This window comes from Anas platyrhynchos, chromosome 4, assembly GCF_047663525.1.
Source record: "Anas platyrhynchos isolate ZD024472 breed Pekin duck chromosome 4, IASCAAS_PekinDuck_T2T, whole genome shotgun sequence".
Lineage (NCBI taxonomy): Eukaryota > Metazoa > Chordata > Aves > Anseriformes > Anatidae > Anas > Anas platyrhynchos.
In genome coordinates this window covers 77,922,695-78,129,064 of record NC_092590.1, presented here as the reverse complement: position 1 = coordinate 78,129,064, position 206,370 = coordinate 77,922,695, and the positions used below count along the sequence as shown (strand labels likewise).

At 54.3% G+C, this 206,370-nt stretch overlaps 9 protein-coding genes and 3 long non-coding RNA genes across 20 annotated transcripts; 6 read left to right on the top strand and 6 right to left on the bottom strand.

Annotated features, from left to right (window-relative positions):
- The first annotated feature begins 5,021 nt into the window (after positions 1–5,021).
- LOC101792170 (homeobox protein EMX1) lies at positions 5,022–13,925 on the top strand. The gene is made up of 3 exons (XM_027455862.3): positions 5,022–5,696; positions 8,030–8,214; positions 13,140–13,925. Exons 1-3 carry the CDS (start codon positions 5,342–5,344, stop codon positions 13,305–13,307), a joined length of 708 nt encoding a protein of 235 aa, XP_027311663.3. The 5' UTR covers positions 5,022–5,341; the 3' UTR covers positions 13,308–13,925.
- A 4,658-nt stretch (positions 13,926–18,583) lies between these two features.
- Positions 18,584–97,735, bottom strand: SFXN5 (sideroflexin 5). 3 transcript variants are annotated; one of them, XR_011809301.1, is made up of 15 exons: positions 97,475–97,635; positions 90,849–90,917; positions 81,909–81,986; positions 67,301–67,327; positions 66,460–66,514; positions 64,703–64,728; positions 60,111–60,164; positions 58,794–58,850; positions 57,846–57,911; positions 48,670–48,760; positions 44,435–44,550; positions 42,443–42,528; positions 34,782–34,899; positions 26,007–27,473; positions 21,927–25,923 (listed from the first exon to the last, which is right to left on the bottom strand). XR_011809301.1 is itself a non-coding variant. In XM_027455857.3 (14 exons), exons 1-14 carry the CDS (start codon positions 97,718–97,720, stop codon positions 19,011–19,013), a joined length of 1,167 nt encoding a protein of 388 aa, XP_027311658.2. In that variant the 5' UTR covers positions 97,721–97,735; the 3' UTR covers positions 18,584–19,010. The 3 variants fall into 3 exon arrangements, 2 of the variants coding, with proteins under 2 accessions (XP_027311658.2, XP_027311659.1); XM_027455857.3 differs by lacking the exons at positions 21,927–25,923; positions 26,007–27,473 and adding an exon at positions 18,584–19,088 and having other exon boundaries at positions 97,475–97,735; XM_027455858.3 differs by having other exon boundaries at positions 21,927–27,473.
- Positions 97,736–97,838: 103 nt separating this feature from the next.
- On the top strand, positions 97,839–103,224 carry LOC140002524 (uncharacterized). Its single transcript, XR_011809300.1, has 2 exons — positions 97,839–98,788; positions 101,266–103,224. It is a non-coding gene; the product is annotated as an uncharacterized lncRNA (long non-coding RNA).
- Positions 101,669–127,863, bottom strand: RAB11FIP5 (RAB11 family interacting protein 5). Of its 3 annotated transcripts, none has more exons than XM_072037921.1 (6): positions 127,279–127,863; positions 118,973–119,403; positions 117,126–117,837; positions 110,133–111,848; positions 105,343–105,526; positions 101,669–104,871 (listed from the first exon to the last, which is right to left on the bottom strand). In XM_072037921.1, the coding sequence occupies exons 1-6, from the start codon at positions 127,704–127,706 to the stop codon at positions 104,659–104,661; spliced, it is 3,684 nt and encodes a 1,227-aa protein (XP_071894022.1). In that variant the 5' UTR covers positions 127,707–127,863; the 3' UTR covers positions 101,669–104,658. The 3 variants fall into 3 exon arrangements, with proteins under 3 accessions (XP_071894022.1, XP_027311656.3, XP_038033755.2); XM_027455855.3 differs by having other exon boundaries at positions 109,539–111,848; positions 127,279–127,860; XM_038177827.2 differs by lacking the exon at positions 127,279–127,863 and adding an exon at positions 122,218–122,585 and having other exon boundaries at positions 109,539–111,848.
- Positions 111,538–115,848, top strand: LOC106018433 (uncharacterized). 2 transcript variants are annotated; one of them, XR_011809299.1, is made up of 4 exons: positions 111,538–111,679; positions 112,215–112,394; positions 115,304–115,432; positions 115,603–115,848. It is a non-coding gene; the product is annotated as an uncharacterized lncRNA (long non-coding RNA). The 2 variants fall into 2 exon arrangements; XR_002404085.4 differs by having other exon boundaries at positions 115,512–115,848.
- A 7,598-nt stretch (positions 127,864–135,461) lies between the features above and the next one.
- LOC110353512 (uncharacterized) lies at positions 135,462–138,857 on the top strand. The gene is made up of 3 exons (XM_038177880.2): positions 135,462–135,699; positions 136,175–136,350; positions 138,029–138,857. Exons 1-3 carry the CDS (start codon positions 135,462–135,464, stop codon positions 138,245–138,247), a joined length of 633 nt encoding a protein of 210 aa, XP_038033808.2. The 3' UTR covers positions 138,248–138,857.
- Positions 138,858–143,326: 4,469 nt separating this feature from the next.
- Positions 143,327–147,803, bottom strand: LOC140002523 (uncharacterized). The gene is made up of 3 exons (XR_011809298.1): positions 147,266–147,803; positions 146,615–146,724; positions 143,327–143,420 (listed from the first exon to the last, which is right to left on the bottom strand). It is a non-coding gene; the product is annotated as an uncharacterized lncRNA (long non-coding RNA).
- Positions 147,804–150,861: 3,058 nt separating this feature from the next.
- On the top strand, positions 150,862–157,073 carry SMYD5 (SMYD family member 5). Its single transcript, XM_005023977.5, has 13 exons — positions 150,862–151,020; positions 151,293–151,401; positions 152,030–152,169; positions 152,402–152,523; positions 153,156–153,225; positions 153,656–153,760; positions 154,129–154,191; positions 154,395–154,465; positions 154,769–154,875; positions 155,224–155,280; positions 155,542–155,636; positions 155,843–155,913; positions 156,045–157,073. Exons 1-13 carry the CDS (start codon positions 150,931–150,933, stop codon positions 156,181–156,183), a joined length of 1,239 nt encoding a protein of 412 aa, XP_005024034.3. The 5' UTR covers positions 150,862–150,930; the 3' UTR covers positions 156,184–157,073.
- A 205-nt stretch (positions 157,074–157,278) lies between these two features.
- On the bottom strand, positions 157,279–160,021 carry PRADC1 (protease associated domain containing 1). Its single transcript, XM_027455854.3, has 5 exons — positions 159,870–160,021; positions 158,990–159,090; positions 158,566–158,675; positions 157,987–158,154; positions 157,279–157,767 (listed from the first exon to the last, which is right to left on the bottom strand). The coding sequence occupies exons 1-5, from the start codon at positions 159,997–159,999 to the stop codon at positions 157,647–157,649; spliced, it is 630 nt and encodes a 209-aa protein (XP_027311655.3). The 5' UTR covers positions 160,000–160,021; the 3' UTR covers positions 157,279–157,646.
- Positions 160,022–160,156: 135 nt separating this feature from the next.
- On the top strand, positions 160,157–172,178 carry CCT7 (chaperonin containing TCP1 subunit 7). The gene is made up of 12 exons (XM_027455853.3): positions 160,157–160,307; positions 161,796–161,949; positions 163,205–163,311; positions 163,717–163,842; positions 164,714–164,766; positions 165,624–165,795; positions 166,858–167,022; positions 168,054–168,242; positions 168,834–168,931; positions 169,535–169,667; positions 170,635–170,841; positions 171,581–172,178. Exons 1-12 carry the CDS (start codon positions 160,302–160,304, stop codon positions 171,803–171,805), a joined length of 1,635 nt encoding a protein of 544 aa, XP_027311654.1. The 5' UTR covers positions 160,157–160,301; the 3' UTR covers positions 171,806–172,178.
- A 2,719-nt stretch (positions 172,179–174,897) lies between these two features.
- FBXO41 (F-box protein 41) lies at positions 174,898–188,871 on the bottom strand. 4 transcript variants are annotated; one of them, XM_072037919.1, is made up of 13 exons: positions 188,317–188,868; positions 185,134–186,062; positions 182,967–183,195; positions 182,577–182,656; positions 182,168–182,478; positions 181,757–181,998; positions 181,426–181,541; positions 181,047–181,199; positions 179,960–180,055; positions 179,166–179,284; positions 178,799–178,957; positions 178,401–178,516; positions 174,898–177,458 (listed from the first exon to the last, which is right to left on the bottom strand). In XM_072037919.1, the coding sequence occupies exons 2-13, from the start codon at positions 185,853–185,855 to the stop codon at positions 177,396–177,398; spliced, it is 2,406 nt and encodes an 801-aa protein (XP_071894020.1). In that variant the 5' UTR covers positions 185,856–186,062; positions 188,317–188,868; the 3' UTR covers positions 174,898–177,395. The 4 variants fall into 4 exon arrangements, with proteins under 4 accessions (XP_071894020.1, XP_071894021.1, XP_038034281.2 ...); XM_072037920.1 differs by having other exon boundaries at positions 182,985–183,195; XM_038178353.2 differs by lacking the exon at positions 174,898–177,458 and adding an exon at positions 177,664–177,840 and having other exon boundaries at positions 182,985–183,195; positions 188,317–188,871.
- A 1,854-nt stretch (positions 188,872–190,725) lies between these two features.
- Positions 190,726–193,806, bottom strand: EGR4 (early growth response 4). Its single transcript, XM_038178935.2, has 2 exons — positions 192,852–193,806; positions 190,726–192,553 (listed from the first exon to the last, which is right to left on the bottom strand). The coding sequence occupies exons 1-2, from the start codon at positions 192,988–192,990 to the stop codon at positions 191,220–191,222; spliced, it is 1,473 nt and encodes a 490-aa protein (XP_038034863.2). The 5' UTR covers positions 192,991–193,806; the 3' UTR covers positions 190,726–191,219.
- Positions 193,807–206,370: the final 12,564 nt, after the last annotated feature.

Genomic DNA, 206,370 nt, shown 5'->3' with positions numbered 1-206,370 from the left:
GAGGCGGCTAGGTGCTCCCGATGCCGACGCTCTCCGCGAGCAAAAGAAGCAGGAAGGCTTCTGAGCAGCAGTTTTATTGTGTTAATAAGTTTGGCGTCTATAAGCAACATATGTAAGTGGCTGATAAACCGTCTTGAAGCCATTTAACATTATGTTGGGGAGGTGAGCGGGAGCCAAGTCTGCAGATCTCCACTGCGACAACACAGCACGGTCCCCGCGGGGTTTTGGGGTCTGTCCCACCATCCGAGCAGTGCACTGATGCCATCGCATCTTCTCCCTGCAGTTTCCCTGCCCTGCCGTGGAGCAATCCCTCGTGGGATGGTGCCTTCCCCATCACTGGGGGCTTTTGGGGTGTCATTGGGACACGGTGCGGGGCTCACGGTGCGGTGCAACCCCAAGGAGGTGCATGGCTCAGAGAGAAATATTTTGCTGCAGTGCTGAACCTGCAATAGGTGACAAAGTTTTTCCTTTAAGGACAACATCCTACAGCCCCGGGGTGAGCCGTGCTGTGGGGTGTAAGCTGGGAGACCAGGCTTCCACCCCAAAACCAGTGGGGTGGTGCAGGCAGCCTGGCTGAGCCCTTCTGCTCGCTGCCGGTGGCACGAGTGCTGAGAAGTCACCAGGAATCCCCGTGCTATGCCCAGAGCTTCCCACCGCAGGTTTTGGGGAGATTTTTAGGGTCCAGGGCAGGGATTAGGGCAGTTTGCACCCCCTGCTGCTGCGCCCCTGGGTGCCGGGGTGCTGAGCCAGGGGGCGGCTCCTACCTGCAGAATCCCACCTCGAGCTGGGTCTCACCTCAAATTTCAATCCTCCAGCTCCTCGATGTGACAAAGTCCCAGCGGAGCAGCAGGAAGCAGCCTGTCCCCTGCCCGCCTTCACCCCCCCAGGCTGGCAGGAGAAGGGAGCCCCATCACCCAGGACAGCCCATCGGGTGCCTGACCACCTCTCCGTGAAGAAATTCTCCCTAATGCTCGGTCACAGCCCCTCCAAAAACCTGTGCGCACTGATGTGGCATCTACACACGGAGACCCCATCCCCAAAACCTTATCTGTTTCATGGACTATGCTTGTAGGGAGCCCTGGGAGCCCAAAAAAATCACATTCTGGGTCAGTTTTTCCTCCAAAGAGCTGCTTTTCTGCCTGGTGTCCGGGCTGCGACAAGCTCCACGCGCAATTTCAAGGAGCTCTGATGAGAAAAAGCTGATTATTTCTTCCTCAGGAAGCTGATTATTCTCCGATTTGGGGCTATTTCTAAGGAATTATAAAATCAAAAAGCCCCAGAAAGCCCCAGCTCTGCTGGGTGGAAGCCGACCCTGCAGCCCCAGGGCTGGGGCGGTTGTGCCGGGACCATGCCTGGCAGGGGCATTGCCACCTGCAGTGGGGGGGCTGCAGGTTTTGGGAAGGTCTGGGCAGGATTATGGGCACCTGAACCATCCTCTGTAGATGCTGTGAGATGTGCCCTGATCCTTTCAGGAGCTGGGGGTGTCAATGCAAAGAGCTGGGTGCAAAATTCTGGTTGCTTTGCAAGCGCAAAATTTGCTTTAATGGCACGTGGCTGCATTTCCATCGGGATACCCCACCTCAGAGAGCCTCCAGCTCAGGAACCTGGGCACTACGAGGGCTCGAGGGATCCGGTCTCACCGTTTGGTGCATGCTTTTGGCTTTAGTGCTTTCCCCACCTCTCCTCCCGGCTGGATTAGGTTGGGATTGGATTAGATTGTGCCCGTCGCAGCAGAGCCGGTGTCGGCACAGGGCTCCTGTTTTTTTTTTTTGGATGAAACCTCTGCAAACAGCCGTGCCCATCGTGTTGCTGGGTGAGGAGCCAGCAGCGTCTGTCCCTGCAGGACGGATCCCTTCCAGCCCCTAACGTGCAGCTGTGTGACCTGGGGGGGCTTCCCCTTCCCGGGCTACGTGGTGGGATCCTCTCTCCATATCAGCCCGAGACTATGAACCAAATCTCCTTCCCACCTATCCGTGCCAGCGCATGGATCTACCACTATCTCCACCATTCCTGTGTGATGTGCATCCCTCCATCCTCCTATCTCTCCATCTCTCCCTCCCTCCCTCTCTCCATCCACCAGCGGACCAGCCGACAAAGCCACCTTACCAAGGGAAGGCTCAGGGAGGTGAGATAAATTGCCCCCCCGAAACCCAAGGGGTTGCTCGGGGGAGGCGTACTCCCCTCCAGCACACCCCTGAACCAAATTAAATAAATTAAAATAATAATAATAATTAAAAAAAAAAAAAAAAAAAAAAAAGGCTGAGGAACAGGGGCTGCAGCTCTGCCCTGGCAGGTGGGGCGGTGAGGAGGAGGAAGAGGAGGAGGAGGAGGAAATGAAGCAGCACTTTGAAGTCTGGTCAACTTTTAACATCCCGGCCAGCTGTGCCCGTGGCCACGCTCCGGGGCTCGGGCCCTGATTTTCCACCTCCTGCCCTCGCTGCTGTTACAGATTAACGGGGGGGGGGACACACACACGGCTCGCACCTGCCGGCACCGTGCCGGATCGGGCCCTGCTGCCCCCACACCCCCCACCCCAAGGCTGGATTTTGGTGCCCATCCCGTCCTCCTCTTCCTCTTCTTCCTCCCTCTTTCGTTTGCTCCCCGGGAAGCCGCCGCGATGCCATTTGGCCAAGGAGCAGCCCCCGCTCTGCCCCGGTGGCACCCCCCGGTCCGGGGGGCAGGGACCCCCTGCGCGCCCCCCACCCAGTCCCCGTGCCGCAGTGGCCCCCCCCGGAGCCCCTTTCGTTGAAGGCAAAGCCCCCTCCCCACCACCAGCCGCTCCCCCCGGCCGGGCACCCCGTGGGGATCTCCAGGCACCCACCCTGCGGGGGGATGCAGGGAGAAACCCCCCCCCAGCCAGGGGGATGCAAGAGATCCGGGAGAAAAAAATAAAATAAAAAAAAAATAAAATCATTTTAATGATTTAATGACACTCGGGGGGGTCCCCAAAGCAAAGAAGCTCCCCTCAAAATGTGCCCCCGGAGAGAGGTGCGCAGGGGAGGTGCTGCCGGCGGGGGTCGCCTCCGGCCGCGGGGGGGGGGCTTCGTCCTACAGGGGATGCTCGGGGGGCTTTGGGGCGGCCCCAAACGAAATCCCGGCCCCGCCGCCCCACCCCGCACCCGTGGCCGCTGTCCCGCAGCCCCAAACGGGCAGGGAACGGGGGGGGGGCCGGGAGGGAACAGGGGGAGGGAATGGGAATGGGGCGGCACGGAGCGGAGCGGAGCTGGATGGAATTAAACGCTGCGAATCCGGCGCACAGCATCCAAACCGAGCGCTGTCCCCGTGTCCCTTCCCTTCCCTTCCCTTCCCTTCCCTTCCCTTCCCTTCCCTTCCCTTCCCTTCCCTTCCCTTCCCTTCCCTTCCCTTCCCTTCCCTTCCCTTCCCTTCCCTTCCCTTCCCTTCCCTTCCCTTCCCTTCCCTTCCCTTCCCCTTCTCTTCTTTCCCCTTTCCTTCCCCTTTTCCCCTCCCCTTCCCCTTTTCCCCTTCCCCTTTTCCCCTTCCCGTTTTTCCCTTTCCCTTTTCCCCTTTTCCCCTTTCCTTTCCCCTTTTCCCTTTTCCCCTTCCCCTTCCCTTCTCCTTTTTCCCTTCCCGTTTTCCCTTTCCCTTTTCCCCCTTTCCCCTTTCCCCTTTCCTTCTCCTTTTTCCCTTCTCTTTTTTCCCTTTCCCTTTTCCCCTTTTCCCCTTTCCCCTTCCCCTTCTCCCTTCCCTCCAGGTGCGCCCCGCTCCGCACCCGCTGCGCTCCCGGCGGGCAGCCCCAGCCGCGCGCTCCTTCCCGTTCCCCGTTTCTCCACAAATATCTATTTAAAAACGCCGAGACATTTTTTTTTTTTCCTTCTCCCTCTCTTTTCGCCTCCTCGGAGGCGAAAAAAAAATGAAAAATAATAAAAATAAAACAAACTCAACAAGCGGGGCCGAGCGCTGCGGCGTCTCCAAGGCTGCGCACCGCCGGCTGCGCCCCGCTCCCATCCTGCCCGGTCCCGCGGGTGGGCGCAGGACCTGGGGAGGATGGGGGGGGGGGGACATGGTCGGGGGGGAGGTGGGGGGCAGCGGGGGACCCGCGGGGGCCGGCGAGGAGCATTTCGGCCCAGCCAAGTGGAAAATAGACTTTCAGCCCCCTTTGTGCGGGAGGGAGGCAGCCCCCTCCTCCGCGCCGAAGCAGAGCCAAACTGCGGAGTGAACTCGGGACGGGCCCGCCGAGGGGGCTGCGCATCGCCCCCCCCACACACACCCCCCCCATCCAGCCGCCTTGGGGAGGGGGGGGCCACTTGCACGAAGCGGTCGGGTTTTAGAATTATTTTTTTTTTTAATTTTTTTTAAATGTTTTTCATGATGTTTTTATTCCCCGCGCAGGATCGGACCCGTGGGAAGAGCTTTTGTCCGCCGCTGCCGGCGGCTGGGAGCCGGGGGGGCTCGGGGGGGGGGTGCTGCGCGCATCCTGCGCCTTTTGGTGGTGGTGGGGGGGGGCGCGGATGGGCAGGGGGGCGGCGCTGGGGTCTGGGGTGGGGGGGGCTTCACCTTCCCACCCACCCCCTCCTTTAACCCCCCCACCCCACCGGGACCCGCGGGGCTGCCGCCGGGCACCGAGGGGCTGCGGAGAGCCGGGGAGGGGGGGGCTCAGGGGAAAGGAGGAGGGGGGGGGGCGGGCGGGGACCCCCCGGCCATCCCCAGCCCCGCTCCCCCAACTTGTGGGCTCGCCGGCGGCGGCTCCAGGCCGGTTTTTCAGGCGCTCTCTGCCTCCCCCCCCCCTTTCCTTCCAACCTTCCCCCCCCCTCACCTCCTCCCCGCCGCCGGCCCCGGCCCCAGCCCCAGCCGCAGCCCCCCCAAGCCCCGCAGGTGAGGCCGCCCAGGCGGGCGGGCCGCCCCAGGTACCGGCTGTATTTGTAGGGCGAGCCGGGCTGGGGGCTGCGGGGCTGCGGGGGTGAGGGGGTGAGGGGGTGCTGGGGGGTGCTTGGGGGGGTGTTGGGTACGGGGCGAGGGGTGTAGGGTGAAGGGTGCGGGGTGGAGGGTGCGGGATTTAGGGTGGAGGGTGCTGGATTTAGGGTGGAGGGTGCTGGATTTAGGGTGGAGGGTGTAGGGTGCGGGGTGTAGGGTGCGGGATTTAGGGTTTAGGGTGCGGGGGCTGCCGGCAGCCCGCGGGTGGGCGGCGAGGGGGGGTTGTGCGCGCGTGTGTGCATGTGCGTGTGTGCATGTGCGCGCGTGTGTGCGCGCGTGTACCCGGGGGGGAGGTTTCTTGCACGCACCCCACACACCCCACACACACACACACACGCGCGCACACGCACACGCAGCCGGGCGCGCACCCGCAGGACCGGCCCCGCTCCGGCCCCCCCAGGCGCAAACCATGTTCCAGCCGTCCGCCAAGCGCTGCTTCACCATCGAGTCCCTGGTGGCCAAGGACACCCCCCTGAACCCCGACGAACCCCCCCTGCGCCCCTCCGCCGCCCTCCCCTACCCCGGCCCCGGCCCCGCCGCCGATTCCTTCCCGGGGGGCTTCCAGGGGGCTGCAGCCGCCGCCGGGCGGGCCCTGTACGGCAGCGCCGAGCTCGTTTTCCCCGAGGCCGTCGGGCACCCGGCTCTGCCCGTGGGACCCCCGCCGCTGCCCCCCCCGCACCCCTTTTTCGGAGCGCAGCACCGCGACCCCCTCAACTTCTACCCCTGGGTGCTGCGCAACCGCTTCTTCGGGCACCGCTTCCAAGGTGAGCACGGAGCCGGGGGGGATTGGGGGTTTTGGGGAGGGGATGGAGGGGACCGGGGGGGGGTTCAGGGGGTCCCGGGGAGCCCCGCCAAGCGCCGCCGGCCCCCACCTGTTGCTGCGCCGCGGGGCACGGCCGGGCCCGGAGCCCCCCGGGGCTGGGGGCGCAGCGCGGGCGCTCGGGGCTGGGAGCGCGGAGCTGCTGCCCTCGGGACCAGCGCTTGTCCTGCTTTGCCGGCCTTCTTCTGCCTTCTTTCTTTCCGTCTTGCTTTCCTTCTTTCCCTCTTTCTCTCCTCCCTGTATTTCTTTTTTTTTTTTCTTACTCACTTTCTCTATTTGTTTCTCTTTCCTCCTTTCCTTCTTTCCATTTCCTTCTTTCTTTCTTTCTTTCTTTCTTTCTTTCTTTCTTTCTTTCTTTCTTTCTTTCTTTCTTTCTTTCTTTCTTTCTTTCTTTCTTTCTCTCTTTCTCTCTTTCTCTCTTTCTCTCTTTCTCTCTTTCTCTCTTTCTCTCTTTCTCTCTTTCTCTCTTTCTCTCTTTCTCTTTCTTTCTCTCTTTCTTTCTCTCTTTCTTTCTCTCTTTCTGTCCTTCCCTTTCTCTCTCTTTCTTTCCCTTTCTTTCATTCTCTCTTTCTTCTTTCTCTCCTCTCTGTTTCTGTTTCTCTCTTTTCCTGTTGTTTTCTTTCCGTGTTTCTTTTTCTTTCTCTTCCATTATTTTTGTTCTTAATTTCTTTCTCATTTTTTTAAAAAAATCCTTCTTTCCTAATCACTCACTTTTCTCTGCCTGCCTTCCTCTTTATTCTCCTTCTGTCTTTTCCTAACTCCCTCTTCCTTTCTTCTTCCCGTTCACTGTCCTATCTCGTTTTCCTTTCCTTTCCTTTCCTTTCCTTTCCTTTCCTTTCCTTTCCTTTCCTTTCCTTTCCTTTCCTTTCCTTTCCTTTCCTTTCCTTTCCTTTCCTTTCCTTTCCTTTCCTTTCCTTTCCTTTCCTTTCCTTTCCTTTCCTTTCCTTTCCTTTCCTTTCCTTTTTCTCCTTTCCTTTCCATTTTTTTCCTTTCCTCTCCCCTCCTTTCCCTCTCCTCCCATCCCCATCCCCATTTTCCAGCCCGAGCCCCGCCGGCGGCTGCAGCTCCCGGTGCGGCCCCGCAGTGCCCGCAGCGGCTCCCCCGGTGCTGGCGGCCCCGCGGGGCTCTGTCCAGCCAGCCGTCTCGCTGCCTCCTCCTCTAATCCTTTTTCTTTCTCATGTTTCCTTTGCTTTATTCATTTTTTCCTTTTTTTTCCCTTTTTTTTCCATTTTTTTCCCTTTTTAAATTTTTTTCCTTTTTTTCCCTTTTTTTCCCTTTTTTCCTTCTTTCATTTTTTTAAATTTTCTTTCTTTCTTTTTCTTTCTTTCTTTCTTTCTTTCTTTCTTTCTTTCTTTCTTTCTTTCTTTCTTTCTTTCTTTCTTTCTTTCTTTCTTTCTTTCTTTCTTTCTTTCTTTCTTCTTTCTCTCTTTCTTTCTCCCTCTTTCCTTCCTCTTTCATTTCCTTCCCCTTTTTCTCTCTGATTTTTCCCTTTCTCTCTTTCTTTCTGACTTTCCCTCAGCCTCCGTCTCGTTCCCTCTCTCACTTCTCTCCCGTAGCATTTTTCCTTCTGTCTGTCACTGAATGCTTTGGCTTGGAAGGGACCTTACAGCTCACCTAGTTCCACCCCCCTCACTTTTTTCTTTCTTTCTTTCCCTTTCTCTTTATTTTTTCTTTCTGTCTGTCTTTCTGCCTGCCTTTCAGTCTTCCCACCTTTCTGTATTTTCTTTTTTTTTTCTTTGCCTTTTCAAATTTATTTTACTTTATCTTTTTTCTTTTTCTTTCTGTCTCTTTTTCTTTCCCCCATTCTCTCCTTTTCCTTCCTTCTTTCTTTTTCTCTCTTTTTACCCCGTTCATTTCCCTTTCTCTTTTTTCTCTCAGTTTTTTCCTTGTCATTTCTCACTTTCTCCCCTTTCTTTCCCCTCTTGTCTTTTTCCATCCTGACTTTCCCATTTGCTCAACCTCCTCTCTCACCTCTTAGTCCTTCTTTCTCCTTCCGCTCTTCTTTCCCCCCTCGCCTCATTTCTCTCCCTGCTGTTTTTCTTCCCCAGCTCTCTCCGTGCCTTTTCTCTCTCCCCTTTTCCTCTCTGTCCCCCTTCCCCTCTCGCTCTGCCCCGTGCCCAGCCGGGAAGGAGACGACGAGCCGGGTGGGATCACCGCAGTGCTGGGGGGGCTCCCATCCTTCCCTACCTTCCCCCAGACCCCAAATCCCCCAAAACCCCATCAGACATGGTGCCGGGGATGCCTCCGCGGGGCCTGACGCTGCCGCTCTGCCCGCAGGGAGCGAGGTGTCCCAGGAGAGCCTGCTCCTGCACGGGCCCTTCGCCCGCAAACCCAAGCGCATCCGCACCGCCTTCTCGCCGTCCCAGCTCCTGCGGCTGGAGAGGGCCTTCGAGAAGAACCACTACGTGGTGGGCGCCGAGCGCAAGCAGCTGGCCAGCAGCCTCAGCCTCTCCGAGACCCAGGTACGGCACAGCATGGCACGGCACGGCACGGCACGGCACGGCACGGCACAGCCGGCAGCAGCTCCGCGCCGAAACCGCTCGGGGCCGGGCGAAATCCCGGCTCCTGTCTCCAGGAATCGTGCACGGAAATTGTGCCGGAGCTGCGCAGGTTTTTGGGGTCAGGTCGGGCTTTTTTTTGGTGATGGGGAGCTGCTGCTGTTGGCTGAGCAGTGTTTTCGGATCAAGATCCCCTGCAGCGGGGCTGGGGCTCGGGTAGGGACGCAGGTTCCCCCCCGCGCTCTCCAGTCAGAGTCGTTTTCCAGTGTTATTCCTTGTTTGCTTGGGTGTTTTGCTGCGTGCAAAATATGTTTTTAAAAATCTGGTGACCAAAGCAGAAGCAGTGTCACCCCTCTGGCAAAAATCTGTCTTAACCTGGCCCAGTTTTGGGGTCTGCGGGCAGACTCAGGACAGTGCAAAGAAACGTGCCCGCGAAGGGTGCGCGCTCCCAGGGCTTGTTTCAGCTGCAGCTTTCGGATTTTAGGAAAGACATCACACAAGCATTTGGCCCTCAGTGTAGGAGATGAGGAAGGGGGGTGAGGGTGAAAGGAAAAGTGTATGGTGCCAGGGGAAAAGAGGGGGATTGGGGCCGAGCAGCCCCGCACGCTGGGTGCGCTGCTCCCAAAACCCCGGGCGAAAGCACCCCACTTCTCCTAATATCCAGCGATGGAGTCAACGAGGAGAGTGTCTGCCAAATTCTGGCTGTTAATTTGGCTTGTTTTCCATCTTCAATTTAATGGAAAATAAAATAATATCCATTCCACTGAAAACTAAAGGCAGAGCTGTGGGAGTTCCTCGCAGCCGCTGCCTTGTCCTCGCCCAGGCTCTGCCGGCTTCGGCGCGAGCAAAACCTGCAAATGCAGCCCCGTGAGAGGGAAGTTAGCAGGGAAAATTCCCTGTAACGGGGACAGCGGGCGGCCACAGAGCAAGGAGATTTAACCAAAAGCAGGCAGCCGGGAGGACGGACCGAGCTCTGTAAGGGCACCGTGTTTGGGGGATGCAGCCCCGAAGCAGGGCACGGCAGGAGCTGGCACCCCGGCTCCATCCCCTCTCGCTTTTCTTTGCTGCTTCGGCCACTTCTCGGGGCTGAAAACGGTGCTAAGAAAAAGAAAAAGAAAAAAAAAAAAGCTGAAAGGTCAAAGAACAACCAGCAGCTTGCCTGGGCGGGAAGGGCAGCTGCGGGGTGCCCGGGGGCGCTCAGAGCCCCTCGCATTTTGCACCATTGCCCCGAGCCGAAAGGCAATTTCTTGGGAGAAAGCAGAGGTATCTGCCTCTAAATCCGCCTGCATAAACAGAATCGCAGCGAGAGGCAATATAGAAATGTATTTTTTTACACAGTGCAGCCTGCTTTGTAGTTCTGTATCTCCTCGCTCCGGGGAAGCTGCGGCACCGCCGGGTCGTTGCGCACGGGGGGAGCCTCGGCCCCGGGACCAGGGCGCTGCAGGGAAACCTCCTCCCCACCAGCTTTGTGCCTTAAAATATATCCCCATATTAGATATTGCTTAGATATATTTATGTGGATAAATATGTGTTATATAGAGGCGTTTTAAATATTCTATTAATTACCCAGAGGGAAATAACCCAGCCGTGTGGCGTGGGACCGGGCACTGAACTGAGCAGGGCTGGATTCGGGAGAGGCAGCCAGGGGCTGCTGGTGGTTACCCAGAATATTTCATGTCCTGTGACCCTGCTGCTGTCACCTCCTTGCTTCAGGGCACGTGCAGGGGATGCTGAGCCCCACAAACCCCTCTAAAATCCCCCGATGTGCTCCATGCCATGCGGTGGCATCGCCCCAGGTGTGCCTCCACCCGTGGCCGGTGCCCTGTCCCGTGTCCCAAGTGGTGTGTGGATGAGTGGATGATTTTTTTTTTATTTCGGAGCAGTGCACAGGGGCTGAGCAGCTCTGCTGGGGGGCTGCTGGGCCTGGACTCCTCTTTTTCAGCCTCTTTTCCCCTGCAAAGGGCAGCTCGGTGGTGCTGAGCCGGGTCCAGCCAGGGAGCAACACCTGGAGCAGCCCCAGGGGGAGGTGAAAAGGGTACCAGCGCCCTCCCCAAAGCAGGAACCGCCTTGGGCCATGGGGGGAGCGGTGGGGACAGGTGATTAACCCCTTCCCAGCCCTCCTCCCACCAAGGTGCTGGGACGACAGGCAGAGGAAAAAATAAAAAACACACAAAAAAAGGGGTTTTTGGAGAAAAGGAAGCGTCAGCGGCAAATATAGGGGTGTAGTGGGATGACGCCGGGGGGGCACGGCGCAAGAGGAGCCGGCCGCGTGCCGGGATGACGCAGAGGCGTGGGGACAGCGTGTGCCACGTACCCGGGCCCATGGGACGCGTGGGACGTGCGTGTGTGGGGCTGGTGCGACACGGGGAGACGGCGTTTGCATGTGCCGGGCGGCGTGGGACAGGACGGGACACGGGGACTGGGGTGTGCCAGGCGGGGCGGCGCAGGCGGTGACGGCGCCGTGCCCATCGTTGGTGGCACCAGGCCGCCCCGGTTACCCGGTTTCGCTGGCCCATGGGTTGGGAAATCGCTTTGCAGAGTGGATTTTGCGCAGCGAGGCCTCGTGCAAAATTCTGCACGCCGCAGGCTGAGCCGCTCCATCCCCGGCAGCACGTGGAGAGCACCCCGGGGGACACCCCCTGCGGGGTCCCCTGCCCAAAGCGCCGGGCTCCTGCCCAGCTGTGAGGTGTGGGGTGATTGTGGCCATGCCATGGGTGACCCCACAAGCCCTTCTGGTGTTCTGCTTGCAGGGCTGGCTGCCCCCAGCCCCCGTGGGCCGCAGTGGTGCCGGTAATCATTGACAGAGCGGCCCCGTGACCGTGCGGATGCCTGGAAGTTACGGGAGGAGAAAGATGGGACGCAGATAAACCCGGAGAGCGGCCGTGCTGCGGTGCAGGGCGGGTGGGTGGGCTGGGTTCTGTGCGCCCAGCTGGGGCTGCAGCTCCTGGGGGAAATTTGGAGCCCCCCGACAGCTCCGTACCGTGGGCCGTCCGCTCTCCCCAGCTCGGATTCACACCACAGCAGTGATGTCCCCACAGCAGGACACCTGGAGGCTTGAAAAATTGGGGTAGGGGAGGCAGTGGGAGCCTGGGGGCCTCCAAATGAGACAAGGTGGCAGCTGGGGACTGTCCCCATCAGATGGGTCCGGGCTCGTAGGGGTGCACAGTGCAGCTCCCCCGTCCTGTCTGGGACACGAGCCAGGGGCACGCTTCTTGGGCACGGAGCAGCAAGGTGCCGAGAAAGGGCAATCGCTTTTGGGGTGCTCCCTTCCCAACCTTTGTGTCTCACTAAAGCAAACTCCCGAGTTTTGGGGTGTTTTTTTTTTAAAAAAAAGCCCTGGCTGGGGCTTTGTGGCATCGCACCGGGGGCTTCGTGCGCTGCGCTCCAGTGGGAGCAGCACTGCCTGCGCCACCGGGGTCCCAGCTGGGGACCTTGGAGGTGACAGCACGGCACGAGGAGGTGACAGCAGGGCTGGTCCCTGGGTCACGGCTGCTGCAGAGCTCCTCCAGCTGAAAGGCTGCTGCTGGAGCCTCGTGCTTACACCCACAGCATCGCTCCCGTCCTGGAAATGCTGGGGATGTGTGGCTGGCCTGAAGGGTTGGGGACAGCCTCACCTTGCCTCGGGAGGATTTGGGAGATGCCTCGCCCCCAGCTCTGATTGCCACAGAGCCTCAGCCAAGCAGCTCGATCTCTTTATACCTCGGTTTCCCCTGCTCTACCTCAGGGATAAGGCAACTTCCTCGCTCCCAGAGGGCTGGGAGCTTTAATTAAAGTTTGCAAAGTGCTCCGCGGTGGGTGAATGAAAGGCGCCAGCTCGGTATTGTTTGAGAAATGCCCCAAAGCGAGGAAAGCGAATGGTTTGAGTCCCCGGCCGGGGTTCCAACAGGCGGTGGTGCCATAAAGCAGCTGGTTTGGTGCAACGAGCACGCCTCGGAGCCACCGAGCGGCCCCCTGCGCGCCGGGAGGGCTTTGCTCCCCTGGGAATGAGGGGCCGAGGGACGACCTTGGACTGCTGAGAAACCCCCCGGAGCAGGAGGCGAGCACGGGCTGGGAGCAGAGCCCGAGGAATGGGGCTGAAAGGGGGCACGATCCGGGACGTGGCCGCTGCAGGTGATGGCTCCCACCCCGCTGCGTCGCGGGGCTGGCATCAGCGGCCGAGCAGCGGCACCTAGTGTCCTGCCAGGGCCCACGAGGCTGGGCAGCATCCTACAGCACTGCTCAGCATCCTACAGCACTGCTCAGCATCCTACAGCACCCCACAGCACCCCACAGCACCGCCAGCAGCTCCCTGCATCGCCAAATTCCCGGCTGCTCTCAGTGCCCGTGGTGCCGCGTCCGTCGCAGGAGCTGCCCCCGAGCGCGGAGACACCGCAGCCTCTGCGGGCTGCTGGGGCAGCCTGGTGGTGGAAAACCTTTCCTCGCACCTAAATGCTGTGAATTTATCCTCTAGGTTAGCCCCCTGGTTGTTTGCAGTCTTTTGAGAGCCTCAGACCCTGCCCTCGGGCTTTTGCGCACGAGGGGCGCAAAGAGACGGAGCGGCACGATGGGCTCGGCCCCAAAATGCCGGTTATTGCCCCATTTTAGTGGCCTGGGGAGGTGATGGGCTTGGTCGGGCTGTGCCTGGAGATGAAGCAGGGCCGGGAGCTGGTGGTGCCACCCCAACCCCAGGGCATGATGTGTGGGGCCATCGGGGACACCCATGGCACCACGGTGCTGGGCACCCGCTCCCATCCTGCGAAGCGCAGCAGGGAAAGGGAAACTGAGGCAGGGCTGGGACCTCTTTGTGGCCACTCTGGGGGGGAAAATGGAGAAATGGGAACCGCTGGGGTGAGTGGGAACTCGCTGGGAGCTCACAGGAGATTGCCTGTCCTCTCCTCGCTCTCCCCCAGGTGAAAGTGTGGTTCCAGAACCGGCGGACGAAATACAAACGGCAGAAGCTGGAGGAGGAAGGGCTGGACTCGGACCAGAAGAAGAAAGGCTCCCACCACATCAACCGATGGCGCCTCGCCACCAAGCAGTCGAGCGGAGAAGACATCGACGTCACCTCCAACGACTAAGGCAGGGACAGGCTCCTGGTGCAGCCACCATGGAGAGGAACCCGGGGGACGAAGGGGGGACACGCGCGGCGGCACCGCCACGCGAACTCTAGGGACGCCAGCGCCCAAAGCCGCCGCCGCCGGTCCTCCGGGGGCCCCGCACCCCGTTCCCCCCCGCCGCCCGCGGTGCCCGGGGCATCCCTCGGGGGCGCTTTTTGGGAAGCCCCCGCCCGAGCCGAGGAGGAGGAAGAGGAGGCTGCCAGGGCCCCGCGCCCCGGGACGCGACCGCGCATCCTCCTCCGCGCTGGAAGCCGCCCGTCAGCCGTGAGCTCGACTCAAAACGTCCTACCTAGAAGCTCAATGTGCCCAGCCCTGTTTTTTTTTGTTCGTTTGTTCTTTTTTTTTTTTTTTTTTTGGCCTCCCTCTCCCCCCTCCTCCTTCCTCTGTCGTCGTTTTGTTGTGTTTTTTTGTTTTTGTTTTTTTTCCTCGTTCCGTTCCGTTTTTACACGGTTTCGTTTTAATTTATTCTCTTCATTTTTTTTTTGTGCCCGTGTGCGTGCGTTCAACCCGTCGTAGGTAGTCAGCAGCTGTAGCGTGTGTGTTAACTGCGTGGAAATAAAAAGCAAAAATGCGCTCCAACCCCGGCTCCTTGCCTCCGCCGCCCCCCCTCGCCCACCCCAGGAGCATCCCACGAGGACGTGGCCACCGGGACACCGGCGTCACCGGCCACGGGTGGCGTCCCCACGGCGGTGGCATTGCCGTGGGGTGAGGACGGTGGTGGGAAAGCAGCAGGAGAAGGGGGCAGCTCCCGGTGGGGGCCGCGCCGTCGCCGGGGGGGCCGCAGGTATGCCAGGTATGCGGCGGCTTCGGGGCTGGCAGCCCCCTCACACCTGCGCCGGGGATTGAATGTCGAGGGAGAGGCAGCCCCAGAGCGAGCAGGAATGCCCCGGTCTGATGGGAAACGGGGCGCTGGGGGCTGCCCGGGGACCCCCCCTGGCTCCAGGCACTCGTGGACCCCCAGAGAAGAGGGGGGGAAAGAAGAGGGGATTTGGGGTGAGGGATAAGTGTTGGGCACCCTCCTGGGGTCTGGGGGCTGAAGGTTGGGCACCCTCCTGCATCCCACCTGGGTCTGGGGTTGGATGTTTATAATAATTTTCTCTATATAATAGGCAAATATAATCATTATAGATTCTATATATACAAATCTGTGTATATATGATATATACAAGGCCATATAAATATTATTTGCTGTATACAAATATCATATACACACACTTCTATATATATAGGATAAAAATTGCTGCTCTTCGGGACGGGGCAGCCCTCTCCCCACCTGCCTGGAAACACCCCGTCCCTGGAGCAGCCCCCCCAGCCAAGCAAAATGATGAGAATTTGGGTTTTTTGCTCGTCTTTTCAAGGAATTTGAAGGCCTGCACCTGGTGGCACAGCCCCCCGGGTCCCGCAGCCCCCTCCGTTCCTCCCCGCCTGGCCCCCGCGCAGCAAGGACGCCCGCGAGAGGCGGCGAAGTCTTTAAAGATTTTTTAATTCCAGACACGGAGAAGTGTTACATAAAGTGTGGCGGTCGAGAAATCCATCGAGAAGGTTAAAAAGAGGCCCCCCCGGGGGCTGTGGGGGGCCGGGTGCGCGCAGCAGCGGCTGGAAGACGTGGCCGGGCGGCGATGCCCGCGGGCTGCGGGGCGGAGGAGCCGACACGAGGCAGCCCCAGCGACAAAAAAAAATCCCATGGCCAAAGGGGACGGCTCCCAAAATGCGGGGAGGTGCCAGGCTGCGGGTACCCGACGGTGCCAGGAGCTGATTTCGAGGCTGGATTTGTGGGCTCCTCATCCCAGGGCATCATCCGCCCCGGCACCGCGGCCACCTGCCCTCGCCTCGCCGCACGTGGGGATGGAGAGCAAAAAATAACCAGCAAGGCATTAAAAAAGCAAAGGAGCTGCGAGTGAGGGGAAGCGGAGAAACTGAGAAAAGGGGAGAAGCAGCCAGGAGCACCAAAAAATTAAAATGGGTTTGGGCAGCGGGCGTGCATGGGACGCGGGCGATCAGTGGGGTGGCTGCGGTGCCGGGTGCCGCCGCTCATCCCCCACGTCCCCAGGTAGGGAAATCCCAAGCGCTGAGGCTGGCAGAGCTCAGAGCTGGTGTTTGATGACCACAGCTCTAGGAGGAGAGCAGGGCCGAGCCATTTCCCATTTCCCATTTTTCCATTTCCCATTTCCCACTGCAGGCTCCAGGGCACCAGCACCAGAGCCCCGTGGCCGTCCCCTGGCTGTCCCCAGCAGCCCCAGGTCGCCCCTTCCAGGAGGGAACCTTAACTCCTCGCTGGCACCTTTTGCTGCAACCTGGTCCTCATTATTTCTTAATTAACATATCCAAGAAATCAATTAACTGCGACATTTCTAATTAAATACTACAGGAGATGATCAGCTCATTATTATTATCTGCTGAGGTGAACAACTTGATGTGTGTGGGGGGTGTGTGGTGGTTTTTTTTTTCCTTCCCATTTCTTCCACTTCCCCAATTATAGGAAATAATAAATGCAAATGGTTGGGTTGTTCTCACAAACCGAAGGCTCCTTTTGTACATTAGGAAAGTCGGAGAGATTAATTAGCTATTAAGTGAGTGTGCATAATGTTATCATTAGCTGTTGTGTGTATTCCTTTTTGGCACGATCTGCTGTCCTAATAAACAGTCCTAATGTGCTGCCACTTCCCCAGTGCCGTGCTTTTCCCCTCCTCAGACGGCACCGGGAGCGGAGCACGACGCCGAGCCCACTTCCCAAACACAGCCCCAAGCACCAACCCTGCCAGGAGGAGCCGTGTGGGGTGCACCAAGGACGAGCGCAGCAGTTCCCAAAAGTGGCACCAGGCACCCCGTGTGGCCCCAGAGGGTCCTGCTGTGGAGCATCCCAGCCTTGAATTTGGGGGATTTGGGGATTTGGGGTCCGGTGCGTGGCCAGGGGCCGGGCAGTGCCGAACGGCCCCGCTGTTTTCGTGTCCCGGTGCCCTTGTGCTGGGGGGACGCTGCCTCTCTGCTGCTCCCCAAACGTGCTCCTCATCCACACACCGTGTCCTGCTCCCCAGGTGAGGGGACAGCCCTGAGGGGGGACACTCAGGGAGGGGCAGCAGAGGTGAGACCCGAGCCCCGCGTTGGGTTCCAGCTCCGCTGCTCTCCCGGGTGCGCACACAGCCGGACGCACGGCGCCCTCAAGTCCCACATCATTTTGGGGGCCCTCACCCCACAAACACCTCTGGCACAGAATCCGGCCCTCCTGACTCACAGAGCAGGGGGGGAGCAGGAAACCCAAAGCAGCGCAGCCCTCGTTGTGCGCCGCGGGATCAGCCCTCCGCTAATGAGCTCCGCGGCGAGCCGAAACGCTCCGCAGGTGAAACGTGCCCAGGGAAAAACCCTCCGTGCGCCCCTTCCCCTCTCACAAACCAGGAACCGGCTCCTTTCCTAAGCAAAACCTGCTCGGTTTTTCGTGCTTTTTTTCCCCTGGTGTCTCTCCGAAAGGAGTGCAGCGAGCGGGGCCGCGGCTATTTCCCCGCGCGGCTCCGTAATTAGCCGCGCGCGCTGCAAATTACTCACTCCATCTGCGGGCCCGGCAGGTAGCGGAGTTCACAGCCACGAAATCTTTGATCAGTAATTACGGTGTAAAAAGCAAATCAGCGGCTCCCTCCTCGCTCCACCCCTCCGAAACCACCCCACTACAAAGTGAAGGCTCCGTCGCACCCCCCCCCCCTCAAAAAACAAACAAACAAACAACCCAAAGCCCGAGATAAAAAAGCTTCGCAGCATCTCAGTGGAATGGCTCGGGCACAAAACCCACCCTGGGGGCTTGTGGGGAGCTCAGCTCTGGGCTCAGCTACACCACCAGCCCCCGGGGTGTGTTTTAGACCAGCTCCATCCCCGCTTCGGGCACATCCCGCAGCACCCCAGGGCGCTCTGCGCCTCCCCACACCCAGCATGGCCCCGTTTTTGGGGTGACCCCTCCACAGGGTGATGGGGGAAGGCAGGAGACGCTTCCCCAAATATTTGGTTTGGGGAAAGTGCTCCCCAGGGTGCTGCTCAGCAGCTGGCTTCACACGGGGAGCGGCAGCGCTGCCGGTGCTGCTGTGCCATCGTGCCAACCCCCCCAAAAAAACCCTGTAGGGACCCCAGGGGTGTCCCCGCTTGGTGCTGAGCATACATTCATCTCATCTAGTGCACTGGAAGAACTCTGCTGGGTCAGCTCCAGCTGTCCTTTACTCCGGTGGAAATGCAGGGAGCTCCACGAGCTCTGCGCCCCCACCAGTGCCAGGGACAAAATGGGAGCTGGGCTGGCAGCTGGGCTCTGGCTCAGCCTGGTGCAGCTCCAGTGAGAGCAGCAAATAGGGTCTGAGCCCCCCCAGCCCCAAACATTGCACCACATCCTTGTGCGTACATTCGGTGTCAGTGGCAATTTGGTTTTCCCTGTTCCCCCCCACCCTCCCCAGGTCCCCCCCAGCCCCAACAAGGTGGCATCGGCACGAGGGCAACCTGCGTGTTCGGCTGTGCCATCACCAAAACGCCTCCATCCCTGCAACGGGCCAGGAGACCGTGTCCAAAATCCACCCCTCTGACCCCTCAGGGAGTTGCTTTGGGGTTTGCCCTCGGGCAAAAGAAACTGGAAAGCCAAATTACAGCCCCAAAAAAAAACAACCAAGAGTGGCCAGGGGAGTTTTGCTGGGCTGTGGGGCCAGGCACCCATGTGGGATGTGGCTCCCGTAACCCAGGAAGAGCCCCAAAACCACATCCATGCACAGGGGAGAGGGATTTGATGCCCTGCTGGGGGTTTGTCCCACCTGACTTGAAGCAGCTCAACGTGGAGCAGCCGGAGAGTGAGATGGACAGACGGACGGACACCCGCAGGGTGCAGTTAGCCCCTCTGCCCGGGGCTGTGGCATCAGGAACCCCTCTCAGAGCTGCACCCAGGTGGCTTGGATTGACTGCCTCACCTGCAGGGCGCCTGCACTAGGTGGGACAAACCCCATCCGTTACATCTGTGCCAAGAAAAGCAGGAATTAAGCTCATTTTTGCTGTGAAATCCCTTCCCACGTTGGCTTTCCAGCCCCTCGACCCCTCACGGCACACCAAATCCCGTGGGTGCAGCAGGTGCCGGCGCTCACCAAGCTCCCCAGGGCTCAGCACCGGGGCTGCTTTCGTGCACGATCACCGGGGCAGGACGGCCACGAAATCGGTACAGGACACTTCTCAAACACCCTATCAAGCACTCGAAATTCACGCACCCTCTGGGCTCTGCGGAGTTACTTCTGTGCAGCATCAGTGCCGGGGTTTAATTCGCTTTGGGAACAGGATTTGCTCGGTGAAGCCTACTCTCGTGTGGTTAGGTACAGCCAGGTAAACGTCCCGGAAACTTCCCTCCATGCAGTGCTAAAAGGTCAGGGATTATTCCTTAGCTAGTTCTCTAAAAGTGTTTGAAGGCGATTTGCTCGCTGCTGCTCCTGTGGCTAGGTTAAAACGATTTCAGTGTTAATCTTCCCGCGTGGGGTGAGGTGTCAGTTCTCCCCAGGTGTTAGTTCGCTCCCCGGTCTCCGGGAGGGGCAGCGCCTTCGTAGCGCTGAGCTCTAGGCTCATCTCGTCTCCTTGCTGTGTTTTTATCCCAGGCGTGATTTCGAGCTTCCCCCGGCCCTCCCCAGCTCTCCTGGGCCGGGAGGCCGGAGCAGCTCCCACTTACAGCCCCTTGTTGTAGACCACGGTCTTGCTGGCGGTGGCCATCGCGATCTCCGGCTCCAGCCGGGCCGTCTCGATCTGCGGAAACAAAGAGGAGAGGTCAGAGCTGCTGTGCTGGGCAGGGCCACGTCCCCATTAGGAGGGGGTTTGTGACCGCAGTCCGGCCCTCTGGAGTCACTCCGAGTTGTAAACGTGGGTGAAGGATGGAGAAAGAGAGAGCGCGCCACTACTTGGTGCGTCGTTTCTGCCTTTCCGCGCCCTTCAGGACACGAAGTCCTGTACTTTGAGCCTCCAAACACCCCTGGGTTGATGGAGACGCATCACAAGAAGCGATGCCCACTCTCTGCCTCAGTCCCAAAAAATTACAGAGCTCCTCGGGGGATCCCCGTGCACCATTCCCCTTCTCCCAAGCGGATCCTTTGCGCCGTGCAGGAGCGGATCCAGCCCCGGCGCTGCGGTGGCCGGAGGGGACAGGGGACAGCAGATCCCAACCAGATATGTCCCAGGGGGGGACACAGCAGCCAAACCCCGGCGTGGTGCCCCCGCACCCTTCCTCCTGACACCCACCACCGCTGCTCCCCCAGCAGGCACTCGCCTCGAGCATCCCAGACACCGCGCTCGGCGTCTCCGGGAAGCGCTCCGACAATTTAGAAACTGTTTTGTCCCTGCTCCTTTTTCTGTCTCCACCAAAGCACCAGCCCTCGCCTATTTTTTTTTTATGTTTTTTTTTTTTTTAAATTATTTTTTTTTTCCTCCAGCCAGATCTGCACGAAGCTTTCCAGCACGCTGAGCTCTCGCCCAGCCACCGCGTCCCCGCCGGGGATTCGGGTGCTCCCCGCGCCCGAGCGGACCGGGGCCGGGCGCGGGACCAGACTTTTGGAAATCCTCACCGTCGCCTGGGTGCCGCCGCTGCCACAATGCTGAGGAGCCCACGTTAAAAATCGAGATGCTTTTGAAAATGTTTAACCTAGTTAGACAAATTAGCAAAAATTTGTGCAAAACAATTTAGGTATTTAAAATATTCAATGTTTTTAAAAACTGGAAAAACTGTTCTTAGCTTTCAGCTGCAAAAACCCAACAAAATATAACATCAAAGCAATCTTAACATGAGGTGCAACATAACCCTTCAGCAAAGCTGTTAAACAGCTACTGGAGCATCACGGGAAATAGCACTTCATTTATTCAAATGCACATATGTCAGGTTTTTGCACCATATGTCATTCCAAGCTATTTACAGTAATAATTAAATCTTAATCAACGTTTAACCTCTGTAAAATGTTTGAAGGGATCTAATCACCCTTCAGACTGCACTAATGAAGGAGAAATATATAAACATAAAAAGAAAATGATGCATAGATAGCACACCAGAAAGAACAGTAATTGCAAAATTGTATTTCTTTTAAATATAATCAGCAAATTATGTAAAGTAAGCCAACGAGTATTTTAAGTGAAGACATCTTGGGTGTCAGAGGTGTGATCAGCTAATTTTGTACTGCTATCCATAACAGATGTAGCATATTTTCTTTTAGTGCCATTATTAGCAACTTCACCATTTCTTTCTGTGCCGCACCACCAAGTGAAGCATTGTGCAAAGGTAGAGGGGAGGCGACTCCGCGCGCGCACCGGCGCCCGGGGATCCATTTGGAGGGAGGATTAACTCCGGTCTGCCCGGCTCTGACGCAGCTTTTCTGCCCGTTGTTTTTCCTTTTCTTCCTCCAGATACGGAGGGAAAAGCTTCTAGACGTGGAGGCGGGGAGAGGAGCTGGAGAAACGACCTGGCGCCGCTCAACGCGCTTGGGTTGGGTTGACCCAACCCAACCCAACCCAACCCAAGTTGGGTCGGCAGGGCTTGGGGACGCGGTGCAGCTCGTAGAGAGATTTGGGGATGTCGAGGGGAGGAGAGAGGAGTTCAGGAGAGGCACCTCCGTGCTTGCAAGAGGCTGCGGCGAGGAGAGGAGGAGGGATGTGGCGTTCGGGCTCTCCCGGGACACAACTCAAAAAAGCGGCGAGCACGGCTCCAGCTGAACAGCGGGAAGAGCATCGGAGAGGGAGGGAGCAAAGAACTGCAACCAAATGTTTGGGGAAGGCACGGTGGGAAGCTTCGAGCACAACTCAGACAAAACCCATCAAGGGTTTTTTTTTAAGAAGGAGCCAGGAGTCTCCTTCCTGTCTCGGTGGGAGGAGAGAGATGAGAGAAATGCTCGTAGGGCTTCTCGGCTTTTTTCCTGGGGGTCTAGGAGGGGAACAGCCTCCTTCTAGAGCGTGGCTGAGCCTCTCCATCACGCTCTGAGGGCCAGGTGGGATGGCCCTACAAGGACAGGATGGAGGTGGGAGCTCAGGGACAGGTTGTGGGGTCAGGACAAGGGAACGGATGCCTGGTGGGAGAAGTCCACGGGGTCGGGGAGCCTTTTAAAGATGTCCTAAGGAGATAAAACCGGTCGTGGGCTTTGGGGTGAGTGGTACGGGGTGCACTCAAGCCCCTTGCTGAAGCCTGGGAAGATGAGAAATAAATTCATGGGAGGGTGACTGGTTGGACTGGAGCAAACCACAGATCCATTTTTGGTTGATTTTATTAAGGCAGATGCAAAGATAGGAAAACCCCAAAGCATCCCCACCAAGGAGGCAAGCAGGGGAGGGACAGACCCAGAGCAGCACTGACAAAGATGTTCAGAAGGGCGCTGGGAATTACCGAGTCCTCTCTTTGTGAAATCGAACACAGAAGAATGAGGAGATGTGTTCAGGTGACAGATATTGAGGTTGACCTTGCATGTCCCAATAAATTCTTCAGGATTTTCGAATGGGAACTGTAAATTCACCTGTTCTGGTGCAGCCTGCTGGTCCAGCTGCCCAACATCCTAGACCTGGACACGGCATCGTGCTGGAGCGTGCTGAGAAGGGGCTGTTTTTGGGGAAAAAACGGGCTTTCGGGCTGATGGCTGCATGAACACCAGTGTTGACCGCTCCTATCCTGAGACACCAGCGTGGGAGATGCTATGATGAGAGAGCAGGAGAAGGGGAATTGCTGCATCCTCCTGGGGCTACTGAAAGCTTTGTATAGGAGCAAGGAGATCCTCGCTGGGGACGTGGCCAAGGTGCAACCAGAAGAGTGGCACGGGAAGGGGCCGCTGCCAGCCGCGGAGCATCGCAGCGCCCGGGAGCTCCTCTAGCAGATAACCAGGAACAAAAACGGTGTCCCCTGACCCCCAGGCCCCTCCAAAAGACTGTTTATAAACCAGCATCACCCAGGTGGTGCAATGGTGTTTTGGTGGCCCCCCTGACCTGGTGCAACCAGGGAACAAAGCCACCGGGAAGGGAATCGCCTCTCGCGGCGCCCGCCGCGCGCGGTTCCTCTTCCCCCCGCCTTCCTCCCCGTCTCTGCCTTGCAGTGGGAGCCTCTCTCCTCTCATCAGCACAGACAAGGCTAATTGGGGTGATAAAGAACTGGCTCCGAGTGCTGGCGTGGGCTGGAGGAACAAATGGTGCGGTGGTCACAGCTGGTGCTGCGGAGACGGCGAGGGAGCGAGCGCGAGGCAGGGCTCCCGGCGCCCGAAGTTCCCTCGAGCCCATGCTGGATGCGAGGTGGGGGGCTGTGTGTGTTTTGCATTCGCTGCTGACACGGGTGTAACGTACATGCGCGGCCGGTGAGGCAGAAGCAGGCAGAAAGCAGATGCTTTTTGTTTGGGGTTGATACTCATTTCTATCCCAGCTCGGGAAAAGGTGTAGAAAGGAATGTGCTCCGACGAGCGCAGGGAGAGAGATAGGTCTAGGCGCTCTGCCAGGGATCCTGCGACGATATGGAAGGCAGCTAGGGGAGACAGGAGCAGATGGATTTGGCATACAGCTCATCACTCAGCCAAAAAGAGGAGGGGAGGGGGGAGAGAAGGAGGAAGAAAGCAGCCAATTTGGGGAGGGGGAGGGTCATGCGGCCCGACGACGGATGCCGCACCGCGAGGAGGGGGAAGGGATGAGCAGCCTGGTCACCGCGTCTCCTGCTGCCTCCGTGGGGCTGCCGAGGAGCCCTGGAGGTGGGTTGGGGTCTCAGGGGGGCTCTGCAGACCCTGCTGGCCACCCTCTGTCCTCCAGCAAGCAGCAGGGCAGGGGCCGAGGTGATGCCAAGCAGGGGATGTTGTAAATGAAGGCACCGAGCGGCTGCTGCTTGGTGGTGCCGGGGCACCCGAGAGAGCCTGGGGCACAGCATCAGCTGTCTGAGGACATGGGGAAAATGTTGTGGGTTTCCTGGGGAAGGGGAGATGCTCCATGGCCACCAGACACCTCTGCTTGTGGCTCGGTGCAGCCACGGTGTGAAATCACCGAGCTCCTTTGTGGCAACTCACGGCAAGGCACCGCCGCCGCACGGCCACCTAGCCGAGAGGCAGAACCTCATCAAGCTGCTTTAAAATGCTTCTGCGGGGTCAAAACCAGCCTGTTTGGGATTTGGAGGTTTTGTTCCCGCAGTAAAATTGTCTAAATATTCTTCTTTCAGGTATTTTGGAGCTTCTTTTCTTCTTTTAATTGACAGCAGCTGAAGGAACGCTGCTAGGACCAAAATCACAAATCTCTCCTGCAACCTGCGCTCAGTTTTACAAGGCTTCCCAAAATTAAAAAAAAATGTCTAAAGAATAAGTTAAAGACCGTAAGGTTTTCCTTAAAAAGAAACTCTTCCCAAAACTTCTCCCAGCTGTCAAACAATGAAGCACTCCACATGGACCCCCTTTCTAAGGATAAAGTTGAGGAAATCGGCGTTTGCCAAGGAGCACCACTTGGAAACGCCACAGACCTACGGTCAACCCAAGGTGAGAGATTTGGGAAATGACCCATCTCACCCCAAAAAAAACACGGAAGATGTTTTTCAGAAGTTTTCTAGGCCAGCTTGAAGGCCTCGGCACCCTGTTACAGCAAGCACCAGGCAGCCACCTGCTTTGCATTTGTCCAAACTCTCCCTTCCACCTTGGCATTTATTGATCTGCTGCTCCAAGGAGCCCTGCCAGAAGTTTCGACCCCATTAAAGCCTTCAAAGATTATGAAATAACCTCTTTGTTAAGTCCTTCTCCTTTAGTTAAATTTATTGTTTGCAGCACTGATGCTAAAGCTCTTCCTGAGCACTTTAAAGTCGTCCTAGCTGGACACGGCGGCTGACTCGTGACTGATATGCAGAGCAATAAATAACTGTGTCGGTAACCCAGACTCAGTTTGCTGGCCAACTCACAATCCAGGGGAAAAAGGATTTTGAAGCAAACATTTTTGTTACCTTTTCCCTGAAATTAATAACACAAATCAAACGGAGTTGATTAGAAAATTCATTTTTTGTTTCCCTCGAGTCTTTTAGGCTCCCCTCTTTTACGGAAACATTCACAGCTTTGGGAAGAAAAAAAAAATCACCTCCAGTCCAAATGTTTTCCTCAAAAGCACGGAAACGAGCTATTTGGCTCCCTTTGCACCCCTGATGCTGGCTGGGATACCAAGGAAATTGCAGCAGAGCTGGGACAGATGCAGCTGGGGTCAGCAGTTGGGTGCCCATGGGGCTGTCCCCGGCCAAAATGTGTCTGGATCCGGCCCCACCTCGGTGCAGGAGCCTGGCCGTGGGTTTGGCACCGTCCCTGTCCCCATCCCAGCCGAAAACTGATCCAGGGGTGGGTTCCCAAAAGGCAGGGATCAAAGGGAGCGTGGAGGCACCGAGCAGGGGAGACCCCACCAGAAGATGCTTTGGGTGGAGAAGCCAACAAGGGCTGGGAGCCGAAATAGAGCAAGCCTCTGGTGCTCTGAACCCATCTATTTAGGAAAAAAGGTGAATTTTTGTGATGTATTCCTGTAACCATCCGTGTTAGCGTGAGCCTGCTGCTTCTGAAGAAGTCGGGCACAGCCTCCACCCAGGAATCGGAGTAGCCTGGGGCTGTAAAAACAAGTAAATGACTGCAAATAGGGCTCAGGGGCTGTAGCTACAACTAAAGCATTGTAAATACGGCTCAACAACTGCAAATAAAACTCAATAACTGCAAATAAAACTCAATAACTGCAAATACAGCTCAACAACTGCAAATAAAACTCAAAAACTGTAAATACAGCTCAAGGACTGTAAATACAGCTCAAGGACTGTAAGTACAACTCAGTTGTGCTCAGGGTTGGGCAGGTTTGGTCTCTGCCCACCGAAGTTTTCCTCCGTTGCTCGCCGGCTTTGTCAAAGCAAGGCAGCAGCAGCCAAAGCTGAACAAAGCAGACAAGCAGCTCCTCGGGAGCGCATTCGCTTTGCACCACCCTTGTCAGCGCCACGTAGGTGGATTCACACATGGGGCTGTGTAAAGTTAGGAACAATGAGGCGAGCCGTGCGACTCGCAAGGCTTATTTATATTTTTTTGGGTACAAATTCGGAGCCCCTCGAGCTGTGCCTGGCGGGTGGGCACCGTCAGCTCCCCGCCAGGTACAGAGGCTGCACCCAGAGCCCTGTTTGGAGAGAGGAAAACTGGAATATTTGGCCGTGCTGGCTCTCGAGGGCTATCCATTTCGGAAAGCTTCTCTGTCAGGGATGCTGTGACCACCAGCAGCCAAATCCTGCAGCCTGGAGATGCTTTTTTCAGCCCCGACTGGAAAGGGTCGCACCGCGGCCACCCGCGTCCCCCTGCCACGACATCTGTTAGGTATAAAGTCTGTCAGCGCCGGTGCCGGTGCCACAAGCTCTTCACACTCTCTCACATCTGCTGACACCTCCGCACCGTCCCCTGAACACGTCACTGCTTTTAGCAGAGCACGAAACAGAGCCAAAGTGTCAGCGGCACCTCGGGTGCCATCAGGTTTCCGCGCAGCGCCGAGCGGGAATATTCCTCGTGCTCAACAGCTGCTTGGATGGAGAGGTGCAATTGCTTCTGAGACAGCTACAAGGCTCGGGATGTTACCTTCAATGGGAAGAATTGACCCTGCCCTGAAGCAGAACGGGATGGTTTGTAGGATTTATGAGTCGGTTATGGGATAGCGCCTTTATCCCGGGGAGGAGGGAGTTTTTACCTTCAGCTCCGCGGATCTGCGAGCACGGAGTTGCAAATGAGTGTATCACAGCTCCTCGGAAGAAAACTAATCTGCATCGCTTCTGCATTAAAAAAAACAACGCAGTAATCGGAAGGGAAGGAAGGAAAACGTGGCATTTGGGGCATTTCAGTCCCCTGAATGATCCCACATCCAAGTCCCTGCCAAACTGGGGTTTTTGGTCTTCTGGGGAAGGAGAGTGCTGCTTACAGCACCAGAAACCCCAAAGTATTAAAACAAACAAGCAAAGGTTTTGAAACCATCAAGTTTTAAGTAGCAAGACCCCCAAAAAAAGTTCTTGCTGAGCCGGAGAGAGAAGCCAAGACAAAGGCACGACGCATCTTGCATACAGTGAAGAACCACACAAAAGGGCTTTGCAGAAGATAAAACACCTCTTGTCCTTTCTGATGGAAATGAAGGTCTCCTCGTGTGTAGGGTAAATGCTCACCAGGTGAACTTTCTACACCCAAAACTGCAGAATTTAGGGCTAGCTCAAATCACAGTGCCTTGCCAGAACAGAAGGTCCTTCTAAAGAGATTTTGGGTTGTCTCCCCTCTTCTGGAAGAAACAAAATCCTGCTTTTGGGAGTGATAAATGCAGCGAGTTTCCTTTTGATGACACGGAGCAATTCGGTCCCTTCTCGTCACTGTCCCTAAGCACTTCTGCCACCACTTGCTGCTGCTCGGTGAGAGCATCGAGCCCTGCGATCCCCTAGGAATTAAGAAGGACCCCGATGGGTGCTGCAGGGTTTTGGGAGAGCCTTGCTGCTTTAGGGAAGCCGAGCAAGTTCCTCGGGACCCCAAGCCTCCGACGCATTTCCTCCCCTTGAAGGACCAAGAGCCTCGATGAGAAACAGGCTGTGGGACCCGAATGATTTAAAAAGCAATTACAGATAATTATATAGACGGGGGAAATGTGATTAATAGCTCGTTCTCTGCAGAAACCGAGCACGCTTACGGCAGGCAAGTCCGGACAACTGGCTGCCTTCCTTCGCTCGCATCCTTGATGTCTCACTCGGAGTGATCTGAGCTTTAGAGGAGCTAAAACAAGTGTCTGAGGGCACGTAGATAACGTTGAGAATGGGGATAACGAAGGCAACAAGAAGGGAAGATCCAGGGATGAACCCACTCGGACCAAATACAGAAGCTGCAGATGAACAAGAAAGGGAACAAATTTTTGGGGTGGGCTGGCAGAAAGAAAGGGAAGGTCTCAGCTTTCAGGCCGGGAGAAAACGAGCAAAACCAGAGCCCCGTGGGAGCTCAGAGGGTTTCACAAGGCAGGAGGGGAGCAGGGGGAGATCGGACTGGATGATCTTGTAGGATTTTCAGCCTCGTGCTTCTCGGGCTGCCACCAAGGGCAGGAATCCCGGGGAAGAGCTTCGCAGGAGCCGCTGTGTTTACAGTAGGTGCTGCTGAAAGGTGTCCCGAAGAAAGACAGCAATTAACAGGCCTGGAAGAAAAAAAAATGGCTTTTTTCCACAAAGAGCCTTTTAAGTGTGTTTTTCGAGCCACTTGAAGGGTTAATGTTTAGCTGTTTATCCGGAGTTGTCGGATGTCAGCTCTTTCCTTTGACTCCTAATGGCTTATAGCCATCAGGAGGTGAAGACTCCTCAAAAGAGCTGGTGTCAGGAATGTTTTTTTTATGCCCACCAGCACCCACACACCTGCAGGAGCCTGTGCTTGCAGGACGGATAGTTTACATACTTGAACCTGTATCCCAGGGACAGAGATATAAACATGAAACCAGATCCCATCCCACCGTGCCGTTGAAGCCCCTGGGCAGTACAAAGGGGTCCTTTCTCCCACACCCACCTCCAGTGACCACAAAAAACAGCCCTGCTGGTCCAGGTCGTGGTTTTTAGGGCTGGCCCCTGACAGGTTTTGCAGCACCTTTAGCTCCAAAGCTTGGCTGGGAAACAAAAGGGCAGCTCCAGGAATCGCCCCCCCGTCACAAATCAAAGCCCCTCGGACAAGGGGGAACAAAGCCAGCGGCTCGGGATCAATCAGAGCCCCGCTCATTCGTGACCTTCCCCAGGTGAGGGATGTCACCGAGCCTCATAATTACCCCGCGAGGTGCAAACCGAGGGGTTGTAAATGTTGTAAATCTCAGCACTGAGACCTCTCCTACGGGCGTTCAAAGGGCTGCTGGAGCTGATGCGCCTGGAGACCGGATCCTTCCTCTTCCTGGGCTCTTCCCAAAAAAATAATAAAGAAAGCAGCATCAAACAGAAGAGATGGGGAGTTATAATGATGAGGATTTATCCTCAGCACCCCTTTTTCAGAGTCCCTGCCCGAGCAGGGTGCTGGACCAGGTGGATCCTGAGGTTTCTCCCGACCTCAGCCACCATCCTGTGAATTTGGGGCTTTTTGCTGGGAGTTGGGAGCAAGGGGGCAGGAAAAGGATGTTGTGGTCGTGGAGTCTGGGCTCCTCTGGGTTTGTTTGTTTGTAAAAGCACGGATGGTGGCTCAGCAGCTCCGGCTAAAGCAGAAGCCCTGCTGCTGCTCTGAGTTGGGAATTTACAGCGTGAAGGCTGGGTCTGACTCTGAAAGCAAAAGGAAACACAGCAAAAGCTCCGGGCTTCTTCCTTTGTAGGTCACACCGAAATATTTCCAGCCATGCACAGACTCCTCCTTGCTCATGGTCTCATGGGTGGCAACAGCTAGAAGCAAACCTGGAGTTGTTGAGGGATCCTGCAGCACATCAGAGGAGCTTCAGGGATGGTTTTGTTCCCCGTTGCTTTTACAGGAGAGGCGTCCTGCAGGTGCCAGGCTGGAGGTGGAAAGGGAAAGCCGAAGGGTATGGCCATAGGAGAAGCAGTGTGTGAAGTCTGGCTCCTCGGGAAGGACACGCTGGGTCTGTAAACCCTGCCCGACAGCTGGGATGGATAAAGAAAACCTAAACACGAGGAGGGCTAAGCTGGGAGCACTTCACCTTCTCTTGTGCTCGATGCTTTCAATGAGAGGGCTTGGGGGGAGCAGAGAAGGGATGCAGACATCAGACAAGCAAATGGTAAAAGTGCTCCTGTTCCAAGCCAAGGGATATCGAAACTTTCCCAAAAACTGGCTGTTTAGCCTCAAGTTCACTTCTAGTGCTCACCCCATAAGGTGCAGCCTCAGGCCAGTGGCTGCTTTTTGGGCTCAGCAAATGGTCTCTGACCACGGGACACGCGGGGCTACAGCTGCACACACCAACAGGGAGCAGAGCCCAGCTTCCAGCCGTATGGCTGACCTCTTCCCCCCAAAAAAGAGGGAGGATTTATTGCAGTCTGTAGGAACGATACCCCCAGCATCAGCTGGGAAGCCAAAACAGACCCAAGACAAGCCAGGCTGGCCACCACGGGCCACTGTGTACCTTGTATACCTGTAAATCCTGCTGGGTTTATGAGCACAAACCTGCTTTGTGGCTCCTGTAGGCTCTTATTTCTTTGAAAAGACAAGCTAGCAACTTGCAACGGGCACCAACGGGCTCCAACAACCACCTCCACGTGTACAGCTCACCGGGAAAATGAAGCTGCTCACGCCTGTGCCACTGGGTCCTTCACTGGAATAGCCAGAGCACGGAGAGAAAGCTCCGAGGAACTTCTGAACGTTTCGGAAGGCGACCATGGAGCATCATCCGCGTGGCAAATGGAACCGAAGCCGCAGGGTACGGCTTGAATCCTCTGCAGTCGTTGGCAGACACACACAGAGCCGAGCTCCTCGCCTCCTGCCAGTCCTTAAGGACCTCACAGCTTCTTCTCCAAGATCGACCTCCTTCTTTCCAAGAGCATCCTCCACCCGAGGTAGGTTTTGGCCAGCAGCACACCCAGCCTGCAGGACCCTCAGGGAACGGTTCCTCAGACCCCAAAAGCAAAGAAACCCCCCAGAACTTCTCACTTCTCAAAGATTTTATTATTTTATTTTTTTTTTCCCCCGTGGCAGCTGGCAAATCCTTTCCTTTGCTTCTCGTCCAAGTTGGACAAAATTACTGCAGAGAATCCCTCCGGCTCCCCTCCCCCTGCGCGATGCAATCCCAAGGGAGAAATGGTTTCATGGGGACCCCCTGCTGTCTTGCATCTGATTTCCCTCCTAAGTATGGTATAGGGAAGCGTCTCGAGGGCTATGGCTGTGACCTCCATACAGCTCTTTTGTCAAGTGCCATTTCATTAAAAAATCAGCCTTTTAACTGTGGACACATTTCAACCTCACCAAATCTGCTAATTATTGACAGTTGGTGAAGAGGAGATTTCACTTGTTCCTCCTGTTAAACTGCATCTAATTAGTAATTACTGGTTCACTGTCATCTTTACTGCAATAATCCCACTGCACATTGGCTCATTAACCTTTTGCTTTTCTAAAGCAGCCTGCCAACAAGATGAAGGCTAAAACAGATTGGAAAACAATAGCTCAGCCTTGGATTTTAGGCTGTTTATTCCCCTTGTCCTGGAGATCCAAAAGGAAGATTATTTTGAAGAAAAGGCTTTCAGCTGCAATCAGCCTAATTCCAGAAGATGGCTTGTTGAGCCCCAACCAGCCATCAAAGCCCTTTAAACTTAACCTCTGGTGAGGGCACGTGCATCATACACGCGGACAACCCTTCCTAGTGGAAGGGTTTCTCAGCTCTTTCCTCGTCTCCATTTCTCACCTGGCTTTATCCTTCTTTCAGCAGCGTGACCCAACACGTGGACCACGGTTTAAGGCAAGCTCCTGGGGGTCTGCAGCCCTCTGGAAGCTCAAGAGCATCCTCTCGGGGGCTGAGAAAGGAAATGATCCGGGTGAGCAGAGCCCAAAGGGAAGCAAATCGGTGGAGCAACCCCATGGTTATTTCTTTTGCTGCTACACTGAATTTCATTTGCACAAGTCCCATTTTCAGTTTGGAACTGTCACAGCTGTTTCTATTGGCAGTGCATAGCTGAGTAGGAGTTGTCAGTGGGGATGCTGGAGGATAGGCGGCTAGAAAAGAGATTCCCCGGGGGGCATGGGAGGCAGTTTGAGGTTGTGGGCTAAATGCATTAACTACACGTTTCTCCCAAACTTAACAGAAGTGAATTATTTAATGCATATTGATGTATTTGGCTACTGGAGTTAACACTATGCTGGGATGAAAAGTGTAGCTCTCGGTGTCTGAAGTGTGCTCTAGCTCAAGGACCTGTCTTTATGGTTCACACTCAGGTTTTATTTTTACAAGGTGATCTCAAAAAAAACCATAACACCTAGAAAAAAAAAGCTCTAATTCTGGAGCACCATGGCAGGCAGCACAGGGGATTCCATCTGTACAAAGTGAAGGAAGATTTGAGGTCTTGGTTAGACCTGAAAGTAAGTCTGGATGCATTATTTTTCCCAGGGCGTGACGGCTGCTCAGCTCCACAATTTTCATTTAGCTGATGCTGATGTTTCTGTATGCAAGCAGAGCTGAATTTTGATTCCTCTTCTGCTACTTTAAAGCAGGACGAAGCGAAGCAGCTACATCTGGGGTACTTGGAAGCAGAACCTGACCTGGTTGAGACCAGACATTTAACTGGGGCATCAGTGCCAAGGCATCACATAACCAGAACAGGACCAGGTTGGTCCAAGGTTGCTCCCCAGATGCCAGTGGCAGCAAACCCACAGGGGCTGCTGCTCCAGAAGAAGGTATTTGGCAAGAGAGGGAAGGGGCATTTAGCTGACACATGATAAAATGGCTTCACTGATATGGGACACTTATTAAATATATCCCACGGCTTCAATTCTGCTCGAAAACTAACTCTTAAGTTTGAAACATGCCCAAAAGCCCCTTTTGCAGAGAGGATCAAAAGCTCCCATGCTAAAACAAGAGCTCAATAACACATCAGCTTCTGTGTTTGCTCTCTGACTAAAGAAAAAGGACTGTGAATGTGTGATTAAGGGCAGAATTTGGCTCATTTACAATTCCTGTAAGGGTTGCTGCTCAGACCGTAATCATATTTTTGGAACAGAACACGCCTATTACATCTTGTCGTTAATAATTTACTCCCTGGGTAGAGCTCATTACAACAGCATCATCTCTGCTGTGTTATGCTCCTGGCTGCTTCACCTGCTGCAGTTATAGGGGAAAGCAAACACACACACACACATACACACGTCTACACCCACAGAGAGTGAGAGGTCAGTGTTCAAAGACTTAACCTCGTTACCTGGTGAACTGATGGACCATTAATGAGTAGAAGCCATACACTCTGAAAAATACTCTGCAAGGAAACTCGGATTTCATTTCCAGGATTGTGGATAAATGACCCTTGAAAGATTGTTTCAGGTAAATCTCTTCCTCACCTGAGATCCCAAAAGCTGCTGACCACTGAGGGCATCTCAATGAGACTGATGAATGGGAGGAACGCCCTCAAACACTCAATTTATAATGAATGAAGAGCCAACTGGGAGGCTGATTTGGATAAACTGGGCTGCTTTGGATAAACCTGACTCCTTGGTGTCAAGAGGTCTGAGGTCCAGCTGTGCGAGTGGAGCTCACGCCAGTTGAGCAAAGACGAGGCCCCAGTGGGTGATGAGCCTCACCACCAGCTGTAGTGGTGTCTCTTCGCTGACACGATGCGTGGGCAGGGAGCACGTCATTCTGTTTGATCTACTAATCAGCGCTGATTCATGTTTACACTGCGGATAACATTTCATCTGCTTTTAGAAGGTCATTCTCAAGCGATGCTGTATGGTTTGCAGTATTGACTGATGCCTGCAATTTGTATATCCTCTGAAGGAAGAGAGACCTTAATTTTTCTTGTGGGCTAGAATTCATTCAGCTGTTAGCATCAACACAATTTTTCAAGCAGCAATATCAGATACGACACGTTATAGAGGATCTGTCACCCATAAAGTTCAGTCTATAATAGAAAAGGTGGAAAGACCTTGAGAGCTTCACTATTAGATAAGGAAACTATGACAATGAATATTTTTAGAGCTCAACGACCTCTGAATGCCTCGGATACAGGTCCCAAAACTTTCGTTCCCACTGACCTTAGCTGGCACTTACTATTTGAAAGAATCGGGTGTTAAATGGTGCTTACAAAAATACTGAAAATGTATTAAGAATACATTTCGAAAGAGAATTGGAGGGTCAGATTCCTGTCCGTGTTGAAAGAAAGGTTTGGTTTGGCCAATACTATGAAACATGCGTCATCAGTGTATGCTTTCTCCCTTCTCAATGACTGCTGATAAAGGTTAGAGATGACACAAAGACTGAGGAAGTGGTAAATAAGCAAGAGCCCAAGATCCAGAGGCCTTTAGCTCACATGGCCATCTGTGCAGAGGAAGTCAACGTGCGTTGTACTACGGTCAGTAACGGAGCTGCCTCTGGAAGCAACGAATGGATGGGACATCATTTTGGGGGAACGGTGTCAATGCTGCCTTTGGGGTAAAAGACACGTTGCTCAAACAGGTGCTAGGCCTGGAAATACGTCTCAATATTTCATAACCAAAACCTCTGAGCAGAACTTGGGATCCTGGCAAATAACTGATGGACGAGGAGCCGTGGTTGAGGTCATGCCAAAACGACTAACGTGCTTTGTGGATGTGTGAACCCAAGCAGAAGCAGGCAAATCACACTGCTCCTGTAACTGGAACTTAATGCAATTCCTTACTGGAATACCACGTCTGGTTCTCGTGGAAATGCTCCAAATAGGATGTTGACTAATTAGAAAAAGTTTAAGAAAGAGCCACACGAATCATTAAAGCAGCAGAAAACATGTCTTTTAGCAAGAGACTCCAAGATTCAGACACACTCTGTTTCTAACACGGAAAATTAAAGGACAGTTTTATCTCAGTCTGTAAACAGCTAGAAGAACAACAGAAAATTGGTAACGTTTTTCAGTCTTGCAGACAAGTGTACAACAAGATTCCCTGGCTAGAAGTTGTGGATAAACCCATCCAGACAAAAAAAAAGGGAAATAACTAGTAGAGACTGTGATAGAGACTGTGATCCCTGATTAAGCATTCTACATGAAACAAAAAGAACTTTAGGAAAGTCCTTTGCTTGGTTTGACAGAGGTTTTACCCCTTTGTAAGTGACCCTATCAGTAAATCTACAATTTTATAATCTGCAAATCTACAAGCTCAAAACACTGAAGAGTCAAAATTAATGACTCACCAAAAAATACACCTTCACAGTTTGCTCAACCGATTTAGGTACAAGTGATTTCATTTCATTAGCCCTTCTGCCCGTTTCCTTGGCGTAGTTTTCCTCTGATGGCTTCCCTTTCAAAACTCCCATCCTACCTTCTCCTCTTGCATTTTCCTGCCCACGAGATGCAGTACCCATCCAGGGAAGTGCTTTGGATTTTTTCCCCTGAAAACCACCCAGGCTCAGAGTAAACGTTACTCTAAAATGCCAAGAATGTAGTGGAGGCTGCAATGTGGAGAGAAGCTTTGCCCCTGAGGTTGTGTCTTCCTGGAGCCAGTCTAGAAGACAAGCAGCCAGGAATCCCTGAAGAAGCTTTGGGAAAGTGCATCCACATCAAATCTGTGTCCCAGCGATGGCTCTGCGTAATGGGATATACTTGGAACCATTGGAAGAGGAACCAAACACCCACAGTGATGCCCGAGGTGCACCTCAGACACCAAGCATGCAGAAAATTAGCCTCGTACGCTCCCCAAAATGCTCCAGCCTGCTTGCCCCACTGCTCCCTGGTGCTTGGATCGCTTTGCAGTCCAAACATCTCCCTACAGGAGAAGCAGATCACCGTGGAGGGGTACAACAGATGGAAAGGAGGAGCACACATTGTACCCCTTTGTCTGCAGGGACCAGACAGGTACTGACCTCGGACATCTGCGGGAAGAGGCTGATGGCCAAGGGGAGGGCCAGGCCGAAGGCCGCGAGGCACACAAGGCTTTGCACGGGGAGAATCATCCGGGGACGGGACCTCAGGAGGGACGTCCTGCAAAGGAAAAGCTCTGTTAGACCATTTCATGGACCAGACCCACCAGCTGCCCCCACAACTGGTGCAGGTTCCTCCTCATGGGTCATCCCAGCTGAGGAGAAGACCTTCACCCATAAAGATCCCGAGTCCTGCACCGAGCTTCTGCCCCTGCTGGGCTTACACAGCCACTTAAATTCTTACTTTCCCATATTAAATAGGACCACTTCCCTGTTTCAAACCACATCACACGTGAGTCAACTGCACACGGGGTGATCCGGCCGCACGCAGGTGCTGCTTGCTTCAAGGAAAGCAGAAGGAAATCAGAAGGAAATCAGGCTCCTGAGAGACATCGGGAACTTTGTCAGCTTCAGACAAAAAGGCTTCGTTAATAGGGTAATGGAGTAGCAAACTTGATAACGCCTTAATCTGTTCAACATGAAACTTTTGAGGGGGTGATAAGGATGCTTTAACACCGGCTGTCCCCAGGGGATGTGTCTGAGCTCAAACCTTGTTAACAGCAAACTCGTGAAGCTACCCGCAAGGTCAGGTTCTGATAATGACCCATTAAGTGACCCTTCCGAGGCAATTAACACCGAATGACAGCATCTTGCTAATAGAAGATGGCATTTTAAGTATATTCCAGGACACAGGACCGCAGACAGCTTACAAACGTTAGGGGGTAAAACGTAATTATTGAGGGGTTTGGTTGGAAGCTCTCTGCACCAAAACGACACCCGTCATTAACTTTTTTTCTACCAATCCATGGAAATGGGAATAAGACAAGTAAATGGTGAGTTCTGCTTGAGTATTCAGTGGATATTAAGAATGGAGAGGGGCAGCCAGATTTGCCAATAGGTCATCAGCTATCGCCTTAGTCCCTTGGTCCCAGTGTCCCTACAGCCTCTGACCATCTCTGAGGATGCTGATGCCTCAGGGCCACCAAACGTGGGCAGAAATCTGCTAGTTAACACCCTTCCACTGGGATGAGAAGACAAAATCAAAGCAAACAGCCCTTCCCACATCAGGACATGCTGCTAGGCTGGGATCCGGGCTGTCTGGCACACACACACGCACAAACATTACCTTGCAGGTGCATCTCGCTGTGCAGCCTGTGCCTGCAGCCCATGCAGGATACCAGATTCCTGCAGGCACGCACCTGACGAATTCTAACGGAGCAGCTGATGTGTGGGAACTTGTTACCCTGCCGTAGGTTGTCTGTGTGTGTCTGAACACTCAGACTCCGTGCCCTTTGCTAGCAACACTTGCTGAAAGCTGTCTTCGTCGTAAAAGGGCTTGGGGAAAAATGGGGAAGGAAACCAAGATCTGATGGAACTCCTCCAATGTCTCAACTGCTCCCTAATAAGCTAATGAGACAATCAATCCTATTGATTTGTGAAAGCCAGGCTTCTCTTCTCCAGTAGTTGGCTACTTTGCTTTGAATAGAGCATGATCTAAACCAAAAGCCTCCTGCTGAAGTCCACAAGTGTTCGTGTGAGCCGGGGAGGTACCCGCTCCCCACCTTGCTCCATGCTCTACCTGCATTCACCAGTTCTGTAAATGAGACGTTTGGGAACTGGCAGCAATAAGTTGTGATAACGAGTCCCTGGGACGCAGACGGACAACTGCTGGACACGATTTGTTCTTCTGCTAAAGCTGCCGTGATCCAAGAGAGAAAATCCTAAAACCAGCCTCCTCCAAGCCTCCCCGGAGAGCAGTTTCGAAGCAAGACATCACCGCTTGTGCCACCCTGACACCTCGGTTTGGAAGCTGCACCCTCTTTAATTACTGCCCTGTTGGGGACCTTATAATCACCCAAGTAAAAACTCAACCAATTTAAAGTGATCCCCGGCACAGCCCCCAGGTGTGATTTCCAAAAGTGCTTCAGACCCAGGCCAGTTCAAATTACAATGGCCGACCTCCTAATTAAGACGAGTTATGGCTTGATGTAAAAAGGAGAGGGGACTAATTAACACATGTAGTGTAATGTCTTAATTGGGATTCGGATTCTAAAATTTGCGTAGTTCGGAATAAATGACTCATAATTAGTTGGGAGGTCACTTTTCTTCCGTCCCTAGGATCGTTGCTCTCGACACAGATCTCAGGAGGATACTCAGCTAAATTATTGCTTGCTGCGTTTTGGTAGCTGCCAAACGCAATCAGAGCCCCCTCTTTTCAACCATCCCCCCAAGAAGTGATTGATGTTTCTCGATGGTTTCATTGCAGAGTATTATAGCAGATTAAAGATCAATAAAATTAATACTCATTTGTTCAGGGAATTATTTTACAGCATTGTCCTGTGTGCTCTGCCTAGACCATGAAACTCTGGACCTTTAGATCCTCCTGACAGCCCACTTTTGCCCCAGGCATCTCCTTTATCACACTGCTATAATCACAAGAGTGAATATTACATATATTTACAAGAATTAATATTGTTTTCATGGTGCAAAAGCACACGAAGCTGTTCTTGGACAAGACCAGCAGCTTTACGTGCTGCCCTGTACGCGGGACGGGGTTGCCAAGGCTCTGCTGAACCAAACCTTGGCACTCGGATGAAACACCAAGAGCCTGAAAGTCTGCACCAAGAGAAGGTGTCAGGTTGGAAATCTGCAGAGACACAGTAATAGGATCTATTGTTCCTGCTTTAGAAGCCGATTTGTTTATGCACTTGCCTTTGGATGAAAACAGGAGGTCTATTTTTGTGATAACTTCCCTCCACGCCTCTCTCTTCTCCTTTTTTTAAAAAGATTTGCTTCTTTAACCCCCTTCCGAGCCCCCAAACGCTTCTTCTTTCTGCAATTTCCTTCTCGAAAATTTGCCTGGTGGACTGAAAAAAGGCAGCAACGTACCGGGGAGCTTCTGGCTCACTGATCCCAGGTAGCACTCAGTGTGCACGGAGGTACCCAAACCAGCGAGCCCTCACGGGTGGCTTCAATATGCATGAGCATGCGTGTACGTAGGTACAGCCCCAGACACACGCATGCTTGTACAGACAGTACATCTGCTCCGCAGAGACAGCGTGTTGTAGCTCTTGTAAATACACCTTCATTCAACTTTCATCACATTGTTCATTAGTGGTTTAAATTTTGCATAATTTGGCAGCTGCCTCTGGCGTTTTTCAAGAGGTACTGTAATTTATTCCATATGGAAGTCAGTCGCTGTACTAAAAAGGAGTTATCGGGTTCAGTGAACCAGAGCTGTATTTGTCTAGAAGGAGGTGTCAGATGCTAAACTAAATATGACAGGAGTTAACCAAAGTCTCCCAGCTGACAGATTCTGTGGGGTTGCTGTAGTGTTTGGTATAAACAGGTTCAGAGCTAATGCATACACTGCAAGACGCCCAGGATGCCGGCGGGGTAAGAAAAGCACAGGAGGCTGAGGCTCTGGGTATCCCGAAGCATCCGAGGCTCAGTGACCCATCTGACACCCCACAAAATTTGGGGGGACTGTCCCAGCCCAGGCGGTGCACCCCAAATCCCCGCTGTGCTCAGAACCTGCCGGAGCCAGCACCGTGCCACGTCGTGCTTCGGAGAGACCTTTGCTGCTCTCTGCAGAGGGTGTTTGAGCTTTTCTCACTCGTTTGGGGTCATTTCAGGAAAATAGGGCTCCTCTAACAACCCAGGGCTCTGCCTGCCACTCCGGGCCACCAGGGCTTTGACCACGCTCAAGAGCATCTCCTGCTCCAGCTGGGGACTCGGAGCCTGCTCCAGGGGACACAGCAGATGCAAAGGGAGAGATGTTGGGGGATTTTTTATTTTTTTTTTTTCTTGATTGACATAATTAAAGGAGCAGTTTCAATGTTTACTTTGGAAACAGCCACGGCGGTTTAAGGTGTCACTGCTGGCAGCTGTTTGGTTCAAACAAACTTCACCGAGGGTTTAGCTGGATGGAGACACTTTGCACTCGAAAGAGGAAGAAGAGCACCTGTAGGAAACCTTCTGCACGCAGATCTAAAGGGTGAGATCTCCAGCAAAAGGCCATGAGCACAAGGTCCAGGAGGACCTCCTAACTCACTCATTTCTGCAGTGAAAAACGTGATTTAAGGCTAAGAAAGCCAGCACCATTGAGCCATGGTCCAAGCACCAAGTATCCCTGAAGACAATCCATTCTTCCCACTTTAGTCTGGCTTAGCTATGCCTGAGCAGCTCTGCAAGTTGATCCAGCCTGGGAACGGCCCTAATTTGATGAGATTTAGAGGAAAAGAGCCCTGACAGCTGCCGTGTGAGGATGCTGTGGTGCTAGCAGCTCTGCAAGCCTCAAGATCAGGGTGATGTGGTGGTGAAGGAGGTGTAGAAGAGTTCCTCTTTCAGGGACACATCTCTTCTGCCCATTCCCAACAGCTCCAGCTTTACCTCACCCTATAAGCTCTGTGCAGCAGCTCGGGGGAGTTCTCTTGCCTAGCCTGACATAGGTGAGCTCCTGGAGGCCATCCTCAGGCCATCTTCTGTGCTTCAGACCCTTTGAGGCTGCCTGTACTGAGAGGTAGAGGAGAGGCTTTAGGATAAAGAGACAAGGAAGAGAAGCACTCACGTTCTTCTATCTCCCCTTCAAAGTGTCCGTGGCAGATGTTGCTGGTGGGCTGAGCTGTGGTCTGTTTGTCCATCCCTTGTCCTGAGCACGTGAACCAAATTGCACCAAATTTCAGTTTTCCTACCATGGAGCTCAGGGGAACCCGAGGCTGGATGTGCACGGATCTGGATGCTCTACACACTGATAGTCTGCATGGTGGGCTCCAGTCCTTCAAGGAGTCAGAAGCCTGACAAAGACTACAGGAGAAGCCTTGGATGATGGCCCCGTTACCGGTCCTTTCTGGGAGAAACCCGTGCAGGTTCTCAAATCCCATCACATAAAAGGATCCACAGAAGCGTACGAATAAAGGAAAACGTTTGAAGTGCAAGGAATCCACCTTAACGCAGGAGATGCAGTTGTCCCCACATCTCTGTGACACGGGGGCACTAACAAACTTTTCCTTTCTGATCTGAAGTCAGCCGACCTGAGATCCCACAGATGACTCCTCTCCATCTCACTGCCAACGTGAAACCACTACTTCTCCCTATTAAAGTTGCCAGCACAGCTATTATTTATAAAACTTCGACGAGAATACATCTGCACGAAATAACTGACACCGTGTTCCCCGCGTGGCATATGCAGTCTCAAAATAAACATCGATTCTATATGTTAGCTGCCTCAACAGAGCGTCCAAGCAGCAGGAAATGCATGAAACATGGGGAAAGAATGGAGCGCTGCGGCGCTCGGCAGTGGGAGGTAACATTGAATTACTTGGAGAGCAGAGAAGGCGGCCCCGGGAGTTAAAATACACAGCAGGCAAAGAGATGAGAGAAGCCAAGAGAGCTGAAAAAAATGGCACAAGAGACGAGAGAGGCAGCTGGGGGAGTTAAAACATGCAGATGGAGAGATGGCTGAGAGAGAGGAAAGACCTGGATCCAAGTGGAAAGACGACGACCAGGAACTGGCCACTTAAAATAAACTTTCTGAACGCCGAGACAAAAAGGAGGGAGCAGCTTTGGATTCAAAACCTGCTGCTGGGAGAAGGTGGCTTGCTCCTGGGGTGCTGCGAGACCCCCAGGCAGCTGCAGCACGGTCACTGCTGTCGTTCCCATCCATGGGCACCGCAAGGACTTCTGTAAATAAACTGATGATAAGCCTGGACGTGACCCCCAATAAAAAGTCTAACTGAAGTTTTACTACATTAAAAAAGTTAAACTTTTCACCAAATGCTCCATTTTTTTTTTCCAACATGAGGTTTCACCTCTGACTTCATTTAAAAGATCTTAGAGTCAACACCTGGGCTGCAAACCCCTTGGAAAGGGATGCCTTCCGTGCCAGGTGGATGCTTTCACACCCCACAACCTCTGCGTGGCCAATCTACACCCCAAAACCTCTCCCTGTTGTTTCTCACTCACACTTCCAGGAATCCAAATTCAAAGACAAATCCAAATTCCAAAGACATATAAAGGGAAATAAAACCGTAGCCACAAAGCTCTGCGTAGAATTTAGGCAAAAATCAGTGCCTACACATCTTATATCATTCAGGGACGGTGAGGAGGAAGCCATCCTCTTGCACACCTGGATGAAATCCATCAGATAAAACGATGACTTTTGGTAGAGAACCTCGTCTAGATCCACATTTTAGCTTGAGAGATAATCTCAGTTTCAGTAAGTCTTGCCCAAAGCACAGGTGCCTTTGGTAACCCACGCGGTGTCAGTGCAGGAGGTGATGATGCCTAAGAGCAAAGCAAGTCCTGCTCTTAGTTTTATTTAAGGTTGTGGTCCGTGATGGTCCTTGATGTCTCCTGTTGGAGATGATCATTCTTTGACCGGGTTTCTATGAATTTTTGAGGCTTTGCGCATAAAGATTTTTGTCTGCAGGAAAGGCTGCAGCACGGATGCAGCTTGTGTTAAGGAGGAGGATGAAGAGGAAATCAAATGCTCTGCACAAAATCAGCAGGGCTGGAATCTGCACCCAGTCCCTGAGGGTCTCCAGCTACAAGACTGTGCCCTGCTGCAGGGAGCCACCACGGTCCCTTGGGAAAAAGAGGAAAAAAGAGGAAAAAAAAACAGAATGTGTTGGCCAGGAAGGGCTGAAAACTCACTTCAGAGTTTCCAAAACAGAGTTTGTTGCTGTCTTTCTCCCCACACCCAGGTCATGGGAAGGAGTGATCCTGGTGTGAGCCTCTGAGTGCTGCAGGGGTGCAGACAATAAAAATCTTTTAAAAATCTGGGTGCTAAAAATCAAACTCAGGATTTACAGAAGCGGCCCCAGCCTTCCGTTAAGGAGAGAAAATTGCCCAGGGGTGTTTCTACAAGGGCACGCAGGGCTAACCAAAGCGATGGGTCAATCCCTAATCGTGCTAATTGCTATTTACTTTGTCAGTGGAGTGCTTTCGAGCAGCCATTATCAACAAATTTGTTTAAAGAGTGCTTCCAGCTTGGCTGTCGGGGACAAAGGCAGCAAGCCCTTTAGCACCCCCATCTTTCAATGAACTAATCAGTCTCCGAACCAAGGCAAGGTGATCCCCACCCCAGCACGGGCCATGAGCCTCCATGGGATGGGATGGGATGGGATGGGCAGATCCTAAAGAGGAGCCCCAAAGGCCAAAACAGCTGGGCTCCGAATATCTCTGAGAAGCTTTAAAAGTGGAGTTTTTTGGGGCTTTTTGTTAGTAAGAAACGTGAGAGGAGATGGTTAGGTTTGAAGCACCTTTCCTCTGGCCCCACGTGGCAGCCCCAGTGTTTGCTGCACGCAGGACCGAGAGCTTCTGAACCCTTTCCCACTGAATTCAGAGAGTTTGGGCTCGTGCTGACCCACACAACACAGTTATGCAAACTGCTGGAGGCTCAGAAAGATGATTTAAAATAACCACATCAATGTAACACTTTACCAGCCTACAATGGCCAAAAATGCTGGAACATGAACGGTTGAATAAGCCCAAAAATGTCTGTGATGAACAAATTCTAAGAAATATCATATTATAATCCTTGCTGAGGATCTTTTCTCCCTTCCCCTTGAAAAATCCCCCCCTTTGGAGTACCCACCACTTACTTTTCCAGTATGGACATAATAATTGGAGGTAGAACCAGTATAGGCATGGGCAGGACCACTCTTGTCAGGGCCGTTTCTAGCAGTGCCTGGGAAGGAAAAACAAACAAACAGACCCAAGACATTTAAAACCAATCCCATTTTCTTGTTCTGTGTACGTGAACAAATGTATCAACACCCATCTTCAACTCTGCTGGCAGCTCTGTACAGAGCTGATTTTTGCTCTGTTGCTACGAATGATGGGTGGTTGTAAATCCAGTGGAAGAAACAGAGAGATGAATGCAGGGAGTAGGGCCGTGCACCTAATAGCTTCTCTGATGTCACTTTATGGGACCAAAAATACTCAGCCACCTCGTGGTATTCCCACACCTTGGTGCTGCCTGGCAGATGCTGCAAGGAGAAATAGCTCAGGTTAAGCAGCAGCCTCAATCTTTTCTCCTTCAAATGAGTTTCAATTTCAATGTAGTACCTAATTGTTCGATCCGAGACTAGTTTCTCTACCTTAACCTGCAGCGGTTTACTGAAAAGCACTGTAACAAGCTGGGCTCCCTTTTGCAGGAGGATGCCCAACCGCAGAGCTATCGTCGTCCCTCTCTGGGTGCTTTCTGCCTGGCAAGATCCACCAGGAAGCACCAAACTGAACAGCTTGGCAGCGTGACACTTATAAACCACCTAAACATCATCATCAGGGCTCTAGAATGAGTAGAAACATCACTGTGCCTCCTTCTCTTACCTCTTCCAACCACTTTTGGCATCCCCTTGGGATGCCCCAAGCATTGCGCCCATGCGTGGGGCTTTGCCAGGCTTGGGCAGAGGTTATCACAGGTTTGGGATGGGAATGCTGAAATGTACACATCCAACCAGGCTTGGGAGCATCCAATCCTTCCAAAACGGGAGGAGGTTTTGGAGAGGCACAGACATAACGCCAAGGATCTGCCAAATTTTACACTACAGAACCCAGCGCTGTGCGACTCAGGAAGATGCGTCAGGACAAGATGACATCTGAGCAAAAGTCCTCCCAAGTCTGATGCCTGAACTCCACTTAACTCAGTCCCTTCAGTTTTAATCCTTCTGTTCCGTGTTGTCTGTCTTCCCCTGGACCATTAGGATGGAGAGGGGAAGCGGGGTCTCGAAGCCAGCGATGTTAAGTGAGGAAAACTGGCTCCAACAAGCATCTCTGAGCCCTTCAACAGATTGTTTTAAGCTCCCTGTTAAACATCAATATGGAGAAATATTAGAGATCTCCCATTTCTCGCTGAAGACTGTAAATCTGTACATTAATTGCTGTCTATGAAGTGCCTTAAGAGCCTTGGACAGAAGGAGGGAGAGAAATGCCAAGCATTATATTATTAACTCCTCTGCCTGGGCGTGTGCTTCTGTACATGCTTTACATTTCAGATGAAAGCCCACTTGGAAACAACACGCCTCAGACAATCAGATGATGCTCAGAAGACAAAACTATGCAAGGAGGGAAGAAAAGGGAATAATTGCAAGCAGATGGCGGAGCCTAGAAGGTTACGGGGGAAAACAAACCAGGTGTGAGCACGAGGATGCAAACATCTGGCTACCCTCACAGAGCTCGGGTTGGCAGTCGGTAAGGCAGCTTTACCATGGCAAGGGTTAAACAGCTCCTCGGCTCACAAATGAAGTCTTCCTCATTTAGAAAAAGGTGTAAGTTATTCAACATGAACGGCTTACAAGTTTCCACAACGAAATCCGAAGGCTGTGAATGCAGCGGGGTGGCAGAGGATCCTCCTGATGTCAGCCTGCTCCCTCTCGACGCACGGCATCAGCCATGGGCTGTGCCATGCTCGTGCCCACCAGCTCCGTGGCCACCCTGCTGCACGTGTGGCTACAAAGAGGCACTAAATTCTGCTGCTTAATTCTTTGTGCATGATAAACACAGCTCACCTACTTCCAGCTCTTTCAAGCCATCAGTTCCTACAGCTGTGGGAGCTCGTGTAAGTGCTCCCCAGGTGCACCCCAGGTACCTACGTGTTTTGCAGCGATTCTGGAAGACCCAACGATGTTCCCGTTGCTGTCCAGGACATCAATTCCTTCCTCCAGCTCCGTGTGCCTCATCAGGACGACGTTGCAGATATTGGCACTAGCTGAGGATGAGAAAAAGCATGCTGATTAGCAGTGCAGCCCCGGTCAATACCAAATGGCAAGCTTCTGTTCTCCACCACATCCCTTCAAGCTTTGATTTCAGCCGTCTGCCAAGAAGTTTCTTAAAGTCAAGGACTCACTCTGGTACTGAGAGTGAAATGTGGTTCTGAAGCGTGAATAATCATCATCTCCTTTGATTTGCCACGATCGGAAACACGTTGACACAAAGAAATAGCAGCATTACTCCACCTGATTTCTCCACCTGATGGCCAAACCAGGTCCGTGGGCAAACAAAGTGGGCAAACTCTTCGGAAATAATGAATTTCAGCAGGTGTGATGGAAATAAATGGCACTGAGCTACGAAGGACAGCTTAGGTCTGAGCTCTGAGGAGGGCAGAAGTTTTCTTTGAATCAAAAGAGACAAGGTTGGGTTGCTTTTAGGGATACGTACCCTGTTAAGAGCAGTTCTGCTGCCTATCTGCCCTCATTTTCTATTTTTTGGGGGAAAGTGGCTCTGTGGACTTACTGCAGAGCTGGAGCTGTGGTTGTTTGCTTAACAAAACCTTTCCTAACAGGGACAAAAGCCCCGTGTGGGCTGCCCGAGCTCACTTCAGCCGCTGTAACTCCACGGGGCGAGGGCAGCCCAAACCCAAACCTCGTGATGCTCCCAGGGGGGCTCTGGCTGAGTCCCCCTGCAGCATCCCCGATTCCCCCAGCCCCGCTGCCTGCCGTGGACGGGCTCTGAGAACCCCCCATGGGCACTTCAGGGCTGATGCAGTGCAGTCACCTGGCAAAAAAAGGGGATAATTCCCCTTTGGGAGGGGAGGAAGGGCATCGCCGCCTCTTTTGGAGCCATCGAGCTGGCTGCTGAGAAATCACAACCCCACACCTGAGGCTCAGGTGGGGACAGATCTGGTTCCCTTCCCCTAAAATCTCCCTTTTCCCAGCTTTTTGCACCGCTGCCTTCTCAGAATCACCCCAAATCCTGCTCCTAGAGCTCCGTGTGGGGCTTGTGCTTCACAAACATCCTCCCCAGGAGCTGCTCTCCTCCAGGAGGTCTCCAAGTCCCTGCAGAAAATTCTTAAAATTTTCCAAAGAGGAGCTGCTCCTTCCTGCAAAACTTTTGTTTCTGATAAAAACTGGCATTTTCCAGCAACCCCCCCCCCTTCCCCAACACGTTTTGTTTTTTCCACCCAGAACTACTGCAAGCCCACTGTTGCTGCGGTACCGCTGCTTCCAAAAATGTGCTTCTGTGCTGCTTGACGGGTTAATATTCGCTAATTAATCTCAATTCATGTCATATAACAAATGTCTAATTTTTTTTGCGGGTGGTGGGTGGGTGAGCCCTATATGAACGCAGCTCCCTGCAATCAAGGATGATTTGTGGTGACAAATGCTCCTTACACTCCAGAATAAGAGGAACATACACACACGCACACTCTGTCTCTCTCTTTAATATTCTAACTACTGGACCACTCTTCCCATCTATCAAACTCCCTGTGATAAAAAAACAAAACAAGCATTTCATTAAAGTTTAGTCCCATTTTTTTCTTTTTTTTTTTAAACACTGCCATGCCCTGGACTTGTAGCTGGCAGCCAAACCGTGCCAGCAGCGATGCTCTGTGCCACGCAGGCTGTGAGGTTCGGGGTGATGTTTCAGACCCAAACCTCATCAGACACCAAAATGTGTCTCTGAATCTTTATATCTAGGGCTTCGTTGTCCGCATCCCAAACTCCAGACCCGATTCCAGCATGTTTGTTTGAGACAAGCCCTGGTTTGTTTCAGTAACACACACACGGAAAGCAGAAATCCTGCTGCAGGTCAACTTCTGAAGGTGTCAGACACAAAGGGAAATGCACCAATACATGCGTAGACAATTTGATTTTCAGAATTTGGAAAAACAAATGGTAAAAGCATAGAAACTACTCTTGGGAAAGCACTTACTTGAAACTGGATTTGGGTACAAAGCAATCCACTGCTGAACTCTCTCTGTACGGATGTCTAAACCAGGGGGCTCAGACATGCCCATGTGCACAGCCTCAGCAACACATTTCATGAATTTAACCCCATTTTCAACAGAACAAAAATAAAAAATAACCGAACCATGGAAATGTTTCCCAGGAGAAGAAAAGCCTCCTCCTCCTCACCTGCCTTCCCTCCGAGGGGCATCGTTCCACCAGTTGTAACCTCCTCTGGAGCAGATCTGGGAAGCAACTTTGGGGGTTTTGGGTACCTTTGGGTGGTTTTGGAGCCTGAAAAAATGTTCCAGTTCCTGCTTGCTCAGCCCTGGGAGCAGCCAGGCTCCAGAACACACCACCACAATGCTCCTTCCTGGTGAAATTCCTCCAGATTTGCCCTCCCTGCCCCAAAAAAAACCCTCCTGGTGAAGAGATGATGTGCTGGGGTGGCCGACAGCGAGCGCGAAACCTTTTGTACCAACCCTTTTGTGCCAACCCAGCTGCACACACGGAGCTTTGGCCACCTCCACGGGCTGCCCCATGTGCAGGTTTGTTAAATATATCCTGGAAGCAGCATTTCTGTTCTGTTTTCTGGGTGAAAACAACAGTTTCAGGGCCCCGAGGAGATGGACACGCTACCAAGAGCATCTCAGCCTGGGTCGGTGGGATGGGGAGAGAGGGGAAGGAAGATGCACGGGGAATCTGCTCGATGCTGTGCACGGTGGTGGAGCAAGAGGCTAGCACCAGCTCCTGGCTTTTCGCGTAGAAAATGTTAAATCCTGCCCTTCTGCTGAGGGCTGGCAGCTCAGAAGCAAGGGGAAGGCACGTCTTAATTAACCAGTTTGTCCAGGTCTGCAAAGCAGCGCCTTGCAGCTTTCAGAGCCGCAAAACAGCAATTAGGAGGAGGATTCCTGATGTCCTGGCACATAATGAAGCATGACAGTACACAAATAAAAGAAGAATTAATTACGGGCTAAACAAATTAATTACAGGCCCTCAATCAACGCTGACACAGGCGTAACCTCCCGCTCCCGACACCTTGGGACACAAACAGAAGAGCTCGGAGGTGAAGGCTTCCCGCGTGCATCTCTGCCTCCAACCCAGCCCCTGAGCAGCCTCTCGGGGCTGGTGCTCACCTCCAGTGCCCTCCTGGCTCCAAAAAGCAAAAGGAAGCTGAAAAGCTCTGAAAATAGGCTCCGGGGAAGCAACAGCAACATCCCCAGATGCCCTGTGTTAAAGCTGAGTGCTCAGAAATGCCACTGAGACCCTAATCCCCGTTGTCCTTGCTCTGCTCGAAGGGCAAGCAGCTGGTTTTCTGGCAGGAAAAGAGGAAAAAAAGCACAAAAACCCGGGAACTGCAGGCAGGAGGGGCAAAGAAAAGGAGCAGAAGGACCAGAGGAGGCGACTCGGTCACGCTTGGAAGAAGCTCTGAGAACTTGGACTGCAAAGGGAAAAGCTCGAAGGGAAGTTTGGGATCAAGGAGTCTGAGAAGGGACCTGCACCCAGGAGCAAAACCCTTGGGCAATTGGTTTCCTCCATGCTTGGACAAAAATGTGTTTGCACTGTCTTTTTATATATAAAAAAAGATATAAAATATATATTAAAATATATCTATATAAAAATATAGAGAGATATGTAGATATAGATGTAAAATAACCCCGACACCACTGAAGATTTCTTCCCAACGAAACCAACTCACAATTTGCTGAATTTAGCAAATTTAGCACTGGATTTAGCAAAGCCCGAGTCCCCCACGTGTCCCCAGACACTGGCAGTCCCCTGACAAACCACAGACCATAATTTTGTGCCCTAACAAGCCCGCAGCAGCCCGAATTCTCCATGCACATCAGTCTTTTTTGTTTAAATCAGCAGCTCTTAGAAATCCGTGCATTCAGAGCAGGAGCATTTCACTCTATTTCTATGGAAAAATTAATAAAAAAAAACTCGTGGTGGTTATTTCAGCTGCCTGGAAGAGGAAAGTGCAGCCAGATGGGGCTTTCCAAGCTGCCACACCACCTCTGGGCTGAGTTTTCCTGTGGCTCAGCAGCATCCCGGCCATCCCAAAAAGGGCACAGCGGAGAGGCAGGAGCCCAGGACACGTTTTGGTGCTTTGTGCTGGCGTAAGGGCGAGGTGAATACAGAAAAAAGGCAGCGTTTCTTACCGACAGCAGGGAATGGCACAAACCTCTGGATCAAGAGACGCGTGGCGGGGGTAAACTTGTTCGCTCTCTGCACCAGGACATTAAGGCCAACCTTTGAAGAGAAAAAAAACAGAGAAAGGGCAACATTTAGCCAAAAGGAACGGGACAGAAGCCACAGCCTGCAAACAACACTGGGGTCTCTCTCCATGCTCCTTTTGAGGACTAAATCCCTTTTGCTGCATTGGGCTCAACCCTTGATGAAATTTAAGCCATTTCCAGCCCAAAATCAGGCTACAAACCCCTGCGACGCCCTTAGGGGAATGCCCCTCGCTGCGTTTTTACCCCTTCCTGCAGCGTTTTCCCAGCTGCTCCTTGCTGGTTTTCCCCCCTAGCACAAAATCGCTGGGGCTGGGGGGTCCTAACCCCAAAAAAATGAACATCCCTGGTGGTGGTTGCCCCAACACAACTCATCCCTCTTTGTGGGGCCACGAAAAACCCCCGCACCTCCCTCCAACGCGAGCATTTGGGCCAGAACGGAGCTCTGAAGAGGCAAGAGATGGGAGGCAGCTCATTGTAACCGCAGATCTTTTTTTTGTTGCCTCCTCCAGCGCTTGAATAATGCAGATTTCTACGGTTTTGCGGGGATCCAAGGCACGGCAGACGTGCTGCAGGCAGCGCGGAGGAGACTCCCTGCCTTCGCAGCCCTGCCGCCGGGCATCGGCGATAATTGGAGAACCTCCACCAGCGTTTGTTTCCAGCAGAAACGGGGTGATTAATTAACCCAGCCCCAGAAACGGGGTCATTAACTAAACCGACCTATTCGCAAGGAACCTATTCTGCCTTCCGATCACTCAATATTTCTTCTTTCCCAGCCGAAAAAACAAAAACGAAACCCAACGGCCCCCGAGTGGGGGAATTTTCGGCCGAAAATGGAAGTCGCTCGCAGTGCCTGGCCAAAACGTTTTCAGCCAAAAAATGCAGCAAAACTCAAAAAAAAAAAAAAATCAGCCAAAGCCAAAAACCTGCCAGCAAATAGTGATTTGGGGGCTTTTTTTAAAAAAAAAAAAAGCCAAGCATGGGAGAACATATTTTGCAAGCTGCTACATTATACATGCATCCGCAGCGCATCTCGTCTCTTTGTAGGCTGCGAGGAAGATGTGGAGAAGCACAACTGCTGGGCAAGCCCTGCATAAGCACATTTCTGGTTTTCAACACCCATGGAGCATTTCCAGAACCTCCACCAAGACCCCAAAGGGATCCTTTCCTCCTGTCCTCGGCCACGTTGGCTGATCCCAAGAGAGGAGCATCCCCGCGGTGTTTCTGCTTATTCCCGGCACGAATAAGGGTTTTGTCTCCTTCTTCTTCCCACTCAAAACTGACCAAATGCTATTTTCTTACATTTTCCCAAGTACTGGGATTTGCAGAATCTGAACGCTTCCAGACAGCAGCCCAAAAAACGTGCCTGGAAAAGCAAAGCTACAACAGTTCTCAGCTGGCGTCGCCGGTGCTGCCCCGTGGATTTGGGTATTTATAGCCCGGAGACAGCTAATCTGTGTGGATCCCAAATTTCCTTGGGTTTCCAGCCTCTGGAAACTACATTTAGGAGCGATAAGGTTTTGTTTTTAACAGTTTTATAATGATTTTGGCCAACTGTGGTCTCCTTCCTGCAGGCCACCAAGGGGATGGCAGCACCTCCAGGACAGCGCCCGGCCACGGTTGGGTACCCCCCGATCCCAGCCCTCCACCAGCAACAGGGGGCTTTAATTCCTAGGGGTTGGCCCAAGAACACCAACTACGGAGTCAAATTCATCCCGGGAGCTGAGAAAAACAGCCGCGGGAGGATTATTATCACCAGGCTGCCTACAGCCTGAGTCACAGCTCCGGGAGCCACCGCGCTGGCGCTGCACAGACACGTCGCGGCGTCAGGTGGGATTCAGCAGAGCAGCCGTGGTGCCTCCAGATGGGCTCCCTTTGCAGCCCAGCCCATGGAAATGTGCCTTTTTCGGGGTGTTTATTCCCCTCCCAAGATAGATATCGACGTGAGCTCAAATTAACCCCCCCCCAGCAGTGCCCATTCAGCTCTGCTGCCTGTGGCAGGAGCCCAGGGGCTGAGCTCGGATGAAGATCTCCATGCTGGCAATGTCTAATTTCTGGCAAGATGATGCGTTTTTAAATAACAATTTCAGTGCAGAACTGGTTCAGGATATTCCCAGGCTGCAGCCCAGCCTAGGGGACAGATCCAGCTCTTTTAAATTGCCTTTTTTTTCTTTGGGGGTTCTTTCAACAAAGCCTTTGCTCATTTTGGTTGATGGAGCATCCTGACAAGCAGGAGAAAGCTCGGTTTTGGGGCTGTTCTGACTTCATACCCCCTAAGACATGAATTTAAAAAGCATGAAAACCACGTGACAGAAAAAAATATCCCTTTTTATTTTGAAAATTAACTAAAAATTAACTTTTTTCTCTCTATAAGTATTTTTGAAGCCTGAGAAATGGGATTTGCGTGCCTAAAGCTGGCAACTACTGAGCCACCTGACGGAGATCCGACCCCACTGCTCTCAAACCAGTTCCATGGTGGTGAATACATCAGTGGTTCGCTTGCAAAGAAATTATTTCACTTAATTTTGACAATATTTATAAAACAGGAGGCCACACGCAAGGTGGATGCTGCTGGGCAGCTCTCCACGCTCCACTCACCACCTTGGTTAGGTCTCTGCTGATTTCAGGGATTCGACTTTCCCGGGTTTCAGCAGCTTTTGGGCAAAAGGGAGCACCAGAGCACGAACTGGTCCCAGTGACTTCGAGTCAATGGGGAAGGAGGGAACGGCTCATAGGGAGCTTATCCTTCAGCCCCCAAATCACCAGATTGCTGAATTAAAACACCACGGCACTAATTGGATCTGATGAGCCCCATCCAGCCGAACTAAAGAAAAGAGCATTAGGAGAAGGAAGGAAAAAAAAATCCTTCATTAGGGCTGAGAGGTGAAGATGGAGGCAGAGAGATGGGAAACTGGGCCGCTTACCAACTGGAGCTTTACCAAGGCAAGGAGAACAGAACGGAGGAGCACAGGGAAGGGAAAGCAAAAAGGAAGCGGGTGGAGGGAGAACGTGGAGAGGAGCAAAAGAGCAGGGAAGGAGGAAAGGTTGGTCAGACCCAAAATGAAGGCAGAAAGGGAACGAGCTGGGCGCTTTGCTGGGTGAAAATGGCACGGTTTGGAGAAAGAAGTGAGAACACAGAGGTAGGAGCAGGAGAAGAGAGGATAAACAGGGATAAGGAGAGAAACTGGACGTGGCAGATGATGGGGAACAAAGAGGAGGACAGGGGCACCCTTGGGGATCAATCTTTATGGGGGAATCGGGAACGAGGGGGAGATATCAGTTGGGGGAGCGGGTGATAAAGTTTGGTGTAAAAGCTGCCTGAGCTTCATTAAATAAAACTGTGTGGTCGATACCCGTGCTCACAAGCTCCCCATAAAGACTGATCCCCAAGGGTGCCCCAACCCTGCTCCCTTCCCTCCAGGTCCCTCTCCTACCCCAAAGCAGCCCCTGGCAGTGGGAGGCTCCCGAGCTGATTACGGGCATCACAGCAGATCCGCGGGCTGTCGATGCAGTCGCGCCGCGCGGCTCACAAACAATTATCGGGAAGAGGGAGCTGGGATTAGAAAAATCCACAGGGGTACCTTCACCTGGAGAGGAGAGCGAAAAATGTTGTGTGTGTGTGTGAGCTCGGTGCCACGGGGAGGAGGGAGAGCGGGCAGCCAGCTACAGCACCAGCACGGGAGGGCTCTAGACCACTACACCGGGTCCCAGGCAGCGACGCACAGAGCAGCCCGAGCACCTCTAGGTCCAACAAGTGTTCCTGGACAAGGACACGAGGTTAAAATGCTGTTTTTTTTCTGCTCTTGAATTTTCCGAGTGCAACGAGCCAGCCCCGTTCTGATTTATCTCCTTAATGCCTTAGGTTCTCCTCTAGCTTTGGATAAACGCCCTGTCCTCTAGCTTTATTTCTTTTTAAGGACAGAGCTGCAGTATTTAAATGTAATTTTTTGTTATTCTCACTTCCCGGTGGCAGATTTTTAAGCCTGCACATCGAAGCACACCTATCCCCTGTGAACAGCAGCCACACAGCTCGCTGAGCCGCGGGGCCAGGTAGTGCCAAAAATCTGGCTGCGACGCAAGCAGCACAACGCTGATATTATTTTACAGCTACAAGCTTAGGCCTGAGCAGTCCTCACCTCTCAGCTTCCTCAGGAGAAGGTAAATAAATCTCCCTGCTGAAATCCCACACGGCTGCGAGGATGTCTCGGGTTGTAGGGGTGTTTCTAAGACAAAGCACGTTTTGGTTTTACAAGATGCTTTCGCTGGGGTGGAAAAAAAGACAGCCTGGATTGAAACCATCATTTTTGCAACGTCCATTTGTCTTAAAGCAAACTCTGCTTTAATCTCTCAGACACACACTGGGCTTTGCTGGTTGGACTCCTGCACCGTTGTGGGTTTTTTTGGATGCTGGTGGTTTTTTTTACAGCTAAATGTAAAGTTAACAGACCTACATTTTGCACAACCTCTGTGCTTAACCCGTTCCGACTGCAGCTGAGATTCCTGCACGAATCAGAACCCACGAACCCCGTGGGACTACAATAAAAAAATCTCCAGGACAAACGACCACGTCTCAAGAAACCAGAAGCCAAGCAGAAACCCTACAGGAACTCCGAGAGGCCCCAGAAGTCTCATTTCCAGGGGTGACAGAAGCTGTGCAGAGCTCAGGGTGCAAGCAGCTCCACACATCCACCAGCTCTGGTTTGTTTTTTGGTGCAGATTTAGACGTGCAGCCCGGGCAGACAGCAGGGCATCCTCGTGCACACACCTCTGCAGGAAGCTGCTGCTTCTTTTCCAACAAACCACTCGTATTTTCTCAGAAATAACCTCACTGAGGCTTCTGTACAGGAGAAGGTTGCCCCAGGATGACCTATAAGACATCCACAAGGACAGGAGGGATTTCTTGCTGCAAGAGGAGCCTTCAGCAGGCAGGAGAGGCTGGAAGGACAACCTGCACCTTGGCTCAGCTCCTTGCAGGGTGGTCTCGGCAGAAGCTGAGGCTGCAGCCACTGAAGTTAAAAACCCGATGCACAAATTTCTGCTCCAGAACAGGGAAACCAGTGGGAAAGGGAGAAACCCAGCGACTCACCACCGTGGTCTCACGGTCCCCAACCTGCAGCTCTCTCCACCAGTGACATTGCAGCAAGCAGAGCACCTGCTCATGGCTCTTGGCCTGATGGGGTTTGATTTGCATGCATTTATCTGCAGCTGCAGGAACCACCTCGAGCTGAAGTCAGACTTGAAGACCCCAGTGCCAAACAGCTGAGGCAGAAGCAAAAAAGGATGAGCAACAGAAGGGCAAATCAAGCTTGGATCAGAAACTAAGAAACATAAAGTATGCAAAAAAGTTATCACCAGCATTAATAATCAAGTTGGGTTTGGTTATGGAGCTTTTTTAACCTCTTAAAAGCTTGACAGAATTAGCAGAGAGTGTGTGTGTCTCTCCCTGCTGGAAGGATTTTCTGTGTAATTACAAACCCTCTGATTAGTGCGGTTCTTGGCGCTGGAATATTTGGGGAAAAAAATTTAAAATGCTCTTGGTCTTTCTCAGCTCTTATTACTGCTCTCTGCCTTTGCTTGCCTTCCTCGGGAAAAGCAGCTGGTGGTAATTGTGCATCAGGAACAGCAGCCAGCTATCAGAAACCAAGGCCTAATCCCAGGAATCCACTCAATTGTTTAAAAAAAAACAAAAAACAACAATTACCACTCCATGTTCAGAAGAGCTGCAAATCTGGAACGATCAAAACAAAAGGCAGGAGGGAGGCTGGCGCATGGAGAACACGATAAAAATAAACCGAAATCGCGGGAGGAGGAGCACAGATCTGGGTTACCTAAGGGTAACCAGAAATCACAAACTATAGGGTGTCCCAAAAACACGGCGCTGAGACGCCAGGAGTGGTGAGAGCTGTCTGCAGCCGTGGTGCCTTCAGAAAATGGGGTGCAAGTGCCCTGTGTGAAGAGCAAGGGGGGCAGAGGGGGGGGAAATTTGCTGCATCGGCTCTTCCACCTCTCTACCTGCAGCCACTCTGAAGGTTTCTCCTCCTGATGTCCTCTCCAACCTCCTTACAAGGGATCACTTCAGCTGGTGCCACGATGGAGGAGAAACGCAATCCTGGCAGAGATTTCTTTACCCAAAGCTGAACCGGGAACTGGGTTGGGAGCAGGTGGGGAAAAAAGGAGAAAAAATATTAAAAAAATAAATACTGACAAATATTGAAAAGGAATATTAATAATAATAATAATAATAATAATAATAATAATAATAATAATAATAATAATAATAATAATAATAATTCCTCTAAAATCTCATCCTGAAGGTCTGCAAAGCAGGGGACCCAGACCCAGAGCTGGGTCCGTGCTGCTTCTCCGTGACAGCAAATTCCCCCTCTCGGAACTGGGAAAATTATCAGGTTATTTGCAAAGATTCGCCGAGGCTCCTAGTTTAATTACGAGAAGAGAAAAGTCAAAATCTCCTCTTCCCTCCGCGTGGGGAAGCCGTTTGTTTGTCCCTCGCTCGGGATGAAGCCACAGAGGGTTAAGCTGACGGGAGGCACGATCACAACTCGCCTGCTCTGTCACTCCACCAGCCTTTTCCCTGCGTCGCTTGCCAACTGCAAACATGGAAGGGGCTCGCTTTAATTAATACCGGGGCTCAGCAGACCACTGGAGGCAGTGGCACTTGTTTTCAGGTCATCTGGTCCTAATAGGCTCACACTGGGAGGTGATCTGCTGCTAACTGACAGCAGAGATCAGTTAATGAGGGCTGAAGCCTTCAGGATCCAGCGTGAGGAAACTTGAGGCGAGCGCTAAATTATTTGTCATCATCATTAAAGGAAAAAAAAAATAAAAAAAGAAAACTGCTCGAGGAGACGCCGGTTATTAATCTATTAATCCAGATATTTACAACATAAAAAAATCGCTCCCTGCCTGCAGGATTTGCTCTGTGTGGGGATTTGAGGATGCAACAGGGATCGGCGGGGCTCCTCCGCAGCAGCTCGTGCTCCTCTGCACGGGGACAGCGGGGTGGGCTGGCTTCACCTTGGCTTTACAAGGGTCCCCAGCGAGCACACCTGAAGCGCCAGAGCTTAATCCAACAGCTACAAAACTCCTCCAAACATCAGCAAGGAGAAAGCATCCATTAAACCCGCTGAACCCTGCTGTCCCCCTGGCCACATCAGTGGGTTTCGGAGGGCTGCAGCCCCCTACAACAAAACTTTTGCCCCTCAGAGCTCCAAACAGCTGTTGTGCCAGTGTGTACAAAATTTTGGCACCCCCGTGGCAGTGCAGCTCGGTGTGCCCATCGTGGCGTGGTATCAGCAGCCTGACGAGCCACCCTCGTGCTTGTCACCGGTGGTGACAGCCACCCTGCAGCTCCAGCAGGTCGCTGCTGGCTTGCAACGACTTCTCTGATCCCCAGGTCTTGGTTTTCACACTGCTTCAGGGAATGAGTTTCTCCCACCACCACCGGTGGTCCCACAAAGCCCCCTTTGCACTGTAGAGCTATCTTTTTTGCTTCAGCTCCTCTGCAGGCAGCACAGGAGGGAGCAGGGATATCAGCTGTCCCACCACAGGACAGTGGCTTCCTTACCAAAGCCTGTCAGCTCCTCGGGGTGACAAAACTGCCAACATCACTTCTCCATGTCTCCTGCCCTCTATCTGCTCCTGTTGCCAAAACGGAGAGGAATTAATGCCAACGAGGGGAAATGATCTGTTAGCATCCCTCTGCTGCAGCTGTGCTTGCCGGTGGCTGGAAAGGAGGTGGTGGGCAGCAGCAGCACATCAAGCTGGAGCATTTTGCTTTGGTGAATTCACAAGGTGGAAACAGTTCTGAAGTTCCCTGCTACAGCAGGGAACAGCTCACGGAGAGCTGCTGATGTGCAGGCATCTACACGAGGTTAGGAAGTGTGGGAGCTCACATCAATGCCAGGCTGGTCAATACACGGGGTGGGTTAATTCTGGTAGGAGAGCAGCAGCCAGCAAGCAAGCCAAGCCAGAAATATGGAAAACTACCAGGAAGAAGAGTATCTGGTAAAGCTCCTGCCTCCGTAATTCTGTTATCGATCCCCAGCTTGCTCTAGAGAAGAAAAAGGGGTGACAGTTTTGAAATGAAAGAGAAGAGTTTTATAATGGATGTAAGGAAGAAATTATTTACTCCCCATCCCTGGCAGTGCCCAAGGCCAGGCTGGATGGGGCTGGGGGCAGCCTGGGATGGGGGCAGGGGGCCCTGCCCATGGCACGGTGCTGGGGGGGCTCTGAGGTCCCCTCCAACCCAAGCCACTCCATTGCTCTGTGACTTTACGAACTGCACCTTGTAAAGAAATCTGAGCAAGCCCATGCAGCCTCTTGCCCAGGGTACATTAGGAAACGTGGCTACAACCATACATTTCAGAGGCTTATTTGAAAAGCCACTGAAGGAAAGAACTTGTTGAAGTTGCTCCTGAAAAATGCATCTGCCTCTTTGGGAATTAGCTGCCAAAGATGTGACCTCGTGGTCCCGGCGCATCACACCGCGATTCTGACGATGACGCCCCCAGAGTAGGATTTTAGCAATGTTATCATTTAAAAGCTCCTCTAATGCAGATTACTTTAGCTGTGACTCCAACACCAGGCTCCAGCTTGTACGCTGCCCGCAGGTAAAAGCCATCACTTGGAGCACTGCTGCTCCTTTAGCTCAAGGTGCAGATCCCATAGGGGAACACCTCCAAAAAGCTCAGCACAGCAGCTCTCACGCTGCCACCCTGCAGCCTCAGGGTCACTCAGGCTGGCATTTTGACTTAGACTAGGCTCATTCACCAGAACTTACTGCACACGTGGATAATTTGAGTCACCCAGCAGCAAAGGCACAATCCGGGACGCAAGCAGAGCACAGAGCAGGACATGCTGGAAGCAATCACTGGTAGAAGTCTCCTTCTGCTGAAAAGTTTGGGCATGCACGGACAGGGACATCTCACGGTTAAAATATTTCCTCGTTATTTGGACTGAATTATGTCAGTTAAAATATAAACATGCTTGGCAATTCAAAGAAACATCTCACAAGCACTGCAGTACTACTGTAAGGGAGCAGTTACGAGTAGGGGAAGATACAGATACAAAGCGTTACCCACTGCTATTGAGACAGCACTTATGACAGCTCCCAAGTAGCCCTGGATGAACTTGGACGTCGGAGAAGGCTTTGGAAAGAAAAACAAAACATATTTTCAATAAACAAACTTCTGGTTATTAAAATACAACCAAGCTCTTGATTTTTATTTTTTTTTGTATTTGTTTTAAACCAGAGACAGGTTTCGTTTTGTCATATTGTTCGGTGACACACGGTCTGTCGTCTCGCAGCGGCAAAAGCAAGGAACATTCTGACCTCATGAGCAAGGGTAAAGGGAATGGAAAATTAATTGGCATCAGAAAATTATAATAGTAGCAGCTCAAAGAAAGTATGTGAATGGAATTCAACAAATGGTAAAAAAAAAGGAAAAAAAAAGAAAAAAGAAGACTAAATTGGCATTCTAATCACTAGTGGTGAACCCCAAACTCTCTGCATAAAATATTTGTCCTCGAAATGTTATCTCAATGAGTTGGATTCCTTCCATTTTAGCTTCTTGTCTCGATGTCCCACATCCCAACAAGAGATGATCGACATTGCAGTAACAGGAAGAGAGCAGGACCATTCATGGGAGCGCTACTAGGGACATGTAGGAAGTCCTTCCGACACAAAAATGTGATCATGGCCCCTTCTTTTGCCATCCAAACACCCCAACAGACATCATCTCCCTTCGTGTTCATTTACGTATCAAATTAAACCATTTCATACCAGTTAGACTATAAATTAAGCACGAAGGCATTGAGCATCGCTCGTGAGCCTCGAGTGCCTTTGAGATCCTCCTGCCATTTAGAGCTGGAGTTTAAAATGGAAGTGGATTCGGGAGAATGGGCAATCTATAAATTCGTCACAGTGCCTACTCCGCAGTTTCTATTAACAGCAAAGAGACAAGACTTATGTTTCCGTGTCAAAACAGAGCTAACGTGCAGCACGCGCTGCATATGTTGGGTCTCCTCACCTTTGTCGCGTTGCGGTTTGCATAGTTGACGCATGCATTGTGGCTCTGATTCAACCACTGAAGGGGAAACAAAAAGAGAAAGAGATAAATATAACTTCACAAAAATAAGATCTACGAGCACGGGAGCGACGTCTTCGTTTGGGCCTGCCTGGGACTTGCCACATCTTTTCGAAGGCTCGTGCACGCACCAGTTCTGGTCTGATGCCCTTCAAAGCGAGACAGAAAAAACAACGCACGCAGTTTTCACCAGCTCTGCTTCCATACAGAAGCACGTGCACGAGCTCTGGTTCCCAAAACTAAACAGCTAGATTTAAAAACAAATTTCAAGATCGTGGTATGGAGCAATTTAGAAGCTAAATTCGGATGCTCTCTGGCTCAGGAGTTTGATGCTGGTGATATTACTGGAGCAAGAAAAGAGGAAATTCAAGGAAGGACCTCCAAAATATCAATACAATTTGGGGCTATCTTGTTGGATATCAGTCCAGCAGGCTACGAGCTGGAAGAGTTGAGACCCATCCATAAAACCCCGGTGTCTCAGGCACACTACACTCACCGGCTGGCCTGCTGTCACCTCCCTCTCGAGTGGGCTTGTTTCGATTTTGTGTTGGAAATATTCTATCTAGTTTTAAGAGGATCCCCCCTCCTTTTAAAGCTGAAGGCTTCCCCTGACTGCTTTTGGACCAGCTGCAGAGAGATGCGGGAGCAGGAGCTCCCAACCTGAGCAAATTTCAAGACACCTGGCAGTAGCTGTCTCCAGATCGCCAACCTACCCAAAGCCAACTCTTTCCGTCTTCCAAGCCTAAAGCCAAGAAGGCAAATTGCCTTCCAGAGACATGAACTCAGAGCTAAACGCACCAAATCATGAGTTGCTGGGATGCACCTACATATTCTCAGTTGTGCAGTCTTTCTGACATCCGAGGCGGATCCTGTTCTGCTTTGACATTTCCTAGCTGTGTCATTCTCTCCTGGCAGTTACACTGGATAATAAAAAGACATTTGCAACTAAAAATGAAAATAAGATAATTTTTTTTCCAGTTAGTGCTGAAATATTACTTAATTGGGGCGTTTAGTGTGGTTATAACTCATTCATGCTCACACTTCCTCCCCTTACACTTACTTACATCCTCCTTATGATGGCATAAATTGCTGGGCATGACAAAGCAAACCCAACCCTTTGCTCACAGCCCACTCCAGACCTGCCAAACCCTTCCGTGATCACACCCAGCCTCATCACCTTCCTCTTAACAAAGCCAGAGGCTGCTTTCCCTTTCTTTACACTCTCCACCCATCCCGTGCACGGAAGCAGACGAGCGTTACCTGCCAAAAAACAGTGGATGCCAGCGTCTGGTTGGGTAGGAGAAGACCAACAACCTGCAAGAGAAGAGATTTTCATGTTAGGAAACGTATGGTTGGTTTGGGGTTGTTGGTGCTCTGGTAGGCACGAAAGCAGCACGTGTATTTTTATCGATTTTAAGAAGTTGCCTTCATTTATGAATTCATTTCATGGTGAGTGGCCGGAGTACAAACCAAGAGCAATTAGGTGAGGGAACAGAGCCATGCCTCCAGTTCTTCTAAAAGTGCCCATTCCATAAAAAAAAAAGTGATAAAGGCTAAAAGGGAATGGATTTAGGACGCTGCCCTGTCTTTTCCCCTTCTGCCCATCGTCTCTCAATTTTCCAATGGGGAAACTGGGTAACACAGCTGCTGCTGAAAGCTCCACGACTTCAATTAATTGCTTGCAACACACCTCTAAGAGCCTGGCAGCACGAAATGTCCAAAGATGAGTTCACTAAAAGTAAACGATCGATTTTATCCAAGCATTTCTGGAGAATAACCCAAAAGTTGCAGGAATACAAGAGTTCAAAATTGCTACTACTGGCAGTCAAGTTTTTTTTTTCTTTCTTTTTTTTTTTTTTTTCTATTTTCCTTTGGCACATTCTCTGTTTCAAGCACAGGGAAGGGATGAGAGCTGAACATCTGAAGACAGGAGTGCCACCTGGAAGCACATGTGCTCCTGTTTGGGAGCCCTGAATTTTGTTTGAAGAGAAGGGAATTGTTGATGTGGCATGCTGGGGAGCTGCGAAAACTCCTGCCTGGGCTCCGAGCTGCGGCTGACGACGGCTCGAGGCAGCCTGGCCCCGCACATCTGGCGAGGCCTCTTCCAACCCAGATGATTTTGTGATTGCGACGCGAGGTGCCGCAGGTTTTGGGAAGTCACCCGGAGCAGCATCTGAGCGCAGCCACGTGTGCGCTGCCCATATGGTCCTGGGAGCAGCCCGGAGATGTCTCCAAATACCATACGGGCACATCCCACCTCGAACAGACAGCGCGGGGCTGCCAGGCTCCTTCCTACCTCGTTTGACGCCAACCTTTCCTCTTCGAGTCTACGAAGCTGTAGGAGAGGAAAGAAGGAGAGGAGGAAGAGGAAAACGAAAGCTGAAGGGCTCCCAGCAAGGAACCCAATCAAGAGGGACAAGAAGGTGAGTCCTTGGGTAACAAAGAGCCAAGAAATTATTCTTCCTAACACCATCATTTTCTCCCTTCTTGAGCCTTGCCCAACAGCTTCTGATGATGGTCTTCACGGTACAAACCCACACTTGCAGCTTTGTGAAGGGTCTGAAGACCGAAGGGCTCCTTTCAACTCCAAGCGCGTTGACTTTCAGGACGCTCAGACATCTCCGAGGCATCCACAAACCTGGGCAAGACGGCTCCGAGGTCACTCACTCTCCGTCTTCGGCACCGTTTCCTTTAGGTTTGCTCCTGCAGGAGCCCAGAAGACAAAAAACTTCCCTGTCGTGGCACGGGGAGCAGTGGGATGAGCTCAAGCTGCCTCTGCACATCTACAGCAGCAGCAATTGAAGAGGAGGCAACTTCTACACTCATGGAAAGAAAAACAACAACAAACCAAAGGCTACCAGGGTTGGGTGGCCCAATTTCATTTACATCTTCTTGCCTCTCTCCTCCTCCTCCAGCTTTTCCTCCTCCAGCCTTTCTGGAAGTTGCCGCTCCTCAGTGGGCTGGCTGAAGGCCAAGCCGTGCGAGTTGCCACTAATTTGCTGCTCCCGTTCGAGCCGGGGATCTCGTCCTTAATTACGGAGCCACCGGTCGGAGCCGAGCGAATCCAACGGGGGCTGAACCTACCTCGGCCCCGGGACCGATGCTCGCCCCAAAAGTCGTCGGGTTAATGAGGCTTCGGAGGAGAGGGAAGGCGGCCAGCGGCTCCCGCATTGTCAGCCGGAGGCTGGGAGCGAGAGGAAGAGAAGGGAAAGGGAAAATAAATAAATAAAGAGCGCACCCAAAATCTGTATGACTGAAAGAGGCACGTTTAAATGCAAACTCTCCATATGTGCAAGAGTCTGTCAAGAAATGTACAGTTTCACTTTTAATTACTGTCAGGGGAAAAAATAACTAAGAAGGAAAACAAAATATACAGGGGGAAAAAAAATTAAAAAAAAAAAAAGGGTTCTAAACACCAGAAAAGTACTGACTACAAAATTTAATTGCCTATCAGGTGTGAAGAGCCCTCCGTGGCTGCCAAGCCAGGGCTGCAGGCGCTTTGCACATTCGGTTCCGGGCTCCCAAAATCGAGCCCCGTGCCCTGCCTCCTCGTCAGGCGCCTGCGATGGACACGTGGGACTTCTCCAAGCGTTTCCAAGTGGCAGCGAGGCCTCCCGAGCCTCCCGTCTGCCTCTCAGAGGACAAAGGAGAGGGGTTGCAGATTCCTTCGGGCCCTTTGTGGCCAGGGTTGGTTGGAACCGAAGGCGCTGGAGCCGGGTGCTGGGCTGGGAGCTGTCGGAGAGCAGCCAAAAAACGCGAACCTGGCCAAGGGGCCGGCTGTGCTGGCACCTCAAAAAGGCAAAAAGAGAGAAAAAACGAAGGGTTCTGCTCTGGTTTTAAATGGCTGGGGGAAACGATGTGCCCCAAGGGTCCCGGGCTGGGTTTCCTAAGCGCAGAAGAGCTTCGTCCTTGGGTGAATGCTTCCTCCTGGGCTGCGAACCCAAACCAAGGTTGGGGGGAACAAAGGGAGAGTAAAAGGGTGCCCAGCAGCTGCCCCTGCTGTGAAGGCAAATAATGTGAGCTGCTTGGTTTTGTGCCTCGTGGGCTGAAATCCAGGTGGGCAGAGACAAAGTAGTCCTTACAAATACCCCGTCCTGCTCGCTCCAGTCCCGCCGTGCCCTCGCAGCCCTTCAGGGGCTGAGCCACGAAAGGACAGAGGCCATAAAAAAAAAAACAACGGTGGCAGCTCTCTGAGCCGGGTCCCTCTGCCCAGGGGACCGATGAGGGCAGAGAACACAGAGCCACGGGATTTGGGGGCGTCAGGGCTGCTCAAGCCAGAAGAGAAGCGATGATTCTTGGCCAGACCTTAATCTCTCCCACAATGAGCTGAACCGTACGGAATTATTTTGCATTAGCTATAGGATGGGGGGGGACAAAACCCCCACGGAAAGAGGTTGCGCTGCGTATCGAGCCTGGTAATGCAGAACCCGATCCCGTTGTGGTTTTGGGGTGGTTTAAGTGACCCCAACACAGCGGGGCAGGCAGCCCCGGAGCAGCAGCACGCCGCCACGGCTTCACCGGCGCAGATCCCACGCGAGAGCTCGCCGCAGGCACACCGAGCCTCTCTTGAGGAAATCCCATCCCCCTATGCTAAATGCAAGACTCAAACTGTTTTTATGCTAGAGCAGGCTGCCAATTTTGTCACTAAATTTCACAGATCGATTGGCATAAATGTTACATTTTAATTTTAACATTTGAAACGTTTGGTTTTCTTTTTTTCCTTTTTTTTTTTTTTTTTAAATGACAAGAGGTTCCAGTTTATCCTTTACAGCTAGCGAAATTGGGCTCATCTGACAGCTCTCGGCTCCTCTGACAGCTCTGGATTTGGGCCGATTTCATTGTCAATTTGATCGTTAACTCATTTTTGTTTAACCTTTTCTTTCAAAATGCCCCCTACAAAGTTACCGCCGCGACGTTCCGCACGACAACAAATAGTACCAGCAGGGCTGGGCTCTGCCTCCAGCTTCCAGCCACCCTGCTACCACCGGTCGGGAAGGGATCGCTGCCTTTCAGCGAGCTTCGTGCCACCGTCCCCTGGGTTTAGGAAGAGGAAATTTAGCAGATTTCGCTCCTTCGACTGTTTTAATGCACTTGACCTCGTAGGCTGGGAGAAGAGCTGGAGGCTGCCCAGAGCAGGCTTCATTCGTTCAGCCTTCTGGCATCAATTTGGGTGGTTTGGGGCAAAACTCTGCGCCCCAGCTGGCCCGTTCACAAGAGGAGGTTAATTAATAGCTACGGCTCTGAAGATGAGCTGGGGTTTCAGCAGGAGGAGCAGAGGATTATCTCCGTTCTGGCTGTCAAGAGCACCCAAACGCTTGAAGATTTCTCAATAACAAGTACCAACCATAAAACGCCCTCAGCAGTAACCCCATGTAAAGCACTGGCAGCTTTAATTAATCGAGACGAGGAGACACGGCGCCGGCCTCGCCGCGCTGCAGCTCCCCGCGTTTCTCAGGGCCGGGAAGCGACTTGCAAAAACATGCAAATAATAATGGGGGAAAGAAAAAAAAAAGAAAAAAAAAAAAAAAGAACCCACAACGCCTCCAAAGATGAATCCACGGAGTTGCAGAAGTTGCAGGCAATGAGCTCATCCTGGTCTTCCCTTTCCAAAAGGGAAGCACGGAGCTGGAGACCAGAGGGAGCGGTGGGAGGTAGGGAAGGAGCCCGAGCTGTGGCCACGGGGCACGTTTTGCACCACCGAGCCCTCGTGAGCGTGCGAGGGGAAAGGTGTGAACCCCGCGTGAAGCTGCGGCGAGGCAGCACGGCAGAGTTCAGAGAATTGTGTGCGGGTGCTAAAAAATGCATTTCCTGTTACTCGCAAGCAAAGCGGGGAGGGCTGCTGAAGTACTTACGATGGGCGTTCCGAAGGGAATGTAACCTATTAAAAAAAAAAGAAAAAAGAAAAAAAAGAGAGAGGCATGCATTTTAATAGGTGGTTTGGGGCTGGAAAAACATCACACCTCCGAAATCTAGCAGCTCTACCATTTTAGGGTACAAGTCACACCTGGCACGGCAGCCTGCTCTCGCGTCTACCAGCCCGCGCCACCGCGGGCACGGAGATGTCAGCAGCGAGCATCAACACGAGCAGACCCCAGGTGCTTTCTAATTCTTCCCATCCTCTTTTTTTTCTTGGGTCGGGGTCTAAGAGTTTCCCTGAGACTTATAAAGCCTCATCTAGACCCTAAAATTGTGCCAGCACGGAGTGTGAGCACTTCAGGGCGGACAATGTACATTCAGAAGCAGGACCATGGTGGGTCCTCCCTCTCCTACCTCTCCAATAACAACTTCCCAGCAGGGGAGCTCCTTTATTTCTGGGTCACTTGAAAAAGGAACAGGGTATAAAGACCCTGAAGAAAGCACATTTCGCTCAGGAGTGGAGGAGATCTGGGCAATTTTAATCATAGGTAGAAGTTAAAGCTCTCTGTTACCGAGAAGGCTTCACCCCAAATCTCGTTGAGCACCACAAAAATCAAACGCTTCACGATTTATCCCTGCTAGGACTGCCAATTTTTGTGCTAAATATAATTTATCTCTATGAATTCCACCAGAAGGTCTCAGCATCTCCCCAGCATTACTGAATTAAGCCTCACAGGTCCAACCTAAGTCAGGAAGGGCAACGACCCGAGAGGATGAAAGATTTTTCCAAAAGTACAGAGCGAGGCAGCAAAGGAGTGGGTCCTGGCTTTTCTTCCCTGCACGTCTCCTCAAAACCCATCAGCCCCAATATTTTTCCCCGTGGAAATACGGAGCAGGTGCTATTAAGGAGGATGCTCTCCGTCCCTTTGGGAAAGGACCAAAAAGGTCCAAGGTGCCCTCGCACCCTCCTGCGAGCAGTGACCCCAGCACACAGCAGAAGTAGCTGCAGATCCGAGTGCTGCAAAGGGACACCCCAAAAGGGGAAGGAGGAGGTGAGGATTTAATGATTAAGCAGCCGCCTAAGCCAGGAACAAACACAGCTGATCCTTCCCAGGCTTCCCGCTGGTGCAGCTATTGCGTACGTTTAGTTTTCAGCGTTTATTTTTAAAAATAGAAGCCGCACCAGGGGAGGACCAGACTGGGTATTAGGAAAAATTTCTTAACCGTGAGGGTGGTCAAGCACTGGCACAGGCTTCCTAGAGGGGTGGCTGTGCCCAGTCAGTGTTTGAGGCATTTGGATGCTGCCCCCGTAAATACGCTTTAACTTTCAGGCAGCACTGCAGCAGTCGGGAAGTTGGTCTCGGAGATATTTGTGGGTCCCTTCCATCTGAAATGCTCTGTTTTGTTGTGCACATGGAGAAACAGGGCTCACCCTGCTCGATCCTGGAGGGTAAAACACCACGCTGTTGGCTGGGCAGCAAGCTCCAGCATTGCAAAGCTAAAATGATGCTACAGGATGGATGCCAGAAAGGACATGAACCCGGTAAGGAGAGGAAAACTCTGAGCATTAGATCTTATGTGGGTATCTAGGATCCTAACTCACCTTGATTTCTACAGGATTTAGGCATTTGGGTTATTTTCTGGTCCTAGCTAAACACATACAAGATGCACTGCAAAACCAGAGGGGAAACCGACAGCATTTCGTACCAAGTCCCAGTGAAATTAATGAGTGCCTGGTTGGGCTATACTCTACCTGACATTCTGAAAGGCATGAAGATGGTCTCGTTTGTGTCGGGGTGGATGATGGCCTGCAAAACAGTCAGCAAACAGCCACGGTGAAGGAACAGAAACCACAGGTGAGCTCCCGAGGATGCCGCCGGCCTCGCTGTGCTTGCAGCTCCGCCGGAGGCACCCGCTGTCCCAAGGCCTCCTCCTGCTGCTGCCTTCCCATCTCCTTAAGCAATTTAGCATAAACTACGAATTGATAAGGAAATAATTTCGTTTCAAATACAGAAATGTTGCTTCAGAATGCGTCCAGGCTTGGAGCAAAGCCTGCTGGCATGGTTGGCACCGCGAGGGTCACCCAAACAAAATCCTCGTGTGCCATGGGCAGCCCAGCCTCCAAGGAAACCCGAATTTTGGTCTCCTGATGACCAATAACAAAACTCACCTGGCCCACTTGCCTTTTTTTTTATTAAAAATAAATAAATAAATTACATGGAGGCTGCATTAAGAGGCAGGGGACGACAGCCCCCGTCCCTCCGTGATCCGGGAGCGCGGCGGAGGGAGGCGCCGCGCAGCCACGAGCCTCCCCGAAGAGCTGCCAAACTATTTCTGAAAGGCTGGAGACAAGAAATCTCTTGACAAGGCAGGGAGGAGAAAATGAAGACATCAAAATATATAAATACAAAGCAAAAAAAAATTTTAAAAAAAATCAGACTCTTGGGTGGCAAACAGTGCTCGCTGCATTTACATGTCTGTGGCAAGGCAGAACAGCAACTGGCAGAGTCACCGACGGAGAGGGGACAGCATCACTCAGCAAAAAGGGAAAAAGCAGCAACGGGAGGGAAATATAAAAAAAAAAAGAGCATTACCTGCTTTATTTTTTGAGCGGCCCACAGCTAGAAAAACAAAAGAGAAAGTGACATTGAGAAAAGCAGCAGCGAGAGCTTTCCCTGTCCCGAGGCTCACGCCAACCCCCAAATATTCATCGTGCAGCTGCTGCGTTCATTTTCTGCATCCTCCCGGACCTCACACTCGTATTTAAAGCTTTTACACAGACCCAGCTCCTTCCAGTCCATGTGGCCGGCAGGATACCAGGCAGAGAAGTTATTCTTTTATATACTGAATGATGAGAAAGAACCGTGGGCTTTACAGATCAGGAATTATCTTTGAAACTCTGCTGTGCGTGGATCCCAAGGTAAATTTAGCCCAGCCCTCCCCTGAAGGAGCTTCCTGCGGAAACCAGAGCTCGCCGGGGAACAAAGGTGGAGGAAGCAATGCGGGGAAATAAAACCAAGCATCTCTTCACATAAGCTCTGGATTCAGAGCAAGCTACCACGAGTTTTATATATATATATTTTTTTTTACAAGGGAAACGCTTTTGCAGAAAAATACTCGTAAAGGGGAAAAAATCTCATTTAAAGCTCTCGCGGGTACCTCCTGTTATTTACTGATTGCAAGTCAGCAGCCACAAAACACCCCAAAATCTGGCTCGGACAGCAGAGATCCATGAGAAATAACAGAAGAAATGCAGGAGAAATAACAGAAGCTGTACAGGAGATGCGGATCCAGCTGATGAGAAGGGGACCAAGAGACACCTGGCACGCTCTGCAGGGCTTAAATGCAAATGATAAATCTGGAAAAAAAATAAAAATCCCCATTTCGATGTATACATTTCTAGAGGCAGACAAATAAAACGCGACTCCCAAGAGTTAAATTGCCTTTGCTATTAAAAAACTGTTCTACCTTTGCAGCTAGGGTCTGGCTTTGTCTCCCAGCCACCAGCCTGTGCTGCACCTCTGTCTGACAGCCTTCAGAGCCGTCTATTTTTGTTCTTCGCACAGGTACTCAGAGCTGCTAAATCCCCCCTGTAACCTTCGCTTCAAGAAAAAAAGGAAAAAAAAAAAAAAAAAGAAAACGGCAGAGCCAGGAGACTGGCTGTTTCCTTGGCAAGGCACATTTGCCAATCTCTTAGCCACCCTCGTGGCTCTTTTACATCTTTCCAATTTGTCAACATCCTCTTGAATCGAGGCCGCCAGAAAGCAGACAAATTATTCCAACAACAGTTGTACGGGTGCCAAACCCAGGGTAGGCTAACCTGATGATTTCTGCTCTTGCTGTTGATAAATCCGAAGATACTGATAGCTCTTTTCGCTCGGAGAGCTCGTGTTTGTCTGACTACCCACCAACTTACCTACCCGAGCACCGCGGGCTCATTCTGCAGTCCAGGCACTCACGCTTGGATTTCGTTACCATTACGGCATAAATTAAGCACAGCTCTGCCATTCCCCTTCACCTAAACACTGTCTCTCTCCTTCCCCAGATAAGAAGCCACGGAAATGCTGCTGGAGTCAGGTAATTATTTGGCTTTACACGGCACGAGCTGACCCACTGATACCAGCAGGATTTTGCTCCAAATCCAGCTCTCGCTCCGGAGCTGGAACTCCGCACCCAACGCCACCGCGTGCGATGAGTTACTGGAGCAGCTAAATGTCACGGGCTGATGCATGCATCCCCGGGGCTCTTTCCTGGGGAAAACATCCCTTTTTGAGGAAAAAATCGCTATTCTTCATTTTACAGATGAAAACGCAACGAGGCAATCGTTGCGCTTGGCAGGCACACAGCTGGATCCGCCCTCATTAACCCCAAAATCCAAAGGGTGGGAGGCCACGTGCCAAGGCATCACCAGGGCTTTCCCCCCACATGTCACCCACCAGCTTGAGAGTTTTTGAGGCTTTTTAGGGGATGAGCACGCTGCAGGTGCCTGCTCAGGGGGGTCCCAGCCATCCTGGGGCTGCTCAGGTCTCGTGCATCCGAGCTGTGAAACCAAGCCACGAGATTTTCCTCTCCGACTGCAAGCACCAAGACCAGCAAAAAGGAAGAGGGATGGTTTCTGAGCCAGCGCTATGGCTTTTTTGGTCAAGTTATCTAATTTCATTAATTGATCCCAATATTTATGCATTTTCCTGCTGCAGTGCAAATATTGTTAGAACATGTGATTTCATTACTTCTCAGAAAGAGACTTTACAAGATGCACCTGATGAGTCACCTAAAGATTCTGCCAGCTCATTTTCACTTCTTTATCCTCTAATTCATTTTCTGCCTGCAGCATCTTTCAATAGCTCCAGTACTCCCAGGAGTCTTGCCAGCTGGGGAGCTCGTTTCTGAGAGCAAGGCTCTGGTTTTGCTGGGGATTTCATTCACGCTCTCTCCGGCCATCTTCGAGAAGCAGCCAGGTTTTGAGCTCATTTACACCAGCATGAATCCACAGCATCTTCACGGGAGCAGGTGGAACAGCTCCAGATTTCTGCTCAGTTTATGTCAGAATTGGGTCCATCATCTCTAAATATAGCCTGCACAGGGTGGGTCTCCTCTAGCAGATGTTCCTCCTTTACATCTTAGTCTGTATTACTGACTCAAAGCTACACAGGGATTTTGCCACCTTTCTAATTCAGAGGCAAGAAACAAACCTGTTCACACACGGATTTACACCAAAAACCCCAAGGATGAGGGTGTAGGAGAGTTGGAGCAGGCAGCAAAGGACAAATTGCTCCAGCCTGTGGCCAGTGGAAGCTGCCAGCAGAATGAATTAGCTTCTGCTTCATGGAGACATCCTTTACGGCTATGAAGAACTCCAGGACCATTCACAAAAATGCTCCCAGCACCAGAATTTTAGGATGCTGAACTCACAGACGAGGTTTCCATCCATCCTTCCCAGGGTTCTGCTTTTTCTGTCATTTTTCAAGGAAGGGATTCGCACCTCTTTGTTCACCACCTACAGCTCTAAAAGGCATGAACTCAGGAACTGAGCTCAGTTACACAGAAATGTTTTGTGCTTGTGGGCTTGAAGGAAGGGCATCAAAGACTGCCATGATCCGAAGAGATCCAAAGCTGCAGTAAGGAAATAAAGAGGGGAACAACTCTTGGGGAAGAGATGTGGTCTTTGGTTGACAGGACGTTCATTAGCATTCCTTACTTAGCTGCAAAATCGCAGCTTAGACACAGCTTTCAAAAAAGTATTTATTTAAAGACTTTAGCCAGCCCAAATCTATTAGCTAACACCTGCCACTACAAAAACAGTACGCAGGGTACCAGATATTAAGAAATTAACTATCTTCTTATCAAAAGCAGGGAAATTTCACGGTCCTGGACTCAAAGACGGGACTTTTGTCCCCTCTCTACAATACAAGTTTCACTTAGGTCAGAAAGCTGAGCTTGCAAACTGTTCACCCTCGACTGCAGCAGGCTCCAGCACTGCTAAAATGAGCGGCCACCTCTGCCCGAGGCTGGACCTTGTCCAACTGCTCCTCCACAAGCTTGGGCCCCTCAGGCTGAGGTCAGGAGGGCTCCAAAAGGTCCACACCACCACCGTGGTGCCAGAAAGGCCTCCCTGCAGTCCGTGAGATTGTGAGATTTGAGCCAGGAACCCGCAGAAGCTGCTCCGACGCTCCCCTCCTTCAGCTGCACGGCGTGGCAGTAGGCAGCCGGCGGTCTGAAATCCTAGAGCAATGCCATGTCAGCAGTAACCCTATGCAGAAAAAAATATCCCTTCCCGATTAATCACACTTTCATGACAAGGCACAGCTATTTTCGAAGAGCTAACGAGGAGTTCGATCGGCCTATGTGCCAGGGAAACCACAGAGGCCTAAGGGCCGCGAAACAAAGCGGCCTACCTGCATTAAACTGCACCTTCACTCACAGCACCTTGCAGGATTTTCCCAGAGAAGGCAAAGTAGAAGAATTCCTCCAAAAAGGGTTGTTTTGTCCCTCGGGTAGAGGCAGAGCTCCCTCTCAAATCCGCTGGTCCTGCTTTGCTCCAGCAGGGAGGCTCGCACCCCTCTGCCAGGCCCTGCCTGTACCCACAGGGTCCCATTTTAACGAGGTTAATGGGCTGGAGCTGGCACCCCCGTCACAAAGTGCCAGGAGTTTCACACTCCTGGAGCTGCAGATTTTATTAAGGCGAAGCTCAGATTATCCATCCCACGCTGAATTCCAAATATTGGGCGTCGGGACCAGAACATGTGATGCAGCAAAGCTGAATTAGAGCGAGCTGCCTTGACGTGAGGGACAGCCTCCAAAACCAGAGGTGATTTTCACCGATCCCAATTGTTTAAATGACATGAAACCAGGGAAAAAAAAATAATAAAGAAATTATTGTTCAAAAGGCCTAACTTACTGTACATGCAGAGCTCACTGAGGAATAGTTCAGTCCAAAGACCTGGGTTGGGCATCATGTTACTGGTAGTAGTGACTGAGTAAATTTTACTTCATCCTACATCCCTTAATTGGTAGTCATATGGTCAGAATAAGACGCCAGGGGTGAGACTCACCCCCTCTAACAGACATCTACAACATCCTAAACGTTTTCTGCAGCATATCCTCTGGATGCTCTTTGTGTCAGCAGGCAGAAATTGGGCAGCTCCTCTCACCCCCAGCAGATGAGCAGTCCTGGCTGCACTCCAGCAGGGCTTGCTTCCCTCCACTGACTTCAGGATGGACCCTACACCATGAGTTCTGGCTCAGATTGGCCCAAAATGTAAAACACCCCGAAGCACCAAGCAGTGTTTTTGGGAAGAAAGTCACGTCTGTAGCACGTAGAGCTGGAGAGGTACAGCCACGCATGGCCCCACCACTGAAGCCCCACTCTCTGAAATATGAGGTCCGTTCCAAACAAGAGGTGTTCTCACCGACATTATTTTCCTTGTATTTCACTAAGATACTGACAGATTTTATTGTTTTCTTAAGTTTTTGTTACAGATGGAGACCTCCCAAGTGCCCGCTGCACTGCACTCTCCAACACATCATCCTTGTTTCCAGCACCACATTTTTTCCTATTGCCTTCCTAATTATTAAAAGCATTTATGGTGGTCAGTCCGCTCCAGAAAGCATCCCTGGAAACTCTCTGGTGGTAAGAGGAAAGGAAACACCTATTTTCAGTGTTTCATTAACCCAAACACCAGTGCCAAAGCCGAGGCAGTTGGGTGCAGCACCTCTTGCTGAAACCCGTGCTGCTCCGTTCTGCTCCCCACCCCTACTCCCTTCCCCATGAGAGCAATCACTCACGCTTTGCATGGCTTTCTCCCACTTCTCTCCAGCTCCAGTCCTAAAACCCACATTCCCACTTCTTGCAAAGTGATATTTTACACAGAGACAAACGCACAGCACCATCTCCAGCCCGAGCACTCAGTTAGGGCTGTAAACGTACGCGTTTACGGTGCTGGAATCCCAGACCTTTTGGCTCTGCTTTTGACGTGGCTGAAATGTCTGCAAGCCTGGTGCTGTGCTTAACCCTACCCGCTAAGATTTATGGCAATCTGATGTCTGGCTTTATTAATAAACACGAAAAACAGAATAACAACCCACTGCCTGTGCTTGCTCTTCAAGAGGAGCTCTCACCAAGGGACCCTTCAAGGCCCCGCTCCTGACGGTATTTTCCTTAGGAAGGTTTTAGGTGTAAGGGGACAAAGCTCAAATAACACATGCATGGGATAAATCACGAAGTGTATCTACACACGGATAAATCACAACGTGTATCAACACATTTCCTGCACCTGGCACTGAAATAAATCAGCAAAAAGAGGCACCAGAAGCTACCACCCTTGGATGCCACTAGAAATCTCCTTCCCCATCCTAAGCACCGAGAAATCCCAACGCCGGGAGCTGATGCCCGTCTGCAGAGCCACAAAACCTTGGAGAAAATGCAGGAGTTGAGGCTGAGACACCTGCCTGCACCGCAGGCATTGGGAACCGGATCGGAAACCGTGAGCAATTCCCACGAAATACACAGATTTACACAGATACAAACCCAGTGTAGGTGGAAAGAGAATCGAGTCCTAACCGATAAAAAAAGATAGCACTTAAATAACACTTTGCAGCTTTGCAGCACTCGATAAACATTAACTAATTAATCCTTACAGCATTCTACTGGAAAGATTTAAACAGAAGAAGCAGCACTCACAGAAAAGCATCGCTTACACCAGGGGTGGGGAAGGACTTGGATGCCATTACATGGTTTAAAGCACAGCTTTGGGAAGCAGGCTTGCTAATGCAGCTAGGTTGCTCGATATCAGATTCGTTTCAGCTTAGTTTGGCCATATGGAGCTTGCAAATCTAATCTGATTTGTAATCTAGATGTGAATTGAGATAAACTCTCCTAATCCTCAAAGGATGAGCTGAAGCAAAGCCAGTTTGCAACTGCGTAAGAGCATCAGGGGTAGAATTTACAACAGTTTATTTAGTGGGCATTAACCTCCAGCACGAGCTCCCCAGGTGCCTGCTGCCCTCGGATAGTCTGAAAATGATGCCCTAAATGTTTGAGACAGCTTAAACCAGACCAGAGAACATTTAGACCGCAGAAAAGAGAAGGTCCAAGCCCTGTCCTTGGAGCACGGAGCAGGCTGCTCGCTCGCAGAGACAAGGAGCAGCAGGACAGCCGATCTATCTGCGCTTTATTGTATCCTGCAAGAGACCAGAGGGGAAAAAAAAGTACAGTTTACTGCAAATGGACCTCTTCGCTCTTCATCAACACTGTTAAGAAAAGCTATTATTCTGCAAAAGGGATGCTGTTTAGCCTCTGATAGATTCATTGTTCTCTGCTGGGTCTGGGACAGCGTGAGCAGCTCTTCCCGCTGCTAACATGATTGAGGGAAGAACACAGTAATAAATATATGCCCATTAAGCTGGTGAGCCTCTTTTCACTTCACTGATACTAATGGGGAAGAAATGAAACAGTTTCAAAACAGCAAGTTGCCAAAGCTGCATTTGGAAAGGCTGAGGAGTGAGAAGTCACAACTGACACACCACAGTTCATGCTCCGCCAACGCTCGCAGGAAGGGGCTGGCTGGAGAATAGCGAGTGTCTGTCTCCAAGGGACCATTTCAGAAAGCTGCATCTTTCCTCTCACTACAGATCATTCACTTTGGGGTGGTTTGTTGTTTTTTTTTTCCCCCCTTCTGAACATCCCCTTTATGCTGAAGCTTTCAGACCACAGTTGCAAAGGGTAAAAATCACGTAATATTGCTGTCTCGCTGTTATCTTCGTTTCTAACAAATATATTTTTATGCATCTTAACGTATCTGCATAAATAAACACATGCATAAATGAACAAGGAGGTTTCCTGCAGCAAATCTAGGGACCTATGTCCTGAGGTCCCCCCAAATCAGCCCGTGATCTGATGGCAGACAAAGAGGAAGGTGTGGATGGATCAAAATCTAAATATCTGCTGTCTCAGAGCTACGAGGATTTGTAGCAAACGATCCAGAGCTCAGGATGTTTTAATTCTGGTCTTAAGAAACTCAGATCCGTGTCCTACCTCCATCACAGACTTGCCTGACCCCCAGCAGCTGGAGCTGATGCGTGGTCGTGGCACCCACAGCCCCTCCGTGCCTCCCTCTTCTAAGCACACAGCATTCATGCAGAGCAGACAGAAAATATTGGGAGCTGCTCAACTCGCCAAATGAAGCATTTTGGGAGGGTGCAGGGGGGGGAAGGGAGCTTTAGTTTTTATTAAGATCAGCTCTCTGAACCAGCTGTGCCAGTGCAAGCAAGCAAGGAGGTGGGAACACATGGCCAGGAGGAGAGGAGGCAGAGACATGGCAGTGCTGCCTCAGAGCAGCTCACGCTGCCATGGCATCGCACTTCCCCTTGCAATATTCTGGGCACAGAACAAACCCGTAGCAGTTTGCGGATAAAGTTCAGGGAAGAAGAAATTCAATAGGTGCTGCCTCTGCTGGGGGGGGGGGTAAAGATAAAGTCATCTCCACGAGACGAGCAGCAGCACAAGGGCTGCGTTAGTTAATTGCACAAGTTTTTCAACCTCTTATTGATGCTGTGCTGATGGGAAACAAATTAAGATCTTGCAGGAAAGAAGCACTGCTTACACTTGTGAGCCCTGGTTCCTTGCACACGCAGCACCCTCCGAGGCTCCTGCTGGCACGGCGCTCTTCTGTGGCTCTTTGCCTCTCTCTGCTGGCAGGACCAAGGGGAAAAGCTGGGGCGCAGCCGCAGACCAGGACCAAAGGGACACGGGGGAGGTGGAGGAGGACGGCAAATCTTCGTGGCTGTATCTCAGACTGGATTCCACCTTCTGGTTAACACAGGTTTTTAGGACAGAGTGCTATGAGACTACAAATGGGGCAAAGCAGGGCTCTGATCCTAGCTGGACCCAGCCTGGTATCACACCAAATACTGACCTGCAGGAGCACAGACTTTGAAGCAGCTCAGCAGCTATTTCTGCACCAATTTAAAGGCAGAAGAGACCTCAGGGCTCAGTGCACAACAGAAAGGACCCGTTTTGCTGGGCTTGCTAGCAGAGTATCTCAAGCATAGACACTACTGCAGGGAATTTTAGCAATGAAAATGAAAGTATAGGGCATTCTGGGGAGAAAGCGAGAAGAAACGAGCAGAAGCAGCTCGTAAGAAAATCTCCCCAGCGCTGATGCAGACCTTCAGCTGCTGCTCTGCTGTGCCAGAACACCTTTGCCCACAGCCCGTGTTTGCCAACCCTTCCCAGGGCTTCACCATGCACCAAGCGCGATCAGCACGCAGAGAAAAGCAGCTGTGTCATAAACCAGGCATGATTTAAATCCCTCTTTCTCTGATAGCCGCCGAGTGCTGCTTCTCTTAACTTTTACCACTGCTGACATGCCAGCATCAATCTGTTCTTCCAATCTGTGCTGGTCTGTTGGACAGGTTGGGAAAGGGACTCACACACACAGAGGACACAGATGCAATCCTACAAATTAGCGAAAGAAGCCTGAGGATAAAGGACAAAAGCCACATCATTATGCCTGCAGTTGGTACAGCCTTTTGGTTTTGAGGATAAACCTCAGCACCGACGCTCCTGGGCTGGAGAAAACGTCCCCCTTTTAAGCTCGGTGGCTCTTCACCCGTGTTTATCGGGCTGATATTTGACAGCCACTGTTTTTAGAGGAGAGAGCACTCCCTGAAATGAAACCTTTTTACTCCAGCGGAGATTCCCTCCAGGAGGCAGTTGGGGGAATTGCCTGCCCTGTTTAGAATTGGATATGTTACAGTCTATACCTTCTGCTGCAAATTGGCTCCCGGTGCACTTGTGTGTGTCATTTTCACCTACCCACTCGCAGATCGCACCAGCCACCGGAGCTCCGTGCGAGGGGCCGGATCCTGCCAGCCCCGTCAGCTGCTGGTGGAAAGCAGCACTGAAACCAGCTTGCAGCAGCGGCCTCTTAACACATCCTGCTCCCTTTGGGGTGTAAGGAAAAGCAGGCTCAAAAGGTCACTCAAGTGTAATGAGAGCTCACCTAACGAGGAGCACCAAGTGCTGGAGAACGTCGCGAGGAGATGAATAAACCCCAAGAGGAGAGCACTGACACAGCGGTACCTACAGGCTGGGAAAGGCAGGACAAGTGAAGTGGTTTCTCCCCTTAACACAAAGCCCACAAACCTCCCTTCTTGCCCTCTTTGTGTGGATCCTACTGCTTTCTCAGCTGGTCCCATCTGAAGGAGGAGAAGGGGGATAGCAGGGGACGGCAGCGGGGACGTGTCAGCCCTCCCAGCACTCCTGACTCCTGCAGAAGGAGCTGAACAAAAGGCATCGATACACGTGGTTGCCAAACAGAACCAAAAAAATAAAACAGAATTTTACTAAACCCGTGAGTACTCCTGAAGTTTTCCGAGCAGGATTTTTGATTTCTAGACAGAAGAATCTTCGTATTGGAAGGTTCTCATTCCGGTACGAGGAACAGCTGCCTCTTCCATCAAACACTTGTGAAGCCATGGGATCCAAACATCCAACACAGAGACACGCAGCACTCCCAAACCCCCCAGCAGAAGACCAAACCTCCCCAAAGCCTCCAGGGAATTTGTTCTCCCTGCATGTTTTACAGTTCTCACCATCTGGATGAAATATCTAACCCAAACGACCAAAAGAACAGAAATACACTCCAAATGGTGGCATTACCAAAAATATATATGTTTTTAAGAGAAAAAGCATGAAGTCATAAGAGCCTGTCAGGGAGGAGGCTTAATTACAGCGTGGGGTATTGCCACTACTCAGAATGGTTTTGGTTGATGGGATTTTAATAAGCAGAAGTTAGAACCCAGCCACCTAGCTAAGGAAAACCAAGCCCGGCTGTCAAACGCTCGGAGAAAAAGTTGGGTAAATAAGCTGAGCTGAGGAGGAGGAGGAGTTTGCAGCGTGTCTTCTTGCCCAAGTACCCAGCACTGAATAAATAATCATCAGGCAGCTTCTCGTCCTCCGTTCTGCTGAGTGCATAGCAGAGAGCAGCCACGGCAAAAGTCATCTTTTAAGGAACGTTTTTCTAATATGGAAGAAAAGCTCTGTTTTCCCTCAATAAAAAGCCATCAGCGGTCTGGCGGCTATCGACAGTTAAGACATTGATTCTTCATTTTTGCTAATGATGCCCAAGAAATAGGTTTGTACCACCCTGAGTTAATGGTCATGCTCCTGAGCAGTGAAATCACTCCAGTTCAAGAGGGAGCGCAAGAGCTGTGGGATTTTAGGCTGCCCAGAGAGCTCGGGGGGCTCCTCCTTGGAGAGCTCAGCAGCCACCGGGATGTGAGGCTGAGCACCCTGCTCGGGTGGCTCTGAGACCCTGGGATTTGGGACTCTGGGATCTGGGACCCTGGGATCTGACCTGGAAGCAGCTGAGCTGGGAGTGGTGGTGCCTTCACGGAGAACTGGAGCGAAGCCGCGTTTCGTCTGGAATCTGGCTTAGAGCTGGCCACGGGGAAGTGGAGCAAAGTCAAATTATGGCTCTTCAGGGATTTTTTTTTTCCTTTAGATGGTCCATAAATGTTCCATTTCAGCTCATTTTGAAAAACCTGCTCTGGAAGCGCCGAAGAGAAAGCCTAGTCCTACAAGAGCCCTGTCAAGAAGATAAGCGTTGAGGAGACGCTTGGCGTTACATAGCTTTAGGCTCCTACATTTTCCACTCCTCGTGCAGTAAAACCATTTCAGCGAGCAATAGAGATTGTGCTGAGCTGTTGTTATGCTTTCAGCTACTGCCTGCCATCCTCCCCGAGAACCATGAGTTTCTGAATGAGGGGAAAAAAAAAGGAGTTTGAACACTGTCAAACGCGCCGCACCACCGAAGCGGATCAGTCGGGAGATTAGCGAAGCGGCTCTGTCAAAACAACTCGTCTTCTCCATCTCAAAGCTGATATTCGAGGGGGGCTGGTGGGTTGTTCAGGAAGCTAATACAGGAAAACTCTGCCCAAAGCCTTATCTTAAAGGCTCCCAAGGTGATTATGATTTTAATGGTGATTGTGAAGCCCAGCAGCCCATTTGGACATCTCACCTACCCAGTCCGTGCATGCAGAGCGCATTATAAGGGTAGAGATTCCACCTCTACGGGGCTCCAGCAACCAAAATCCAGAGATGAGCTCTTAAACAAAGAAGATGAAGCTGGTAAAGAAGATAAAGATCCTCTCTTGAGCTTCTCGTGAATTTCTGCCCAGCCTTTTTGACCGTACAACTAAAATTGGGAATCAGCCTCCATCAGACGCAACCACATCATGGTTAGGTGAGCCAAGCAGGTACCCAAGTACGTTCTCCCTGCCTCCAACAAACACCAGGTGACGAGCTCTGTTCAGTCCAAAAGGGTTTGAATAACTAAATAGATAACCTTTCAGTCAAAAGAATCGAGTTACCTCTCATCTGCCGGCACGTGGCCACTCCACCAGTGCCCCAGAGGTGTGCGAGACCGACCCGGTCATGTAAAACCAGGTGGCTCCCTCTTTTATTCCAACCTTAACTCGTGCACATGAGCCACCCATTGCAAAATGGGCTAATTTCCCAAATCAGCCTGGAACAGCTCTTAATGCCCTGATTTCTGAGCCCATCCTGCAGCTTGTGCTACACGGAGAAGCCACAGAACTGAGCTTGAAAGAAAAATAGGACTTCTTGAGCACCTTTGGTTCCCAAGAGGGAAATCTGGGGTGAAATCCATGCAAGCGAGGTGTTTCCCCTCCCCCAGAGCGATCAGCCTGCACATGGTGTGTTCTGCAAAGGCACCAGTAATTAATGAGACTCGTCCAGCTGTGTAGATCTGGCACTCTCCTACTCAGCTCAGCACCGGCACGCTTCCAGCTCCCCCCTCCAGCCTCTGAGATAGAAACCAGCGGGTGCCTCCAGGAGGGGTTTATTTCCAAACTGGTGGCTCTGCTCGAGAGGAGGGAGATATTCCACCCCTTTATCTACAGTTATTGTCTCACAAGAGATGACCTACAGCCAGATTTTGAGGATTTTTGCTTGCTTTCGCATGCAAGTAGCTTGTTCAAGCCACCCGAAAGCGTGCTGAGGAGGAGAAGAGCGCTCAGGCACACAGGGCTGAGGTTTTTCAGGTGTGCCCGGAGAAGCAGCACAGCCTGAAAGCCACACCAAGCCCTCATCCCCTTCAGGTCCTTCCAGCAGACCCCTGTCGGAGCGGTTTCGACACCAGAAGTGCACAGTCCAGTTTCTCAGCCTCGCTGGGACCTACCCACGCCTTGCTCACCTTTCCCTGTGGTTTTCTTTAATTAATGCTGCAAAAAACAGTAAAACACAGCAACAAGCACATGCTGCAATCCTGTGCCAGGCTCCTCTTGGGACAGCTACTTTATCCCACAGTCAGCAGAAGCTCCTTAAAACCCTCCAATATAACCAACACTGCGATCAAAGCAAACCGTGTCGAGATTTTACTACAAAAAATAATAATATTTTTTAAACTGCTGTGCTAACATTTGTCTAGGAAAGACATTTCTGGCATCATTTTCTCTTTCCTCCTCTGCCCCACACCTTTATTTTCCACTTGAAACCCTCCGGCTTGCATAACAAGCTTCGCCTCCTGCTTACGCTGCCCTGACTGAAGGAAACAAGAAACGTGAGGCTTCTGCTTGCTCTCCCTCAGTGTGATTCTGAATGAACTCTGAGCTTGTCACTACGCAGACCCAAAATGTAGGTCAAAAGTCTGCGCGGTTTGCCTCAGCAAATGACTTCACTTCATCTGCCTGGAGGCAGATGGGAACTGAGTCATCCTGCTGCTGCATCATCCTTTGCTTTGCTGCTTCCCTCAGCCCTGGTTGCTTTTTTCTTACCACCAGATTACGGGTGAATGCAGGCAGAGCTATCCAAAGACCAGCAGAGCGATGCCTTGTACCACACACTGCACAGGGAGGGGATATCTCCTGTTTATTTTTCGTTAAAGCCATGCCTTTTCCCCAAAACAGCACCTACCGCACACGTAGATATGATTCAGAATGAATTCAGATGTCTTTTTTCTCTTTTCATTTATCTGCTACAGTCGTCTTTCATGAGAATAAGTTATTACACATGAGCACGAGAAGAAATAAAGGGGTTATTTGAGCTGTGGGACAGGAGCACGGTACCCTTTCCATCACTGTCTGCACGGGTCCTTTGCTGTGGCCGCTTCGTACAGCTCCTGTCTGCCTGTCCGTGCAGCTCTGTGTTACATTACACAACGTAGGGCTCAAGGTTTTTGTGCTAGATGCACAGGCACACGCTGCAGTAAAGCCCCTGGCTTGGTGCTGTGCTCAGGTGTACACACGTGGATGAATAAGGAAAAGATTACGAGATATAAAATACCTGCGTTTGCAAGAAAAAAGGCTCAGAAAGGGGTCTGGCTCCTCTGCAATACTTACCTGTGCTTTCACAAGTTCTACGTGTTCATAAAGATTTGATAAATGTTCAGAAAATAGGGACTGATGGGGTCATGGAGCGACCACCCAACCCATCCCTCTGTCCCAAAGCAGAACCAGGTTTTACCAAAACCGACCCTTTTCTCAGCAGCCATCTAAACCAGGCTAAGATCTTTGCATCAGCGTGGTTTTTGCAGCTTGAGCAAGTCTAATCCACGCCTCTGTCCCAACTGAACGTATAATCCACGGCGTGAGGATATCCACAGGGTTATGCATAGCCCAAACAAGTTATTCCAGTGAAGAAATATTAATTATTACAACCAACAGGAGTACAGTAGGAGAAAGTGCTGATGCATCACCGCTGCGGGTGCAAGAACCTACAAACCTGACCACGAGGTTTCCCTCATTTAAAATGAAAACTACATTTATTTATTATTTTTTTCTTTAATTCTGCAAACCCATTTTGCAAGGGGAAGGGAAGCAGTAGCGTTGGCCAACAATCGTGCAAGTCAGAAAGCCCAAGGTTTCCACTTGCTCTAACTACAAATTTTGTATGCTCATTTTGCAGACCCCCTTGCTGTCCTTTCTGTTCAGCAACATTTGCACCCAAACGACCCAAATTCACTCCAACATGCTGGCAGTTGAGCTGCAAAGGACCCAAAGAACCACCGGAGCAGGCAGCAATCAGCTCAAGAGAGCCAAAATGGGATTTTTCCAGTGGTAACACCAAAATCATTCTGCAGCAGTGCATCCACTGCAGATGCAGCTTGAAGCACCACCTCGTTCCCTCATTTTCAGGCTACACGAAGCAGTAGAAACATAAGAAAGGCTTTTTCCTCTCACCTCTTTGTTGGTGACTCCCGGGGGCAAAGTCCCATGCTTGTAATCCTCCAGCAGCTGCACAGCTTCCTTCAGGCGACTCTGCAAGCACAAGAAGCACGGGTTGCAACAGACTCGAGTTATAAAATCCCGTCTCCTTTCATAAAAAACACTTTATGATGGGGCCTTTCATAGATTTACACACGATATAAAAGAGAAGAGTTGCATGGACATTTGCTTCATTGGTTGGCACAGCCTTGCTGTTTGATATCTCACCATACGTGTAGCATAGAGGAAGAGGGGAAAAAAAAAAAGGGAAAAAAGAGGAAATACAAGAAGTCCCCTTTGCAATGCCTCTGCAGAGGGCATCATACAAACCTGACGGCCTTCACTGAGACCTGATAAGTCTCGGAGCAGAATGAGGTCTCGCTTGAAGGCAGAAAATGGATGGGTTGTTTTACATTATGCCCTAACGTGTCCACTTTAGCCCAGATACTAAATGGCTATTACTCCACATAAACTCTCAGATGAATATTTCCTGGTGATACCGAGAGGGAAAGCCCTCAGCACTGAGCTGTGCTGTTTTTCCACGGGGCTGCTACGTATTCGTGCAGATGGGGTTTGTGCAACCAGCCTTCTCCTCCCTAAAAACACCACAAGAAGCCCTCGGTGCAGTTAAAGCAAAAATCTGGCCATCGGTGAGCATGCCTGCGAAATACCCTAGCAAATAAATGCATGTGCAAGTCAGGATCTTCTTCACGTTGTGATAAAATAGAAGGATAAACGCATTTCATATGCTCAAGTGGTCACAGGAGCACTCAGCCTTGCTACCAGCCTGGCAGACGTACTCCCAGGACAGTTACTCATACCTATATAAAAAGTTTTCTCCTGTTGAAGCAAAGTTTACATACTTATTATGTATGTATACACTAAATAAGTTTGTACAAATTCATATCAAACCATGTCTAAGCATCTATTTTGTTTTTTTTTCAATCCTTTACATACATAGAGCTCTCGAAGTGAAAAGCCATGGGGCAGACAAGTAGAGCTTCTTTACTCCAAGCTACGGAGGAGCAAGGCAGGGCACAAAGAGCTGCTTCGGTGGGGTTAAATCTGCTCATCCAAGCCTGCAGAAGGCACCAGATCGCCGAGCAGTGCCTCCCAGATATCTGAAGCCAAACAAATCACTCAGCCGAGCGTTTTCAAAGGACTCCTGCAGGTTATCTGTCACCCAGATGAATAACACCGCCTCCGGTTTGATGTTTCTGCGCTGCCTGTTGTTTTGGCACCTTCTCCAATCCTCGTTTTGTATTTAGGAAGTGTCCCCTGGCATATTTAGCAGCGTGCAGCCGGACTGCAGCTCCCCCGAAGCCCCCTTGGTTTCGGCACAGCGGTGCCACGGCGCAAGGCGAGCATCCTCCGGCTCCGTACGTGCCACCGTGCTGCAGGAGACTCCTGCTCTGCCTTTCATCCGAACTTCAAAGACTCCTTTGTGGTTCCTTTGGAAGCACCAGCAGTGATGCCAGCCTGAAAACGGCGACTCATGAGCGACTGCTGTCTTTAAAACTCCCGGCACATGATGGAAAAGCAGCGATTCCTTCACGTCCCAAGGTGAGAGCGTTGCCCCTGGACCTGTGGTTGTTCTCACACAGGCTGAGCTCGCATCCTCAGCATCACACGTGTCCAGCCCTTGCACTTCATGCTCCTACAGAGTTCATTCCTACCTGTTCTTGGCCTTGGAGATGAGGCTCGTAGGTTTGAGTGCTGACACCGAAATCAGTGCTACCACCCGAGGCTCTCCGGTGTCACTACACACACAACAAGTGCCAGTTTTCCCGTTTTCTGCCCAATTTCTGTGTTTTCAGGCTCCCTCTGACTGAGCCTGTCCCACGCTTTGTGCCTGAGATGCCCCACCAGGCTGCTGGTTGTCCTCACACTCCACCACGCCATGTGCCCAGGGCATCAGGAGCAGCCTGGGCTGCTCTCAGCAAGCAGGACATGGATCCACTCCGGTCCTGGCATCATCCTCGATATGTAGCACCCTCATCGACCATCCCGAGGGGCTCCAGGTCAAGTGCTTGACTCTGGGCAGAAAGGAAGGGTTATGAATTAGGATGGCTTTTCCCCAGGATGCGTTATTCTTGTAGAAGGATGGGGATCTTGTACAAGAAGAAGAGCTGGCCTTGAGAAATGGACACCTGGGATGAGATCCAATGGCACAACCACGTGGTTGAGCACTTCTGGGCTGGCCCCAATTCCTGCCAGGTCCTTGGGAGCTGGAAATGACCCTCTAGAGGTAAAAGCATGGGATGGTCACCACGAAACTGCAAAGCAAAGGAGTACCATGAAAAATAAATAGGATTTTTAGGCTGTTTGTAGTATGAGCAACAGCTATCCAAGGCCACAACAGGACGTTAGCCTCTTCTGGTCCTTGGTAGCTCCTTGTCTTATCAGCCCCATGGTTGTTATCCCATATTAGCTCATGCAGAAAAAGCCAGCACCACACCCGAACACCAATAAAACATAATTGCCTGTAGGATTTCAGGTATTCCCGATAATCCAGAGGTGAAAAGCCAGAGCCATCTGACTGCCTACCGCCTGCAGAGCTGGGGAAGACAACCCTCCTCGCCTCCGAAGCTGGGAAATCAACCAGCGATGCCAGCACAACATTCTGGAGAGCCATTTGGGCTCATTATCCGGGCGGTTTTCTGCCGCTGAAATTACCTCCACTGTGTGCCTTGCAAATTATCCACACAGAACAGCGTGTAACTCTGAATGAAAAACTGGAAGCAAGAGATGAATGGGTCTGTGTTCTATTTTTTTTAATTATTTTTTTTTTCCTCCTTCTCTTGAGGAAATCTTAGTAGTTACTATAACAACCCTGGCCAGATCCCATCTTGTTTGGTGTGGTAACAAACAGCAAACAAAAAAGCCCGATTTCGCTTTTTTTAAAAAATCGCACTCTTCGTGAATTTCCCCTTTCAGCTCCGTGGGGGGAAGAGGGGAACTTTCTCAGAGAGAAGTCCCAGGCCAACACTGCTGACGGCTCCCGAGGCTTACAAAAAATTGGGGCAGAAAGCGAGGAAAAACGTTAAACGCAAGGACCCCGTTAAGGAGCTGCCTTTCACGCAGCTCGGAGGTCTTCAGATGCTTTCAGCAGACAACTCAGCCTCCAAGTTTTGTTAGGGAAAAGGCACGGTTGCCTCGTTCCCCCTCTAGAAAAGCCAACCATGCTCTTTTAACTAAAACCTCCAAAAAAAACAGCAGCGACAAAACCCAACGGCAACAAAAACCCGGGAACTTTTCTGCGTGCAGCAGCTCAAGATGCCAGGCAGCTCCGCTCCCTGGCTTTTAGCACGAGAAATCATTATTAAGAGAGCTGGTAGTGTCTAGGATGACACTGCTTCTCCCTTTTAACGAGGGGAAAACGAGGTCTGCCTACAAGGTCACGCCACCATTTCAATATTTATTGTTGCTCGCTTCTTCTACTGATATCTGTAGGAAGAAGTGTTACTGGGATTTTTACAGCATCGCTTCAAAAAAAAAAAAAAAAGTGCAACCACAGTTGTTTTTTTTTTAATCGGGTGTATCATTTCCTTCATACCCCTCTCCTGGTAAAAACCTAGAGCACTTCTAGTGGTGGATTACGGGGTCTCAGCTCGCACAATAGGGTGCGAGACGGACCATCTGCACCCGGGGAGCGTTCTCACAAACCCCAGCCCAGAAGTGGTGCCAGGGATCCACCGAGCTCAGCACAGCACCTCGTGGCAGAAGGGCTCAGTCTAATAGGAACACAGCCCCCAAAAAACTATGAGCTAAAGCTCAGGTCCCTAATAAGTGTGCACTGGGCTCCCACTGATTGAAGTTGGCTGCCAAAAACCAGTCCTTGGCTCAGGCTGGCTAAACTAGCTCAGCTGTAACCCCGAGGTTTCAGAGCAAAGAACAAACATAACCTGCCTGGACTCGGGGCAGCTCACTGCCCAAAACACGCTTGCAGAACTCCATCAGGAGAAGAATCGGTCTTTGTAGAAAGAGTTGCTGAAGGATCACGTTATTAGGGGCTCGGTTTGGTGCTCCAAAGAAAGGAGGAGAAAGAACAAACCCAAAGATGCCAGCGGGACCTTAGCCTCCACCACGCTGAGCTGATCCGTCGGTGGCATCCCCAAATCCCTCATGGCTTCAGCGCTCTGGTGAGGTAGAGGACAACCACATTGAGTCCTACAGAAGACTGCACACGTGTATAAATTTATATATTCGTATCAGACACCTCCTTCCAGCACGAGAGCTCTCCTCCTGTTTTTTTCCACCTTGCCCCCTGTGCGCGAGGGCACGCCGATTCCGTCTCCCAGCTCGGCGCCTCCTCTCCTCTTGGAGCTCAGCTGATGCCTACACATGGCTCAGAGCTGCCTCCAGAACCCCATATGTGCACAGAGAGACCAGAATAACAGTCATTATGCCAGAAGCACTACAACATTGCTGTTACAGAATCAACAGAGGGAGAGAAAGTGTCGGGCTTCGCACTCCAGCCTTTTAAGACGCAGCCCAGTGATGGGACAGGGCTCGCTGGGACACCTTGAGCCTCGCTCTGCTGGACCAGTGCTGGTGCTGGTGCCAGCCCCACGCTGCCCACTGCCTACCTGCGAGCTCAGGATCCCACCAGCCACGACTTTCCTGGCACTCGATGCAAAGGAAGAGGCTCCTGGCCACCGGCACCACAAACTCAAGGCGGGATTTGGGAATCCAGCTGTGCTCTGCCATCGGCTCCCGGCTCCGTCTCACTGCTCTGGGGATGATACATGCGGCAGACTTGACTCCAGCTGGCCCTATTGTATTGGATCTACAGTGACAGACAACAGGAGCCAGAAACTTTTTTGTTCAAGTAGAGCCAGCAGATGTGACACTGAATAAACACAGACAGTCAATCTGCTGAGTAAGAAGGTATCGTTCGTATAAATAACATACATCTAATCCTGCTTCCATTTTAAACCCAAATATGGGAATGCAAGATGCTCGGCGCTCTGTAGATGTATGCTCTGAACAATGAGATCAAGGAAAAGCAGATAAGACGCAGCTCGGATTCATCCTCCTTTCCCTTTTGCCCTGAATCGTTATCAGATCCCCAGCTTTCCCCACCAGGAGCTTCCCGCAGAGCGTTAACAGTCTGTCCGGGCTGATGTCAGATGGGAGAAGTTAGCCTTGTAAAAAATACCTGCCGGGGCCCTACTGCTTCTTGATGGACCCTAATTACGGAGCAATTAAAAGCATTTCTCCAATCGGTTGAGCCTCACACGTTCGGGAAGCAGGCATCGCACCCACCCAGGGGCTTCTCCTGGTCTGGTGGGGCGTGACCTCTGCAGGGACACGTTTTCTGCTGGTAGGAAATGCCTGCAAATTTGCAGCTGCAAAATAAATGATGTAGAAATGGTTAGAAAGCCAGCCACGAGACGGATTAGCGCGCAAAAACTCCTCTTTGGGGAGCACAGGCCGTGCTGACACAAGCTCGGTGCCTCGTTGCAACATCCTATGCGGTCAGAAAGCCAAGTGGAATTGGTAGGTGAGTTGCAGATATTGTTCTACCAGAAAGCCCTAAATATAAACCCAAAGAAACCGGTGTTCAGCTGCCCCTGCCCCGCACAAGCAGGTGGTTTTTGAGAGTTCAAACCTCAATACTCCAATATCTGGCACGCATCCCTTGAGGATGAATGCTCAAGAACCTCTAAAAGGCGAGGAAGTTCTTAACCGAGTTCAGAATTTGCTTTATTAAAAAGGAATAAATGAGTAAGAGAGGACTGTCATTGAGACTAATTAGACTTGATATCGCCGTGCTGGGTTGCTCCCACTCCGCGGAATCGCTGTCTCCTTCCCCAGAGCACAGCCACCAGTAGGATGCGATGATGCAATTAAAAAAAGGACACAGGAAAAAAATATATATATATTATTCCATTTCCCAGCCTTTTCCACGGGATTAACCTCCCTTCTCATTAGAGACTCATTTAGCTACTTTTTTTTTTTTCCCCCATTTGCCAGCGAGCTCCTCCAAGACAAACAGCAATTGATTTGTTCCCCGAGAAGCCCGGGCCTGAGCGATGCAACCATCTGTCAGGGGAAGGAAGGAGCTCTCCGTCAGCGGCTGCTGGTTCATCAAACCCCTTTTAGATTTTTAATTTGCCACTTCGGTTCTCGAGTGAAACCAAACAGCTCTCAGCTCCACGCTTCGAAGCACCAGATCAGATCCGCAGAGCCCGGCCACGCAGCTTTCTGTTCGGGGAGGTGCCCCCCGAGCCCCCAGGTGTTGGCATCTGCTTGGCCAAGATGCTTCCCCAGGGAGGAAGGGCTCACAAAATGCACTGCAGAAGGTCTCCTGAAGCATTTCTGTTATTGATTCAGACCCCCAGGGGAAAGGGACAAGGGTATTCCCTTCCTTGGGCAGCCACCAAGCCATTCCTGAAGACCACGGATGTCAAAGCCGTGAGGTTTACACCCCAGAGAAGGAAACCAAACCTCTCGTGTTTGTTGGGGTTCTGTTTGGGGTCCAGAATTGCTTGAGTTTCCAGGATTTTCCTCTTTTTTTTTTCTTACGTCTCACCTTCTTCAGAAGAATTGTGTCAACAGAGCCTCTGGAGAAATTAAATTATGCCACCCGATGGCCCTCCACCTGCAACCTTACCAATCCTTTAAGAAACTTCCAACAGTTTGACAAGGGAACATAGGGAAGGTTGAAAACCACTCAGCTGAGCTAAAGGAGGGATCATCTCCTTTAAGACCAGAGCAGTTATCCAACTCGCAGATGGCTTACCCAAATTTAAGACATCCTCTACATTGAACAAGCAGCAGGAGTGAGGTAATTGCCCTCGAATGCAGATGAGATTCAGCCCTTTGAAAGTAAGGAATTCATGATTTCTTGTGAAACCATGAGAAAACAGTAGCCTGCCGGGATCCTAACTGAGCTGTTTTCATTCTGGGAGCAGAACTGACAGTGAAACACCGACAGAGTCACAGGTTTGGGGTACACAGTGAGACCAGCCTGAGTTCCAGTGCTCAGACTACTTGAGCTTTTTCATCATCCTGCCACAACCACAGCGTAAAATCCATCCCAAATGGGAACAGGTGAGATTTTCTTCAACCTATAGTGTAAATGCAAGAAGCAGAAGCACTAACTCGACCAAGTTCAAATGTATCTCCCCATTTTGGAGACATACAAGAGCTAGTTTTGAGAATTCTGTATTTTGTCTGTATCCATGGCATGGTAAAAACCAAGAGTTTGTTCTTGGTTTGGGTGTAGTGGGTTACCCACCTTAATAATAATAATTATAATAACAACAACAATAATAATAATAAACGCATGCTATAGATTTAAATGGAGATTTGAGGATTATTGAGAATTATTGAGGATGGGGAGATTGAGAATGAGGTTTTATTACACATAAAACATTCCTAAACTAAGAGAAATTTATCCAAGCAGAACTTTATCCAACAGAATTTATCCAACAGAACTTTCCTCCAAAAAGAGAACAAGAAAATAACCCGTTGTATAATAAAACACACCAAAAAGATGGCCAGGAAAAAGGTGAGCAGAACCACCTGGATCTTTTATCCCACCAGAAGAACCTCTCCTCCGTGAGACCTCCTGGTGCAGGCTTTTTGCATCAGCTTCTGCATTTCAGCATCCAAAGCATGAGAAGGGAGAGAGGAGGCTCACAAGTTACACCCAACAGCCTCTGCCTCACCACAAGTGCGCAGTGCAGGATTCCCACGCTTCTCACACCTCCACCACACACTGCTCTGCTCTTAACACAAAATTTCTGCTAAGATAACAGCAGCACCAAGCCTTCACCGTGCAGTTAATTGGTTTGGATTCTGACCTGTGTGCTCACATCCTCCCTAAATAAAAGCTCTAGCACCTGCAAAGCGCCCTGGATCCTCAGGTTGGGATTTTTATTCATTCATTTCATGACACGCGAGGGCTAGCAGCATCTTTCTTGAGTCATGATGTTCTTTTCAAAGAGGCCACCTCCCCACGCTGAGCTCTGTGTCAAGGATGGTGGCTTTTGAAAACTGATCTCCTATTTGATCTGAACCTGTGCTTTTACAAATGGAAGTATAATCGTCAGTCTGGTGGTGTAAAAACAGCTGTTTTACTGTCTGTAGCTCTCCAAAAGATACTCAGAACTGCACAACACATTTTAGCCTTGTGCTTTTGGAAAAAAAAAAAAAAAAAAAAAAAAAAGCTAGCTGATTTGGGGAAAAATAAGAATTGTTTAAAGTTACAGCAGATCTCTTCCTCCCCTCTCTAGTGTGTAAGGAACTGGACTCAGTCCATCACTGGCTGTAGTGGACAGATCTGCTCCCAGTGTTCTGAGAACTAGGCAAAACAAAAAGAGAGAGAGAAAAAAAAAAAAAAGGAAAAAAAATCTGGCTGTCAGGCAGGATATAAAACCACCAGCCATAGGTCTTCTAGGGGATTTCTCCCAATTAGCTCACGATTTTATGAAAATGGAGAAATGCAATAATGCTGGGCACACTAAAAGAAAAAGAAACAGGCCAGGAACTCTAAAGCTTGTTAAAAACAGGACAATAAATAAGGAAAAATTACTACACCTTGCTCAGAAAAAGTCTTCTTGAGCAGCCACTGAAAATCTGCGGCTTGTGTCCACCCAGCTCACGTCCTCCACGAAGCGTTAGGGTTTGCTCTCTCCTCTACTCACCTGTATTTTTTTTTCCATTCAAATTTGCAGGAATTTTTCCTGCATCTGGCACTGGGTCAGATCAGCTGAGGGGCTCGGCAGACACAGAGGGAGAGGGGCAGACGGAGCGGTGTGGATTCACCAGGGGCAAGCTGCTGCTCAGCCCTGTTAGGGCTTGGCCAGGCAATCAATCAGCCACCAGCTCACAGGAGAAATTGGTTTTAATCCAAACCTGCCTAATAAAGAGTGTTTTTTGGAAAGCCAGGGGCAGACACCTTACCTCAGTGACAAAGAGAGTGCGCGGATCGATGATGTCCAAGAAGTGCCTGAATCTGCCATAAAACGAAGTCTGGAAGAGAAGAACAAACAAAATGTGTTCAGTGACAAACTGCCTTTCATCTGCTGCGCAAAAAATAACTTATTTCCTCCGCACAACTACGGTGAAGCTGAAAAGCAACGGCAGAAAAGCTGTTTGCTATAACGACAGGAGGGCTGGAAGGGGCAAGGCTCCACCTCGATGCTGCTGAAGGAAGCCCCAGCCCCTGGGGTCTCCTCCTCACCCCACTCCTCACGAGCCAGGCGAGCGAGGGGACTGAGCACAAAGCCACTTCCATGCCTTGAGTTCATTACAGGACTGTCCAGGTGCTAAATTAGGGCTGGGTTTCACGGTGCCAGCCTGCAGGAGCGCAGAGTAAAAGACAAACTGTGAGCCTTCACGATTTTCAAAACAACCAAAGCTTGAAGGTTTGGGCTCCTTCCTATTTGCGTGCTTGGAGAGAATCCAATTAAACACGTTCCCAACCTGCAGAACGCTCAGACGTTGCAGACACCACACTGAACAAAATAATTGGTAGGGTTTTTATAGAATGAGAGAAAAAAAAAACTATCTTCAACCTCACCACGCTCGTGTCGGGCAATGCTCCCTGCTCCCAACATCCTCACAGCCTAGGGAGAAGAAGAACTGATGACCAAGTGGAATAAAGCTGATAAAGGGTAAAAAATGAATGGGAAACGTTCTCTGAAGCAAAACAGCTCTTGAATCTGGAACTACAGAGACAAGGGGAGGGTGAGAGACCGGTGGTGCTGAGCTTGGGCTTCGGGATGCCTCTGCACGACGGTCACAAGGAGATAAATCCCTTTGCCTGTGCAGTGCAGGAGCTGCTGGAAATAAAGGGCTGCAACGTGGCCACGGCGTGGGGATGGCATTTAGTCACAGCCTGGCAGTGTTTTGTGAAGCCTGCTGGTGTTGCTCCACCGAAACCATCACGCACAGAGGCACACCGCCGACACCGCTGCCTGGTTCGGGCAGAAATCCCTCCCCAAACGCAGCTCCCGGTGGCACTTCTCGTGTCCTGCACTAAAAAAAAAAGAAAAAAGAAAAAAAAAACCTGCGACTGAGCACAAACAGCTTCACAGAACTTCAGGAAAAAGGAAAAAAAAAAAAAGCCTGGTGGTTTTTAATTAGCGTTGATTTAATTAACACTAATTCTGGTACTTTCCAGCTTTTTGAGCTTGGCATTTCGCTACCTTGCTGGGATTTTTCAGCACAAAAACCTCTGCGGGTGCCAGTGCCCTGTAATCACCGCTGCCCCGTGCTCCCTTCGTGCTGCCACGGGTCCTCTCCTCAATCCTGCTGCTCGTCCTGCGCTCTGTGGTCTCACGGGGGAGCCCCAAAAGCCTCAGGTCTCACCCCAAAATGAGGGAGCCGTCTCCAGGTGGTGCCTGGAGCAGGCTGCTCTGTGTCAGACAAGTCCAGGGGCAAGGGAAGGGCCACCTGAGCGGGGCCACGGATGGCACAGCCAGGTCCTGAACAAGAAAACTGGAGAATAAAGACCCCAGCACCATCACACGGAGCTGCTGAGAGCTCCTCAGCTACTCCCACGTCCGGGCCAAGATTTTAAAGAGCAGCTCTGTTAATCAAAAAAATTTAAAAAAGGATTTAATTGGTGTAAAAAGCACTTTGCTGCTTCTCCCCCTCACATGCGCGCACGAGGAGGGCTCTGTCACAATCCCAACACTTCACTTGGGGAGGAAAAAAGCCAAAAAAAAACACCTTAACCTGCGGGGACACGCTGATGTTTGACGCTGCCTGCTTGCTCCCTGCCTTCCCGCGATGGCAGCATCGAGTTTTATGGTGAATAAAAGCCAGGAGGAGTTAAGAAGACCATGACAAAACTCCTTCAGGGGAAAGGAGATGCCCCTACAAAGAAAGCAAGCTGGTTTAAAACACTTGGAAGAAATAAATTCAGAGATGTATCGCAGAAATATTTTTCTTTTTCTTTTCTAGTTATTATTTTTAAAATCTGTTCAACATTTAGTGTAAAGCTAGATAAGAGCAGACACTGCCACGCCTCCTGGGGTTTCTGCAGCAGGGATGCCTCACCAAAAGCCCCAGCCTTGGGAAAAATGAGAACCTGATGTCAGGAGAAGCAGAGGATTGCAGTTCCCGGCTGTCACACTTGTCTTCTGCAACTTCTTGAAGTTCTGCTGCTGCTAACGAGCACTTGCTTGCTTTTTAAGCTCTTTAAGGTGTTAGGATGCGTGTCGCTCCCTGCTCCGCTGTGCCTTCTTCGGCTTTGAATCATCCAGGGACTGCTTCCTTTCCCCTCCCCTACCTGACCCTTTTTCCATCATCCCACAAGGCACAGCAGGGGATTTCCATTCCCTCCACGCTTCGCACTTCAGCCAAGCAGCCCCAGATTTCAACAATTCGGGATGTTTGCTTCTCAACAGGATTATTTCCAGGGATGGAGCTCGCAGAAACTTGACCTTCAGCTCCCGGTTACCCCCGGCGCCTCGCTTGCCGCTTTATTCCTGCAACATCTGCTGGAGTAAACTGTCACCGGGAGGAAAAAAACTGCGTAACGCAAATTTCCTGTGATTAATCAGGGCTATTTTGGTAGCGCTTCTCACCAGCCTGCACGCAAAATGAAGTTCTAGGAATATTAATTCCCTGCCACGGCACGGCAGCGCATTACAGCCCCGGCTCCGTTCAGTCGCTGTGCTGCAGGATCCAGCTGAGTCCAGGACGAAGGCTAGAAGAATTAAAACACTCCCTGCAGGCTCTAGAAATTTGGAGAAAAGGGTCAGTGACCACTAGGAAGCACTCATTATTCACCTGCCTTTAAAGAACGGGGCATTCCTCAAAACCCCGTGCTGGAAGGAGAGGGGACGTGCACACCTTTACTCACTTAATTACAGAGTGATCGTAAAAGAGATTTAATTAAGCCAGAGCAAAAGGCACGCAGACTCAGGTTTTTTATTTTTCTAGCTAAAAATGAGGCTTAGGTCAGCTTTAAATTAATTAGGAGGAGATTTAAGCTAAAGCAAAGAAAATATATGTTATAAAATACAAGCCACCGAGCAGCTGCATGCAGGCAAGGTTTGGCTTTGAGATTGCACACACGTTTATGATCCACCCCAATTACAGATCCAGGCTTAAGCTATGGAGCCCTACAACACCCTAACGCTGACTTCAGGGTATTTAAGGGCCCAGAATCTGTCCCTGCATCTTCACCTGCAGCAGCAGGCAAGGGTTTAGATGTCCTCAGCCCCAAGGCAAAGAGGTGAATCTTCATTTTCACCTTCTCACGGCTGGCACTGCAGCTCGTGGACTTGTCTCGTGGCCAGCAGTGTGCTCCTGGGCTGTTTTAGCCCTACACGATTCCCAAATGCTGGGAAAAGCCTTCAGCTGCCCAACCCAACCCAACCCACGAGGTACAGGGGTTCCCAACGAGGTTTGGGGTGCCAGGCACCCAGCAGGGTTTACACCTTGCAGCACAGGGCACAGAGAAGCCAACTCCCTCTTGAAACTCCATCCCTGACTGACAGAGGTGTAGAAGAGCCAGTGGAAGGCTTTTTTTGGCAGATCCTACAAGGTCAGCAGCCAAACACCAAACCCAAAGGTGGCTGCGCTTCCTCTGCTCCTCTACAGCAGCTGCAAACCAGCCTGAAACATCCTCCTGTAGCCTTGTAGGAAAATCCCTTCTCTGTCGTGGTGGTCTCGTTCATCTTCGGTGGAAAATAACTTCAAACTGGGAAGCCGGAGCGGGAATTTCTGTGTAACTTCACGGTGTTATAGCACAGCCCTGGTTCCTCCCGCTGCCTGAACAGGGAGAGTAGGAGGGGATGATCTTCAGCACTGACACCCTTAACGAGATGTTTCCGAGATCAGCGCAGCGCCGCTGACATCGCAGTGCCACCAGTTTACTCCTCTTCATTTCCCTCTCCTTCCCCTAAAGGATCTCAGGAACGCTTTGCAACGAGGATGAAACGCGGGTGACTTGTTGAGGATGCTCACCTCAGCCTGGAAATCAGCTCATCTCCCTCTGCACACTTCGTAGCCCTCCCCGCACCAGCCAGGACAGCCTCGTGATGCTTTTTAGGGGGCTGACCCCAATAAAAACCCCAAAGTTTAGCTTGCACTACCTTCCTGCAGCAGTTAACGCCGCTGTTTGGTGAACCACTGAGCCCAAACCTTACGCAGAGCTCTGCTGGAAAGGTTTCCTCAGCTCTTTTGCTGGAGGATGCATTTAATTTGCTGGGCAGAAGCAGGAGCCCTGGGCTGCAGGCAGAGACCCTGGAGCTTTGGGAGCTTGCGTTTGATGTTTTGGCTCAAAGAGAGGGAGCACTTAGCAAATCCCTTCTTTAAGAAAAAGAAAAAAAAAAGAGTACGATTAACAAATTAAAACGACTTGTCAGAAAACTAAGCCCTTCTCACACGTTCTCAAGCCTAATGTCCTCGTTTCTTCTTTCACCTAAAAATAACCTGCTTGCCTTGGGAGGCAAAAGCTGCTCCCAGCAAAGCAACCAAAAATGTGACTCGACAGATGCGACTTGCCTGAAGAGCAGGAAAAACAAGCGAGCTGCAAAGCAAGAGGTGGGAGAAGGGGAAACAAGTGCCAGGGCGACGCTGGGGATGTGTGCCTGCCATCAGCTGCCCTAAATGCTCCTCCAGCCCCGAACCAGGGCTCTGGATCGCAGCGAGGGAAGGAAATCGCCTCCTCTCCACACAACCACAACCTCAGAACACCGAATTTGCTCTCTGAGGCAAATTCCTTGCTTTTTTTATGTTTGTTTTTTACACTCGTGAGGACAAAGCTGCCTCGCACAGCTCCCCTGCGTCTCACAGGGGCATTCTTCCCCAGCACCAGCCCGCAGCCCTGGAGACTGAGGTTCCCTGTGGGGAAATAAACACCAGCTCACCCCAAGGATGGGTCGGGATGCTGCACTCAGGGACCCAAACGGGGGCAGATTTGACCTCTTTCTCCTGCTCCGTGACCCCACAGAGCTGCCAGACCCCAAACCGGGCCGCCTGGATGCGTTGTGGCCACGTCCCCCCCAGGCGTGGCGGTTGGGGACAGAGGCCAGCTCCGCTCGAAGGCGATCATTAGCATCCTGCCATAGCCCTCGAAACGTTTTCTAAATGTTGCTACAAGTGACAGTCGCTCCTTAATGAACAGAATGCACCGGCTCGGTGCCTGACGCGCTGCCAAGTGTGCCTCGAATCATCTGTGGTGTCTAGAAGGGAGTAGTGTCTCCTCCTCCTCCTCCTCCTCCTCTTCTCCTTATTACAAAGCTCCGTCTCCCCAGCCTGAGCATCCCTTGGGTTTGTGCAGGGTGTTCGTGGTTCCCATGGGGTCCCTGCACCACCTCCTGTCCCGCACCCAAGGGAGATCCCAAAAGCAAGGTGGCCGGGATGGGCATGCAGACGGAGCCCCACACATGAAAACAGCAACAGGACTTCTATTTCACCACCCAAACGGGCGGCTTTGGTCAAGCCGAGCTTTGGGATCTTCAATTAGCAAGTCAGAGGGTTGGCAAAGTGCGGTCCTGTGAAGATTTGGGGTGGATGGTGGGGTGGAAGTCCCCTTGGAGAGCTCCCCAAAAGCACGGGGGAAATGTATTAGCGAACAGTTCGGGAACCGCAATGCCTCCTTCCTTCTCGTGGCAGCCTCGCCCCACTCCAGGGAGGAATTAGGAGCACATGCAATGGGTTGTGTGGGTTTGGAAACCTTTCAGAAGCCTCAGCAGACCCCAACACAGCCCCACAAAACCCAGGCGTGAGCTGCACCATGGCGGGGGCGCTGAGGGTACCTCAGGAGCGGCAACTTTGGGACGTGTGGGAGCCAAACAGCCCCAAAACCCGCCCCAGCTTTCCTCATCGCCACCTTTACGGGCACAGGGGGGTTTTAAAGCCTTTTATCCCACAGGATTTGGGATGGCTGAAACACCCCCAAGCCCCACAGGATCCCACTGGCGCAGACCCCCCAAAACCCCACACAGGCCTGACCACCCCTCACGGAAACCCCTTTCCTCACAGAATTCATCCATAAATGACTAAAAATCCTCCACATTTCCCTCACACTTCATGTTTTTTATTATTTTAACAGATTAATCTCCTCACACCGGCGGGTGGGGGGGGTCCGGGCACCGTTTTGCCCATCACCTCCACACAACCTTGGGCTCTCAGCCAGCCCTACCAGGGCCGGGCCCAGCCTCGCAGCACCGCGTTTGGGGACATGGGACCACGCTGTGGGGACAGGAGGGTGACACCAAAAGGGGTGACACCAGGGGACCCCCGCCCCTATTCCCCCCCTCCGTCCCCACCAGGGTTTCGAACCCGCGACCTCGGGGCCCCCAAGCGCGCGCCCACCCCCCCGCGCCACAGGGGCACGGCGGGACGAGCCAATCACCGCCTGCCAAGGGGCGGGGCGCTGAGGCTCTGAGTGACAGCGGCACCAGCCAATGGGAGGCGGGGCGCTGACCAATCAGCGCGCAGCTTGAGGCCAAAAGGGGCGAGGAGGGGGCTCTGCCCCCCAGAAGGGGGGTGGGGGGGGCACCGTGAGGGACCGCTCTCGCCGCCGCCGCGCCCGCCCCGCTGCCGCCGCCGCCCGGTACCGGTACCTGCTCGAAGCGGGGCTTCCCCAGCTGGAAGGGGGGGTAGTCCGCCGGCTCCGCCATCCCCTTCGCGCTCTGCGGGCGCCACTTTAAACAGCCTCCCCCGCCGCCGGGCCCGCCCCTTGCGGCGGCGCCGCTCTGATTGGCTGCGGCCCACCGCAGCCCCCGCGAGGCACGATGGGAAATGTAGTTCCGTTCCCCCCTCCCCTCCCCTCCACTACCGCCGGCCTTCGCGGCGGCGCGGGGCAGCATGGGAGTTGTAGTCCGCGGCGGGGTTTGGGCGGGAAGCTGAGGGGAGCCCTGAGAGGATTGGGGGGGGGGGCGATCGGAGCGGGCTCCCCTCAGCTGTGGCGCTCGCAAAGTGCCATTAAAACCATTAAAAACATTTAAAAAAACGTGGGTTTTTGGGCAGTGTGAGGTGCTGAGGGAGCAGCTGAGGGGTTGTGGTGGAGCAGCTGTGGAACAAACCCCTCAGATATCCGCCCCGCACCTGTCATACTGGAGAGGTCCCAGTTTGCCCAGTCAGAACTGGTTGGGGGGAGCAGTGCGCCAAGGGCCACGCACAGGATAAGGATATTTCAGTCTTTTTCCCCTGTTCTCCTTTTTTTGAGGGAGAACTGTTGGATTTAGCAACCAGCCTGAGGCAACGCCCCACGCCCGCCTGGCAGAATTACGTTTTTCCTTCCCCAAAAGCACTCACACCTCACATTTCAGCCCAATTTTGAAGGAACACCCCCCAAAGTGTTATTTACACCCAAATGCACAGCAGCCACAGTATGATAGAGGATGCCCAGGAACGTGACGTGGATAGCAGGCACCTGCCTTAACTCTGAAATTGGGAAAATAATTGCACAAAGCAAGGTGCAAGCTCAAAAGCCTCTGGAAAAAAATCCCTCAGGTTTCATCATATCCCTCTGAAAATAATATCCGTGCTTTGATGGGAGCCTAACACTTGCTATTGACCTCTAAAATATATGATTAAAAGTAAAGAATGGGAAACCTGCGAGTAATAAGTTTACCCTGATGCAGGCTTACTTATCGGCTTCATCAGTATTACGATTTGGGGAGATAAAGGCGAGGTTCGTGTGGGGCTGGGAGCAGAAGGGGTGCGTACGAAGCAGTCTCCGGAATCCTTTTCTCTAGATTAGTGGCATCAGAAACGCCCGGCCCTTCAAATGCCGCTGAAATTGTTTGGAGGATTAGAAGCAATTCTCCGAGGAAGAGCAGGGAGCCGGCGGCGACCCCGAAGATGCAGATGAAGCAGGGAATGCGGTCAGGGTATAAGAGGAAGGCTCGGTGCAGCCGCAGATTACAGAGCAGGTCAGAAACAGGATTTGCAGCGAAAGAGAAATTAAACAATATACCTGAGTTTATTTATTGATTTAGCTATAAGCAGCAGAAGGGTTTGCTGTGAGGATGCTGCTGCTCTGCTTCATGGTTGTGGCTGCTGCTGTTCGATGCTCTCTTTTCACCTCCAAAACCAGTTTCATTTTCCATTTTTTAGGCTAATTTGGCACCGATCCCTTTCACTGAATCTCCAATCTCTCTTGCAGCTCCAGGCAGAACAGGAACCCAGCGCCGTGCCTGTCACAAGGGTGATATCCCACAGCAATACCGAGTCGTATAAACCCTCACAGCTTGCCGTACGGTGGGTTAGGGGCTCTGCTGAAGCTCCTGCCAGCCCTGAGGCCCCGTGATATCTCATCACCACTCTATCTGGCCTCTCTGTGTGCCCACAGCCCCTTGGCCATGTTTGTTTGAGGGAGCCCCATGGCGTCACTGAGTTTATGTAGGAAGGGAAGGGATGAACCTGGCTTTACCTGAGCCTTAATCCACAGTGGGAGCAGAAACTGGGATATACAGCCCAAAACAGCACCTCAAAGGGCACCTACCCTCTGTACCAGCACGAGAAAGGATCAAACTGGAACAGAGAAGGGCATTTTCTCATTTCTTGTTCCTTTCCCATTAGAGACACTGTCCAACCTGTTCCTTCACAGAACCCCAGACCGGCTGAGGTTGGAAGGGACTTCTGGAGGTCATCAGGTCCAAATCATTGTTCAGGTATGGTCCCCTAGAGCAGTACCCAGGCCTGTGTCCAAAAAGCTTTCAAATATCTCCAGGGAAGGAGACTCCACAACCAATTTGGGCACCGGGCTCTGCCCCCACAACAAGCCTGATGCAGTTGCAGGCTGCCGGCCTCCCCCACCGCCTCCCTTTTTGCCTTTTTTCTGCATAGCTGTATGAAAACACAAAAACATGACCCCCAGGAACGGGCAAAAACCTGGTCCCACAACAAATTCTGCTGACGGCTGCGTCCCCAGTGCTGCCCTTGTACCTTGTCCTCGGAGTTAATGGTTTGCTTCCCCTAATTAAACTCCGCTGCAGTGAGCACTCACTGCCTGCTGGCCCAGCTGTGCACCCAGGACAGGGTTTCGCGTGGCTTAAACCTCATTTTGACCCCACAGGACCCTGCTGCCCTTCTTACCCTCTCCTCGCGATGCGGTATCAGTCCTAATCCCAGAGAACAGCGTGTAATTAGGGCTTGTTTTCTTTTAGGCAGGGTCTAACGCTGCTTGGAGCCCTAACACTGTCTTAAAGGGCGAAAAAAGAGAAAAAATCCTGTTGGCTATGACTGGTATCTTATAACATGACTCTTCTTTTTCTAAAGGTTTTATTCCGTACTTCCCAGAAGTAAAAATGAGCAGGAAAGGAAAATCACCGGGGCTCTGCAATGAAGATGGATGGCAACCCAAATCTCTCAGCCTCTATACCAGGGAAATCCCCCTCCCTCCCATCGCAGCCAGAGCCAGATAATTGATACAATCCCTAATGTTGACACACTGAATGTTTTATAACAACAGAGGGGAGAGAATCTGTTTATCTCAAACCACATTTGGAGTGACATAAGACTATCACTTTTTTGGTTAAATACCAGAAAGAATATCAATTCTTTGGCTGATATCAATCTAACCAGATCCCTTTAGACTGACAACTTGCGTTTCACTGGTTTGGGGAAGGAGAGGGGGGGGGGGGGAGGATTTGCTTCCCCAGTTCAGCGGCTGTTAAGTCAACATTGACATTTCTTCCTGCTTTAGGGGACACACGAACACGCGACGAAGCCCCCAGCCACGGAGCAAACAGAGCTGGAAAGCAAAAAGAGAGAGATTTTGGGGAGGGGGGGGGGGCTCCGACAGCCACCCCGCCCGTGACAGCTGGGTGCAGAGCCGGGCTGCCTGCTGGCTCCGGGAGAAAGTCGCAGGAACATTTCTTGTCGGCTTCCATCTGTAAAGCCAGATTTCGAAGACAAAACTTGCGGCGGGCTGCAAAACTCAGGCTCCGAACAACAAATGCCGCCAGCTCTTCCCCCAGGGACAGGAACCGTTTTGCCTTAGCCCCGAGTCGGCGCGTGGAAGCTTCCAATCCCCTCAGTTTATAGCGGGACTGAAGTCTTCAAATCCTTTTTCTTTTCTTCCTCAACAGATCCTGCCTTCTACTTACTGCTGCTCTGCTCCACCCCTTGCAGCCAGCCCAACCAGCCTCGGAATTTGGGGCTGCCTTTATTTAGGGTCAGCTTTCAGAGGGGTCACGGGTCAGTGCCCTGATCCCGCTCGGCGGCGTGCTGAACATTTCCCCCCAGCTCTCGGGGCTAACGTCAGCCCCCCGGGCAGGTGCTGGGCCCACAGTCCGGCTGGATGAAAAACAAACCGGGATTAGAGCTCACGAAACTCTTCTGTCTCGTACCACAAAGTCATTTAGTGAAGCTTAAAGGCTTTTTCTTCTTTTTTTTTTTTTTAAAGGAAAGAGCATGAATGAAGGAAAAAAGCAGGCATTGGAGAAGGAAAACAGCTGAGAGGTACAACAGGTGCCTGGGATTAGGGCAGAGGAGCTGAAGGCAAAGGTCTGGGCCCTCTGCTGAGCCCCGTCTGCTGCACAGAGGGGAGAAACGAGCACTTCAGGTAAAAACCCTGCGCTCCTGTGAGCAGGGCACACAAAATAAAGGTCCCAGGGGCTTACACCCAACATTTGGAGAGCCACGCGCGGCAGCGGGTGCTGTGGGACTGCTAATGATGCTCCTGGGAGTGGAAAAGCTGCCGGAGAAGTTGGGCACCAGCCTCCTCCTTCAGAAAATAAACAGAGAAATGTCACTCACTGTCCAAGTGCTATCAGCACAGACGCTGTTGTCAATAAATCAGAAGTATCTAGGAACAGCTTGAACAACTTTTATTATTTTTTTTTCTCCTTTAAAGTGCTTAAAACGTAAATAACAAGCTCTTTATAAACATCGGTGGCAACTATTAAAACATGAGACACACAGAACCCGCTTCCCACGTACACGAAGCACGGGGGAAAAAATCAACAACTCCCCGAACCCCGACACTTCTCTCGGCCGTTTTGGGATGTTTCTTCACCCCACGTTTATAACATAAGACACGTGGCTGTTTCTTCACAGACGAGTCGTGAGGCTGGGCCTACGTGACACCTCGGTACCCACGTCCCTTCGGGTTTGTTCCAGTTGAAGGACACGCCTCGGCTGCTCTTCTGGCCCAAACTCCGGGCCCGAAGGGGCAGCAAACACAAAAACGGATCGCTCGGCTTCTTTAAAAGCAAGGCGCCCAGCTGTGGGGCTGACAGAACAGAGCAGGTGAGAGCAAACCCTGCAGAAAACCCGTGGAAACAGCTTGGGTGTGGGGAAAAAAAGAAGGACAGAGCAGGATGCAAAAGGCAAAATACAGAGTTATTGCTATGGCTGTGTCTGGAACCGAACCAGTGAAAGGCTGCGGCTGGCCCAGGCGACCTCCCTAAAATCCTTTTTCCTGCTCCTTTCAGCACAGAGCAAGAGCCCCGGGTGTTACCCTGGGGAGCACCAGTGTGGACACTGCAGGATTTCTGCCCTAATTAATTTTCTGTCCCCTAATAACATCCCTTTGCCGTGAGCTTTAACTTTTCAGCATCCCTGACCTGCGCAGCTCTCCTGATGCCACTCCAGCTGCCCGCAGCTCCTCCCTGCTGGTTCCAGGTGAAAGGGAAGGCTTTTCTACAGGACACGGGCACCCAGAAAGGGAACCCTGCTCCCAGGCCATGGGAGATTTTGATTATAAAGGCAAAGAGAAGCTTCTTTTTTAGCTCTCCATATAACGAGAGCGAAACCCCTTCCCTCAAGCCCTCACATCTTACACCAGAAATGCAACTCCCTGCATCTTAGACACATGGAGGAAGAGAAAGATGCAGGTAGAGAGGTGCAAAACCCCAGAGGACCTACCCTGTTAGGGACAGGGGCAGGTCCAGGCTCACAAATCCTCCTTTTATTACGATGGTGGGCGAGGTAGACATGACCAAACACCGACAGCGCTGCCAAATCCCCTTTAAGCTGATGCCTCCCACTTCCAACAGCCTCAGGCTGCGAGCACGACCCAGTCCTGTCTTCATGCGGCTGAATTTTGTCTTGTAATATCTGCCGTGCCCTACCCTCAGCATCATCCCTTGGTGTCTGCAGCTCCCCTGTCACAGAGGTGTCTGCACAGCCTGCCTGGACCAAAGCGAACAGCCCCCGGGGACGGGAGGGCTCTGCTGACTGCTTTTAGGAATAAACTCGCCTCATTCGAATTAGCAGGCAAAAAGGTGGCCGAGCCACGTTGCGCTGAGCTGGAAATCGGATCTCAGATCCTTTTTTTTTGTAGGAAACTGCCATTGTTCTTTTGCGAAAGGCACCATTTTTCAGTCCTGGTATACATGGAAACAAGGAAAAAAAAAAAGAATATGAAGTTAAAAAAAAAAATCCAGGAACTTTTTAAGATCTACGGAAGAGAAAAGACACCCTGCACGTGGAGACAGCTCAAGTCCCACACGCGCTGATCCTCCAAAACACAAGCAGAGGGGGAGCAGCACCTCTTTTCGGTGCCCTTCCCCAGCATCTCCAAACCAAAAGGCGCTGCCAGGAGCGCTGCTCACCAGCCTCAGACCGTCACCACCTACAGCTACTACACCAGGCGTTCAGGGAGCCTCTCCACGGCCACTCCGAGCTAGCAAGAAGCACCCAGCTCCCGAGAGAGCTGGCCTAGGACGTCTACGGGTGGGTCCAAGCTCCCCTGGGCAGGTAAATGTGATATAACTCTAGCTGCTTTGGGACGAATACTGGCTGGAAGGTGATTTTTGCATCGATTAGCGGCCTGCTAGCTGTCACAGCATGTGCTGGCGTGTGTCGGGCGGCTGCCTGAGCTGCGGGAATGTCATGCACGGGGGTGGCAGGGCAGCCTGTGCACACCAGGGCAGCCTTTGCACACCAGCTCCGGTCCGTAGGGCGTTGATTATCCTGGTGTGTTAACGACAACGCCAAGTGGATGGCGGGAGGGGAGGCAGCCGGTGGAAAGCAATTCCTGGAGACGCAGGATTTGGGGGGGTTAATACTGATCCTAAATCTCACCCGTGGTTTGTGCACACAGGTGGAGGGCCGGGCGGTGTGCGAGGAGCTCTTCCCCAGCACTGACGGTGCACGACCCTTCTCCCAAACCTATTCTGAGCTGCACCACGACTGTGGCATGAAGCGAAGGAGCCAGCGCAGCTCCCGACCAGGCAGCGACATGGGATCGAGCCCTGATTCCAGCACTGCTGCTTTACCACCTCCAATACCCCCAGGTACTGCCACGGAGGAGCTGGCTGCTCAGACACCCTTCATTTTGGGTACAACACGGGGCAGGAAGGGGAAGAGGCACCCAGCAGCAGCCCCTCGCCCTGGCTGCCCTGCTGAGCGCACTCAGGGCACGGTGACGCGCTCCTAGACCCTCCCCCAGTTTTTTCACCCCGATTTAACACTCCACCGGCCAGAGCACACCAGTTCTGAGAAGGGACCGCAGACGAGCGTAGGCGGGAGAGCAGCAGCAGCATGACACGACAAGGGCGAGGTGGTTTCCAGCTCTCTCAGTGTCCCTGGACCACTTAAAGCATCGGCAGGACGAGCGCCTGAGAAGGTGCCACGAGGGCAGGGACCTCAGGAGGGCTCCGCTCCTCCCCATAGGGTGGAGGACAGCCTCCCACCCTATAGCTCCCAGGAGCTGGGTGAAGCAGAGCGCCTTTCCTGCTACACTCTGCGAGCAGAAGCCCTCTTGCAAGAGGAGAGGGGGAGTGCAGGGATGTTTGCAGCGCGGTTATTGCGGAGGTGCTTGAGGCAAGGGCTGCTGGGCTCCGCGAGGAGGTTATTTGGTCTTGGTTTCCCCTCCCAGGGGGATCTGGAGGAGGGTGGGAGACTGCTCCATGATGCGCACCAGCAGCTGGTCAATGTAGTTCTCCAGTTCCTGGATGTGCTCCTCCTTCTTGCTCAGCTCTTTCTCCCTCTGCAGCAGGAGCTGGATGAGTTCGTCGTGGGTCAGGTGGTAATACCTGGCCGACTGGTCCAGCACGCCGGGATCCTGCGGCAGAAACCAAGAGGAAGGTTCAGAGAGTCAAAACCACCACTCCTTTCAGCGTTTGCAAGGTGCTGCAGCACCCAACGAGGTCAGTTTTTCCTGTATTTGCCTCGTTTCCAAATCTGAGCGGGTGAGCTACCACGTCTCGTGGTCTAAAAACAGCTAAAAACATGCCACCGACTGCCCAAAAACACAGGAGGTGGAACAACTGCTGGGACATCCAGGCCCATACGGCCTCGCAGAGCGCTCCCACCGAGTGAATCATTTAAAAGGGTTTCCCCTGAGACAATTTCAAACCTCAAAAAACAACAAAAAGCTAAGGGCAGGGGCACAACAGACCCCATGAGCCTGGCATTCCCTGCTCGGGGGCTTCCTCCTTCCCCAACCCCCCAGCAGCCGGCCTGGCTGACAGCACGAGAAGAGAATTAAGGGCTGAAAGAAGGCATGCGGAGCAGCTGAGCAGTTTGTTCCTACCTTTAACTTCTTGGGGTCAGCTTTCTCCAGGTGAGACGACGGGGCCAGGGGCTGGATGCTGCCCGTGGTGACCGTCTTCAGCTTCTCCAGGCCGTTGCTCAGAGCCTGCGTCAGGCTGGACTTGTGCTGCTGCTGCTTCTTCTCCTCCTGCACCACAGCGCTGATGGGCTTCACCGGGTGAGGGCTGAGTGGAAAAAGGAGGTTTTTAGCATCCTTTGTTTCATATTTAGCACCCTGGCAAGCTGGGGAGCAACGCTGCTGGCTGTCCCTAAGGGTTTTAAGGGGGATGGGACCCACTGAGCAAATTTGGTCACCTCCAAGCAGTTAAATCACCTACGTGTGCGTTGCTCGAAGCTCACCTGCTCCCAGGGGAGAGAAGCCAGCACCCTGCAGAGCCCACGGCGCTCCCCAGCACCATTTCCACCCCGAGGTGGGACCTGCATGGACAAGGAGCCCCAGGCTGAAGCTCCAGGCAGCCAGATACTGGCACAGCCCAGGGAAACTTAATCCAGGTTCCACAAAAACATGGTCCTGAACCACAATGCATCAATTCCTGCACTGCCCCAGCCCAACAGCCAGGCTTCACTACGTTTTCTTTCATTTTTGCTTCACTCTCCATCCGGAAGATGGAACGCAGCGCGTTGCTTTTCAGCACGATGGAAAGAGAAGTGACCTGACGGCACCTTCCTGCAAGCAACGGACAGACCCGTGCACCGTACTCCGGATAAAAAGATCTTAAAAAGATCTTAAATCCTACCCAGGACCTCCAGGAAGCCTCCGCACTCCTCAGGTGCAGAAGAAACCCTACAAGGGGGGTTAAAATCCCAACAATACTGCAGGGGAAGGGGGGTGTTGTGCTCACAGGGCCTCAGCTCTTGAGCGAGGCAGGCGAAGCACAGCCTGTCTTCACAAACAGGGACCTCAGGCGTCGGTGGGACGAGGTGTGGGAGGCAGAAGAACACCCACGGTTATCGTGCGAGCTGCCAGCCGGGCTGACAGACGCCTCTCCAGCCCAGCTTGTGCTGTGAGTGCCCGGCTGTGCTTGATTTCAGCTTCCAAAGCAGAGCAGGCAGCTTTCAGCCCCGCCGTGGGGCAGAGCTGGCAGCTGAGGCCGGGACGGAGGTGGCATCACATCAGGCTTCGGCCCCGAGTCCCCAGGGCTGGTGTCCTTGGGCCTTGTGGGCAGTCACAGGTCAGGATTTGCCACACATCGTCCTCATCGAGCTGCCAGGAAGTTCTCTTTGCATCTAACGTGCTCTCCAACCACGGTGATACCTCCTGTCACCCATTTTCTAGCAGCAGTAACACCACCCGGCTCCAACAAGCCATTAAAACCCCTCGTCAGAGCTGTCCAGCTGCACAGACAGGTCCCACACAGCTCAAAAAGCCAGAGAGGGATCCCACAAATCTGGGTGGGAGCCCACTGAAGCATCAGGGCTGGGGAAATCTGCAAGCAGCACGATGCACCCCAGCAGCTGGCTGCGTCCTTTTGTTACCACACGAGATGGGTGAGGGTGAACCAGAGAGGACCAGAGGCCAGGAACAAATCCTGAAAGACGTTCCTACACAGTCCTTTAAAAAAAAAAAAAAAAAAAAAACAATCCAGAAGAAATGATTTTGCTTGCTTGAACCACAGAGCAGGGCTGCAGAAGCAGGAGGCATGCCTGTAAGAAAAAGCCTGCTGGCAGTCAGACACCGGAACCATTTCTAAGCCCTAAATGTGTCTTCTTTTGCCCCAAACTCAAAGGCCACTCGGCAAAAAGAAAACCAGCCCCAGTCCTGGGGTGGCAGCGGGGTAACCGGGATGGGCTTTGCTAGCAGGGGCTGGTCTCGGGCAGCTCTCGCTCGTGTTGCCAGTGGGAACGCAGGAACTTCTGCAGAGCTGAAAAACACTAAAAATAAAAATAAAATGATCCCGTTCTTGGCTATTGCTTTCTGGCAGCAGGAGAAGCCCGATCCATGGGGCTGGGCACCAGGGCACTGCCAGCAGCAGTCAGAGGGTCACTTCACGGCCCCATCCGACGTCCCGCTGGGCCTGCTGAGATGTGGGACCTGTTTCCAGCTGCGAATCCACTGCTGTGCCTCCAGGTGACCATAAAGAAGATAAAAATTAACACCTTTGAGGTGAGACCCCTCAAGATGAAGGCAGCACGACCCCAGCCCCTCTCCCTGCGAGCCTCGCCGGGTCGCAGTACGGCTCCCAAGGTCGCTGCTGAGCGCAAACGAAGCCTGGGGGGATTTCCCTGCAGCAGCTTAGGAATTAAGTCCTTTATCTGCCCATTAAAATGCTCCTCACAGCCAACAAGGCAACAAAGGACAAATCCAAGGAAAATGGTCCGACTCTCCTCCTGTATGCTGCTGCCGCACCCGAGGGCCAGAGCTCCCTGCAGACAGGGGTTAGAGAAGGAAAAGGATAGAAAAAAAAACAGGAATTGCATTCAGATCGCCAAGACTGGCACGTGGGCGAACCTGAAGCCTCCTTTTAAGACAACGACTGTCACTCGCCATGGTCCTTCTGCCTGCTCCAGGTTTGAAGCTTTCCTTTGTCCTTCACCTCCTTTGTGCCATACATTTCTTCTGCACGTCTCGACCGTGCTAATAGACCCTTCTGGGAAAGGCAGGTGCCACCACGGGGAGCTCGCCTCTCCCCAAAACCAGGCTCATCTCCCCAGCCCCGTAACGCACTCAGAGCCTCCCACAGAGACCCCGGTGACTCTTCCAAGCTCCTTGAACCATAACACCAAAAATCCCCGCCATCTCCGCCTCCACAGGCAGAGGAACCAGCCTGGAGATGCTCAAGGACTTCTGAGACACGTAAGGTGACAGAAGCCAGCACCAAAAGGATGAGCACCTCTTCAGATCCCACTTTCTTCCCTCGAGTGGCTGCACGGGGTGCTGAAAGGTGGCTGGGAGCACACCTTATTGACTCCTCTCCCTGCCCGAGCTCCCCCGTAGGGCTGGCAGGACACTTCTCTTTCCATGAAATGCTCACAGAACTCTGCGTATCCGCTGCTTGCAGGTTTTGAACAAGGTGATCGGACAGAGAATGAATGATCCAGTTAAGAGGGATTGAAGGACCTGGCCTCGATAAGTGATTTTTTTCTTTATCAGCCCCATCTCTTGCTGGTCTTTGCTCCCAGCATCATTCTGCACACCAACCACACACCAAGGAGGGATCCTCCTGCAGGAGTGGAGCTCAGGTAGGTTCTACCATCCCCATCCTCCTGTCCTCTCTCTCCCCAGGAGCATTTCCCACATTATTCTTGGGCCAGAAGGGATTTTATCACTTCAGCAGCCCCAAAAAGCACCACTTGCCTTCTGTCACAGGCTGATCAAATCACTGCCAGGACAACCAGGTCCCCGTGTGAACCATAAGAGTTTTCCAGCACAGGGAACCTGACCCTTGGTGCTCTGAGCATAAAGAGCCTGGGACAACCTCCTCCTGCCCAGAAAGACCCGAGGAAGGGCCACCAGGGAAGCCAGAAGAAATACAGGACACAGAGAAGAGACTCCATGCCCTAAACTCAGCACCTTTCTCCACTTCACAGCTTTTCTACCAGCACAAGACCTGGGAGGAGGAAGAAAGCTTTCTTTCCTCCCAGTAGCCCCATGGCTAAGCCCTGCTTGGTTCCTTACTGGTGGGCACCTTGGCAGAGGGGAGTGGGGAAGGGCATTTTGCCACCGCCCCGGCGAAACTCATGTTTATTTTGGCTATGGAGAGAAGTTTGTAGTACCTGGAGGTGGTTTAAAAAGGAAAAAGGGACCAAAGCTGAATGAATGGAAGGGGCAGGAGCCGTGCACATGCCATGAAGGAGCTCACGAGAGCTGGGCCAGCTGGAAGCTCTCCTGGCAGCCACGCTTTGCAAGCAGGGGGAAGATGATGGAGCCAAAATCAGCACCGAGCAAAATGCAGATGCAATTTGTGGCTGCACATCCAGCTGGGGCAGAGCTCGGCCGTGCCAAACCTTTTGCTCCGGATTAGGGCGAAGAGGGGAGAGCAGTGGCTGTTCCCCACCGAAATCCGAGAGAGCTGAGGGTTTGGGCAGCCCAGGTGGGACTCTTGGGGACCACAGGTATGGATCAGGAGGGGAAGGAGACGGAGGGCACCTCCGTGGTGTCCAGGAGCTGCCGACAGCGAGCTGGGGGTCACACCTCGACCAGAAACACAAACCCTTCGCCTTCCCCGGAGTGCTCACCTGGTCGTCTGCTGGCAAAAGGGCTTCTCAGCTGGCTGTGTCTCCCTGGGCAAAACCACGAGGGCTGAAGCTGGCGTGTCACCGGACTGCAGCCAAGGGCAGGGCTGGGCTGCTGCTGCGCGGCTGCTGGCGGCAGGGGAGGGGAAATGGAACGGCTCGGGGTTAGTGGCAGCCACGAGGAAAGGGGTGGAGAAGGCCAAGGGCTGGCTGGCATGCAGGGAAGGAGGCTCCCCGGGGAGGTTAGTGGGCTGCAGGGTTTCCTCGGGGAGCTGGGGGAAGCCGAAGCCTTGACCGAGCTTTTCGGGCGGCACGGCTCGCACGGGGAGGGGTTCTGGTGGCTTTTCCACAAAGGGGTTGCTCGGGGTGATGGGGCTGGCTGCCAGGACAAAGGGATTGCCCGGCACTGAAGCATCCTGCTCATTTCTCTCCTCTGCTCCATCTGCCTTCCAGAAATCAGCCTTCTTGAAGTCCATCCTGCTGTCGGATGAGCGCTGGAGCTCGGATGGCCGGCCCCGAGCCTGCCCGTGCCGCCCTGCACCGTGCCCTACCACCAGCTCCAGCTCGGGTTGGGGTGGGCTGTGCCCAGGCGCTAACCTTTGGGGCCAGCCCGCTGCCTCCTGCTCCTCCACGGCCGTCCAGAAAGCTTCAGACTGGCCTGAATCCAGCCTGGAAGACGGGGTGAGTCCCGAAACACTCAGCTCCTCGGGGAACTGCTGCTGCTCGGGGGCTGTCTCCAATTCATCACCACCTCCCGGCCCCGGGGATTGAGGGGATGAAGCTGGCTGGCTCCAGCTCCTCAGGGAGAGCTTCGACGGGCACGTCTCAAACTGCTCGGCCGCATCCTCCCCGCTCATCTCCGATGGCTCCGTCCCCAGAGAGGCGTCCCCGGGGGCTGGGATCTCGGGAGCAGCCTCAGCAGTGGTGGCGGCTCCGGGTGCAGCCGGGCTGGGAGGTGCCAGGACGGACGTCTCGCCGCTCGGGGGCAGCTCCACGTCCCCCTGCAGACCCTCAGCACCTCCCTTGCCGCCCTGCTGCCTCCCCTTCATCTCACACCCCTCCTCCTCCTCCTCCTCCTCTTCATCCCCTCTGCCCCCCGCGGCCGCGAACCACCTGGGAGGTTTGGGGGGCGGCGCTGGGGGCGACGCATCCGAGCTGGGCACCACGATTTCCTCCTGCTCCCCTCGCACAGCCGGCCACGGGGACAGGACCAGGCGCCTCTCGCGCACGTCGGAGCTGAGCCTCAGGTGGCCCTCGCCGGCCTCCAGCCTCATGCTCGCCTGCAGCCGGTACACCGAGGTCCTGATGTCAAACATCTCCTCCCGGCCCCCCGGGGGACCTTGGGGGTCCCTTCCCGGCTCGGGGAAGCGTCTCAGAGCCCCCTCCGGGAGCACCCGCGGGGGCACGGCAGCCACGTTGCCCCCCGGCAGCGTCTGGGAGGAGGTTTCGGGGGGGAATTTGCTTCTGGGCAGGATGCAAGCGGTGGCACCGGGGGCGCTTTTCGCTTCCGAGGCACCTTCGCCAAGGAACGGCCGCTGCCCGAAGGCGCTCTCCTGGCCGATGCTGTGGGTGCTCTCCGAGGGCTCAGAAGCGGTTTCGGTGGCGATGGTCATCCAGCCATTCTCCCCCAAACTCGAGCTTTCCTCCTCGTTATTCTCCTCGCCCTCCCCATCGCGTTTTTCAGCGCTTCGTGCCGCCGAAGCCTCCTTTCCAGGGGAAAACGCGGGTGCCCAAACCATCGGCGTGCTGCTCTTCCTCCTCCTCCCCCCGGAGCCGGCGGACACGGGGCTCAGCACGTCCTCTATCACCGTCGCCTCCTGCGTCGTGCTCACCAGGTTGGCCCCCACGTCCAACCCGGAGAAATTCGTCCAAGGCATCAGCGCCGGGGCCACCTCGCCGCCGACCTGCGGCTTCTCCAACGCCTTCGCCCCCTTCTCGGCCGATCCCCCCGCGGGGCTCATCCCCTCGGGATCATCGATGAAGGCGATGCCCTCCACCAACGCTGGAGCCGAGAGGTTTTCCTCCTTCGCCTCCGGGTTGAGCCTGCTGCTGGCAAAAGCCTCGAAGGTGGCGTCCCACTCGGAGAGAGGAGGAAGAGGAGGAGGAAGAGGAGCGGTGGCGGCTTGCTCGGCCGGAGGAGGAAGGTCTCCATGCGGCGGGGGAGCAGTTTCGGGCACGGGGACGCCAACGTTTGGGGCTGGAGGATCCCTCAGCAGGTCCGGGAGGCGGAGGGAGGCAGGGGGGCTGCAATCCGCAGAGGAACCCAAGCTGCCAGCAGCGACCTCTGTTGAAGCAGGCGGCCCAGGTGGGGAGCTAGAGAAAAAGCGAGTAGGTGAAGGAGAATTTAGTACCTGCTCCGCCACGAGGTCCTCAAAGAAGGGGTTGCTCTGCAGGGAGCTGAGGAAGGGGTTGGTAGGGGACAAGCAGCCAGGCTGGCCGGCTCCTGCAGAGGGAGGGAGGTGAGCGGGCGGCATGCGAGCGGCGGCGGGAGGAGGAAACGAGCGGGGAGGAAAAGGAGGAGCGGGAGCAGCTGAGCTGGTTTCTACCTGAGGAGACACTTCCAGGCTGTGGAGGGAAGACAAAAGGGTCCTCCTGGTTAGTGCCGCGACAGGGCTGCACGCACGCGCGTAGGGGAGTTATCAGAGGGGGCTAAAACCAATTTTCTTCTCTAATTTTCAGCCACCAGTCCTCGAGGATTGCAATCTGGGGGCTCTAGGAAGGTTTCTCCGGCCAAAACCTCGCAGGCAGGTGGAGGTGACCCTGACCCCAGCCCTCCCGAGGCTCTGCTGCAACAACCCAGCCAGCGAGGAACAGCGCAGGGATGAGAGAAGAGGCTGTGAGCGCCGGCTGCTCGTGCAGGTAGGATGGGCAAGCACCAGCTCCACGGGGCTCAGCACCACGAGCCGGGGGAGCTGCTGCAGTTCTGCCCCCTCAATGGCAAAGTGGCTCGGGCAGCTATTTTCACTCATTGTGGATGGTTTTGACACACGCACACACACAAAAGAAATATTTTAAAGCACAAAAATGCCACCTTGAGGCAAACGCTAACATTTTGTGGTGTCCTGGAAGCTCTGCGCCTCCGTCTGCGAGCGATGCGTGGTGCGGCAGGACCTGTGCCCACCGCAGCAGGGCGAAGGGACCCCCTGCTCCGCTTCTGGCAGCTCCAAAGTCCCGCTGCAAGCCCCAAAAACACCCCGACAACTCCTCCTTCCTCCCTTGTTTAAGGTTCTGAGCTCGGAGGTGGCATTTGTAGGGCATCTGCCCACATGCACACGGCCAAACCAACTCTGGCACACACCAGACACTCCGGCAAGCTGCTGCTGAGCAGAACTAATCATCCAGGCACCAAAAAGCCCCCCAAAAAACCTTCATTTCCACTCAAAAGCAGCACCTCCCGCAGCGCTGCGGGCACAGACAGCTCGTGGGTGCCCTCTCCTGCTGTCACTGAGCAGCAGTGGTGCCCGTCCCCGTGCATCCATCGTGTCTCCGTGCCTCTCCCTGGCACGTAACGGGGTGGAAAACCCAGAGTGGGCAGCCAGGCGTGCACCACTGCAGAGGAAACTCTCTGAGCAGTGCTTTAAGCTCATGGGGAACACAAAAAAAACAGGAGAAGCAATGGGAGAAGGGGATGCAGCCCGACAGCCTCTCCGCTGGCACTGCACACAGCACCCTCATGCTCTGTGCTCTTCCCAAAAAGCCACACCAAGGCCACAAGGCAACGTGCCAGGGGCTGCACAGGCAGACAGGGCCACCGAGGTGCCCCAAATTCTCTCAGTTTGGTGTTTGCCATCCCAGCCCCTCAGCTGGGCACACGTTAGCCACAGGCTCCTTCACCACTCGCTGTAAATTCACCTTTTCCTCCAATCTCCCTCAAACTGAGGCTCTCCAGAGGCTCACGGTATCCTCCAACAGCCTCCATCTGCGGCAGGAGCCCGCGTTTCCTTCCTTTTATTTATTTTTTTTCCTCCCGGTGAACATCCCTCCCCCAAAACCCCCTACCAAAGAGGGATTTCCACCGCCTGTCCCCACTCCTGATGATGCCCACCAAGCAAGGCTCTCCAACACACCAGTTACACCAGTAACCAGCGCTAACCTCCCCGCTCTGGTTACTGGCCGGGTGCTGGCAACAGATCCACACTCCCCAGGAGCAGAAATCCCACAAAAATCCTGCAGAAATCCTACAGAAATCCTACAGAAACCCTGCTTCTCTGGGAGGAAGGAGGCTGGCAGCACGGCACGCTCCTCTAGAGGGAAACCTCCGCTCGCAGCAGATCTCTGCTGACTCACCCTCCTCCTCCTCCTCCCATCCCCAGCTCTGCCAGCCAAAATAAATAGCGGGTACCTTGCTGCCCTCGTTTATTTGGTTGGCAGCGCTTCCCCGGCGCATTTTAGCCTCCCAGAATTAAAAAAAAAAAAAAAAAAAAGGGAAAAGAAAATATTGCTGAGCAACCGCCTGATGGAAAGGCTCCTGGAAGCAGCTCGCTCGGTGCAGGATCTCCCCCCGCGGCTCGCAGCCTGGGTTTGAGGCTCGGTGCACCACAAGCAGGAGGGGTGGTAGCTGTGCCCTGCAGATAAAGAAAAAACAGGCTTGGGCTGAAAAAAAAAAAAAAGCAGGTTTGGGGGAGGGCAGGGCCCGAATCTAGCGAGGTTAAGAGCTGTGCTGAAGGTGGGATGGAAAAATCCCTCTGTGGGGCCGTGGAGAGCTGTGCCCCATTACCCGAGGCCAGGATTTCCAAGCCCCTCAGGCACACAGGTGCCCCCCCAGTATCTGGGGACAGGGTTTTGGTGGCTGGGATGGATGGATGGATGTGTTCTTGGGAACGTGGCCCCTCGTGCCGCTGAAAATGGAGACGAAATCTCCAGATTTGCCCCCAAAACCACAGTCAAACTAGCATTGAAGAGCAGGAGGAGGAGCTGGGCAGCTCGTGCGGACACAGAAGGGCGGAGATGCAACCCTGGGGGCTCCTGCCGGGATCTGCGGTGCCCTGGTTCTGGTGCTGCCCCGAAACCTTCCTCCAATTCCCAGCATTTCAGAAATGAAATCATCATCATCATCAAAGCATTTTTTAGGAGCATGTGATGAGGAGCGAAGAACTCGAGTCAATTTTTGGCCTCTGCTGACTATGGAAAAGAGGAGTGATGACCAAGGCGGGAGCAATTTCACATTTTCCTGCCATGAAAGCAGAAGGAAAGGGTTTTTCATCCACAAACAGTGATGATTTATATGAAAAATATATATAATTAAATATATTTTTTAATATAAAAAAAAGGAGTTCAACTTCTCTCTCTGCCTATTGCCCGGCACAAGATGCGGCCCCATTTTATCATCCCCACCCAGGCCGCAGGAAGCGGGACCTGTGGAGCTCCGATAACATTGTGGGAAAGGCTGAAAAATCTTCAAACCGATTGTGTCTTGCCCGAAATAACCCTGCTGAGCTTCTTCCTCACATACAACTCCTCACCACCGCAACCCTAAAACACAACAAACACCCAACGAACTGCCTTTTTTGTTTAATTCAGGCCTCCCTCTCTCCTCCCACTTCCATCCAAGCTGCTATCAAAGCCCTTCGGACACCAGGGCTTAGAGAGCCCGGGCAAAAACATGGTGGACAAGAACAGCCCAGAGCAGAAAGCTTCCCCAAAACAACCCCGAGGGGTTTTGCAGAGCAGGCAGCTCCGTGCCAGACCCGTCCTCGCTGCAGGCTGATTTGAACCTGAGCTGGAAGGTTTCTTTCTAATTTCTAATTAGAGCTTTTTGCTAATTACAGGGTGAGGTTTTCCATCTCGCAAACACGACGGCTTCTGATGCTCTCTCCCCCACGTCCTGCTGCAGGGGAAATTTGACCGAGCCGAGGGCATTGAGGAGGCTGCAAGAGCTGCAGAGCTGAGGTTTGCAGGTCAGGAGAGTGGGAGGGAAAAAAAAAAAATCCCTGCTGCAGATAACTCAAAGTTAAGGCATAAAACTGCTCGATTCAGGGGACGGTTCTCCCTACGAAGCAAAGGTTAATCCGTCTCCGGGTGCAGAAGTTGCCCTGGTAAATGAGTGGCCGGCTGGCTTCTCCTCCAGATGCAAATGGGACGCCTACAAAACACCCACGGAGAAGCCCTGGCAGCTCTTCCATCGCACGCCTGAGAGAGAACACGGGTTTGATTATTGAAATACAGACGGCATCGACCCCTGTGCTCGCCCCGGCACCGCCAGCACCAAATAAATCTTCCAACAGCTTCGGCTCCAACCTCACGGCCCGCGAGGTCACCCAGTGTGAGGACAGGGAAAAAAAAAAAAAAAAGAAAAAAAAAAAAGAGAGTTCTTCCTAACAGGAGCTGATCCATTCTCCACTGATGACCGAGGATGAGCCGTTCTCCACCAGAGACTTTTCCTGCCACGCTTTAAGCTCGTTACTCCCCACCTGGAAATTGCCGGGCGCAATTAGAGCCCGCTCGGATGCTCGGGGACATCCCAGAAGGAGCCCCTGGGAATCTGTTCCCTCCAGCCCGTGTTGCTCCGGAGGGGTTCCTATTTTGGGGAGCAAAACCTGCAGCTGGAGGAGTTTCTCCTTACGAGACAGCCCCTTGGGGACGGGGTCCTTGTCATGCCCGAGAAGAGGCAGCTGCAAAGCTGAGCTTGGTGCATGCCACAGTAAACTGAGCCTAGGCGAAGCTTCAGCTCAGCTGGAAATTAAAAATAAATAAAATAAAGCAATCCTGAGCAGTAATAACGCTGTCCTTCCCCAGAGACCAGCTTCGTTTGGCCTCACCCAGAAGCAAACCCGCAGAAAATCCCGATAACGCACCAGCCCTCTGGATTCCAGCAGCTGCTGATTTCCTCCGGCTGCTTTTAACCCCACAGAGCGAGGATAACGCCAGGGCACCGTGCCCTCGGTCAGCCCCCAGGTCCCTACTCAGCTGCTGGGGACTTTGGGGACAAACGTGGGCATTTTGGTGACAAAGCCAGCACCAAAAGGGCACGGGCACCACGTCGCCTGCGCCACGAGCAGGGGCTGAGCTTCATCAGCGCGGGAGGAATCACCACGTGGAGGGAGAACAGCCGGAGCTTTGCGGTCGGGAGCAGGGAAGGCTTGGGGGGGAGGCATAGGAAGAGGAAAGAGCAGCGTCGGGGTTAGTTACTTGAGAAATATTAATTAATTATCTCCAATTAACAAAGTACTGAAGCCCGGGCCAGAGCAGCGATGCAGAGGGTGTGGAATGTCAGTAAAAAAGTGATTGCACGTCGCTGTGCCCCACGTCCTGCTCGGGATGCTAGGGAGGTTTTGAGGTAGTTAAAAGGGAACAGGGGGCCTCTGAGGCCATGGAAATGCCTGGCACGACCACGCCGCAGGGGGATTCACCTCCCCTTCCCCAACCAGGCCACACCGAGCTGCTCTGTGGCACAGGAGGGGGGAGAATCGAGCTAAAAATCCCCCCCTTTGAGAGGCGCAGTGCCAAGGGAGCATCCCCACCACCACGATCCCATCTGAGCCGGGGTTGCTGATCCTCCAGCGGTGCTGGGGAGCATTTCCCAGCACAGCCACGAGCCCGGGGCAGGTGGATCCCACCCAGCCCGGGCACCAACACCCCCGTGGCACTGACCTGGGTTTCTGGGGGCTCTCTTTGGGCTCCTTGGATGCGAACCAGCCGCCGGCCCTGCTCCTCTCATCGCCTCCCGCGGGCGAGCCTCCCGTTTTCTCTCCCTGGCCTCTGCCCCCCGTATCACTCTTGGTGCCCCCGTGGTGGAAGAAGCCCCCTTTGGGTTTTTTCTCGTCCTTCCTCGATTCTTCCAGCTGTTTCTCCTGCCTCGTCTCCGCCGACGACACCATAGGGGCCGCAGCCTGGGTGGGCTTGTTCTCCGAGCGGCCGCTCTCCTCCATCCTGGCTCTGCCCAGGTGGTTGCTGAGGGTCACGGCTTTGGTGGACACCTTCAGCTCTTCCTGAAGCACTAAGCTGGGAGGAGACGGGATGAATCTCGGCTCATCTCTCGGCTGCGTCCTCTCGAAGCCCCCCCAGGGCGTCTCGGGGGGCTCTGGGTGCAGGGGGACGAAGCCAAAACCTTCCTCTGACCTCCTGGGGCCGCCGGGCACGGGCAGGGGCGCGGAGCTGCGTGGGGCAGGCGTGGGGCTGTGCAGGGCGGGCTCGTCGCCGTAAACGTGGCTGCCGTTGATGCAGAGGGAGGAGCGGGACACGGGGTCGCTCTTTGGCTTCAGGTTTTGGATGGTTTTCGGCTCCAGGACCGGGCTGACCTGGGAGACGTCGTCGCTGAAGGCTCTCTTGTGGGTCAGCCTTGGGGACGGCAAGAAGTCCCTCACTGCGGGGGGGGGGAAAAAAACACAAAACAGGTGAGGCTCCGTGTAAAGGGCACGAAAAGCCTTATCTGCTACTTAAACACTGATGAGATTTGTAAAATTATACGGGTTTTTCTCCCTCCCAGGCTCTGCCAGTTACTGGAAACACAAAGCAGGGGTCCCAAGCACGAGGCTGCACGAGCTACACGACACACGCACGCATCACCTCCCCCTCCCGATCCAGACACACGGCTTTGCAAGACAAAACCCTTGTCTGAGAGGATCCGAGATCTATAATAAATGCGAGAAGCCATCCAAAAGCTCCTCCCAGGGCTCGTGCCTCGGTGTGGTTGAAGAGTTTGCCTTGAATTAAAGCCGCCGAGCCCCCGAGCTCCGCGTGGCACGAGTCGGGTCAGTGCAGCGCCGGCTTCTCCCTCCGGCAGCTGCTGCCAAAAGCTCAGCAGACTCCAGAAACTCCCCGAGGAATCGCGTTAGGTGATGCTCAGCCGCTCTGCCCTCCTTGTGTCCCTCACCACGGCACCAGCCCGGTGCTTGAGCTGGCTCCAGCCATGCCCAGGACGTCGCCCAGCACCCCAGGACTCCCACCCCATCCGGGAACTGCCCGTCTCCAGCCCATTAAGCCCTTTAATTACGTTTCATTTTCAAGGGACAGCGAGAATTAATTCACTACAAGGGCCTTGTTTGTTTGCAAATCGCCAAGAGCTGGGATTGCTTTAATCACCCAGTCACTGCTTCGCCCCCTGGCCACCAGCACCTCGTTAGGCAGCACCGTGCAGCCTCCCTCCTCGAGGGTCACTGCCACGAGCTGGTGTTTGTGACCAGTTTTGGGGTGTCAAGGGAGAAACAGCCCCACACAACCCCTGCAACCTGTTGCCTATAGGGTTGGTGGCATGCGGGCTCGTGGTGTGCACGCAGCAGCGCAAACCAGCCCCGGAGCACGGCTGTCTGCACACAGGCTTGGCATTAAAAGCAAAAATTTGGGTGTTTTCCTTCATTCTAGTAAGCACGGAGAAGGTCTCGGGAGGGCTTGTGCGGGACGCTGCTCCTTAGGGAAGGAATTAGTGACCAGGTTTGCAGCAACAAAGAAAAGGGGAAAAAAAAGGCTGGGAGGGGGATTTAAAGCCCTGATCCTCTTACCAGAGCGCTCCGTGGACAGGCTGCTGTGTCTGCTGGGGGATTTGGTTCCCTCGTTTGCAGCCGGGCCCAAGCTGGCCGAGGAGATGGTGCTGTCGGAGCCCAGCGAGGTGTTGGACTGCGTCAGGGAGGATTTGCGCAGCTTGCTCTTCAGGAACCCTTTAATTTTGGACTTCTTGGCCCCGACGTCGAAGTCATCCTCCACGTCGAGGGCGCCCACGCTGCTGGGGATGATGGCAGAGGCCGACTCCAGGTCGTATTTCTTCTTGCCTTTCATCTTGTCCTTCAGCTTGCCGAAGGGCGAGCGCGGTTTGTCCTTGGCGGACAGGTCGAACATGCTGGCCGTCAGGCTGCTGCGCGTGAACTGCACGCTCACTTCCACCTCACCCCGCTCCTTCTCCTTCTTCCCAGCCTTGGAGTGGAGCTTGTGCCACCTGGGGATGAGGACAGAAGGAAAGGAAAAGGGTTTCCATCATTTCCCAGTGCTGCAAACCCCAGCACGGGGGTGTTGTAGGGCAGCAGAGCTCTGCCACCGTCCCCACAACAACATCAGGCACCCCCCGTGCATGCCAGGGGGATGTGACCAGTGCCCGAGTCCTCCTCTGCCAGCTGGGAGGTTGCTGCGAGCCCATATTTAAAAAAAAAAAAAAAAAAAAGACAGTTTTATGCCTGCTTTTTGGTGCGTAAAGGCAGTGATTCAGAACAAATCCCTCTGTTTGGGGTCGGTGCTGACACCATGTTACTCCAGGGGTCGGTGACAGAAGGTGCAACACACCCAGACGTCTGTTGGTTTATATATAAAATATTTATATTTCTGTAATGGCCCCCAATGCCCCAATTCTGCAGAAATTCCACCAAAAATGAGGCAGCCAGAAGCCCAAAGTGGAGCCAGGAGGCTTGTACCCATCTCACGGGCTGATCTCCGCACCCAGGGCATCCCCCATGTGCCCCGAGGCCATGAGAAGTGGGACAGGGACCTGATAACACCCCCGCCACTTATCACACGGCTGCAGGAAGGCAACGAGATCGGGTCGGCCCCGGGTTTGTCCCCACAAAGATTTCCTCCCAAACCACCCCAGGCAGAGGAGGGTGAGACGGCTGCGGCTTTGCTGGCCCCAAAACCCAGCCCGGGGGATTTGCAGGGTCCTCCAGGAGCTGGAAGGAATCTCCTAGTGACTTCCCAGCAGCTGAAAATCCCCGCCGAGTTTTCCATCCTCGGTGTTGACTGGAAAGGAAAAGCCAGGGCAGGAAAATGTGAAGCCACGGGGACGGGCGGGACCCTGCTGAAATCACCGGGGTTGAGGAGGAAATTCAAAGCACGGCCCCGAGAAGTTCCTGAATTCCCAAATCAGGAGGCAGCGAGGAGCACCAGCACTTCACGGGCTGAAATCCTCCCCGAGCCCAAAGCTCTGCCCCCAAGCTCACCCCTTCCACCCCCACAAAATGCCCGATTTAAGGTTTTCAGCACCGGAAGCTGAGGCTTGGGAACAGCCAGGGCTGCAGGAAAACGCACGGAGCCCGCAGCCAAACCTGGGAGAGGTTTGTGGGGGGGGGGATGAGTGATGTGAGGCTGACTCATCGGACGGGAAACATCCCGAGAGGCATTTTTATACCTTACATCACCCCGTGGAAAAAAAAATAAAGGAGCGAGAGAGAAAATCTGGGTGGGTGAAGGCGAGGATGAGATGAAACAGCCCGAGAAGCCCTGTGCCGCATCCCCCGTGCGTCCCTTTTAATGCTGCAGTCATTAAACCTCATTTGGGTGCTCGCCGGCGACGCCTTTGAAAGAACAAGCCTTAAACCTGCTTCAAAAATAAAAAAAAAAAGCCATCAGCTCAAGGAAGACCTCTGCTTACACTGGCACAGGACCACGGAGCTATTTTGGGCTCCCGAGAGCCAACCAGCAGCCGGTCGGGAACGCGCCTCGGCGAGGGCGAAGCGGCATTTTGGGGCAGGGCTCTCAGTGAGTGGCACCCGCTGAGCCTCTGGGAGGATCAAATCCTTCCACATCGAGGTTATTTTGGGTTTTTAATCCTCCCAAAAGCCCGTCTGTACCTAAATGGGGCTGACAGAGGGCTGGAGAGGCACGCTCAGCACCCCAGCCTGCTCCTTCCCTCGTGCCCTGCGCCTGGGTACGAGTCCCCCGGACCCACGGAGCGCATTTCCCCCTCGGGTGGCGCAGGGGAAGGGCCCAGCAGAGGAAACCACAAATGGAGAACTGGCTCCCTGCAGATGCCCCAAAAAGGGGAAGCAGCTGGGGGCCCCGTGGAGCTCTCCGGATGCACGAGGTTCCCTCCTCCTGCTCCGGGATCGCCGTGCGCTCATGTAGGTCAGCGCGCTGCTGCGGCACAGCCAGAAACCTTCCCCGTGCCGAGGCTCCTCTCTCTTTCTCTCTCTTTCTCTCTCCTCCCACTCACCTCCACCAAGGAGAGAAACGAGAGGCAAAAAGGAGAGCGGGGAGGATCGGGGAGGAGAGCCCGGCAGCTCTTTGCTGCCGCTGGGATTGATCGGAGCCGAGCGGGAGGCGCGGAGAGGAGCGCGCTGCCCCCGAAAGGCACGAGCTCCCCCCCAGCAGCCTCCTGGCTCGGAAAGTGCTGAGCAAAGGGGAAAAAAAAAAGAAAAAAAAGAAAAAAGAAAAAAAAAAAGAAAAAAACAAACTCCTGGCGTGGAAAGGGAGCGGAGGAGCTGGTGGTGAAGGGGGGCAGGCGGCCACACCGAGGATGCTGCGCTCGGGGTCAGCGCCTGGCCCGTGCCCTCCCCGCTCCTGTAAATGAGTGACCCGGATAAAAGGAGCTGGAAGCAGTGGGGCAGGGAGCAGCATTTCCCTCCTCGCAGCCAGCAGATAAATGTCACACGGAGCCTGCTGTCCCCACAGCTGGGGAAGCTCCATCAGGCCATGGGTGACCGCTTACAGGCGGCACGGGGAGCACCCAGTGAGGGCGGCGCTCCTAAAAACGCCGCCAAAAACCCAAGGGGGAAGGAGCTCGGGCGCTCCCAAATCCATCAGGGAGAAAATGAGTTTGGGTTTGAGAGGTACCTGTCTGCATCGGGCTGTTCCCCAGCTGCCAAGATGGCTTGGGGGGCACGGAGCCAAACCTTAATGGAAATAATCACGCAGGGGGGATCCCAGGGGAGACCAAGCCCAGGTTTCCCGTCCCTCGTCCCTTCCACAACTCCTTCAGCACCACACCAGCAGCTTGGCCATCCCAAATTCCTGATCTGAGAGCCCTTCCACACACCCCAGGTACCTTCAGCAATGGTGTCCCAGTCTCACTGCCGGACTGGTCCCAGCAGCAGGTTCCTCAGAGCCTCCTTGGGTGGCCAAATCACTCGGAGACCTCACATTCGGGGCTGCAGGCAGGGAAGGACGCACGGACAGGGCGTTCCTGCAGCTCTCCAGCAGCCGGCCTCCTCCCCAAAGCTCATTTGGGGTGGACGGGGTGGCTGAGGATGGCCTCAAAGCGATTCGAGGTGCTCCTGCCCCGCAGGGCTCGGCTGCCCGAGCTGTAGGATGGAGCCAGACAGCCCAGCACGGAGCCAGAGCCTCGTCCCCGGCCGCACCAGCCCATCATTTACTGCTGAATCATCCCTGCACCAAGGTCAGCCCTGCTGCCAGAGGAGCCCCACGTCTTTAATTAGCGACAGAGACAGGGCTGGGGGCACCCCAGAGCCCTGTAGGGCTGGGGGGCAGAAGGGGAGATCCAGGGGAAAACCCCAAACACCTGCAGAAAGGGCACGGCTCCTTCTCCCGAGGGCCCATGGGGAGGAAGCTCGCGGGGCACAGAGGGTGGGAAACGACCCAGGGAATTTGGGCTCCCCACCTGGGTCTGTGTTTTCGACGCAGCTTCCCCCAGGGGCGCAGGGAAACTTTTTGCTGGGTAGGTTTGTTCCCTGTTGGTTTGTTCCCTCTTGGTTTGTCTCGTGTTGGTTTTTTGGTGGCCACTTTTGCGAGGTGATCCCCGGGAGCGCAGATGGAAAACAACCCAAACCGATCCCCCCCGTGGATGGGGAAGGCAGGGGACGTCCATCTCTCCAGGCGTTCCTCCGAGAGCTTGGAAAGAAGCTGCAGCAAACTGCTGGGCAGGTAATTAGGCACGCTAACGAGGCAACTCTGCCCTGCTCCTCCTGTGGGTCCGGCTCCAACAAGCCCAGCCCGGCACGCATCCTCAGCACGAGGTCTGTCCCAGCCAGCTCCTGAGCATCCTCACCACCTCCCCTTGGTTTTGGGTTTTCTGGGGTGGCCCCAAATCCATTCCTGCCACATTCAGGAGCGGGACAGAGAGCAGGGATGGACAGGAGGTTATCAGCAGCACCAGCATGGGAGCAACCAGGCACAACCCAAAACACACCAATTTGTGCTGAAAAACTCAGAGACTTCCCCCAGCCTGGCGCAGGCTGGGCAGGGAGGAAGAGGAGGGGAGGGAAGATTGAAGGAGCCGTAAAAAGGAGCGTGAAACATTTATGAATGGAGAGGAGAGGGTGATAGCTGCAGGCAGCAAGCGGGCTCCGCAGCTAAATTTATCTGCGTACGCTCCGGAGCTTCCAAGGTTTGCATCCTCTGTGCCTGCAGATGCCCTGAAAAGCCAGGCAGGAGGGATTAGGACCGCTCTGCTGGCCCCAAAAACACCAAGAAGAGGGAAAAAAAAGAGCCCGGAGATGATTCTGCGGGATCCCAAAGCGAGGAGCTGCTGGGCAGGCTCCCCCGGTGCACCTGCAGATTCTGGGGCACGGAGAAGGAGGTGGAAATGAAGGCAGGGTGGGCAGGAGCAGCTCGTTTTTCCTGTAAACCCACGGGGAAGGGCTCACAGAACCAAGCACCCGGAGGCACGAGGCTCGGAACAACCCGCAGGAGCAAAGGCTGGGAGAAAACCCAAACCCTGAGCCCCCGCCGAGCCCTGAGCTGCAAAGCCCTGGCCAAGGAAGCCGATCCTCACGGCCACGGGTGGTGCACGGAGCACCCCGAGCTGAGTTTCATCCTGCCCCTGCCCACGGGGTTTCGACACAGCACAGCATTTCCTGGCCGGGCCATGCCGTGGGGATGCAATGACCCCTCGGGACTGCCTTTCCAGCCCCAAAAGGAGGATTTCGTCACAGCCCACAGCATCCGAGGTGCTCCCCATCGCTCTCAGCCACCCCCAAGAACCCAATTCAACATTTTTCACCTCCTGAACCCTGCTCGAAGGGCACGACCACCAGCTTGGGAAGGCCCAACAGCCAGCCAGGGAGCCCCGCGTGGATTTGGGGACCATCCCTTCACCCCAAGGATGCTCCTCACCCCTCCAAGGTCCACGGCTGACTTTGCACCACGGCTCCGGGCAGGGATGGAGCAAGGATGCTAACAGGACCTGGTGCTGCAAAACCCTGAATTTTGCTCTTTGACACCCCCAGCATCCACGTGTTTCCACACCAGCAGGGCTCCGTCCTTACCCCCGACACAAAAACCCGCCACGGCGATCAACACAGGGGAAAAAAAAAGCTCTGGGATGGGGCCTGTTGACCAAGAGGGTTAAAAATAAAAGCACAAGTCAGAAGTGAGGAACGATGCTCCGCACCGGGGCTGTGCCGCCAGCCCTGAGCCGTGGAGCCTGGTTTAAGCCCTGGGATACCCAAAAAGGCCACGGGAGCCCTGGGGCTGCTCCTGGGCGGCTCCAGGAGCGGATTTTTCCCCCAGACACAACAGAGACGTTCAGAGCTCAACCAGGCAGCTCCTAAATGCCACCGGACGCCGGCCCCGCTCCAGGCCACGGGTCCAAGTTTGACGGCACTTTTTCCATCGGGCTGAAAACAAGGAGAAAAAAAATAAAATAAAAATCACCACCGGGAAAGTTTCCGCCCAACAAAACTCAGCAGCAAAACGAGAGCAAGGTCAACACGCTGACAATCAAGGCCTGTTTTGGTTTGTTGTGTTTTGGTTTTTTTTTTATTTTTTATTTTTTCTCCTCGTTTTTGGGACCTTTTCAAGCCTGCAGCAGTTTCGTGCCTCGGAGCAAGGGCTGCAGATGGGATCCTAAAACTAAAGGGGCACCGAGGGAGCTCCCCGCGCCTCAAATGAGGCAGAAAAAGGGGAAATGTGCAGGGGACGAGGGGCAGGAGCAGGGCTCAGCCCCACAGCATTCACCATCACAGTAACACCAGCCCCCTCCCTGCCGCTTCCCCACCTTGTCCCCACCAGGGTTATCTGCATGGCACAGCCTGCGTGTGGAGGTGGGGAGCCTGGGTTCATTTTGCCCTTTTTTCTTTTTTAAAGCTAAAAACTTCCTCCTAAACAAGCTGTTGGTGACGGGGCTGGGTGAGGTGTCACAAGTTGGTTCCCCCCTGTGAAAAACACGCAGCAGCCTGCAAACCATCCGCCTTACAGCGAGGCCGACAGCAAAGAGATACTTTTAGTAATATTTGCCCAAAACCCAAATGTTTTTTATGTCCAAGCTCTGCTTTGGGGGGTTAACGTGAATGGAGATGCCATGGGTGCAGCCTGAGAGCCCCCCCAATGTTTCCTATGCTCGCCCCCATCCCGGAGGCCCCGGGTGAAGCTAAAAAAGCCTCGAGAGCTCCTGCGAGGGGAAGTCGGTTCTCCTGATGCAAGCAGAGCTACAGGAAGGGAGGGAGACAAACAGCAAAAAATAAAAATAAATAAAAAACCCAGGGCACCCCCAGCCCTGCGCCTCAAGGCCTCGCACCCCAAGGCCCACAGGGTCAGGCCGGGGCGGACATTGCCCCACAGAGCAGCGGTCCCTGATGCCCAGACCTTTGCCACAAGCCCTATAAACCCTTCTGGGATTGCCACAGACCCCTTGAAACCCTCTTGGGATCGCCACAGACCCCATAAACCCTGCTGGGACCGCCACAGGCCCCTCTCCTCACAGGGCCGCAGCGCTGGTTTGAATTAGGGCCGAGCTGAGGGAGCCAGGCCCGGCTTCTCCCCGGCGCAGCCGGCGAATAAAAGCAAAATAAAGGCAAATTGTCCCGTTTTCTCCCATTTTAGGGCTAGCTAGGGTGGGTTTCAGACACACACGAGCAGCAGGAAAGCGCTCACGACCCCATTGCACGCTCGGTGCCCTCCCAGCCGAATTCCTCGGGTTTGGGGGCACGGAGGAGCCGGGTGTGCGTGGGGCCAGGCTCTGAAAGTTCCTTCCCCGAAGGAATTTCATCCGCATTCCTGCCTCCCCGCTGCCTGGCAGAAAGCTGGGGAACGCCAGGCTGTTTTTAAACCCTTCTGGGAGGAGGAGGAGGAGGAGGAAGGACGGCGAGTCCTCCCCCCCCGCAGGGGGATCCCTGCTGGAGGCAGCGCCTGATGGGGCTGGGAGCAGGACCATGGGATGGGGACCTGCACTGGGACAAACTGGGACGTGGCTGTGAGATGTGGCAACCCAATTCCCAGGGGAGGAAGGATCCTGGGGTATTTGCAGCCCTAGGACTCCATTTGGGGTGATGGGGAGCCTTGGGACTCCTTGTCCCCTATGAAATCCTTCTGGGTGCTCCCATGGACCCCGTAACACCTCATTAACTTCAATCCCCTTTTGGGGCACACAGGGACCCCATAGCACCCTATGCCCTGTGATGGCCCTCTGGGGGGCTCACATGGGCCCTATGACATCCCACCTCCTGCAATCCCCTTTTGGGGGCACACACAGACCCTATGACACCCTACCCCCGTGACACCTTTCGAGGGTCACACATGGGCCTGGTGACACCTCATTAACTGCAATCACATTTTGGGGGCACACACAGACCCTATGACACCCTACCCCCTGTGACACCTTTCGAGGGTCACACATGGGCCTGGTGACACCTCATTAACTGCAATCACATTTTGGGGGCACACACAGACCCTATGACACCCTACTCCCTGCAACACCTTTCCAGGGCCATGCATGAACCCTGCAATCCCTCATTGCCCGCAATCCCCTTTTTGGGGACACACACGGACCCCACGACCCCTCATTGCCTGCAGTCCCTTTTTGGGGACACACAGGGACCTGGTGATACCTCACTGCCTACAAACCACTTTTGGGGGCACACACAGACCCCATGACACCCCATTGCCTCTGCCCCCCAGTTTGGGACCCACACGGACCTGGCAACCCCCCTGTGTCTCCCACCCCCATTTTGGGGCCAACACACACCCAGTAACCCCCCCTTACCTCCCACTCCCATTTTAGACCCCACATCCCCCCCCAACACTCAGGACTCACCCAGGCCCCCTCCACCCCCCTATCCAACCCCCTTGGGGGGTGGGTGACCCTACCCAAACCCTCCAACACCCCAACCTCCCCCCACCTTAGGGTGCCCCCCCCACCTCCCCCACTCACCCCAGCTCCACGCTCGCTCGTGGGGGGGCCGGGCAGGGCAGTGCCAGGCTGCAGCGCCCCAGGAAGCGGTCGGCACCCAGCAGGGCTCTCTGCAGCACGGTGATGGTGAGGATGGGGGGCGAGCCGGACTCGGGGGGCAGCTCCAGGGCGCAGCCCTCCTCTTGCCACTCTGCGCTGCCCCCGCTCCGCTCCGCCACGGCCGTGCGGTGCCGCTGCCGGCCCAGCTCCAGCACGGCGTACACGTCGCCGGGCCCCGCTGCTGGGCTGCTATTGCTGCTGGTGGTGGTGGTGGTGCTGCTGCTTCCCCCGGTGCTGCCACCGCCCTTGCAGCGCAGCCCCCGGGCCCGCACCGCCGTCACCTGGACGTGGGTGGGCAGCCAGCAGGGTGCAGGCTCGGTGGGTAAAGGGGCGGCTCGCAGCAGGGCCATGGCCGGCTCGGTTGGGCTCGGTTGGGCTCGGTTGGGCTCGGGATAACGCGACCCGGCTCGCCCCAGCCGGGCCCCGAGCCCCCCCCCAGCCCCCCGCTGCTGCTGCCGCAGCCGGGCCGCAGCGGGAGCCGCCCTGAGCCCCGCCCCCAGCCCCGCCCATGCCAATTAAGCGCCCTCGGGAACCCCGAGGCCACGCCCACATGGCCAAACACACGCCCATTCACCCCTAAGCCACGCCCGTTCATCCTTAAGCCACGCCCATATCGCCAAAATAATGTTCATTCATCCCTAAGCCACGCCCATTCATCCATAAGCCACACCCATTCATCACTAAGCCACGCCCATTCATCCCTAAACCACGCCCATTCATCCCTAAGCCACGCCCATTCATCCCTAAGCCACGCCCATTCACCCATAAGCCACGCCCATTCATCCCCAAACCACGCCCATTCACCCCTTAAGCCACGCCCACTCACCATAAACCACGCCCATCCTTGCCCAAGCCACGCCCACATCGTACAAGCCCCGCCCCCACACCACCCATTCACTCAAACCACGCCCACTCCCCATAAGCCACGCCCACACCGCCGACACCCATTCACCCCCTAAACCACGCCCATTCATGCCCAAAGCCACGCCCACACACCCCAAGCCACGCCCATTTCCCAACAGGCCACGCCCACAGCACCAAACCCATGCCCGTTCACCCCAAGCCCCACACTGCACCCCGGGGCTGCTGCTGGCAGCGTTCACCCTGCTCGTGCCTGCTGCACAGTGTGCGTGTGTGTGTGTGCACGTGTGTGTGTGTGTGTGCACGTGTGTGCGTGCACAGGCATGGGTGGGCATGCAGCTGCTTGTGTGCGCACATCTGTGCATGCACAGCCATGGGCACGCATGTGGGAGCATGTGGGAGCATGCACCTGCTTGTGCGTGCATGCATGGGCATGGGTGTGCATGTGTATGCATGCACATGTACACACGTGTGTGTGCATGCATGGATGTGTGTGCATGTGTGGACACAGGGGGGTGCGTGAATGCACTGGCATGTGTGAGCATGCACCTGCTTGTGTGTGCACTCGTGGGCATGCACAGGCATGGGCGTGCATGTGTGTGCATGCACATGTGTGCATGCATGGCTATGTGTGCGTATGCATATGCATTTGTGTGTGTGCATGCATGGGTGCGTGTGCTTGTGTGTGCATGCACGGGTGTGTGTGAGCATGTACCTGCTTGCATTTGCACGTGTGTGCTTGCACAGGAATGGGTGTGCATGCACAGCCATGTATGTGTGTGTGCATCTGCTTGTGTGTGCGTGCACATGCATGTGTGTGCATGCGTTGGCATGAATAGGCAAGCGTGTTCATGCACTTGCTTGTGTGAGCATGCATCTGCTTGTCTGTGTGCACACATGCACATTTGTGCATGCATGGACATGTGTGAGCATGCAGTTTATTGCATTAGCTTGCACCTGCTTGTGTGTGCATACACATCTGTGTTTGTGCATGCACATACAAGTGTGTGCACGCACGTGCAAGTGTGTGCATGCACGTACAAGTGTGTGCACACATAGGCATGCCCGTTAATGCCTGTGCATGCACTTGCTTGCGCGAGCATGCACCGTTTGCAGCAGGAGCACCCCAAAACCCCACACCCAGCAGAGAGAGCGGTGCAAAACCTCCGCAGCTCCGTGCCCTTGGACGCAGCCCCGGTGGCAGCAGCACCCGGTGGCCACCATGCCCTGCACCTCGTCCCTATTTCCTGCAAACACCCGGAGCCATTTCCCACGCAGCAAACGGGACAGCGCGCCCAGCCCCAATCCTAATCAGCAATTAAAAACCTCCCCGGCGAGCCTAATAACCTCACCGCACGGCAAAATCCGCCTCTCCCCGGGTCCCTCAAGCAAGGTCACGCCAAAAAACCGTGCTGGGGCTGGCGCACCGTGCTGGCCGGGGTTTTTGGGGTTTTATCTTGGGGCGATCGCAGCCCCTCGGGGCCAGGGCACCGATGGCACCGAGATAAGGCTGGCGGCGGTGGCACGGGTCAGCGGGACGGGGACGGGGCCCTGCTCTATCGGCCCCATCGCCGTTCCGCTCGGCCACATCCCCCCCTCTCCTCGCACTTATTTTTCTCCCTGCCCTGGCCCCCATGCAAATTTCCCACTAAAATATGCTCGAAACAGGGACAACAACAAAAAAAAAATAGATTTTTTTTTTTCTTTTCCCTTTTTCAGGGAATTTCTTATCGCCGCCGAGACGAACCAAAATCCAATTATACCTCCGGTGCCCGGCCCCACTCCGCCGCCGCCTCTTATCCCTGCGCAGCATCTGCCTTTTATTTTTCCTTCTTTTGATTGTTTTTCCCCTCTTTTTTGCCCCCCTCCCGCTGATTATCTCTCCCCTCCGCTGTCATTGCCCCTTAATTGTGTTTGTGCCCCCCCCCCCAAACCCCTGCCCTGCCCGGTTTGTAGCTCTCGTTTATTCATCTTTAAATAATAATAATTAAAAAAAAATCCTGCTGCCTTCAAATTTGGGGCATAAAGAGGTTTTTAATTACCCCTGAATCGGTGTATTTTTTTTTTTAATTATTATTATTCCATCCTCTGAGCTGGGAAAGCTGCTGGGAAAAGGGGGGTGAGGGGTGATGCTCACCCCATGGGGACACCGGGGTCACCACGTGGGGTGTCCCCACTGCAGGGGAGCAAAAAAATTGCATTTAGGTGAATTAAATTAATTAATCCGTCCTGGGATTAATGGGGGCAAGGGGTGTGTTGGGGAGGACCCCAAATCTCCATCCAGGGGCGGGGAGCACCCCAAATCCCCTGCCCACGGGTGCGCATCCCTCCCATAGCCCTGCTGCCCTGGAAATCGCACCCAAACTGCCCCAAATTTTGGGGACAGAAGGGGAGAGCACCCCGCAGACCCCCATGGGGCCGAAATTTGGGGACACTGCAAAGTGTCCCCTGCTATAGGGCCGCAAAAAAAAGTCCCCGCTCGCAAAACCCGGCTGCAAAAAGCCCCCCGGGGCATGGGGACGGGGGGGGGGGGGCTGGAGCTAAGACAAATAAAGAGTTCAAATGGGGAACGATTAAAAATAAAATAAAATAAAATAAATCGAAAGCGGGGGAGATAAGGCGCGGGCGCCCTCGCTCCCTATTTAACATTCATTGGATTGAATAATCAGGCCTCATTATCTCAAATTGTCTGCATATTTGCCCTCAAAATGCTAATTTGAAAGTTGGCTGCGAGCGCCGTCTGCCTATTTTGACTAAAATATGATTTTGCTGCATTGTGCATTGTTCGTAGCTCCGGGGGCATTTCCAGTTTCGAACCGAAAGGGGGGAAAAAAAATATAAAAAAAAAAAAAAAAAGAGAAAAAAAAATAAGAGAGAAAAAAAAAAAACTATCAAAGGCTGGCAGGGAGGGGACCTGGAGGGCCCCGCGCCGCCTGGAAATGGCATTTCCAGGCCTGCGAGGGAAATTCGAGGCGTTATCGGGGCCGGGAGGGGATGGAGGGTTTATCGTTAATCTGGGGAAGGGAAATGGGAGAAATAATTCCGTTTGATTATTCTGGTTTTGCGGCGCGGCACGGCTGGGGTTGACCTTTCCGGAGCCGCTGCTGCCTCCGTGTCCTTGTCCCCCACGCAGGGGGTTCTCCGCCGCATCCCAAAAGACAAGACCCAAAAAACCACGGGGCTGACCCCAAAACCCTTCAGCGGTCCCCAAAACCTCCCGAAGGACCCCAAAACGTTCACAGTGGGAGGGGAAACGGGGAGCGAGAGGCGCAATCTCCTTCCATCGCTCCCCTTCCCACCGGTTAATCAATAGCTCATCATGCGGGACCGGAGCCGAAAACCCCGTTCTCGGCCGAGGATTAGGGTGGGAGAAGGGCAAACGTCCTCGCAGCCTCCTCAATCCCCCGTTAGCGATGCCGCCCTTCGCCCGCCGGCTTACCCGCGCCCCGGGGACGCGCCGCCGCCGAGCGCAGCGGGGGATTAGCGGGGGGCCGCGGGGCCGGGGCGCTCGCTCGCCCTTGTGTTGACAAAAGGACGGGGACAAAAATCCCTCGCCATCAATTCCAGAAGCGCCTCTGGGGCCGGCAGTGACCCCGCTTTTGACTTTCCGGGCAGATGGAGGGGGTGGGAAGCAGCCCTTCGTCTTTTGGGGTCGCGGCACAGAGGGGACCCCAATGCGTAAAGACCCCAACAGGGAATAAACAGCAGGATCCCAAGCGCCTCGCACTGTTTTTTGCCCCAATATCCCATAACCCACAGGTTAGGTGCCCCACCACCAGCTCATGGTCCCGAATTGATGTCACCCCACAAGGATGTGCCCCTTTTTAGGGCTGGTTGGGGTTTTTTGCTGCAGCCCTGGTGCTGTCCTGGCTAGTGAAGGGCTCAATTTGGCCACCGATGGGGCTGCCAACATGTGGGGCGCTGTCCCCACAAGGTTTGTGAGCTTAGGGTGGGCTCTGGGGCCAGTTCCAGCCCCAGGCAGGGGGCAGAATCCCCATTTGTGCCCCTAAAGCAGCCACACTGGGGGACAGCACCCCTGGGTGCCCCAACCACCCTCCTCGGGTCACCCTTGGGTGGCTGCGGTGCGCGGTGGGACCGCATGGGGTGGCACCCACCACTGGGACCCCTGGGAGAAAATACCTGGCCTTGGGGTGTCCCACCCCATTGTGTCCCACCCCATTGTGTCCTATCCTGGTGTGTCCCATCCCATTTTGTCCCATCCCAGTATGTCCCATCCCATCGTGTCCTGTTTTTGTGCGTCCCATCCAAGTTTATCCCATCCTGGTGCATCCCATCCTGGGGTGTCCCATCCCATTGTGTCCCATCCCATCGTGTCCCATTCTGATGTGTCCCATCCTAAGGTCCCATCCCAGTATGTCCCATCCTGGTGTGTCCCAGCCCCGCTGGGTGTCCCCCCCCCCCCCCCGTCGCCCCTTGTCGCCGCCCGGTGTCGCAGCGCGGTGTCGCAGTGGCCTCTGGCGGACAGCGGGGGAATGGCCCCGGCCCTACTGCGAACTGGGACCCTGCTAACTGGGATCCCCACTAACTGGGATCCCCACTAACTGGGACCCCGCTAACTGGGATGCTCACTAACCAGAATCCCGAACTAACTGGGATCCCCAGTAACTAAGATCCCCACTAACTGGGATGCTCACTCATCAGGATGTTCCCTAACTGGAATCCCACTAATTGGGATGCTCATTAACTGGGATGCCCACTAACTGGGACCCCACTAACCGGGATCCCGCTAACTGGCTTCCTGCAAATGAAGGAGTCTCGTAACTGGGATGCTTCCTAACTGGGATCCTGATAAATAAGAGGCTGCAAACTGGGATCCCCGGTAACTGGGATCCCCACTTACTGACAGGTGCTAACTGGGATCCCTGTTAACCAAGAGCTTCACTAACTGGGATCCTACTGATTGGGGTTGTGCTAACTGGGATTGCACTAACTGGGATGGCTCTTAACTGGGATGCCAACTAACTGGGATCCCCACTAAATGGGATCCCCACTAACTGAGACCCCGCTAACCGGGATGCTCACTAACCAGGATCCTGAATTAACTGGGATCTCCGGTAACTAAGATCCCCTCTAACTGGGATGCTCACTAATTAGGATGTTCACTAACTGGAACCCCACTAACTGGGACCCCACTAACTGGGACCCCACTGACTGGGATGCCCACTAACTGGGATATCCACTGACTGGGATGCCCACTAACTTATCCTGAGCCACCAACCCCACAAAAGCCCTGAAACACAAATTGAGGGGGATTATGGACAAACGACCCTGATACTGGGGGCCCCGACACCGTGCCCCGAGCGAAATTCATCTCCCCCATCCATTTCCCCTATTTTAGCCCGGGACGATTTTGCTTGCAGGAACACCTCCCTCTGCCCGGGTTTTTCACCTCCCAGGGCTCCTGGGCGAGGAGATCCCATTGGAACTTTTTTATATTTTTTTAAAAAAGGGTTTTCTTCCCACTTTTAAAATGTCCTGGTTTGGCACCGCAAGCAGAGCTCCTCGGGCACCTGGCGGCAGCGGGCACCCCAACTCTGCTCAGCTTTTTATGGGAATTTCAGCTGCGTTGGTTAAAACACCGCTTTCCCCTAAAAATTGGGGTGTCCCCAGCCCCCAGTAGGGCCACTCCTGATGTCCCCTATCCGGGAGGGGGGTGATGTTGGAGGCCCCGATCCCAATGGGCAGACGGGGCAATCCACACCGTGCCCAGACAGCCGAGTTTGGGCTAATGACCTGCATTGATATTAATTAGCTCAGGAGCTTCCCCCCCATCCCACAGCGGGGCCTTGGGGCTTAGGATCAGCCAGGTGCAATGCCCGGACCTGCTCACATTCCTGCGTCCAGACCCCATTGAAGGAGGACCCCAAAAAAAGCCCTAAAAACCTCCCCTCCTTCTCTCCGGGGCAGGATTTTCCCAGCTGCCATCCCAAAACCCTGCAGTGTCCCCATTTGGGTCCCTTGTCACCCACATCCCACCCCCACAGATGCTTTTGGGGTCGGGGACCCTCGCTTTTAGGGCCAGGGGGTGTTTGCTCAGTGCCATCCCACAGCTCCGCCAGGAGAGGGAGGAAATAGGGAATAAATAAAAGGGAATAAATAAAAGGGAATCAATAAAGGGGAGAGCAACCCCATACCAAACACGCACCTCGCCGCGGTGCCTTTTTATCTCGGCCCTTTTAAGGCCGTAATTAAGAACTAATAATGCCAAATCTGCCGCCCTTTTATCTCTGCCCCCCCCAGGGCTTTTATTTGCCCCTGGTCACAGGGGTTGTGGGGTGGTGTCTGTGGGGCAAGCTGGGGATCGTGGCTTCACGGTGTGTTTTAGGGTTTTTTCTTATAAAACACCCAGGGAGCCTTCAGCAGCCAGCCCCATACAGAGTTGTGATCCCATACCCATGGTCCCCAACCCCATAAGGAGCCATGATCCCATCCCCAGCCCCATACAGAGCCTTGATCCCATCCCCAGCCCCATATGGAGCCGTAATCCCATCCCCATGGTCCCCAACCCCATACAGAGCCGTGATCCCATCCTCAGCCCTATACAGAGCCGTGAACACCAAGCAAAGGGGGGGGGGGCTCAGAACACCCCACAGATGTGGGTCCTGGCCCCACAGCTCCCCCCGCACCCCATTTCCTCCCCAATAAACCCAGTGGCGTCCTTTGACTGGGCCCAGCTCCCCCGCCGGGCTGGGCCCGAGGTGTGACTTTTCCCAGCTCATTAGGGAAAGCCGCTGGGGTTTAAGGATCTCAGGCCCTAATGACCATCTGAAGCCCATCAGCGGGGCCCTGCCGGGATTGGGGGGGGGATTTGGGGGGGCACCCACCTCTGCCACCGCATCCCCGGGGGTCCCCGGTCGTGTCCCTTCACCTGGAGTGTCTGGGCATGGCTGTGCCCACCCCAAAAAAAAAAAAAAAATAGGGGGTGCAGACAGCTGGGTGGTATGAGGATGCCAAGGGGGTGGCCAAAATTTCCCCTATATACACCTCGAGTGTCCCGAGGGGGCAGCTCTGGTGGCTTTGGGGTGTCCCCCCCCAAAAAAAACCCCTCCGCATCCTAAAGCAGGGCAAAGGGGGCACAAACCCAGTGGGGGCGGCCTCAGGGGGGTGTCCCGGGGCGGTCCCATCCCATCCCATCCCTTTGCAGCCCACCCATCCCGTCCCACCCCATCCCCTACCCCCCTGGCCCTATAAAGGTTGGCAGTGCAGCACCAGCAGCCCCCGCCATGCCGCCCCCAACCCCATCGCCCCCCTCCCAGCCTGGCCAGGCTTTCACCATCGCAGCCCTACTGGGACGAGCCTCACCCCCCCTGACCCCAAACCCAACCCCGACCCCAAACCCGCTTTTACCCCCCTGGGGACCCCTCCGGGACCCCATCCCCGACCCCACAACCCCTCCCCGGCCGCTCTGCGCCGCCTGCTGCGGACCCCCCCCAGCCTGGGCAGCTCGCCTGGGGGCCACAGGTAGGGTCTGACACCCCCCACATGTTGGGGGAGCTGTGGGGTGGCTGTGGGGGGTCCCCAAATTTCCACCTCCTTCCTCATCCCTTTGGGGACCCCTGCCCGCATTCCGCTTTGGGGTCGTTTCTTTTTGGGGGGAGCTCCTTTTTTCTCTTCTAGGGGTGTTGAGGAGGAATTGGGGTGCGAGGAGATCCTGTAAAAATGGGGGGCGGGGAGAAGATCCCCTAAAAAATGGGGGAGGGTGAGAAGATCCCCTAAAAAATGGGGGAGGGTGAGAAGATCCCCTAAAAAATGGGGGGGGGACACATTTGGAGAGACCCCTTTCTGCTCCTATATGGAGAGACCCCCTTGGGGAGCTCCCCTTCTGCCTCCCATGGCATCCCCTCGCTCCTAGGGGGGAACCCTGCAGGATTCCTCCCCCCTGCCCTAAAAAAAACCCCAAAACCCCATTCCTTAACCTTTCCGACCCCTTCCCCAGGCTTCCTCCTCTCCAAGTGCTGCTTGCCCATCCTCAAGGCCAAGGCCAAGCGGGTGCGGACCACCTTCAGCAGCGAGCAGCTGGCCCGGCTGGAGCAGGAGTTTGCGCGGCAGCAATACCTGGTGGGCGCCCAGCGGGGGCTGCTCGCCTCCACCCTACACCTCACCGAGGAGCAGGTAATAGGGCCGGGCTCTAACAGACCCTAAATGTCCTGGATCAGGCTCGTTTGTTGGCCAAAATTGCCGTGGAAAGGGTTTTTGGGGGGTGTGGGGTGGGATGAGGCGCAGCGCGGCTAGCCAGAGGGGTTGGCTTGATGGTGGATTGAAGGATTTGGGGTTTTTTCCCCCCGCTGGAAGGATTTGGCTTTTCGGGGTGGGATCAGCTGCTGGGGAATGGATTTTTGTCACCCCGGGGACAGAGCGTGGCAGGGGATGGCAGTACTGGACAGCCAGGATCTATGTAGGGTCTGGGCACTTGTGGGGAGCTGTATAGGGCCCAGGCACTTGGGGGGAACACTATAGAGCCCAGACACTCAGGGGGAGCTGTGTGGGGCCCAGGCACTCAGGGAAGCCATATAGGGCCCAGGCACTCAGGGGGAGCTGTGTGGGGCCCAGGCACTCAGGGGGAGCTGTGTGGGGCCCAGGCACTCGGGGGGGGGAGCCATATAGAGCTCAGGGGGAGCCATATAGGGCCCAGGTACTCAGGGGGAGCCATATAGAGCTCAGGGGGAGCCATATAGGGCCCAGGTACTCAGGGGGAGCCATATAGGGCTCAGGGGGAGCCGTATAGGGCCCAGGCACTCAGGGGGAGCCATATAGGTCCCAGGTACTCAGGGGGAGCCATATAGGGCTCAGGGGGAGCTGTATAGGGCCCAGGCACTCAGGGGGAGCCATATAGGGCTCAGGGGGAGCCATATAGGTCCCAGGCACTCAGGAGGAGCCATATAGGGCTCAGGGGGAGCTGTATAGGGCCCAGGCACTCAGGGGGAGCCATATAGGTCCCAGGTACTCAGGGGGAGCCATATAGGGCTCAGGGGGAGCTGTATAGGGCCCAGGCACTCAGGGGGAGCCATATAGGGCTCAGGGGGAGCCATATAGGTCCCAGGCACTCAGGAGGAGCCATATAGGGCTCAGGGGGAGCTGTATAGGGCCCAGGCACTCAGGGGGAGCCATATAGGTCCCAGGTACTCAGGGGGAGCCATATAGGGCTCAGGGGGAGCGGTGTGTGGCTCAGGCACTCAGGGGGAACCATATAGGTCCCAGGTACTCAGGGGGAGCCATATAAGTCCCAGGTACTCAGGGGGATCCATATAGGGCCCAGACAATCAGGGGGAGCTGTGTGGGGCCCAGGCACTCAGGGGGAACCATATAGGGCTCAGGGGGAGCTGTATAGGGCCCAGACAATCAGGGGGAGCCATATAGAGCCCGGGTACTCAGGGGGAGCCATATAGGGCTCAGGGGGAGGCCATGCAGGGCCCAGGCACTAGGGGGGAGCTATATAAGGCCCAGGCACTCAGGGGAAGCCATATAGGACTCAGGGGGAGCCATATAGGGCCCAGGCACTCAGGGGAAGCCATATAGGGCTCAGGAGGAGCCATATAGGGCCCAGGCACTCAGGGGAAGCCATATAGGGCTCAGGAGGAGCCATATAGGGCCCGACAATCAGGGGGAGCTGTGTGGGGCCCAAGCACTCGGGGGAAGCCGTATAGAGCTCAGGGGGAGACCATATAGGGCCCGGGCGCTCAGGGGAAGATGTGTAGGGTCCAGGAAGCTGTTTAGGGCCGGGGGGCACTGCTTTTGGCCGCTGGTGCTTGGCGCAGGCAGGTTGGGGCACCGAGCTCCGTCTCCTCCCCAGGTGAAGGTCTGGTTCCAGAACCGCCGCATCAAGTGGAGGAAGCAAAGCCTGGAGCAGCAGCAAGCCAAACTGGCCAGGATGGGCCTGGCCACCCCACAGAGGAGCCCCGACTCACAAAACCCCGGCGGCGAGGAGGATCGGGACTTCCCAGATGGGGCCGAGGACCCCCGGGACCCCACTGCGGCCCCCCTTGCACGGACTGGGGCAAAATGCCCCTGAGATGTCCCCTTAGGGGGGGTTCGTCCCACACGGTGGGAAGAAGCGTGTCGGGTACCCGCCGGGCAGCGGTTATTTTTGCAGGGCGAAAATAAATTATTTATGCGAGGCCGGGGTCGGAGGAGGAAGTGGTTGTGGTTTATGGGGTCCCCCGTAGGGCTGGGAGTCGTTGCCCGGCTGTGGGGTGGGTGGTTAAGCCTTGGCGGGTATAGGGTTTGCATCTGGGGTTGTCTTTGTTGTTGGAATAAGGGGGGGTGTGAATGGGGTTTGTGAGTAGGAGCATGTTCTGGAGGGCCGGGGGCATCCCATACACCCCACCCACTGTCAGACCCCTTACCTGGGTTCGTCCCAAAGGCACCAGGGTGCTCAGATGGCTCTAAAATCGCTCAGGACCTTTGCAGACCCCTTCTGTCCCGCAGTTTGTCTTTCCTGCCAGCAGAGTTCCCTTGTAATGCCCCACTCTGCCTACAGCTCGCATCGAGTGGGGGCTCGGGGCTGCAGCGATGGGATCCTGCTCTCCGCAGGAACCAGGAAAATTGGGGAAAAATGGGGAAAACGATGAGCCAAAGCTGAATCCCCTGCAAGGATGTAAAGGAAGAGACTATCAGAGACATAGGACTTTGTGGAAAAGGGAAATAGGGACCCCAATCCCTGCTAAGGATGGGACCCAGGTAAAGATTTTTTGCTGGCAGGTGAGAAACAGAGAGGAGATGATGCAGGGAGAAGGGGACGACGTGACGGAGGAAGCTGCCCTTTGTTCTGGCCGTTTTTAGGGCCGGGATTAGCCGGCGTGGCTCAAAGAACCCAAACTGTGCTAATGTCTTCACATGTCTGATGGGGCGCGCCGGCGGGTTTGACCCGCTAATCTGGCGTGCCGGTGGGTTTATTGCAATCAGCCCCGAAACAACGGGGCTCACGGGGGTGTTTTAATATCGCCCGGCCGGGGGGCGAGCTGATTGAGAGGGTTAAGTTGTTCTCAGGACACCTTTAATCCCCTGGGAGCTGGTGGTGCTCGGGATCGGGCGGGATCGGGCCATTTGGGGACCCGTCCCCGTGCCAGGCGATGCCCCTGCAGCTCCAGCAGCATCCGACTGGGGAAAGGGCTTTAATTAAAACTAGTGGGCTTGATTGAGTTTTCCAAATGCCCTGAGAGCTTGACGAGGTTTGGGGCTGGATAAAATCACCTGGGAGAGAGCCTTGGGCTCCTTGTGTCCCATTAGGATCCTTCTGCCCTGCAGCCCAGCAGTCCCTTCCCAAACCTGTGCACCGCCCAGCTGTTCTTTCACACATCTGGAAAAAAAATATATATATGAAAAAAAAGGTTGTTTAGCTGGTTTTCAGTCACTGGATTTATTTGCCCCAGGCTCTGCACGGGGACAGAGGGATGGAGGGACGTCGGGGCTGGATGGAGGGGTGGCCGCGGGGGAGATGGACAGAGAGATAGCAGAAGGGATCATCGGGGTGGGGCTGCAGCCCTGCGGCTCCCCGTGCCCCCCGCTGTCCTTCCTGCCAGGATTATTCCTGCTGGGCACACGGCGACGGCCCCGATCTGTTTGTAGGGCCAGGTTTGCTCAGGACACTAGGAGTTAGTGGGGTGCTGGAGATGCCACCAGCAGATCCCTGCGTCCCGGGCGCTTTCCCAGGCACATTTGTGTCACCAGCCCCATTTTCCTCCTCTGGCTGTCCCCTCACCCTCTCTTTTTGCTAAATGGGATTAGTTTGGGTTCTTTGGAGGGGTCGGGGTGCTGGGGCCAGCAGCCTGCCAGCAGCAGAGGCTCGAGTCACGGGGCCGCGGGGTCGGCCGTGCACGTTTCCCGGCTCCGTCTCGTCGTGTAATCTTGTTAAATGGTCAGGGAGCATTTCCCCCGCTTCTCCCTCCCCTTTAATTCCCGATTGAAACATCAAATAAAGCTTCCCGAGGCTGCCAGCAGCTCCACCTGCTCGGGGGAGAGGAAACACCACCACGTCCCACGTTTTGCAGCCTTATGGGGTGAATTCACCCTTTGGTGATGCCTTGGGTCACCTGGCCCTGCTTGGGTGGCACTGACCGAGGGGCTGCATGAAAACAGGGTGAAAATGGGGTGACCTGCCTGGAAACGCAGCTGCAGGGTCCCAAATCTCAGAGTTTAGGGGTCGCAGTCCTAAGGAAACTGGCTGGGTTTGTCATGGGGCAGCTGCTGGCCATCCTCCTGGCCCAGCACCGGAGCAGCTCCCTCCTCTGCTTCGCTCTGCTCCTTGCCACAGGGCTCTCCGAGGAACCTGCCTGGTTCATTTTGGTGAGATGAGTAGCTGGGGAAAAGAGAAAATCAAAAAAAATAAAATAAAAAATTGAAAAAAACTGCACCGTCGGTCATGGGAATGGGTACAGAGCCCCGAGCCTGAGTTCCCCTGCAAGGAGGATCCCGGGACGGTTTTTGGGGACGTTCCCAGGAGGGTTCTGGTGTGGGCAACCCCTCTTTGGCTTTCAGGAGAACAACTTTCTATCCTAATTATTTTGACCCCCCATTTTTCCTTCTGCAGAGCAGAGCTCAGCGCAGGGACCTCTTAAGCAGCTCCTGGGGGCTCCCTGGTGCCAATCTTTGGGGTTTTCTCCCCTTCCCACCCCCTGCTCAGGCAAGGTGACATCCCCACCCTCTGCAAATGGTTCATGGGGAATGGTTTTTTTTATAGGGGCTGATTTTATTATAAAACTCGCTTCCATTCAATCAGGTCCATCCCGATGGGGTGGGATGGAAGAAATAGGGGAAATGTGGGAGATTTGGGACCGGCAGGCGGATGAGGTGCCCCCCGAGCGCCGAAGCATCCCAGCAGGATGCGACCCCCGCGCCTCCCCCATCCTGCCCCCCCCCCTCTCCCTCTCTCTTGATTTAATAAGATGGAGGGGAATTAACGGGGCCGGAGCATCGGGATAATGCAGGACGAACAAAGGGGCAGCGCTAGCAAAGATGCTGCCAGCTTTTAATGATGAGGCCGGGCAGATCCCCCGCTAGCTGTCCCTTTGGAGAGGCGATTAAGAACATACTGTTATTGTTGAGGCCGAGAGATAAATCCCCGCACCGTTTCTGATGTGATCAGCCGGGGCTTCTCCCTACAATTTGTGATCCTATTGTGGCCGGTGTTTGCCCTGGGCGAGGAGAGTCTGGGAACCACTTATGAACCATCCTTTGGTCATTAGCCTCCTCATTAGGAGAGAACAATGAGGGGGAGAGAAGATAATTGAAGGGAGCAGCGGGCTGATGGCGCGCTCGGGACTGTCCCAGGGCTGCCTCGGTTTCCTAATTCCCAATTAATTCGGAATTTGGGGTTTGGGGATGCTCCTCGCCCCATGGAGAGCTGGTGGGAGCGTTTTGGGGTCCCCCCGACACTCAGCAGCCAGCCTGCTGCACCCCCCAAGGCTCCATCCCACAGCTTTTTGGGGCTGTATCCGGCAATTTTGGGGCAAGATTTACTCTACCCCTCATTTTTTTGGGGGGACAGGACCTGCTGCAGCCCGGTGCCGGAGCACGGGAAGCCCCCGGGGAGAGGCTCGGGGAGAAGCAATTCCTCAGGATGCTTGACATTATCAAGTGCTAATGAGAGCTGGATGGGGCTGAGGTGCTTTGCAGCCCATTACCCCAAATTAACCTGACAATGCCGCCGGGGCCAGCGTCTGCGGGGCCGGCTGGGTTGTGGATTGCCTGTCTGGGGCAGGAGGATGCTGCCCTTTGCCTCCCACCCCCCCATAAAGGAGCATCCCCTTTTTGTAGGATCCGTTTTGGGATGGGGAAGCCACCAGCTCCAGGGGTCCCCCGTTTGGGGTCATTCCCCACCGCCTTTCTGTGAGCATCTCCGTGTCCCCACCCGGGCTGTTTGCTTTTTTTTTGGGATCCTGGAGGGGATCACAGCTGCAAAAATCCAGCACGGGGGTAAAGCTGGCGCTCAGCACCCCTTTTCGAGGCCGATTTTGGGTGTTTTAAAGCAAAAATCACGAGCTCCTCTTCTCCCCACCAAGCTCTGCCCCAGAGGATGCTCGGGGCGATTTTCTCCCCCTCTTGTAGGATTACGAATGCACCGAACCTCGCTCACGTTTTCACATGGGGCTGCTGTGGGTTTGGGGGAAATTTCGCCCACCGGGAAGGCTCGAGGCTCGAGCAGGGTGCCCGGCAGAGGCGAGGTGCGAAATTTCTCATGGGCCAACAAGCGAGAGCGGCGGGGTGCCCGGGAGAAAGGAAAGGGGGGGGGGGGACAGAAAAAAAAAAAAAAAAAAACGAGTTGGGAGAGGAGGAGGAGAGAAAGCAGCAGCCGAGGAGAGACAAAAAATCCCCCAAAGCAGCGAGCCGGTTTGAAGAGTGGGGCGTTTTCTATGGGGGGATTGTAAAATGCGCTCTCTCTTTCCCCTTTGCAGGGGGGAACGAGGGCCCCCCCTCTATCTGATAGTCATTAGCATCAATTAGCCCCGTTTGAAGTAGGCAACATCTTTGTCTCTGCGCAAAAAAAGAAATGAAAAAACCTTTCAGGGAGCCCATAATAACATCTGGAGCAAGGAGAGGCTGAGCTCAAGTTCCCCACTTTCATCTCTTGTCGAGGTACTTGGAATGTTAATGCAGCCTCATTCTTTAATGGAGTTATCAGGAAATGCTTTTCACCCCCTTCCCTTTGCTCAGGGGGGATGTTTACAAAGGGCTGGGGGCTTTTTTTTTTTTGTCTTGTTGTTGTTTTGTTGTTGGGATTTTTTTCCTCCCCCCCCCTCTCCTTCCTTCGGGAGCTCCCCCTCCCCTTTGATTTTCTGCGCTCTTGAAAAAAAAAAAAAAAAAAAAGGAAAAGGAAAAAAAAAGGAAGAAAACACCCCCCAAAATAATAAAAAAATAATAAATAAAAGGGGAGCAGGGTCTGTCCTTTCATCTCGCCCTACAGAAGGTCCTGAGGATGCGGGGGGGGGGCCGGGGAGGCTCAACCTGCTCGGCCTGGCTGCTGGGTGCTACATTTCCCAAGTCGTTACCAGCGGGTGAAAATCTCCAGCTTTTTAAGCGGAATGCATTAGCTGAGCACACAGCCCTAATGGGAGCTCCTTTTTTGGGGTCTGCCCTGCCTCCCCCCCCTCTGCCCATCCCAACACCTGCAGGGCAGAAACGTCGACGGCCGCCGCCTCTCTCCCCTCTCTTCCCATGGGGAGCAAAATTGTGGCACTCCTGACTCCCTAAAAGGAGAAAAAATAATAATAATTTAAAAAATAATAATAATTAAGGGATTTCACAGCCTCATGATATAAAAAATAAGCAGGAAAAGTGGTAGATGAGCGCATTTGGATCCACGTTTCAACCTGGACAAATCCCTCGCACCTTTTCCTCGGGGGAGGGTTTTTTTTTTTTTTGGGGTGGGGGGAGAGGTTTCGGAGCTCGCCCAGCTTTGGAGGTGTGATTTCAATTAGGGGCCGCGTGTTTGGACAGGGGGCCATAAAGCAGCAGCTGTATTTATTCACCCGTTTCGGAGCTGCCGTGGAAGGCAGGATGCTAAAACGGGCAGGAAAAAGGAAAAAAACAACAAAAAAAAAAGTGTTTCAAAGGCAAACCTGAGGGATTCCTTTGTCCCTCCCGGTAGCCATCGCCGGGGTGCTGCCACGCCAGCAGGGGAATCATGCTGAGGCAGCCCCAAAATTGCCTGGAAATGCCCCAATTGCTCAAAACACCGAGCTGCTCCTTTTTGGGGAGGTCTGTTTTCCCTGGCTCGGGCGATGAAAAGAAAGTTCAAAGCGTGAGCAACCTGCACGGATCCCCTGTTTGGGGCTGAGCACACGGAGATGTTGGTGCTGGGTTATTTTTATGGGGGATTTTTGCTCCCTGTTTATAACCCAATCGCTCAATTCTGGGGATTTCTCTGCGTTTGTGCACCAAAAAATGAATTTTGGGTGGGAATCCTGTGCTCGTGGAGGCATCCACACCAGCTGCGGGTTTCCATCGGCCCCAGGGGTGTCACACAGGGGTGCCACCCACACCAGACCCCAAAATATGGTCACAATACTGTGCAAGGATGGTTCTCCTGTGTCCCAGGGGGGTGCACAGCCCCAAACACCCCCCCAGCCTGGTGTGCAGGGGGTGATGCTCTGTTGGCACGTGTGGGTGTGGGTTTGGGGTGCCACGGGGCGAGGTGTGGGATGGGGAATGTGTCTGTGGGGTGTCCGTGGGGAACGGGGTGGGTGGCGGTGGAAGGAGGGGTGCTGGGGGTGCTGGTGGAGATAAAGGGGTGAAAAAGGGTGCTGGTATGATGGAAGGAGGGGTTTTGGGGGGATAATTTCAAAGGGGAGGGTTTTTTTGGGGTGAGATTTTGGAACAAGGGGTGTCGGGGAGGGTTAGTACAGAAGGAGGGATTTTGGGGGGTGTTATTTCAGTCAGAGGGTGGTCAGAGAGCTGTTATTTCGGGAGGAGGGGTTTTGGGGGGGGTTATTCTGGAAGGAGGGATTTTGGGGGGCTGTTATTTTGTGAAGAGGGGTTTCGGGGGGGTTTACTTAGAAAGGAGGGTTTTTTGGGGCTGTTATTTCGGGAGGAGATGTTTTTAGGGTTTTAGGGTGGGCGTTATTTCAGGAGAAGGGGTTTTGGGGGGTGATTATTTGGGGAGAAGGGGTGTCGGGGGGGTGTTATTTCAAAAGGAGAGGTTGGGGGGCTGTTATTTCGGGAGGAGGAGTTTTGGGGCGCAATTATTTGGGGAGAAGGGGTTTTGGGGGGGCTGTTATTTTGGGAAGAGGGTTTTTTGGGGGTGTTATTTCGGGATCAGGGCTATTGGGGGGCTGTTATTTCAGGAGGAGGGATTTTGGGGAGGGTGTTGCTGAGGGAGGAGGGCTTTGGGGGGCGTTGAGCCCAGACGGAGGGGGGGGGGTGTCCGGCGGTGTGGGGCAGCCCCCCGCCCCCCGTTTTGCATACGGGAGCGCGCCCCTTCCCCGCCGCCCCATATAAACCCCTCGGGCCGGCTGCCGGCAACGAGCTCGGGCCATGCCGCCCCCCAAGACCCCCGGGACCCCCTTCCACATCGAAGCGATCCTCGCCGCCCCCCCCCGGCCCGGCCCCGCCGCCCCCTGCCCGCAGCCCCCGCGCTGGCCGGGGCCGGGGGCGCTGCCGGGGGCTTGGGGTTGGGGCTGGGGCTGGAGCTGGGGAGGCAGCGGCGCAGGTGAGAGGGGATCCGAGAGGGTCTGGGGGGGGGGTTCCCTGCTCCCCAGCCCCTTTTCGGGGGGGTGGTTGGTCCCCAAATTGCCCTTTTTCCAAAATTGCGGCCGCGGTTTCATCGCCTGCAACCCCTCGGCCGACCCCCGGGTTAAAAGGGCTGGGCTGGAGGAAGGGAAATGGGGAGAGGAAAAATTCCCTAATAATTAATTTTCCCCCCTTCTCCCTCAGTAATTATCAGCCGTGTGACCCCCGACAATAACAGATTGGGGTGAAGCCAGCCCCCGGTGGGATTTAGTCCCTCCCGGTCGCTTTGGGGCAGGGGACAATCCCCTTGGCTACCCCTAGCCCTATTCCGGGGCTGCTTCAGTTGATGGAAGTGATTTTTTTTTTAATTTCCACCCACGAAAAAAGGCAGCGCAACGCGTGGTGCCCTGCTGTGCTCCCCAAAACCCCGGGTCCTGCTTCTCCCGCAGCCGCCCTGGGCTTTGGGACCACTTTGGGACTGTTTTGGGACCATTTTGGGGCCACTGGCTGAAGTTTTGCAGCACCTGGCCCCCACAACTGGTTGTGTTCCTAGTGCCAGAGCACCCGAGGAAATGGTTTTGTTGCTGTTGATGGTTGTGGGTATCATTTATGCTGTGGTTATGGATGATGCTAACACCACGCAGTGTTTTAAGGGAGAGGGGTGGCAAGTTTGGGGCCAGAATCAGTAATTTACAGGCAGTGCCTCTCTGCAGGATAGCTGCCCCCTTCTTTTTCTTGAAATTTTCATCATTCAGAGCATGATTCTCTATATTGCACAGGCAAAACCTGCAGCCAAGCAGAGAGTTTTACCTGTACGTGGACCTCTAGCCTGATCCTGACAGCTACGATATTCAGACACCAAAAATATTTGCTATCTGGATCTTTTTTTTAACTTCTTAGCCTAACTATTTAACATATTGTTTCTTTTACCAGGCGGCATCTTTATAGCTGTGTGTGTTACTCGATGTATTCTATCAAATATCCAGATATGAAAATATAGTTAATCATATTACAGATATGAAAATATAGTTGAACAGTTTGTAAAACCATTTCCACAAAGTATTTCGTGCTTGAAGTCACACTCACTGTTATCCCAAGTACCAAAATATGGAAAAAGTGTGACCGGTGAAATTATTTAAACGCTGAAAATACTGTAAGTGGAGTTAGGGTTGTTAAGCTGGCACAAATCCTTACACACACACACAGAACTTACTGCCAATTAATCAATTAATGAGATGAACGAGGTCAAGGTGCCCGTCTGTGGCTGGAGAATGTGTCAGTCATTACAGGAGAGGAGTCAGCGTCGTTCTGTACAGCATGATCCTGAAAGACAAAGGAGTTGTTGGTTTTCCAAGACCTGTTACACCTCCGAAGCTGCTGTTGCTGCACCCTGGTGATGCTGCCCACGGGCTGCCAAACCCAGCTCCTGCTCAGAGCAGAGCCGATATCCCCACCAGGTCGCTTTGTTTGGGGGCTGAGGTTTTAGAGGGCACAGATTTGAGTGTTACCGCCCTGATCCTGCACACGCAGGCTGCACGCTTGGCTTTAAAAGTGGGTTCTCATCCTTAAAGTGTGCCTAAATGTTGGCAGGACAGATTTTCCTGTAGCATCTGATGTATCCTACCAGGTTCCTAGCACCTTCATGGGTGTATTTTGATACCTGGGGGTGTTCTGGCACCATTGGTTCACCTGTGTGTGCAGATCCCACTACCTGGAGCCTTCCTGGGGCTCCGAGGAGGAGCAGAGGTCCCCAATCCAGCATCTCAGGGACTTGAGCATCCCTCAATGCTTTACACCCTTCTTTACAAAGCCCCCAGTAATGTGTGTGCCATATCTCCAGCACCCTGGATGTGAAATTTCCTACCTTGACAGCTGCTGCCCCCTTTGCTCGGTCCTTGTCCGAGGTCTCTGCGGTCCTGGGGGTGACACCGGGGACATCTGGCTCACGGGAGGTCCTTGGGGGACAGACCTGGGGGTCACAGCCACGCTCCTGCTCATGGGGATGTGTGGGAGTCAGGATCGGGATGAGATTTAGGACCAAAAGCAGGCTGGTGCCAGCAGATCCTGCGGTGGCGGTGCTGTATTGTGTGCTAATTAGGTAATTATTGTTATTTCGGGTCTGGCTGTGTGTCCAGGACTGTTCTAGGTTGTTTCTGTCTGTGGGGACATTTCTGCTTTGCTTTTAGTGCTACTTCCTCGTGATCCCCTTCGGTGCAGCGTGCTGCAGGGTTTCAGCTGGAGCAAAAGCAAGCTGGGCATGGCACATACACAGGGCTGGAGGAATGGCCTGGACCATGCAAATCGCTTCCATCCCCATTTCTTGCAGGTCTGGAGTTGTCTCACTGCGTAGGGACCGATCCCCTGGGCCCTGCTGGACCCTGGAGGTCCGGGGGGCCCTGCAAAATGAAGAGGGTCCGCACGGTCTTCAAACCAGAGCAGCTGGAGCGGCTGGAGCAGGAGTTCCTCAAGCAGCAGTACATGGTGGGCACGGAGCGGGTCGACCTGGCTGCAACTCTGCATCTCACGGAGACGCAGGTAAGAGACGGGGCAGCCGGGGACGATCCTTTTTATTACTTATTTTTTATAAGAACAAAAACATTTAGGCGCACGAAGCTGTTTGCTCAGGAGTACGAGCTGGGGAGGACTAATGTAGATTGTTAAGATCCTCCGGAGACAATTTGTGCAGTAGAGATCCTCGCGTGACACTGGATCTAAAGTTTTTTCTGCTCTTCCCTGTGTATTTCTGAAAACCTCGTGCTGAGGTCTTGTGCCATTTCCCTGCTAGGTGAAGGTCTGGTTCCAGAACCGGAGGATCAAATGGAGGAAGCAGAGCATGGAGCAGAAGAAGGCGAAGCTGGCGCAGTTTGGGGTGATGCAGCCCACCTCTGCCGACACGACAGACACCAAGGACCACGAGGAGGACACAGTGGACGTCGAGCTTTGAGCAGCTGGTGGGATTCAGCTGCCACTTGTTTTTTACAGGTGTGCCTGCCTGATGGGAGGTACAATTTTGTGCTTGTTTGGTCCAAGCTAGACTTAAATCTCTCAGTCTGAGAGAACTGCAGCTTGGCCCCCCCCAAGTGCAGAGACCCCATCGTTCCTGGGGCTCATCGCCAGGCCAGCTGCAATGCTGGTGCCATGGTTGTGGCAAGGCGTGTGTGTGATCTTGTTTGCTGTTGAAGTGTCAAGGAGCACAAACAGTTCCTGTTAAAAGAGGCTGGGGTGACGATCGGGTGGTGTCTGTGCAGGCTGTGAGCGTGAGGGCATTTGCACACAGGGTGTTGCAGGTGACCGTGTGCTCCTAAGAGGGGAAACCCATGCTGGGAGGAGAACCAGCCCTGGTTGTTTCTCCTGGATATCTGGATTCCCATGTTTGATACTGAGATCACAACAAAAAAAAAAGCAAAAGCTGTAAGTCCTTTGCTCCCACCCGTGGTATCTTTATTCGTATTTCCGTTCATATATTATCCTTGCAGTATGATGAACAGGGTCTGGGTCTACCCCTGGAGCAGAAGTGCCTCCTATCTTGTGCCTTGCTGTATTTTTGCCTTCATTTTGCCTTCCCAAACCCCCTGTGGGTCTCTCAGCTTTCCGACACTGCCTTCCTTCCCCACGGTGCCGCAGCAGGGAACAAGGCGCTCCCCCAGCTTGCTGAGGTTCGGGAATCGGAGGCTGTTATAAAACCACAGCTTTCCAACACCTCTGCTGCTTCAGACGGCCCCCTGCCCCTCGGCCAGATGTGCTGATCCCGACCCAGACGGCGGCTGCTGCTCTCTGCTCTCCTCGTTACACACCACGGTGCTGGGGGAAGCAGCACCTGGAGCGCTTGGCGAGCACATCTGCAACCCCGCGCTGCTGTGTGGTGGGTGGAAGGGCTCCGAGGGGCTGGTGGTAAATAATTATTTGGGCTTTCCTGTCTGTTTTAGTAATTCTTTGGGTCCACACCAGCAGCAGCTAAGCGCTGTGGCTGTCGCCTTGCACTCCCAGGGTGCCACAAGCTCAGGGTAATTCATCGTGCCTCCTCCTGACCCCCAACACTGTATATCACTTTACTCTTTTGTTATTTATAGAAATATCTTTTTTTTTTTTCTTGTTAAGTGTTATTTATTTGCTCTGTTTCTTAATAAAAATAGCGTGTTTTAAAAAAGAAATGGGACTGGGTGGGGGATGGCAGGGTTTGGCATCACCTTGGTTTTGAGGTGGGCAGCGATGCCTTGGTGGCTTCTTGCCCCGCAGCTGCTGAAGATGGGCTATCCATCCTTTCTGTTGTGCTTGGTTTTCCGTGTTTTCCAGGAAATTGATTAAAAAATAAATAAAAAATGGAAACCTCCTGATAAGACTCCTGTTGTCAAAAAGTAACAGCAGCTTTCAAGCAGCAGGAGCCATCACAATGTGCTTTATTGAAATTTATTAAAACAAAAAACCCACATGTATTTCCATCCTCCCTCCCATTTTTATTTTTAAATTGGAAATTGATAGCCCATGCTAAGGTTGAAAGTAGACATTTTTTGTCCAGTTCCTGCAGAATTGGGACTGCATTTATAATAATAATTGCCACATTGGGATAGCATGGGCAGAAAGGTTTGGGTCATGGCTCGAGCTGATGCTCCTACACTATGACTTTCCACTGAAACCTTACAAAAAGAGGACACATAGCGCTATTATTACACTAATGGCTACTCTTTTTGCTGTTAGTGTGAAGATGCAAGTAAAATACAACTCCTGAGGTAGCATTTATTCACCTGCACCCCAGTCCTTGTTGCAGGACTGCGGGCACGGCTTAGCAGCGCTCCCAACAGGGGCTCGCAGGAAAGAAAAGCTAAAACGATTTTAAGCACTTGGAGGAGAAGCACAAGCCGACAGTGACACCTAGTGACATCAAAAAAACCCCAAAGCTCCCCAAAGAAACCATGCCCCGTTCCCAAACCCGCGATCAAGGAGTGGGGCTGAGTCAAGCGGGTTCTGTCAGCTCCGGCATGAATTAAAGTCTGATTAAATACAACTGAACTCTCTGTTTTCATTGATTTTAGGCGTTTGCAGACAGCCAAGCTGGGGAAAGCGAGGTCGCATGTTAACGCGTGTAAATTTTGTGTTTATTTTTGCAGAAGGCTGGGCCGGTTTTGAGGGCAGCGGGACGCGTCTCCTCACACCGTGAGGGGCACAGCGCCTTCTCGCCTGACAGGGGCTGTCCCTCCCCGTCAGGGTGGTTAAAATAAAACACTAATTTATAGCGGAGAGCCAGTCACGCTGCCGGCTGACGGTGGAGGCCCCGTTTGGAGGATTTTTGGAGGTGTTTTTTGGTGTTTTTCGGAGGGGACCAGGGTGGCGGCGAGGTGAGGGGAGGGCTAAGATGGCGGCTGGCCCCCGCCCTTCGGCCAAGGGGCTGAGGGGGGTGAGGGCGGTGAGGAGAAGGAAAAAAGAGGAGGAGAAGAAAAAAAGAGGAGGAGGAAAAAAAAAATGAAAGAGGAGGAGGAGGAGGAAGCGCTTCCCGCCCCCGGCGGGTCAGAGCGGGGAAGTCGCCGCCCGAAGATGGCCGCCGCGGCGGGGGACGTGTGCGGCTCCCCGGCTGGAGCCCAGCCCGGGGCCGCGGCTGAGGCTCGGTTCATCAGCAGCGCCAAGGTGAGGCCGGCCCGAGGGGCGTCCTGCCTTCCCCCTGTCCCTCAGCTCTCCTCCTTCGGTCCCTTGAGTCCCCCCGCTGCCACCACAGCCCTGGCGGATCCCCGTTGGTAAAGGGGGAGAAGCCCCGGCGCCGCCTCAGGGGGGTGGCTCCCCGCCTCGCCGTGCCCGGGTGGGCTCGGTTTTGGGGTGAAAAGCTCAAAACTTGGGGTTCGCTTTGGGGTGTGTGGCCCCTTTTCTCTGGCTCCCCTGAACCACGTTTTCTTCCCTCGCAGGGGAAAGGCTTGTTCGCCACCAGGAGCATCCGCAAAGGGGAGACCGTCTTCGTGGAGCGGCCGGTGGTGGCCTCCCAGTTCCTCTGGAACGCGCTGTACAACTACCGAGGTGAGGCGAAGGCGAAGGTTTATCGACAAATTGCTATTTTTTTTTTCCAAAGGAAGAGGTTTCGGGTTGGTTTTGGCACCAACGTGCGGCACTGCTGGTGTTTTGCCTTGCGTTGATGAGCGGGAATGGTGTGAGGGGATAAATGCCCAGCCTTCGAGCTGGAAAAAAAAGCACCACGTGCCACCAAAGGGTGAAGCCCCCGATTTTTGGGTGGTTTGGGTGACAATTCCCATTACCCCATGCCACCGAGGGGGTGAGGACCCCAAATTTTGTGTGGTTTGGGTCCCAATCCTCATTACCCCAGCACAGGGTAGAGCCCACAACCAGAGTGCTCTGGAGGTGTGAAAATGCAGGGCACTGGTTGGAAAAGCAAGGTTTTTAAACTTTTTTAGTGTACGTGGCTTAAACTGCTCTGCTGGGCTGGTGCTTTTGGGTCTAAGGAGATGATATAGTGTGACTTGGAGAAAAGAAATGCAAAAATGGGGTTTGTACACAAGCCGAGCCTTGCCCTGCGTAGACCGCGCTGCCTGCTGAGCTGATCAGCAAAATGAGGATGCTTGTGGTGTGCATCATACAGCCCTTAAACACACGTCTCACTACGCGTCTGGTTGTGTTTTCTCCCCTCCAGCCTGCGATCACTGCCTGCGGGCTTTGGAGACGGCGGAGGAGAACGCCCAGCGGCTGCTGGGGAAGAGCTCCCTGGTGCTGCCTCACCCGGAGCAGTGCAGCATCCGGAAAGACCTGCACCAGCAGTGTCCCCGCTGCCAGGTATGGGGTTATCGGGAGGGATTGTGGCCTGCCTGGCGTCACTGACTCCTTTATAGCATCTGGCCAGGCCCTCAGTAAAGCTTTTTGCCCCGAAATGGGTTCCTGCCTTTCCCCTTTCCGCATCGCTAAAGAGCTGGGGCTCAGAGACCGGTCAGGGAGGGGACACAGCGGGGCCCAGGAGCCCTTTTCCTGCTGCTGTAGCCAACGCCGGGCGCTGTGCCCCTCGCTCTAGGTGACGTACTGCAGTGCTGAATGCAGGCAGGCCGCTTTGGAGCAGTACCACCAGGTCCTCTGCCTCGGCCCATCCCGTGACGACCCCACGCACCCCCTCAACAAGCTGCAGGAGGCATGGAGGTAGGGGATCGACCTGCCTGGTGCTCCACGGGCAGAGGCGGTGGCTCTAGTGTCACAGGCTGGGTGACACTAACTTGGGAGCAGTGCTGAAGACCGTTCTCGCTTTGCATCCCTGCATGGGGTGGCTGGAGGGACCTGGTAGCTGTGGGTTTGGACACGGGCTGAGCAGTTCTTATTTTTTATCCAGCAAAGGGCTACAGAGCCCTGAGCTGCTCATCGCTTGCTCCTGCAGTTTTAGAGCATGCCTGCCACATCTCCAGCTGCTTGGAGTTCCGCCTCACAGAACTCCTGCACGTCCATAAATTGCCGTCCCTGCTTGCAAGTGACAAAATGGGCACAGAGGGGGAAGAAGTGACATCCCTGCCCCAAACCTGGTCACAAACCCCAGCTCTTGTGCAGCCTTTGGGTTTCCACGGGGCCAGGGCTATTCCCTGGGCTCTGGTTTAGCAGAGTTGTAGGGGATTATTTGTATCCCCTGGATTCCCAGGTGTGTGCAGGCTTCTCTCCCTGGGCTGGCCGCTTTGGTGATGAGCTCAGGCCTGAGCACAAAGATAGCAGCTGCCCCTGCCTCCCTCTGGATTTTTCTTTCCGTACCAGCACTGATCTCATCTTCCTTCTCTGTTCCTCTCCAGAAACATGCATTATCCGCCAGAGACTTCCAGCATCATGCTGATGGCCCGGATGGTCGCCACTGTCAAACAGGTATGGCTGTCGTTTGACTCCACGGCTGCTGGTGTGAGGTTTCTTTCTCCTGCTGTGGCTTTTACTTCCAGGGACTGATCTCTTTTTGCAGCAGCTGGCAGAGCGCTTTCCTTCTTGAAGAGATTTCAATGTCTAGTGATTCCTGGTTGTAGACAGAGCAGGCAGCAGAGGAGGCTTCAGTGTCCTGAGCCAAGCAGATTTTATTTTTTTTCCATCCTAAATTAATTAGGCAGGATGGAACCCTTCCTTTGGCTCTGCTTCTTTGGCCTGGCTTTCTCGATGCTTTCGCTGGCAGTAAACTCCTGCCGTGCAACTGCTTCTGGTGGCTGAACACCTCTGAGCTCAGCAGGGCTCGTCTTCTCTCCCCAGTTCTCCTGGCAGGGGAAGAAAGCGGTTTTGATGCAGTTTCTTTGCTCGATTCCCTTTTCAGGCTAAGGACAAGGACTGGTGGATCAAGGCCTTCTCGCAGTTCTGCAGTAAGACAGCAAACGAGGAGGAGGAGATCGCTCACAAACTGCTGGGGGACAAATTTAAGGTAAGAGCCTGGCAGCGCGTGGGTGCGTCGAGTGCTGGGAGCCCTCCAACCTGCCTGTGCCTGTGGTGGAGAGGAAGGAGGTCGCTTATAGGGCTTTGGGGTTAGGATGCTGCAGCAAAAACCTGCTGGCCCTTCTGTTGTGGGACTGCTTCAGCTCTGGGAACGGGACAGGGTGATGATACTGAGCTGCTGTCTCCTCAGCAGGTGGTTTTGCTGCTAAAATGAGCGGTTTCTTGCTGCTTTAAGGGCATCAACCCTCCAGCCTTGCGGGGAAGGACGAGGAGCTTGGCTCCTGAGCCTCCTGCCCTGTGCTGGGCTGACTCCCCGTGGTGTTGATGCACCCTAATGGTGTTCCCGTGTTCCGCCAGGGCCAGCTGGAGCTGCTGCGTTTGCTCTTCACCGAAGCCCTTTACGATGAGCATCTCAGCAGGGTGAGTTGAGTCACCTGCTCCTAACCCAGGAGCGTGGCAGGACCTTTTTTTGGGTGCCAGTTCCCCTGGGTCACGTCTGCCCTGGGACTCTGCCCCTTTTCTCACTGCCCTCAAAGCTCCCTGTGGGGTTTGGGGTACGTGCAGGGCGAGGTGCTGCAGCAGGCTGGCCTGGCCTCTCCTGATTTCTCACCTCCCTTCTGCAGTGGTTCACCCCAGAAGGCTTTCGATCCCTCTTTGCCCTCGTTGGGACCAACGGCCAAGGCATAGGAACCAGGTAACGAGGTTTTCCTGGGTGCTTGTTGCAGGGCTGCGAAAAGGGGGCGCGGAGGGGGTGCACAGCCTGCAAATCTGCATCAACCTCAGTAATTTCTGGGTTTGGATGTGAGGAGTGAAGCTGGGGGGGGGGGGAAAATTAAAAGCAGCCCTTCATTTCGGCTCTGTCCAACCCTTTGGTGTCCCTCTGCCAGACCGTGGCCACTCAAAACATGAATTTAACCCTTAGACCCCCCCATATGGGGTCCCACTGTGCCCCTGCAGCGCTGTGGGGCTGTAGTGGTGTTTTTCTGCTTCCCGACAGCTCCCTGAGCCAGTGGGTGCACGCCTGCGACGCGCTGGATCTCCCCATGCTGCAGCGAGAGGAGCTGGACGCCTTCATCGACCAGCTCTACAAGGACATCGAGAAGGGTGAGGGCCCGACAAGAAAGGCTCAGCTGAGGGATCCTGTTTGGAAAAACACTCAAAGCACTCAAAGACCTGCCCGTGCTGTTCATTTGGCTGAGATAAGGATGATTTAATTAACAGGAACGCAGAATTATTAAGGAAAAACTATTATTAAACAACTTAACTAAAGGGGAAAGGGCAAAAAAAAACAAGTAAAGGCCGTGTGGAAGTGCAGAGGCAAGAAATTACTCCCTGCTTGCCACAAATGAGAGCTGGCTGGGGGTTTTCTCCTCATGCTGCGTGCGTGGCAGAGCCAGAGCAGCCCCCACAAAGTCTTAAACTGCTCTTAACCTTCCCCTTACTCTGCTGCAGAATCGGGAGAGTTCCTCAACTGCGAGGGATCGGGTCTCTACGTGCTGCAGAGCTGCTGTAAGTAAGAGAAGGGCTGCGGAAGGAGCTGGCAGCCAGGGGAGGGTTGCGCCCTGCTGGCCTCAGTCACCTTTTCCTAGCCCCCAGCGTGTCCCCCGTGCAGCTGGGGTGGCCGCAGCGTCGTGCCCTTAGCCCAGCTGTGGCCCTCCTGGTTGGAGGCACTGCTTAGTAGCCAAAAAAGCAGGGTTTGGCCAGCAAAACGTGCTCCTGGGCCACCTGGGATGGCTGGCACAAGCCCCACTGCCTTTTTTGGGTCCCCAGGTAACCACAGCTGCATCCCCAACGCTGAGACATCCTTCCCGGACAACAACTTCCTCCTGCATCTGACAGCTCTGGAGGACATCGAAGCAGGAGAGGTGAGGCAGACGCGTGGGGGCGAACCCGGTGGTTCCCTACCTTCACCCCAAACCCCAGCCCTGTACCTCTTATTTGTCCCGCCACGGGACGGTTCCCTGGTTGGGGTGAATTTCAGCCTTACTCCACGGAGTTGCCACTTGACCCCGCGTTTCCACGAGGCTTTTGGGGCGGTTCTCAGCCCGGCCCTTTTTCTTTTTGCTGGCAGGAAATCTGCATCAGCTACCTGGACTGCTGTCAGAGGGAGCGGAGCAGACACAGCCGCAACAAGATACTCAGGTAGGGGGCAGCCACCCCCCACCCCATCCCAGCAGCAGCAAACCCGCAAGTTCCACCTGTTTTAGCCCCCTGCCTCGTCAGATCTGCGCCCCTCTCACCTCCCTCCCTTTTTTTTTTCTCTCCTCTCCCAGGGAGAACTACCTGTTCACCTGCTCGTGTCCCAAGTGCCTGGCGCAAGCCGACGACCCCGACGCGACGTCGGACGAGGAGGAGGAAGGCGAAGGGGAGACGGACGACGCCGAGCTGGAGGACGAGATGACCGACGTGTGAGCGAGAGGAAAGGGACGGGCGAGAGGAAAGGGTCCTCCCGGAGGGCTGCAGCTTTAACTATTCAAAAACAGGGTTGTGTTGTGGGGTCGGGGGGCGAGGAGCTGTGTCGGAGCGGGGCAGCGAGGGAGCTGGAGGCAGGCCCCGCTTCCACCTGCCCTTGTGCTGTGTGTGCGTGCGTGTGAGGCCGTCCCCATCCTCCCTGCGAGGATTGGGGGCGAGCCAGCAGCCCCCTGCCTCATCCCGGTACCTCTTGGGGCCGAGTGGTGGTCGTAGGGGCAGCTGGAGGGGCTCTTGGGGCCGTGTTGGGCCGTGGGGGTGTCGTTTCCCACCCCGCAGGGATGAGGGGAGTGTGAGTGTGTGGGTGTGCGTGCACGAGGGGAATTATTTAATGTCTGTATTATCACGCCGAGGGGCTGGGGGCTTTCTGCACGCTCCGTTCCACGCCTTGAGCTCGGTGAGCAGCAAGCGAGGGGCAAAAGGGGTTGAAAAGTGGGGCAAAAACGCCTCAGGGTGGCTCAGACACCCAAATCCGTGGGGGTGGGCCATCAATCCTCCCTCCCTCAGCCCCAGCTTTCCTTGCTGGGCTGTTTAGGGAGGGCTGCAGCTGCCACAGGCTGGGTCGTGCAAGCAAATCTCCCCCCCAAAGCCCAGAAAATGTTTGGAGTTTCACAGCGAGGCTGGGAAGCACCCGGGGTATTTTTTTCCCCCCACCCTGTTTGTTTTTGGAGCTGTTTTTCCAGCCTGTTCCCTTCCAGGGGTGTTTGGGGGATCCGGGCACCTCTGCCACGACCATTCCCTGCCAGCCCCGAGCCCCTCTGCTTGTCCCCAGCCTCGGGTGGCTCCCCCCGGGCCCTTCAGTGTTGGTAATAAACTGAGCCTGGTGAGCCCCAGGGCTGCGTCTTCTGTGGGGTTACGTGGGAAGGGGGGGACAGCAGGTACAAAATTATGGGGTTTAGGATTTTGGGGGGGTACAGGGAGGGCTGAGGGCAGCCACGAGCCCTGCCACAGCGGCAGGAGGCAGCTTGGGAAGGGTACTGGGGAAAAAAAGGATAAAATCGTTCTTTTATCCGCAGCTACTAAAAAAAGAAACTCCCCTTTCTCTAAAACTTGTCCAGACTTCATTAGCTCAGACAAAAATACACAGGGGCCTGGCGAGCCCGTATCCACCTCCCTCCCCTCCCCTTCGGGCTGTAATGCTGCATCCCCCCGAATCAGCACCACAAGCTCCCGTTGGCATCCTTAAAACATTCCTGGGGAGGCGCCGGGCCGTCCCCTCCCTCCCAAAAAGTCCCTACAAAGGTTGTTTGGTTGCTCGAGGCCCCACCTTGGGCCCAGCTCCACACCAGCACGAAGATCTTCCCCGTGGGGCTGGGATTTTTGAGAACAGGTCCACGGAGGGGGTGAAATCCAGGGATTCCCCCCCAAAAAAAAACAAGTCCTCGATCCGCTGCGGCCTCCCGCTGCTACCAGAAGGTCCAGGGGGGCTGCATCATCTCGTAGGTCGGGATGCTGGTGACGTTGACGGGGATGGAGATGACGGCCCAGGGGAGCCCGTGCTGCTCCAGCGAGCGCCTGATCATGTACCTGCGAGGATAAAAGCGACGTGGGGAGGGGAAAACGGAGCCCCGAGGCGAGCACAGACCACCAGCCGGCTCAGAAACTTGGTTAAATTAGACAAAATCCACCAAAAATCCAACTCAAAGCTTGGTGGGACACCGGGACCTCCCTTTTTAGTGGGAATGGGATTTTCTCGGCCCTTCCCATGAGATTGGGGCTGAGGAAAAGCCCCCCCGAGGCACCTACCCGTCCCTGCCCAGGAGGAAAAGCGCGGGGATGTCGGCCGTCCTCCTGGTGCTGTCCTGGATCATCTCAATGTAGAAGCTGTCGTTATCGTAGGCGTTGTCCGCGATGATCACCGCCCGCCCTCCGTGCTCCTGGATCACGCGCGTCTTCGAGAGGAACGAGCAGCCCCTGGGGCACAGAATCAGGAATATTTTGTCCGAATTGAGGGCTTTTGGGGAGCAAAGCTGGGAGATTTGTGGGTATTTGTGGTGCCTCTGCAGCCAGGAGAGGCACCACTGAGGCAGAAACTGTTGGAAATGCCCACGAAAGGATCCATCTCCCTGTCACCGTGCCTCTCCCAACGCCTCTTTGAGTAAATCAGACTCAAATAAATAAAAATAGACCTCCCCGCCTTTATATTTAAGGATGTGGCTGCCCAAATTTTGCTGCTGGGCCTAAGGGGAAAAAAAAAATACAGGCTGGGGGTGGTGGCAGCACCTTTCCGTGCCGTGGTACTGCCACAAACGGCCCCACAAGCGGCTCTGTCCTGCCTCGAGGTTTTCCCCCCCCCCAAAAGCAGCTCCCGCAGCGCGGACCTACCCCCGCTCCACCAAAGCGATCTGGTCCTGGATGAAAACTCCATTGTTCAGCTCTCCGCAGGCTTCGGGGGGATCCGCTGGGACCAGGTGGATCTGGTCGTACCTTGTGTTCTCCGAGGGCAAGACAGGCAGGGCTGAGCGGGGCCGAGCACGAAATCTGCTGCCCCCACCCCTCTCTGTCCTGCTGCCCCCTGTAGGATGCACCCCGGGGGGCTTTAGGGTTGCCAGGAGAAGGTTTATGGGGAAGAAATTTGCTAAATTTGCTCATTTTCCGTAAAAAAATGACATCAGGGGGCCCTGAAGTGGTGAAAAGTCAAGGTGGGGGCCCCGCAGTGAAACGTCAGGGTGGGACCCGTGTTTATTCCCATCCTTACAAACATGGTGAAATGTCAGGAGGGGGGACATGTGTTTATGGCTGTACTTACAAACACCCCGCCGAAATCCTTGGCCGGCGTGGCCGTGAAGATGTAGCGGATGTCTCCAGGGCTCAGCACTTGGAAGTACAGGTACTCGTGGATGCGCAGGCCTGCGGGGTGGGGAAGAGTAGGTGGTGAGAGGCTGAGGAAAAACACAAAACTCCCGAAAAAAAGTAAAAAAATAGAAAAATTAAAAATTAAAATTAAAATTAAAAAAAAAAAAAAAAAACAAAAAAAAAACTGGGAAGGGGCTGAGGGGCTCTGAGAGGGGCTGAGGGGAGCTAATGGACTCTGAGGAGGGCTGAGGGGCTCTGAGGGATTTGAGGGGCCCTGAGGGGGGCTGAGGGGCTCTGAGGGGAGTTGAGGGGCCCTGAGGGGGGCTGAGGGGCTCTGAGGGGAGTTGAGGGGGTCTGAGGGATTTGAGGGGCCCTAAGGGGGGCTAAGGGGGTCTGAGGAGCCCTGAGGGTGGCTGAGGAGCCCTGAAAGGAGCTGAGGGGGGATGAGGGGAGCTGAGGGGAGTTGGGGGGCTGAGAAGCCCTGAGGGGCCCTGGGGGGGGCTGAGGGGCCCTGAGGGGAGCTGAGGAACCCTGAGGGGGCCTGAAGGATTTGAGGGGCCCTGAAGGGGGCTAAGGGGAGATAAGAAGCCCTGAGGGGAGCTGGGGGCCCCTGAGGAGCTCTGAGGAGAGCTGAGGGGCTCTGAGGGGGGCCGGGGGACCCTGAGGGGCTCTGAGGAGAGCTGAGGGGCCCTGAGGGGCGCTGGGCCGGGCGGGCCCTGCACCCTCCGGCAGCGCCTGGGCCTGAACCCAAGGGTCCCTGAGGGTTCCCGGGGGTCTCCGGTGTTCTCCGGAGGTGTCCCTGGGGGTCCCCGGGGGTCCCCGGGGCCGCTCACCGCGGGCCGGGCAGGAGCAGAGGCAGAGGCAGAGCCACAGCGAGCGGCGGAGCATGGCTGCGCCCAGCCCCGCCCCCTTCGCCCCCGCGCCGCTCCCATTGGCCGCGCCGCCCCCGCCTCGCCTTCCCATTGGGCGGCGCCGCTGTCAATCTCCTGAGGGGCCGAGAAGGGAGGGGGGGAGGCGTCGTCAGCACCGCCCTCCTCGGTCCTCCAGCGGGGCTGCCAAATAGAGATCCATAGCCGCGCGCCGCTCGTCGAGGGCCGCGCCCCCTGCGAAATAGTGAGCCAACCCGTCTCTATGGTCATCGGGGGTAGAAGGGCACCCCCCAGGACCAGCGAGCGCGGCCGGAAGTGGTTGCCTAGCAACGCGCGGGGCATTGTGGGGCGCGGGGCCTGCCGCAGCCGGGAGCCGCCGCGAGGAGCGCCGCAGAGATGATGGTGAGCGCCATCCGCCGCCATCCGTCCCCATCCTCCGCCATCCGCCCCGCCGCTGCCTCGCCCGGCCCCCGCCGCCCTCCGGGGACCACCGCAGGAGGGGATGCGGCGGGATCCATCGCGGTTTAGGCCCGCGGATGGCGCCGCGGCCGGGCCTGGGGGGGGGGCGGGCGGCGGGAGGGGGGCTAGGCCCGGGTTTGAGGGGTTGGGGGGCGGCCGCGGGGCCTGCTGGGAGTTGTAGTCCGGGGATGGGGGGTGCGGGGTTTGCTCCCCGTTGGGATCCGGCCCCCACACGGTGCCCTTCGTGTGGGGCGGGCTGTGGTGCTCCCAGCCCTCGGATCTTCACCCCTGGCGGTGGTCGTGTCTCCCTTCAGCGCCGTCGTTGTTCTGGGGTCCTGTTCTCGATCTGTTTTAAAGCTGGGGGTGACAGACGTGTGGGCTGTGCCTGCACAACGCGCCCGGTTCCCTTTGTGGAGCACAGTGAGGAGCCTGCTGGGGGCTTGGATGCCCTCTAGGCCCTGCCTGTGTTTCAGAGACCTCTCCCCCCATTAGACATGAAGCAGGTGTGGTCGCTTTGTGAACGCTTTGTGTTCATTCACCACATTCTCTCTGAATACATTACTATCTGGTTGTTCTCCTTGGGGTTGCATGGGCTGCGGCTTGAGATGTGACAGCGAAAGGGCTGTTAGTACGACAAAGACATCAGGGCACCAGAGCATGTCCATTGTAGAGCTAAGAAGCTGGAGAAGGGTCTGGGACACAAAACCTATGAGGAGCGGATGCAGGAACTGGGGGGGGTTGGGCTGGAGGCTCAGGGCAGACCCCATTGCTCTCTGCTACTGCCTGAAGGGAGCTGTGGGGAGCTGGGGGTCGGCCTCTGCTCACAGGTAATGGTGATAGGACTGAGGGAATGGCCTCAAGTTGTGCCAGGGGAGGTTTGGGTGGGAAATGAGGCGACATTTCTGTCAGAAAGAGCAGTCAGGGGTGGGGATGGGGTGACAGGGAGGTGGTGGAGTCCCCGTCCCTGGGGGTGTTTGAGGGAAGGTGCTTGGGGACGTGGTTCAGTGGGTGACAGCGGTGGTTGGACCAGGTGATCTTCGAGGCTTTTCCGACCCTAATAATTCTGTGGTTCTGCTGTGCCAAACATCTTGCTGGCTCAGTGATTACTGCACGTCCTGTCCTCCAATCTGGCATCAAAATCAGAACCTCAGGGAGCTGTGGTGCCGTGAGACGAGCCCAGATGTTTCATGGACAGTTACAGGCGTGTGCTGGGGGCGTCTGGGTGGGTTCCAGTTATCCCATAGAAGGACTTTGAGCCCAGCTTTGGAGCAGTGGGGTTAAAATTAAAAGCTGAGTGGCTGGTACTTTGGGCAGAGAGGTTTGAGGGGTCTGTGGGTTTTGTCCTCGGCCTCGTTGTGCAGTGGGATCGTGCTGGGCTGCACCAGAGCACTGAGAGGGGAGTACCAGCCCTGCCGTGTGTTCTTCCCCCAGCCAACACCGGTTATCCTGCTGAAGGAGGGCACTGACACCTCGCAGGGGATCCCGCAGCTCGTCAGCAACATCAATGCCTGCCAGGTGATCGCCGAGGCCGTGCGCACCACGCTGGGGCCGCGGGGCATGGACAAACTCATCGTGGATGACCGGGGTAAGCAGCCTTCCTTGGAGAGGCTCCTCCTGCAGCTAATGGCCATTCTGTAACATGATTTAATTCATATTTTTTAAACTAACGTAAGCATTTGTGCAGAATTCAGCTTCTCTGTCCCGTGCTGAGCTCAGCTCCCAGCACAGAGGTGCAGCTCCTGCCTCAGGGCTCAGTTTGGTGCCTTGGTTCTGGCCTCAGCTGGTGCAGGCGTCCCAGCTGCCTGCTGCTGGGGTTCAGGCAGCTCTGCTTTTGTTGGGAAGCTGCTGAGATCCACGCTTAGGGTGACTCGATGCACATCCATGGCAGGAAGGAGGAGCTGTGTGTCCCAAACATGGTCCTCAGGTATCCCTGACTTCCTCTCTCACTCCCCCGTCTCATTATTTTTATGATGAGGCTCATAATTTGCGTGGGGTCACTTAGCTCTTGGTTTGGCAGAGCGAGTGTGGATGAGGTCAGTGGATGCTACTGGGTTTATTTTTGTGTGATTACGGATGAGACCCACCCCTCCAAAAAGACCTGCTTCAAGTCACTAAAAGAGTGTTGTTTTTTTAATCCCTGTTACTGTAAGGTCTTAGAACTCTTTTAATACTTTTTACAAATGCAAACTATAATGATTGAAATTTCAAGTGACATTTTTAAATACAATATTATTTAAATTTAATTTTAAACTTACTCAGTGGGTAATATGATTTATTCCTAGCCTCTTTCTTTACGTGAGTATCAGACTAGGATATCTCTGTGTGTTTTTTTTTAAACTAACATGACTATTCAGAATTAGAAGGAGATGAATTTAAAGCCTCTCCCTTAACTGATGCAGAGACTTGTTCAGCACTTTGACAAACTACGTTTAATTTGCCCCAGAATTGGGCTAAAAGTCAATGTGGCATTTTTCCTGCTGGTGTTCCATGCAACAGCAGTCCTGGGCTCTCCTCTGTCACAGGGAGGGGCCCCGAGCTGTCCTTGTCAGCCAGCTCATGGCTGTGTTAAAATATCGTGGTGACTACATTGCAGGTCACATGGGAGAGAGGAAACAATGCAGTAATTCGGCTGAAAGAAATAATTTTAAATGGCAGATTGGGGTTAGAGCCTGTGGTGGTTTCGACTTGAGAAAATTCACAGTGATGGGACTGGCTGGTTGGTGTTTTTTGAGGTCTTTGAGGTCTGCAAAGCTCTGCTTAAGCTGACACGGCCGTTTTGTGGTGCTGAGGGCTGTATTTGGGGCATTTGAGTTTAATTTCCTTGTTTAAATCCATTATAGGCAAAGCCACCATCTCTAACGATGGCGCCACCATCCTGAAGCTCCTGGACGTTGTCCACCCGGCCGCGAAGACGTTGGTGGACATCGCCAAGTCTCAGGATGCCGAGGTAGGAGGGTGACCCCGCGGTGTGCCTGGTGGCACCGGTGTGCACATGGTATTAATTAAAGGGTTTTTGATCCTGGAGTGCTGACTTTTAGCCTGGTTTCTTTACTGGTGCTTTTGTTCTTGTGATAACTTCGGAATCCCGTGTGCTGTTTCAGCCAGAGGTGGGGAGAGGGTTGGGAATTTCAAAGTGCCAAGTTCCCATCTGGTGAGCAGGGGTAACTGGGAGGTGGGAGGTGTCACCGTGCCCTCAAACAGGATGGAGTCTGAGCACAGTGGTTCACGATAACCAAAGAATCCAGCTGCAGATCTTTGAGCAGAGAAGCCCTCGGGAAGCCCTTGCTTGTGGTTTCGAAGCTGTTTCCCCAGCAGCTCTGCTGGCGGTGACGCAAAACCTCTGTCCGTGCAGGTTGGCGATGGCACCACGTCCGTCACGCTGCTCGCTGCCGAGTTCCTGAAGCAGGTGAAGCCCTACGTGGAGGAAGGCCTCCACCCTCAGATCATCATCCGTGCCTTCCGCACCGCCACACAGCTGGTGAGGCAGCACTGCATGCTCTGCCAACGCGTCTGGGGGGAGCAGCCTGTTCTGGGGAGGAGGGGGATGAAATAAAATCCTTTTTCCAAGCCAAAGCCAGTGGTGGAGCTGAGTGGGGGTGTCAGTAGCCATCTCCTGGTGTCTCGCTGCAAGCATCAGCTGTTCTCTGGTACCACTGAGCTGTTATTGCCAGCCCGTGCCTCTGGGGCGCTGTTCTCTCTTTGTTTTTTTCTCCAAGGAAGAATGAATAAGCGGGAAAATTCACTTCCTGATCTCTACTACTCCTTGTGCACTTCACGTCTCGTGAAGCAAATCAGTCAGTCAGGCTGAGCCTTCTCTGGGGGTTAATTCCCTCGGTTGTAATGCCTGGCTGGATTTGAGAACTGGGTTTGGAGGCTCTTAAATGTGCAAAGATAACAGTTCAAAATCCCACCAGAGTTCTTCAAAGCTGTTATTTCTATGGTTTGAAAAGGAAGAAGCCTCTTAATGACCTCATTAAGCTTCTAGCCATTACAACAGGAAATATTACAGCAGGTGGAGTCTGAGAGTTCTGCTCAGAGCACGGGCAGAGGTTGTGTATAAACGTTTTTAGCTGTATGTGCTGGTTGTCTGGTGTGTGTGTGTGTGGATGGGGTTTCCCAGATCTCTGCTGAAAGCAGAAGTGCAGCTTGGAGCCTCTCCCCTTTCTCTTAACACTTGCTGGGTTTCTTCCAGCTGCTGTACTGGAAGGGGTGCAGTAGTGAAGTGCTTGAAACTTGGGTTACGTTGAAGGAGGGAATAAAAGCTGGCATAAAACACAAAGAGAAGTTGGAGATCTGCTCAGCTCACAGGCAGGAATCGTTAATCCAGCTGTTGGCTTGTGTTTTGGCAGGCTGTGAACAAGATCAAAGACATCGCTGTTTCCGTCAAGAAGGAAGATAAAGAGTAAGTTTCCCTGGTGGGTGACCTGGTTGTGGAGCTGGGCTTCGCTTGGTGGCTGCGAGGCTTTGCTGCCTCCTGCTCAGGCTCTGGCTGAGCTCTTGAGGTCGGGACGAGCAGCTGTGGCCCCACACTGGGGTTTTTCTTGAGCTGTTGGAATTTCCTGCTCCTGCAGGGAAGGGGCTGTGCTCTCGCTTGGGTTGCTGCTGCAGCAAAGTGGGGCAGTGTTTTCCTGGGCGCTTGGAGGAGGCTGGATACCAAAATAAGTGGCCTCATTTCTTCTGTCAAGTGACAGCGGAGACTTGTAGCGTCTGGTGGAATCACTGTCAGTGTTAAATGCTCGGTGCTTCCCTTAAAATCAAATCCCTTCTTAGCTGCTGAGTGCATGAAGGGAAACGGCTAAGAACGTTAATGAAATAATTACTGAAATGAGATGATAATGCTAGAGATGATTTTCTCCCTGCATTTTATGCTTTTATCTACTTGATTAGACCTTCCTAGCACCTTCAGTGGAATTTTTGTCAGAGCAGAACTCTGTCACAGCTTGTGTTACCTGAGGTAATGCTCGGAGAACCTGAATCCCTCTGAAGGGTGTCCCAAACTTCATACCACCTTGGTATGAAGATGAGGGTGCTCGAGCCCCTCTATTCTGTTTGGGCATGTGGTATCCAAAAGCCAGCCAACCCCACTGGTACGGGTCTCATGTTTAGGATTTACAAGACCCTTTTGGCTTCCACGTGCCCTGCTTTCCCCATCCGTGGCCAGGAGCTGATCCTTGCCTCCTCGAGTGGGTCTGTCATACACGTTTTGGGGTTTTGTGAAAGGAAATCAGCAACAAGGCTTTGTCTTTTCCTCCCCTGCAGCGAGCAGAGAAGCCTGCTGGAGAAGTGTGCAGCCACAGCCCTGAGCTCCAAGCTGATCTCCCAGAGCAAGGACTTTTTTTCCAAGATGGTGGTGGATGCTGTCATGATGCTGGACGACTTGCTGCAGCTCAAAATGATCGGGATAAAGAAGGTGCAAGGAGGGGCTCTGGAAGTAAGTGCTCTGGGAACCTGCCTTGGAGGGTGGGAGGCAGTGACTGCAGCCCCTGTAAGGTTTGGCCTGCTGCTTGGGCTGCTCCTGCTGGAGAGGAAAACCTGCCACAGTCACTGAATCGTTATTCTGTGGCTATTACTGCACGTAAACACTTTGCACGAGCATTTTCATTGAGAGGAAACGAAAATACCCCATTATCTTGCCGAGACACCTGAATTAGGGATGTTTCAGCAACTGTTTTCCTGGTGTCTGGGCCTAGTGGTATTCTGGGGCTTGCAGAAATTGCCCCCCTGGGCAGGGGGGAGCCTCCCTGTCTGGGTAGAAGCAGCTCCCTGTGCTCGGTATCATTTTGCCCTTGTATTCACCTTTTCAACTCCTTGGAGAGGTGTCTGTGGCTGGGGCAGATAACTTAGCACGCTGCTTTTTGGGGCTGGCTCGTGGTGGATCCTGGTCACCTCGCCCTGTCAGCTAGCACGGAAAATCTGAGCTTTTCCTGGCTGAGGAGGGTGAAATGATGGATGCTCCCTGGGCAGAGCTGAGTCTGCAGTGAGGTTTGATGCCCGTGGGGCGGGAAATTGAGGTGCCAATTTCTCTCCTAGCCACCAAGTTGAGAAGTTCACTGAAGGGGGCAGTGTTGGGCAGGGTAGTCCTGCTGCAGAGCAGTGCTAGGGATGGTGGTGGAGCTTGTAGAAACAAACCAGGGGAAAAAAAAAAAAAGGTGTGGGGCTGCGGATGAGAAGTATCTGTCTTCAAAGGACAGAAATGGGAAAGACATCAGAGGGAGAACAGATTGCTCCATCCCTTGATCTGGAGATTGTGTATAGCATCTCCTGCTGCAGCGTCTTGAGGGATGGGAAGGAAACGACAGAAGCTGGTGTTGTGAACAGAGAGAGGAAAATATTTGCTGCTTATTTGCTTTAAAAGTGGGTTAATCAAAGGAGACAGCTGTTGGTGAGCGCTTTGTAAATGAGGGCTGAGAAGCAGGGGGTCTCCCGGGGGAGTAATTAACCCCGCAGAGAAAACCTTGGGAGGCTGAGCCTCACAAAACTCCCTCTCCTCAAGGACTCGCAGCTGGTGGCCGGAGTTGCCTTTAAGAAGACGTTTTCCTACGCCGGCTTTGAGATGCAGCCCAAGAAGTACCAGGCTCCCAAAATCGCCCTGCTGAACGTGGAGCTGGAGCTCAAAGCGGAGAAAGACAACGCCGAAGTCAGAGTGAACACTGTGCAGGTAAGAGCTGGAAGGGGGGAGCCTCTCCTGCCTCGGGGCAAATGGCAGGGAGCTGGCTGCTCTGCCTGCATCCTCCTGAGAGTCCCTGCTGCCTGTGCTGGGGGAAGTGTAACAGACCTTAAATTTCAGAGGTTTTAGGGCACCTTTCTGCTCTCAGTTACAGCCGGCAGCTGGGTGGTGATTTCTTTATGCCTAACGAGTGGCCTCCCGGGGAAGTCTTAATTAAGTGGCACTTTACATGTGGAAAAAGACTGTGTGTATTTAAGCCAACGAGGTAGCTGTTCAGGCAGTAGATCCCTTTCCAACTCGTGGAAATAAATAACTTTAAGAAACGAGGTGGCAGAGAGTGACCACCTTGGAAAGTGCTGCAACTGTGTGGCTCCTGCATGATTGCAGTGTCTAAAAATCTGGGTGCTTTGTGTTTTGGATCTCGGCCCCGCTGTGGTGTCAGTAATTATTTCCTTGAAGCTCTCCTCTCTGTTTTGGTGAATGTGACTTTTCCCGTTGCACTCAGTGGCTGTGTGTGGCGTTGCTGTGTGCTGTCAGAAGCTCTCCTAGCTGCCCGTAGCTCTGCTTCACTGAGCTGGAACGCAGCAGGCTCGTGTGTAAGGCTTGTCAAGCACGGGCACGCTGCTAAAGCATGGAGTTTCTCCATGTCTGTTTTTCTTTTTTGAGAGAACGCTGAATTTCTTCGCCCAAGTGTCCTTGCACAGCTCTATAAACACCTCTGACATCAGTATAATCCCTTCCTCCTCCTCATGTTCTCCCTCTCAAGCTGTAGCTACCTTTTTCTCAGGTCACGCAACCCCTTTATCTACTTGGCTCTGCTGCTGGCAGTATTTTAACAGATGTGCTTCTCCGTCATAAGATGGAGTGACCCAAAATTGCCTCTGAGTCTCGGGAAGCACTTGGCTGCCACGGCCACGCAGAGCAGCATCACTGCTGCCTTTGCTTTAGAAGAGCCCGGGTGCAGTGGGCTGTGTTTAATCCTCTCTAACACCACTGCTGGCCGTTTCTCTCCTCCCTGCCAGGACTACCAGGCCATCGTGGACGCCGAATGGAACATTTTGTACGACAAGCTAGACAAAATCCACAAGTCCGGAGCCAAAGTCGTCCTGTCCAAGCTTCCCATCGGCGACGTGGCTACTCAGTACTTCGCGGACAGAGACATGTTCTGTGCTGGCCGTGTCCCGGAGGAAGATCTCAAGAGAACCATGATGGTGAGCTGCCTCATTCCTGGGATAAAGACTCAGAATTTAGCTTGAATAGTGCCAGGCTGGTCATGCCATTCCCAAAACAGGGCGCAGTTAGTGACTAAGCATGAAAATTTAAAACAAAAATCATGTGGTTTCATTGAGGAAATGGTCATGGTGTGGAGTTGTAGCATACAAAGTTGTTCCTTGGTGGAGTGACCGATCACAAACAGGTTGCAGCTACAGTGCTTTTAATTTCCCTGGTGTTACACCATATTAGGTGCTGCACGCTGCATTGCTAGAAGTTTATTTTCCCTCCTTCTTGCCCGTTCTGTTGTGAGCTGCCTTTGTGTAGCTGCTGGACTCCAGAGCCCGTGAGTCAGCACTTAGAAGAAGCATAATCTCATTTTGCTGTCGAGGATCACTTCTCTTGCTGGTAGCCTGCCTAGATACTCGAGATGGGAGGAAAGTAGATCATGTTTTTCTTGAATCTGACCTGCGGGGTGGTTTTGCATCAGCTAAAAGGCTGGGCTGTTCTCAGAAGAGCAGTAGCCTGCTGGGCAAATTTGTCTTGTTTGTCAATGCTGGTAACACCACGCTTATCTTCCTCCCGTGCAGGCCTGCGGCGGATCCATTCAGACCAGCGTGAACGCCCTGGCAGACGACGTGCTGGGCCGATGCGAGCTCTTTGAGGAGACTCAGATCGGAGGAGATCGGTAAATGTGCCAGCTGTGAGCCTGGAGCCCTGTGCAAACACTCCAATATTAGCTGGAAAAGTGAGGGTGTGAGTGGTAGCAGGTGTGAGCAGCTCTGGGCGATGCTGAAAACAAGACCGCATCGTTACTGCTTTGTGAGAGGCTGAGGAGCAGCAGTAAAATCTCTTTTAAGGCTTATTTTACCTCTCTTATATGCTTCTTAACTATTTTTCCCCTGGTGCAGTGTAGGAGGCCTGGTGGTATTTCATTCAGACTTTAGGCTGCGCCTTCTGGGCCTGGTGGTGGCACTGCCTGGTGTCCCACGGTGCCATTTCACTCCGTAAATGAAGCTGTGAAGCTGCGGTGGGGTTCTTCCTGTTGCTAGAGGAGAAATCCTCTCTGGGGCTGCCTCCTAACATCTGCTGTGCTCCTGCCGAGTGAAAATGAGAGCGCCGGTTTAGCGCAAAGCCTTTAGCAGCAGAGAGCAGATTTCCCTGGGTCAGCAGACGTGTCACTCGGGAATGAAAAGAGCTTCTCCGTCCTCGTGCTGTGTTGTGTTGGTGCCGAGGAGCAGCCCTGCCCTTTTTGTTTGCCTCAACCATTGCTGTGTCGTGCCCTTGGCAGGTATAACCTCTTCACGGGCTGCCCGAAGGCCAAGACGTGCACGATAATCCTGCGAGGAGGCGCCGAGCAGTTCATGGAGGAGACGGAACGGTCCCTGCACGATGCCATCATGATAGTGCGGAGAGCCATCAAGGTAAGGAGCCCGGGGGTACCTCCCTGCTGGCTGGGACAGGCTCTGGGGCAGCCGTAATGCCTTCAGCAGCCTTCTCACACCCCCCAGCACCGGCTGAGGTCTCTCCTGCTGAACCCAGGAGCTCCAGCCTGTAGGCTGAGTGTGCAGACGAGCAGTGTCTGACTGAGTAACTCGATTGCTGCCTCCTCTGCAGCATTGCCAGCTGCTTTCCAGGCACGCCTGGCTTTGTCTCCTCTTTAGTTTTTAACTTAATTGTCCTCGCTGGGTTGCTGCGTGTTCTGTCAACACCTTCACCCTGCCAGGGAGCAGTCTTTGGGGTGTGCTGGGTAGTTCTGAAGTGGATGTGAGTAGCAAGGTTGATTTTTGAGCTTGAATTTTATCTGTCACAAGCCCATTCCTTCCTCTCTTGGTGAATTCTCAGAGGGGTGAGCATTGGTAACCACCCCCCTGTGTGAAGAGGGGGATCTGAGGTGTGTGGGGCTGTGCCGTGCTTGCAGGGCTCCTGGTCCTGTGTTCCCTAATTGCAGCCATTCCTGGGTTGTGCATGATAACGTGGTCATGTGTGGTGTGTTTTTTTTTTTTTTTTCCTGTGAGAAGGAAGCATGTCAACACTTTTGGAACTGTTCTGGCTTTAGAAAGAACATCCCGATCTCTCTCTACTGAAGCAGATAGGGAGGGGGAAAAAATAGCTGGTAGGAGAACTTGGCTGCCAAGTGCTGCTGCAAATATCTTCGGTTCTGAAGGCTTCACAAAAATGAGGGACACTTGTGCAGCACGAGAGAGGCTGCAGTCTGCCATCCCCTCCTGGGACAGCTCCATGGGATGGAGCTGCTGTTGTAGGGGCCACCCGAGGGTCTCAACTTGTTTCTGAAGTGTGATGGCCCAGGCTGGGGGCTTCCCCTGGGCCTAGAGTGCCTGCGTTTTTGGGACAGGAGTGCGAGCATCACCTCTTTTCCCTCTTTTCCAGAACGACTCAGTGGTTGCCGGCGGTGGCGCGATAGAGATGGAGCTCTCCAAATACCTCCGCGACTACTCCAGGACCATTCCGGGCAAGCAGCAGCTGCTGATAGGAGCTTACGCTAAAGCCCTTGAGATCATTCCCCGGCAGCTCTGTGACAATGCCGGCTTCGATGCCACCAACATCCTGAACAAGCTGCGAGCCAAGCACGCACAGGTGGGTGCCTGCCCTTGGGCAGAACCACTCTTAATTCCGCTACGTTTCCGCTGGGCTCGTGTCCCCTTTTGATGAAACGCTGTGTTTTGTTTTCAGACGTGGTGTGGGCTTGCGGCAGGTTGCTATAAAGGGAAATGATCTGTTTTCCCTTTGATCGCAGCTGTCGGGCGACTTTTTTGGAGCTGGGAGTTGTGATTTGCTTGTTTAAAAATGCATCGGTTGTCAGGAGGGAGGCTTCTATATTAAACATGAAAGTAATTAGTGGGAAAGTTGGCTCGGCGGTGTTTTTTCCAGAGGAGCTGCGGACTGCAGGCCCTGATTGCTTGCCATCACTTCACATCTTGTGGTGTGTGTGCACGTGAGGTCCTAATTCAGGCAGCTGGGTCTGGGTTTGCTGCTCGTGCCTCTTAGCAGCAGCCACATTGCTGTGGCATCACGCTGAGGATGACTGGTGGGTAAGGGAATGAGACAACAGCAAGGTGCAAGTCGGTTGTGAAGCTTTTGGCAGCTTCTTTGTGAAATGGAGCAAGTTTCCTGCTCTGTGAGGCTTCACTGCCGCTGTTGTAAGCCAGCTGAGCCTTTTTTCCACGTGTTCTCCTCAAATTTCCCTCCTCCTTTGTAAAGCAAGGTCCAATCTTCGTCTCCTTGAGTGTTTTCATGCCCTCACTTCTCAGAGTGCAGACCCTGAACTGATTTCACCCTATAACAAGACCTTTTCCTCTTCTCTCTCTCCTGCCAGGGCGGCATGTGGTACGGCGTGGACGTCAACAACGAGGACATCGCTGACAACTTCGAGGCCTGCGTGTGGGAGCCGGCCATCGTGCGCATCAACGCGCTGACGGCCGCCTCCGAGGCCGCCTGCCTCATCGTGTCCGTCGACGAGACCATCAAAAATCCCCGCTCCACCGTGGATGCCCCACCCGGGGGCCGGGGCCGGGGCCGAGGCAGACCCCACAACCACTGAACCCCGCTCCCTGTGGGCTTCCTATCGCGACCGGGGCTCTCCCCGAGTGCGCGGATGGGAAACGAGTTGATTTCTAGCTTAATTAACAGGCCCTTCACCAGATGGTCACTCGGAGGGCTCACAGGCAACCACTGGCCTCGTTTAATTAGAGTCAAATCTTGGCGGCGGTGGCAGCCTCCCGTGAGGTGCCCTGCCCCAACATTTCCTACACAGCACTGATCCCCCGAGGCTCGCCCCGTGGAAGCTGTGCCGGGCAGAGCCCTCCTCGCTGCTGGCAGGCAGCGCAGCGAGCACGCCTGGGGGTTTCTTTGTATTTATACGTCTTGCTGCTGGGGGTTTGAACCCAGGCTCAATAAAAGAATGGAAACCCGTGGCGGGCTGTGGTGGCTTTCTCTTTGCCACTTGCTTCATTCTACAGGGTGGTGGCTTGAGGTTGGAGTACCTTTTAAACATTTTTTCCCCCCATTTTCCCCATAGATACCCCTCGGGGACATTTCTGCTTGCGCTCTCCTATTTGTTACCTGCTCTGTGCAGCATGTGAGCGGTCGTACTGCAAAAATGGGGGCAGTTGCAGCCCTTTTGTGAAAACCCTCCTGCAATTCCTTACTCTGGGTGTTAAAACATCAAAGCTTTTTAGAGAAAACACCTCTGTTGTCGGGCCGGGAGGGGTAAAAACAGGATCTGGGTACTTTGTGGGTTTGGGGGTGGTTTCTAACATCCATGCAAGCTGCCCTGTGTGTGGCTGCTGCTGTGTCCTTCGTGAGGAGCTTGGCTCTTTTTGGCCTCTGCCCCTGTCAGTTGGTTTGGGTTTGAGCTCTCTTCTTGAGGAGAGGGAAGTGATAGCACGAGGGCTGCCTCCAGTAAGGCTGGAGCAGCAACTGGTCGCACTGGTTTGGTGCTGGACTCGGGGATACATCCTCTGCCCTGGGTTTTGGGTAGCCCCAGGGTGAGCAAAAACCCCACCTCGCTCTCCAGAGTCTTTATTCAACACCGGGTCATAAAATAGTTCTTCACACACTTGTTTTTTTTCTTTCTTTTTTATAATTCTTTAAATACACATTGTTTACACTCGGCAAAGTTTCAAAGCAACAACATCAAAGTGCGTCTACAGGTGATAGTACCAACCAAAGTGCTAAAACCAGGGGGGACCCCGGAGCCGCCCCCCCCCTTCCTCCGGCACCTCCAGCCTCGGGGACCCAGTTTAGCATCGGGGGGCGACGGGGCAGGGGGGGAAAAGGGGACGTTTGGTTCTCCAGACACTGGCACATCGCTGCGAGAGACTAAAATAGAACTAGATTTATCGAGAGTGTTTAAAAAAATAACTGAGGAGGCAAACTCGATACCTTTTGGGAAGAGGGGAGGGGGTCACTGTACAGAGCGCCTCGGGCATCCCTTGGGGCCAAGCTTCTTCTGGAGCAGGCACCAAGAGAAGCGCTGTAGGGCAACGATTGCGATGGGGGACGTGTGTCTGTCCCTCGGGGAGCCCGTCTGTCTGTCCGTCCGTCCGTCCGCTGATTATCTCAAAGCAAATGTGCGCTGACCCCACAGCCATCCCGCCCGCCCCCCAACCATTGCACCCGCTTGGCCCCGGCCCCAGCCCGGATCCTGCCCCCTCGGGGCTGGGTCCTGAGGCTGGCTCAGAAAATCCCGTTTGATTTTCCTGCTTTTTTAATTTTTTCCCCTCTCCTTGCTGCTGTGCAGCACCGAGGGGTTTGCAGCAGCTTTTCCTCCCGCTGGTAGGGCCGAGCATCGCCCCGCTCACCCTACACCACGCTTTGGTTGCAACAAACCATTTCCAGCTGCTGAAATCACCCTGCTCCCCGCTTTTTTATTTGATTATTATTATTATTTTTTAAAGCATGTTGTCATTTGGCACCAATTCCCAAACGCTTTTGCTCCACCCGAACCTGCAGGTTTTCAACCCAAAACGAGAGGCTGGAGCCATGCACCAGCGCCCAACAGGGGCTGGCTTCGTTGTGGCTCCTCTTAGAGCCGAGGGAAACCTCTCGTTGTGTGCTCTGAGAAGAGCCTAAGAGCCTTTATCAACATTTTTCACATATTTTGCTTGTTTTTTGTTCTTTTGAACCTAATTCAGAGCCTTTTGGCTGTGTAAGACCTGGCCGTGCCCGTGCCTTGGGCGGCAGCCGGGGCTGTGACCCCGTGGGGACATTTGGGATATTTTTCCCTTGCCATCCGCCCCGCTTGCTGGATAAATCGAAATCCTCCTTGGATGGAGCCAACACGGGGCCTTTCTCCTCTCCTGGAGAAAAAAAAACAACGGACGAGGGAGGGAGGCAGAAAAAAACGTGGATTTGGGGTGAGTTTGGCCCCCGAGCTGGCTTTTGCTGGTGTTATTCCTCTTGATGCCCCTGCCCGGCACCGAGGTTCAAGAGAAGGGGAACGCCGCTAATGTTGGCCATGGGACAACTTTGGGCAAGCTCGCTAGAAAAGGAAGAAATCCCCCAAAATGGGTCCTGTGGGAAGCCACCACAACCCCAAAAGAAAGCTGCTTGCCCCTGGGGCCCCCTGGCTTGGGCTGGGGATTGTCATCACAGAGCCCCAGTGGGGCTTCTCTAGGGTCTGGTATGGGGTTGAGCTCACGCTACAGCAGTCCCTTCCCTGCCGGCACCCTAAAAGCGCTGCGTGGTTTCGGGGTGCTCCCGGGGGATTTGGGATTTTTGGTCTCCATCGTTTCCAGAGGGATTGGGGCTGAAGCTCCACAACTGAGCACCCATGGGGGGGGAAGAGGGTGGGCGATGGGGGCTGCGGGGCACCCGGTGGCACCGTGCCCGTGGGACTGGGAGCCAGCAGGGAAACCATCACCAAGACACCGTTAATGAGCTCGTTGCCATTAACAACCCAGCAATTAGGAGCCCCCGGGAGGGCTGGGGAGATGCAAGGCTCTTTTACCACCAAGCCCACATCACCCCGTGGCAGACGCCTTCATCCCTGGCTGAGGAAGAGGAGGAGGAGGAAGGGATGTGTCCAAGCCCAGGCATTGAGAAAAATAGAGGAAAAAAAAAAACCCTCACGTTCCATCTTCAGAGCCTTGAACCCGCTCAAGGCCTCGTGTCCTCACGGGATTTTGTTAAAAAAAAAAAGGGGCTTTGCCAAGCCAGAAATTGGACTTTTGGGGAGTGCCCCGAGGGGAGGCGGCTGGTTTGGTGTGGTCTCGGTGACGCACCGAAGCACCGATTTGGGGAACAGGGACGTCACACAAAGCCAAACCACCCAATGATGCCCCACAGCACCATGTCCACAAGCCAAAATGTGCACCGGCAACACCAGCAGCCACTCGGGCGGGCACCGAAGGTTTCTCCAAGTCCTCCACATCTCCCCAGCCTCTCCCCGACCCCATCCCCGCAGCCTCCAGGAGCCAGCAGGGACCAGCAGCACATCGGGGCAGCCACCTTCAGCCTTGGGCCACGACTCTCCGACACGATAGTCTTTAAGCATAGAGTGTATAAACATGCTGAATATATAATTTTCCTTTAAAATCTCTTTTTTTTTTCCTTCTTTTTTTTTTTTTTTAATAGAAATAAATACTTACTTTGTTTCTTTGAAGGGAATTTCACAAGTCTCTGCGCCGTTTCCCATGGAGACGTCCCCACCAGGGCCACCACGCTCGTGGGATGGTGACAACAGCGGCACACGGGGCCGGGGGCTGTGGCTTTGCTGGGTGTTTTTTTTTTAATTTTTTTTTGCTGGTGGGGGCACCCCTTGCTCCTTGTGCCCCCGTTTCTGCGTGTCCCAGCCTCTCCGGGGTGGAGGTAACCCGTGGTGGGAGCTTGTCCCCAGGATGTGGTTTCTCGCAGGCAATTTTTGGGGATCCCGTGCTCAGTGCGCACGAGGAGTCAGAGGGTCACGGGGGGGGTCAGAGGTGCTTCACGTCGGGGGTTACGGCCAAAAAAATAGGCACGCGACCCTACCCTGCTTCGGAGGAGAGAGCGGAGATGGGATGAGGAGGGGACGAAATGGTCTTCTGGGGTCGGAGAGCCAGGAGCTGCCTCCACCCTGCCATCGGCCTTGGCGATTTGGGCGCTTTCCATTGGGGTCCCCGTGGGTTTCCAGTGTGGTCGGAGCTCCAGGCTGAGGTCAGTGGTGTGGGTGGGGAAGGAGGTACTGGGATGGGCCTGCGGTCTCCTCCATCCCAAGGGGATGCTCGGTGGCAGCCCAGCACCCTGGTAGGGCTGGAGGAAGGGGAGATGCTTGGGAAGAGCCGGCTCCTCTCAGCCCCGCATGCACCATGGGTGGCCCCATTGGCCAACAGGCACCAAAACCTTCAACGGTGGCCCAGAAGAAGACAAATCCTTCCCAAATCTGCTCTTCCCAGTTGGCTCCTCTTGGCATAAGGCGTGGGGTCCAAGCACACCTGGTTGGGGCCGTGGATAAGGGCACTGGGTCCCTGCTGCGGGCAGTGCTGTGATGGGGGTCCCCTGGGGTCTTCTCTTAGGGCTGAGGATGGAGATGCCTGACCCCGATGGAAGCCTTTCAAGAACCTTCTCCTTTGGAAAAAAGAAGGGGGTTTGGGGACTGATGCCATTGCAGGAAGGAGAGAGCCAGAAGAACAAAAGCAGAGCTAGAAAAGAAGCGGTGGACGGAGATGGGGGCTCTACCAGGGCAGCTGTGCTGGTGCTTCCTCCAGCTGCTTTGGGTTTGGGGTTGATTTGGCCTGGGTTTCTCCTTCGGGCTGCTGGGGACGGTGAGGAGAGGACAGATTTGGGTGTCCCGTGCCAGTCCCTCTCTCCACACAGGACAACTGGCTCCAGAAGGAGCTCGGGTGGGTGGTCAGCGCTGGTGGGGATGGGAGCACGCCCCGTGTTTCCTGGTGGGCGAGGACATCGGGGCTGGTTTATTGCCTTGGCGGGGAGGGCTGGGTGCAGGGGGGACGAGGCTGGAGGCCTCCGGACGAGCAGCCTTCTCCTGGTGTCCTCCAGACGCGGTTATGCTGTGCTTGTGCTGTCGTGGCTGCTGGTTTCTGGGCAGCGTTGACCCAACTTTGGGTTTTCTGTCACAGAAATGCGATGAAAGCGAGCAGAGGACGGTCCCAGCCCTCCTCATCCACCAGCCCACGAAGGGGACGGGACGGTCGGGGGGTGACCCACAGGGCCCGGCGCTCTGTGAAGGGCCTACGGGGGTGGTGGCCTGAGCCATCCTCAGCTCCCACACCAAGAAACGGCCGAAATAAAACCAAAACCAAAATAAATAACCCCCCCTCAAAAAAAAAAAAAAAAGAGAGTTCAAAAGAAAAAGACATTCCCCAAACAAGGATCCTTGGCGATGAGCAGCCGCGGGGTTCGAAGCCGTCTTCCCTCCGGGGAAGCAGCACGGGCCTGCCCCTTTGGGCAGCTGAAAAATTCCCCTAAGTAGCACCTTCTGGCCCGCCACACGGCCGTGGAGCCGGCCCCGGGGCGAGCACAGGCTGCTCACTAAGGCCTGGAGAGTTTTGGGTTTTATTATTATTATTATTTTTTGTGCATGTGGCCGGCGTCTCCGGGCTCCAGGAGTGCGGCGGGCTTGGGTTCGGTTGTGCGGGGCCTCAGGCTCCGCCAGGAGGGTGAGGGAATGTGCTTGGTGGGTCCCTGAAGGTCTAGCAGCCTCCTTCCACCTTGATGTGTAAGATCTTGGAGAAGCCGGGTCTTTTCCTCAGGGCCTGGAGGAGGAGCAGGGAGCGGGGTTGGGGTGGGATGTGGTAGGCCCCGCCGCCCCTAAAGGGCCAGTGAGGGAAAAAGGGGAGAAGATCTCGTGTCCTACCCATGGGAAGGGGTCTGCCCTGGTGCCACCCCACCACCCGCACCCAGTGGGGATTTGGGTCCCTTGTGGGACTGCCTCAACGCCCCTGAAGCCAGCTCTGGGGTTGGGTTCTGCTTGGTTTAAGGCACCTTTTCCAGGGGGCAGCGATACTTGGGGGCAGGTGACATCAACACGGAGCCATTTGCGTGGTGGTGGGCAAGGAGGGAACCTCCAAAACTCCTCTCAAGGTGTCCCCGAGCCCAGGGGTGGATGTGGGTCTGGGTCTCTGCCCCCTGGTGCTCCTGTGCCAGGGATAAGCAGTGCAGGAGCCATAAGAGACGTGTGTGCTGGTGGGCCTCCATCCCCACCTCCTGCCCTGCATCCCACAGGTGTTTCACCTTGTGCCCAGCCCTCTGCAGGATGAAGGCAACCAGAGGACGAAGAGAAGTGGAAGAACCTCTCTTTTTCCTCTTTTTTTTTCCCTTGGGCATGGGTGGAAACGTCTGCTTTGGAGACCTTGCCCAGACCCATGATGGCCCAGACCCTGCCGAGCATCACAAACCAACTTCTGCAGCACCGTGTAACTGGAATTACCCCTATTTCTCCCTTTATGGGTGTATTTTAAGTGATTTTACAGAGATAGGAACTTAAGTTGTGCTGGGGAGGAATTAACAGCCCTTTCCTGTCCTCGAGGGACAAACCTCAGAGCAGCAGAAGGATTAAGGTGGTGGGAAGGAACTGCAGCATGCAAGATCTTGTTTTAGCCTTTGGGACTTGGGTCCGAACCAGAGTAAATCTTCAGGATGTCCCCCAGAGAGCCAAAATGTTCTCCACTGGGTGACCCGGGACCATCACCCCTTACCTGGAGCTTGTTCACCATTTCTTCAAACATCTTCTTGGCCTCAGGGCTGTGGGGCTCCTTGAAGTAGTCCACGATGCCCACCTGCACCACAATGGACTTCAGGTTCCGGCACACACCTGGGGGCAGAGACACCCCATAACTGGTGGGAACAGCCTCCCTACGGCTGGGATTGACCCTACAACCCATCCTGTGCCCCTCACGGCTTCAATATTTGGGGAAACCTCATCCTGATGACGGAGGAGACCCACTCTTGGTGACCAAGCCCTCCACAGGGAGGATGGTGGTCTACAAGAGGTCCCAGCACCTTGTGGTGTCAGTGGCATGTTCCTACTGGTGGGACTTGGATTTGTGGTGGCATTTTGGTCAGCAGATGATGTTATGCCCCAGTGACTACTCACTGTTGAAGTGCAGCAGGGCTTTTGGGGTGACCGGTGTGGAGGTCAGCACCAACATCTCCAACCCCTTCAGCCCCTCGCGACACATCTCAGCTGCCACCTCCTGGTTGATCTCCGCCACGTGGTCCAGCTCCAGGACCTGCAGCCTCATGCAATTTCGGGCTAAAAGGACAAAGGACAAAAGGTCAGCAGCCCCAGGAAGGGATGGGGACAGCCAACACCACCGGGATGGTGGGAGCAAGGAGAAGCAGCATCCACCCATGGTCCTCGGGGGTCCGTGGGGTGGATTCATGCCATGAGATCACCCAAGGGTACACCATGACTTTGGCCATGGTCCTTCTCCTTGTCCCCTGGGAGGAGAAGCACCTACCTAAGGAGGCCAGTCCCTGGACACCACAGCCTGCCCCTCCAATGCCCAGCGCCCGCAGGTGCGGCCAGCACCGGCCGATCATCTGAAGGCAGCGGTTGCTGAAACGCGTTGGCTGCTGGCTGGGGAGAAGAAGAAGAAGAAAGAAAGAAGAGCTGGGGAGGGCTGGCAGAAAAGCTCACCTCCCACCACGAGCGTCCCTGAGAGTGGCGTGGCCATGCTGGCAGGAGGTGACCTCAGGGCAGGTGTCTCCATCGGAGCAGCTACCCTGGGCTGAGCAGGAACCAGGAGATCCTACAAGCAGGACAGTTCAGGAGCCTGAACAGTTCAGGAACCAGGAGTTCCTACAACCAGGGCAGAGGCAGGAACATGCACTCAGCGGAGTCCCTCTGCCCCAGATCCTTCCCCTCCGGAGGTCCGAGCTCTGTTGCCTGCAGCGATCGAACTAGCAGCAGGTGGAGAAGCCTACGTGCCACTTGAGGTGTTCCCCAGGGAAGAAATAAGTCATCAGGGATAAATGTCATGTTCAGTGCCATAAGTCATGTTCAGTGTCACCAGCAGAGCTATCACAGACCCCATTTGGGGTCTGGCAGTCTCCCCAGAGGAACTCCTGGTTGGCAGAGAGGTTCCCACACCCAGTATCTCCCTTTTTTTTTGCAGCCAGGGATGGGGCTGAGCTCCTGGTCCTACAAGATCCAGCTCCCAGGGATCCCACAAGCAAACGTGGACCTGAGACCTGACTTCTTTCCAGCCCCCTTGCTCAGCCTGGCTCCTTCCAGCCTCAGCAGGACCCTTACCAGGGGTGCAGAGGTGCGACCTGGAGGGAGATGATGTCCCTGCAGCCTGCTCCGAGGGCCCAGATGACTTCATGACCCACGGGGTCCGTAGAGCTCCTGGAATGACACAGGGGACATGGAGGTGAGGCTGGTGGTGGAAGGCGAGGTTGAAGGCTGAAGTCAGTTGAGGCCACCAGCTCGTGCTGAGGTCTCCAGCCACGTCCCTGCACTCATCCCTGCTGAGGGCTGAGGCTTCCTAACTCCAAATGACCTACTTGGAAACTTCAGGCGAGCCTAAAAATAAGCGAGGGGGTGTTATCGCGACCGTTTCACACATCTGCACCGAAGGTGTCTGCCGAGAGCCCCCTGGGCGTGCGCTGGGTTAATTGGGCATGAGTCAGAGTCACAGGTTGGCGATGCGCCCTCGAAGGGCTGCTGGCCGAGTCCTCGCAGTGTGGGGTCCCCACAGCAGCCAAGAACTTGGTACATACAACTTGTGGGGTGCCCCGGGCACACTTGCCCAACCCAGAAGTCTCTCCAACCTATGTGGGATGAGGAGACCCGGTGCCTGAAGGTGATGTGGGGTGCTGAGCCTGAATGGTTGCTTGGAAGGTGCAGTGGAGCAAAAAGATCCTCCCTAAGTGGATAGAAAAACTAAATCCTGCCTCCACAGGAGGCAGAGCCTCCTCGGGAGGTGGCCAAGGTGCAGGAGCAGCCCCTGAGCTCCTCCAGGACCCGGGCACGGTCCTGGGCTTCGTGTCCTTACCCGTGGATATTCACGGTGGGTTTTGGTGATTCCCTAGCACACCAGTCCTTGTATCCAGGACGGGGGGACCCTGAAGGCTCTGCTCCCAACTGGAAGCCCTCAGCAGGCAGTGACAGGCAGGCAAACCCCACCGGGACCCTGTTTTGGTGCCCCTTTCCTCCTTTGCCCTTCTCTTCCAGCTGGAAACGGGCCAGCAAGGGAAACGCCAACTTGGGAACACGCCAGAAGAGGATGAAGCTTGCAAGAAGAGCTTGAATTGCTCCTTAGGGACACAGGGGATGCTGATGGGCATCAGAGGGGTCCCGGCACATCCCAAAGATGTTCCCATAGAGCTCCCCTTACCTGTAGGTGACGGCCTGCAGGGCCCGGCAGTAGCAGCTGGCCAGCCAGAGCGAGCGGTCGGTCAGCACGTTGGGGCAGTGCGAGATGCGGAGGATGAGCAGGTTGCTGCCTGTGGCCTTCAGCAGGGACTCCAGCCCCGCTTCCAGGCAGCCCCTGCGGGGAACGGAGGCAGGATCAGGCACGGGGAACCCTGCTCACGCTCCCTGCAACCACCCCCGGTGGGTTAGATCCCCTTGGGGTTGGATGCCGGGTCCCAAAACCCACGGCAGGAGCCAGGGAGTGATGAAAGACCATGAGTGGAAACAGGTCATCGGTGCTCGTGGAGCATCACCATCCCTGGAGGGGTGCTGGGGGGTGCCCGGTGCCGCGGGGAACTCACCGTGTGCTCTTCATGTAGTCCTCCTTGCTCTCCTTCTTCCCCCGCTGGCGTGGCTTGAGGTTTTGGAGGGTGAGGGAGTGCATCTGGGTGCACCACTGGGACAGCATGGCCAGGAACTGGGGGACAGGGGTGGCTGTCACTGGGGGTGGGTACTTTGAGTGATGTCCCGTGCCACCCAGCCTTGGCTATATGGGGCAGGTCTGTGCACACCCCACCGCACACACGCACACACACAAAATCCTTTTTTTCATGCACAAACATAGCCAGAATGATGTGAAAATGCACGTGCAGGAGCGAATGCGTGTGTGTGCCCTCACCCCTGTCCCCGTACCTTGGAGGAGACCCTGGCGTTCTCCAGCAGCACCCGCGTCCACACGGCCGGGTGCCGGGCCACGAATTTCCAGTCCTTGCACACCTCGGCCGCCCGCAGCAGGGTCTTGGTGTCCAGGTAGGTGAAGATGCAGAAGAGCGCTGCCCTCATCTTGAGGATCTCGGGGCTGATCACCTCGCTGGAGTGCCCGGGGCTGCCCCTCTCCAGCCGGCCCCCCTTGCACATAGCCCCCTCGGACCTGGCTGTGGGACGCGTGCCGTCAGTGCCACCAGCAAGCCGGGGAAGGGATGCTCCTTTCGGAGACGGGGGAGAGGAAAGAGGCCACCCAAAACCTCCACGCACCACGGTGGTGGCATCCCCGTCCCCCACCTCGCTCCCTCCCCATCCTCGAGCCCCCCAGCGCGGTCTCACCAGTCAGCCTGCAGCTGCCGGGGTGCCGGGACGCGGCGATGCCGGGCACCTCCGGGTCCCAACCCTCAGCCTCCGACTCGGTGGTGCGGGACCCTACATCGGAGACGTCCCCCTCCTCGCCCTCGGTGCTGTTGCGGTAGGGCCGGCGGTGCCAATTTTGGATGGCTTGGCGCCGCAGCCCCGAGCCCCGGCCGCCGTCCCGCGCCGCGTAGGGGTGCCCGTCGGCGGTGTCGTCGGTGGGGCACGGCTCTGCGCTGTCGCTGTCGTAGCAGCCCGAGCTCTGCGACACCGCTTTCGCCCTGCTCGAGGCCCTGGGGGGATGGAGGTGTCCAACCTCAGGCCCTGCCACAGGAATCTCCTTCCTGTGGGTGCCTCCCATCCCGTTAAAATCCCAAATGGGCGCACTCACCCGGTGCTGGAGGAGGAGCGCTGGTTGGGGATGGCGTAGGGGCCGTGCACGGCTGGTCCCGGCCCTGGGTGCCGCTCTCTCTGTGGGGAGAGGGGACGTGAGGAGCCAACGTGGAGAAACCCTTCAGATGTGGTGAATGCAGGTAGACATCCCCCTCACCACAAATATTTTGGGTCACGCCCACACGGGATGCAGAATTACACCCCCAGCATCATCCCCGCACTTCACCCACCCGCGTGGCACCCGGACACCAACCAAGACCCTTTGGGAACCCCACCGCCGGGGTCACCCACATCCCAAAAGGGTGTCCCCGCGTCCCCACTCAACCCTTTTGCAGCCACCCGAGAAACCACGCGAGCTCTCATTCCCAAATATGTGGGGTGCCCGTGCCTGTGCCCGTGCCGGTACCGGTCGGCCGATGGCCTTGGCGCCCGGCGTGCCGCAGCGACCCAGGCTGCCGTTTGGGGTGGTGCCGCAGCTGCTGCTGATGATCTGGAGCTGCTTCTCGGCGCGGTCCGCCCGGTCCAGCAGCTCCTCGATGAAGTGCTGGAGGCGCACCTTGGCGTTGGCCTCGCGGGCGGCCGTCTCCTTCAGGAACTGGTCGATCTGCAGCACCTCCCTGCGCGGAGGGGGGACAGGAGGAGGTGGCAGCTGGGCAGGGATGCTTGTGCGCATCCCCAGTCCATCATCAGCCTCGTTTTGGGGGTCTCCCAGCACGGATGGTTCCACATTTGGGATCAATGGGGATGCAGGATGGATGCAGCCACCTATTTTTGGTGGGGACGGTGTCTCCAGCACCTTTTTTGGAAGGCACCCTCGCTGCCAGGACTGGGGTCAGGCCCCCGGGCATGGCAGAGCAGAGGGAGGAGGATGATGATGCTGTAGGATTACGGAGGGGCAGATTTAAAGGAATGAACCCAAGGACAGCCTGAACACTTAAACCCCACTCAGCTCCATATCCCATATCACCTTCAGCTCCTTCATTAATGTATTAATTAACAGTTCAGAGCCTTGAGCTTCTGGATGCGCCCCGGCAAGGGGTTTGCTGTGCTGAGGCACTGCGATGTTGTCCCCGACACGCAGCGTGCACGGTGACCTGCTCTCACCCCACACAAGCGTGAACCCAGGCACTCACACCACTGCTGACTTCATCCGATTCCCCAAAAATGCGTGTGGATACGCACAGGCACGCTCAGCCTTCACAGCCCCACGAGCACGTGTGTCCCATAAAAACGTGCATGGGGCATGCAACCCTGCAAACGCGCCCGTCCCACGACCGCACGCTTGCACAGCCAGGCACTCACACCCCACGCCCACCCACAGGAGCATCACACCCACGTGCAGAGCCGCTCTTACGTGCCAAAGCACCATGGAAACGCAAAAAAAAAAAAAGAAAAAAAGAAAAAAAGAAAAAGCAGCCTGGTACACACACACACACAGCGTGCACACCCGTGAGCACGCTCACCCAGACACACCCAGCTGCGTGCACACCGATCGCTCCCCGAAATCCCCCCCAAAAAATGCACAGATGATGGCGCACACACGGATACACACTCAGAAAACCACCCTCACACTGACAGATGCACAACCACAGCTCTGTGCACACCCAGCCTTGCACACCCGGCTGCACGCATGCCCTGGAGCGCAAAGGGGAAGGAGAGGGAGGAGGAGGCAGCCCACAGCCATGCCATTCATGCTGTCGGTTATTACTGCCCTTTAATTACCAACTAATCACCCCCAAACCTGCCATTTGCAGGGGGAGCTCACCGGCAATAATTTGGGAAGGCTCCCGGCGAGGGATCCCTGAGATTTGGAAGGCAAATGGGGCGCTGGCACACGGCCGGCGGCGTAAGGGGATGCTGATGGTTATCTCCTGCCTCTCTCATTCCCGTGGACCGAGTGGAAAAACTCCCCTGGCAAAGCCAACGGAGCCGAGGTGCCAAAAGCCTCCCCGTGCCCATGGCTGCAGGGAACAAACGTCACCGGCCACGGCTCTTGGGTGTCACCAGGCACAGGGGCTGGGTGCAGGTTAGCCTCCAACCTCCACACCTTGTGGCTGATGAAGCCTGACTGGAAATATTAATTTAAGCTGGGAGGGGCGTGGAGAATCATAAAAATGGCAACACATTATTATTATTATTATTTTTTTTGCTATGAATTCCTTTTTTTCCCCTGCTTTTCACAGTGAGCCCCAGCCTGCTGCCAGCTCATGGTCTGTCCCTGGAGGAGTTGGGGGATTTATGGGGATGGTGGATGGGTAGGAGGGCTTCTCTAGGGAGATTTGGATCCACCAGCACCCTGTTCCTCAGCCTGATGGCCACGTGCATCCCCAGCTTGGCCATGCCATGGGGCACTGGGGGCTCTGGGGTGGTCTGATGTGACGTGACAGCCTGGTCACGGACACGGAGGAGCTCAAGTCTAAGTGGGATAAGAAGCAAACCATGATGAGTGATGATGCCAAGGGGCTTGCGCAAAAGGGTTTGGTGACAGCGTTGGGCTCATCCCCGGGGCTGATGTCCCCCCACCCCACCGCAAGGAGGAGGAACAAAGGACTCACTGCTGCTTGCGGGTGAGCTCCTGCTCCTTCTGCACAAGGTCCTGCTTGAGGGACGCCAGCATCTCCACGCTGACGTCCACCTGGCGGGACAGCTCGGACGCCCGGTCCTCCAGCTCCTGCTTCTCGCGGCTGAGCCGCAGGCTCTCCTGCTTGGCTTTCTCCAGCTCCGAGCTCTTGCGGTCCAGCTCCACCTGGAGCCGGCCGACCTGCGAGGCGATCTTCTGCTCCACCTCCTCCGTCAGCTTCTCCAGCCGCTTGTCCACCTCCAGCTTCTCAAAGGCGCGGATTTTCAGCCGGGCCAACCCTTCCTCGTAGGCAGCGTCCATCGCGGCCGGCGGCGTGGGGGCCGGCGCCACGGCTTTGCCCCGGGTGAAGATCTCGGTCAGGGGGATTTCGATCTCGTGGACATAGCGGGGAGAGGGGGAGGAGGACGGGGCCGGCTCCAGCTCCTCGGCGGGGACGAGGTCGCAGGAGAAGCGCTGCTCCTTGCCTTGGAAGGAGGTGCTCTCAAAATAGTCCCGCCGGGCGGCCGGCGTCAGCAGCGCCCCGTCGGCGGCCAGGGGGAAGACGGCGGCATCGCAGATGCTGTTGGTCTTGGAGAGGACGTAGAGGGTCTCATAGGTGTGGTTGTACTCCAGGTGAGCCCGCAGCGAGGAGAGGCTGCGGAAACGCTTGTGCTCCCCGCACCGCGGACACCGGTAGGGAAGGTCCAGCGAGGCCATCCCTCAGCTACGCGCCCCGACGCAGGGGAACCGTGCGGCCCCGCTCATGGCGCGGGGCAGACGGATGGGAGGCGCGTAGGATGGGTCGGGGAAGCCCGGATGGTGGGGCCACAACTCCGCTGGGACATGGTGGGATGGGAGCCCTGGGGTGGGAGAAGGGGTCCGGCAAGTCCTGGGGGGGGCGTCAGCATCGGGTAGTGCTGGGTGCTGGAAGAGAGAGGGGGGTTAGTGACACGGGGATGGCCAGGCCCCAAAAAGTCCTTCCCTGGTCCTTCTTCTTGGCACAACCTTTGGGAAGACCCACAAGCCTTGAGGAAGTGATCAACCTCCTCTTGGGAAAGGTCTGAAAGCCTTGGGAAGGTCCACAGCCCTTGGGAAGGTCCACAAAAATTGGGAAGATCCACAACTGTTGTTGGGAAGATCCACAACCCTTGGGAAGATCCACAACCCTTGGGAGGATCTACAACCCTTGGGAGGCTCCACAGACCTTGGGAAAGATCCACCACACTTGGGAAGATCCACACCCCTTGGGAAGACCTACAACCCTTGGGAAGATCCACAACTCTTGTTGGGAAGATCCATGACCCTTGGGGTGGTCCACAACAATTTGGGAGGTGCACAGTCCTTAGGGAGGCTCCCAGCCATAGGGAAGGTGGACAACCCATTGGGAATTTCTGTCCATCATCCCTGGGCTTGCTGTAGAGGGATGTCCTGTGTGCCTTCCTGCACAACCACCATGCAAGGGGCCCCTGTGGTGCCAGGGGTCTCCAGCCCAAGCACCACGTCCCCAAGCACCACGTCCAAACCTTCCTTGAACACCCCCAGGGACGGGGACACCACCACCTCCCTGCCACCCCATCCCTACACCCGACCACCCTATCTGAGAAGAAGGTGTGTGGGGTCACCTCGTGGCTCCACACACCTCAGGATCCTGCTCCCCATGAGTTTTTTTTGACCCCAGGGCTGTGGGACCCCCAAATAAAGGACAAGCTGGCTTCCTCACGCCGTGTTTCCATGGGGACCTGTTTTATCCCCTGCTCACAAACCCTACAAGGTATCGGGGGAAACAAAACCCTTGGGGAACGGGGCAGGCCAGAGGAAACCGCGCCGTTTCCCGCGCAGGGCCGGGAGCACCCAGCTATCTCCTCCTCCTCTCTCGAGGAATTTGGTTTAATTATTTTAGGTTGGCTCCGTGCATCCAGCCGCTGGCCGGGCACGGGATTCCAGCTTGAAAAAAAAACAAAAAACAAAAAACAAAAAAAAAAAAAACAACCACGTTTCTGCCCCAAAAGAGACGCCGTGGCTGTTCCCCTCCCCAGAGCACCGAGGGCACCCATGGGTGGGAGCAGCCTTGGCTCACCCCTCTGCAAGAGGGCAATGCCCTGCACCCTAAAACCCCTCTGAGCCCTTTTGCACCCCAAAACCATGGACCTTCAAGAGGTCTAAATCACCGCTGAACCCTCCTCCTCTGCCCAGGAGGCTCAGAGCCACCAATATCCCCCGGGGCTCAATGCACACCTCAAAATCCTTTTTTTTAGGGAAAAATTAGTAAGGGAAAAAAAATCCATGCAGAGAATACTAATAAAAAAAGAACACAGATGTGCTGGGTGGATTTACGGGGCTGCCTGGCTCCTCCCGAAGCCGTCTGCTGGCCGGGTTTGTATTTTGGGGTAGTTACAAAACGCATCCATCCTCTCCCCTTCGCCCCTCCTGGCTCAGCTCCGGCAGCACAAAGCAGGGCCGGGAGCTCTGGGTTTCCATCGGGTGCTGGAGGGGGGATGATAAAGCGCTTTTCTGCTGTAGGGCCGTAGGGCCACGGCATCGTGCTGCTGATATTTCGGGCCTGGATCCCTGCCCGCATCTCTTGGGGTCCCCGATTTGGGATTTTCCAGCCCTAAGCCAGGGCAGGATGCGACCCAGGCGGGTGCGATGCCCACAGCGCCTCGCCCCTCGTCCTGGGTAAAGCCCTAGCTCCGAAAAATCCTCTCCTGGCTCCTTCCCTTCAATGGGGACCAGGATTTAGGGTTTGATGCCACCCTACAAGCCCGCAGCATCCCGAGCCCGGCAGCGCTCGTGGCCACCAGGAGATTGCAGCAGCAGCAGCAAAACCCATCCCTGGGCTGCTACCTCCGATCCATCATGGATCCTTTCTTCGCATTGTTTGGCTTTTTTTTAATAAAAAAAAATAAAAATAAAAATTCCCCCCCCCCAGTAAAATAAAATCAAATAAAATTAAATAAAATACAGAATTTTCATCAGGCTCCAGGGGGGGGCGGTGGGGAAGGAGGGTGCCGGTCCCCATCCTTCCCCAGCTGGGGCTGCAGTGACAGCACGGGGGGGTGCAGGGCAGCCGGGCCCCCCCGGATCAGGGCACAGCGGGTCCCTCTTTGCCCCCCCATGGCATCAGCTTTGTCCCCAAAACCGGCGGCAGCCCCCCCCCAGCCATCAGCATCCCTCCTACCTGCTCCTCGCTCCTGCGGCCAGGGCAGCATCTCCGCCGCTTCCCCGTCCCCACCGAGCCTCCGGGGGGGAGCAGAGGAAGGGAAGGGGGGGGGCTCCGAGAGCTCCCACCCGCCCCGGTGCACAAAGGAGGAGGCTTCAGGGCTTGGTCGGGGAGGTGGGAGGAGAGCTGAGGGTTCCCGGCCCCTCGGGCAGCAGCCGGCTCCCTGCGGCCGGCAGCTCCATGGAGAGCCCTGGGGAAGGGCAGAAGGGAAGGGGGAGGGCTGCGGGAGGAGGGGGAGGCCGGAGGGAGGAGGAGGAAGAGGAGGTGGGTAGAGGCTGAAGGCCCCCGCCGGGGTGGGGAGAGGGGATGCTGGGCACCCCCGGGGCGCTGCGGGGCTCAGGGGGGGCTGCGCATGGCGAAGGATGGAAGGAGGGAGGGGAGGGATGGAGGGAGGGATGGAGGGAGAGGGAAGGAGGGGAGGGCGAGAGCTGGCAGCCTCCTCCTCCTCCTCTTCCTCCTCCTCCTCCTCCTGCTTTGCAGCCTGAGCCCGGACCGCTCCTCGCTGCCGCTTTCCTCCCGCACAGCTCCCTCTGCCTGTCTCCCCACGAAGCTCCTCCGGGCCTTGCCGCTGCCGTGCGGCCTCATCCTGCGCCCCCCCTGCCTGCCATTCCCCTCCTGTGCCCCCCAAAGCCATGCCCTTACCCCTGGCAGGTTCTGCTTGGCATCACCCCGGAGCATCCCCTCCAGGCGTGGGCACCCGCACGGCTCCTTCCCCACCCGGTCCTGGTCCTGGTCTGGTCCCCGAGCTCCAGGGCTTGGTCCCTGGTTTGGTTCTGATCCAGAAATCTGAGAACCTTGGCACGGTGCTGAGCCAGGTTCCCAAACACCACGGGGTGATCCCCAGCTCTGAGCGCCCTGGCTAGGTCCTTGGCTTCATCCTGACCCAGTCCCCAAACACTCCGGTCCAGTCCCCAGGTGGTCCCTGAGCACCTCAGCTTGGTCATGATCCGGTCCCCAAATATCTCATCGTGGCCCCCAGTGGGGTCCTGATGTGTCCCCTGAGCACCTCAGCTCGGTCCCGATCCCATCCCCAAGCACCCCCGCGTGGTTACTGGTGCTGGAGCCACCCAGCACCAAAATATTTCACCCTCTCTGGTGGGGACGTGGCTTTGGATGCAGGTGGAGATGGCAGCGTGGGACCAGGGTGCTGCCAGCTGGGGGGGACAAGTGGCCGTCCCCATCCCCGGGCAGCCCTGGGGTTTGGGGTGCTCCGGCTGGAGCTCTGCCCTCGCAGAGCTTTTGGGGCCAGCATCAACAACAGATGCACTTTGGGGTTAATCAAGGCCTCGCGTATCTTGCATAGTGTGGAAGGTTCTTGTTATTTTCTTCCCGAAGAAAAATGCATTTTTTTCCTGGTGCCCAGGGCCCTCCGCACCCCACGGGGCTCGCAGGTTCGATGGCAGCAGAGGAGAAGGGTGGGATTCCTCCCCGCAGGTTTTGGTGTGAATTTGGGGGAGATTGGGGGTGCTGAGCGTTGTTAAAGCAAAACTGGCAGCTGGGGGGACGTGGTGTGTGTGTCCCCATGGTGTGGCACCGCTGTTGGTGCCATCAGAGCTCTGATCCTACGGCGAAAACACTCTCAGGGCCAGGTCTGGGGGGGATATTTAGGAACTCCCCCTCCTCCAGGTTTCCCTCTGGCCCCTTCCAGCAGGACTGGCCCCATCCCAGCCCCAGAGGCAGCCCCGGGGGGCCCCCATCCCCATCCCTCCCCATCTCCCCCCCGTGGTGTAGGGCTGCACGTTCTCCTCCCCAGGGTGTTTTGGGGACAGATCCCTGCTTTTCTGGCCTGGGAGAGGGCAGGAAAACAACCTCAAGCCCTGAGCTCCAAAGAGTTTTTTTTGCTGGGCTGCGTTTTTCCCGGTTTCTCCTGGGATTTCTCTTTCTTCCCCCTTTGCCCAAGCCTCTCTGGGGCCAAGGGGACATTTCCACCGACACCCCCACGATGTCCATGCCTCCTTCCCTTCATCCCACCCCAGCCACGGGGACCTGGCGGGCTGGGGACCTGAGGCTGAGCTGGCTCCGGGGCTCCAAGTAGGACAAATCCCTCCAGGAGCAGGATTTGGCCGCTGCCCAGGGCCGCCCAGCATCCGTGGCCCCGGCACTCCTTGCAAAACGAGCCCAGAGCCACCGTCCTCTTTTCGGGGGCCTTTTTCCCGTTCCATTTGGGGACAGGACCCTTCTCCCGGGACGAGCTGCCCGCCTTGGGGTAAGGGATGAAGCCCACAGGCTCCCCCGCTGATGGATTTTCCCTCCCTGGCTAATTATTTGGGCACCTTTTGGCAGCTAAAGGTGAAAACGCAGCAGAAATTCCCGCTGCCGCTGGGCGCCGCGCGGTTTCGGCAGGCAGAGAGCGAGCTCGGCGAGGCCTCAGGTTCAGAACAAACCTTTAATTAGAAAAAATAGACACGCTTCTCTAATATCCCCTAATACAAAGAGGAAAAAATTCGTCATAACAACCACATCAACCTTTCCAAAGGGACCCCTGCCGCGACCGGCAGGCGGTGGCCGCGTCCCGTCCCCGGGGGGGGGAGAGGTGCTCGTTTACACCATTTACTCCACGCCAGGAGTAAATCACGACCCGGGTGCTGCAAAAGCACCCCAAAACTGGGCTGTCCGTGGGTTTAGGACGTCTGAGTGGCGATTCCTTTCTGTACACCTTTTGGCACGGGTGCAGAGCGTGGCCCAACACCTCCTCGGCCCTCTCCTTGCGCCGCTCTCCTCCTGGCACAGCCGGGCACGGGCTCGCCGTCCTCTCCGGGGGCCACCCCAAGGTGTTCCCAGCCCAGCTCTTCCCCCGGATGCTCAGGGGTAGGGTCCCCATTTTGGGAAAACGCCGCCTCGCAGCGCTCAACGCGGGGGCTTCACAGCGTCCCGAAGGAGAGCCCCACCGAGAAGAAACCCAAGCCTTTGAGCTTCTCCTCCGTCCTCGCTTTCTGCTTCAGGTGGACTTTGCTGTGCCGCTTCTTCTCGTCGCTGCGGGCGAAGCGGCGGCCGCAGGTGTCGCAGGAGAAGGGCTTCTCGCCCGTGTGGGTGCGGATGTGGGTGGTGAGGTGGTCGCTGCGGCTGAAATTCCTCAGGCAGATGCGGCACTGGAAGGGTTTGTGGCCCGTGTGGATGCGCAGGTGCCGGTTGAGCTCGTCGGAGCGGGCGAAGCTCCGCACGCAGTTCTCCACCGGGCAGGCGAAGGCTTTCTCGTGGGGTTTGGGGCAGAAGCATTTGGAAGAGCACTTGGTGCGCCGAGGCTTCTTTTTGGGCTCGGCTAAGGCCGGCGGGGCGGCGGGCAGCAGCGAGGGGATGGAGGCCGGGGCCGGGTGGCCCAAAAAGTCCGCGGGAGGGACGGAGGGCGAGGGGTGGGGGTGGAGGAGCTCGCCGGAGCTCAGCAGAGCCGGCAGGACTTCGGGCTGAGCCAAGGAGGAGTCGAAATCCGGCAGGAGCTGGGGGGCGAGGTTGTGGAGCTTGGGGTCGCCGAAGTCGCCACCGCGGGCTGGGAAGTTTTCGGGCTCGCAGCCGAATCCCAAAGCGGCTCCGGGGAAGCAGCCGGGGTCCTCGGCGAGGCTGCTGAGCTCCGACTGGCAGCTGACGGCGAGCACGTTTTCCATCTTGGAGCCCAGCGGGTGGAACATGGCCTGGCCGCTCTCCCCAGCCGGGAAGGTCTCGGGGGAATGGTAGCCAGCGGGCAAGTAGGTTTGGGGTTGGGCCACGGGCTCCCACTGGGCGCAGGAGGCTTTGAACTTGTCCAGGGACGGTGAGCTGGGGGGCAGCTTGATGTCCTGCTTGGTGTCCAGGAGCTTGGGCTCGAAGAAGCACTGCGAGGGGCTCCCCAAAGAGGGCTGGGGCTGCAGGGGGTGCGTGGCCTCGGTGGCGGGGAAGGTGCCGTAGCCCTGCTCGCCGAATGGGGCCGGCACGGGGCCGCTGATATCGGGCTGGCAGCCGGCGTAGAGCTCCAGCTGGTTTGGGGACACCTCGGGGCAGGGGTAGAGAGCGTCCGGGTGCCTTTGGTGACCCTCGGAGGGGGCGAAGGGGGAGATGCCCAGGATCCCCGACATCAGGTTGAAGAGGGATTCCTGGTCCTGGGGGTGCTCCGGCACCGCCTTGATGAAGAAGCTGCCGGTGTAGCTGAGCGAGGGGGAGGGCTGGCTGCCCGGGGGGGGATAATCCGCAGCCCCTCCGCTCACCGGGGCGCCCAGCAGCTCACCTGGGGGGACGCAGAGGAGGGGACGGTTGTTAGAGGGATGGCAGGAGGCTGGGATGGGCAGGGGGGAGATGCGGGGGGACAGCGGGGTGCTGGAGCTGCGTCACCGCGTGGTCCCCATCCCTGTACCCCCCCCCTGCACGGCAGGACCCCCATCAACCCCCCCCCCCCTTGGGCACTGCTGGACCCCCAACCAGGGATTTGGGGGGCAGAAGAGGGAACGATGCCCAGCTTCTGGGTGGAGATATCACCCCAGAGGGGGTCCCGCATCCCTGCCCAGCTCCCCCCCCCTTGCCCTTACCTCCGAGGAATTCGGCCTCCGCCAGAAGTTGCTGCTCGGGCTGCCCCAAACCCTGCAGCTCCCCGGCTTTCATCTCGCAGCTCTCCTCATATTTGGAGTACAGCGGGTCCGAGCAGGAGAAATCCATCACGTTGAGCATCTCCCTGGGAGGCACGGTCGGAGGAAAGCAGCCGGGGGATGCTCGGGGATGGGGGGGAAGCTTGGGCCGAGCCCGAGGATGCTCCGGGGGATGCTCAGGGTGGTCCCAAAGATGCTTGGGGCGATCCAAGGGATGCTCGGGGTGATCCAGGGGATGCTCAGGATGATTCGGAGGATGCTGCGGGGTGATCCGGGGGATGATGCAGGGTACCCGGAGTGATGCAGAGGATGCTCAGGACGATCCAGGGGATGATTTTGGTGATCCGGGGGATGCTGAGGGGTACCCGGAGTGGTGCGAGGGGTGAGCGGGGGGGTCCAGGGGATGCCTGGGGTGATCCAGGGGATGCTTGGGGTGATCCAGGGGATGCTCGGGGGGATCCAGGGGATGCTCGGGGTGGTCCAGGGGATGCTCAGGGGGATCCAAGGGATGCTTGAGGGGATCCAGGGGATGCTGTGGGGTACCCGGATTTTTGCCAAGGATGCTCGGGCGATCCAGAGGATGCTCGGGGGGATCCGGGGGATGCTCGGGGTACCTCGGGGGGTACCCGGGGTGCCGGGGGCGGTGTGTTCGGGGGGGGCTTCGAGCTGGGGCAGCCGTGCCCGGGAGTCTTGGGGCGGCAGGGGCGGTGGGAGCAGCGCAGCCCGTGCGGACTCCCGGCTCGCCCTCCCCGCCGCCCCCTTTATAGCTGCCGCGGGGCCGCTCCGACCCTTCCGCCGCAGCCATTTCTGGAGTCCCCAGCGAGGCTGCCGTGACGTAAATGCCCAAATATGGACTCAGGATGTAGGCTAGGGAGCCCCAATAAGGAAATCTCTCCCGTGACGCTGCTGCCCCCTCCCTCCCCCCCCCCCCCCACCCCTCCCTCCGCCTTTTCTCCAGATTATTTTTTTTATTTTTTATTTTTTTCTTTTTTTTTTTCTTCCTCCTTCTCTCCATTTATTTATTTTTTTTCCCCCTAATAATCGCGATATTTTTACCAAATCGCTGCAGGTGCCACCCGGGGATTTGGGGAGGAGGGGGCGCACGGCATGGCCGCATCGGTGTGGGCCCAAATTTCGGCTGTGCGCGCCTGTCTGCGCCCGCATTTTATTTGTGCGTGCCTGTTTGTGTGTCTGCATTTATGATTTATGCCCGGACTCTCTCCGTGTGCGTGCACATCCCCCCCATATCCCACCCGCACCCCCCCTGCACCTTTCTCACCACCACACCCGTGCGCACACATGTGCAAAATCACACACACATGTGCAAAAACACACACACACATCCACACATCCCTCGCCTCCCTCCGGGCTCAGGTCACCATCCCCAAGGCCAGGGGGGGATGCTCAGGATCCGGCTCTCCCCCAGCCCTCGGGCTCTGGCTCCCCTCCCAACGTGGGCTGCTGTTCTTCCAGATTTACATCTCCCCAGGCTCTGATTCGCCTTCTGCTATTTTTTCCCCGTGAATGCCTTTTGTTGCTCTTGTTCCTTCTAGAAGCGTGAAAGGTGCCGGGCTCGCGATTCCCTCACCTCCCCCTTCCCCCCCTTTTCCTTTTCTCCTTCCCATTTTTTGCTGGCATCCTGCGTTTGGAGCAGATCCTGGCTGCGCCGGCTTCTCCTGCCATGGGGGCGAGCTGCCAAAACGAGAAGGCAAACGCTGCGGCCAGCTCCCTCACCGCGTCCCCGTCCTCCTGGTTCTTGGCTCCCGGCCACCCCAATAAAATCAGCGTGGATTTGGGCTGGGAGAGGGCAGATCCACACCGCAACCCCCCCCTCCGGCGCATCCAAAGGGGACGTTGTGAGGATGGAAATTGGTGGGAGCAGCGATTCGGGAGGCTCCTTCCACTGCTGCCTCGGTGCCCTGAGCATGCTGAAGCATCCACTGAAGGGATTGTGGAGGCTGCTGCTTGTCCTGCTTTGATTTTGGAGGTTTCCAAATTTCCAAGGGTGACTTTGATCCGGAGCCGAGCCCGGCAGAGCGGCGATGCTTTGGGCAGCCGGCATCGAGCACGGGCAGTTTGGCCACGAAGGGGAACTTTTTCTCCAAGCAATTCAGATTCCACCACAAAACACGTGTGGGACAATAATTACAGGTGGTTTTGGAGCTAACCCACCACTTCTGGGCAGAATGAAGCCGGTGAGGAGGTCGACGTGGTCCATGAGCATCACCTACAGCACCCGTGGCACCAAGCGGGGCCCCGGCAAGGGCGCAGAGCTATTCCTGGCTGGGGCCGTGACTCAGTGCCTCACCTCGGGCAGAGCACTTCCAGATGTGTCTAGCAGTGCTTCCCCACGCTGGCTGCTCTGTAAAATGCGCTGAGATCTCTGGAGAAAAGGTGCAAAGAGGCGTTCAGCCGGGCTGGTGATTCAGGGAGTGTCAGGGGACGAGCTGCGAGGTTCAGGCTGGAAACAAGAGAGGGGATGGAGAGAGGGGCAGGACGTTGTCACTGGTGGAAATGGTGAGCAGGACATGGTTATTCATTGTTTTTTGGCTCCTGGGAGCTGGGGGAGTCCAGTGCCATGGCCACAACGCAGGTTTGGGGCAGGCCAAAGGCAAGGCTTCGCCCTGCAGGGCTCGGTGAAACCGAAACTCGCAGCTTCAGGATGTCACGGAGACCAGAGCGATAAATGGGTTCAAACAGTCTGCCTGTGGCTGCCGGGCACAACCACAGCCTCCTGTGCAGGAGATGAGCTGCCTGCTGGTGGGACCCAACCCGGGGATGGAATTCGGGGTCCTTGCTGTCCTCCTTCTCCTGCCCTGGGTGTCTCTCCGGGGATGTGTCGGTCACCCCAGGTCCCTTTTCTCCTGGAGGTGGAAAAACCTGTGCCACCTTTATGGGATGGCAGCAGCAAGGGCTGACGTGCCCCACAAGTCCCCTGCCACCACCACGGGGCGAGGGCAGCCCTAGGAAACCTCTCTCCATGCGGAGAGCTGATCCTAAAATCGTGGTGGTCTGTGTCAGGGAAACAATGGTGCGTTTACGTAAGCCTGGGGGAGCCCTGCTAATCATCCAGGGGTGCCTGTGATGGTTTGGGTACGGTCTCCCCTACCCTCTCCTTCTTTTTTTGCTTAGCTTGAGAGAAATAAAACCCCTCTTGCATTTGTAAATCAGCCTCTAAATGACCCTCTCCGAAGGCAGCTCCCCTTGAGGCGCGAGGAGAGCATCAGCTCCGGCCGTGGGGAGGGGACGCTGCCAGCAAGGGCTCCAGCGAAGCGCATGAGGTAAGAGAAAACGTGACCGGGAGCGGAGCCAGGCTCCGGGGCCAGCTGCTGGCACAGCTCCTCGGTGCCCAGGAGGGTCCTTGGCCGGGAGGATGTGGGATAGCCTTCCCGTGGCGCTCCGTGTCGTCACACGGGGACAGGAGGGAATCCATGCGCCGCCGCCAGCTCCCCTCCTGCTTTGCGGAGGCACCCGGGCAGATAACAGATTTCACCCCCGATTTGCAGGTCCTTGCTGGACCGTGTCGCAGGAGCCTCTGCTGAAGCCCTCCTGGAGTGGAAGAGGTTTGGAAACCACTTTGTGAGCTCCGTGCGTGCACCTTGCCGTGGTGATTGCCCCAAGGAGAAAGGGTTCGGCTGCTATCCGAGCATCCCTCCCTACCTGCACCCTTGGGGCAGCCACCCATGACCCCAAAAGGAGCAGATTTTTTGCTCTGGCATTGCCAGGAACCCAAAAACAGGCCACAATTTGCTCAGTACCCTCTGCCCCCTGCTGTGTGCAGCCCCCAGCTCTCCCAGGAGCTCAGCCCCACCCCGGGGGACCCGGTGCCAGCCTGGGGGCTCCTTGGCCACCCACCTTCTGCAGCCGGCTGGCACAAGCCACCAGCCCTGGCTCCAGCCAGGGTGAATGTTCGCTTGGCGAGCTCCTCTCCGGTGCCTGCTGGTCCTCCCAGGCATTTCCTCCAAGCTGGACCCCAACCTTTTTTTTTTTTTGGCCTCCCCCCCGCGACACACAGATCATCGCGACAAGCTTCCTCCCCACCCAGCGGGGCTGTAGCATGGAAATCAAGTGCAAAATCTTGGTTTTGTCTCATTTCTCCTCCAGCTTTCGCCTTTGGGGGCTTGGTCTGGGTTCTCCCTTATGCTCCAAGGGGATTTCAGCAAAGGGATCATTTCCGTGCGTCTTCTCCCACTTCCCAGGTATTCATTTCTCCTGCTTCTTCTGCACCAGACCTACATTTAAGAATCCTTTGTGATTTTTTTCCATTGTCCAATTGCTTTTTAAACCCTTGGCAGCCTGTGCTCAGCCCCGTGGGGTGTGTGCGATGAACCTGCTGGCTGCCCACCAGAGAAGGTGCCTCCACCAGCCGAGCTGCTGGTCCTGAATATTCAGCAAGCTGCTTCGGCGATTCCTTTCAACCACCCCCACCAAAACTGAAGAAAACACCAGGAGACGATGCTATTCCTTCATAAACCACCCCAAATTTCCCTCAGCTGGGCCTTGGAGGTGGAAAAGGGAGCAGCAGCACATCCTGAAGCTGGTGATGGATTTCACAAGGGACGGATGGTGAGGTGGGATGGGGCAGGGACCCCTCATGGGGTGGCTGCTGGAGGTGGCACGGTGCTGGGTTGCTGTCCCCCTGCTGGATTTCACCTCTTTGCCCTGTGTCACCCCTCCGGGGAGACGTCCGTGGCCCCGTTCAGGAAAACCAGCACGCATTGCTCCGCATTTCCATGGCAACTGGCACGCCACCAGCCCTGCTGCCAGTCTCGTCCCTGCTCGGCAGAGGGGATGCTTCTGTGACAGAGGGGACACCGAGAGGTCGGAGGGGATGCTCGTGTGATGGAGAGGACACCAAAAAGTCGAGAGGATCACCTCCACCTCCCCCCCGTGCCACCACCGAGGACTTTCGCCCAAGCGCATCCTTCCCCTGGTGGCTTCAGCAGATTTGAGCAGCGTGTGAGGCTCTGTAAGATGTCTGCCAAAAGGGCTTTTTTTTTTTTTTTTTAATTTATTTATTTTTTTTGTTACCTGGCACAAGGGAGGAGCAGCTGGCTGGAATTTCAGAGCTGAGCCCGGCGGGAGGTCGGGGCGGATGGCTATCGCTCTCCAGGTTTTATGTTGCTGCCCATCACCATATTCAGCGGGCGCTCGGCGACGATGCCGCCTCTTCCCAACCTTAATATTTACGGCTTTTCCTGCATCTTTTTTTTTTTTTTTTTTTTTAACAGCTTTGGGGGAAAATCCCTCCAATTCGGGTGCCGTGGCTGCTCCCTGCAGCCCGGGAGCAGGCGAGGACGGCGGAGCAGCTCGCCAAAACGGAGCTTTTCGTCCTAAAAATAGGTTGGGAGGAAACCAGCTCTGCTCCTGCTCCCCCCCAGCCCACCGAATGATCACACCCAAATGGATCCCAAAGGCAAAGAGCTCGCAGGGAAGCAGCAGCAGCGTTTCTGCTCTCTCCCTCATCACACATCCTGGCCACAATATTTTTAGCGTGGGTTTTGCGTGCGCTGGTCAGGGGCAGGGCGATCAGCTGGGCTCAGGACAAGCACGGGGACTTTGCTGGTGGGCACATTTCCCTGTAATAAAGCGCTAGGGGATGATTTCCTCAACTTCTTTCCAAATTCACGTTTTTCTCTAAGAGTCTCTCCGCCACGGTGCGTCGAGTGGCAAGCTGCAGGCGCTTCAAGCAAGCCCTCCTTCCAGGCTGGATGAAATGATTCACAGAGCCCCAAATAAGCCTTTCTCCACTCGCTCTCACACTGGTTTTTAACCACCTCTATAAAAAAAAAAAAATCTGTATGTTTTTAATAAAACAATATTTGACCTGAACCATTGGGCTGGTTTAATTTTGACTTCTGAATTTCCAGAGGGCTTTGACCGGGACCTCGATGCCCAAAATAAACCAGCACCGGGGGGTTCCCTCGGGGCTCTCAGCCCCTCCAGGACATCCCCAGCATCACGGGGATCACAGCAATGTGGCAGCGATGTCCTGAGAGGGATGAGGACGTCTACTGCCACCCTCCACCCGAAACAGAGCCGCCTTGCCATCAGATAAGGCTGCTCATTAACAAACCATTGCAATCAAATCCCCTAAGGACGGATGCAGAAGAGCTGAGCTGGCTGCAGAGGTGCTGCTGGCAGAGGGCAAGTTATCAGAGCCATTTCTACACCCACTGGGACGAGCCAAGTGCCATGACCAAGGAGAAACAGAGAGCTTGCTGCAGAGACGTTGGCCAAAGCTTTTCCAAGCCGTGCCCTCGAGCCCCCCGTGGTTCCCGACCCCTCTGATTTTAGGGTGAGGAATTTATCCCACAGCTCCTCATTTGTGAGGGCTCTCCGCTTCCTTGACCAGCTCCTTTTCAGGAATGTTTCCAAGGCTCCAGAGAAACACACTCCGGAATCATTAATCAGAGCAGCACAAAGATTTATTAACTCTCTTCTCCGTGAAATAAAACCATCAGCCTCCGAAGCCGGCTTTCTGTGCCATCAATTCTTCCTTCCAAGTAAATTTAAAGGCTGTCACCGTCAGCTGCTAGAGAAGGCAAATCCATCTATCAAGTTCTGATTTGTTGCTTGTGGTTACAGCATCGTGAGCTCGACCCACGGCCAGAATACGACTGTGAGATGATGGGAGGCTTTTCTTTTGCCATTAAGTATTAATTACGTTAATGAAACTTGATGGCATTCTTGCCAAAAGGTTGGGAGCGCGTGGAAATCCACAGAACCCTGTGAGCTGACTGCTCTGGCCTCTTGGCATGTAATTAGGAGAACTATTAAATGCGGGGTTTTGTGCAAATGAATACAAGCTGCATCTCTTCTGCAGTGCCCCCGTTCAGCAACGAGAGCAGAAGTTCCCTTCTCACCTGCCTGCCAACCCAGGTATGAATGGAGAAGTGTCACTCTCAAATACATTTGCTAAAGTGCTTCTTTTTTTACCCCAAAACCCTCTCCGTGGAAAAATACCGTGGTGCAGGAGAGGGAAGGAGTCAGCGCATCCCCTCCTGGTCCGATGCCTTCTGGCCAAGCATCCATCTCCTTTTTACCAGGATCTTCTGGAGCTGGGAACAGATCAGTAATGCAGCGAGGAAGATGTAGAGGAGCATTAGGCTGAGCTGGCAAGGGATGGGGTTGAAATTTTCCTATAAAAATGAATCACCCCAATGCCACACATCAGAGGAGGTTGGTTCCAGGGGGGACCTTGCCTTGCTTCAGGCAGGGTCTGGGTGTCCTGATGCCAACAGCCAGCTGCAGCCAGCATCAGCCCATCAGTGTGGTGAACCTCTGTTTTTTTTCTCTGTTTTGTTTCTCTATTTTTTTTTTAAGACAAGCAGGATGCAATCAGTGGGGGCAGTGCCAAGTGCAAGGCGCAGGACGGACGTGGTGCCCCTGGTGTTGTGACAGCGAGTGATAACAGACGCATGCTCAGCTCACACCAATTTCTCCCTCGCTGCTCTAGTTTGCAACTAAAAATAAGCTGAAGAAGGAGCTGAGTCTGCTCCAAGGAACTGTGGGGTAATAGATAAATAAAAATAAAAAGCAGTGCTGGTGAGCGGAGACGTTTTTAAAGCTGGATCACCTCCGTCATTGCCACAGCTTTAAACCTCTGCCCAGGAAACACCCCCAGATCGATGCCTTCCTGCAAAAAATGGATATTTTTTTTTCCTGTACGGCCAGGAAATACATGTATCCAGGGAGGGGGATGCAGTCAGAGCCGCCGACCCCACCTTCATGGTCAGGTGAGGGGTCGGGATCCCGGCATGAAAACCTGAGTTGCAAATTTGGGCACCTTGAATCACCACCTGGAATCTGCAGCTTGTCTCACCAGCTGAGATTTGAGCTCCTAATAAAACTAAAAAAAAATTATTGCCCAAATTCAGCTGGCGTGCATCCCTCTCCCAGCAGGTCACATTTTAGGGGATCCCAAACCCTGGGGCCACCGAGTGACCCGGTCTGGCTGTCTGGGACTCCAGAGAATCATTCCTTGCAGGGCGCACGTGAATTAAACATTTTTAACACTTGTGTTAATAAAATAACATCAATAACAGGTTAATGTTAATAACAACATGCTGCAAGATGCATCATTCCTGCCCGAGGAGTGTTTGGGAAGGGCCAACGAGGCGCAGGTCCCCTCCCAAGGTCATGCACGAGCTGCCACTGGAGAGATGGGGGTGAGCTTTCTTCTTTTTTTCCCCCCTCTCCTTTCAGAATTCAGATTCAATCGGTGATAGCAAAAGGTCGAAAGACCACATCGTGCTGGAAGCGTGGACATTTCGGGGGAAGAAACACGCCTGGTGTTCCGAGGAGATGAAACAAGGCTGCGCTTCGTCGGCACAGCCGCGATGTTCCCGCAGCGATCCGCAGGCGACGCTTTGAACGTGTCCGACATCAGAAGCTGTGGCTCTGCCCTTTCTCCTTGTCCTCGCTGGTGATCCTGACCCCTTGCTGGAAGCAGCTCCAGCTTCCTCTGCAGTCACCGAGAGCGCTGATTAATCCCATTTGATGCCTCGCTGATGTGTTAAGCAAAATGCCGCGCCGGTTTGGAAATGTCAGGCTCTTGTGGAGTGTTTGCTTCTGATCGTCAGGCTTTGCTCCCCCCCTTTGTCATGTTTAGCTTCATGAAACATGGGTGTTGCATTTTGATTTCTGTTGTATTTCGATTCCCATTGCATTTTGATTTCCATTGCATTTTGATTCCCATCGCATTTCGATTTCCATCACATTTCCATTTCCAACACATTTCAATTTCCATCACATTTCGATTTCCATCGGATCACAGGGCCGAGCTTGGAGCTTGAGCCAGCCAACTGACACCGCCTGAAGCCCTGACTCACGAAACTTGGCTGGGGTTGAGTTGCTCTTCCAGAGAAGACCGAAAGCTGAGGTCTTCAGCCCCGAGCACCGGCTGAAACCGTGCGGTGCTCTTTGCCAGAATGTCTGCATTAGCTCTCCGTTATTATCCCGAGCACTTGTCAGATCAGGATAATTTGGTCTCCTTTCCTCCTCCATCCCATTGCTCCTCCTGTATGAGAGTCACGTACCTCACCCCTCCGTGGTGCCTTGGGCAGAGGCAGACAGGCTCCTGCTATTCGTGTCAGCTCTTGCCCGTCTCATCCTTGGCACTGGCCAAAAAGTCTTCCCGAGCTCCTCTACTCCCAACACGTCCCGCGTGCTGCAGGAGCAGCAGCAGAAACCTGTGCTCTTCACTTTCAGGAGCTGTGGAGGGCTGAGATACAGTCCTGCAGGGCAAAGCATTCCTAGATCATGCCTCCAAGTTGCCATAAATCTCCTTGAACACAAGGAAAAAAGCCAGATTTGTCAAAGGCAAATGCTCCACCTGAGCACCTTCAGGTGGATTTTCCCAGGATGGGTATCTCCCTGATCATCCCACATTTTTTGGCGCTCCAAAACGCTTTTGAATCCACCCAACCAACGTATTTTTTTTTTTCTTCCCCTCATTCCTGCAAACCACAGAACTGTTTCATCCGAAACTTTACACAAAATCTCAGCTGGAGAGAGACATTTGTCCCAGAAAATTCCTGTCCAAACAACTGCAGTTTGGCAAAAGTTCTGAGCAGCTGAAGTTGGGTGTTGGAAAGAGGAAGACCTGGGCTGCCGTAACGAGCAGAGCAGTCGGAACCGGCAACGGACCATATATGCTACCTATATCAATGATGTCTTTAGCTTTGCATCCCTGAAGGAAACTTAGTTAATTAGTTAATTAATAAATTAGTTAAAAGTTTGGCTTCTGTATCTGCAAGACTCATTGGCAAAATGTTACAAGTGCCCTCACTACTTGTCCACGGTGCGTGGAGTCTTCCCTCTTGCTTCCCAATGGTTGTCCAAGGTCAAAGACATTTCAGCCTTTAGGATCCAACTCTGTTTCCATAGGGATTGAACCCAAAAATCAGGTGCTTTGAGTGAACCCCAAAGGAGGACTTTCTGAGGAGGTGGGACTCCAGGGTCTCCTACAGGTGAGGGGTCAGCCAAGGTGGGCTTTATCTCGCAACAGCAGATCTTGAACTTGGCTTTCCTGCATTGTCGAAGGAGAACACTTCTGAGCTGCTAAAATTTTAGCAGAGTGGATTATAGAAATATAAGCCAAGGGCATCTTGCTTCACAGATGGAAAGATACAGAAATCATGCTGATAAAATTACTGAAAACTGTAACACACCCACAACACGCTGGCTACCATATTTTTTTGCATGCACATTCCGGGTGATCCTGTAGCCAAAAACGGCAGCTAGAAAAGCAACCCGAGGGGACGCAATTCCTTCATCTAACTTTGCGCCCGGGAATAATGATGTGTGCCAGTTCCGTGGATCTGTGCTGAACCAGCCGGGGTGATTCACAAGGGTTGGCAAAACGGAAGCGTTAGTCACTGCGAAAGATCAAGGAGGTAGTGTTGGCACATCGTGGGCACGCCGAGGAGAAACGAGAACCAAATAGGGAAAGGGTAATGCAGTGGAAGAGAAGCCGAGAAGAGGATGGAAAGGGAAGGGTAACGTCGTAAATAAGGAAGGCTCTGGAAGAGGAGGGTAGGGCCAACACGGGCAGGTCATGGGTAGGGCAGGGTGGTAGCGGGTGTTTGAGCTCAGAGAGGAATGTGAGTTGTCCAACACATCAGTGCCCTCACATGGGTTGCTCTGTGTCCTCAGTTCAGCATTTCTCAACTTAAAACCATGACCAGGCACTGAGATCTGGCAGCTCCGCAGGCAACGGTGGGTCCCCAAGCCCTCGGCAGGAGATGCCAAAGTGGGTTCAAGACCGGGCTCACGCATGCTGAGATCTCCAACCTCTTCTTTTTCCCAGTGTGGGCTGCCTGTTGGGCTGGGTGCTTGTTCTGGTTGGGACAAGTTTCATTTGGGACAACTGCTGGGGATCTGGGTGGCCACATTTTGGCCCCATTTTATGCTTGGAGGCCATTTGCTGGAGCATGGTCTTTCCAAAGGTGCAGGGGCTCTTTCCCAAGACGAGAGTGAGTTGGGCACCCTCTACTGCCTGGGTTTGCCTGTCAGATAGCTGGGGTTAACTCGGGTTTTTCTTGAGTGTGACACGGGAATACGAGGCCTCCACGCGTGGTGAGCTTTACCCACAAAGCGTGATGAACCGTGTAAGTGAACAAGGTGGGCAGTGATCAGCAGAGCCGCTGAAGCCTGATGTCCTACAGAGCTGTAGCTCTTAATTGGGTCCCCTGGCATTTCGTAAGGCTCTAATTAACCGACTATAAAAATCCTCCCGTGGCCGGGCAATTCACAACATTTGGTTGAAGCCTCCCAATGGCTATCAGCCAGTGATTATTTTATTCCTTAAAAAATCAGGGCGATGAGCAGACAGACAGATGCAGGCACAGGCAGGATGCGATCACCTCAGCCTTGTTTCCAAGGAAGCCGGCCTCAGAGGTGTCTCAAGGAATTAGGACGGACATCTTACACTTCTCAAGTGTAAGATTTCATAAACTCCCACACGGGGGTGACCTGCCAGACAGAGCTCAGCGTCATGCTTTCTTTGTAACAGGCTCTGACAATGTGAGTTTGGAAATGCCAGCAGCTGAAGAGGCACGAACGGGGATGAAATGCGCTTTGAGCCCATTGTTGTTTCACATTTCTTTCCATGTTGAAAGGAGCAAGGGAGAAGGTGGAAGGGTTTGAGGTAGCAAAAAGTGATTCACCACGAAGGTGTGGGTCAGCCGGTGGGGGTGGGCTGTACGCTCACTCAGCTCTGTGCAGGGATTTCGGGGATATAAATGAGGTGCCGACGGCCGTCTGAAACACAAATGGGTGTGTGACCCCTCCTAAAGCTGCACTGTGGGTTTTCATTTTGTCTTTGCAGCTAAAAATTACAGCTTACTGAGGGGGAGCACACTGTAAATGTTTGGTTCAGCAAGTGGAGTCTGCAGAGGGCACATAAAAATTGATTAACTTTTAATAAACTGCTGCCCTTCCGTGCTGGTATAAACAGGCTCTGTGTCCGTGGTCCTCCACACCCTTGGTCTTCTCAGAAGGTATAAAGCAGAGCAAATAAAAGCATTTTAGAGGGGGTGAATCACCCCCTGGGCTCCATCTGATCTCTGTTGACTACAGGTGGACTCGCAGAATGAGGTCCATCTTGTCCACCCATCTTCCTTCGGCACAAAAAAGGTGCCTGCGAGTTGGGTTTCTGCATCTCGGAGCCCTAGGGGACCCGTTTCTTTGTTGTACTATGTCCAGGACACAAATAAATACACCAGGAATAATAACTATAATAATAGTTACAATGATATAATAATAATAAAATACTGGTCCAGATAACGCTACATATTATGATTTCTAAGTCATCATAGGAAACCCTAGGACAGGAGGTGAGGATTTACAGGACTTGGCTTTTAACCCATTTTTTTTAAGAGATGCATTGACATATTGGAAATAATCCAACATACGGCCACCGAGGTGATCAAGAGAACCAATTTTTTGTTAACCTAGAAAAAAGGGGGCTTGGGGGATCCCGTCCATGCCCATAAATCCCTGCAGAAAGGTGTGGAGGGGATGGAGTTTGCTCTGGCCATGCTGCAGAGGGAGAAGCCGTGCTGGGAACTTGGTTTGTGCAGAGAAAATGCAATTTTGCCCGCAGAGCTGGGAGCCCGTGGCCAGCTCTGCCAGCTCCCCTGTCTGCAGAATGAAGGAGTGATGATAGCGGTATTCAACGTGAATTCCCACCTGCCTCACGCGCCTGTTTTGGGCTTTAATTAATACTTGCAGAGTGCTTAGAAAGCCACATATAGGAGATGTTATGTAAGCACAAGTTATTATTAAAAAACATTATGAGCGAGCTGTTAGACTGGCAGATGGAATTATCAGTGGAATTATCCTTATTAATCGATCATCTTTCATTTTGTTTCACCTCCCGTTTCTTTTATCACCCCCCCAGCTCCGGGCTGGCCGTCCCAGCACTGGTTAAATGAGCACCAGGCTGAGTGCTGCACCAGTGGGGGCACGAATTATTTGCAGGCGGTGATGGGAGCACGTGGTAAAACCAAGCAGAACCCATCAGTGGGCTGAAATGGGTACAGATGATTGAGAACCGAGGGTAACTGAGACCTGGTTGTCATCTCCAGCATTAAATTTCTCTCTTCCCTTCTTGGGATGTTAGGGAGCTAATGGCTTCTCAAAGCCAAAACTCCTACCCCAGTGCTCCCGAAAGCCGAAGAGGTGACCGTCCAGAGTCTGCAGCCTTGGTAATTATTTCTTAGCTCTTTGGTCTGCAAACATTTCCTTCTGCACTTGGCCAACGTAGAGCACATCTGGCCTTTGCTTCTGGATGGGGCTTTTCAAAAGGCACGACAGGAATATTCCTTTTTACTATTAGATTTCTCTTGAGTGATTTGGTATCTAGAACTAGAGAAGTCTCTGGAGTATATACTAAAACTAAAAAAAAATCAGAGCCTTTTGGGAAAACATCTACAGATAACATAACACTTTCCTA

What these genes read in the sequence shown, in the direction of transcription:
- LOC101792170 (XM_027455862.3), top strand. Translation starts at nt 5,342, where the DNA reads ATGTTCCAGCCGTCCGCCAAGCGCTGCTTCACCATCGAGTCCCTGGTG. An exon ending in CTTCGGGCACCGCTTCCAAG is followed by an intron (nt 5,697 to 8,029) that starts GTGAGCACGGAG and finishes CTCTGCCCGCAG; the next exon opens with GGAGCGAGGTGTCCCAGGAG. An exon ending in TCAGCCTCTCCGAGACCCAG is followed by an intron (nt 8,215 to 13,139) that starts GTACGGCACAGC and finishes GCTCTCCCCCAG; the next exon opens with GTGAAAGTGTGGTTCCAGAA.
- RAB11FIP5 (XM_027455855.3), bottom strand. Translation starts at nt 127,706, where the DNA reads ATGGCCCTGCTGCGAGCCGCCCCTTTACCCACCGAGCCTGCACCCTGC. An exon ending in CCTGTCCACGGAGCGCTCTG is followed by an intron (nt 117,838 to 118,972) that starts GTAAGAGGATCA and finishes CCCCCCCCGCAG; the next exon opens with TGAGGGACTTCTTGCCGTCC. An exon ending in CTGACCCCAAGAAGTTAAAG is followed by an intron (nt 104,872 to 105,342) that starts GTAGGAACAAAC and finishes TTTCTGCCGCAG; the next exon opens with GATCCCGGCGTGCTGGACCA.
- FBXO41 (XM_038178352.2), bottom strand. Translation starts at nt 185,855, where the DNA reads ATGGCCTCGCTGGACCTTCCCTACCGGTGTCCGCGGTGCGGGGAGCAC. An exon ending in GTCGCACCTCTGCACCCCTG is followed by an intron (nt 179,285 to 179,959) that starts GTAAGGGTCCTG and finishes TCTTCTCCCCAG; the next exon opens with CCAGCAGCCAACGCGTTTCA. An exon ending in CCAGGGACTGGCCTCCTTAG is followed by an intron (nt 178,958 to 179,165) that starts GTAGGTGCTTCT and finishes TTGTCCTTTTAG; the next exon opens with CCCGAAATTGCATGAGGCTG.
- PRADC1 (XM_027455854.3), bottom strand. Translation starts at nt 159,999, where the DNA reads ATGGGAAGGCGAGGCGGGGGCGGCGCGGCCAATGGGAGCGGCGCGGGG. An exon ending in CTGCTCCTGCCCGGCCCGCG is followed by an intron (nt 159,091 to 159,869) that starts GTGAGCGGCCCC and finishes CCCACCCCGCAG; the next exon opens with GCCTGCGCATCCACGAGTAC. An exon ending in ATCGCTTTGGTGGAGCGGGG is followed by an intron (nt 158,155 to 158,565) that starts GTAGGTCCGCGC and finishes TCTGTGCCCCAG; the next exon opens with GGGCTGCTCGTTCCTCTCGA.
- EGR4 (XM_038178935.2), bottom strand. Translation starts at nt 192,990, where the DNA reads ATGCTCAACGTGATGGATTTCTCCTGCTCGGACCCGCTGTACTCCAAA. An exon ending in GGAGGCCGAATTCCTCGGAG is followed by an intron (nt 192,554 to 192,851) that starts GTAAGGGCAAGG and finishes GCGTCCCCCCAG; the next exon opens with GTGAGCTGCTGGGCGCCCCG.
- SMYD5 (XM_005023977.5), top strand. Translation starts at nt 150,931, where the DNA reads ATGGCCGCCGCGGCGGGGGACGTGTGCGGCTCCCCGGCTGGAGCCCAG. An exon ending in CGCGCTGTACAACTACCGAG is followed by an intron (nt 151,402 to 152,029) that starts GTGAGGCGAAGG and finishes TCTCCCCTCCAG; the next exon opens with CCTGCGATCACTGCCTGCGG. An exon ending in AGCAGTGTCCCCGCTGCCAG is followed by an intron (nt 152,170 to 152,401) that starts GTATGGGGTTAT and finishes CCCTCGCTCTAG; the next exon opens with GTGACGTACTGCAGTGCTGA.
- LOC110353512 (XM_038177880.2), top strand. Translation starts at nt 135,462, where the DNA reads ATGCCGCCCCCAACCCCATCGCCCCCCTCCCAGCCTGGCCAGGCTTTC. An exon ending in AGCTCGCCTGGGGGCCACAG is followed by an intron (nt 135,700 to 136,174) that starts GTAGGGTCTGAC and finishes CCCCTTCCCCAG; the next exon opens with GCTTCCTCCTCTCCAAGTGC. An exon ending in TACACCTCACCGAGGAGCAG is followed by an intron (nt 136,351 to 138,028) that starts GTAATAGGGCCG and finishes TCTCCTCCCCAG; the next exon opens with GTGAAGGTCTGGTTCCAGAA.
- SFXN5 (XM_027455857.3), bottom strand. Translation starts at nt 97,720, where the DNA reads ATGCTGCCCCGCGCCGCCGCGAAGGCCGGCGGTAGTGGAGGGGAGGGG. An exon ending in CATGCCTTTCAGAATGTCAG is followed by an intron (nt 64,729 to 66,459) that starts GTAGAGTATAGC and finishes TTTTTTTAATAG; the next exon opens with GTTACATTCCCTTCGGAACG. An exon ending in CATCCACTGTTTTTTGGCAG is followed by an intron (nt 58,851 to 60,110) that starts GTAACGCTCGTC and finishes TTTCCCCTTCAG; the next exon opens with TGGTTGAATCAGAGCCACAA.
- CCT7 (XM_027455853.3), top strand. An exon ending in GTCAAGAAGGAAGATAAAGA is followed by an intron (nt 164,767 to 165,623) that starts GTAAGTTTCCCT and finishes CCTCCCCTGCAG; the next exon opens with CGAGCAGAGAAGCCTGCTGG. An exon ending in TCAGAGTGAACACTGTGCAG is followed by an intron (nt 167,023 to 168,053) that starts GTAAGAGCTGGA and finishes CCTCCCTGCCAG; the next exon opens with GACTACCAGGCCATCGTGGA.